General features: G+C 46.6%; 3 protein-coding genes, 1 long non-coding RNA gene, 4 other non-coding genes and 1 pseudogene across 16 annotated transcripts; 3 read left to right on the top strand and 6 right to left on the bottom strand.

The window, feature by feature from the left end:
• The first annotated feature begins 27546 nt into the window (after positions 1-27546).
• On the top strand, positions 27547-53703 carry PER1 (period circadian regulator 1). Of its 6 annotated transcripts, none has more exons than XM_077261677.1 (23): positions 27547-27788; positions 43413-43698; positions 43799-43897; positions 44137-44291; positions 44490-44611; positions 44775-44976; positions 45614-45665; positions 47844-47986; positions 48304-48382; positions 48467-48573; positions 48682-48835; positions 49538-49646; positions 49799-49930; positions 50079-50187; positions 50262-50415; positions 50558-50673; positions 50756-50947; positions 51106-51309; positions 51394-52121; positions 52223-52376; positions 52559-52751; positions 52840-52990; positions 53184-53703. In XM_077261677.1, exons 2-23 carry the CDS (start codon positions 43469-43471, stop codon positions 53313-53315), a joined length of 3717 nt encoding a protein of 1238 aa, XP_077117792.1. In that variant the 5' UTR covers positions 27547-27788; positions 43413-43468; the 3' UTR covers positions 53316-53703. The 6 variants fall into 6 exon arrangements, with proteins under 6 accessions (XP_077117792.1, XP_077117793.1, XP_077117794.1 ...); XM_077261678.1 differs by having other exon boundaries at positions 27556-27788; positions 43416-43698; XM_077261679.1 differs by having other exon boundaries at positions 27579-27788; positions 43416-43698; positions 45614-46463; positions 47136-47986.
• Positions 53704-61184: 7481 nt separating this feature from the next.
• Positions 61185-80857, bottom strand: CTC1 (CST telomere replication complex component 1). 4 transcript variants are annotated; one of them, XM_077261670.1, is made up of 25 exons: positions 80739-80774; positions 80554-80672; positions 79293-79533; positions 78982-79181; positions 77365-77500; positions 76325-76612; positions 76015-76143; positions 75717-75943; positions 75466-75640; positions 75239-75391; positions 74934-75042; positions 74300-74381; positions 73933-74224; positions 73764-73853; positions 73588-73689; positions 73451-73512; positions 73285-73373; positions 73055-73217; positions 68976-69047; positions 68633-68777; positions 68506-68567; positions 68269-68431; positions 68069-68195; positions 62091-62241; positions 61185-61312 (listed from the first exon to the last, which is right to left on the bottom strand). In XM_077261670.1, the coding sequence occupies exons 1-25, from the start codon at positions 80757-80759 to the stop codon at positions 61300-61302; spliced, it is 3411 nt and encodes a 1136-aa protein (XP_077117785.1). In that variant the 5' UTR covers positions 80760-80774; the 3' UTR covers positions 61185-61299. The 4 variants fall into 4 exon arrangements, with proteins under 4 accessions (XP_077117785.1, XP_077117787.1, XP_077117786.1 ...); XM_077261672.1 differs by lacking the exon at positions 79293-79533 and having other exon boundaries at positions 80739-80857; XM_077261671.1 differs by lacking the exon at positions 76015-76143.
• A 4685-nt stretch (positions 80858-85542) lies between these two features.
• Positions 85543-85624, top strand: TRNAL-AAG (transfer RNA leucine (anticodon AAG)). The gene has a single exon. It is a non-coding gene; the product is annotated as a tRNA-Leu (tRNA).
• A 261-nt stretch (positions 85625-85885) lies between these two features.
• Positions 85886-85957, bottom strand: TRNAP-UGG (transfer RNA proline (anticodon UGG)). The gene has a single exon. It is a non-coding gene; the product is annotated as a tRNA-Pro (tRNA).
• Positions 85958-105733: 19776 nt separating this feature from the next.
• Positions 105734-178826, top strand: LOC143774272 (CD276 antigen-like). Its single transcript, XM_077261689.1, has 3 exons — positions 105734-105938; positions 146122-146526; positions 177072-178826. The coding sequence occupies exons 1-3, from the start codon at positions 105878-105880 to the stop codon at positions 177209-177211; spliced, it is 606 nt and encodes a 201-aa protein (XP_077117804.1). The 5' UTR covers positions 105734-105877; the 3' UTR covers positions 177212-178826.
• On the bottom strand, positions 105954-137365 carry LOC143774273 (uncharacterized). The gene is made up of 3 exons (XR_013215504.1): positions 137134-137365; positions 136774-136921; positions 105954-106007 (listed from the first exon to the last, which is right to left on the bottom strand). It is a non-coding gene; the product is annotated as an uncharacterized LOC143774273 (long non-coding RNA).
• A 16926-nt stretch (positions 178827-195752) lies between the features above and the next one.
• Positions 195753-196355, bottom strand: LOC143774823 (serine/arginine-rich splicing factor 9 pseudogene; annotated as a pseudogene).
• A 5633-nt stretch (positions 196356-201988) lies between these two features.
• Positions 201989-202060, bottom strand: TRNAP-UGG (transfer RNA proline (anticodon UGG)). Its single transcript has one exon. It is a non-coding gene; the product is annotated as a tRNA-Pro (tRNA).
• An 11686-nt stretch (positions 202061-213746) lies between these two features.
• On the bottom strand, positions 213747-213818 carry TRNAP-UGG (transfer RNA proline (anticodon UGG)). The gene has a single exon. It is a non-coding gene; the product is annotated as a tRNA-Pro (tRNA).
• Positions 213819-278291: the final 64473 nt, after the last annotated feature.

The raw sequence follows: 278291 nt of genomic DNA, 5'->3' as shown, positions 1-278291 counted from the left end.
TAGAGTGTTTTTTTGTTTTTTTTATCAATGAGTGATGACTGGATTGTGGAGCTATTGGGGGGGCTGCCTGCCTGCATTACATTCTATGGGGGCTGCCTGCCTGCATTGCATTCTGTGGGGGCTGCCGGCCTGCATTACATTCTATGGGGGCTGTCTGCCTGCATTACATTCTGTGGGGGCTGCCTGCCTGCATTACATTCTGTGGGGGCTGCCTGCCTGCATTACATTCTATGGGGGCTGTATGCCTGCATTACATTCTATGGGGGCTACCTGCCTGCATTACATTCTATGGGGGCTGCCTGCCTGCATTACATTCTATGGGGGCTGCCTGCCTGCATTACATTCTGTGGGGGCTGCCTGCCTGCATTACATTCTATGGGGGCTGCCTGCCTGCATTACATTCTATGGGGGCTGCCTGCCTGCATTACATTCTATGGGGGCTGCCTGCCTGCATTACATTCTATGGGGGCTGCCTGCCTGCATTACATTCTATGGGGGCTGCCTGCCTGCATTACATTTTATGGGGGCTGCCTGCCTGCATTACATTCTATGGGGGCTGCCTGCCTGCATTACATTCTATGGGGGCTGCCTGCATTACATTCTATGGGGCTGGCTGCATTACATTCCATGGGCTTGTGCTGCATTATATTCTATGGGGCTGGCTGCATTCCATTCCATGGGCCTGTGCTGCATTATATTCTATGGGGCTGGCTGCATTCCATTCCATGGGCCTGTGCTGCATTATATTCTATGGGGCTGGCTGCATTCCATTCTATGGGCCTGTGCTGCATTATATTATATGGGGCTGGCTGCATTACATTCCATGGGCCTGTGCTGCATTCCATTCCATGGGCCTGTGCTGCATTATATTCTATGGGGCTGGCTGCATTCCATTCCATGGGCCTGTGCTGCATTATATTCTATGAGGCTGGCTGCATTCCATTCCATGGGCCTGTGCTGCATTATATTCTATGGGGCTGTGCTGCATTCCATTCCATGGGCCTGTGCTGCATTATATTGTATGGGGCTGGCTGCATTATATTCTATGGGCCTGTGCTGCATTATATTCTATGGGGCTGGCTGCATTCCATTCCATGGGCCTGTGCTGCATTATATTCTATGGGGCTGGCTACATTCCATTCCATGGGCCTGTGCTGCATTATATTCTATGGAGCTGGCTGCATTCCATTCCATGGGCCTGTGCTGCATTATATTGTATGGGGCTGGCTGCATTATATTCTATGGGCCTGTGCTGCATTATATTCTATGGGGCTGGCTGCATTCCATTCCATGGGCCTGTGCTGCATTATATTCTATGGGGCTGGCTACATTCCATTCCATGGGCCTGTGCTGCATTATATTCTATGGAGCTGGCTGCATTCCATTCCATGGGCCTGTGCTGCATTATATTGTATGGGGCTATGCTGCATTATATTCTATGGGGCTGGCTGCATTCCATTCTATGGGCCTGTGCTGCATTATATTATATGGGGCTGGCTGCATTACATTGTATGGTGGCTGTGCTGCATTATATTGTATGGGGCTGTGCTGCATTATATTCTATGGGGCTGTGCTGCATTACATTCTATGGGGGCTGGCTGTATTACATTCTATGGCGGCTGTGCTGCATTACATTCTATGGGGGCTGTGCTGCATTGCATTCTATGGGGGCTGTGCTGCATTGCATTCTATGGGGGCTGTGCTGCATTACATTCTATGGGCCTGTGCTGCATTATATTCTATGGGGCTGTGCTGCATTATATTCTATGGGGCTGTGCTGCATTCCATTCCATGGACCTGTGCTGCATTCCATTCCATGGGCCTGTGCTGCATTCCATTCCATGGGCCTGTGCTGCATTATATTCTATGGGGCTGGCTACATTCCATTCCATGGGCCTGTGCTGCATTATATTCTATGGGGCTGGCTGCATTCCATTCCATGGGCCTGTGCTGCATTATATTCTATGGGGCTGGCTGCATTCCATTCCATGGACCTGTGCTGCATTATATTCTATGGGGCTGGCTGCATTCCATTCTATGGGCCTGTGCTGCATTACATTCTATGGGGCTGGCTGCATTACATTGTATGGGGGCTGTGCTGCATTACATTCTATGGGGGCTGTGCTGCTTTGCATTCTATGGGGGCTGTGCTGCATTACATTCTATTGGCCTGTGCTGCATTATATTCTATGGGGCTGTGCTGCATTATATTATATGGGGGCTGTGCTGCATTACATTCTATGGGCCTGTGCTGCATTATATTCTATGGGGCTGGCTGCATTACATTGTATGGGGGCTGTGCTGCATTACATTCTATGGGGGCTGTGCTGCATTGCATTCTATGGGGGCTGTGCTGCATTACATTCTATTGGCCTGTGCTGCATTATATTCTATGGGGCTGTGCTGCATTATATTATATGGGGGCTGTGCTGCATTACATTCTATGGGCCTGTGCTGCATTATATTATACTAGATTGTGGCCCGATTCTAACGCATCGGGTATTCTAGAATATGCATGTCCCCGTAGTATATGGACAATGATGATTCCAGAATTCGTGGCAGACTGTGCTCGTCGCTGATTGGTCGAGGCAACCTTTATGACATCATCATCGCCATGCTGTGCCCGTCGCTGATTGGTCGAGGCCTGGCCTTTATGACATCATCGTCGCCATGCTGTGCCCGTCGCTGATTGGTCGAGGCCTGGCCTTTATGACATCATCGTCGCCTTGGCAACCATTATGACATCTACGTCGATACTGTGCCCGTCTCTGATTGGTCGAGGCCGCCATGACCGCACATGATGCTCCATACTGTATAATGACCGCACATGATGCTCCATACTGTATGATGACTGCACATGATGCTCCATACTGTATAATGACCACACATGATGCTCCATACTGTATGATGACCACACATGACGCTCCATACTGTATACTGGCCACACATGACGCTCCATACTGTATAATGGCCACACATGATGCTCCATACTGTATGATGACCCCACATGATGCTCCATACTGTATGATGACCCCACATGATGCTCAATACTGTATAATGCCGGGCACATGATGATCCATACTGTATAATGGCCCCACATGATGCTCCATACTGTATAATGGCTGCACATGATGCTCCATACTGTATAATGACCGCACATGATGCTCAATACTGTATAACGCCGGGCACATGATGATCCATACTGTATAATGGCCCCACATGATGCTCCATACTGTATAATGGCTGCACATGATGCTCCATACTGTATAATGACCGCACATGATGCTCCATACTGTATAATGACCGAACATGATGCTCCATACTGTATAATGACCGCACATGATGCTCCATACTGTATAATGATCGCACATGATGCTCCATACTGTAATGACCCCACATGATGCTCAATACTGTATAATGCCGGGCACATGATGCTCCATACTGTATAATGACCACACATGATGCTCCATACTGTATAATGGCCCCACATGATGCTCCATACTGTATAATGGTCCCACATGATGCTCCATACTGTATAATGGCCCCACATGATGCTCCATACTGTATAATGGCCCCACATGATGCTCCATACTGTATAATGACCGCACATGATGCTCCATACTGTATAATGACCGCACATGATGCTCCATACTGTATAATGACCGCACATGATGCTCCATACTGTATAATGACTGCACATGATGCTCCATACTGTATAATGACCACACATGATGCTCCATACTGTATATTGGCCCCACATGATCCTCCATACTGTCTAATGACCGCACATGATGCTCAATTGTTATGATCCGGTGACTTTGGAGCCGCATGAAACTTTCTCAGGAGAAGTGGAATCTGTACTGACCGCAAACCCTGAACTAACACCGCAACTAGAAGTAGCCGTGGGGTGTGCCTAACAAACCCTAGACACCTCGACACAGTCGGAGGATTAAATACCCCTATAGATGGAAATAGGAATACTAACTTGCCTCAGAGCAGAACCCCAAAGGATAGGCAGCCCCCCCAAATATTGACTGTGAATAGGAGAGGAAAGACACACACAGGCAGAAAACAGATTTCAGCAAAAGAGGCCACTCTAGCTAAATAGAGAAAGATAGGACAGAATACTAAGCGGTCAGTATTAAAACTCTAAAAATATCCACAGCAGATAATACAAAAAGTTCCACAATCTAACTGAAGACATGGAATGTATATCTGCCACTCCTGAGAATCCAACAAGACTGAGAAAATTCTGATACAGTCTAAGCTGGGCAAAAAAAACAATGAATAGCACTAAATTATTAAGCACACAGCATGTGTGCCACAAAAACCAGACACTTATCTTTGCAGACTTGGCAGCAAGGCAGAAGGAACCAGGCAATGAAAAACCTCCAAAAACAATGGACAACTGGCAAGGACTAATGAATCCTGCAAGCCTAAATACCCCAGTCAGAACTGCAATCAGCAGATACACCTGAACAGGGCTGCAACCCAGGGACAACAGCATTACCACCTACAACCACCGGAGGGAGCCCAAAAACCGCCGCAGAGGACCAATTCGTCACATCAGCGCCTTTCTTCGTCAAATCGGTTAGGGGCTTACCACACTGGAAAAGTTGGCAATGAAACGGCGATAAAAATTAGCAAAGCCCCAAAATTTGTGAAGGCTCTTCACAGATGTGGGTTGAATCCAATCATGAATGGCTTGGATCTTAACAGGATCCATTTCTATAGACGAGGGAGAAAAAATGAAACCCAAAAAAGAAACCTTCTGAACTCCAAATAGGCACTTAGACCCCTTCACAAACAGAGCATTATCACGAAGGATCTGAAACACCATCCTGACCTGCTTCACATGAGACTCCCAATCATTGGAAAAAATCAAAATATCATCCAAATATACAATCATGAATTTATCAAGATAATTGCGAAAAATATCATGCATGAAGGACTGAAATACAGATGGAGCATTAGAAAGCCCGAAAGGCATCACAAGGTATTCAAAATGGCCTTCGGGCGTATTAAATGCAGTTTTCCATTCGTCACCCTGTTTAATACGAACAAGATTATACACCCCTCGAAGGTCAATCTTAGTAAACCAACTAGCCCCCTTAATCCTAGCAAACAAATCAGAAAGCAAAGGTAAAGGGTATTGAAATTTGACCGTGATCTTATTAAGAAGGCGATAATCAATACAGGGTCTCAAGGAGCCATCCTTCTTGGCAACAAAAAAGAATCCCGCTCCCAATGGTGACGAAGACGGCTGAATATGCCCCTTCTCCAAAGACTCCTTAACATAACTCCGCATGGCGGCATGCTCTGGCACAGACAGGTTGAAAAGTCGGCCCTTAGGGAACTTACAGCCAGGAATCAACTTAATAGCACAATCACAGTCCCTATGTGGAGGAAGGGAACTGGACTTGGGCTCATCAAATACATCCTGGAAATCCGACAAAAACTCAGGAACTTCTGAAGAGGGGAAGAGGAAATTGACATCAAAGGAACGTCACTATGAAATTCTAAGCATCGGGTATTCTAGAATATGCATGTCCCTGTAGTATATGGACAATGATGATTCCAGAATTCGCGGCACACTGTGCCCGATGCTGATTGGTCGAGGCAACCTTTATGATATCATCGTCGCCATGGCAACCATTATGACATCTACGTCGATACTGTGCCCGTCGCTGATTGGTCGAGGCCGCCAGGCCTCGACCACTCAGAAACGCGGGATTTCCATTATGACATCATCGTCGCCATGCTGTGCCCGTTGCTGATTGGTCGAGGCCTGGCGGCCTCGACCAATCAGAGACGCGGGATTTCCAGGACAGACAGACAGACAGACAGACAGAAAGACAGACGGAAAAACCCTTAGACAATTATATATATAGATAGATGGGGCTGGCTGCATTACATTGTATGGTGGCTGTGCTGCATTATATTCTATGGGGCTGTGCTGCATTACATTCTATGGGGGCTGTGCTGTATTACATTCTATGGGGGCTGGCTGTATTACATTCTATGGGGGCTGTGCTGCATTACATTCTATGGGGGCTGTGCTGCATTGCATTCTATGGGGGCTGTGCTGCATTACATTCTATGGGCCTGTGCTGCATTATATTCTATGGGGCTGTGCTGCATTATATTATATGGGGGCTGTGCTGCATCACATTGTATGGTGGCTGTGCTGCATTATATTCTATGGGGCTGTGCTGCATTATATTCTATGGGGCTGTACTGCATTATATTCTATGGGGCTGTGCTGTATTACATTCTATGGGGGCTGTGCTGTATTATAGTCTATGGGGGCTGTGCTGTATTACATTCTATGGGGCTGTGCTGTATTATAGTCTATGGGGCTGTGCTGCATTACATTCTATGGGGCTGTGCTGTATTATAGTCTATGGGGGCTGTGCTGTATTACATTCTATGGGGCTGTGCTGTATTATAGTCTATGGGGCTGTGCTGTATTACATTCTATGGGGGCTGTGCTGTATTATAGTCTATGGGGGCTGTGCTGCATTACATTCTATGGGGCTGTGCTGTTATAGTCTGGGGGCTGTGCAGCATTACATTCTATGGGGGCTGTGCTGTATTATAGTCTATGGGGTCTGTGCTGCATTACATTCTATGGGGGCTGTGCTGTATTATAGTCTATGGGGGCTGTGCTGCATTACATTCTATGGGGGCTGTGCTGTATTACATTCTATGGGGGCTGTGCAGCATTACAGTCTATGGGGGCTGTGCTGTATTATAGTCTATGGGGGCTGTGCTGTATTATAGTCTATGGGGGCTGTGCTGTATTATAGTCTATGGAGGCTGTGCTGTAATGCTGGATACAGCTGTAATTATGTTATATAGTCGTGTTACACTCCCCTCACTTCTTGTAGCCTACAAGTGTACAAAGATATTAGTCTACGTTCACATTACCGTTCGGCGCCGCAGCGTCGACCGCATGTGTCATGCGCCCCTATATTTAACATGGGGGCGCATGGACATGCGTTGTACTGCGTTTTGCGACGCATGCTTTTTTTTGGCCGCAAGCGTTGGGCGCAGAGAACGCAACAAGTTGCATTTTTTTTGCGTCCAACTTTCGGCAAAAAAGGACGCATGCATCGCAAAACGCAGCGTTTTAGCGTGCGTTTTGTTGCGGTTTTGTTTGCGTTGTGCATTGCGTCGCCGAAGCTGCGGCGCACAACGCAAATGTGAACGTAGCCTTATACAGTCAGCATGTGACAAGTGGGCCTGTGTAACTTCAAATGCCAGGGCTGAATTTTAGTCCCAGTCCGGCCCTGGAGGGCGCTGCGGTGTGTAGTGTACAGGTGGAGGGCGCTGCGGTGTGTAGTGTACAGGTGGAGGGCGCTGCGGTGTGTAGTGTACAGGTGGAGGGCGCTGCGGTGTGTAGTGTACAGGTGGAGGGTGCTGCGGTGCCTGTTGTGTACAGGTGGAGGGCGCCGCGGTGTGTAGTGTACAGGTGGAGGGCGCTGCGGTGCCTGTTGTGTACAGGTGGAGGGCGCTGCGGTGCCTGTTGTGTACAGGTGGAGGGCGCTGCGGTGTGTGGTGTACGGGTGGAGGGCGCCGCGGTGTGTGGTGTACGGGTGGAGGGCGCTGCGGTGTGTAGTGTACAGGTGGAGGGCGCTGCGGTGCCTGTTGTGTACAGGTGGAGGGCGCTGCGGTGTGTAGTGTACAGGTGGAGGGCGCTGCGGTGCCTGTTGTGTACAGGTGGAAGGCGCCGTGGTGTACAGGTGGAGGGCGCTGCGGTGTGTAGTGTACAGGTGGAGGGCGCCGCGGTGTGTTGTGTACAGGTGGAGGGCGCTGCGGTGCCTGTTGTGTACAGGTGGAGGGCGCTGCGGTGTGTAGTGTACAGGTGGAGGGCGCTGCGGTGTGTAGTGTACAGGTGGAGGGCGCTGCGGTGTGTTGTGTACAGGTGGAGAGTGCTGCGGTGTGTTCGTTGTGTACAGGTGGAGGGCGCCGCGGTGTGTTGTGTACAGGTGGAGGGCGCTGCGGTGTGTTCGTTGTGTACAGGTGGAGGGCGCCGCGGTGTGTTGTGTACAGGTGGAGGGCGCTGCGATGTGTTGTGTACAGGTGGAGGGTGCTGCGGTGTGTTGTGTACAGGTGGAGGGTGCTGCGGTGTGTAGTGTACAGGTGGAGGGCGCTGCGGTGTGTTGTGTACAGGTGGAGGGCGCTGCGGTGTGTTGTGTACAGGTGGAGGGCGCTGCGGTGTGTTCGTTGTGTACAGGTGGAGGGCGCCGCGGTGCCTGTTGTGTACAGGTGGAGGGCGCTGCGGTGCCTGTTGTGTACAGGTGGAGGGCGCTGCGGTGTGTTGTGTACAGGTGGAGGGCGCTGCGGTGTGTAGTGTACAGGTGGAGGGCGCTGCGGTGTGTTCGTTGTGTACAGGTGGAGGGCGCCGCGGTGCCTGTTGTGTACAGGTGGAGGGCGCTGCGGTGCCTGTTGTGTACAGGTGGAGGGCGCTGCGGTGTGTAGTGTACAGGTGGAGGGCGCTGCGGTGTGTTCGTTGTGTACAGGTGGAGGGCGCCGCGGTGCCTGTTGTGTACAGGTGGAGGGCGCTGCGGTGCCTGTTGTGTACAGGTGGAGGGCGCTGCGGTGTGTAGTGTACAGGTGGAGGGCGCTGCGGTGTGTTCGTTGTGTACAGGTGGAGGGCGCCGCGGTGCCTGTTGTGTACAGGTGGAGGGCGCTGCGGTGCCTGTTGTGTACAGGTGGAGGGCGCTGCGGTGTGTAGTGTACAGGTGGAGGGCGCTGCGGTGTGTTCGTTGTGTACAGGTGGAGGGCGCCGCGGTGCCTGTTGTGTACAGGTGGAGGGCGCTGCGGTGCCTGTTGTGTACAGGTGGAGGGCGCTGCGGTGTGTTGTGTACAGGTGGAGGGCGCTGCGGTGCCTGTTGTGTACAGGTGGAGGGCGCTGCGGTGCCTGTTGTGTACAGGTGGAGGGCGCTGCGGTGTGTAGTGTACAGGTGGAGGGCGCTGCGGTGTGTTGTGTACAGGTGGAGGGCGCCGCGGTGTGTTGTGTACAGGTGGAGGGCGCTGCGGTGTGTTGTGTACAGGTGGAGGGCGCTGCGGTGTGTTCGTTGTGTACAGGTGGAGGGCGCTGCGGTGTGTTGTGTAGAGGTGGAGGGCGCTGCGGTGTGTTGTGTACAGGTGGAGGGCGCTGCGGTGTGTTGTGTGCAGGTGGAGGGCGCTGCGGTGTGTTGTGTACAGGTGGAGGGCGCTGCGGTGTGTTGTGTACAGGTGGAGGGCGCTGCGGTGTGTTGTGTACAGGTGGAGGGCGCTGCGGTGTGTGGTGTACAGGTGGAGGGCGCTGCGGTGTCTTGTGTACAGGTGGAGGGCGCTGCGGTGTGTAGTGTACAGGTGGAGGGCGCTGCGGTGCCTGTTGTGTACAGGTGGAGGGCGCTGCGGTGTGTAGTGTACAGGTGGAGGGCGCTGCGGTGCCTGTTGTGTACAGGTGGAGGGCGCCGTGGTGTACAGGTGGAGGGCGCTGCGGTGTGTTGTGTACAGGTGGAGGGCGCTGCGGTGTGTTCGTTGTGTACAGGTGGAGGGCGCTGCGGTGTGTTGTGTACAGGTGGAGGGCGCTGCGGTGTGTTCGTTGTGTACAGGTGGAGGGCGCTGCGGTGTGTAGTGTACAGGTGGAGGGCGCTGCGGTGTGTTGTGTACAGGTGGAGGGTGCTGCGGTGTGTTGTGTACAGGTGGAGGGTGCTGCGGTGTGTAGTGTACAGGTGGAGGGTGCTGCGGTGTGTTGTGTACAGGTGGAGGGCGCTGCGGTGTGTTGTGTACAGGTGGAGGGCGCTGCGGTGCCTGTTGTGTACAGGTGGAGGGCGCTGCGGTGTGTAGTGTACAGGTGGAGGGCGCTGCGGTGTGTTCGTTGTGTACAGGTGGAGGGCGCCGCGGTGCCTGTTGTGTACAGGTGGAGGGCGCTGCGGTGCCTGTTGTGTACAGGTGGAGGGCGCTGCGGTGTGTAGTGTACAGGTGGAGGGCGCTGCGGTGTGTTCGTTGTGTACAGGTGGAGGGCGCCGCGGTGCCTGTTGTGTACAGGTGGAGGGCGCTGCGGTGCCTGTTGTGTACAGGTGGAGGGCGCTGCGGTGTGTAGTGTACAGGTGGAGGGCGCTGCGGTGTGTTCGTTGTGTACAGGTGGAGGGTGCCGCGGTGCCTGTTGTGTACAGGTGGAGGGCGCTGTGGTGCCTGTTGTGTACAGGTGGAGGGCGCTGCGGTGTGTAGTGTACAGGTGGAGGGCGCTGCGGTGTGTTCGTTGTGTACAGGTGGAGGGCGCTGCGGTGCCTGTTGTGTACAGGTGGAGGGCGCTGCGGTGTGTTGTGTACAGGTGGAGGGCGCTGCGGTGCCTGTTGTGTACAGGTGGAGGGCGCTGCGGTGCCTGTTGTGTACAGGTGGAGGGCGCTGCGGTGCCTGTTGTGTACAGGTGGAGGGCGCTGCGGTGTGTAGTGTACAGGTGGAGGGCGCCGCGGTGTGTTGTGTACAGGTGGAGGGCGCCGCGGTGTGTTGTGTACAGGTGGAGGGCGCTGCGGTGTGTTGTGTACAGGTGGAGGGCGCTGCGGTGTGTTGTGTACAGGTGGAGGGCGCTGCGGTGTGTTGTGTACAGGTGGAGGGCGCTGCGGTGTGTTCGTTGTGTACAGGTGGAGGGCGCCGCGGTGCCTGTTGTGTACAGGTGGAGGGCGCTGCGGTGCCTGTTGTGTACAGGTGGAGGGCGCTGCGGTGTGTAGTGTACAGGTGGAGGGCGCTGCGGTGTGTTCGTTGTGTACAGGTGGAGGGCGCTGCGGTGCCTGTTGTGTACAGGTGGAGGGCGCTGCGGTGCCTGTTGTGTACAGGTGGAGGGCGCTGCGGTGTGTAGTGTACAGGTGGAGGGCGCTGCGGTGTGTTCGTTGTGTACAGGTGGAGGGTGCCGCGGTGCCTGTTGTGTACAGGTGGAGGGCGCTGTGGTGCCTGTTGTGTACAGGTGGAGGGCGCTGCGGTGTGTAGTGTACAGGTGGAGGGCGCTGCGGTGTGTTCGTTGTGTACAGGTGGAGGGCGCCGCGGTGCCTGTTGTGTACAGGTGGAGGGCGCTGCGGTGCCTGTTGTGTACAGGTGGAGGGCGCTGCGGTGTGTTGTGTACAGGTGGAGGGCGCTGCGGTGCCTGTTGTGTACAGGTGGAGGGCGCTGCGGTGCCTGTTGTGTACAGGTGGAGGGCGCTGCGGTGCCTGTTGTGTACAGGTGGAGGGCGCTGCGGTGTGTAGTGTACAGGTGGAGGGCGCCGCGGTGTGTTGTGTACAGGTGGAGGGCGCCGCGGTGTGTTGTGTACAGGTGGAGGGCGCTGCGGTGTGTTGTGTACAGGTGGAGGGCGCTGCGGTGTGTGCTGTACAGGTGGAGGGCGCCGCGGTGTGTGGTGTACACAGGTGGAGGGCGCCGCGGTGTGTGGTGTACACAGGTGGAGGGCGCTGCGGTGTGTTCGTTGTGTACAGGTGGAGGGCGCTGCGGTGTGTTGTGTACAGGTGGAGGGCGCCGCGGTGTGTTGTGTACAGGTGGAGGGCGCTGCGGTGTGTTGTGTACAGGTGGAGGGCGCTGCGGTGCCTGTTGTGTACAGGTGGAGGGCGCTGCGGTGTGTTGTGTACAGGTGGAGGGCGCTGCGGTGTGTTCGTTGTGTACAGGTGGAGAGTGCTGCGGTGTGTTGTGTACAGGTGGAGGGCGCCGCAGTGCCTGTTGTGTACAGGTGGAGGGCGCTGCGGTGCCTGTTGTGTACAGGTGGAGGGCGCTGCGGTGTGTTGTGTACAGGCGGAGGGCGCTGCGGTGCCTGTTGTGTACAGGTGGAGGGCGCTGCGGTGTGTTGTGTACAGGTGGAGGGCGCCGCGGTGTGTAGTGTACAGGTGGAGGGCGCCGCGGTGTGTAGTGTACAGGTGGAGGGCGCCGCGGTGTGTAGTGTACAGGCGGAGGGCGCTGCGGTGCCTGTTGTGTACAGGTGGAGGGCGCTGCGGTGTGTTGTGTACAGGTGGAGGGCGCTGCGGTGCCTGTTGTGTACAGGTGGAGGGCGCTGCGGTGCCTGTTGTGTACAGGTGGAGGGCGCTGCGGTGCCTGTTGTGTACAGGTGGAGGGCGCTGCGGTGTGTAGTGTACAGGTGGAGGGCGCCGCGGTGTGTTGTGTACAGGTGGAGGGCGCTGCGGTGCCTGTTGTGTACAGGTGGAGGGCGCTGCGGTGTGTTGTGTACAGGTGGAGGGCGCTGCGGTGCCTGTTGTGTACAGGTGGAGGGCGCTGCGGTGTGTTGTGTACAGGTGGAGGGCGCTGCGGTGTGTTGTGTACAGGTGGAGGGCGCTGCGGTGCCTGTTGTGTACAGGTGGAGGGCGCTGCGGTGTGTTGTGTACAGGTGGAGGGCGCTGCGGTGCCTGTTGTGTACAGGTGGAGGGCGCTGCGGTGCCTGTTGTGTACAGGTGGAGGGCGCTGCGGTGCCTGTTGTGTACAGGTGGAGGGTGCTGCGGTGTGTTGTGTACAGGTGGAGGGCGCTGCGGTGTGTTCGTTGTGTACAGGTGGAGGGCGCTGCGGTGCCTGTTGTGTACAGGTGGAGGGCGCTGCGGTGTGTTGTGTACAGGTGGAGGGCGCTGCGGTGCCTGTTGTGTACAGGTGGAGGGCGCTGCGGTGCCTGTTGTGTACAGGTGGAGGGCGCTGCGGTGTGTAGTGTACAGGTGGAGGGCGCTGCGGTGCCTGTTGTGTACAGGTGGAGGGCGCTGCGGTGTGTAGTGTACAGGTGGAGGGCGCTGCGGTGTGTAGTGTACAGGCGGAGGGCGCTGCGGTGTGTAGTGTACAGGTGGAGGGCGCTGCGGTGTGTTGTGTACAGGTGGAGGGCGCTGCGGTGTGTTGTGTACAGGTGGAGGGCGCTGCGGTGCCTGTTGTGTACAGGTGGAGGGCGCCGCGGTGTGTAGTGTACAGGTGGAGGGCGCTGCGGTGTGTTGTGTACAGGTGGAGGGCGCTGCGGTGTGTTGTGTACAGGTGGAGGGCGCTGCGGTGCCTGTTGTGTACAGGTGGAGGGCGCCGCGGTGTGTAGTGTACAGGCGGAGGGCGCCGCGGTGTGTTGTGTACAGGTGGAGGGCGCCGCGGTGTGTAGTGTACAGGCGGAGGGCGCTGCGGTGTGTAGTGTACAGGTGGAGGGCGCTGCGGTGTGTTGTGTACAGGTGGAGGGCGCTGCGGTGTGTTGTGTACAGGTGGAGGGCGCTGCGGTGCCTGTTGTGTACAGGTGGAGGGCGCCGCGGTACGATGCTGAAGTTGGTTTCTTATTCGTTCAGTTTCTTATTCGGCTATTTTTTATTTTCTGTTTTTTTTCAGGTTTTTGTATAAAAATAAACCATTCTGAGTATATAATAATATGCGGTCATGTGCCCTTTTGTGAATACACTTAAAAACAGATACAAAATTTAGAAGGCTGGCACAAAAATGGGCATCAAAGTGGGCACTGAGGTATGGTATTAAAGGTGTTAAATGGCTTTGTGCCACTGATCTGACACCTGACTTGCATACCTTGTGATGCCACACATCAAGTTCCTGTCAATCCAGCCTGGCACAAATGGGTTCTGGGCATCAGAACTGGCATCAAAGTGGGCAGAGAACCAATTTTCACACATGCGAATAAGTAACAGCTATTTTTAAGGGGTTAAATGCCTTTGTGCCACTTATTAAACACCTGATTTACATACCTACTGATGCCCCACATGAAATGCATGTCACTGCAGCCTGGCACAAATGGGTTCTGGGCATCAGAACTGGCATCTAAGGGGGCAAATTGCACATTTTCACAGATTTGAATAAGTAACAGCTATTTTTGAGGGGTTAAATGCCTTTGTGCCACTAATCTAACACCTGATTAACATACCTAATGATGCCCCACATGAAATCCATGTCAATACAGCCTGGCACAAATGTGTTCTGGGCATCAAAACTGGCATCAAATGGGGCAAATCGCCCATTTTCACTGATTTGAATAAGTAACAGCTATTTTTGAGGGGTTAAATGCCTTTGTGCCACTGATCTAACACCTGATTTACATACCTACTGATGCCCCACATGAAATCCATGTCACTCCAGCCTGGCACAAATGGGTTCTGGGCATCAGAACTGGCATCAAAGTGGGCAAATTGCACATTTTCACAGATTTGAATAAGTAACAGCTATTTTTGAGGGGTTAAATGCCTTTGTGCCACTGATCTAACACCTGATTTACATACCTACTGATGCCCCACATGAAATCCATGTCACTCCAGCCTGGCACAAATGGGTTCTGGGCATCAGAACTGGCATCAAAGGGGGCAAATTGCACATTTTCACAGATTTGAATAAGTAACAGCTATTTTTAAGGGGTTAGATGCCTTTGTGCCACTGATTTAACACCTGATTTACATATTTACTGATGCCCCACATGAAATCCATGTCACTCCAGCCTGGCACAAATGGGTTCTGGGCATCAAAACTGGCATCAAAGTGGGCAAATCGCCCATTTTCACAGATTTGAATAAGTAACAGCTATTTTTAAGGGGTTAAATGCCTTTGTGCCACTAATCTAACACCTGATTTACATACCTAGTGATGCCCCACATCAAAGTCAAATCACTTCAGCCTGCCACAAATGGGTTCTGGGCATCAGAACTGGCATCAAAGGGGGCAAATTGCACATTTTCACAGATTTGAATAAGTAACAGCTATTTTGAGGGGGTTAGATGCCTTTGTGCCACTAATCTAACACCTGATTTACATACCTACTGATGCCCCACATGAAATCCATGTCACTCCAGCCTGGCACAAATGGGTTCTGGGCATCAGAACTGGCATCAAAGTGGGCAAATTGCACATTTTCACAGATTTGAATAAGTAACAGCTATTTTTAAAGGGTTAAATGCCTTTGTGCCACTGATTTAACACCTGATTTACATATTTCCTGATGCCCCACATGAAATCCATGTCACTGCAGCCTGGCACAAATGGGTTCTGGGCATCAGAACTGGCATCAAAGGGGGCAAATTGCACATTTTCACAGATTTGAATAAGTAACAGCTATTTTTAAGAGGTTAAATGCCTTTGTGCCACTGATTTAACACCTGATTTACATATTTACTGATGCCCCACATGAAATCCATGTCACTCCAGCCTGGCACAAATGGGTTCTGGGCATCAGAACTGGCATCAAAGTGGGCAAATTGCACATTTTCACAGATTTGAATAAGTAACAGCTATTTTTGAGGGGTTAAATGCCTTTGTGCCACTGATCTAACACCTGATTTACATACCTACTGATGCCCCACATGAAATCCATGTCACTCCAGCCTGGCACAAATGGGTTCTGGGCATCAGAACTGGCATCAAAGGGGGCAAATTGCAAATTTTCACAGATTTGAATAAGTAACAGCTATTTTGAGGGGGTTAGATGCCTTTGTGCCACTAATCTAACACCTGATTTACATACCTACTGATGCCCCACATGAAATCCATGTCACTCCAGCCTGGCACAAATGGGTTCTGGGCATCAGAACTGGCATCAAAGTGGGCAAATTGCACATTTTCACAGATTTGAATAAGTAACAGCTATTTTTAAGGGGTTAAATGCCTTTGTGCCACTAATCTAACACCTGATTTACATACCTAGTGATGCCCCACATCAAAGTCAAATCACTTCAGCCTGGCACAAATGGGTTCTGGGCATCAGAACTGGCATCAAAGGGGGCAAATTGCACATTTTCACAGATTTGAATAAGTAACAGCTATTTTTAAGGGGTTAAATGCCTTTGTGCCACTGATTTAACACCTGATTTACATATTTCCTGATGCCCCACATGAAATCCATGTCACTCCAGCCTGGCACAAATGGGTTCTGGGCATCAGAACTGGCATCAAAGTGGGCAAATTGCACATTTTCACAGATTTGAATAAGTAACAGCTATTTTTAAGGGGTTAAATGCCTTTGTGCCACTAATCTAACACCTGATTTACATACCTAGTGATGCCCCACATCAAAGTCAAATCACTTCAGCCTGGCACAAATGGGTTCTGGGCATCAGAACTGGCATCAAAGTGGGCAAATCGTACATTTTCACAGATTTGAATAAGTAACAGCTATTTTTAAGGGGTTAAATGCCTTTGTGCCACTGATTTAACACCTGATTTACATACCTACTGATGCCCCACATGAAATCCATGTCACACCAGCCTGGCACAAATGGGTTCTGGGCATCAGAACTGGCATCATAGGGGGCAAATTGCCCATTTTCACAGATTTGAATAAGTAACAGCTATTTTTAAGGGGTTAAATGCCTTTGTGCCACTGATTTAACACCTGATTTACATACCTACTGATGCCCCTCATTAAATGCAAGTCAATCCAGCCTGGCACAAATGGGTTCTGGGCATCAGAACTGGCATCAAAGGGGGCAAACAGCCCATTTTCACAGATTTGAATAAGTAACTGATGTTTTTAAGGGGTTAAATGCCTTTGGGCCACTGATCTGACACTAAAAATACACAGAAAGTGATGCCCTGCATCAAACCCAGGTCTCTCCAGCCTGGCCCAAATGGGTTCTGGGCACCAGAACTGGCATCAAAGTGGGCAAACAGCCCATTTTCACAGATTTGAATAAGTAACTGATGTTTTTAAGGGGTTAATTGCCTTTGGGCCACTGATCTGACACTAAAAATACACAGAAAGTGATGCCCTGCATCAAACCCAGGTCTCTCCAGCCTGGCCCAAATGGGTTCTGGGCACCAGAACTGGCATCAAAGTGGGCAAATAGTGGGTTGGTTTTGGGAATGCCTTGGTTACAGCATCAAAACCCTGTTATTAACTGGGTTACTGAGGAAATTGTTCAATGGTCCTTATCTAAGTCCTTGAAGTCTGTATCTGTGTTGTCTGTCGGTCTGGAAGCTATTCCGGAGTACCTGAAGGACTTTGAAGACGTGTTCTCTGAAAGCGAGACTGAGGTTCTACCGCCACATCCATCTTTTAATTGTGCCATCAATTTAATTCCTGGGGCTAAATTGCCCAAGGCCCGTTTGTTTAATCTGTCTTGTCCTGAGCGGCTGGCCATGAAGGAGTATTTTGCCGAGAGTCTTCGTAAGGGGCATATCTGTCACGGGGAGACAAGGATGGCGAGAGCTAATAACCCGGGCCCCTGCAATTTCCCTCAGACTAGGGTGTCATGATATGTACTTTTGCCCTGTCCTGCATTTGAATAATATGCCATTTGATGTATGTAACTGTTCTCTGGTTTCTATTAGCTGTAATTTATGTATTGTATTTTCTTGTGCTGGGAGTCACCTGTAACAATGTCTCCTTCCCCCAATACTTGCAGCCCTAAGCTATAATGTAAGTAAGCTTTGTAAACACCACTAGTGCAGAATAGCCATTCTTCCTCACAGCAGGTGGCTAGTCAAATGTACATACAACCTAGACTAAGTGGAGCCGACCAGAATAGAATCTTCTGGTAAACTCAGCCATTGAATAGAAGGTGTGACCCCTACCCCCTTCAGGGGCGGATCCCAGGAGCTCAGACAATCCATTCTTATTTTGAGATCAGATGTGAGTTGAGGCTGGAAGGAGAAGGAGTGGGGATTCTTAGCTGAGGCAAGGCCCCATGTCCATCTGGGACTGCGGAAGCGAACGGGGCGAGACTTGAGCTGAGGACATATCTCGTCGTTCGAGGGATTGTTTTGTGATCGCTTGGACTCGTGTGGACTATTGTTTTGTTAGCTGCCACAAGGATTATCGGGAGGTGCCCCCGAACCTGTTCCGTTGGACTAATTGTGGACTCTGTAGATTTACCTGCATGTGTTGTTCCAGCGTTCTTGATAATAAATCTGTGGAATCATCCCTTGGCCTGTTGTCCCTTCTTGCTCTGCCGAACACCCCGTCACATAGGGAAACCCTGTCTGACCCTCTACCTGAAGTTTACACTGAAGGTGTGCATGTTCAGGCCTCCACCCTCACCCTGACTCCTGATTCAGCCCTAGACTGAATACCACCGCCCACCACCCAGTGAATGCAATAGACCAATTCCCAGAGTAACAAACAAGGATAAAGGAAAATATACACCACCCAGCAGTCAATCAGGAATACACTATAAAAGTGCAGAGCAAAATAAATACAAATATAGAAAGGAGTAAATAAGACAAAGGAAAATACACCACCAGCAACGATACTCCACCAACCAGCTCTCCACTCCGGACCGAGATAACTAAGGATAAGACAGAAGCTATAATCGGCGATGCCCAAAGATCAGGAGAACCATTTAAAGGAAATGGGCATGGCTCAGCTTCCATTCCGAGGATCAGATAAATTAACCCCGGAGCAGCCAGACGAAAACTAGCCGACGCCAATGAGCAAACAGTGGTCAAACGCGGAACTACCGCTGTCTGTCAGACGACCTGGTCTGAACAGTGTCTGACATGACAGTACCCCGCCTTCTACGAGGGACCCCAGGGCCCTCACGGCTTATAGGACCCTGCTTGTCCAGATGGCGACGATGAAAACACCTGACCAGCCGATCCGCATGAATGTCCGAGGCTGGTACCCAGGACCTCTCCTCAGGCCCATAACCACGCCGGTGTACCAAATATTGTAAAGTGCGGCGCACCACACGAGAGTCAACCACCCTGGAGACTTCAAATTCTAGGTTACCATCCACCAAGACTGGAGGTGGCATAGGCGCCGCGTCCACAGAACCCACCACCTTCTTAAGAAGAGACCTGTGGAACATGTGTATTTTGTACACCGTAGGGAGCTCCAGTCGGTACGCTACTGGGTTAATGACGGCGGTGACCCTAAATGGACCAATAAACCGTGGACCCAATTTAAGGGATGGTATCTTAAGTCTTATGTTTTTTGTGGATAACCACACCCAGTCATCCACACTCAGGTCCGGACCTGGCACACGCCTACTGTCAGCCACACGTTTGTACCTAGCACCCACACTCAACAGGCGCTGTTTAACTCTCCTCCAGACTGATGACAATTGTGTTCCTAACTGGTCTTCCTCCGGAACGCCGGAAGAGCCTCTCTGACTCAACGTACAAAACTGAGGATGTAGCCCGTAAACACAAAAAAATGGAGACTCCCCAGACGACTCCTGGCGGTGATTATTGATGGCAAACTCAGCCAAAGGAAGAAAGGTAGACCACTCCTCCTGGTTATCAGAGACAAAGCAGCGCAAGTACTGCTCCAAATTTTGGTTCATAGGCTCGGTCTGACCATTTGACTGGGGATGAAACGCAGACGAATGAGACAACTTGATCCCCAGCCGTGAGCAAAATGCTTTCCAAAATTTTGCTACAAACTGAGTACCCCTATCTGACACGATGTCAGACGGAACGCCATGAAGCCTGACCACCTCCTGCACAAACATCTGAGCAAGAGTCTTAGCGTTAGGTAAAGAAGGCAAAGACACAAAGTGCGACATTTTTGAAAACCGATCCACAATCACCAAAATGACCGTGTTCCCAGCTGAGGAGGGCAAATCAGTGATGAAATCCATGGAGATTTCCGTCCATGGCTTACTAGGTACCTCCAGAGGAAGTAGTGTGCCAACAGGACGGGAGCGGGGCGTCTTCGCCCTAGCGCACGTGGTGCAAGCTGACACATATGAGACCACGTCCTGTCGGATTTTGGGCCACCAAAACTGACGTGACACCAACTCCAAAGTACCTCTAACCCCTGGGTGGCCTGTTGTGAACTCCATTCTCGGACTCCCTCCTGTGGTCATGAATGGTACTTCGGTGAGTTCTGTCCTTGAACTCCCTCTAGTGGCTTTGAGTGGAACTGCTGGTCCTTGAGGTTGGATTTCTCAGCTGCCTCGTTTATTGCTAGGCTGGCTTCTCTATTTAACTCCACTCAGATCGTTACTTCATGCCAGCTGTCAATGTCTCAGTATTGGTTCAGATCTCTCTTGGACTTCTCAGATGACCTGTCTACTCCAGCAGAAGCTAAGTTCCTGCTAGTTCATTTGTTGTTACTGCTAATTCTAGTCCAGCTTGCTATCATGATATTTCCTTGCTAGCTGGAAGCTCTGGGGGTGCAGAGATGCACCTCCACACCGTGAGTCGATGTGGAGGTCTTTTTGCATACTCTGCGTGGTTTTGTAGTTTTTTGTGCTGACCGCATAGTTCCCTTTTCTATCCTCTGACTATTTAGTGAAGACTGGCCTCCTTTGCTGAACCCTATTTCATTCCTGTGTTTGTATATTCCTCTTAACTCACAGTCAATACTTGTGGGGGGCTGCCTTTACCTTTGGGGAATTTCTCTGAGGCAAGGTGAGGCTTTGTTTCCTATCTTTAGGGGTAGTTAGCTCTTAGGCTGTGAAGAGGCGTCTAGGCAGAGTCAGGCACGCTCCACGGCTATTTCTAGTGTGTTTGATAGGAGTAGGGTTTGCGGTCAGCAGAGTTCCCACTTCCCAGTGCTAGTCCCGATTCTGTGTATAACTATCAGGTCATTCCGGGTGCACCTAACCACCAGGTCCATAACACTCAAATCTGTGAACATGGGCCGCTTGCCCACTTTGATGCCAGTTCTGGTGCCCAGAACCCATTTGTGCCAGGCTGGAGGAACCTGGGTTTGATGCAGGGCATCACTTTCTGTGTATTTTAAGTGTCGTATCAGTGGCCCAAAGGCATTTAACCCCTTAAAAACATCAGTTACTTATTCAAATCTGTGAAAATGGGCTGTTTGCCCACTTTGATGCCAGTTCTGATGCCCAGAACCCATTTGTGCCAGGCTGAAGTGACATGGATTTCATGTGGGGCATCACTAGGTATGTAAATCAGGTGTTAGATTAGTGGCACAAAGGCATTTAACCCCTCAAAAATAGCTGTTACTTATTCAAATCTGTGAAAATGTGCAATTTGCCCCCTTTGATGCCAGTTCTGATGCCCAGAACCCATTTGTGCCAGGCTGGAGTGACATGGATTTCATGTGGGGCATCAGTAGGTATGTAAATCAGGTGTTATATCAGTGGCACAAAGCTATTTAACCCCTCAAAAATAGCTGTTACTTATTCAAATCTATGAAAATTGGTGATTTGAGTACTTTGATGCCAGTTTTGTTGCCCAGAACCCATTTGTGCCAGGCTGTATTGACATGCATTTCATGTGGGGCATCATTAGGTATGTTAATCAGGTGTTAAATCAGTGGCACAAAGGCATTTAACCTCTTACAAATAGCTGTTACTTATTCAAATCTGTGAAAATGGGTGATTTGTCCACTTTGATGCCAGTTTTGATGCCCAGAACCCATTTGTGCCAGGCTGGAGTGACATGGATTTCATGTGGGGCATCAGTAAATATGTAAATCAGGTGTTAGATTAGTGGCACAAAGGCATCTAACCCCCTCAAAATAGCTGTTACTTATTCAAATCTGTGAAAATGTGCAATTTGCCCCCTTTGATGCCAGTTCTGATGCCCAGAACCCATTTGTGCCAGGCTGGAGTGACATGGATTTCATGTCGGGCATCAGTAAATATGTAAATCAGGTGTTAAATCAGTGGCACAAAGGCATTTAACCCCTCAAAAATAGCTGTTACTTATTCAAATCTGTGAAAATGGGCGATTTGCCCACTTTGATGCCAGTTTTGATGCCCAGAACCAATTTGTGCCAGGCTGGAGTGACATGGATTTCATGTGGGGCATCAGTAAATATGTAAATCAGGTGTTAAATCAGTGGCACAAAGGCATCTAACCCCTTAAAAATAGCTGTTACTTATTCAAATCTGTGAAAATGTGCAATTTGCCCCCTTTGATGCCAGTTCTGATGCCCAGAACCCATTTGTGCCAGGCTGAAGTGATTTGACTTTGATGTGGGGCATCACTCGGTATGTAAATCAGGTGTTAGATTAGTGGCACAAAGGCATTTAACCCCTTAAAAATAGCTGTTACTTATTCAAATCTGTGAAAATGGGCGATTTGCCCACTTTGATGCCAGTTTTGATGCCCAGAACCAATTTGTGCCAGGCTGGAGTGACATGGATTTCATGTGGGGCATCAGTAGGTATGTAAATCAGGTGTTATATCAGTGGCACAAAGCTATTTAACCCCTCAAAAATAGCTGTTACTTATTCAAATCTATGAAAATTGGTGATTTGAGTATTTTGATGCCAGTTTTGATGCCCAGAACCCATTTGTGCCAGGCTGTATTGACATGCATTTCATGTGGGGCATCAGTAGGTATGTAAATCAGGTGTTAGATCAGTGGCACAAAGGCATCTAACCCCCTCAAAATAGCTGTTACTTATTCAAATCTGTGAAAATGTGCAATTTGCCCCCTTTGATGCCAGTTCTGATGCCCAGAACCCATTTGTGCCAGGCTGGAGTGACATGCATTTCATGTGGGGCATCAGTAGGTATGTAAATCAGGTGTTAGATCAGTGGCACAAAGGCATCTAACCCCCTCAAAATAGCTGTTACTTATTCAAATCTGTGAAAATGTGCAATTTGCCCCCTTTGATGCCAGTTCTGATGCCCAGAACCCATTTGTGCCAGGCTGGAGTGACATGGATTTCATGTGGGGCATCAGTAGGTATGTAAATCAGGTGTTAGATCAGTGGCACAAAGGCATCTAACCCCCTCAAAATAGCTGTTACTTATTCAAATCTGTGAAAATGTGCAATTTGCCCCCTTTGATGCCAGTTCTGATGCCCAGAACCCATTTGTGCCAGGCTGAAGTGATTTGACTTTGATGTGGGGCATCACTAGGTATGTAAATCAGGTGTTAGATTAGTGGCACAAAGGCATTTAACCCCTCAAAAATAGCTGTTACTTATTCAAATCTGTGAAAATGTGCAATTTGCCCACTTTGATGCCAGTTCTGATGCCCAGAACCCATTTGTGCCAGGCTGGAGTGACATGGATTTCATGTGGGGCATCAGTAGGTATGTAAATCAGGTGTTATATCAGTGGCACAAAGCTATTTAACCCCTCAAAAATAGCTGTTACTTATTCAAATCTATGAAAATTGGTGATTTGAGTACTTTGATGCCAGTTTTGATGCCCAGAACCCATTTGTGCCAGGCTGTATTGACATGCATTTCATGTGGGGCATCATTAGGTATGTTAATCAGGTGTTAAATCAGTGGCACAAAGGCATTTAACCTCTTAAAAATAGCTGTTACTTATTCAAATCTGTGAAAATGTGCAATTTGCCCCCTTTGATGCCAGTTCTGATGCCCAGAACCCATTTGTGCCAGGCTGAAGTGATTTGACTTTGATGTGGGGCATCACTAGGTATGTAAATCAGGTGTTAGATTAGTGGCACAAAGGCATTTAACCCCTTAAAAATAGCTGTTATTCAAATCTGTGAAAATGGGCGATTTGCCCACTTTGATGCCAGTTTTGATGCCCAGAACCCATTTGTGCCAGGCTGGAGTGACATGGATTTCATGTCGGGCATCAGTAAATATGTAAATCAGGTGTTAAATCAGTGGCACAAAGGCATCTAACCCCTTAAAAATAGCTGTTACTTATTCAAATCTGTGAAAATGTGCAATTTGCCCCCTTTGATGCCAGTTCTGATGCCCAGAACCCATTTGTGCCAGGCTGAAGTGATTTGACTTTGATGTGGGGCATCACTAGGTATGTAAATCAGGTGTTAGATTAGTGGCACAAAGGCATTTAACCCCTTAAAAATAGCTGTTACTTATTCAAATCTGTGAAAATGGGCGATTTGCCCACTTTGATGCCAGTTTTGATGCCCAGAACCAATTTGTGCCAGGCTGGAGTGACATGGATTTCATGTGGGGCATCAGTAGGTATGTAAATCAGGTGTTATATCAGTGGCACAAAGCTATTTAACCCCTCAAAAATAGCTGTTACTTATTCAAATCTATGAAAATTGGTGATTTGAGTACTTTGATGCCAGTTTTGATGCCCAGAACCCATTTGTGCCAGGCTGTATTGACATGCATTTCATGTGGAGCATCATTAGGTATGTTAATCAGGTGTTAAATCAGTGGCACAAAAGCATTTAACCTCTTAAAAATAGCTGTTACTTATTCAAATCTGTGAAAATGGGTAATTTGTCCACTTTGATGCCAGTTTTGATGCCCAGAACCCATTTGTGCCAGGCTGGAGTGACATGGATTTCATGTGGGGCATCAGTAGGTATGTAAATCAGGTGTTAGATCAGTGGCACAAAGGCATCTAACCCCCTCAAAATAGCTGTTACTTATTCAAATCTGTGAAAATGTGCAATTTGCCCCCTTTGATGCCAGTTCTGATGCCCAGAACCCATTTGTGCCAGGCTGGAGTGACATGGATTTCATGTGGGGCATCAGGAAATATGTAAATCAGGTGTTAAATCAGTGGCACAAAGGCATTTAACCCTTTAAAAATAGCTGTTACTTATTCAAATCTGTGAAAATGTGCAATTTGCCCAATTTGATCCCAGTTCTGATGCCCAGAACCCATTTGTGCCAGGCTGGAGTGACATGGATTTCATGTGGGGCATCAGTAGGTATGTAAATCAGGTGTTAGATTAGTGGCACAAAGGCATCTAACCCCCTCAAAATAGCTGTTACTTATTCAAATCTGTGAAAATGTGCAATTTGCCCCCTTTGATGCCAGTTCTGATGCCCAGAACCCATTTGTGCCAGGCTGGAGTGACATGGATTTCATGTGGGGCATCAGTAGGTATGTAAATCAGGTGTTAGATCAGTGGCACAAAGGCATTTAACCCCACAAAAATAGCTGTTACTTATTCAAATCTGTGAAAATGTGCAATTTGCCCCCTTTGATGCCAGTTCTGATGCCCAGAACCCATTTGTGCCAGGCTGGAGTGACATGGATTTCATGTGGGGCATCAGTAGGTATGTAAATCAGGTGTTAGATCAGTGGCACAAAGGCATTTAACCCCACAAAAATAGCTGTTACTTATTCAAATCTGTGAAAATGTGCAATTTGCCCCCTTTGATGCCAGTTCTGATGCCCAGAACCCATTTGTGCCAGGCTGGAGTGACATGGATTTCATGTGGGGCATCAGTAGGTATGTAAATCAGGTGTTAAATCAGTGGCACAAAGGCATTTAACCTCTTAAAAATAGCTGTTACTTATTCAAATCTGTGAAAATGTGCAATTTGCCCCCTTTGATGCCAGTTCTGATGCCCAGAACCCATTTGTGCCAGGCTGGAGTGACATGGATTTCATGTGGGGCATCAGTAGGTATGTAAATCAGGTGTTAAATCAGTGGCACAAAGGCATTTAACCTCTTAAAAATAGCTGTTACTTATTCAAATCTGTGAAAATGTGCAATTTGCCCCCTTTGATGCCAGTTTTGATGCCCAGAACCCATTTGTGCCAGGCTGGAGTGACATGGATTTCATGTGGGGCATCAGGAAATATGTAAATCAGGTGTTAAATCAGTGGCACAAAGGCATTTAACCCTTTAAAAATAGCTGTTACTTATTCAAATCTGTGAAAATGTGCAATTTGCCCACTTTGATGCCAGTTCTGATGCCCAGAACCCATTTGTGCCAGGCTGGAGTGACATGGATTTCATGTGGGGCATCAGTAGGTATGTAAATCAGGTGTTAGATTAGTGGCACAAAGGCATCTAACCCCCTCAAAATAGCTGTTACTTATTCAAATCTGTGAAAATGTGCAATTTGCCCCCTTTGATGCCAGTTCTGATGCCCAGAACCCATTTGTGCCAGGCTGGAGTGACATGGATTTCATGTGGGGCATCAGTAGGTATGTAAATCAGGTGTTAGATCAGTGGCACAAAGGCATTTAACCCCACAAAAATAGCTGTTACTAATTCTAATCTGTGAAAATGTGCAATTTGCCCCCTTTGATGCCAGTTCTGATGCCCAGAACCCATTTGTGCCAGGCTGGAGTGACATGGATTTCATGTGGGGCATCAGTAGGTATGTAAATCAGGTGTTAGATCAGTGGCACAAAGGCATTTAACCCCACAAAAATAGCTGTTACTTATTCAAATCTGTGAAAATGTGCAATTTGCCCCCTTTGATGCCAGTTCTGATGCCCAGAACCCATTTGTGCCAGGCTGGAGTGACATGGATTTCATGTGGGGCATCAGTAGGTATGTAAATCAGGTGTTAAATCAGTGGCACAAAGGCATTTAACCTCTTAAAAATAGCTGTTACTTATTCAAATCTGTGAAAATGTGCAATTTGCCCCCTTTGATGCCAGTTCTGATGCCCAGAACCCATTTGTGCCAGGCTGGAGTGACATGGATTTCATGTGGGGCATCAGTAGGTATGTAAATCAGGTGTTAAATCAGTGGCACAAAGGCATTTAACCTCTTAAAAATAGCTGTTACTTATTCAAATCTGTGAAAATGTGCAATTTGCCCCCTTTGATGCCAGTTTTGATGCCCAGAACCCATTTGTGCCAGGCTGGAGTGACATGGATTTCATGTGGGGCATCAGGAAATATGTAAATCAGGTGTTAAATCAGTGGCACAAAGGCATTTAACCCTTTAAAAATAGCTGTTACTTATTCAAATCTGTGAAAATGTGCAATTTGCCCACTTTGATGCCAGTTTTGATGCCCAGAACCCATTTGTGCCAGGCTGGAGTGACATGGATTTCATGTGGGGCATCAGTAGGTATGTAAATCAGGTGTTAGATTAGTGGCACAAAGGCATCTAACCCCCTCAAAATAGCTGTTACTTATTCAAATCTGTGAAAATGTGCAATTTGCCCCCTTTGATGCCAGTTCTGATGCCCAGAACCCATTTGTGCCAGGCTGGAGTGACATGGATTTCATGTGGGGCATCAGGAAATATGTAAATCAGGTGTTAAATCAGTGGCACAAAGGCATTTAACCCTTTAAAAATAGCTGTTACTTATTCAAATCTGTGAAAATGTGCAATTTGCCCACTTTGATGCCAGTTCTGATGCCCAGAACCCATTTGTGCCAGGCTGCAGTGACATGGATTTCATGTGGGGCATCAGTAGGTATGTAAATCAGGTGTTAGATCAGTGGCACAAAGGCATTTAACCCCTCAAAAATAGCTGTTACTTATTCGCATGTGTGAAAATTGGTTCTCTGCCCACTTTGATGCCAGTTCTGATGCCCAGAACCCATTTGTGCCAGGCTGGATTGACAGGAACTTGATGTGTGGCATCACAAGGTATGCAAGTCAGGTGTCAGATCAGTGGCACAAAGCCATTTAACACCTTTAATACCATACCTCAGTGCCCACTTTGATGCCCATTTTTGTGCCAGCCTTCTAAATTTTGTATCTGTTTTTAAGTGTACTCACAAAAGGGCACATGACCGCATATTATTATATACTCAGAATGGTTTATTTTTATACAAAAACCTGAAAAAAACAGAAAATAAAAAATAGCCGAATAAGAAACTGAACGAATAAGAAACCAACTTCAGCATCGTCGCCGCGGTGACTGTTGTGTACCACACACTCCTGGTCTCGTGTCTCCTCACCTCGTTTTGTCCCCGCCTCTTTTCCAACCAATCACCATACAGGAGGCGGGGATAGAGATCTGGGACAGCCAATCAGCATTTGGGAGGAGTCTCTGTGCTTCTCCCTCACGTGGAGCGAGGAATGGTACAGTCAGTTCTGTCACAGGAGGAAGCGACGGAGACCGAGAGACGTCCGGACAACTGGTAACCCGGAGCACAGAGACACCCGGAGAGACGCCCGGGAACATAGCGACGCGCGGACGCAGTGACCCGGATTGCTGGCCGCAGACTGTGACCCGATACGTCACTGGTCCTCGCAGGCTTCCGGTGACCGGACAGGTCTGCGCCAGTTACCAGCACCGCCTGCAGGGGGCGACACGGAGATAACGGCTCAGGTAAGACATCGCACAATCATTATCGCTCACAGATCGGCCGATCGTCTGTTGTCATAGTTACTGCAGCTCCACAGTGATCTGGGGCAGGTGTGAGGGTGTGCAGGTTGCTGACCGGCTCCGCTCCTCTGCCGCATTGATGGGGGGTCACTTGGGGTTTTTTTCTTTAGTTTTTTGTTTACATGTTAAGCAACAAAAATCCCAATAATAAATGACCGCGAGGAGGCGCTACAGGCGGCCGCCAAAGGGTCAGCGGCTCTGGGCCACCGATCTCACTGTGAGACACAACGAGATCGCTATCCAGGACGCTGCAACGTCACGGATCGTTGTCGTTCTCCTTGCAAAGTTGCTGAGTGTGAAGGTACCTTTAGAAAAATAGGTGCCTTAGGGTATGTGCACACGTCAGGATTTCTTGCAGAAATTTCCTGAAGAAAACCGTAAATTTTCTGCAAGAAATCCGCATTTTTTTTTTGCGTTTTTTTCCCCGTTTTTTTCGCGTTTTTTTTTAAGCATTTTGCAAGCGTAATTAGCTTGCAGAATGCTAAAGTTTTCCAAGCGATCTGTAGCATCGCTTGGAAAACTGACTGACAGGTTGGTCACACTTGTCAAACATAGCGTTTGACAAGTGTGACCAACTTTTTACTATAGATGCAGCCTATGCAGCATCTATAGTAAAAGATAGAATGTTTAAAAATAATAAAAAAAATGGTTAATACTCACCTTCTGCAGACAGCTGATCTCCTCAGCGGCGTCCGTTCCTATAGATGGTGTGTGCGCGCAGGACCTTCCGCGACGTCACGGAAGGTCCTTCACACACACCATCTATAGGAACGGAAGCGGCCGCACGCACCGATAAGAGGCGGGAAGACTCCGGGGGTGAGTATATCATGATTTTTTATTTTAATTCTTTTTTTTTTTTTTTTTACCAATTATATGGTGCCCAGTCCGTGGAGGAGAGTCTCCTCTCCTCCACCCTGGGTACCGACCGCACATGATCTGCTTACTTCCCGCATGGTGTGCACAGCCCCGTGCGGGAAGTAAGCAGATCAATGCACTCCTATGTGTGCGGAATCCCCGCAATTCAGCATTTTTAATGAACATGTTGCTTTTTTTTCCGCGATGCGATTTTTTCGCGGAAAAAAATGTAACATTTGCACAAGAAATGCGGAATACACTTTAAATAATGGGAGGCATATGTAAGCGTTTTTTTTGCGTTAACTTATCACATTATAGCGAAAAAACACGAAAAATACTGAACGTGTGCACATGGCCTAACTCTAATCTGGGAGAATTGGCTTTTTGCCCAGTTTGATGCCCAGGACCCGCTGGTGCCAACCGCTTTTACCTGTGTTTGCATCCCTGTCTGTGTCTGCAGTGTGAGATCGGTGGCCCAAAGTCATGTCGTGCCCTTCACTGCCCACTTTGATGCCCATTTTTGTGCCTGTTTTATACACTTTGTAGCTGCTGTTAGATGTATTCACATCAGGGCTCCTCACTGCAGTGTGTTTATTATTGTGATATTGGATTTATATCTACTGAATACTGCTCCTATGTACAAGAATATAACTACTATAATACTGCTCCTATGTACAAGAATATAACTACTATAATACTGCCCCCTATGTACAAGAATATAACTACTATAATACTGCTCCTATGTACAAGAATATAATACTGCCCCTATGTACAAGAATATAACTACTATAATACTGCCCCTATTATATACATTAGTTAGGACTGCTCTGATACGGGTATACCTTGACGTTTGGTGGAGCAGCTTAGTATACATTTTTTTGCAAAAAAAAAAGTATCAACTAAATACCCTGTTTTTTTCCATCTTTTGAATAGCACTTGCTTATTACTGTGATTTTTTTTTTTTTACAACAGAGTATCTTTGACCTCACTGTGCTCTTTTGTGTCTTATAATACTGCCCCTATGTAGAAGAATATAACTACTATAATACTGCTCCTATGTACAAGAATATAACTACTATAATACTGCCCCTATGTAGAAGAATATAACTACTATAATACTGCTCCTATGTTCAAGAATATAACTACTATAATACTGCCCCTATGTACAAGAATATAACTACTATAATACTGCCCCTATGTACAAGAATATAACTACTGTAATACTGCCCCTATGTACAAGAATATAACTACTGTAATACTGCCCCTATGTACAAGAATATAACTACTATAATACTGCCCCTATGTACAAGAATATAACTACTATAATACTGCCCCTATGTACAAGAATATAACTACTATAATACTGCCTCCTATGTACAAGAATATAACTACTATAATACTGCCCCTTATGTACAAGAATATAACTACTATAATACTGCCCCTATGTACAAGAATATAACTACTATAATACTGCCCCTATGTACAAGAGTATAACTACTATAATACTGCTCCTATGTACAAGAATATAACTATAATACTGCCCCCTTGTGGTAATGTAGCTGCTGTCCTCGGTTCCATCCTCCCTGTTATTATGTGATGCTGTTATTACATAACGTGGAGTCAGGTGGCAGAGTATTATGTCACCGCACGCCTTCTTGCCGCTCATCCCTATGTTACAGCGGTTGTACGTGGACGGCAGGTCTGTCCCTGTGTGGGTTGAGGACTCGGGCGTCACTCTGTCATGTGATACGTCTAGGTGTATTGATCATGTAGTTTGCCTATGTAAGTGCCCTCTCTCTCCATTGGGTCTCAGAAGGTGGGGGCTTTTTATGATGTCATCAGACCGGACCCCTTGTGCTGATGACATCAGGGCTGATCGCGGGCGACGCTATCCCGCCACCACGTTGTGTATCTAGGTTTCTTTCTCTGCCCAGTATGGGTTTGATCCAAGCAGTGACGCACAGAACATCCCCCCACTCGTATCCTGCCCCAACGTATGCTCGGGTCGTGTGTGGATCCTCATTGGCTGCGCCCTCATTGGTTGCCCCACTAACCTCGCTCATGCCCCAGGGCCAGGGAGAGAACATCACAGAAGGAAGGTGAGAAGTATCGGCGCAGACGCGTGTCCCCGAGCGTGCAGGGCTGAAGACCACACCCACTGCGTTCAAAGTAGCCAATCACCTCATTTCCCTGCCCATTCGCAAAATGGCCTCCTCTGCATCTGAGGTCACTGGCGAGTGACGTGTGCAGGAGCTGAGGAGATAAGGAAGGTCTCCAGTCACTGACGGCAAGCAGAGCGCTCAGAGAATGAGAAATCATAAAGCCAAGTGTTAATACAGCTGCATCCGTAGACCCCATCAGCCTGAGGGGCGATCACTTGGTTACACCTGCGACATATTTCACTGCGAGTCACGTCAGGTCCTGAAGTTACAGTAAAAATGAGGCCGATAATGAGATGGGAGCAGAGCGTCTCCTGACAGTCAGGTCTTGTGTGGTGTTCCCGGTATACGATGGGCCCTGTGTGGCTTATCGCGTGCAGACGGCGGGCCCTGTGTGGCGTTTCCGGTGCAGACGGCGGGCCCTGTGTGGCGTTTCCGGTGCAGACGGCGGGCCCTGTGTGGCGTTTCCGGTGCAGACGGCGGGCCCTGTGTGGCGTTTCGGGTGTACGGCGGGTCTTGTGTGGTGTTCCCGGTATACGATGGGCCCTGTGTGGCGTTTCCGGTGCAGACGGCGGGCCCTGTGTGGCGTTTCCGGTGCAGACGGCGGGCCCTGTGTGGCGTTTCGGGTGTACGGCGGGTCTTGTGTGGTGTTCCCGGTATACGATGGGCCCTGTGTGGCGTTTCCGGTGCAGACGGCGGGCCCTGTGTGGCGTTTCCGGTGCAGACGGCGGGCCCTGTGTGGCGTTTCGGGTGTACGGCGGGTCTTGTGTGGTGTTCCCGGTATACGATGGGCCCTGTGTGGCGTTTCCGGTGCAGACGGCGGGCCCTGTGTGGCGTTTCCGGTGCAGACGGCAGGCCCTGTGTGGCGTTTCCGGTGCAGACGGCGGGCCCTGTGTGGCGTTTCGCGTGCAGACGGCGGACCCTGTGTGGCGTTCCCGGTGTACGGCGGGTCTTGTGTGGTGTTCCCGGTATACGATGGGCCCTGTGTGGCGTTTCCGGTGCAGACGGCAGGCCCTGTGTGGCGTTTCCGGTGCAGACGGCGGGCCCTGTGTGGCGTTTCCGGTGCAGACGGCGGGCCCTGTGTGGCGTTTCGCGTGCAGACGGCGGGCCCTGTGTGGCGTTTCGCGTGCAGGCGGCGGACCCTGTGTGGCGTTCCCGGTGTACGGGCGGGTCTTGTGTGGTGTTCCCGGTATACGATGGGCCCTGTGTGGCGTTTCCGGTGCAGACGGCAGGCCCTGTGTGGCGTTTCCGGTGCAGACGGCGGGCCCTGTGTGGCGTTTCCGGTGCAGACGGCGGGCCCTGTGTGGCGTTTCCGGTGCAGACGGCGGGCCCTGTGTGGCGTTTCCGGTGCAGACGGCGGGCCCTGTGTGGCGTTTCCAGTGCAGACGGCGGGCCCTGTGTGGCGTTTCGGGTGCAGACGGCGGGCCCTGTGGGATATGGTAATATCCGGACTTTGGCACCATACAAGGCAGCTCGGTCTGATGAATCTCGTTTCCCATCATGTGGTCAACCCGGGGTGTCACCAGATGGCATGGAGGAGATGCATTATGGGAAGACACGCCAGCGGAGGCAGTGCGATGGGGCAATGTTCTGCGGGAAACCTTGTGTCCTGGCATCATGTGGATGTGACCGCACAATACCCTCCTACATGGCAGCGATATTCCCGAATGCCAGTGCCTTTTCCGGTGTGGTCAGTCATGGTGTGATCTGTCAGCAGTGGTCAGAGGAACGTGACAACGATCCATGTGATGACTCGTCTCCAGATTCCATGGATTTCGTTGCGATCGATCATCTGTGGGATCTGCTGGGGAAACGTCTCCGACCCAGAGGCCGCACCGAGCAGCGCACAGAACTTGCTGCCCCTCGGGACACCTTGTGGAGAATCCCCCATTCACAGGTGGTTTCTGGGTCACTGGTGCCGATTGTTTGGGAGGGATCCTCGCTGTACTCTGGAGAGTAATCCCCTGTTGATTGCACATTTCCCTCCCCTTCTTGTCCTCCTCAGCCGTCAGTCACACACTCCTCCGTTACCTATATCCTGCATTCTGGCCGTGCGATTCCTCTACTTGTAACTGACGGCAGTGGTAATCTAATAAGAGTTAGCATCTCAGCCTGACCCTGTGACTGTCACCTCCGTGGTTGGCTGTGGATGGCGCATGGGCGCGGAGACGTATGATGCGGACTATGCCACGATGGATTCCCCATTGATCGTACGTCTGGGCAAGAAGTTGTTGATCCACCCTATGAACAGCTAGACTCCATCATACATGGGTGACGGCGCCAGATGCTGTTTTAGTACTGTTGTCTGAGAGCTCCAGCTACAGGGCGAGTAGTATGGACCCCAAGGTAAGGGTCATAAGGCTTTGGTACAACTCCAGCTCCCACATTACTCAATAGCCAAGCCTGGGAATATTTGGTCTCCGAGGGCAGGAACCACCCCAGTGGTGGGTGGGACGCTTAGGTGCCCTCTAGTTCCCCTGGCTGTGCCCAAGGAGTTCACATCTCAAGCTTCTTAACACAGAAACCTAAAAAAGGGGTCATTAATGGTCCGAAGTAATATTCACCAGGAACTCAGAAAAAAAAACATGTGTACGAATCGCTTTTCTTGTGAGGAATGCATGGCAGTACTTCACGAGGAGTCACCTGAAATCCTGATAATGGGCCTGGATGCACACACTAGTGTCTAACCACCCAGCATGGACCCCCTGAACTGTGTTTGAGAAGAACTTTGCATGGGTGATAACAAGATGGGATGACGGAAGGAAGCGTCATGGCCATGAGGAGGGTCCTTGCGAGGGATGCGTGAGGAGGGTCCTTGCGGACGATCACGAGGAGGATCCTTGCGGACGATCACGAGGAGGATCCTTGCGGACGAGCATGAGGAGGTCACAGATTGCCATGTGTTGTGCATATGGTCGCGGTTGCGCTAGGATAACTACAGCAACTACAGTTTTCCTCTACCTCCTTGCAGATATTTTCCATCACTCGGACCCCCACTCTTTGTTTCCACTAGAGTAGGACTTGGTGTGGTTTTCCAGGAGGGGATAGAAGACATTGCACCTCTTTACGTAATGAGTGGGACCTCGACTGAGCCGATGTTAGAAATGAGTCTATTTATGTTTTTCTCCTCTGGCTGGTGGTGGCTGATGCGTCATGTTCTGGGGTCCTGGGGGCTTGTTTGAATAGATGAGCAGCATTCGGCCTGGCACAGGGGAGACGCCGGATATTAGACATTGATGAGGAGCGTCTGTTGTGGCCGCCGCTCCTGTTTCAGAGGATGATACAGCTGGTTAGACAGAAGGATGGATGCTGGCTGTGATGGAGTATATGAGAGACTGGAGAGATGGCCGTGCTGTGAACGGCAGGAGGGCACTATGCTTTATGGTCACCCTGGAAAATCGGACTTGGAGGTTCCACTCCTTAAGTGTCTGTTTTACACCCTGCACATAGATTTGGGGGTTCATCACTTGGATTCTTCCTGGGAATCTGAGGGGAGCACTGTTTGCATTTGGGCCTGGACCCCTCTGTGCATTATGGCTGGACCCGGACCCCTTTTGACTCTGCTTTTCGTGCCCACGGTAGGGTGGCTTTCACACGCTTGTTGTGCAGTCTCCGCTGCCGCACATGTAGATTTATCCACTCCTGATTCTGCCACAATAATGACCGATCACACCCTGTGTGCAGTGTGGGGGATTCTCCAATAAGAATAAGCTTCATCCATCTGGATTTCTGCCGCATTTGGTGGAGGATGCGGGCACGGATTCATCCTCCAGGAAGCACAGCAGGCTGTCGGTCCTGCTCCGATCCAGCAGGGTGTTCAGGTCATGGCTTCAGAAAAAAAGCTGGTGGGCGCCATGAGGATGTGAGTGAAAATCACAATTTGACCATACCCTGGGACCCTGTTCCCTTCCTGTGACAACTCTGGAACCCCTGGCCATTACCTTGTATGATTAGATAACTTTGTAATTGATAGCCCCCACATTACGGAGGTAATCTGGTTTGGCGGCGGCTCTGCGGCTCACACTGCCTCGCACACTTTTACATAATAAGCCTTTATATAAGCCGTTATCATGACACCGGGCTTTATGTAAGGGAGCGGTAACCTGAGAGCAGCCGGCGCGCGTCACCTGCGTGTGGGGGGCTCGTTATGTAAGGGGCTGTGATATCAGTGGAAGATCCCCCATATGCCCCCCCCGTATCTCCTCCTGGATCTCCTCCCGGCGGTCTCTTCTCCCCCCCCCCTCCCCCGGATCTCCTCCCGGCGGTCTCTTCCCCCCCCCCCCCCGGATCTCCTCCCGGCGATCTTTCCCCCCCCCCCCCCGGCGGTCTCCTCCCCCCTGGATCTCCTCCCTGCGGTCTCCTCCCGGTGGTCTTTTCGCGGTCTCTCAACCCCCCCCCCCCCGGATCTCCTCCCGGCGGTCTCTTCCCCCCCGGATCTCCTCCCGGCGGTCTCTTCCCCCCCCGGATCTCCTCCCGGCGGTCTTCCCCCCCCCCCCTCCTCCCGGCGGTCTCTTCCCCCCTGGATCTCCTCCCCGCGGTCTCCTCCCGGCGGTCTCTTCCCCCCTGGATCTCCTCCCTGCGGTCTCCTCCCGGCGGTCTCTTCCCCCCTGGATCTCCTCCCCGCGGTCTCCTCCCGGCGGTCTCTTCCCCCCCGGATCTCCTCCCGGCGGTCTCTTCCCCCCTGGATCTCCTCCCCGCGGTCTCCTCCCGGCGGTCTCTTCCCCCCCGGATCTCCTCCCGGCGGTCTCCTCCCGGCGGTCTCTTCCCCCCTGGATCTCCTCCCCGCGGTCTCCTCCCGGCGGTCTCTTCCCCCCTGGATCTCCTCCCCGCGGTCTCCTCCCGGCGGTCTCTTCCCCCCCCGGATCTCCTCCCGGCGGTCTCCTCCCGGCGGTCTCTTCCCCCCCCGGATCTCCTCCCGGCGGTCTTCCCCCCCCCCTCCTCCCGGCGGTCTCTTCCCCCCTGGATCTCCTCCCCGCGGTCTCCTCCCGGCGGTCTCTTCCCCCCCGGATCTCCTCCCGGCGGTCTCCTCCCGGCGGTCTCTTCCCCCCCGGATCTCCTCCCGGCGGTCTCTCTCCTCAGTCTGTGTTTTCATAGGCGAGAACACGATGTTCTTGGCACCGCCTCCGTTGCTGGCCGCTGCCCAGTCCTGGCTTCTCTCTGCGCCAAAGTCCTTGTGCTCAGACGCTGGCAGAAGCGTTGGCGCCGGCCGGGAGACCCCCACACTGTCGGGAGACCCCACATTGTCCGTGGCAGGAGGGTTATTCCATGTAATACAGTGTCGGATGGGGGTGCCTAGGGCCACCAGTAACACTGACTGTGGGGGCCACTTCTCACCTGCAGACACATATTACACGACCCCCGTTCACACATTTACCTATATCTCTATATAATAATAATCTGGGCCGTTTGGTTAATGAATGATGAGATGCTGCTGTTTTCTGTACAGAGAGAACCAAGTGCATTCTGCCGAGTGCTGCCCGTACAGTGGGGCTGGGGGCCCCCGGGGACCCCCCTCTCACCCTCTGGGCCAGTCCAGCCTGATGATATAGATATATATAGATATATATTTTCTAGACAAAAGGTATAAAAGGAAATCTCTATTGTAAAAAAAAAAGTGAAATCCAAGTATGAACGTGATAAATGTAGAATTTGATGAAAAACGTTAAAGATTGGTTTTAATTAAAAACCAAACAAAAAAAAACAAAAACAACAATGTTATTAAAATAAATCATGAAAAATGACTTGATAGATCCTCTATTTTTCATTTTTCCCTACTGTACCCAGACCTGCAGAGGCTACAGTACAGTCTGTCTTCTCCGGGCCCGGCACAGTGAGGGGTCTGTGCTGCCGGCACTGCACAGGGTTAATGACAGGCGCGCTGCAGCAGCTGAGGGGTTAACCGCTGACAGCCGCACGCTCCACATTTGCATGTTATGCAGGAGCCGCTCTGCCATTGGCCGCTTTGTCTCCTCCAATCGGAGCACTCGGAGGAGGGGGGCCAGCAACGCTGCGATCCACGTGTGGGGGCGATTACTTCACTGGGCGGGGCCGGGACGTCACGGCAGCAGCAGCCTATAGGAGGGCAGGGACTGGAGGTTAGCGAAGAAGAAGACGGCGACGGGCAGAGAACGAGGAGGCGCGGAGCAGCCGGTGAGAGACTCTGGGGGGCTCCTGCGGGGCTGGCTCCGGTCTGTGGGGGCGCTGCCTGCTATCAGTACAGCTGTCAGTGAGCACAGCGGAGGGTGCGTTACAGTGTGTGCAGAGCAGCCCCACACTGAGCCCCGGATGTTACACGGTGCCGTCCTCTGCGGCGCACAGGTATGAGGACAGGTGTGTGACACCGGGGCAGAGGGCGCTCTCACCATCACCGGCTGCACCGCTCACATACAGGAGGTCACCGTCTGCACCACTCACATACAGGGGGGTCACCGTCTGCACCGCTCACATACAGGGGGGTCACCGGCTGCACCGCTCACATACAGGGGGGTCACCGGCTGCACCGCTCACATACAGGGGGGGTCACCGGCTGCACCGCTCACATACAGGAGGTCACCGACTGCACCGCTCACACACAGGGGGGTCACCGGCTGCACCGCTCACATACAGGAGGGTCACCGGCTGCACCACTCACATACAGGGGGGGTCACCGGCTGCACCGCTCACACACAGGGGGGTCACCGGCTGCACCGCTCACATACAGGGGGGTCACCGGCTGCACCGCTCACATACAGGAGGTCACCGACTGCACCGCTCACACACAGGGGGGTCACCGGCTGCACCGCTCACATACAGGAGGGTCACCGGCTGCACCACTCACATACAGGGGGGGTCACCGGCTGCACCGCTCACACACAGGGGGGTCACCGGCTGCACCGCTCACATACAGGGGGGTCACCGGCTGCACCGCTCACATACAGGGGGGTCACCGGCTGCACCACTCACATACAGGGGGGGTCACCGGCTGCACCGCTCACATACAGGAGGTCACCGGCTGCACCGCTCACACACAGGGGGGTCACCGGCTGCACCGCTCACATACACGGGGGTCACCGGCTGCACCGCTCACATACAGGAGGGTCACCGGCTACACCGCTCACACACAGGGGGGTCACCGGCTGCACCGCTCACATACACGGGGGTCACCGGCTGCACCGCTCACATACAGGAGGTCACCGGCTGCACCACTCACATACAGGGGGGTCACCGGCTGCACCGCTCACATACACGGGGGGTCACCGTCTGCACCGCTCACATACAGGAGGGTCACCGGCTACACCGCTCACATACAGGAGGTCACCGGCTGCACCGCTCACATACACGGGGGTCACCGGCTGCACCGCTCACATACAGGAGGGTCACCGGCTGCACCGCTCACACACAGGGGGGTCACCGGCTGCACCGCTCACATACACGGGGGTCACCGGCTGCACCGCTCACATACAGGAGGTCACCGGCTGCACCACTCACATACAGGGGGGTCACCGGCTGCACCGCTCACATACACGGGGGGTCACCGTCTGCACCGCTCACATACAGGAGGGTCACCGGCTACACCGCTCACATACAGGAGGTCACCGGCTGCACCGCTCACACACAGGGGGGTCACCGGCTGCACCGCTCACATACACGGGGGTCACCGGCTACACCGCTCACATACAGGAGGTCACCGGCTGCACCGCTCACACACAGGGGGGTCACCGGCTGCACCGCTCACATACACGGGGGTCACCGGCTACACCGCTCACGTACACGGGGGTCGCCGGCTGCACCGCTGACATATACGGGGGTCACCGGCTGCACCGCTGACATACACGGGGGTCACCGGCTGCATCGCTCACATTCAACGGGTGAAAAAAAGTATTGCACACCTCACCATTTTACTAACTAAATCTAATTAAAGGTCCTGCTGACATGAAATTCTCCCCAGCTGTCGGTAACGACCCGTCCAATCCACGCAGGGAAATAAATCACCGTAGATGTCATCACGATAAGTTATGTAATAATGCGACCTCCGCAGTGAGCAGTCCTGCCACTTACCGTAGTGACAGATAACATCAGCTGCTTCACCTGATGGCCTATAGAGAGCTGCCTCATTACCAAGGTGCCACACAAGAAACCTCTGTGAGCTGTCTCAACACCTTCATGACCTTATTGTTGCGAAACATTCTGATGGCATTGGGTACAGAAGAATTTCTAAACTACTGAAGGTTCCAGTGATCACTGTTGGGGCCATAATCTGGAAGTAGAAAGAACCTCATTTCACCATAAACCGGCCATGACCAGATGGATCATGCAAGATTTCAGACAGAGAAGTGAAAAGAATTATCAGAAGAGTTGTCCAAGAGTGAAGGATTACTTGTGGAGAGGTACATAGAGACCTGGAATCAGCAGATACAACTGTTTCAAAGCAAACTGTAAGTAATGCACACCACCTCCATGGCCTGTATGCACGCTCACCTCTCAAGACTCCATTGCTGAACAAAAAGTATGTTCATGCACGTTGACAGTTTGCTCAACAACATTTAGACAAATCTGTGAAATACTGGGAGGATATAATCTGGTCAGATCAGACCAAAATTGAACTTGTTAGATTCCATAATACACCAATACACCATATTTTGAGACCAAAAGGCGCTACAGATTACCCCAAAAAAACACCATACCTACAGTGAAGCTTGGAGGTGGGAACATCATGGTGTGGGGCTGTTTTTCAGCATCCGACACTGTCAAACTTCATGTAATTGAAGTAATGATGAATGGACAAATCTACAGAGACATTCTTGATAACAATCTTCTGCCATCTATCAGGATGATGAAGATGAAACGACGGTGGACATTTCGGCAAGACAATGATCTCAAACACACAGCCTAGAATGGCCGAGCCGATCATGACCTGAATTCAAGAGAAAATGTATTCAGGGAACTAAAGCTCAGAGATCATAGAAGGAGCCCACGGGGCCCTCAGGATGTGAAGAGTGTTTGTGTTGGAATAATGGATCATAATCACTCCTGAGCAATGCCTGCAACTAGTTTCTCCATACAGAAGGCTTATTGAAGTTTCGTCACAAAGGCCACGTTAAATACTGAAGTACTATATTTCAGTAACCTGTTCAATGCCTTTTCCCGTTGTCATTTCTCATTATTACACATAACGTCTGGACACCTATGGTGATCTCTTTCCTTGTGTGGATTGGACGAGCTGTTACCGACATTGGATGTGAATTTTGTGTCAATAGCACCTTTAGAAATAGATTTACTTAGAAAGTTGGTGAGGTGTTCAATACTTATTTCACTCTCTGTGCAGGGGAGGGGGGTTCACTGGCTGCACCGCTGACACATTGGGGGGGGGGGGGGTCACTGGCTGCACCGCTGACACATGGGGGGGGGTCACTGGCTGCACCGCTGACACATGGGGGGGGGGTCACTGGCTGCACCGCTGACACATGGGGGGGGGGTCACTGGCTGCACAGCTGACACATGGGTCACTGGCTGCACCGCTGACACATGGGGGGGGTCACTGGCTGCACCGCTGACACATGGGGGGGTCACTGGCTGCACCGCTGACACATGGGGGGGGGGGTCACTGGCTGCACCGCTGACACATGGGGGGGGGTCACTGGCTGCACCGCTGACACATGGGGGGGGGTCGCTGGCTGCATCGGTTCATACCTGGGGGGCCTCTGTCCGGGGCTGGAGCTTACATGTATGGCAGATGTCAGTGCATGCTGTGGGTTATGGTTTCCCATCAGCTTGAAATACAAAGGCTCCAGTCTGCAACACTAGATAACAATGATGGCTGCTACCCCCCCACCCCTGGCTCATCACACACACACACACACAGCACTGACCGTCACCGCACTGACACCGGAAGAGTCCGGGGCACCTGACAGGCTGCCGAGGAATGTGTGGGGCTATTCACATCACCAATGGCTGCTCATATGTATCAGGACGGTGAGAGTAAGCTAGTGGATCCTAAAGGCTGACCGATGGGGTGAGGTGACACTGACAGGACTCAGACTATAACCTCTGTTAAGGAAAGCTCCTAAATCTGGCACATCAGGGAATTGTTGGTGTATACCGTCATCTGTACTGCACTTATTATACTGGTTTATCCACTACTGATAGGAACAGAAGTGTCCAGGACAGGATCAGCTTTGGAGGGAGTGGTCTGTGTTCTCTGTACATTAATAAAGTAATTATAATACTGCCTCTATGTACAAGACTATACTATAATACTGCCCCTATGTACAAGAATATAACTACTATAATACTGCTCCTATGTACAAGAATATAACTACTATAATACTGCCCCATGTACAAGAATATAAGTACTATAATACTGCCCCTATGTACAAGAATATAACTACTATAATACTGCTCCCTATGTACAAGAATATAACTACTATAATACTGACCCTATATACAAGAATATAAGTACTATAATACTGCTCCTATGTACAAGAATATAACTACTATAATACTGCCCCTATGTACAAGAATATAACTACTATAATACTGCTCCTATGTACAAGAATATAACTACTATAATACTGCTCCTATATACAAGAATATAACTACTATAATACTGCTTCTATATACAAGAATATAACTACTATAATACTGCTCTTATGTACAAGAATATAACTAATATAATACTGCCCCTATATACAAGAATATAACTACTATAATACTGCTCTTATGTACAAGAATATAACTACTGTAATACTGCCCCCTATATACAAGAATATAACTACTATAATACTGCTCTTATGTACAAGAATATAACTAATATAATACTGCCCCTATATACAAGTATATAACTACTATAATACTGCTCTTATGTACAAGAATATAACTACTGTAATACTGCTCCTATGTACAAGAATATAACTACTATAATACTGCCCCCTATATACAAGAATATAACTACTATAATACTGCTCCTATGTACAAGAATATAACTACTATAATACTGCTCTTATGTACAAGAATATAACTAATATAATACTGCCCCTATATACAAGAATATAACTACTATAATACTGCTCTTATGTACAAGAATATAACTAATATAATACTGCCCCTATATACAAGAATATAACTACTATAATACTGCTCTTATGTACAAGAATATAACTAATATAATACTGCTCTTATGTACAAGAATATAACTACTATAATACTGCCCCCTATGTACAAGAATATAACTACTATAATACTGCTCCTATGTACAAGAATATAACTACTATAATACTGCCTCCTATATACAATAATATAACTACTATAATACTGCCCCTATGTATAAGAATATAACTACTGTAATACTGCTCCTATGTACAAGAATATAACTACTATAATACTGCTCCTATGTACAAGAATATAACTACTATAATACTGCTCCTATGTACAGGAATATAACTAATATAATACTGCCCCTATGTACAGAAATATAACTACTATAATACTGCCCCCTATGTACAAGAATATAACTACTATAATACTGCCCCCTATATACAAGAATATAACTACTATAATACTGCTCCTATGTACAAGAATATAACTACTATAATACTGCCTCCTATATACAATAATATAACTACTATAATACTGCCCCTATGTATAAGAATATAACTACTGTAATACTGCTCCTATGTACAAGAATATAACTACTATAATACTGCTCCTATGTACAAGAATATAACTACTATAATACTGCTCCTATGTACAGGAATATAACTACTATAATACTGCCCCCTATATACAAGAATATAACTACTATAATACTGCTCTTATGTACAAGAATATAACTAATATAATACTGCCCCCTATGTACAAGAATATAACTAATATAATACTGCCCCTATGTACAGAAATATAACTACTATAATACTGCCCCCTATGTACAAGAATATAACTACTATAATACTGCCCCCTATATACAAGAATATAACTACTATAATACTGCTCCTATGTACAAGAATATAACTACTATAATACTGCCCCCTATATACAAGAATATAACTACTATAATACTGCTCCTATGTACAAGAATATAACTACTATAATACTGCACTTTGTGTAGATGTAAGATCATAGCGGTAATACCCACTCGTCCTGCTGTTTTGGATATGGTGTGGTCTTGTCCTCGCCCTCTGTTCCTTCTTCTCCTGTGTCCCACCCCCTGACGGACTCCATCTGCAGAAGACAATTGATGCTCTTGTGTCGCCTGTCGGTGGTTTTATTGTTGTGGCTGGTTGGTCTGTACCGCTGCGGTATATTTGGGGTCTACATCGCTGGTGTGGGATGTGCGTGTTACCTGTCCCTGCAGATTAGATGTCCTCTCTCGCTGTATTGCAGGCTGTGCGTTATATAAGGGTTATGCAGGCAGTGTTGTGTAGCCGTCGGTGTCGCGGGCAGATGCCTGCCTTGTGACATAACCAGGTTGGGATTATGAGATGTAATACCGCAGTGTGCACCCGGTAGTAATGTGCACAGTGTCCTAGGCGGTGTCTGCCCAGGTCCTCACCTGCATCCTCCTTCTTCTCCTCCTCAGCAGAACGCCTCCTTTCTTCACTTGGTTAGCGCTTGTGACCGGCCAACACGCAGGGGATGAATGGGCCATGTGAACCTCCTCCTCCTCTCGGGGAGAGGGCGAGGAGAACACGGGGGAATCGGGAGATGGAAGGAACCCAACAAGATGAGACCGACACAAATAGCCACGGCTCCAGCGGGAACGAATCCAACGGGAACGAGTCACGGCAAAGCCGCAGCTCCCACAGCAGCACAAGCGGCAACGGCAAGGACTCCGCCATGCTGGAGACCACAGAGAGCAGTATAAGGTGGGCTGGATGGTCGGCATGGGGGTCCTTGGGTTTTGGTCAAGTGTTGTCCCATAGGTTTCTTCACTGTATAGAAACGTATTGTCCTCTCCTTCTATAGTACAAACTCTCAAAGCCTGTCGCCTCCGAGCAGCTCCATCGCCTACAGCCTCCTGAGTGCCAGCTCCGAGCAAGACAACCCCTCCACCAGCGGCTGCAGGTAAGTCTCCAAACCGAATATTCAGAGCTGTAGTCACAATTCAGCTTAGCCAATATCTTGAAATGCTCTCCGGAAGCTTCAGACTTTGTAGATGAGGACATATTCGCTCAGTACCAGTAGGCTGCCGGCTGAGTGTAAAGCCGGTGATGGTCCTGCACAGTATCTCCCCTCGAGTCATCACAAGACCTCCGGTCTCTTCTATCTCCTCTCACGTCACTTTTCCACTGTTCTACCCACAGTAGTGAGCAGTCCGCCCGCGAGAAAAATCAGAAAGAGCTGATGAAGGCCCTGAAAGAGCTGAAGATTCGTCTCCCATCTGAAAAGGGGGGAAAAGGAAAATCGGGGACCCTCGCTACGCTCCAGTACGCACTTTCTTGCGTTAAACAAGTCCGAGGTCAGTAGTCGTGGAGTGCAACCTTGTTTGAGCTGTGGCAACTGTTGGGCTTTCTGAGCAGCTTGTTGACATTGAGCTCTACAGTGTATTATTTATTTATTTTTCTTTAATCAGAAAGTCGTACAGTTTATGTATTAATTATCGAGTTTCCTAAAAATATTTGGGAATATCTATGCCATTTCTTACTTCTCCTCTCAGCAAATCAGGAATATTACCAGCAATGGACCATTGATGAATCTCAGCCCTGCAGCCTGGACATGTCCAGCTTCACCATCGAGGAGGTGGAGAGCGTCACGTCAGAGTACACGCTAAAAAACCCAGTAAGTGTGAAGAAGATCCTTGTTGGAGTAGAAAACCAACCCTTCATGCGTGTCTTGTAGCGCCCTTCAGAGGCTGACATGGGTAGAGGAGTGGAGAGAACAGTGCAGTGAAGTGAGAGCAGTAGGAAACATTTGTGCTGACTCTTCTATGCCCGTATCACAGGACACCTTCTCGGTGGCGGTCTCCTTCATCTCTGGTCGCATCGTGTACATCTCAGACCAGGCCTCCCTGATCCTGCACTGCAAACGGGACGTGTTCAAAGGTGCCATCTTTGCAGAGTTTCTGGCTCCGCAGGACGTCAGCGTGTTTTATGGATCCACAGCACCTTATCACCTTCCATCCTGGAGCAGCTGCACCTCTGGAGGTAAAGCTTGTCTGTTCTCCACATTCCCTGTCTAAGCCACACCCCCGAGTACATTAGTGCCCTCCCTCTCGAGTACATTGGCGCCACACCCCCGAGTACATTGGCGCCACACCCCTGAGTACATTGGCGCCACACCCCCGAGTAAATTAGTGCCACACCTCAAATGTACTTTTCACATTATAAATAGAATACTGCTATGCGGTGCCCAAATACCTCTATTTTTAATTTTTATGTCCAGACACACACTTGCTTCTATTTTCGATCCCCTGTTGTAGACGATCTAATTTATTTTCCGAGTTCTAATATATTTACCTGGTTTTCTAGTTGTCCTGCGAGTTCTATCCCTGGTGGTTTGTAATAATTTCCCTGGTGCTTTAGTTGCTTAGTTTGGATTATTTTTGGTGACTTATAATAATCTCCCTGGTACTCTAGTTACCTAGTGAGTATTATTCCTGGTGGTCTAGTGGTTTATGATTAACGTCTGGTCTAGTGGGTTAATAATACTTTTCTTGGTGTAACGGGATGATACATTCCCAGGTGGCCTAGTGGTTGTTATCTAGATTCAGTCCCTGGAATGGTGTGAGATAATGATGACAGCGATCGGTTTACTCTCATCCTTTTTTTCTCTTTACTACAGAGACGGCGTCCATGGACTACACGCAGGAGAAGTCTGTGTTCTGCCGGATCAGGTGGGTATTGTACAATCTGGGAGTGATGGAAAGTGAATTCACTCATTTATAATTACTTTACACAGAGAGAAGTGCTGCCCCCGTTATACTGCGCCCCCTAGATACTGACGACACAAGCCCAGTGTATACAGAGGCGGAGCAGGACTGACCAGTATACGCAGTGTGTGCCAGCCCCACTCCTGGCTACTAATTACACTGCCAGCCCTGGTGGTCTAGTAGAGTAGTAATACAGTGCTGGACGGAGGGATCTATTAGTATACACCCTGGTGGTCTCGTTAGTGATCTGTGGAAGGATGGATCTATTAGCATAGACCCTGGTGGTCTCATATTAGTGATTTGTGGATGGAGGGATCTATTAGTATACACCCTGGTGGTCTCGTTAGTGATCTGTGGAAGGATGGATCTATTAGCATAGACCCTGGTGGTCTCATATTAGTGATTTGTGGATGGAGGGATCTATTAGTATACACCCTGGTGGTCTCGGTAGTGATCTGTGGAAGGATGGATCTATTAGCATAGACCCTGGTGGTCTCATATTAGTGATTTGTGGATGGAGGGATCTATTAGTATACACCCTGGTGGTCTCGTTAGTGATCTGTGGAAGGATGGATCTATTAGCATAGACCCTGGTGGTCTCATATTAGTGATTTGTGGATGGAGGGATCTATTAGTATACACCCTGGTGGTCTCGGTAGTGATCTGTGGAAGGATGGATCTATTAGCATAGACCCTGGTGGTCTCATATTAGTGATTTGTGGATGGAGGGATCTATTAGTATACACCCTGGTGGTCTCGTTAGTGATCTGTGGAAGGATGGATCTATTAGCATAGACCCTGGTGGTCTCATATTAGTGATTTGTGGATGGAGGGATCTATTAGTATACACCCTGGTGGTCTCGGTAGTGATCTGTGGAAGGATGGATCTATTAGCATAGACCCTGGTGGTCTCATATTAGTGATTTGTGGATGGAGGGATCTATTAGTATACACCCTGGTGGTCTCGTTAGTGATCTGTGGAAGGATGGATCTATTAGCATAGACCCTGGTGGTCTCATATTAGTGATTTGTGGATGGAGGGATCTATTAGTATACACCCTGGTGGTCTCGGTAGTGATCTGTGGAAGGATGGATCTATTAGCATAGACCCCGGTGGTCTCATTAGTGATTTGTGGATGGAGGGATCTATTAGTATACACCCTGGTGGTCTCGTTAGTGATCTGTGGACGGAGGGATCTATTAGTATAGACCCTGGTGGTCACGTCAGTAATCTGTGGATGGAGGGATCTATTAGTATACACCCTGGTGGTCTCGTTAGTGATCTGTGGAAGGATGGATCTATTAGCATAGACCCTGGTGGTCTCATATTAGTGATTTGTGGATGGAGGGATCTATTAGTATACACCCTGGTGGTCTCGGTAGTGATCTGTGGAAGGATGGATCTATTAGCATAGACCCCGGTGGTCTCATTAGTGATTTGTGGATGGAGGGATCTATTAGTATACACCCTGGTGGTCTCGTTAGTGATCTGTGGACGGAGGGATCTATTAGTATAGACCCTGGTGGTCACGTCAGTAATCTGTGGATGGAGGGATCTATTAGTATAGACCCTAGTGGTCTCGTTAGTGATCTGTGGACGGAGGGAGGTCCGGCCTTCCCCGGTGATGTGAGCGCGGTGTACGTATTCTCACACCGGTGTGTATGAAGAAGGGTGACTGTACAGAGGTGGGGAGGACGCCATTCACACGGCCATATACATACACTCATCCCCCCACGCTCTGGAAGAACCTCTTTCTCACTTAATCGGTCTCCTTCTGCCACGACACAAAGGACCCTGTAATTAACAGAGACACGACGTGCATCATTCTCCCCTCGCTCGCCCCCTCTGCAGATCGCTGTGTGTGAGCTCCTCTCTCCGCCCCGGTGGGTGTATCCGTGTCGCTGACACATGTACGCGGAGGGCACCGGCTCTGGCACCGCCAGTCACACCAGTGTCCTGCAGACCGGGCTGGAGCGGCGGCGGCACACACACGACAGCCCCCTATTCTCCCTCCTCTGTGTCTCCATTTCACCCCGTTGTGTCCCATCTCTGCCCCTCCACTGTCGCCCTCCACGTTATCGTGCCCCCTTTGCTGCTGTGGTCTCCCCGGCTCTGGTCTTATTGCAGGTGTGTGTTTTCAGTGGGGGCCGAGAGCGGGATATGAATCTCCGCTATCACCCGTTCCGCCTCACCCCGTACCTGATGAAGGTACGAGACTCGGAGCACGCCGAGGGTCAGCCGTGCTGTCTGCTGATCGCCGAGAAAATCCACTCTGGATACGAGGGTGAGACGCCAAATATGTTATACTGATGCCAAGTGATTATTTCCTCTCCAGTCACAACCATAGCTGCATTTAACCCCTTCCCGACGTAAGGTGTATAAGCATACCCTCGGCCGTGTTCCCCACGTATGGCGCAGGGTCAGCTACTGAGGCCGGTAACCGCATCCACCATTTGTCAGTCTCTGGCTGCAGTTCATGGTGCCAGAAATGTCTCTGCAGATTTGGATGTGACTGGAGTATAGCTGGGGGATTAATATAAGAGATTTGGGAGGGAGGACGCCCAGTGTGGTTTCTGCCTGACCGGCGCCTGTCGTCCGCAGCCCCCCGCATCCCTGCAGATAAGAGGATCTTCACCACCAGACATACGCCGAGCTGCGTGTTCCAGGAGGTGGATGAGAGGTGAGTGTATTACGCCTCCGTCCTCCTCAGTCCGCCCCATCCCAGCGACCACCGGCCTCACCCTCTCCTTATTATCTGTGGTAGGGCGGTCCCTCTGCTCGGATACCTCCCGCAGGACCTCATCGGGATGCCCATCCTCTTCTTCATCCATCCCGAGGACCGGCCGCTCGTGTTGGCCATTCACAAGAAAGGTAACTCTGCCAGACGCCTGCCGCTCGTCCAGCGGGTTCCCTTAGGGTAGTCGCCCAGTAGGGCACTGGGCGTCATAATGACCGACCTGTTGTCTTCTCACTCTCCAGTTCTGCAGCAGGCGGGGCAGCCTTTCGACCACTCGCCCATTCGTCTGTGCGCCCGCTCCGGGGAGTATGTCACCATCGATACCAGCTGGAGCTGCTTTGTGAATCCGTGGAGCAGAAAAGTTTCTTTCATACTTGGAAGACATAAAGTTCGGACGTGAGTAATCCCCACGAGGTCGGGGGGCCCATATCCTCTTTTCTGCGTAGTCTCACCCGGACGTGAGTAATCTCCCCTCCCCACGAGGTCTGGGGGCTCATATCCTTTTTTCCGTGTACTCTCACCCGGACGTGAGTAATCTCCCCTCCCCACGAGGTCGGGGGGCTCATATCCTCTTTTCCGTGTACTCTCACCCGGACGTGAGTAATCTCCCCTCCCCACGAGATCGTGGGGCTCATATCCTCTTTTCCGCGTACTCTCACCCGGACGTGAGTAATCTCCCCTCCCCACGAGGTCGGGGGGCTCATATCCTCTTTTCCGCATAGTCTCACCCGTACGTGAGTAATCTCCCCTCCCCACGAGGTCGTGGGGCTCATATCCTCTTTTCCTCGTACTCTCACCCGGTCGTGAGTAATCTCCCCTCCCCACGAGGTCGGGGGGCTCATATCCTCTTTTCCGCATAGTCTCACCCGTACGTGAGTAATCTCTCCTCCCCACGAGATCGTGGGGCTCATATCCTCTTTTCCGCGTACTCTCACCCGGACGTGAGTAATCTCCCCTCCCCACGAGGTCGGGGGGCTCATATCCTCTTTTCCGCATAGTCTCACCCGTACGTGAGTAATCTCCCCTCCCCACGAGGTCGGGGGGCCCATATCCTCTTTCCCCTTTTCTGCACCGTCTCACCCGACCGTTCTTCTGCAGGAGCCCTCTCAATGAAGACGTCTTTACAGCACCCAAAGGGGCAGAGATGAAGTCCCTAGATCCTGATATTCAGGAGCTGTCCGAGCAGATCCACCGGATCCTGATGCAGGTACGGCGTTATGGGGGGCTCGCACCTTACATTCAGTGGTCATCTCATCGTGGGGGCCACAGTCTGACGAGTCCGGTCATGAAGTTGTGAGCGCTTGGTTTTCTGACATTTGGATGATTGACTTCAATCGTTTTCCCCCTTATCTCTTGCAGCCCGTGCACAACGCTAATCCTGGCGGTAACGGCAGCGGCGGCAGCAACACCTCCCAGGAACCATTTCACTGCAACGCTTCATCCACTGACAGCAACGCCATGGTCATCGAAGAGGGCACAGACCCCAAACCTGTGAGTGGGAGACTCCGAAATCACAACATACCTGTGGCCATTGATAAAACCGAGCGCTAGCAGTCTCCTTCCATTGCTGGGTGATACAGCTGTCTGCCCCGCCCACTGTAGGGCGGTAAAGTTATAGGTTTGTGTATTTACGTTGCAGATGACATTTCAGGAGTTCTGTCAGAACGTGCATAAGGTGAAGAGTCAGGGTCAGCAGATGTTTCTGGGGTCCCGGGTGATCCGCCCGCACCACAGAGGACATTTTCAGGGTATGTGCGGTTTCAGAGAATCGTTGTCCGTTTGAGACATTTATCTATTTTTTACACTGCTCCTTTTCTCTTAGCTCTCGCCCCTCCTCGCACCGTTCTCGCTGGTGCAGACAATGCACCGCCCGATACTGCGCCCAGCCGCCCTCAGTGTGTCCCCGAGGAGCTGACGCGGAAGGAGACCTCAAACTACTCGTATCAGCAGATCAACTGCCTAGACAGCATCATCCGGTGAGGGCAGACCCCAGCAATGCTCCGTTTGCGCACTGCCGTCGTCCCTTTGCGCACCTACGCCATCCCTTTCCGCTCCGCCGTTATCCCCTTGCGCACCGACGTCGTCCCTTTCCTCTCACTCTTCCTTTCTCTCCTCTAGGTACCTGGAAAGCTGTAACCTTCCCAGCACTGTGAAAAGGAAATGTGGCTCTTCGTCCTACACGTCCTCAACCTCGGAGGAGGAGAAGCAAAAAACCGGCGAGAGGGACAAAGAGGGTGAGAATCCGGACAGTTGGAACCGGGAAGACGCAGGAGAAGAGAAATGAGGTTTCATACGCCCTGTTGTATGTTTCTGCAGACCCTTCAAACGGTCCACGGCAACGGCCAGAACTGCGCCCTCCTCCTACGCCCTCCGCAGTCGGGTCTGCTTCTCTCGCTCCGCTGCCTCCATTACCGCCCAGCAAGGCGGAGAGCGTGGTTTCCATCACCAGCCAAGGAAGCTTTAGCAGCACAATCGTCCATGTAGGAGACAAAAAGCCACCAGACTCGGGTAAATCTCTAACGTAATACCGTGGATTGGGGGGCAGTGGAATTCCCGCAGGAGTCTGTGCCAATAATTGTGCGGTGGTGTCATCCATATTGGATACGTACTAACAAGTTTCATCATCTCTTTCCCTCATCTCCTCTATTGCTGACAAACATCCGCAGGCGAAATGGTTCCTTTGGAAGAGCCCTCATGCCCTGTGGCACCTCCGATACGCCCACTGGGCCTGACCAAAGAGGTTCTGTCGGCCCACACGCAGCGTGAAGAGCAGGCCTTCCTCACCCGAGTCCACAATCTCAGCCAGATCAGGGTTTTTGAGCCGATCCCTGTTGGTGTTTGGGACGAGCAGAACCAACGCGTTCAGAGAGGTCAGTTCTTTATTTGGTTTGATATTTCTATTTTGGCACATTTTTCGTACTTTTTTTTTCAAATTTTTTTTCCTAATTCTACAGGCATTAAGGCTTCACTCTCCCACCAGCAGCATGCCGCTCACAACCCTTCTACCCCATCACAGGAAGGTGGGAATACAGGGGGACGTCGGAGCAAAAGCAGGAAATCAAAAGCCAAGCGACCAAAGCAAGGCAAACCGGCATCGCCAAGCACCATTCCTACAGCCCCTCATCCGGAGCTGCAGCTCCTTCCTCCTCCGCCCCCAGGCATTCCTAGTTATCCCCTTCCCATGTTTCCTCCCCGGGCCCCTGCTCCTGAACCTACACCTTCACTCCCTGGATACCCTCTTGTCACCCCGATCGTAGCCCTTGTGCTGCCCAATTATCTTTTCCAGCCTCCGCCAGTGCCACCTCCTTTTTATCCCGGAGTCTCTGGGTTTCCTCCCTTTAATCCCACACCCGACACGCCGACCGCAGCTTCTGAAGTTCCACCTCAGACTCCGGCTCCTCCTCCTGCACAACCCATGGCGACTTGCCCACCTCCATCGCGCTCCTCGTCCCCTCCCCAGCGATTATTCCCATCACGGTGCAGCTCCCCGCTGCAGTTAGACCTGCTGCAGATGGAGGAGCTCCCGCAGCCGAGCAGTGGAGGAGCAGGAGTCGCCGCTGCTCCTGGAGGGGAATGGGAGACTGAAGAAGATAATAAAGGAGGAGCGATCCCTGGGAGTACCACCGCCGGCGGAACCAAAGCTGGGAATGGAGAAGACGTCAGACAGCCCGAGAACTGCATGGTGAGGCTTTCACATATCACTTACGTTTCCACCTGTCTGATGACCCCTTTTGGTTGTCTGGACTTCGTCTTGTCCATGACCTTCACTCCTCAACCTCTCAGGGCGATCTGCAAGAGTCCTCATCGCACAACGACGCTCTCTCCAGCTCCAGCGATCTGGATTTGCTTCTCCATGAGGAATCTTGGTCTGGCACCGGATCCGCTGCCTCAGGATCAATGGGCTCTAACGGAGGCAGCACATCGGCTTGTGGCACCCGTGAGTATCGTCAGGAGAAATTGCTTGGCCACAATGGCATGTGGTGCGAAGCCAAAAGCTCTCCAATGTATGGACTTGTGTGCCAAGACGTGATCCCGAGACGTAGAAAATTATTTTACTAATTTACATATTTGACTTTTCAGAACTTTATGCCTAATCGAATCCTTTCTAATTTCCCCTAGGAAGCAGCGAGAGCACCAACACCAGCAAATATTTTGGTAGCATCGACTCTTCGGAGACCGACCTCAGAGTCAAAAAGGCTGAGAGGGAAGAGGTGGAGCAGAAAGTGATCAGATACGTCATGCAGGACCCTCTGTGGCTTCTAATGGCCAACGCGGATCACGAGGTCATGATGTCCTACCAGCTTCCATCGAGGTTAGACCCTTTAGAAGTACGACTGCTCGTTGCCAAGGTGTGGTCTTGGGACGGCGCCTTCTTACGTAAGATAAATCCTTCTTCACAGAGACCTGGAGAGCGTCCTGCAGGAAGATCGTGAGAAGCTTCGACAGCTGCAGAGGAACCAGCCGAGGTTCAACGAGGAGCAGAAGAGGGAGCTGGGGGAGGTCCACACCTGGGTCCGTAAGGGCAGGTTACCCCACGTCATCAACATCACAGTGAGTTTACACCTGGATGTGAGCGGGAGGCTCTGTCTCTAGTTATCTAGAGCGGCGGTTGTATCCCCCCCCCCCCTACAATGTTGCCTTTTCAGATGTCGCCCATCTGATTCTTGTCCTAGCCCTCAGACACGCAGAGACCTCCACCCACCTACATGCTTTAGTCGTATTAACCCGGTGTTGTCCTCTTCAGTCCTGCACAGGCTGCTCCCCGGATGCCCCCAATTACGAGGAAGATCTGGATTTGTCCATAATGATGGAGGAGGGCGAGGAGTGCAGAGCGGGAGGCGAAGAAGCCACAAGGGATATGGCGGTGACGAGCTGAGCCCCTCCACCCATTTCTCCATTCCAAGCTGCCTTATGCATATATCCATGCTACAGTGATTCATGCCAGGAGCGGCGGGAGGAAGGGGGCGTGAAGACTTCTTACTACACCGCCAACTCCTCCTATGTGACTTAGACATGGAAACACAGGACCCTCAAAAAACTGTTTTATCGAACGTGATCTGTGCGGACTGCAGATACGCGAGTGCTGCCATTTTTAAATATGAAGAACAGGATGGATGTGTCTTTATATATATATTTTTGTAAACTGTCTTAATTTATTATCTTGGCCGTGTGTGACGGGCGGGGGACGGGCTGGTCGTGGTCTTATGTCCGACATTTGTACAGTTCTGTAAATAAAAAGAAAATATCTTCTGTTCTGCTTTTTATGCAGTTACATTGGAGTTTTTTCCCCCCCCACCATAAGACCCAGGACGCCCCTTGTTTCTTACTGCACAATCTCATCTCCTCTACTATGGAGTCTGTATACAGAGCCGGATACGGAGGGTCTCCACACCCCAGGTTGGGGGGCCTGAATGCAGACAATGACCACCTCATCACACTGCAGGTGTCTGTATGGAGATGGTGCAATATGGGGGGGGGGTGTCTGTATGGAGATGGTGCAATATGGGGGGGGGTCTGTATGACGAAGGGACCATCATCGAGTGGGGGGGAAGGGCTCACTAAGGAGCAAGGCGTGTGCGGCATGTAGTTCTCAAGGGTGGACAGTGTGGTGACTTTATTCTATAGGGGCGGATAGTGTGGAGTCGGTATTCTACAGGGGAAGACAGTGTTGAGGTCATTCTGTAAAATTTTTTTTTCTTTTACATGGACCACAGTGAGGGGCAATTACTTATTCAGGAGCACAGCTCTAGTACATGAAGCCGATCAGCAGTTTTAGATTTATAGACCGGTCAACTGCATTTTTATGTGCATAAAATGATTAGTAACATGATTGGTCTGTGCTTACAGAACTGTTCTAGGCAGCACATGTGTACACAGGATGATGTGCTGCCGAGCATGAGGATACTTTAAGCTTAAAAATCATTTCACCCTACGAACAAACAACCTGTTTAGATTATTCCAATTATCACCCACAGTGTAAATGCACCTTTTAAAGAGTAATTAATAAACTTTTGGTAGATTTTTCATAGGTTTTAGGCCTTTTAAGACTCACTACTTTTCAGAATTGTGTGAGACCCCCCCCCTTCCCCCACCAATCGCTCAAAAGACCTGTTAGATGCGCAAAGCTCAGGAGCCCGGAAAATGACTTTCTACTATTAACGATGGTTAGCGGTGTCTTCGGATGGAAGTGGTTTTGGATGTGAGAGGTTTCTCCACATATTACACTGAGGCAGATATTTTCCTTTTTACCTAGCTACTCTTTAAATATTTAATAGTGCTACTGCCTGCATCTAATCTGTACTGTGGTTCCTGTATGGTCCTCAGTCTGATAGTAATAATAACTCCTAGCTGTTTTTAAGGACATACTGGGAGTTGCAATTTCATGAGCTACAACTGTATATGTGGCTGAGCTAACATGACAATTAGTTGTACTAAGCTTGGTGCTGTATTCGCATACTGTTAGTGGTTCTGGTGATATACTCGTGTACTCATGGTGGTTCTGGTGATGTATTTTTGTACAAATGATAGGTTCGGTGATATACTTGTACTGATGGAGGTTCTGTTGATTTATTTATATATTGATAACTAGATGGTGGTCCGATTCTAACGCATCGGGTATTCTAGAATGTGTGTATGTATGTACGTTGCGCTGTGAGTGGGGGTTAAATTGCACGCCAATATCGCTGATTGGTCGCGCCCGGCTGGCCGATCAGCGAAGCATGGTTCAAATCTGGCGCCAATTCATGGCTGGACTGCGCCTGTCGCTGATTGGTCGCGGCTGGCCGGATGCGACCAATCACTGAAGCTATGTTTAAATCCCCCGCCAATATCGCTGGTTGGTTGTGGCCGGCCGGGCACGACCAATGACCGAAGCGGTGTTTAAATACCGAGCCAATATCGCTGATTTGGTCGACCAATCAGCAAAGCGTGGTTTAAATCCCGTGTCAATTCGCGGCTGGACTGTGTCGCTGATTGGTCGCAGGATGTCGGGGGTTCAGGGTGCAGGATATAGTACAGCCATGTAGTATATAGCACAGCCACGTAGTATATAACAGCCCATGTACTATATGACACAGACAGCCACATAGTATATAGCAGCGACGTAGTGTATAACACAGCCCACATAGTATACAGCAGTGTGGGCACCATATCCCTGTAAAAAAAAATTAAAATAAAGTGTTATACTCACCCTCCGTCGTCCAGCGAAGCTGTCCCGATGCGTGCGAGGCTTCCGTTCCCAGTGATGCATTGCGAAATTACCCAGATGACTTAGCATTCTTGCGAGACCGCTAAGTCATCTGGGTAATTTCGCAATGCACCTCTGGGATTGGAAGCTGGCGGCAGCCTCGCCGCTCGCGTGCATCGGTGGACAGCGGAAGGTGAGAATAGCGCCATTTAAAATTTTCTTTAAATTATTTTTACCATATCTTTTTACTATTGATGCTGCATAGGCAGCATCAATAGTAAAAAGTTGGTCACACTGTTAATAGTAGCGTTAATAGACTGCGTTACACCGCGTTATGCCGCGCTGACTGGGGGGGGGAGAGAGTATGGAGGGGGCACTGACTGCAGGGGAGTAGGGAGCGGGCATATCGCTGCAGGACTGTGCCCATCGCTGATTGGTCGCATCGGGTGTTCTAGAATATGCATGTAGTTTATGAAGTTTTCAGCATAATGCAATTTATACATAGGATTCGGCCGGCCGGGTGCGACCAATTAGCGAAGTGTGGTTCAAATTCAAGTTTTTGAGGGCCCTGGACGAAAGAATCTCAGTGGGCCCGTCCCTCTTTAACAAATACCACGATTCATGATGCACAGATACAGCAGATAAATATAGCACAGCCAAGTAGCATACAGCCCACATAGTATATAACACTGCCCACATAGTATATAACACTGCCCACGTAGTATATAGCACCGAGACGTAGGATATAACACAGCCCATGCAGTATATAACACAGGCCACGTAGTATAGAGCACAGCGATGTAGTATATTGCCCAGCCACGTAATATATACCACAGCCACGTAGTATATAACACAGGCCACATAGTATAGAGCACAGCCACGTAGTATACAGCACAGAGATGTAGTATATAACACAGCCCATGCAGTATTTTAACTCAGCCCACGTAGTATATAGCAATGTGGGGACCATATCCCTGTAAAAAAAAAAAAAGAATTAAAATAAAAAAGTTATATACTCACCTTCCGTCGGCCCCCGGATCCAGGCGAGGCATTTACCGATGCTCCTTGCGACGCTCCAGTCTCAAGAATGCATTGTGGTCTCGCGAGATGACATAGCGGTCTCGTGAGACCGCTACATCATCATCTCGCTAGACCGCAATGCGTGGATCGGAGCGTCGCGAGGAGCAGCGGGAAAGGCACCGGACAGTGAGAATATTATTTTTTTATTTTTTTTTTAAATAATTTTTAACATTAGATCTTTTTACTATTGATGCTGCATAGGCAGCATCAATAGTAAAAAGTTGGTCACACAAGGTTAATAGCGTTAACGGACTGCGTTACACCGTGGCATAACACAGTGTAACGCAGCCATTAACCCTGTGTGAGCGCTGACTGGAGGGGGCACTGACGGAGAGTAGGAAGGGGCGAATTCGCGGCCAGACTGTTTCCGTCGCGAGATTTCCGTGACAGACAGACAGACGGAAGTGCCCCTTAGACGATTATATAGATGGTTCTGGAGATGATTACATACACTACTCACAAAAGTTAGGTAAATTTGGCTTTTGAGTGAAATTTCAGAATGATCCTAAATGACCCCACCACCAGGCACAAGCGTTGCGGTTTTTACTGCGGATCTGCAGCAGTTTCCCATGCGGTCTACAGTACCATGTAAACCTATGGAAAACCAAATCTGCTGTGCACATGCTGCGGCAAAAAACGCACGGAAACGCAGCGTTTACCGCAGCATGTCAATTCTTTGTGCAGATCTGCAGCGTTTCTGCATCCATTGACTTGCATTGAGTCGGGCACATCCGCAGCAAAACCGCAGATGTAAAAAGGATCTGCAGTTTAGCTGCAGGTGAAACGCTGCAGATCGGGAGAGGGGAAGTGTGTGGGCGGAGACTGCGTGTATGTGTGGGCGGGGTCTGCGGGCTGCTGTGTGTGTGTGTGTGTGTGTGTGTGTGTGTGTGTGTGTGTGTGTGTGTGTGTGTAGGCATCGTCTGATGTCGGGCTATGCTTGCTGCAGTGACCGTGATTGACACATTAGCCAATGATGGGACAGTAGTGTTGACTGTAAAACAAAAACCACAAACATGTAACAGAACAAACAACATATATGTTGTATGTTCTGTTATGTACTGTTGCATGTTGTATGTACTGTAACATACAACATATAACAGTACACAACATACAATACATACAGTACATTCATACATTACATACAATACATATAGACATACAGTACATACTCACCATCACCTTGATTACCCGAAGCCATTGTCACCTGTAAAAAAATATTAAAATAATAAACAAACAATATACTCCCTGATCCGCAGAAATCCAATTAATACGAGTGTCCCACGACGATCTCCCGTGGAGAACAGCCACATCAGCTGATGCGTCCGCTCTCCAGGGGCTCCAGGAATACAATGATGGAAGGTATCCTTCTGCTCTGTTTTCCTCCGCCACTGTAAAAAATAGTCCCTAGTCTCACTTGTGGCACTGCTGTGTGAGAAATTTCCCACGCAGCATTGCCATAAAGTGAGACTCTGAACTCAGGTAACCTCAGTGATGCACTGCAGGAGCCATTGTGTCCGGTCAGTGTGTCACTGAAGGTCCTATAGAGCAGTGATATCACCCGATGTCACTCTTCTATAGGGGAGATCGTCGTGGGACACTTGTTATTAATTGGACTGCGTCGGACAGGGAGTATACGGTTTATTATTTTTAATTTTTTGCAGGCGATCGAGTATGGTTAAATTAAGAACCTTAAAATACTCTTTACTCAACTCTTTCACTACTATCGGATTAATAATGGATAGGTGGCTTATTGACGCCTCTCCATTATTAACCGGGCTTAATGTCACCTTACATTAGCAAGGTGACATTAACCCCTTATTACCCCACATCCCACCGCTACTTGGGAGTGGGAAGTGAGGGGTTAAGTGCCAAAATTGGTGCATCTTACAGATTTCTGCGGGCTGGTATTTGTAGTTGGGGGGGGGGGGGGGGGGGGGGGGGCAATATCCATGGCCCCTCTCTAGGCTATGAATATCAGCCCGAAGCTGTCTGCGTAGCCTTTCTGGCTTCATTTGAATCTTTTGGGGGGGTCCCCCTATTTTAATAGCCAGTAAGGGCGACGCAGACAGCTGCGGGATGATATTCATAGCCTGGGAAGGGGCCATGGGTATTACCCCCTTCCCAGGCTACAAATATTGGCCGTCGGCTTTTCCCCCCTCTGGCGCAGATAATTGCGCGGAGCCCACGCCATTTTTTTCCGTTTTTTTTTTTTTTTTAAATTAAACGTTAAGAAACATAGGCCTTGCTATTATATATCTATGGATGGATATATGTATAGATATAACTATGGATGGATAACTATGGCTATATGTATCGATAGATATATGGATAGATACATCTATGTATCTATAGATATATCTATCTGGCTACTTTCACACATCAGGTTTTTGCCGTCAGGCACAATCCGGTGAGTTTTGAAAAAAATGGATTTTTTTTTTCCGCCGGATCCGTTTTTTTCTCAGTCGTATTAGCGCCTGATGGCCACACGTTTCATCCGTTTTTTGCCGGATCCGTTAGAAAAGCTGTTTCCCGGCGGACGGAAAACGTACAGAAGAACGTTTTTTCTGTCCGGCGAAAAAACGCCCAGTGACGGATCCGGCGAAAAACGTATGAAACTGAGATGTGAAATGATGAATCCGGCCTCTGAATCTGGTTTTCATGCATTTTTTCCATTGAAATCATGCACATCTTCCATTATCTCTCTCTCTAAAAAAACCTTATCAGTTTTTCACTATTTGCAACGGATCCGTTTTTTCAAAAATTCGCCAGATCCTGCCTGATGGATAGATGTAGATAGATATATGGATAGTTTGGCTACTTTCACACATCGGTTTGTTTCTGTCAGGCAGCATCCGGCAAATTTTTGAAAAAACGGATCCGTTGCAAATAGTGAAAAACTGATGCAACTGATCCGTTTTTTTTTTTTTTTAGAGAGAGAGAACGGAAAATGTGCATGATTTTAATGGCAAAAATGCATGAGAAAACTGATTCGGAGGCCGGATTCATCATTTCACATCTCAGTTTCATACATTTTTAGCCGGATCCATCGCTGAGCGTTTTTTCGCCAGACAGAAAAGAACTTTCCTCTGTACGTTTTCTCCGTCCGCCGGAAAAAGCTTTTTTTGACGGATTCAGCAAAAAAACGGATGAAACGTGAGGCCATCAGGCGCAATCCGGCCGCTAATACAACTCTGAGAAAAAAACGGATCCGGTGAAAATAAAAGTGGATCCGTTTTTTCAAAACTCGCCGGATTGTGCCTGACTGCAAAAACCTGATGTGTGAAAGTAGCCTAACAATCCATATATCTATCTACATCTATCCATAGATGTAGATATGAGATAGCTATATCTTCCTTCTATCTATCTATATCCGTCTATGTGTGTAATGGAGTGGGTGTTGGGCAAATCTAAAAGAGGAGGTTGGACAAGACATGACAAATCTTTCTTTAGCTTTCAAAACCGCACCTGCGTTTTTTGCCAAGAGCTGCGGATTTACTGCAGAAAAATCCGCAGGCAAATCTGCAAAATGATTGCCACCAACGAGGTTCTAGACCTCATTGAGAGGGCTATGCATCAGCCACTGTGGTCACCAGCCAAGCCTTTGGTGGTGCCGCAGTGTGGACTGGTGTGTCTAGTCAATACAGAACTGCCCTACACTGTGTGAATGGTACAAAGTCACAAGTCCATACTACTGGAATAACATCATGAATCCAGCCATTGTGCCTCTTGTGCGGACAACACCGGCCTAATGTCGTCTCCATGGACGTCAATGCTCCAGCTCATCGAGGTCGCATCATTGGGGAATGACTGTTGGAGACTGGGGAACCTCAAATGGAGCAGCTTGCACTTTATCCAGACCTGAATCCCATAGAAAACCTATAGGATCAGCTGCGTCGCCGTATAGAGGCTCGTAACTGGACCCCAGAACCTCAGGGACCTGAGCGCCACCTTTCAAGAAGGGTGTGATGCCGTGTCTCAGCAGACAATAACTCCACTTGTGAACAGCAGGAGACATCATTGTCAAGCTGTAATTGATGCTCAAGGCCACACAACAAGTTATTGATACACTGACTTTTTTTGTTGGGGGTATACCCACCACTGTTGCTGGCGTTTGTTTCAGATGAGGAAATCTCCATGCCCTACTTTCATGATAAAACATGTAACGTGAACTTATTATGTTTTGCATAAATTTCACCGGAAAGCCAAATATCCTTAACTTTTTGTGAGTAGTGTATACTGATAATGATGTACTCATGTACTGATGGTGGTTCCTGTGCTGTTTTTATGTACGGATGATGGTTCTGGTGATGTATTCTTGTACTAATGACGGTTCTTGCTATATATTCATACTGATGGAGGTTCTGTTGATTTATTTATATACTGATGATGAGTCTGGTGATGTTTACATATAATAATGGTGTTGTACTCCTGTACTGATGGTGGTTCTGGTGCTTTATTCAAGTAGATATCATAATCATTAAAGGGAACACATGACTGTTCAAGCCAAGTACAGGCGCTCGGTGCACAGTGGTGTGGTCAGACATTTAAATGCACCTTCCTACCAGCTTGTGTTTCATCAATCTGTCCTCTGCCTTTATGAACCAGAGCTGTCAATCAAAGAAGAGGGGGGGTTATAGATAGAGGGAAAACAAGCAGATGGCAAGGTGCACTTAAATGTCCCTTTTAATTTATTAGATCATTATAGGGTCAATGTGCTGGACTGAAATCCCCCATCCACTACAGACAGCTCTCCAATCATTCGCCCGACTCTCCCATACACCGGAGCGCTCACTCTGCCAATTGCGCTTATGTGCACCATGAGAGGGGCGCTGCCAGACATCTCTGGCGGCTGCTTATCACTTAGAGAACAAAAGGATCCACAGTCTGAAATCAGATAATCCAGATCCTTATCTGCCCCTGAAATCATCAGTCAGAGGCCCGATATTCATTAGACTGCGCTGAATCTGTCATCAATGGGCACATCTGTGTCTTACATGCCAGTACACACAAGTTTACGCGGTTTTTGAGATCAGAAAAATGATCAGAGATGATAACGCAAATCTACTTCTTCAAAACCGGTCCCTGAGCGCCATGATGTTTTTCAACTGCAGAGATCTGAATCTGTCTCGGAAGCACATCCGATAGATGACAGTGGCGGGAAGGAGAATGGAACGCGGGCGGTGGCTGTCAGAAATGGAGGTGGCCATGATCTCGCTTTCTATGGGAGCTCTTAACTGGTGAACGAGTCTGTGCGGGAATTTTTGTTGCCCTCATAGAAGTCAGTTGTGAGAGCAGCGGATTTGCTGGAGTTCCCCTTTAATGACCACAAGGAAATGTTAGATATAAATTATTTAATTACAAATAATTCTTTACAACGTCATTTACCTAACGTCTGATTGGCTGCGATCTCTGATCATGTGACACATGGTCCGAGGCTCCACCTCCTGGAGCTGTACACAGGTGACCATAGGGGCGGCCGGGACACGGGTGACGTATTCTCTCTCTGCCCGCGTGAAGCGCGTCAGCTGCGATGAGGCTGGGGATCAGTAGTAACAACATGAGTGCGGGACAAGAAGATTTACATAGAGACAAAGGTCGGTGCCAAGACTCTAAAGGACCATTCCCATCCCCAAGATCCCATCCCAAGACTCTAAAGGACCAATCCCATCCCAGTATGTAGTAGGTGTAATAATAATATCAGAAAATACCTCCAATTAGAAATGTAGCGTAGTTTTTCTGCGCATACACGTATACACACTACACATAATATATATATATACATACACACACTGCTCATACAAACATGTATATACACACCCACTCCGCTTAAATACGTGTGTGTGTGTGTGTGTGTGTGTGTGTGTGTGTGTGTGTGTGTGTGTGTGTGTGTGTGTGTGTGTGTGTGTGTGTATATATATATATATACACATACATATATATACATACATACATACATACATACATACATACATATACACCGTATTTTTCGGACTACAAGACGCACTTTTTCCCCCCCAAAAAAGGGGGGAAAATGGGGGGTGCGTCTAATAGTCGCAATGCAGGCTTACCGTGGCGGCAGAGGTGCGGGGTCCCTTTCCCCGGTGAGGTGATGCAGCAGCCCGGTAATGCAGCAGAGCCGGGTGAATCCTGTTGTTACCGGTGGTGGCGGCCATCTTCCTGAGGCCGCGCGTGCGCAGATGGGGATCGCGGCGGCCATTTTCCTGAAGCCGAGATGCGAACTCGGCTTCAGGAAAATGGCCGCCGCGATCCCCATCTGCGCACGCGCGGCATCCCGCGGCCATTTTCCTGAAGCCCCGAGCAGCAGAGCGCTCCATCTGCGCACGGGCGGCCTCAAGAAGATGGCCGCCACCACCAGTAACAACAGGATTCACCCGGCTCTGCTGCATTACCGGGCTGCTGCATCACCTCCCCGGGGAAAGGGACCCCTCTCACGCCATACCTCTCACTGCTCCTCCTCATCCCAGCACCTGTGCCGGTAACCACTGCTGCAACCCTCCCATGGATACCAGGCCGTGGCGTCGCCCACCTAAGCAGGAAGGGACCCTGCTCAGGTGCACGCCGTACCGCATCACCCCACCTCTGCCGACACCATGCCTCTTGTGACCCTGCTCTGCCACCGCCAGCCCTCAGGTAAGATACTGTAAATTCGGACAATAAGGGCTTGTTTCCACTTGCGAGAAACACATCCGTGTCTCGCATGTGGAAACCAAGCTGTGGCGCCGGCACTTGGGAGCGGAGCGTGCGGCCACATAGTAACACATGGAGCTGCACAGCTCCGCTCCAAAGTGCCGGCGCCAGAGCTTGGTTTCCACATGCGAGACACGGACGTGTTTCTCGCAAGTGGAAACAAGCCCTAAGACGGACCCCCATCTTATAAAAAATCTTTTTTTCTGCAATTTTCACCCCAAATTTGGGGTGCGCCTTATGGTCCGGTGCGTCTTATAGTCCGCGAAATACGGTATATATATATACATACATACATACATACACTACCATTCAAAAGTTTAGGGTCACTTGGAAAAAAAACTGCTTTTCTTTGAAAAATAAGGAGATTTGTAATGAAGCTAACATGAAATGATTCAGAAATACACTCTATACATTGTTAATGTGGTAAATGACTATTCTAGCTGCAAACGCCTGGTTTGTAATGCAATATCTTCATAGGTGTATACAGGCCCATTTCCAACAACCATCACTCCAGTGTTCTTATGGTACTTTGTGTTTGCTAACTGTGTAAGAAGGCTAATGGATGGTTAGAATACCCTTGAAAACCCTTGTGCAGGTATGTGAGCACAGCTGAAAACAGTTTGGCTGATTAGAGAACCTATAAACCTGACCTTCCTTTGAGCTAGTTGAGAATCTGAAGCATTACATTTGTTGGTTCCACTAAACTCTCAAAATGGCTAGAAAAAAAATTTTCAAGTGAAACTCCACAGTCTATTCTTGTTCTTAGAAATTAAGGCTATTCCATGTGAGAAATTGCCAATAAACTGAAGATTTCCTACAACGGTGTGTCCTACTCCCTTCAGAGGAGAGCACAAACAGGCTCTAACCAGAGTAGAAAGAGAAGTGGGAGGCCCCGGTGCACAACTGAGCAACAAGACAAGTATATTAGGGTCTGTAGTTTGAGAAATCGACACCTCACAGGTCCTCAACTGGCAGCTTCATTAAATAGTACACTCAAAACGCCAGTGTCAACGTCTACAGTGAAGAGGTGACTGCGGGATGCTGGGCTTCAGGGCAGAGTGGCAAAGAAAAAGCCATATCTGAGACTGACTAATAAAAGGAAAAGATTAATATGAGCAAAAGAACACAGACATCGGACAGAGGAAGATTGGAAAAAAGTGTTATGGACAGGAGAATCCAAGTGTGAGGTGTTTGGATAACACAGAAGAACCTTTGTGAGACGCAGAACAACTGAAAAGATGCTGGAAGAGTGTCTGACGCCATCTGTCAAGCATGGTGGAGGTAATGTGAGGGTCTGGGGTTGCTTTGGTGCTGGTAAAGTGGGAGATTTGTACAAGGTAATTGGGATTTTGAATAAGGAAGGCTATCACTCCATTTTGCAAAGCCATGCCATACCCTGTGGACAGCGCTTGATTGGAGCCAATTTTATCCTACCACAGGACAATGACCCAAAGCAAACTCCAAATTATGCCAGAACTATTTAGGGAAGAAGCAGCAGCTGGTATCTATCTATCTATATGTAATGAAGCGGCCAGCACAGTCATCAGATCTCAGCCCCATTGAGCTGTTGTGGGAGCAGCTTGACCGTATGGTGCAAAAAGTGCCCATCATCCAAACCAACTTGTGGAGGAGCTTCTGGAGGCATGGGGAGGAAATTTCTCCAGATTACCTCAGCAAACTAACTGCTAGAATGCCAAAGGTCTGCAATGCTGGAATTGCTGCAAAGGGAGCAAAGATTGAAGGAAAAAATTATTATTTCAAAGAAAAATCTTTTTTTCGAACATTGTCAATGTCTGGACTAGATTTTACATTCATTTGGCAACTCATTGGATTAATAAAAGTATGAGTTATCATGGAAAACACAAAAGTGTCTGGGTGACCCGAAGCTTTGGAACCGTAGTGTATATACACATACAGTCATGGCCAAAAGTATTGACACCCCTGCAATTCTGTCAGATAATACTCAGTTTCTTCCTGAAAATGATTGCAAACACAAATTCTTTGGTATTATAATCTTCATTTAATTTGTCTTAAATGAAAAAACACAAAAGAGAATGAAGCAAAAAGGAAAACATTGATCATTTCACACAAAACTCCAAAAATGGGCCAGACAAAAGTATTGGCGCCCTCAGCCTAATAGTTGGTTGCACAACCTTTAGCCAAAATAACTGCGACCAACCGCTTCCGGTAACCATCAATGAGTTTCTTACAATGCTCTGCTGGAATTTTACACCATTCTTCTTTGGCAAACTGCTCCAGGTCCCGGATATTTGAAGGGTGCCTTCTCCAAACTGCCATTTTTAGATCTCTCCACAGGTGTTCTATGGGATTCAGGTCTGGACTCATTGCTGGCCACCTTAGAAGTCTCCAGTGCTTTCTTTCAAACCATTTTCTAGTGCTTTTTGAAGTGTGTTTTGGGTCCTTGTCCTGCTGGAAGACCCATGACCTCTGAGGGAGGCCCAGCTTTCTCACACTGGGCCCTACATTATGCTGCAAAATTTGTTGGTAGTCTTCAGACCTCATAATGCCATGCACACGGTCAAGCAGTCCAGTACCAGAGGCAGCAAAGCAACCCCAAAACATCAGGGAACCTCCGCCATGTTTGACAGAAGGGACCGTGTTCTTTTCTTTGAATGCCTCTTTTTTTCTCCTGTAAACTCTATGTTGATGCCTTTGCCCAAAAAGCTCTACTTGTGTCTCATCTGACCAGAGAACATTCTTCCAAAATGATTTAGGCTTTTTCAGGTAAGTATTGGCAAATTCCAGCATGGCTTTTTTATGTCTCGGGGTAAGAAGTGGGGTCTTCCTGGGTCTCCTACCATACAGTCCCTTTTCATTCAGACGCTGACGGATAGTAAGGGTGGACACTGTTGTACCCTCGGACTGCAGGGCAGCTTGAACTTGTTTGGATGTTAGTCGAGGTTCTTTATCCAACATCCGCACAATCTTGCGTTGAAATCTCTTGTCAATTTTTCTCTTCCGTCCACATCTAGGGAGGTTAGCCACAGTGCCATGGGCTTTACACTTCTTGATGACACTGCGCACGGTAGACACAGGAACATTCAGGTCTTTGGAGATGGACTTGTAGCCTTGAGATTGCTCATGCTTCCTCACAATTTGGTTTGTCAAGTCCTCAGACAGTTCTTTGGTCTTCTTTCTTTTCTCCATGCTCAATGTGGTACACACAAGGACACAGGACAGAGGTTGAGTCAGCTTTAATCCATGTCAACTGGCTGCAAGTGTGATTTAGTTATTGCCAACACCTGTTAGGTGCCACAGGTAAGTTACAGGTGCTGTTAATTACACTAATTACAGAAGCATCACATGATTTTTCGAACAGTGCCAATACTTTTGTCCACCCCCTTTTTTATGTTTGGTGTGGAATTATATCCAATTTGGCTTTAGGACAAATCTTATTGTGTTTTTTCATTTAAGACAAATTAAATGAAGATAATAATACCAAAGAATTTGTGTTTGCAATCATTTTCAGGAAGAAACTGAGTATTATCTGACAGAATTGCAGGGGTGTCAATACTTTTGGCCATGACTGTACACTGCACACACATATACGGGTATATACACATACACTGCACACACATACACGCTATACACACACTGCACACACATATACGGGTATATACACACTGCACATACATACACGGGTATATACACTGCACACACATATACGGGTATACACACACTGCACATACATACACGGGTATATACACATACACTGCACACACATATACGGGTATACACACACTGCACATACATATACGGGTATATACACACTGCACATACATACACGGGTATACACACACTGCACATACATACACGGGTATATACACATACACTGCACACACATACACGGGTATACACACACTGCACATACATATACGGGTATATACACATACACTGCACACACATACACGGGTATATACACATACACTGCACACACATACACAGGTATATACACACACTGCACATACATACACAGGTATATACACACACTGCACATACATACACGGGTATATACACATACACTGCACACACATACACAGGTATATACACACACTGCACATACATACACAGGTATATACACACACTGCACATACATACACGGGTATATACACACACTGCACATACATACACGGGTGTATACACACACGTCCCATACGGTACAGACCAGCCTGCATTCTCTTCAGTTCTTCTAAACTTATGCAGTTAAAGGACCTTTGGTGTCATTTTAGTCACATGATCGAGATGTCACCAAAAGGTCCCTGAACAGTCTGAGCCTCGGAATAGAAATGCTGGGGGCCCATAAAGAATCACACTAGGGCTTATTTTCAGGGTAGGGCTTATTTTTGGGGAAATACGGTAGTACAAATCACGGTGTCCTCTGAAAACCCAGCCTGTGGTTTGGCTTTCCAGACGCATCAAGATGGCAGCTGACCCTGGCTACCATGGTCACACACTGACACCCTGCAATGTCCATGTCCCCGCACGCCCTTGTCTCGGCAGCTTGCTCCGGTCGCTGCTGTTAGAGGCGGGTGCGTACTCCATACACCTCCTGACCATAGATCAGGATTTGTGGCCCCCGCCCTGAAGAAATAAAGGGTTGGGAAGGAACTAGTAGAAGCGCTACGGGGTCTCACCTGGAGTCACGGATCCTACAGATTCCACCCGTTGCTTGAAGGTGAGGAGCAAAGGCCGGGCGATGGCTGGCCGGGTCATCAGGAAGGTTAGGTGGTCTACCAGAGGGTCTGTGCTGTCCTCCTCACCCTGCAGGAGAGGATGGGTGTAAGTCTTCTGGTCACCATCTACAATCCCGCACTATGAGGGTCTCTCCACATACCGGCATCTCGCTCCTTCCTCTGCTCTTCACCATCACTTTCCCTCTTGATAAGACCCGCCCCTGCAGAGCCTCCCAGAGCCGGCGGGAGATCCCCAGCATTACGGAGACCGCCTCGTCCTGCAGGAACACCTGCGCCTCTCCAGATCCGTCCTCCGCTTTCACCCTGAGAAGGACAAGGTAACCACAGTTGTGCTCTTCCTCCAGGTAAGAGGAGATCGGGGGTCGCTGTCTGCTCACCAGGCTTTCGCTCTGAAGACCCCGGACTGGGCGGTGCAGGAGGGCGAGCGTTCACAGGCTCCCTGCAGGGTAACAAGTGGAGGGTGAGCGACGGCAGGTGTACCAAGCGGGCGCACGGTGGGATTACCTGCATGAATGTGTCCCCACACCGCGAGCAGTCCCAGCGCAGCGTCATATTGAGGACACAGGTCACGGAGCACAGCGCACGCTGAGGAATGGGGGTCCCTGTCAGATGCCTGAACAGTATAAGGGGGGGCGCAGCAACATCATCACTGAAAGCACAGAGGACGAGATCATCACGCTCAGTGTAGTCACCCTTCTTACCATATCTGCTTGCTGGCAGCTATTATAGAAATAGATATTTTTTTTACAGCTGAGGGGTTGTTGCAATGTATCAGTGCAGGCAAAATGTAACATGAATACGAGAACAACTGACAGCCTGCGGAGGTTGTCAGCGTTATCCAACTCACACATTCTCCGATGGTGGGCTCACGATGCTCACAAGGGTGGTGGGCACGCTGCGGAGGTACACACTGCCGGACCTTAGAGAGGAAAAAACGTCAGCATCCACAGCACCAATCGCACACAGGTTATAGTCAGAGCAGCCATCTCTGGAGTGCGAGACTAAGATGATGAGTGCAGCTCTGGAGTATAATACAGGATCAGTAATGTAATGTATGTACACGGTGACTGCACCAGCAGAATAGTGAGTGCAGCTCTGGGGTATAATACAGGATGTAACTCAGGATCAGTAATGTAATGTATGTACACAGTGACTGCACCAGCAGAATAGTGAGTGCACCTCTGGGGTATAATACAGGATGTAACTCAGGATCAGTAATGTAATGTATGTACACAGTGACTGCACCAGCAGAATAGTGAGTGCAGCTCTGGAATATAATACAGGATGTAACTCAGGATCAGTAATGTAATGTATGTACACAGTGACTGCACCAGCAGAATAGTGAGTGCACCTCTGGGGTATAATACAGGATGTAACTCAGGATCAGTAATGTAATGTATGTACACAGTGACTGCACCAGCAGAATAGTGAGTGCAGCTCTGGGGTATAATACAGGAGGTAACTCAGGATCAGTAATGTAATGTATGTACACAGTGACTGCACCAGCAGAATAGTGAGTGCAGCTCTGGAATATAATACAGGAGGTAACTCAGGATCAGTAATGTAATGTATGTACACAGTGACTGCACCAGCAGAATAGTGAGTGCAGCTCTGGAATATAATACAGGAGGTAACTCAGGATCAGTAATGTAATGTATGTACATATTGACTGCACCAGCAGAATAGTGAGTGCAGCTCTGGAGTATAATACAGGAGGTAACTCAGGATCAGTAATGTAATGTATGTACATAGTGACTGCACCAGCAGAATAGTGAGTGCAGCTCTGGGGTATAATACAGGATGTAACTCAGGATCAGTAATGTAATGTATGTACACAGTGACTGCACCAGCAGAATAGTGAGTGCAGCTCTGGAATATAATACAGGAGGTAACTCAGGATCAGTAATGTAATGTATGTACACAGTGACTGCACCAGCAGAATAGTGAGTGCAGCTCTGGGGTATAATACAGGAGGTAACTCAGGATCAGTAATGTAATGTATGTACACAGTGACTGCACCAGCAGAATAGTGAGTGCAGCTCTGGGGTATAATACAGGAGGTAACTCAGGATCAGTAATGTAATGTATGTACACAGTGACTGCACCAGCAGAATAGTGAGTGCAGCTCTGGGGTATAATACAGGAGGTAACTCAGGATCAATAATATAATGTATGTAAACAGTGACTGCACCAGCAGAATAGTGAGTGCAGCTCTGGATTATAATACAGGATGTAACTCAGGATCAGTAATGTAATGTATGTACACAGTGACTGCACCAGCAGAATAGTGAGTGCAGCTCTGGAGTATAATACAGGAGGTAACTCAGGATCAGTAATGTAATGTATGTACACAGTGACTGCACCAGCAGAATAGTGAGTGCAGCTCTGGAGTATAATACAGGAGGTAACTCAGGATCAGCAATGTAATGTATATACACAGTGACTGCACCAGCAGAATAGTGAGTGCAGCTCTGGAGTATAATACAGGAGGTAACTCAGGATCAGTAATGTATGTACACAGTGACTGCACCAGCAGAATAGTGAGTGCAGCTCTGGAGTATAATACAGGAGGTAACTCAGGATCAGCAATGTAATGTATGTACACAGTGACTGCACCAGCAGAATAGTGAGTGCAGCTCTGGAGTATAATACAGGAGGTAACTCAGGATCAGTAATGTACTGTATGTACACAGTGACTGCACCAGCAGAATAGTGAGTGCAGCTCTGGAGTATAATACAGGAGGTAACTCAGGATCAGTAATGTACTGTATGTACACAGTGACTGCACCAGCAGAATAGTGAGTGCACCTCTGGGGTATAATACAGGATGTAACTCAGGATCAGTAATGTCTGTACACAGTGACTGCACCAGCAGAATAGTGAGTGCACCTCTGGGGTATAATACAGGATGTAACTCAGGATCAGTAATGTATGTATACAGTGACTGCACCAGCAGAATAGTGAGTGCAGCTCTGGAGTATAATGCAGGATGTAACTCAGGATCAATAATATAATGTATGTAAACAGTGACTGCACCAGCAGAATAGTGAGTGCAGCTCTGGAGTATAATACAGGATGTAACTCAGGATCAGTAATGTAATGTATGTACACAGTGACTGCACCAGCAGAATAGTGAGTGCAGCTCTGGGGTATAATACAGGATGTAACTCAGGATCAGTAATGTAATGTATGTACACAGTGACTGCACCAGCAGAATAGTGAGTGCAGCTCTGGGGTATAATACAGGATGTAACTCAGGATCAATAATATAATGTATGTAAACAGTGACTGCACCAGCAGAATAGTGAGTGCAGCTCTGGAGTATAATACAGGATGTAACTCAGGATCAATAATATAATGTATGTAAACAGTGACTGCACCAGCAGAATAGTGAGTGCAGCTCTGGAGTATAATACAGGAGGTAACTCAGGATCAGTAATGTACTGTATGTACACAGTGACTGCACCAGCAGAATAGTGAGTGCACCTCTGGGGTATAATACAGGATGTAACTCAGGATCAGTAATGTCTGTACACAGTGACTGCACCAGCAGAATAGTGAGTGCACCTCTGGGGTATAATACAGGATGTAACTCAGGATCAGTAATGTATGTATACAGTGACTGCACCAGCAGAATAGTGAGTGCAGCTCTGGAGTATAATGCAGGATGTAACTCAGGATCAGTAATGTAATGTATATACACAGTGACTGCACCAGCAGAATAGTGAGTGCAGCTCTGGAGTATAATACAGGATGTAACTCAGGATCAATAATATAATGTATGTAAACAGTGACTGCACCAGCAGAATAGTGAGTGCAGCTCTGGAGTATAATACAGGATGTAACTCAGGATCAGTAATGTAATGTATGTACACAGTGACTGCACCAGCAGAATAGTGAGTGCAGCTCTGGGGTATAATACAGGATGTAACTCAGGATCAGTAATGTAATGTATGTACACAGTGACTGCACCAGCAGAATAGTGAGTGCAGCTCTGGGGTATAATACAGGAGGTAACTCAGGATCAATAATATAATGTATGTAAACAGTGACTGCACCAGCAGAATAGTGAGTGCAGCTCTGGAGTATAATACAGGATGTAACTCAGGATCAGTAATGTAATGTATGTACACAGTGACTGCACCAGCAGAATAGTGAGTGCAGCTCTGGAGTATAATACAGGATGTAACTCAGGATCAGTAATGTAATGTATGTACACAGTGACTGCACCAGCAGAATAGTGAGTGCAGCTCTGGGGTATAATACAGGATGTAACTCCGGATCAGTAATGTAATGTATGTACACAGTGACTGCACCAGCAGAATAGTGAGTGCAGCTCTGGAGTATAATACAGGAGGTAACTCAGGATCAGTAATGTACTGTATGTACACAGTGACTGCACCAGCAGAATAGTGAGTGCAGCTCTGGAGTATAATACAGGAGGTAACTCAGGATCAGCAATGTACTGTATGTACACAGTGACTGCACCAGCAGAATAGTGAGTGCACCTCTGGGGTATAATACAGGATGTAACTCAGGATCAGTAATGTATGTATACAGTGACTGCACCAGCAAAATAGTGAGTGCAGCTCTGGAGTATAATGCAGATTGTAACTCAGGATCAGTAATGTAATGTATATACACAGTGACTACACCAGCAGAAAAGTGAGTGCAGCTCTGGAGTATAATACAGGATGTAACTCAGGATCAGTAATGTAATGTATATACACAGTGACTGCACCAGCAGAATAGTGAGTGCAGCTCTGGAGTATAATACAGGATGTAACTCAGGATCAGTAATGTGTGTTTATAGCGATATTTTCATGCATTTCTCATATATACTGTATACTCCCAGATATTGTGCTGAATAATAGGAGCTGATGCTCATCTTACAATGTTAAGCAGTAAGGGGAGATCTGACAATACCTGGACACTTTCCTCTCCAGTCCTTGCAGCATAACCGTGGTCCCCGGGAGAAGCCCCAGAGGGTAGGGGCCACCTGAGACATCCAGATATACAGAGGCAGATGAATGGCTCTGGGGTTGGGTTAGGATCACTTTGATGGAGGCTCCGGGAGGCAGGAAGCCATCTGTGGAGGACGACAGGGGGTCACACCAGACGTTACCCTGTGGCAGTAGATGGGCCACCATGCTCACCATGGTTAGACGGCACTGCCCTCATCTGTGTATCGCACATGGCTCGGCTGGACACCACGCCGGTCACAGTCAGCAGAGAACCGCTGGAGCTGGAAGAGACAGCACGAATGCATGAGGATCAAACATGGCGGCTGAGACACGAGGCCACGTCTGAGGAGCAACTTACTTGTCCCTCAGCGCTTCTTCTATAGACAAGCCATCAGCCGGACCTGGTGAGACCGCGGTGCCCTAAACACACAGCCAAGACATATGAGCATGTGGAGAAGACCCAGCACAGAGCGGAAGAGACAGCGGATACGTCACCTCGACATCTTCTAGCGTCCAGTCAGCGTGGACCTGGAGACACCGAGGAGCATGGACGATATACCCCGGAGGAGCAGAGACACCGTCAAATATCCCCGAGTCCTAATTCAATGACCAAAAGGTGAAAAGTGATCATCGGTAGGGCGGAAAGTGCAGGAAAAGATGGCGGCGCTCACCATTACACCTGTTGCAGTCAGACGATACAAGCGGTTAGGTCGGAGGAAACTGAACCAGCGGACAGACGAGGAGGAGAAGAGGAGTATCACCTACACAAACGGAATCAGTTACTCCGGGTCACTGACAGATAACAGAGAATCACAGGACAACAGCTCCCACTACTCATACCTTGGAGTCACCTTTACCCGATCTTCTGGCATCTCCGTCCACTTTCTCCGGAGACGTCTCTGTGATGTCCACCCATGAAACTGTAGCCCGGAACTGAAGTCCCATGTCATGGCCGTGTCTCACGTGCCTCCCCTCCAGGCTATCCACCACTAGGTGGCGCTGAGGCCAGGAGGTCTCCAGTCTCGGAATTTTAACCAGCGGTTGATCACTGGATCTCAGAACTGGGCAGGAAGATGAGGAATGGGAGGAGTGAAGGACCGTCACATCTTGTGTGAGGAACACGGCGTAAGTCCTGAGAAAGAAGGCCGGGAGTTGAGAAGAAGGACCTCCGCACATACGTGGCATGTAGTTGTGAGGAGACTCTTACTTGCTCCGTGCATCCTCGTCATTGTCTTTATCCCTTATGTTTTCCGTCACTAATTGATAGTGACGAACTACGAGGACACAGCCTAGAAAACAAAAGCCCTGGAAGCTTAAAGGGGATTCATCACTACCCATAAATACGTAATTATTTTACCTGATGTAAATGCCGCTGTTCTCCTGAATCCGGCGATGTTTTTCTTTTGTTCCTGCCCCTCTCCGTTCCTGAGATATGGCCTTCTATTCTCTGGATGCAAATCGGGTCGTGTTGCTTAGTGGGCGTGACCGTAAGAAAAAGCAGAGTCTAGAACTCCGCCCAGTTAGACAAAAAGGCTAGATTTATATCCAGGGAAGAGGAGGCCGTATCTCAGGAACGAAGAGGCGTAGAAAGAAAAGAAAAACATCGTTGGATTCAGGAGAACAGCGGCATTCACACCAGGTAAAAATAATTACATATTTATTGTGAGGTCTTCTTTATAAGGGGAGTGAGTAAATGTGATCGCCTGATAAGTGACTCCCAACAGGTGGAGCCTGTGATCTTAGATAATTGCCAATTTCTTTGAGATCTAGACACTGGCCGATGTCACCATGTGGAACGATGGGAGAGGTAACATCAGGGCGAGCGCCCGGAGAAGACGTACCGATCCAGGCGATCGGAGGAGCCGGCAGAACCAGGCAGGTAAGAGAAGACGACTGATCCTTTAATAGGAGAGATCCTGAAGAAGAAGCCTGAAGAACCCCGAGGAGAACCTGAGGAGACAGACAAGAGGGCAGGTAGGACACAGACGTGTAGCCGTCAGCCCGACGTGTGAAGTCACTGCTTAAAGGGAAAGTCGCCTGAATTCTCAAAAGTACGATTAGGTGGATGCCCAGTCCCACATCCCCCTACTTAAAGGGACACTCCACTAACTTCTACGTTCCCTCAGGTAAACGCTCTCATGCTCACGTGAGGTGGGAACAGATCTCCGGATCGCAGCCAGTAACGGGACCAGTGAAGGCGGCGATTTGACTCCTCTTCTCGCAGGTTCTGAGCGGAGCAGATCAAAGAGGGGACGATAGAGAGAGGTGGGAGGCACCATGGGGGCGGCAGCGGAGAGTACTGAAGAGGAAGGAGGACAGGCCATCAGCAGGTCAGGGACGCTCACCCCGACACCCCTATTAACCCTTGCCTACCTGCCGCAGAGGACAGTCATGTGGATCTGCCACCATCTCTTCCTGTAAATCCCTCTCTCTCCGGCCGCCGGACCACGCGGACAGGGTGGGGAACAGGAGTTTCTCTGCCGGACCGTGGGCTCCGTCTCTGAGGGGTCGGGTGACGCAGTTCTGTCTGACCAAACGTGGACACAATCTGAAAGCCAGAAGACCCCATGACGTTACTCCTGCCCGAGCCCCCAGGGTATGTCCGGCCCCGCTGCCCTGCTCACTTCTCCTGCAGCTTGTCAATGACATGACACGTCCACAGGAACTCCGGCAGCCGCAGGCGGTAGCGGAACAGCAGGTGGAGGTAGAGGTTCCCGGACCCGGAGAACAGGGCGCACGGGGCGTCAAGACGGGAGAAGTCGCAGATTCGGACCCGGCTCCTGAGACAGCAGGAGAGGACGAGCGAGGGGAAGAGAGGGCTGGGAGACTGCTGCAGGTGGGCGTCACAGACCTAAACACCGGGACAGGAGACATGAGCGGGGGACAGCGGCACACAACCCCTCATCCGTGCCGTCACCTCACCTCCACCCTGGCGCCAACTCTCAGTCCTCTACCTCCGTTCTGCAGCTGGGTGTACGCCGTGCAGAGGAGCAGCACCCCGTCCAGCTCATATAAGCCCGCGGGGGCATTCAACACCCGTGTGACGACCCCCTGAGAGAGAGATCAGGAGTCACACCTCACCCCGGAGGAGACGAGCAGCCGCCGGGCACCGCTGATCTGTGCACAACCACTGGAGAACTCATCAGCGCTCACTAGAGACCGACGACGGTACTACATCAAGTAACAAGAGGCTGGACAACAACTCCCAGCATGTGCCACCCTCGCGCCTCACCTTGTAGGTTAAGGTCTTGGATTCTTTACTTCGCTTTCCCGTCCCTCGCTCCCGGGGGCCACAATCAGACGCTTTGGTCTCACTCGGTTCTGTCAGTTCTTCTGAATTTTCCATAACGGGAGTAGAGGAACAAGACGGAGAAAGTGGAGGGCGTGGGGCGATGAGGGAAGAGGAGGTCACAGCGAACACCCGCCGAGGTGACCCGCGGAGAGACGACAAGGAAAGCGAGGTGACTTCATACGTCTCACCGACCTCCAACACCCGAAACCAGAAGAGCTTGGAGGGAACCTGCAGAAAAGAGGCACAACAAAATGGAGGCAAAAGGAGACTCCTCCCCCTGCAGGGTGATACAGATAGGAGGAGCTACGAGTCTCCTCCCCCTGCAGGGTGATACAGATAGGAGGGGCTGAGAGTCTCCTCCCCCTGCAGGGTGATACAGATAGGAGGAGCTACGAGTCTCCTCCCCCTGCAGGGTGATACAGATAGGAGGAGCTAGGAGTCTCCTCCCCCTGCAGGGTGATACAGATAGGAGGAGCTAGGAGTCTCCTCCCCCTGCAGGGTGATACAGATAGGAGGAGCTAGGAGTCTCCTCCCCCTGCAGGGTGATACAGATAGGAGGGGCTGAGAGTCTCCTCCCCCTGCAGGGTGATAGATAGGAGGAGCTACGAGTCTCCTCCCCCTGCAGGGTGATACAGATAGGAGCTGTGAGTCTCCTCCCCCTGCAGGGTGATACAGATAGGAGGAGCTATGAGTCCTCCCCCTGCAGGGTGATACAGATAGGAGGAGCTACGAGTCTCCTCCCCCTGCAGGGTGATACAGATAGGAGGGGCTGAGAGTCTCCTCCCCCTGCAGGGTGATACAGATAGGAGGAGCTACGAGTCTCCTCCCCCTGCAGGGTGATACAGATAGGAGGAGCTATTAGTATCCTCCCCTGAAGGGTGATACAGATAGGAGGAGCTAGGAGTCTCCTCCCCTGCAGGGTGATACAGATAGGAGCTGTGAGTCTCCTCCCCCTGCAGGGTGATACAGCGATCACTCACATGTACGATCACAGGTATGGACTGTTTTGCATCTTGAAGGAAGAAGAAGAAGAAGGTTTTGCTCCGGATGGTGACCAATGACGTGACCGACAACAGGTGACCGGTTACTGACACTCGGGCTCCACGGGGATGATGGCTGCAGAGGGAAAAGAGAGAAGTCACCTGAGACATGGGGATACGAAGAGGATGGATACAGGAAATATAATGGGGAGAGGCGATAGGAGAAGAGGAGAGAAGCTGCAGGAGGAGAAGAAGAGGAGAGAAGCTTCAGGAGGATAGGAGGAGAGGAGAGAAGCTGCAGGAGGATAGGAGAAGAGAGAAGCTGCAGGAGGATAGATGGAGAAGAGGAGAGAAGCTGCAGGGATATAGGAGAAGAGGAGAGAAGCTGCAGGGGGAAAGGAGGAGAAGAGGAGAGAAGCTGCAGGGATATAGGAGAAGAGGAGAGAAGCTGCAGGGGGATAGGAGAAGAGGAGAGAAGCAGCAGGAAGATAGATGGAGAAGGAGAGAAGCAGCAGGAAGATAGATGGAGGAGAGAAGCTGCAGGAGGATAGGAGGAGAAGAGGAGAGAAGCTGCAGGAGGATAGGAGGAGAAGGGGAGAGAAGCTGCAGGAGGATAGAAGGAGAAGAGGAGAGAAGCTGCAGGGGGATAGGAGAAGAGGAGAGAAGCAGCAGGAAGATAGATGGAGAAGAGGAGAGAAGCTGTAGGAGGATAGGAGGAGAGAAGCTGCAGGAGGATAGGAGGAGAAGAGGAGAGAAGCTGCAGGGGGATAGGAGAAGAGGAGAGAAGCAGCAGGAGGATAGATGGCGAAGAGGAGAGAAGCTGCAGGAGCATAGGAGGAGAAGAGGAGAGAAGCTGCAGGAGGATAGGAGGAGAAGAGGAGAGAAGCTGCAGGGGGATAGGAGAAGAGGAGAGAAGCAGTAGGAGGATAGATGGAGAAGAGGAGAGAAGCTGCAGGAGGATAGGAGGAGAAGAGGAGAGAAGCTGCAGGGGGATAGGAGGAGAAGAGGAGAGAAGCTGCAGGGGGATAGGAGGAGAAGAGGAGAGAAGCTGCAGGAGGATAGGAGGAGAAGAGGAGAGAAGCTGCAGGGGGATAGGAGGAGAAGAGGAGAGAAGCTGCAGGAGGATAGGAGGAGAAATGGATAGAATCTGCAGGAGGCTAGGAGGAGGAGAGAAGCTGCACGGGGATAGGAGAAGAGGAGAGAAGCTGCAGGGGGATAGGAGGAGAGAAGCTGCAGGGGGAGAGGAGGAGAAAAGCTGCAGGGGGATAGGAGAAGAGGAGAGAAGCTGCAGGAGGATAGGAGAAGAGGAGAGAAGCTGCAGGGGGGATAGGAGGAGAAGAGGAGAGAAGCTGCAGGAGGAGAAGAGGAGAGAAGCTGCAGGGGGATAGGAGGAGAAGAAAAGAGAAGCTGCAGGAGGATAGAAGAAGAGGAGAGAAGCTCCAGGGGGATAGGAGGAGAAGAGGAGAGAAGCTGCAGGGGGGATAGGAGGAGAAGAAGAGAGAAGCTGCAGGGGGATAGGAGGAGAAGAGGAGAGAAGCTGCAGGGGGATAGGAGGAGGCGAGAAGCTGCAGGGTGTCAGTAGGAGAAGGGAGAGAGGTGACAGGAGAGGTTCATTACCTGTCACCTAGAAGCAGAATTGCAGACTCAGGGGAGATAGAGGAGGACTCTACTGGGACTTTTGTTGGAACCTCGGGACGGATAACAGGGACCGGGGGGCACAGGACCTCCACGTAGCCTCCTGTCTGAGAAGTCGGGATAAAAGTCCAGCAGGGGAAGACGTGCAGCGAGCCCAGACAGGAGTAATCAAACCGAGACATCTGTAGAGAAACAATCACTGTCAATGTATCGCTGGTGAGGAGTGGCGCCCTCTCGTGGTGTTCTCAGGCACTGCAGGTTATGGGCCCCCAGTGAAGTCTGTGGCATTTCACCTCACATGGCACACAGCCGCTGGCATCTTGGATGTACAGGTTCCCATCAGTGGACTGGTCAGTGATGTACCCCACCAGGAGGAGACGTGCCCGCGGCAGTATGGTGGGGGGTGCACCGCCCGATCCTGTCCCACGCCCCAACCCCTCACGGCTCCACTGCTGGAACTGCTCAGTGTCCCAGCCCAGGAGGGAGACACAGGGCGAGCGCTGAAGGGCGAGAAGCTGCGAGATTGGGGTGAAACTGCGAGAGAAGAAACGAGATAGTCACAGAGGGAAACCCATCAGTACACACTGACCCCTACAGGACAGGCAGAGAACTGCCACACACAACACTCCTGCAGGGAGTTATTGGGGACGCTGCACCTCCGGGGACGCTGCGGGGGGACGCCGCTCCTCCGAGGACCCTGCAGGGGGACGCCGCTCCTTCGGGGACGCTGTGGGGGGACGCTGCTCCTCCGGGGATGCTGCGGGGGGACGCCGCTCCTCCGGGGACGCTGCGGGGGGACGCCGCTCCTCCGGGGACGCTGCGGGTGGATGCCGCTCCTCCGGGGACGCTGCGGGTGGACGCCGCTCCTCCGAGGACCCTGCAGGGGGACGCCGCTCCTCCGGGGACGCTGCGGGGGGACGCCGCTCCTCCGGGGACGCTGCGGGTGGATGCCGCTCCTCCGGGGACGCTGCGGGTGGACGCCGCTCCTCCGAGGACCCTGCAGGGGGACGCCGCTCCTCCGGGGACGCTGCGGGTGGATGCCGCTCCTCCGGGGACGCTGCGGGTGGACGCCGCTCCTCCGAGGACCCTGCAGGGGGACGCCGCTCCTCCGGGGACGCTGCGGGGGACGCCGCTCCTCCGGGGACGCTGCGGGTGGATGCCGCTCCTCCGGGGACGCTGCGGGTGGACGCCGCTCCTCCGAGGACCCTGCAGGGGGACGCCGCTCCTCCGGGGACGCTGCGGGTGGATGCCGCTCCTCCGGGGATGCTGCGGGTGGACGCCGCTCCTTCGGGGACGCTGTGGGGGGACACTGCTCCTCCGGGGATGCTGCGGGGGGACGCCGCTCCTCCGGGGACGCTGTGGGGGGACGCTGCTCCTCCGGGGACGCTGCTCCTCCGGGGACGCTGCTCCTCCGGGGACGCTGTGGGGCATGACGCTCATGCGGTGACGCTGCGGGGGGACACCGCTCCTCCGGTAACTCTGTGGGGAGGCCGCCGCACCGTGGGTATAGCTCCTGGAGACTGTGCGCCTCCGCCGGGGACTCTAGGACCGCACCTGTAGCTCAGGGGCAGTCGGGGGCTCCGCGCCCGCACACATGGGATCAGCTCCTTCCCTTCCCCCGCTCTCAGCTGCTCCTGGATGTGTTTTTCCGCCGCCTGCAGCCAGGAGGTTTCCTGCAACCAGAAAGAGTCAGGACCTGCTGACAACCATCATCTCCTCCATCACAGCCCGACACCCACCTGAGACCTCGGAATCTCCATGGCAACCAGACACTTTCCTGCCCCAACCTCACTCCATGCTTTACAAACTTCAGGAAGTACTGGCAATAAAAATCCCGGAAGTGACGACATCACCAGGCATCATTCACTGGCGGAAGTGCTCGTCTGTGGTACCGTCGCCATCAAGCGGTTAAAAATGTGAACTGCATTCCCTGCTGTGTCAGTATAGTACTAACCTGGGAACGCTCGCCACCTCGTGTCCAGATATGCAAACTACAATATCTTACTTTGCCCAGAAAATAAACGGAATTTCGCCACCTAGTGTTGAGAAGTGTGAATTACATTTGTTTACTAACTACAGTGAACCTTTATCCTCACTTGGTGTCCAAACTACGCAGTTACATCTAATCTCCTGCCACCTGGTGGTCAAAATATGAAGTGCACCCAATTCACAGAACCTCGAAAACATTAACCCCTTAGTGACAGAGCCAATTTGGTACTTAATGACCGAGCCAATTTTTACAATTCTGACCACTGTCACTTTATGAGGTTATAACTCTGGAATGCTTTATCGGATCCCGCTGATTCAGAGATTGTTTTTTCGTGACATATTGTACTTCAAGTTAGTGGTAACATTTCTTCGATATTACTTGCGATTATTTATGAAAAAAACGGAAATATGACGAAAATTTTTAAAATTTTGCAATTTTCAAACTTTGTATTTTTATGCCCTTAAATCAGAGAGATATGTCACGAAAAATAGTTAATAAATAACATTTCCCACATGTCTACTTTACATCAGCACAATTTTGGAAACAATTTTTTTTTTTGTTAGGGAGTTATAAGGGTTAAAAGTTGACCAGCAATTTCTCATTTTTACAACACCATGTTTTTTTTAGGGACCACATCACCTTTGAAGTCATTTTGAGGGGTCTATATGATAGAAAATAACCAAGTGTGACACCATTCTAAAAACTGCACCCCTCAAGCTGCTCAAAACCACATTCAAGAAGTTTATTAACCCTTTACGTACTTCACAGGAACTGAAACAATGTGGAAGAAAAAAATGAACATTTAACTTTTTTTTGCAAACATTTTACTTCAGAACCATTTTTTTTAATTTTCACAAGTGTAAAAACAGAAATTTAACCACAAATTTTGTTGTGCAATTTCTCCTGAGTACGCTGATACCCCTTATGTGGGGGTAAACCACTGTTTGGGCGCACCGCAGAGCTTGGAAGAGAAGGAGCACCGTTTTACTTTTTCAATGTAGAATTGGCTAGAATTGAGATCGGATGCCATGTCGCGTTTGGAGAGCCCCTGATGTGCCTAAACAGTGGAAACCCCCCACAAATGACACCATTTTGGAAACTAGACCCCTTAAGGAACTTATCTAGATGTGTGGTGAGCACTTTAAACCCCCAGGTGCTTCACAGAAGTTTATAACGTAGTGCCGTGAAAATAAATAAATCACATTTTTTCTACAAAAATTATCTTTTTGCCTCCAAATTTTTATTTTACCAAGGGTAACAGGAGAAAATGGACCCCAGAAGTTGTTGTACAATTTGTCCTGAGTACGCCGACACCCCATATGTGGGGGTAAACCACTGTTTGGGCGCACCGCAGAGCTCGGAAGGGAAGAAGCGCCATTTTGGAATGCAGACTTTGATAGAATGGTCTGCGGGCGTTATGTTGCGTTTGCAGAGCCACTGATGTACCTAAACAGTAGAAACCCCCCACAAGTGACCCCATTTTGGAAACTAGACCCCCCAAGGAACTTATCTAGATATGTGGTGAGAACTTTGAATGCCCAAGTGCTTCACAGAAGTTTATAATGCAGAGTAGTGAAAATAGAAAATATTTTTTTTTTCCACAAAAAAGATTTTTTAGCCCCCAAGTTTTTATTTTCACAAGGGTAACAAGTGAAATTGGACACCAATATTTGTTCTCCAATTTGTCCTGAGTATGCTGGTACCACATATGTGGGGGTAAACCACTGTTTGGGAACACGGCAGAGCTCGGAAGAGAAGGAGCGCTATTTTGGAATTCAGACTTTGATAGAATTGTCTGTGGGTGTTATGTTGCGTTTGCAGAGCCCCTGATGTACCTAAACAGTAGAAACCCCCCACAAGGGACCCCATTTTGGAAACTAGACCCCCAAAGGAACTTATCTAGATGTGTGGTGAGAACTTTGAATGCCCAAGTGCTTCACAGAAGTTTATAATGCAGAGTCGTGAAAATAAAAAATATTTTTTTTCCACAAAAAAGATTTTTAGCCCCCAAGTTTTTATTTTCACAAGGGTAACAAGAGAAATTGGACCCCAAAAGTTGTTGTCCAATTTATCCCGAGTTCGCTGATGCCCCATATGTGGGGGTAAACCACTGTTTGGGCGCACGTCAGAGCTCAGAAGGGAGGGAGCACCATTTGACTTTTTTAGCTCAAAATTGTCTGTCGTGTTTGGAGACCCCCTGATGTACCTAAACAGTGGAAACCCCCCAATTCTAACTCCAACCCTAACTCCAACACACCCCTAACCCTAATCTCAACCCGATCCATAATCCTAATCACAACCCTAACGATAATCACAACCCTAACCCCAAAACAGCCCTAATCTCAACTCTAACCATAACCCTAATCAAAACCCTAAATCCAACACACCCCTAACCCTAATCTCAACCCTAACCTCAAACCTAACCCTAATCCCAATACACCCCTAACCCTAATCCCAACCCTAACCTTAACCCTAATCCCAACCCTAACCCTAATCCCAACCCTAATCCCAAACGTAACCCTAATCCCAACCGTAACCCTAATACCAACCCTAATCCAAACCCTAACCCTAATCCCAACTCTATCCCTAACTTTAGCCCCAACCCTAACCCTAACCCTAATTTTAGCCCCAACCCTAGCCCTAACCCTAACTTTAGCCCCAATCCTAACCCTAAATTTAACCCTAACCCTAGCCCTAACTTTAACCCCAACCCTAACCCTAAGGCTACTTTCACACTTGCGTCGTGTGGCATCCGTCACAATCCGCCGTTTAGGACAAAAAACGGATCCTGCAAATGTGCCCACAGGATGCCTTTTTTGCCCATAGACTTGTATTACCGACGGATGGCCACACGTCGCGTCCATCATGCACTGGATCGCAGTGTGTCGGGCCGACGTACCGACGCTAGCGTTGTAAGCGCCGCACAAAGGGTGCAGAGGATGCTGTTTTTTCAACGCATCCGCTGCCCCATTGTGAGGTGCGGGGAGGCGGGGGCGGAGTTCCGGCCGCGCATGCGCGGTCGGAAATGGCGGACACGTCGCACAAAAAAAGTTACATGTAGCGTTTTTTTGTGCCGACGGTCCGCCAAAGCACGACGCATCCGTCGCATGACGGATGCGACGTGTGGCAATCCGTTGCAATGTGTCGCTAATGCAAGTCAATGGAGAAAAAAACGCATCCTGCAAGCACTTTTGCAGGATGCGTTTTTTCTCCAACGACGCGTTGCGACGGAAGCCAAAAAACGCTAGTGTGAAAGTAGCCTAACCCTAACCCTAGCCCTAACCCTAAATTTAGCCCCAACCCTAGCCCTAACCCTAGCCCTACCCCTAGCCCTAACCCTAACCCTAACCCTAACCCTAGCCCTAACCCTAGCCCTAACCCTAGCCCTAACCCTAGCCCTAACCCTAACCCTAGCCCTAGCCCTAACCCTAGCCCTAACCCTAACCCTAATTTTAGCCCCAACTCGTCTCTCCTGCCGGCCGGCAGATGGCAGCAGATGGCAGGCGCACTGCGCATGCGCCCGCCATTTTCTTTGCAGAGGAAGAAGCCGGCCGGCAAGAGGAGACGCAGGAGGACCTGGGGACACCGGGTGAGTATGATAGGGTCCCCGGATCCCCCTATTTCTCTGTCCTCTGATGTGCGATCACATCAGAGGACAGAGAATTACAGATCGCTTTTTTTTTTTTTTTGCGGTCGCCGGTAAACAGTTAATTACCGGCGATCGCAAAACAGGGGTCGGTAAAAACCGACCCCGATCATGTTCTTTGGGGTCTCGGCTACCCCCGGCAGCCGAGACCCCAAAGATCTTCCGGGTGCCGGGCGGTGGGCGCACTGCGCATGCGCCCGCCATTTTTTCCCGGAAAAAAGATGGCGGCGCCCATCGGGAGCCACGAGGAGCACCGGGGGAGATAGGTGAGTATTGGGGGGCTATTGGGGGCCATCGGGGACCCTATTTCTCTGTCCTCCGATGTGCGATCACATTGGAGGACAGAGAAATTAAATGGCAAATCGCGTTTTTTTTTTTTCTTGCGACCGCCGGTAAACGGTTAATTACCGGCGATCGCAACTCGGGGGTCGGTAAAAACCCCCCGAATCATGTTCTCTGGGGTCTCGGCTACCCTCGGCAACCGAGACCCCAGAGAAAATCCGACTCTGGGGGGCGCTATTCACTTTTTCCACAGCGCTGTTAATTAACGGCGCTGTGGTTTAAGTACCCTTAGCGGCCGCCGTTAAAAGGCGTATCGGCGGTCGTTAAGGGGTTAAAGCGCAGGAGAAATGGCGCTCAGAATAGACAAAGAGTGACATTCCGGGGACTTTCAGCGACTTAGGCCCAGCAGATCTGCTTCCGATGACATTCATGGCGGGACTGCAGAGGTTCGTATGGTACAACCCGAGATAAACTGAGAAGCTGCGGCTCCTTCTGTGTTTATTATAAGATGGAATAAAAATAATGAATGGAAATTAGAAAAAAAAAAGTCCGAAAACTAATATTGATCTGTCTGCCTGCGACCATTACACCAGTCTGAGCCTCCTGTGACAGATCCTGTCACCACGGTAGCGTGGCCGAGCGGTCTAAGGCGCTGGATTAAGGCTCCAGTCTCTTCGGGGGCGTGGGTTCGAATCCCACCGCTGCCAGGAATGTTTTTTTTTGTCCTCCTAAATTTCCATTTTATCCGGTAATTCCTGTGTGAAACAATCATCTCCAGACCCTGGCTCTTCACTGCATTTTATAACGTTTTGTATCGATTCTTATTTACTTTTTTCCTGTGATTTAAATAGGAAAAATGCAACATTTTTATTGAAAAATAGGTTTCTCTTCAAAATTGGTGCTATGTTATATCAATATTTCATTATTATATTATTTTATAAAAAAGAGATATAAAAGGAAAAAAAACAGGGCTCGTCCGGGATTTGAACCCGGGACCTCTCGCACCCAAAGCGAGAATCATACCCCTAGACCAACGAGCCAACTGAAGGGTGGCTTGTCCTGATGATTTATCATGGCTGCAGTCTCCTCAGTCTGGATCTTATTGGGCCCCTCAGGCAGAGCTCTGACACACTGTGAGGTCAGGGGGCCGTCAACCGCGGTGGCCGTCTGTCACCTTCCTCCGACCGCAGGCATTCAGCCCAGTGACGGCAGAGGCACGGGCACACAGGGGAGCAGTCGCCGACACCCCTAACCCCTCTCTGCCTGCGCTCCGGCCGTCGCTCCTTCCCCGCACTCAGTTTTGGCGCCCCAGTGTCCTGGTCGTCACAGTAATATTGCTTTCCTCACGGGGAGCGTGATGTTACGTTTGGAAGCGATGAAAGATCTTCTTTATCGGGTAACCACAATGCACACAACATGTTCACACTCCAGGCCACAAGGGGGAGCTTTTGATCCTATTTCTAGGTGACTCCCCTATATATATATTGTGGTTTGGAGGGAAGTGAGTTGGATTCTGTCAGAGGACAGAGGAGGAAGCAGACCGACATAGAGTGTCAGAAGGTCTGAAGGGGCCGTGTAGTCTGAAGAACTGCAGCTCCTAAAGAACGAGACATACAGAAGGAAAGAACATTGTTCAGTGAGCGTGAAGGAGAGCGAAGCACAGGAGAGTAACATCAGGGGAGACCAGCTACGAGCAGGCTGCCTCCTTCTGAGGCGCAGATAACCGGTAGCCGGACCACCGAGGTTGTAAGGGACTCTACGACTTACAGCAGAGACCGGCAGGACAGCTGGACTGCAAGTTACCTGTCCACCACACACACCTGAAGACACAGTAACACATAGAGCCCGGGGCGTGATAGAGTCCCTGTAAAAAGGCTCGAGTTACCTGTCATACAGGTATTGGCCTTTCCTATATGGGGGACAGAGAGAAGAACTGTCAGGACCTTATCTGAAGCCATAGGCAGTAAGGGACTACAACACCACCACACTAGAGGAAGGCTTCCAACTCCACCTTGTAAAGGGGACTCTGGATTTGCTTCCAAGCTGGCTGGACCCTGCCTGCCCTGTGATCTGGTGCCCTGGACTGTGGCTGCCTGAAGTCTTCAGTAAACAAGGTAAAGGGACTGCAAACCTGTGTCCTCGTTCTTTACCACACCGTTCACCACCATCTTCCATCTACACACCAGGAGCCCTGGGGACCTACTTCACCTGTGGGAAGTTATACCATCTAGCTGCCATAACATCACCCCAGAGGACCCCGTAAAGCAACGTCGGTCCCCATTGACCAAATACCACAGGTGGCATCACGAACATAAACTTTATTCAATTTCCCTTTTACATGGGCGCCCAGGGCCACGGACCGGGTCGCCACCGTGACATCCCCCTGTGAACACCGGTACCAGGTACCCCACGGCCCTGGCGGGCGACTCACAGTTGCGCAGGAGCTGTAGTCAGCGGTCTACGGCGCATGGAGAGGACGTTGGATGTCTGAGGATGCAGTGAGGTCACCGTGCCGTCCAGCGCCCACTGCTGCACCAGATGGAAGAAGGGACGGAACGCGCTGGACAGGGAGCCGGGATTAGGGGAGTATCAGATTTTTTTATTTTGATTATATTATTTTCCTAATGAATGGAGGCTATTATACAGAGGGCCTGTGGGGACATGGGTATGGGGACATAAGGGGCTGGCTATGGAGACATAAGATGGGCTGTCTGTGGGGACATTAGGGGTTGGCTATGGGGATGTTACATGGCGCGCAGCGGTAGTTGCCGGGAAGGCACTTGTCTTCAGCGCCCGACACACTACATGACAGTGTGGGTCCTGCTGGGTGTGTGGACTTGTGCTGTGAGGGCCTTAAGCGTGTGCACAACGCATGTTACTGACATTGCAGGTTTGCCAGGAGCAGATGTTTCACAGTTCAATGAGAGAGACCACCATTCCAAAATTTACTTTTTACTGAACGATAACTTGATAAGGATTATACACAAGGGATAGCGGGCACAAAGTCTTATGGACGTTTTCTTTACAGCATGAAGCAATTATTCCACACACTATCCTTCCTCTGTAGCTTACTACAGGGCTTTCTAGGCACACTCATTCTCCCTACTTCACAGCAACCCAGCTGTAACGCTACAGTCCTGATTCATAAGTCTCCTTTACTTGCTCAGCTGTTCCTCATCCTCTTTCTTCCACTACTGGCGCCCTGGATCTCACACTATTCATATTCAACTTACATTACTATTCACATGACATGGTATATACAAAAGATGCAAGACATTATTTACAATACACAACATTGACGAGATTGATGTATTCAGGAGTAGGAATGTGACCCAGTGGTCCATCATCCTTACATTCCCCCCTCTTTAACAATGGTTGTCCTCGACCATTCAGACACCTGGAAGACACCAATACACATCACATAAAACAAATACAACTTACAAACTTCAGCCTCTCTTCCAGAAGGCAAGTGGTGAAGATGTCACCATAACCACCATCAGTAAAGGAATACAAGACCAGAACCACCATTAGTACATGTATATGTCACGAGAACCAATATCTATACAGAAATATGACACCAGAACCACCATCAGTTTGTTCCAAACTGTATTTGTTGCATGACGGAAATAAAAACCATCATACGTATCCCTTTATAATGGGGTCTGTTTAGCTTCCCTTGGGGTATGCTTCAAATGCTGCGCACCTTAACTGAAAGCAAACGACCCCCAGTATAGTTAAGTATTATTAGTTTCCATGACTGTCCTTGGGTTTGATATTTATAATATAGTATGTCAGGGATGAATGCCGCTATTTTTCCCTGATATCGTGTAAATGGTCCGCAAGCAATGAAAGATTCCATATCTAACTATGAAAAAACACTCCCTGTTGAGCCTCATCTCTAAAGTGCACCATTTCTTTTACTTTTGTTGGTAATTTTGGGTGAAGCAGGTGACAATTCTAGTTGAAGTGGTCGTCTGAGCATGTCACCTGACCCATCAAAAAGGGTGCATATGTGTTAGGGGTCCTATTACTTTAGTCTCAGATCCATTCCTTTACATGGGGGCTGAGGGTTCATGGGGGTGCCATTGACTTCATCTGCCTAGGGCACCAAAGTACCTTTTCTTGGCCCTGACCGTGATTACAACTATGGTGATGCCCCCTAATAGTGAGTATAGGGGAACTTCAGCAGATAATAATGCTGTTAGTGAAAATAAATCTCTACACAAATACCAACATTGATATTATTGCCATATGGCGACCATATATTGGCAGATATCAGACCTGCAGATCATATAGGAGATCACAGCATAGTTATAGATAATGACTTACAGCAGACGTTCTTTCTGATGGAATCTTTCACTTTTCACGTCTTTTCCATCTGGCCCAGACCGACATGACAACTTCTTCCAGCCACGACTCGGCTGCAGAGAATACAACAAAGGCACATTTCTTTTCTCAAATTTTCAGCACCGTCTCCATCTATTCCCAACCTGCACAAACTCCTCAACTTGCTGATATGTATGTGCTGATATGTATGCTGCCGTATGTGTCCCTATTACTTCACTACAAAAGCTGTGCTCCTCTTACAGCCCCACATAACAATGCCACCACTGTGCCCCTTACATAGTACAATGCCTCCCTTCTAGATGTTAAAACAGACCCCTAGAATATAATAACGTCCTGTGCGCATGCCCTAGAGGACAGTAACATAGTAACATAGCAAGGCCAAAAAAAGACATTTGTCCATCCAGTTCAGCCTATATGTAAACAGTCGCAATCAACGACATCACGCTTTCCCCCGTACCGGAAGTCCGCTGCCTCGGAGTAACCTTTGACTCTGCCCTGTCCTTCAAACCGCACATCCAAGCTCTTTCCACCTCCTGTCGCCTCCAGCTCAAAAATATCTCCAGAATCCATCCTTTTCTCAACCGTCAATCTACTAAAATGCTTGTGCATGCCCTCATCATCTCCCGCCTCGACTACTGCAACATCCTTTTCTGCGGCCTCCCTGCTAACACCCTTTCACCTCTTCAGTCCATCCTTAACTCTGCTACCCGACTAATTCATCTCTCTCCTCGCTACTCCTCCGCTTCCCCCCTCTGCAAATCTCTTCACTGGCTCCCATTCCCTCAGCGTAGCCAGTTCAAATTACTAATACTGACCTACAAAGCCATCTGTCACCTGTCTCTTCCATATACAGTACAGAGCAAAAGTTTGGACACACCTTCTGATTTAAATTTTTTTCTGTATTTTCATGACTATGAAAATTGTACATTCACACTGAAGGCATCAAAACTATGAATTAACACATGTGGAATTATATACTTAACAAAAAAGTGTGAAACAAGTGAAAATATGTCTTACATTCGAGGTTCTTCAAAGTAGCCACCTTTTGCTTTGATGACTGCTTTGCACACTCTTGGCATTCTCTTGATGAGCTTCAAGAGGTAGTCACAGGGAATGGTTTTCCCTTCACAAGTGTGCCCTGTCAGGTTTAATAAGTGGGATTTCTTGCCTTATAAATGGGGTTGGGACCATCAGTTGTGTTGTGCAGAAGTCTGGTGGATACACAGCTGATAGTCCTACTGAATAGACTGTTAGAATTTGTATTATGGCAAGAAAAAAGCAGCTAAGTAAAGAAAAACGAGTGGCCATCATTACTTTACTTCCTTGTGTTCTTTAGCCTAAACAATCTCTTCTGTTTGTTGCCTGTACTTAGCAGTGGTTTCCTAGCAGCTATTTTACCATGAAGGCCTGCTGCACAAAGTCTCCTCTTAACAGAGGTGTATCTAGCCTTTCCTGCACTCGGGGCTAAGGATCAGTTTGGTGCCCCCCCCCCCAAACCTCCCCCATTTGAACCTTAACTCTATTGAAACTGTATGACCAAGCCAAGGTACATTCCTGAATCTCCATGTTAAAATAGATACCAATAAAATTAAAATTAATTGAGACATCAGTAGGTTAAGTGTTTTTGAATATCCATGTTGAATCAGGAGCCCCATATTATCCTGCATAAAGGTTAATAATGGCCCATAAGATGCTCCATACAGACACTTGCCCCATTATAGCGCTGCACAAACTTTATGGCCCCGTAAGATACTCCATACAGATATTTGCCCCATTTGCTGTTGCTGCGATAAAAAAAAAAATCACATACTCACCTCTCCGTCACTGAGGCCCCCGGCACTTTCAATATTCACCTGCTCCTCGTTCCAGTCGCCGCTCCATCTTCCGCCTCCTCTGCACTGACGTTCAGGCAAAGGGCGCGCACTAACTATGTCACCGCACCCTCTGACCTCAGCATCACTGCAGAAGATGGAGCGGCGGCTGGAACGAGGAGCAGGTGAATATCGCACAGTGCTCCCCCTCTCCGTTATACTCACCTTCTCCTGGTGCGGTCCCTGCAGGTCCCTGCTCCCCGGCGCTGGCAGTTCCTGTACTGAGTGGTCACCATTACCGCTCATTACAGTAATGAATATGCGGCTCCACCCCTATGGGAGGTGGAGCCGCATATTCATTACTGTAATGAGCGGTACCATGTGACCGCTCAGTATAGGAAGAAGCTGGGGCGCCGGGCAGCCAGGGACCTGCAGGGACCGCGCCAGGAGTAGGTGAGTATTATTAGACAGCCCAAGCTCCCTGGCCCTGCCAACCCCTGGGTATGACTCGACGAGGAGCCTCCTTGGACCGCCGCATCATCAGGCGGCCCGCTGGCGCCCACTTGTTGGCTCCGCCCGGGGCACATGCCCCGGCTGCCCCCCCTGGATACGCCACTGCCTCTTAACAGCTGTTGTAGAGATGTGTCTGCTGCTAGAACTCTGTGGGGCATTGACCAGGTCTCTAATCTGAGCTGCTGTTAACCTGCGATTTCTGAGGCTGGTGACTTAGATAAACTTATCCTCAGAAGCAGAGGTGACTCTTGGTCTTCCTTTCCTGGGGCGGTCCTCATGTGAGTCAGTTTCTTTGTAGCGCTTGATGGTTTTTGCCACTACACTTGGGGACACTTTCAAAGTTTTCCCAATTTTTCAGACTGACTGACCTTCATTTCTTAAAGTAATGATGGCCACTCGTTTTTCTTTACTTAGCTGCTTTTTTCTTGCCATAATACAAATTCTAACAGTCTATACAGTAGGACTATCAGCTGTGTATCCACCAGACTTCTGCACAACACAAGTGATGGTCCCAACCCCATTTATAAGGCAAGAAATCCAACTTATTAAACCTGACAGGGCGCACCTGTGAAGTGAAAACCATTCCCGGGGACTACCTTTGAAGCTCATCAAGAGAATGCCAAGAGTGTGCAAAGCAGTCATCAAAGCATAAGGTGGCTACATTGAAGAACCTAGAATATAAGACATAATTTCAGTTGTTTCACACTTTTTTTTGTTGTTAAGTATATAATTCCACATGTGTTAATTCATAGTTTTGATGCCTTCAGTGTGAATGTACAATTTTCATAGTCATGAAAATACAGAAAAATCTTTAAATGAGAAGGTGTATCCAAACTTTTGGTCTGTACTGTATCTCTGAACTAATCTCCCGATATCTTCCCTCCCGTAATCTCCGGTCCTCCCAAGACCTCCTTCTCTCCTTCACACTTATTCGCTCCTCATCCAACCACCTCCAAGACTTCTCCCGAATATCCCCCATCCTCTGTAATTCTCTGCCCCAACACATCCGACTATCAACCACATTTGGATCCTTCAGACGGAACCTGAAAACCCATCTCTTCAGAAAAGCCTACAGCCTGCACTGTCCCCGCTGCCTCCTCATCACTACCGAAGATACTGCCTCACCAACACCGGAGCTCCTACAACCCTCAACCTACTGTTTCCTTCCCCATAATCCTGTAGGATGTAAGCTCGCAAGGGCAGGGTCCTCGTCCCTCTGTATCAGTCTGTCATTGTTAGTTTGTTTACTGTAAGTGATATCTGTAACTTGTATGTAGCCCATTCTCATGTACAGCACCATGGAATCAATGGTGCTATATAAATAAATAATAATAATAATAATAACAGTGTCCACATTTCGCTCCTAGAAAGTAATAATGTCCCATGTGCACCTTTGACGGTCATAAAACCCTGACAATTATGTTTCTTAAATGCCTGTTTAACATTCTATGTCCTTTGAGTTCTCCCATGTACATCTCCCCTATACACAGTACGATGAGTCCACAGCTCCCCTATACACAGTATGATGTCCCCACAGCTCCTCTATATGAAGCGATGGCCAGGGGACCACCACGGTGCAGGAAGACTACCGTACACAAGATCAGGTGCAAACAACAAAGGGTAGATTTATTGGAAGGCAAGGAATGAAGTGGATGAGGAAGATGCAAACAGGGGTATGCAATGGCAAAAGATAATTTAGAAGAGTTATATTCTTTAGCTTGTCCGTAAAATAGCACGGTGCTCCAACTGTTACATACTCAATATATGTTACACAAGTAAATGCAAACAATAAACAAAGAATTATGCTACTCTACGTATAACCTCCCTGGCCTTTACTAAGCAGGCTACACGGCTGCCGTGTTCCGACTATTGAAGCCTACACTAGGCCCTGACATGTGCACAAAACAGGAACAAACTCATGATGATGTTGGGCACTCAGATCCAGTCCCAGGGGGCCTCCAGCAGTCTAGTACGGTGGTGCGCACGGCTCTCTGCCAGCTCCGTGAAATGTGGTCTTCTCCTGGCTTCTGGGTCCTGGAGGTGCTCCTGGAAACTGTAAATCCCTTTCTCGGTATCTTCGTGGCTCCTTGAACTAACACAGGACAGCCACCCTCGCTGCACCCGGAAAAGTCTGTTAAATCTCACAAGTCCACTCCGTTACAGGCTGGGGGTCCTCTCTTGCAGCTATATCAGGACACAGTTCTCTCTTGCAGCTATCAGCACAAAGTTCTCTCTGCAGCAGCATCAGCTCACACACACAGTTCAGGCTCCACCTCTGTTATCTGCACAGTCCAGTCCATTCATACAGTCTATTGCAGGGGAGAAGCAGAACATTTCATCACGCCAGAGAAGGGGGTGCAGTCTCTTAAAGTAACAGCGTGTTGCTTACTGTTCCTAACAGCACCACCCTCCTACATAAACACAGTATGATGAGTCCACAGCTCCTCTATACACAGTATGATGAGTCCACAGCTCCTCTATACACAGTATGATGAGTCCACAGCTCCCCTATACACAGTATGATGAGTCCACAGCTCCCCTATGCACACTATGATGAGTCCAGAGCTCCCCTATACACACTATGATGAGTCCAGAGCTCCTCTATACACAGTATGATGAGTCCACAGCTCCCCTATACACAGTATGATGGGCCCACAGCTCCTCTTTACACAGCATGATGAGTCCACAGCTCCTCTATACACAGTATGATGAGTCCACAGCTCCTCTATACACAGTATGATGAGTCCACAGCTCCCCTATACACAGTATGATGAGTCCACAGCTCCCCTGTACACAGTATGAGTCCACAGCTCCTCTATACACCGCGAGATGAGTCCACTGCTCCCTTATACACAGTATGATGAGTCCACAGCTCTCCTATGCAAAGTATGAGTCCACAGCTCCTCTATATACCATGTGATGAGTCCACAGCTCCCCTATACACAGTATGATGAGTCCAAAGCTCCTCTATACACAGTATTATGGGCCCACAGCTCCTCTATTCACAGTATGATGAGTCCACAGATCCCCTATACACAGTGTGATGAGTCCACAGATCCCCTATACACAGTGTGATGAGTTCACAGATCATCTCTACACAGTATGATGAGTCCACAGCTCCCCTGTACACAGTATGAGTCCACAGCTCCTCTATACACCGTGTGATGAGTCCACTGCTCCCTTATACACAGTATGATGGGTCCACAGCTCCCCTATGCAAAGTATCAGTCCACAGCTCCTCTATACACCGTGTGATGAGTCCACAGCTCCCTTATACATAGTATGATGAGTCCAAAACTTCTCTATACACAGTATGAGTCCACAGGTACTTTATACACAGTATGATGTGTCCACAGCTCCTCTATACAAAGTATGAAGGGCCCACAGCTCCCCTATACACTGTATAATGCTCCCACAGCTCTCTTATACACAGTATGAAAGGCCCACAGCTTCTCTATACACAGTATGATGAGTCCACAGCTCCTCTATACTCAGTATGACATTTTCACGGATCACAGGGGGATAACTTTATCATCCCACCCCGCTGACCCCAATATGTCTTGAATCGGGGTTGTTTCGTTGCCCCGATTCTTTTCTGAAGGGGATTTATCTGTATCCCACTTCCCTGTTCCGTTTTGGAACTTGCAGCTCTCTGGCGCCCCCTCACCCTCAGGTCAGTCAAGGTACTGCACCTAGGATAATTAGTTGCCAGAAAGGCTGCCTTACTATGTACTGGCTAATGGGCACACTGCAGCGAGGGCAATCTAGCTACTCCCACTCAGGCGGGAACAATAATTATCAATGTTGTCCATCGCTACCAGGTTTCCCAAAGGCGCAGGACAAATCCGCTGCCACCAGCTCTGATTTCTTAATAACAGGTCTGGAGCCAACCCAATTAGTAGCGTAATTGACTTCAGAGAACGTGACAGTGCGTTATAGAGCAAGGTGAAACAAAGCTAGTAATTTTATATATTTTACTCCAAAAGGTAGGCAGTGTTCACAAAAGGGTAAAAAGATATTATAAAAGAAGACAAGTATTGTATGTACAAACAAATACAAATAAAAAGGAATTAATGGAAGAAAATAGACTTACGGTTCTTTCATATCATGGCTGACCATGCGGCTCGGGGGAAGGGCGACACATCAAGATGCATTACAGATGTGTCTCGCAGCTAGACCCTGTACAAAAAACTAGTGAAGAAAAAGGTCTTGCTCACTTATCCCGGTGCCCAAAACCAAGGTACTCCCATTGGGTTGACCTCACTCAGAGGCTGAACGCTCCCCTTTCTTACAATTATGAAAAGCCTTTTTTACACATATCTTTGCGTATGAACCTCGTAGAAGAAAGACAATGTTATCACTATGTTCAGCAAGGACTGGGGATTCCTTCAAGTGTAAACACATCTAGGCTAGGAGCCCCAGTTAAGCAGTAATGCATTTATCAATTTCTGCTAAGCGCTGAGCTCCCAAAACCTACCAGTTGGGAGCCCTGTCCCCGCGTTTTCCGGAAATATGAACTGCCTATTTCTGTGAATATCCTGTTTTGATATATTTGGTCTTAAAGGACCAATGTAGCTACACAAAGGGATTGCCATGCTCTGCTACTCTTTACTTTCGGTTTGACATATGCAAACAAAGACATTCTAGAGGGAGGGGGAAAAGAGTGGTTTAGAATTTCACTGTGCTGACAGGCAGAGAGAAGAGGGTCAAAGAGCCCACAGGGGTGTCTGCCACCATGGTGCCTTCTAAAAAATTACTCAGAACATGGCATTTTTAAATTATTGTGACAGATGTGTCCACAGATTCTCTATGCACAGTATGATGAGTTCACAGCTCCTCTATACACAGTATAAAGGGTCCACAGCTCCCCTATACACAGTAAAATGCCCCCACAGCTCTCTTATACACAGTATGATGAGTCCATAGTTCCGCGATACACAGTATGATGAGTTCACTGCTCATCTGTACACAGTATAATGAGTCCATAGCTCCTCTATACACAGTATGATGTTCCCACAGCTTCTCTATACACAGTTTAAAAGCCCACAGCTCCCCTACACACAGTACAACAATCTACCCAGGGCTCACTTATACACATTATGATGAGTCCACAGCTTCTCTATACACAGTATGATGGACCTGCAGCTCCCCTATACACAGTATAATTAGTCCATAGCTTCTCTATACACAGTATGATGGACCTGCAGCTCCCCTATACACAGTGTAGTGAGTCCATAGCCCCTCTATACACAGTATGTTGGACCTGCAGCTCCCCTATACACAGTATAATGAGTCCATAGCCCCTCTATGCACAGTATGATGGACCTGCAGCTCCCCTATACACAGTATAATGAGTCCATAGCTCCTCTATACACAGTATGATGGACCTGCAGCTCCCCTATACACAGTATAATGAGTCCACAGCCCCTCTATACCCCCCATACACAGTATGATGGACCTGCAGCTCCCCTATACACAGTATAATGAGTCCATAGCTCCTCTATACACAGTATGATGGATCTGCAGCTCCCCTATACACAGTATAATGAGTCCACAGCCCCTCTATACCCCCCATACACAGTATGATGGACCTGCAGCTCCCCTATACACAGTATAATGAGTCCATAGCTCCTCTATACACAGTATGATGGACCTGCAGCTCCCCTATGCACAGTATAATGAGTCCACAGCCCCTCTATACCCCCCATACACAGTATGATGGACCTGCAGCTCCCCTATACACAGTATAATGAGTCCATAGCTCCTCTATACACAGTATGATGGAACTGCAGCTCCCCTATACACAGTATAATGAGTCCATAGTTCCTCTATACACAGTATTATGGACCCACAGATCCCCTATAAACAGTATGATGGACCTGCAGCTACCCTCAGCCAACAGCTGTTCCTCTCAGTCCCACCACATACATGCACGCTCAGCTTCACCGAGCATGCATGTGTTCTTAACTGGAAGGTTGAAGTAACTGCCTATCCTTAATCCTTCCTTAAAATGTTTTCTGGAGAGATGGAAGGAGTCTGCGCCAGTCTCACTGTAATCAGTAGGTTATTCTTATATGGAAGATACAATCCACACGAGAAGAAAAAGGAAAAAAAAAAAAGCAGAACTATGTTACTATGTAGCAGAATCTTGACACTTGATCTTCATGTCTCTGTCCACATATTTACCGTCTGCCGCTCCCATGACATTTCTCCCACAGATGGGACTTTCTAGAGTTGTGAAAACGTTTTACTGTCATTGTTCCTCAGAGCAGAGAAAGGCGTCCAGGAGCCAACACAAGAATATATCAGAAATGTCTGTATACAGTGAGAATGTTTCTATAGATCCTGTCCTAACAAAACATGTCGCTATGTACAGAACAGTGCTGAAGGTTTAGGCAGGAGAAAATGCTGCAAAGCCAGAAAATTCTAAAACAAGAAGTGTTAATAGTTTATTTTTGATAAATTAACAAAATGGAAAATGAATGAACAAAAGAGTAATGTAAATCCCATCCCCTCCAGTCAGAGAGCCACGGTTCCCACGCTGTCATAAGACAGCGTGAGCGCTCAGCTGTGATCGGAGGTATAAACTTTACCTCCGTTCACTGGTGTCAGCTGATGGGACTACAGCTCCCATCAGCTGACACCTGCTGCCGCTAATAACAGTGAGAGCAGAAGCAGCAGATGGCAGTATTTATCAGCCACTCCTGCATTGTAAATAAATAAAAAAAACCTGTGTGGGTTCCCATGTATTTTTGATACCAAGCCAGGCAAAACTCACAGCTGGGGACTGCAACCCTCAGCAAGGTTGATTATCAAGAATAGAGGGGTCCCCATGACATATTTTTTAATTATTTAAATAAATAATAAAAAAAAAATGGCATGAGACCCCCCCATTTTTGACAACCAGCCTTGCTAAAGCCAACAGCTGGGGGCTGTATTCTCAGGCTTGTAAGGAGCCATGGGTATTGAACCCGTCAGCCTAAAAATAGCAGGCAGTAGCCACCCAGAAAATCTATTAGATGCAAAAATTCTGGCACTTTGCCCTGCTCTTCCCGCATGCCCTGTAGCCGTGGCAAGTGGGGTTCATATTTGTGGGGTTGATGTCACCTTTGTATTGTCAGGTGACATCAAGCCCACAGATTAGTAATGGAGAGGCATCTATAAGACACCTATCCATTACTAATCCTATAGATGTATGGAAAATAAAGACACAGCCAGAATAAAGTTCTTTATTAGAAATACTGCAAGACTAAACACAGACTAAACACAGTTTTCCAATTTATTTAAATTTCCCCACGGCACTAACGCTGACGTCAGAAAGGTTATTGGCCGTGAACTCGCAGGACCTGTCAGACGGCACCATGAGCAGGAGAACTTTCTCACGCTCGTGGTGTCCTCAGACAGGGAATAGCAGTTCACAGGCAGACACTGAGCTCAACCATGCAGCCTGCCATCTCGGTGTAGCAGAGCTAGACCCGTCGTGGGAGAATTGAATTACAAGCATTTCTGCGAAAATGTGAGGAATATGGTTGTTTTGTTTTTTTTACCTCTTTCACAGATGACGAGGGCAACAGGGGAATGGGCGAGGTCTTAAGTATGGTTTAATTAAGATTATTAAAGGAGTCTGTGTCTTTCTTTCAATTAAAGAACTTTTTTCTGGGTGTCTGTGTTTTTATACAATATGACTATGGGGTTAGTAATGGGGGTGTGGCTAAGTGCCAGAATTGGCGCATCTTAGAGATGCGCCTTTTCTGGGGTGGCTGAGAGTTGATGTTTTTAGCCTCGGGGGGCAGTATCCATGGCCCCTTCCAAGGCTATTAATATCAGCCTGCAGCTGTCTGCATAGCCTTTGCTGGTTATTAATTATATGGGGACCCTACATCATTTTTTAGAGTCCCTCATTTTCATAGCCAGTAAAGGCTAAGTATACAGTTGTAAATCCTCAGATCAACACCTGGTCATCTAATGGTTAGACGAAGACCTGGAGAGGCGTACAAGCCACAGTGTCTTGCACCCACTGTGAAATTTGGTGGAGGATCGGTGATGATCTGGGGATGCTTCAGCAAGGCTGGAATTGGGCAGGTTGTCTTTGCGAAGGACGTATGAATCAAGCCGCATACAAGGTTATCCTGGAAAAACAGTTGATTCCTTCTGCTCAGGCAATGTTCCCCAACTCTGAGGGGTGGCTTTCCCAGCAGGACAATGCACCATGCCACACAGGTAGGTCAATCAAGGTGTGGATGAAGGACCACCATATCAAATCCCTGTCATGGGCAGTCCAATCTCCAGACCTGAACCCCATTGAAAACCTCTGGAATGTAATCAAGAGGAAGATGGATAGTCACAAGCCACCAAACAAAGAAGAACTACTTACATTTTTCACCAGAAGCAGTGTGAAAGACTGGTGGAAAGCATGCCAAGACGCATGAAAGATGTGATTAAAAATCATGGTTATTCCACAAAATATTGATGAACTCTTACTGAGTATAAACATTAGCATTGTTGTTTCTAAATGATTATGAACTTTTTTTGCATTATTTGTGGTCTGCAAGCAATGTATTTTTTTGTTATTTTGACCATTTCTCATTTTCAGAAAATAAATACAAAATTTATTGCTTGGAACTTCGGAGACATGTCAGTAGTTTATAGAATAAAAGAACAATTTATATTTTACTCAATATACCTATAAAGTGAAAAATCAGACAAACTGAACATTTTGCAATTGTCTCTTAATATTTGCAAGAGCTGTATATACATATACAGTGGGGCAAAAAAGTATTTAGTCAGTCAGCAATAGTGCAAGTTCCACCACTTAAAAAGATGAGAGGCGTCTGTAATTTACATCATAGGTAGACCTCAACTATGGGAGACAAACTGAGAAAAAAAATCCAGAAAATCACATTGTCTGTTTTTTGATCATTTTATTTGCATATTATGGTGGAAAATAAGTATTTGGTCAGAAACAAACAATCAAGATTTCTGGCTCTCACAGTCCTGTAACTTCTTCTTTAAGAGTCTCCTCTTTCCTCCACTCATTACCTGTAGTAATGGCACCTGTTTAAACTTGTTATCAGTATAAAAAGACACCTGTGCACACCCAAACAGTCTGACTCCAAACTCCACTATGGTGAAGACCAAAGAGCTGTCAAAGGACACCAGAAACAAAATTGTAGCCCTGCACCAGGCTGGGAAGACTGAATCTGCAATAGCCAACCAGCTTGGAGTGAAGAAATCAACAGTGGGAGCAATAATTAGAAAATGGAAGACATTCAAGAACACTGATAATCTCCCTCGATCTGGGGCTCCACGCAAAATCCCACCCCGTGGGGTCAGAATGATCTCAAGAACGGTGAGCAAAAATCCCAGAACCACGCGGGGGGACCTAGTGAATGAACTGCAGAGAGCTGGGACCAATGTAACAAGGCCTACCATAAGTAACACACTACGCCACCATGGTCTCAGATCCTGCAGTGCCAGACGTGTCCCACTGCTTAAGCCAGTACATGTCCGGGCCCGTCTTAAGTTTGCTAGAGAGCATTTGGATGATCCAGAGGAGTTTTGGGAGAATGTCCTATGGTCTGATGAAACCAAACTGGAACTGTTTGGTAGAAACACAACTTGTCGTGTTTGGAGGAAAAAGAATACTGAGTTGCATCCATCAAACACCATACCTACTGTAAAGCATGGTGGTGGAAACATCATGCTTTGGGGCTGTTTCTCTGCAAAGGGGCCAGGACGACTGATCCGGGTACATGAAATAATGAATGGGGCCATGTATCGTGAGATTTTGAGTGCAAACCTCCTTCCATCAGCAAGGGCATTGAAGATGAAACGTGGCTGGGTCTTTCAACATGACAATGATCCAAAGCACACCGCCAGGGCAACGAAGGAGTGGCTTCGTAAGAAGCATTTCAAGGTCCTGGAGTGGCCTAGCCAGTCTCCAGATCTCAACCCTATAGAAAACCTTTGGAGGGAGTTGAAAGTCCGTGTTGCCAAGCGAAAAGCCAAAAACATCACTGCTCTAGAGGAGATCTGCATGGAGGAATGGGCCAACATACCAACAACAGTGTGTGGCAACCTTGTGAAGACTTACAGAAAACGTTTGACCTCTGTCATTGCCAACAAAGGATATATTACAAAGTATTGAGATGAAATTTTGTTTCTGACCAAATACTTATTTTCCACCATAATATGCAAATAAAATGATAAAAAAACAGACAATGTGATTTTCTGGATTTTTTTTTCTCAGTTTGTCTCCCATAGTTGAGGTCTACCTATGATGTAAATTACAGACGCCTCTCATCTTTTTAAGTGGTGGAACTTGCACTATTGCTGACTGACTAAATACTTTTTTGCCCCACTGTATGTGTGTGTGTCACTGACATATATATATATATATATATATATCTATGTGTAGATATCTATTCTATTCTAACCTGTCACTCTGTGATTATACACTGTGTGCAGAATTATTAAGGAAGTTGTATTTTGATCACATGATACTTTTTATACTTTTTTTTTACCAAACAGCGGCCAAGAATAAATAGCTCTATCACATCATATACGATATATTACCCAAAACAAAAAAGTGAATCACAGAGCAAAATACAATTAGATGTATAACTTTTATTAAGAATTAGTACAAAAAAGTAGCCATTAAAATACATAGAAAGAAAAGTAACAAGGATGGTGACACCTAAGTGCCATGCCCAGCAAAAGTATAAGGGTTAATATTATGGCTTACATAAAAATGCAAGTGCACAGACAATATAGATAAATAGTCACAGTATATTACGTCAATCAGTATGATAAAATATGTGAAGCCACCAGAAATACAACCATACTATCAGCGGACACGGCATTTAGGTCGGTACTACCTTCATTATTATGCAGTACTCTCCGATGTGTGTACTGTGGGACTTGGGGACTCTATCTATCTACTGATAGTACGGTTGTATTTCTGATGGCTTGACATATTTTATCATATTGATTGACGTAATATACTGTGACTATTTCTCTATATTGTCTGTGCACTTGCATTTTTATGTAAGCCATAATATTAACCCTTAGGGCTCATTTCCACTTGCGAGAGACAAATCGGTCCGTAATCTGGACCGAAAAAACGGATGTAGCGTATGCGATTGTCATGCGATTGTCATGCGAGTGTAATGCGAGTGCAATGCGATTTTTAATCGCACCATCCGTTTTACATCCGTATGACATCCGTATGCAATCCGTTTTTTTTCTCTGCAACTATTTTTATACAGTCATTTACAGGACCATGGACAGTGTTCTAGGCCACAGAATGGTGATGTATCCGTAAAAAACGGATGGAATACGGATGGTCCGTATTCCGTCCGTTTTTTTTCTCGCACCCATTGACTTGCATTGGCGAGTCTCGTCCGAGACTCGCAGCAAATCGCAGCATGCTGCGATTTTTTTCTCAGTCCGATTTCGGCTGAGAAAAAAATCGCAAATGAAAAGACACCTATTGAATAACATTGGTCCGAGTGCAATCCAAATTTTTATCGGATTGCACTCGTCCGTTTTCCTCGCCAGTGGAAATGAGCCCTAATACTTTTGCTGGGCATGGCACTTAGGTGTCACCATCCTTGTCACTTTTCTTTTTATGTATTTTAATGGCTACTTTTTTGTACTAATTCTTAATAAAAGTTATACATCTAATTGTATTTTGCTCTGCGATTCACTTTTTTATTTTGGGTAATACTTTTTATGCATGTTGTCCTACTCCAAGCTGTTCAGTCTTGAGAGCCAACTACCAATTAAGTAAATCAGGTGATGTGCATCTCTGTAATGAGGAGGGGTGTTGTCTAATGACATCAGAACCCTATATAAGGTGTGCTTAATTATTAGGCAACTTCCTGTCCTTTGGCAAAATGGGTCAGAAGAGAGATTTGACGGCTCTGAAAAGTCCAGAATTATGACATGTCTTGCAGAGGGATGCAGCAGTCTTGAAATTGCCAAACTTTTGAAGCGCGATCACCGAACAATCAAGCGTTTCATGGCAAATAGCCAACAGGGTCGAAAGAAGCGTGTTGGGCAAAAAAGGCGCAAAATAACCGCCCATGAATTGAGGAAAATCAAGCGTGAAGCTGCCAAGATGCCATTTGCCACCAGTTTTGCCATATTTCAGAGCTGCAACGTTACTGGAATAACAAAAAGCACAAGGTGTGCGATACTCAGGGACATGGCCAAGGTAAGGAAGACTGAAAAACGACCACCTCTGAACAAGAAACATAAGATAAAACCTCAAGACTGGGCCAAGAAATATCTTAAGACTGACTTTTCAAAGGTTTTATGGACTGATGAAATGAGAGTGACTCTTGATGGGCCAGATTGATGGACCAGAGGCTGGATCAGTAAAGGGCAGAGAGCTCCACTCCGACTCAGACACCAGCAAGGTGGAGGTGGGGTACTGGTATGGGCTGGTATCATCAAAGATGAACTTGTGGGACCTTTTCGGTTTGAGGATGGAGTGAAGCTCAACTCCCAGACCTACTGCCAGTTTCTGGAAGACAACTTCTTCAAGCAGTGGTACAGGAAGAAGTCGGTATCGTTCAAGAAAAACATGATTTTCATGCAGGACAATGCTCCATCAGATGCCTCCAACTACTCCACAGCGTGGCTGGCCAGTAAAGGTCTCAAAGAAGAAAAAATAATGACATGGCCCCCTTGTTCACCTGATCTGAACCCCATAGAGAACCTGTGGTCCCTCATAAAATGTGAGATCTACAGGGAGGGAAAACAGTCCACCTCTCGGAACAGTGTCTGGAGGCTGTGGTGGCTGCTGCACGCAATGTTGGTCGTAAACAGATCAAGCAACTCACAGAATCTATGGATGGAGGCTACTGAGTGTCATCATAAAGAAAGGTGGCTATATTGGGCACTAATTTTTTGGGGGGTTGTTTTTGCATGTCAGAAATGTTTATTTCTAAATTTTGTGCAGTGATATTCGTTTACCTGGTGAAAATAAACAAGTGAGATGGGAATATATTTGGTTTTTATTAAGTTGCCTAATAATTCTGCACAGTAATAGTTACCTGCACAAACAGATATCCTCCTAAGATAGCCAAATCAAAAAAAAAAACCACTCCAACTTACAAAAATATTAATCTTTGATATTTATGAGACTTTTGGGTTGATTGAGAACATAGTTGTTGATCAATAATAAAAATAATCCTCTAAAATACAACTTGCCTAATAATTCTGCACACAGCGTACTGTATGCGGCAGATGAATCACCGGCTTTTCTTCTGCCTATCTATGTAATATATATACATATATACAGTACATGTGTGTGTCACTGATATCTATATATCTATGCAATCTGTGTATATATCTATTCTATTCCAACCTGTCACGCTGTGATTATACTGTATACAGCATACGGATTGCCGGCTTTTCTTCTATGTATGTAATATACAGTATACTGTATACATATATATGTGTGTGTCACTGACATCTATATATCTATGTATTCTATGTGTGTATATCTATTCTATCTTTTCTATTCTAACCTGTCACTCTGTGATTTTACTGAATGAGGCATATGAATTGCCGGCTTTTATTCTATCTTTTACCGAATGTTACCGACTTTTTCCGATTTTAAGAAAAATGCTTGTGTTACTGATCACAAATCCGAATGTACCATATTCATGCCGAATTCATGTTTGACGATCGTTTTCCGAACATATTAATTCATCTCTATACATAAATTGACAGTGGTTCTTTTTTATATATTCATGTACTGATGGTAGTTCTGATGATGTATTCATGTACTGATGGTGGTTCTGGCGATGTATTCATCTGCCAGAGATGGTTCTGTTGATATATTTATGTACTGATGGTGGTTTCGTGATATTTCAGACATAAAGACAGTGAAATATGGAACAACAGGTGTGAAATTACCAATATTTTCTAAGCCTATTGCTTATTATTTACACAGGAGTTTGAGCTTCACAAATTGTGGAAAGCCACAGGTGATATTCATCCTCCTCTATGGAGGCACAATATGTGTTTTTACCTGCATACATGACTATTAGCATTTTATTACATATGTCTGAGCAGATATTATTTGTATAAGATATAACAGATAATTAACCCTGAAGCAGAAACTCCAGGAATCTCACGTGAGCTGTAAGAAGAGAACTGAATTATCGGAAAGTGAAAGTATCTCTGCAGATAAAGCTTCTGCATTCTCCGGAGTGACAGCGTCGTCTTGGGCACAAAGCTGCAAATCTGTAGGACGACCAAAACCTCGATGTCAGGATGGGGACAGCGGAGGTTGTGATCTGCTTCATAATCTTGGATCTGGTCAGGACAGCGACAGGTAAGACTTCAAATCGTCTCTATGTAATCAAGGAAAAAGGCTGAAACGTATATTCCAGACTAATCACTTCTGTAGAGACGAGGACACAAAATTCTTACTCAATGACTACACAGAGGGCGGATAAGTGACATAAAAGTACAAGAAAAGGTTACAGGATGAAGAAATCACAACACGGGAATAATAATTTTCCTTTATTTTCAAAAACAACTTCAATACAAGTGATGAGTGAACGTGATATCTTCATGTCCTTATGTACAAGAATATAAGTATTATAATACTGCCCTTATGTACAAGAATATAACTACTATAATACTGCTCCTATGTACAAGAATATAACTGCTATAACACTGCTCTGTATGTACAAGAATATAACTACTATAATACTGCCCCTATGTACAAGAATATCACTACTATAATACTGTCCCTATGTACAAGAATATAACTACTATAATACTACTCCATGTACAAGAATATAACTACTATAATACTGCTCCTATGTACAAGAATATAACTACTATACTACTGCTCCTATGTACAAGAATATAACTACTATAATACTGTACCTATGTGCAAGAATATAACTACTATAATATTGCTCCATCTACAAGAATATAACTACTATAATACTGCCCCCTATGTACAAGAATATAACTACTATAATACTGCTCCATGTACAAGAATGTAACTACTAAAATACTGCTCCATGTACAAGAATATAACTACTATAATACTGCCGCTATGTACAAGAATATAACTACTATAATACTGCTCCTATGTACAAGAATATAACTAATATAATATTGCCCCTATGTACAAGAATATAACTACTGTAATACTGCTCCATGTAGAAGAATATAACTACTATAATACTGCCCCTATGTACAAGAATATAACTACTATAATACTGCTTCATGTACAAAAATATAACTACTATAATACTGCCCCATGTACAAGAATATAACTACTATAATACTGCTCCATGTACAAGAATTTAACTACTATAATACTGCTCCATGTACAAGAATGTAACTACTATAATACTGCTCCATGTACAAGAATATAACTACTATAATACTGCCCCTATGCACAAGAATATAACTACTATAATACTGTCCCCTATGTACAAGAATATAACTACTATAAAACTGCTCCTATGTACAAGAATATAACTACAATAATACTGCTCCTATGTACAAGAATATAACTATTATAATTCTGCTCCTATGTACAAGAATATAACTACCATAATACTGCTCCATGTACAAGAATATAACTACTATAATACTGCCCCTATGTACAAGAATATAACTACTATCATACTGCTCCATGTACAAGAATATAACTACTATAATACTGCCGCTATGTACAAGAATATAACTACTATAATACTGCTCCATGTACAAGAATATAACTACTATAAAACTGCCCCATGTACAAGAATATAACTACTATAATACTGCCCCTATGCACAAGAATATAACTACAATAATACTGCTCCATGTACAAGAATATAACTACTATAATACTGCCCTATGTACAAGAATATAACTACTATAATACTGCCCCTATGTACAAGAATATAACTACTATAATACTGCTCCATGTACAAGAATATAACTACTATAATACTGCCCCATGTACAAGAATATAATTACTATAATACTGCTCGTATGCACAAGAATATAACTACTATAATACTGCTCGTATGCACAAGAATATAACTACTATAATACTGCTCCTATGTACAAGAATATAACTACTATAATACTGCTCCTATGTATAAGAATATAACTACTATAATACTGCTCCATGTACAAGAATATAACTACTATAATACTGCCCTCTATGTACAGGAATATAACTACTATAATACTGCTCCATGTACAAGAATGTATCTACTGTAATACTGCTCCATGTAGAAGAATATAACTTCTATAATACTGCTCCTATGTACAAGAATATAATTACTATAATACTGCTCCATGTACAAGAATATAACTACTATAATACTGCCCCATGTACAAGAATATAACTACTGTAATACTGCTCCATGTACAAGAATATAACTACTATAATACTACCCCATGTACAAGAATATAACTACTATAATACTGCTCCTATGTACAGTACAAGAATATAACTACTATAATACTGCTCCTATGTACAAGAATATAGCTACAATAATACTGCTCCTTTGTACAAGAATATAACTACTATAATACTGCCCCTATGTACAAGAATATAACTACTATAATACTGCCCCCTATGTACAAGAATATAACTAACATAATACTGCCCCTATAGACAAGGATATAACTACTATAATACTGCTCGTATGTACGAGAATATAACTACTATAATACTGCCCTTATGTACAAAAATATAATTACTATTATACTGCCCGCTATGTACAAGAATGTAACTGCTATAATACTGCCCCCTATGTACAAGAATATAACTATTATAATGCTGCTCCTATGTGCAAGAATATAACTACTATAATACTGCTCCTATGTACAAGAATATAACCACTATAATACTATAATACTGCTCCTATGTACAAGAATATAACTACTATAATACTGCTCCTATGTACAAGAATATAACTACTATTGTTGAGGGAGGATCTAAAGTGATCCTTCACGGTAAACTCAGTGATTTCCAAATTAATCTGCAAGGCGTTGCCGGCAACTGAAAATGACCAGACGGAGACGTGTGTCTCTGTTTGGGGGGGATCAAGCTGATCTCTCTGGCCCCCGTTTATTGTGTATGACTTTTCATAGTCATAGAAATTATACTTCAACCAATCAGCATAAAAACACGCTCACAGTTCTTAACCTATAAGAATACAGGAACGGTCTGGACGTCAAAGTCTCGTAGAACAATGCACCCTCAGTCTCATGTTCTGCCCAGGTTGCAACAATCAAAGTCTCATCAAGGTCTCATAACAGCTGTAAACTTTAGCCTACTAACAAAATTTATATCAAAACAACAAAATAGAGTCGAAAAGCACAAAATGGAGAATCTTTCTTAATTTGTCCCTTCACATTCCCCCCTAGATAAATTTTGTTAATTAATGTCCAGCATCAGAGGTACTATCCCAAGCTATAAGCTCGAGGGGTACTGGTCTTCACATGGCTGGTGCCATGTTACCAGCCATGGCTGTTGCGGCGTACCCGTCCCCCCTGTATACTAGAATTTACGAATAACAATTATTGATAACAGTGGTGGGGATCTTTTGAAGATAGCCATGCGCTTGGCTTCAACATCTTCATCAGGTAACTTTGTGAAATCGGTGTAGAGAAGAGCAGGGGTGGCAACGCTTTTGGTTTCATCATTAGTTGTCTTAGTGCAGAATTTCCTAATTCACACAGAAATACACCAAAGAACAAGTTTTAGTATTACATACATGACAAGGATAAAGGCAGCGATATGTAACAAACTTTGCAAGATTCCAGCTATCCAGCCCCCAAGTCCCTCAAACCAATTTGCTGGATTAAGAAAGGAGAAGGTGTCTGCCCACCAACTGTCCTTATTACGGTCATTGTCTTTATTATATTGATCTCTGAGTCTTTGAATGTCCTCTAACTTTAACTTAAACTTCATAGTGCTATTGGGATCTATGTAATGACAGCATGCGGGTCCAATAACCTGACACATACCACCCTGTGCTGCTGTTAAGTAATCCAGTACTATAGTATATTGATTAGTAACTATAATAAGTTGGTTTTGGACAGCAACAGTAGTACTAAGTATATCCAATATATCCCAAATTTGATCATCTAAATAATCTGTGGCCCTAAGCAATTTATCCCACATTTGTGTAATCATAGGGTAAATGAAAATAGAACTGACAATTTTATTGGCTAACCCAGCTGTACTACTAATCTTTCATGATATTGTACAAACTTATTATTCAAGGATATTGGGGAATTTAGGCCGTCCCATGCGGTTACCAATATTATTATATGGAAATACGAAAAACCAAAACATTATGTCCCCTTATTTGCTACTAGTCTGTTTGACCAGCTTGCACTGCAATGCGTGGATCCACGTCGACCTTCCTTCCAGCTTTACTGACATAGGAGTAATGAGGACTTGGTAGGGACCGTCATACAAGGGTTCTAGTCCGTGTTTTCTGACATGGCTTTTAACGACTACAAAACCACCAGACTTCAAGTTGTGACAAGTGACGGTTTCTGCTGAATCTGGAAGGGAAGAAAAAACTAAAACATGGGTGTTAGCAAGATTTTTACTAAGCAGAATAACATATTGAACAGCACGGTCAGTTTCTTCTGACAACTACTGAAACTGGAAATTTGCAACTGTGGGCCTAGGACCAAACAGTATCTCATATGGGGACAGGCCATGTTTTGCCTTAGGGGTAGTACGAATGTGGTACAGTACAATGGGTAGGAGCTCTGGCCATGGAGCCGTAGTCTCCTGCATCATTTTGGTCAATTGTCCCTTCAGTGTGCCGTTCAGCCTCTCAACTTTCCCACTGGATTGTGGATAGTACAGAGTATGGAGGGCTACAGTGGATCCAAGCATTATCAAAACCTCCTGATACACATGAGAAGAAAAGGCCGGGCCTTGGTCACTTTCGACGACTTCTGGAACACCATATCTGCATAGGAATTCCATCACCAGTTTCTTTGCTGTAGTCTTTGCAGTCATGTTGGTAACGGGGAATACTTTCGACCAACTGGAGAACATGTCGACAACCACCAGACAATATTCATACCTTCCAGACTTAGGCAACGTGATGTGGTCCACCTGGAGCCTTTGGAAAGGATAGTCGGGCTTAGCAAGGTGCTTCGGGGGTACTGTTATGGTTTCCAATGGCAAGGAAACATCAGAAGCATAGAATAAACGGACAAGCTCTCGGGTGATGGAAACTAGAGCTGACCGCGATGCTAAACCTACACACCACACTAGAAGTAGCCAGGGGGCATTCCTGCGTTGACTCTAGATGCCGCGCACCAGCCGGAGAACTAACTACCCCTGGTAGAAGAAAACACAGTCCTGGCTTGCCTCCAGAGAATGTCCCCACAGGAGATAGCAGCCCCCCACATATAATAACGGTGAGAGCAGATGAAAAGACACATGTAGTATGAAAGCAGATTTAGCACAGAGAGGCCCGCTAACTAAATAGCAGAAAGATACAACAGAGGACTTCGCGGTCAGCTGCAAAACCCTTCAAAACACCATCCTGAAATTACCTTAACTCATGTGACAACTCATGCCACTGGAGTGGTAATTTCAGCCCAACAAGAGCTTCCAGCTGCAGAGATTCACATAAGTGCAAACTGGACAAAACATACAAAAATAGGCTTAAGGACTAAAGTGTCCAACTTAGCTGAGCAGAAAACTGGGAGCAGGAACATGCAACAGAATCACTCTGGATACATTGATGGCCAGCATTAGAATGACTGAGGAGCCCTGGATGAGCCCTATGAAAGGCACGGACCAAATCAGAAGCATGAACATCAGAAGCTGTAACCCAAGAATTATCCTCTTGACCGTAGCCCTTCCATTTCACCAGATATTGAAGTCTCCGTCTGGAAACACGGGAGTCCAAGATTTTCTCCACCACGTACTCCAATTCACCCTCAACCAGCACAGGAGCAGGAGGCTCAACAGAAGGCACAAGTGGTACCTCATACCTCCGCAATAATGACCGATGGAAGACATTATGGATAGCAAAGGATGCTGGGAGGTCCAAACGAAAAGACACAGGGTTAAGAATTTCCAAAATCTTATAAGGACCGATGAACCGAGGCTTAAACTTAGGAGAAGAGACCCTCATAGGGACAAAACGGGAGGACAACCACACCAAGTCCCCAACACGAAGACGAGGACCAACACGACGATGGCGATTAGCAAAACGTTGAGTCCTCTCCTGGGACAACTCCAAATTGTCCACCACCTGCCCCCAAATACGATGCAACCTATCCACCATGGTATCCACTCCAGGACAATCCAAAGACTCCACCTGACCAGATGAAAAACGAGGATGGAACCCTGAATTGCAAAAGAAAGGGGAGACCAAAGTGGCAGAACTGGCCCGATTATTAAGGGCAAACTCAGCCAACGGCAAAAAGGAGACCCAGTCATCCTGATCAGCAGACACGAAACACCTCAAATAAGTCTCCAAGGTCTGATTAGTGCGTTCCGTCTGGCCATTTGTCTGGGGATGAAATGCAGACGAAAAAGACAAATCAATGCCCATCCTGGCACAAAACGCCCGCCAAAATCTGGACACAAACTGGGATCCCCTGTCGGAAACGATATTCTCCGGAATACCATGCAGCCGAACCACATTCTGAAAAAACAGGGGCACCAACTCAGATGAGGAAGGCAGCCTGGGCAAGGGCACCAAATGAACCATCTTAGAAAAGCGGTCACACACCACCCAAATGACGGACATCTTCTGAGAAACAGGGAGATCAGAAATAAAATCCATAGAGATGTGTGTCCAAGGCCTCTTAGGAACAGGCAAGGGCAACAACAACCCACTAGCCCGAGAACTACAAGGCTTGGCCCGAGCACAAACATCGCAAGACTGCACAAAAGTACGCACGTCCCAAGACAGGGAAGGCCACCAGAAGGACCTAGCCACCAAATCTCTGGTACCAAAAATTCCCGGATGACCTGCCAACGCAGAAGAATGAACCTCCGAGATGACTCTATTGGTCCACTCATCCGGCACAAACAATCTACCAGGCGGACAACGATCAGGCCGATCCGCCTGAAACTCTTGTAAAGCACGTCGCAGGTCTGGGAAAACAGCAGATAATATCACCCCATCCTTAAGTATACCCGTAGGTTTAGAATCACCAGGGGAATCAGGTTCAAAACTCCTAGAAAGGGCATCCGCCTTCACATTCTTAGTACCTGGCAGATACGAAACCACAAAATTAAACCGGGAGAAAAACAACGACCAGCGCGCCTGTCTAGGATTCAGACGTCTGGCCGACTCAAGATAAATCAAATTTTTGTGATCAGTCAAGACCACCACCTGATGTTTAGCACCCTCAAGCCAATGACACCACTCCTCGAATGCCCACTTCATCGCCAAAAGCTCCCGATTACCGACGTCATAATTTCGCTCGGCGGGCGAAAATTTTCGAGAAAAGAACGCACAAGGTCTCATCACTGAACAATCTGAACTTTTCTGCGACAAAACCGCCCCCGCTCCGATCTCGGAAGCATCAACTTCCACCTGAAAAGGAAGAGAAACATCAGGCTGGCACAACACCGGAGCAGAAGAAAAACGGCGCTTAAGCTCCCGAAAGGCCTCCACAGCAGCAGGAGACCAATCTGCAACATCAGCACCCTTTTTAGTCAAATCAGTCAAAGGCCTGACAACGCTAGAAAAACCAGTTATGAATCGACGATAAAAGTTAGCAAAGCCCAAAAATTTCTGAAGGCCCTTAAGAGAAGTCGGTTGCGTCCAGTCACAAATAGCCCGAACCTTCACAGGATCCATCTCAATAGAAGAGGGGGAAAAAATGTACCCCAAAAAAGAAATCTTCTGAACCCCAAAAACACACTTTGAACCTTTAGCAAACAAAGAATTGGTCCGCAAAACCTGAAAAACCCTCCTAACTTGTTGAACATGAGATTCCCAGTCATCCGAAAAAATCAAGATATCGTCCAAATACACAATCATAAATTTATCCAGATATTCACGGAAAATATCGTGCATAAAAGACTGAAAGACCGAAGGGGCATTTGACAGACCAAAAGGCATCACCAAATACTCAAAATGGCCCTCGGGCGTATTAAATGCGGTTTTCCACTCATCCCCCTGCTTAATTCGCACCAAATTATACGCACCGCGAAGATCAATCTTAGAGAACCACTTCGCCCCCTCAATGCGAGCAAATAAATCTGTCAGCAATGGCAAAGGATACTGATACTTGACTGTGATCTTATTCAAGAGTCTATAATCAATACAAGGTCTCAAAGAACCATCGCTTTTAGCTACGAAAAAGAACCCCGCTCCAAGAGGAGACGAAGAAGGACGAATATGTCCCTTTTCCAAGGACTCCCTAATATACTCTCGCATGGCAGCATGTTCAGGTACAGACAGATTGAATAGACGACCCTTAGGAAATTTACTGCCAGGGATCAAATCTATGGCGCAATCACAATCTCTGTGAGGAGGAAGAGAATTAAGTGTAGATTCCTCAAAAACCTCACGATAATCAGACAAAAACTCAGGAATTTCAGAGGGAATAGATGAAGCAATGGAGACCAAAGATGTGTCCCCATGATTTCCCTGACATCCCCAGCTTAGTACAGACATTGTTTTCCAGTCAAGGACTGGGTTATGAGTTTGCAACCATGGCAATCCCAGCACCAACACATCATGTAGATTATACAGTACAAGGAAGCGAATCACCTCTTGATGGTCTGGAGTCATACGCATAGTCACTTGTGTCCAGTATTGTGGTTTATTACTAGCCAATGGTGTAGAATCAATACCCTTTAAAGGTATAGGAACTTCCAGAGGCTCTAGATCAAACCCACAGCGCCTGGCAAAGGACCAATCCATAAGACTCAAAGCGGCGCCAGAATCCACATACGCATCCGCAACAATAGAAGATAACGAACAAATTAGAGTTACAGACAAAATAAACTTGGACTGCAAAGTGCCAATAGCAGAGGATTTATCAACTTTCTTTGTTCGTTTAGAGCATGCTGATATAACATGAGTAGAATTTCCACAATAGAAGCACAAATGATTTTTGCGCCTATAAATCTGTCGTTCGCTTCTGGACAGAAAGCTATCACATTGCATACTCTGTGGTGCCTCTTCAGAAGACACCGCCAACTGGTGCACAGATTTGCGTTCCCGTAAACGCCGATCAATCTGAATTGCCATTGTCATGGACTCATTCAGACCAGTAGGCGCAGGAAACCCCACCATGACGTCTTTTACAGCATCAGAGAGACCTTCTCTGAAAATTGCCGCCAGATCGCACTCATTCCACTGAGTAAGCACAGACCATTTTCGAAATTTTTGGCAATATATTTCGGCTTCATCTTGCCCCTGAGAGAGGGCTATTAGGGCTTTCTCAGCCTTAATCTCCAAATTTGGTTCCTCATAAAGCAACCCCAAAGCCAGAAAAAACGCATCCACATTGAGCAACGCAGGATCCCCTGGTGCCAATGAAAATGCCCAATTTTGGGGGTCACCCCGCAGTAAAGAAATAACAATTTTTACTTGCTGGGCAGGATCTCCAGCAGAATGAGATCTCAGCGAAAGAAACAATTTACAATTGTATTTAAAATTTAGAAAACAAGATCGATCTCCAGAAAAAAACTCCGGTATAGGAATTTTAGGTTCAGACCGAGGAGCATGTAACAAAAAATCTTGTATATTCTGAACTTTAGAGGCAAGATTATACAAATTGGTAGCCAGACTCTGGGGATCCATATTTCAACAGATAAAGTCTGAGCCATTCAGGGGTTAAGAGGAGAGGAAAACAGGAGACTGCAATTAGAGCTGGAGTGCAACTTCAGAGGAAAAAAAAAAAAGTTTCACACAGTTCCTTTTCTCTCCTGCTTCAGCCTATAGATTAAACATTTGGGCTGGCCATACTGTTATGGTTTCCAATGGCAAGGAAACATCAGAAGCATAGAATAAACGGACAAGCTCTCAGGTGATGGAAACTAGAGCTGACCGCGATGCTAAACCTACACACCACACTAGAAGTAGCCAGGGGGCATTCCTGCGTTGACTCTAGATGCCGCGCGCCAGCCGGAGAACTAACTACCCCTGGTAGAAGAAAACACAGTCCTGGCTTGCCTCCAGAGAATGTCCCCACAGGAGATAGCAGCCCCCCACATATAATAACGGTGAGAGCAGATGAAAAGACACACGTAGTATGAAAGCAGATTTAGCACAGAGAGGCCCACTAACTAAATAGCAGAAAGATACAACAGAGGACTTCGCGGTCAGCTGCAAAACCCTTCAAAACACCATCCTGAAATTACCTTAACTCATGTGACAACTCATGCCACTGGAGTGGTAATTTCAGCCCAACAAGAGCTTCCAGCTGCAGAGATTCACATAAGTGCAAACTGGACAAAACATACAAAAATAGGCTTAAGGACTAAAGTGTCCAACTTAGCTGAGCAGAAAACTGGGAGCAGGAACATGCAACAGAATCACTCTGGATACATTGATGGCCAGCATTAGAATGACTGAGGAGCAAGGTTAAATAGGATACTCCCACATCCTGATAGGAACAGGTGAACTGAGAAGGCAAAGCTTGCAGGACACGAGTACCACAAGAGACCACCGGGGGAGCCCACGAACCGAATCACAACAGGGTACACATAGAAGTTGACCAGGATTGCAGGTCTGACACATATTACATGCACGGTTGAGTGCTGTCAGGACTGTAGAAATACCTGGAGCCCAGTAGAATTTTTGTACCAGGGCTAGGGCCTGGTTTTTTCCTCGATGTGTGGGCCCATGTGCCTACATGGCAATAGCAGGGTACATCCGCTTAGGGAGACACACAAATTGGTCCTTTTTCCAGAGACCATGTCCATACGTGCTCCATCAGCTTTCCACCGCTTCACTTCTTCCTTTGGAGACATTCTCTGCATCGTCATTAAGTGGTCTCGCGGGGTCCGACAGAAAACTTCAGTCTGTCGTGGATCATCAGGTTCCTGTAGAGTCAGTGTTTCTTGTAACTGTTTATGCTAAGAGAGTGTGGTCACCATAGCTGGTATGATCATTTCAACATGTAGGAGAGCAGCAGCTTTTGCTTGTATATCTGCAAAGGCGTTACCAACAGTGTGTGGACTTTTCCTAGGACCGTGCGCCTTAATTTTGATAATGGCCACCTGGGTAGGTAATTTGATTGAGTCCATGAGGGTTTTAACAGCTTCAGCATTCTTCACTGGAGTCCCGGCGGTGGTAATAAACCATCGATTGGCCCATAGGGCTCCGAAATCATGAGCAATACTAAATGCATACTGTGAGTCCGTGTATATATTAGCCCGCCTGTCTTTGGCCAGAATACATGCAGTAGACAAAGCCTGAAGTTCTGCTTCTTTTGCTGACAGTGAGGGAGGGAGTGCAGCTCCGTGCACTACAGTGTCTTCCGTAGTAACAGCGTACGCGGTGTGGAATCTGCCAAAATCATCAGCATATCTTAAACCGTCTTTGAGGGCATTGTAGAGAGATTGCATTATGCGGGATGCGTCCGGTATCCACTGACGAAAATAAGTACATAGTCCAAGAAAACGCTGGAGTTCAGTCTCATCTTACGGAAAAGGAAGGGAGCTGATGGCTATTTTTCTTTCTTTTGTGAGGTGTCTGACACCCTGAAGGAGACAGTGACCCAAAAATATCACATGACCAAGACAGAACGGAAGTTTTGAGGCCGAAACCCGACAGTTCAGATCTGCCAGATACTTGACGAGGCTAACAGTGGCAGCAATGGCTTCCTGCTCTGTTCGTGCACACAACAAAAGATCATCCACATTATATTCATCTGCATAGGGGTTATATAACGTAAGGACCATCTGACCATCATCTTGGAATTGTATTCTGGAGCGGAACTGTGATAAATTTTCCCCCAGTAAATTTACCGGACATATGGGAGAGATTAGGAACTGAACAGTAACCTCATGGAAAGGACCCACAGGGTTTTATAAGAGTATATTTATTGGGTCTGTCATCTACTCTAATTAAAACAAGCTCTTGATCTGAGAATTGACATTGGGGGGCTTGGGAGGGAGATTCCCAGACAGGGTTAAAAGGGATATTGGAGAACTGAATTTGTGTAGGGTGGGAGGGCTGGAGCTGAAGTCTGTTATGTGGGCCACTGATAAGGAACGGAGCTGCGTCCTTGCAGCTGTGAGGGGGGGGCCGTATTTGTAGCAGGAATTGCTGTGGCTACTGGTTTAACCTTTGCCTTTCCTGCTGATGCAGAACGGGCTAAGTTCTTTTGAAAACTCTTTACTACTTTTAATGCATCATCCAGAGTGGAAGTCTCGATATCAGGTCTGACTGACATTATTGCCTCTTTCAATTCAGATTTAAGGCCGGACATTAAAGCTACTACAAAAAGGTGTGAATGGGCTTTTTGTTACAATGAGAATCCCAGATCTTTAAATACTACCATAAGACGCCCATAGAACTTCTCGGCAGTCCAGGATATATTGGTGCTTTGGGGTTGGGCATAGGGCTTACAGTCGGGAGTAGAGGCTTAATTTCCTGGGGAGGGACCACATTATCTAGCAGGGAGACACCCCTGTCCCAAATTTTTAATTGTTTGCTTTCCTGACACATTAATCTCAGTCACTTTCTCAGTTTCTTCTAGTACCACAAAACATCCAGTTTTTTGTCATAGTAATAGACAACTTTCCTTTTTCAACGTAGCAAAAACAATCAGAATTCACATCCTCTGTTGATCCTCAATTTGCTATATATCAACCACTCAACTTGAAGCAGGTGCTCTAAACAAAACACAGATCTCCCAGCACATACTACACCAAGAAAATACAGAGAAACTTGGAACGCAGCCACGTGCCCCCTCCACACCAGAGACACAGAGATAAGAAAATCGCAGCATTCCTCAGCACAGAAAGAAGAAAGCAATAGCACAGCTGTTTGACCCTTCCCATCGGGTATCTTAGAAATTTCACACAGAAACGGAATACAGCAGTTCTCAGACTTAATTAATTTATACAAAACCTTCATCACACAATTCACATGCCTGATTGAGAATATTTTCCCTGCATTCCTGACAGATTTCTTTCCCTGTCTTTGGGCTAACAATATAAAATTCATCACACAAATTCAAAGTCGTCTTCTTCTTCCACGGAAACTGATTCTCCTTTAGAGCTAAATATCCTTACTTTGTCATGCATAGTACTAGAGCGGCCATATAGTCTATTCCACTAGGTTTACCTGTCCCCCGCTGGGACAACCTAAAATCGCGGTACTCAGCGAAAGGAGGAGGGCATTTCAGACTTTCCCTCCGGACACCTCTGGAAATACACATGTATATCTATATATTCCTGAGTTACGCATCCTATCCATCTTCGATCACCTCACCGCGCCTGATTCTAACAGTGATCAGGAATTCAGGATATTTTGACTATAAAGAGAATTACATCACTGGTCAATCCGGGGTGTCCGTCCCTTATGAGGTACGGTTCGAGCACTGGGCTCCCAACGGAAGTACACCTCTATATGATTCCACCCAAGAATCACCCCACCATCGGGGACAAACCTCAGATCCTCTTTGCAGCAACAAACACAGGAAAACCACACCAAACGGTCAGTCTGGACAGTATAACTGCCAACTTACCGTGGTTGTTGTGGGGGATGATCAGTCCCAATTTTCCAGTGCCTGCGTCCGGTCCGAGGGTCCTTTGTCTTGTTGTCCACCGGGGGGCAGAGGCGTTCCTGTTTGGGCCCCACGTTGGGCGCCAACTGTTGAGGGAGGATCTAAAGTGATCCTTCACGGTTAACTCAGTGATTTCCAAAGTAATCTACAAGGCGTTGCCGGCAACTGAAAATGACCAGACGGAGACATGTGTCTCTGTTTGGGGGGGATCAAGCTGATCCCTCTGGCCCCCATTTATTGTGTATGACTTTTCATAGTCATAGAAATTATACTTCAACCAATCAGCATAAGAACACGCTCACAGTGCTTAACCTATAAGAATACAGGAACGGTCTGGACGTCAAAGTCTCGTAGAACAATGCACCCTCAGTCTCATGTTCTGCCCAGGTTGCAACAATCAAGGTCTCATCAAGGTCTCATAACAGCTGTAAACTTTAGCCTACTAACAAAATTTATATCAAAACAACAAAATAGAGTCGAAAAGCACAAAATGGAGAATCTTTCTTAATTTGTCCCTTCACACTATAATACTGCCCATATGTACAAGAATATAACTACTATAATACTGCCCCCTATGTACAAGAATATAAGTACTATAATACTGCTCCTATGTACAAGAATATAACTACTATAATACTGCTCCTATGTACAAGAATATAACTACTATAATACTGCCTCTATGTACAAGAATATAACTACTATAATACTGCCCCCTATGTACAAGAATATAACTACTATAATACTGCTCCTATGTAAAAGAATATAACTACTATAATACTGCCCATATGTACAAGAATATAACTACTATAGTACTGCCCCCTATGTACAAGAATATAACTACTATAATACTGCCCCTATGTACAAGAATATAACTACTATAATATTGATCCTATGTACAAGAATATAACTACTATAATACTGCTCCCATGTATAAGAATATAACTACTATAATACTGCCCCTATGTACAAGAATATAACTACTATAATACTGGTTCTATGTACAACAATGTAACTACTATAATACTGCCCCTATGTAAAGAATATAACCACTATAATACTGCTCCTATGTACAAGAATATAACCACTATAATATTGCTCCTATGTACAAGAATATAACCACTATAATACTGCTCCTATGTACAAGAATATAACCACTATAATGCTGCCCATATGTACAAGAATATAACTACTATAATACTGCCTCCTATGTACAAGAATATAACTACTATAATACTGCTCCTATGTACAAGAATATAACTACCATAATTCTGCTCCTATGTACAAGAATATAATTATTATAATGCTGTTCCTATGTACAAGAATATAACCACTATAATACTGCTCCTATGTACAAGAATATAACCACTATAATGCTGCCCATATGTACAAGAATATAACTACTATAATACTGCCCCTATGTCCAAGAATATAATTACTATAATACTGCCCCCTATGTACAAGAATATAACTGCTATAATACTGCCCCATGTACAAGAATATAATTATTATAATGCTGTTCCTATGTACAAGAATATAACTATTATAATGCTGCTCCTATTTACAAGAATATAACTACTATAATACTGCTCCTATGTACAAGAATATAACTGCTATAATACTGCCCCTATGTACAAGAATATAACTACTATAATATTGCTCCTATATACAAGAATATAACTACTATAATACTACTCCTATGTACAAGAATATAACTACTATTATACTGCTCCCATGTATAAGAATATAACTACTATAATACTGCCCCTATATACAAGAATATAACTACTGTAATACTGCTCCTATGTATAAGAATATAACTACTATAATACTGCCCCTATATACAACAGTATAACTACTATAATGCTGCTCCTATGTACAGGAATATAACTACTATAATACTGCCCCTATGTACAAGAATATAACTACTATAATACTGCCTCTATGTACAAGAATATAACTACTATAATACTGCCCCCTATGTACAAGAATATAACTACTATAATACTGCTCCTATGTAAAAGAATATAACTACTATAATACTGCCCATATGTACAAGAATATAACTACTATAGTACTGCCCCCTATGTACAAGAATATAACTACTATAATACTGCTCCTATGTACAAGAATATAACTACTATAATACTGCCCCTATGTACAAGAATATAACTACTATAATATTGCTCCTATGTACAAGAATATAACTACTATAATACTGCTCCCATGTATAAGAATATAACTACTATAATACTGCCCCTATGTACAAGAATATAACTACTATAATACTGGTTCTATGTACAACAATGTAACTACTATAATACTGCCCCTATGTAAAGAATATAACCACTATAATACTGCTCCTATGTACAAGAATATAACCACTATAATATTGCTCCTATGTACAAGAATATAACCACTATAATACTGCTCCTATGTACAAGAATATAACCACTATAATGCTGCCCATATGTACAAGAATATAACTACTATAATACTGCCTCCTATGTACAAGAATATAACTACTATAATACTGCTCCTATGTACAAGAATATAACTACCATAATTCTGCTCCTATGTACAAGAATATAACTACTATAATACTGCCCCTATGTCCAAGAATGTAATTACTATAATACTGCCCCCTATGTACAAGAATATAACTGCTATAATACTGCCCCATGTACAAGAATATAATTATTATAATGCTGTTCCTATGTACAAGAATATAACTATTATAATGCTGCTCCTATTTACAAGAATATAACTACTATAATACTGCTCCTATGTACAAGAATATAACTGCTATAATACTGCCCCTATGTACAAGAATATAACTACTATAATATTGCTCCTATGTACAAGAATATAACTACTATAATACTGCTCCTATGTACAAGAATATAACTACTATTATACTACTCCCATGTATAAGAATATAACTACTATAATACTGCCCCTATATACAAGAATATAACTACTGTAATACTGCTCCTATGTATAAGAATATAACTACTATAATACTGCCCCTATATACAACAGTATAACTACTATAATGCTGCTCACATGTACAGGAATATAACTACTATAATACTTCCCCTATGTACAAGATTATAAGTACTATAATACTGCCCCTATGTACAAGAATATAACTACTATAATACTGCTCCTATGTATAAGAATATAACTACTATAATACTGCCCTTATGTACAAGGATATAATTACTATAATACTGACCCCTATGTACAAGAATATAACTGCTATAATACTGCCCCCTATTTACAACAATATAACTATTATAATGCTGCTCCTATGTACAAGAATATAGCTACTATAATACTGCTCCTATGTACAACAACATAACCACTATAATACTGCACCTATGTACAAGAATATAACTACTATAATACTGCTCCTATGTACAAGAATATAACTGTTATAATGCTGCTCCTATTGTAGGGATTTCACTCACTCAGGTGCGATGGCTGACACTCAGGAGGCACGTTCTTGGAAAAGTTCACAGGGTTTATTACCTCATAATCCACATGGCAAAATAACAGCAAACAAATAGCCTTTAGTTCAGGAAAAGAAAAACAAAGTGTCCAGTCATTCAGGCTCAGACCTTGTGCCTTAACACACTCTGGAGGTTAGCACCTCCACACATATCCCCTGTGTTAAGCATTTGCCTGTCTTATATAGAGCTAACCACACCCAGTAACCCATCACATGATTAGCCATGTGGTCTGACATCACCACAGGTCCTGGAACACACATATATACATGGTTATATACAACAAAGAAATACTCCGGACTACATTACAGCAACAAGGCACTTATATGGCACATACCTCCCGTCGACTACACACCCTTTAGCCATGCTACATACCTCCCCCCTCTGCCTAAAGCCGCGGGGCTTGGCACTTTTCCCCACTAAACAAGGGATTCTTGATAGGGCATCCGCATTACCGTGCAGCTTTCCGGCCCTATGTTCCACATGGAAACTGAAGTCCTGCAGGGCTAAGAACCAACGGGTGACCCTAGCATTTCTACCCTTTGTTTCCCTCATCCATCTTAGTGGGGCATGGTCAGATATCAGTCTGAATTTACGACCCAGCAGATAGTACCGTAACGTGTCCACCGCCCACTTTATGGCCAAACACTCTTTTTCCACGACTTAGTAGTTCTTCTCAGATGAGGACAGCTTTCTACTCAGATAGAGAACAGGATGCCCCTCCCCATGTAGCTCTTGGGAAAGGACTGCTCCTACCCCAACATCTGAGGCATCTGTCTGAAGAATAAATTCTTTATTAAAGTCTGGGGCCATCAGAACGGGCTGCTTACATAGAGCCCCTTTCAACTCTTGGAAGGCTGACTCTGTCTCTTCGGACCATTTAACCATCACCGATTTTGTCCCCTTTAGCAGATCAGTCAGAGGCGCAGCCACTGTGGCGAAGTTCGGGATGAACCTCCTGTAATATCGCACGATTCCCAGAAAGGCTTTAACTTGCTTTTTGGAGAGTGGTTTCGGCCATGTTTGGATTGCCTCCACTTTCCTGATTTGTGGCTTTATTTCTCCACGACCCACTATATAGCCTAGGTATTTAGCTTCTTCCTTACCCAAGGCACACTTCTTCGGGTTTATTGTAAACCCCGCCTCTCTTAGAGCATCAAACACCGCTTGGACTTTCTCCAGATGACTCTCCCAGTCCGGGCTAAAGATGACGATATCATCTAGGCACGCAGCAGCATAGGCCTTATGGGGTGCAAGGACTCTATCCATAGCCCTCTGGAAGGTCGCCGGAGCTCCCTGTAGGCCAAACGGCATCCGGACATACTGGAAGCATCCATCAGGTGTCTGTTGTGTATCCGCTTCTTGGGCTCCCCTGGTGGTTGCTGGTGGTACTGGTGACTTGTTTGCACTTTGCTTCTTCTGTTCACCTGCTTCCATCAGTGTTTGGGAGTTTCCTATTTAGCCTTGCTCTCCAGTCATTTCCTTGCCGGTCATCATTGTAACCAGAGCCTTCGGTTGCATGTTCCTGCTACTAGTCTGCTGATCAGCTAAGTGGACTTTGTCCTTTTGTTTTGTACCTTTTGTCCAGTTTGCAGTTTTTGTAATCCTCTGTAGCTGGAAGCTCTTGCGGGCTGAAATTGCCACTCCTGTGTCATGAGTTGACACAGGAGTCTTAAAGTAATTTCAGGATGGTTTTTGAAAGGGTTTTCAGTTGACCGTGAAGTCCTCTTTTGTATCCTTCTGCTATCTAGTAAGTGGACCTCTCTTTGCTAAATCTACTTTCCTACTGTGTATGTCTTTTCCTCTTAATTCACCGTTATTACATGTGGGGGGCTGCTATCATCTTTTGGGGTATTTCCCTAGAGGTAAGCCAGGTCTGTTTCTTCCTCTACCAGGCGTAGTTAGTCCTCCGGCTGGCGCGTGGCATATAGGAAGCCGTAGGTACGCACCCTGGCTACTGTTAGTTGTGTGGTAGATTTAGCTCACGGTCAACTCGAGTTTCCATCACCCGAGAGCTCGTTCGTTACTTATGTGTTTTTTACGTTCCCTTGCCATTGGGAACCATGACAGTATGACTGGCCTACAAAGTGTTAATTGTTTGGGCTGAAGCAGGAGAAAAAGAAGTGTTGAAGGGAAATTTTTTTTTTCTTTCCCTCAGAGTTTTGCTGCCTAGCCCTTAATTGCTGTCTAGCTGCTTCTTACCTCCTCTTAACCCTTGAATGGCTCTGACCTTAGCTGTTTAACATGGATGTCCAGAGTTTGGCTGCAGGTTTAAATAATCTTGCTACGAAGGTTCAAAATTTACAAGATTTTGTTATACATGCTCCTATTTCTGAACCTAAAATCCCTACACCAGAGGTGTTTTCCGGAGATAGATCTCAGTTTTTGAATTTCAAATATAATTGTAAATTATTCCTTTCTCTCAGACCTCACTCCTCAGGAGATCCTGTCCAGCAGGTTAAGATTGTAATCTCTTTGCTGCGAGGTGACCCTCAAAATTGGGCATTTTCATTGGCACCAGGGGATCCTGCGTTGCTCAATGTGGATGCGTTTTTCCTGGCTTTAGGGTTGCTTTATGAGGAACCTAATTTGGAGATTCAAGCTGAAAAAGCTTTGATAGCCCTATCTCAAGGGCAAGATGAAGCGGAGATATACTGCCACAAATTTCGTAGGTGGTCTGTGCTTACTCAGTGGAATGAGTGCGCCTTAGCGGCAAATTTCAGAGAGGGCCTTTCTGATGCCGTTAAAGATGTTATGGTCGGGTTCCCTGCGCCTACAGGTCTGAATGAGTCCATGACAATGGCAATTCAGATTGATCGGCGTTGGCGGGAGCGCAAACCCGTGCACCATTTGGCGGTATCTTCTGAAGAGACGCCAGAGAAAATGCAATGTGACAGAGTTATGTCCAGAAGCGAGCGGCAGAATTATAGGCGTAAAAATGGGTTATGCTTCTATTGTGGTGATTCTGCTCATGTTATATCGGCATGCTCTAAGCATACTAGGAAGGTTGACAAGTCCATTTCAATTGGCACTTTACAGTCCAAATTTATTTTGTCTGTAACCTTGATTTGTTCATTATCAGTTATTACCGTGGATGCCTATGTGGACTCGGGCGCCGCTCTGAGTCTTATGGACTGGTCTTTTGCCAGGCGCTGTGGGTTTGATTTAGAGCCTCTGGAAGTCCCTATACCTCTGAAGGGTATTGATTCTACACCTTTGGCTTGTAATAAACCACAGTTTTGGACGCAAGTGACTATGCGTATGACTCCAGACCATCAGGAGGTGATTCGCTTCCTTGTGTTGTACAATTTACATGATGTTTTGGTGCTTGGATTACCATGGTTACAGTCTCATAACCCAGTCCTTGATTGGAAGGCTATGTCTGTGTTAAGCTGGGGATGTCGGGGGGCTCATGGGGACACTCCTATGGTGTCCATTTCGTCATATATTCCATCTGAGATTCCGGCATTTTTGTCTGATTATCGTGATATTTTTGAAGAGCCTAAGATTGGTTCACTCCCTCCTCACAGGGATTGTGATTGCGCCATAGATCTGATTCCTGGCAGTAAATTTCCAAAGGGTCGTTTGTTTAACCTATCTGTACCTGAACATGCTGCTATGCGCGAGTATATTAAGGAGTCCCTGGAAAAGGGACATATTCGTCCTTCTTCATCACCTTTAGGAGCCGGTTTTTTCTTTGTCTCTAAAAAGGATGGCTCTCTGAGGCCTTGTATTGATTATCGTCTCCTGAATAAAATTACAGTCAAATATCAGTATCCGTTGCCTTTGCTGACTGATTTGTTTGCTCGCATAAGGGGGGCTAAGTGGTTCTCTAAGATTGATCTTCGTGGGGCGTATAATTTGGTGCGAATTAAGCAGGGGGATGAGTGGAAGACCGCATTTAATACGCCTGAGGGCCATTTTGAGTATTTGGTAATGCCTTTCGGCCTTTCTAATGCACCTTCTGTCTTTCAGTCCTTAATGCATGATATTTTCCGGGAATATTTGGATAAATTTATGATTGTGTACTTGGATGATATTTTGATTTTTTCTGATGACTGGGAGTCTCATGTTCAGCAGGTCAGGAGGGTTTTTCAGGTTTTGCGGGAGAATTCTTTGTGTGTAAAGGGTTCAAAGTGTGTTTTTGGGGTTCAAAAAATTTCATTTTTGGGGTATATTTTTTCCCCTTCTTCTATTGAGATGGACCCTGTCAAGGTTCGGGCTATTTATGACTGGACGCAGCCTACTTCTCTGAAGAGTCTCCAGAAATTCTTGGGCTTTGCTAATTTTTATCGTCGATTTATAGCTGGTTTTTCTGGCGTTGCTAAACCTCTGACGGATTTGACTAAAAAGGGTGCTGATGTTGCCAATTGGTCCCCTGCTGCCGTGGAGGCCTTTCGGGAGCTTAGGCGCCGCTTTTTGTCTGCCCCTGTGTTGCGCCAGCCTGATGTTTTTCTTCCTTTTCAGGTTGAGGTCGATGCTTCCGAGATCGGAGCGGGGGCGGTTTTGTCGCAGAAAAGTTCCGACTGCTCAGTGATGAGATCTTGTGCGTTCTTTTCGCGAAAATTTTCGGCCGCCGAGCGAAACTATGATGTTGGTAATCGGGAGCTTTTGGCCATGAAGTGGGCATTTGAGGAGTGGCGTCATTGGCTTGAGGGTGCCAGACATAAGGTGGTAGTTTTGACTGATCACAAGAATTTAATTTATTTGGAGTCTGCCAGGCGCCTGAATCCTAGACAGGCACGTTGGTCGTTGTTCTTTTCCCGGTTTAATTTTGTGGTCTCGTACTTACCGGGTTCTAGGAATGTGAAAGCAGATGCTCTTTCTAGGAGTTTTGAGCCTGACTCTCCTGGGAATTCTGAACCTGCTGGTGTCCTTAAGGATGGAGTGGTTTTGTCTGCTGTCTCTCCAGATTTGCGACGTGCTTTGCAAGAATTTCAGGCGGATAGACCTGATCGTTGTCCGTCTGGTAGACTGTTTGTTCCTGACGAGTGGACCACTAGAGTCATCTCGGAAGTTCATTCTTCTACTCTGGCAGGTCATCCGGGAATTTTTGGCACCAGAGATTTGGTGGCTAGATCCTTCTGGTGGCCTTCCCTGTCTCGAGATGTGCGTGTTTTTGTGCAGTCTTGTGATGTGTGTGCTCGGGCCAAGCCTTGTTGTTCTAGGGCTAGTGGGTTGTTGTTGCCCTTGCCTATTCCGAAGAGGCCTTGGACGCACATCTCTATGGACTTTATCTCGGATCTCCCTGTTTCTCAGAAGATGTCTGTCATCTGGGTGGTGTGTGACCGTTTTTCTAAAATGGTTCATTTGGTGCCATTGCCTAAGTTGCCTTCCTCATCTGAGTTGGTCCCTCTGTTTTTTCAAAATGTGGTTCGCGTGCATGGTATTCCGGAAAACATCGTTTCTGACAGGGGTACCCAGTTCGTGTCTAGATTTTGGCGGGCAGTCTGTGCCAGGTTGGGCATTGATTTGTCCTTTTCGTCTGCATTCCATCCTCAGACCAATGGCCAGACGGAGCGAACTAATCAAACTTTGGAGACTTATTTGAGGTGTTTTGTGTCTGCGGATCAGGATGATTGGGTTGCCTTTCTGCCGTTGGCGGAGTTTGCTCTTAATAATCGGGCTAGTTCTGCCACTTTGGTTTCTCCTTTCTTTTGCAATTCAGGGTTTCATCCGCGTTTTTCATCTGGTCAGGTTGAATCTTCGGATTGTCCTGGAGTGGATGCGGTGGTGGATCGGTTGCATCGGATTTGGGGACAAGTGGTGGATAATTTGGAATTGTCCCAGGAGAGGACTCAGCAGTTTGTTAACCGTCGTCGTCGTGTTGGTCCCCACCTTCGCGTTGGGCACTTGGTGTGGTTGTCTTCCCGTTTTGTCCCTATGAGGGTTTCTTCTCCCAAATTTAAGCCTCGGTTCATCGGTCCTTATAGGATTTTGGAGATTCTTAACCCTGTTTCCTTTCGTTTGGACCTCCCAGCATCTTTCGCTATCCATAATGTGTTCCATCGGTCGTTGTTGCGGAGATATGAGGTACCGGTGGTTCCTTCTACTGAACCTCCTGCTCCTGTGCTGGTGGAGGGTGAATTGGAGTACGTCGTGGAGAAGATCTTGGACTCCCGTATTTCCAGACGGAGACTTCAATATCTGGTTAAATGGAAAGGCTATGGTCAGGAAGATAATTCTTGGGTAACTGCCTCTGATGTTCATGCCTCGGATTTGGTTCGTGCCTTTCATAGGGCTCATCCAGATCGCCCTGGCGGTTCTTGTGAGGGTTCGGTGCCCCCTCCTTAAGGGGAGGGTACTGTTGTGTATCCGCTTCTTGGGCTCCCCTGGTGGTTGCTGGTGGTACTGGTGACTTGTTTGCACTTTGCTTCTTCTGTTCACCTGCTTCCATCAGTGTTTGGGAGTTTCCTATTTAGCCTTGCTCTCCAGTCATTTCCTTGCCGGTCATCATTGTAACCAGAGCCTTCGGTTGCATGTTCCTGCTACTAGTCTGCTGATCAGCTAAGTGGACTTTGTCCTTTTGTTTTGTACCTTTTGTCCAGTTTGCAGTTTTTGTAATCCTCTGTAGCTGGAAGCTCTTGCGGGCTGAAATTGCCACTCCTGTGTCATGAGTTGACACAGGAGTCTTAAAGTAATTTCAGGATGGTTTTTGAAAGGGTTTTCAGTTGACCGTGAAGTCCTCTTTTGTATCCTTCTGCTATCTAGTAAGTGGACCTCTCTTTGCTAAATCTACTTTCATACTGTGTATGTCTTTTCCTCTTAATTCACCGTTATTACATGTGGGGGGCTGCTATCATCTTTTGGGGTATTTCCCTAGAGGTAAGCCAGGTCTGTTTCTTCCTCTACCAGGCGTAGTTAGTCCTCCGGCTGGCGCGTGGCATATAGGAAGCCGTAGGTATGCTCCCTGGCTACTGTTAGTTGTGTGGTAGATTTAGCTCACGGTCAACTCGAGTTTCCATCACCCGAGAGCTCGTTCGTTACTTATGTGTTTTTTACGTTCCCTTGCCATTGGGAACCATGACAGGTGTCGAAAAGGCTGTCTTCTCCTTGGCTTCCTGTGCCATGGGGATCTGCCAATATCCCCTTGTCAAATCCAAGGTGGATATATATCTGGCGTGCCCAAGCCTTTCGATGAGCTCATCAACGCGGGGCATGGGATAAGCATCAAACTTGGAGACCTCATTCAACTTCCGATAGTCGTTGCAAAACCTCCACTCTCCATCAGGTTTTGGGACCAGGACAATTGGGCTCGACCAACCGCTCTTGGATTCCTCAATGACTCCAAGCTTCAACATACGCTCCACTTCCTTGGAGATAACTTCTCGACGAGCCTCAGGAATACGATAGGGCTTCACGTTCACCCGCACATGTGGCTCTGTTAGGACCTCGTGCTCTTTGACCTTCGTGTGTCCTGGCAACTCTGAAAACAGGTCCCTGTTTTTCTGGAGTAACTCCCGGCACTGCTGTTTCTGGGTCTTCGATAGCATCTCCGCAATAGTAACCGCTCCAGCCTCACCTTCTGGGTTGCTTAACAATGATGGAGTCACTGTCGGCTCTCTATCTTGCCACGGCTTGATGAGGTTTACATGGTATACTTGGAATGGTTTCCGTCTTCCTGGTTGGTGAATTTTATAATTTACTTCACCAAGTTTCTCGACAACCTCATATGGCCCTTGCCATTTGGCCAAGAACTTGCTCTTCACCGTCGGAACTAACACAAGAACTCGGTCTCCCGGATTGAACTGCCTCACTCTTGCAGACCGGTTGTAGACTCTGGCCTGAGCTTCTTGTGCCTGGAGGAGGTGTTCTTTCACAATAGGCATTACCTTTGCAATCCTCTGCTGCATCAGGGCCACATGCTCAATGACGCTTCTGTGGGGCGTGACTTCGGCTTCCCAGGTTTCCTTGGCTATATCCAGGAGTCCTCGTGGATGTCGGCCATATAGAAGCTCAAACGGTGAGAATCTTGTGGAGGCCTGTGGAACTTCACGAATGGAAAACATCAGGTAGGGTAAGAGACAATCCCAGTCTCTACCATCTTTCTCTATAGCTTTTCTCAGCATGCTCTTCAGTGTCTTGTTAAATTTCTCAACAAGACCATCTGACTGGGGATGGTACACCGAGGTCCTCAACTGGGAGATTTTCAGGGCTTTGCACAACTCCCTCATCACTTTGCTCATGAAAGGTGTCCCCTGGTCAGTCAAGATCTCCTTCGGCAGACCTGTCCGGGAAAAGACATGGACCAACTCTCGGGCTATACTCTTTGAGGAAGAATTTCTCAGAGGAATTGCCTCAGGATAGCGTGTGGCATAGTCCAGGATGACTAATATATACTGATGGCCCCAGGCTGATTTAACTAAGGGACCGACCAAGTCCATGGCAATTCTCTCGAACGGCACCTCAATAATGGGCAGGGGCACAAGGGGTTCCGGAAATGAGGAGTGGGAGCAGTTAGCTGACATGTAGGGCAGGACCTGCAGTAATTCACTATTTCCTGGTGACACCCAGGCCAATAGAACCTTTGCACAACCCGTTCCTGTGTTTTTTCCACCCCTAGGTGTCCACCCAAGATGTGTGAATGGGCCATGTCCAACACCTTCCGTCTATATGGACCCGGCACTACCAACTGCTCTACCAACTCCTCCCTTATTTTCGTGACCCGGTACAACAACTCCCCACTCATCAGAAAATGGGGAAATCTTGTGTCTGCCCTCGGCTCCTGTACCACCCCGTCAATAACTGACATTATTAAAGGCTTCCCTCAGAGTGGGGTCCCTATGTTGGGCAGTCCCAAAATTTTCACCGGTTACCTCTAACTCCAGAATGTCAGATGCAGGGGACACTTCCTCCTCATCCCCAACCAGAACACAAAAAGGAAACCTGTCTGACTCCGGGTGTGGGGACACCCTTCCAGGGTTCATTGGTTCCCTACTCTTGCTAGGGAGCTCAGAACCTTTTCCCCACAAATCCCAAAACAAACAGAAATCCCGGCCAATAATTATAGGGTGCAACAAGTCCTGCACGACGCCGACTATGTAGGACTCAGTGCCACATGCCGTTTCAATGTCCACCCTGGCCAAAGGGTAGTCCTTTGCATCACCATGTATGCACCGCACTCCAACCTTCTTTCCCGGGAGCAAGTGGAGAGGAAAAGTGGCCCTCACCAGGGTCACTAAGCTCCCTGAGTCTAACAGTGCCGTTACTGCTCGACCGTTCACCTTTATGGGACACGCTTGAGGTCCCTCGTTGGGCGGAGAGTTCACACTGCAGGCTGGATATGCATAGTATGAACAACGGCGTCCCATGCTGCAGTCCATCTGCTCAGTGGTCTGGGAACAACGGGCAGCTATATGTCCTGGCCCGTGGCACCTCCAACAAATAATATCACCCGTAGGGACCTTGGGCACCACCTCCCCCGCCCTTTGTGACTTTGGACGCGCCACCCTTTTTTGGGACTCAGCTCCCTTCTGGGACCCCCAGTACGGCATGGGTTGCCTCCCGGAGGAGCCTTCCCACCCTTGGTATCTCTCAACCAGTCCGATCAGCTCATCGGCATTCTGGGGATCTCCCTGGGCAACCCAAGTCTGTATGGACCTCGGGAGGGAATGCACAAACCGATCCATCATCACCCGTTCCACCATCTGTGCAGGTGTACACGACTCTGGCTGTAGCCATTTCTGGACCAGGTGCAACAGATCAAACATTTGAGAGCGAGGCGGTTTGTCCCGGTGATAGGCCCAGCTGTGAACTCGCTGTGCCCTGACAGTCAGTGTCACCCCCAAACGTGCGAGAATCTCGACTTTCAATTTGTGATACTCTTTGGCATCCTGCAAGGTCAAATCATAGTACGGCTTCTGGGGTTCTCCCGTCAGGTATGGTGCCAGTACCTCTGCCTACTGCTCTGGCGGGAGTTTTTCCCTCTCAGCGACCCTCTCAAACACCGTCAGGAAGGCCTCAACATCATCCCCGGGGGTCATTTTCTGCTATGCGCGTCTTACCGTCTTCCGGACGTGGGTGTCATCAGCCAAACCTGGGGTTGGGGCACTCGTCTTGCCCTGGATGGCGGTTGCCAGAAGCTGCATCTGCTGCCGTTGCTCCTGCTGGTTCTGTTGCATCTGCTGCATCAACAGCCTGTTGGTCTCTTGCTGCCGTTGCTCCTGCTGTGACTGCAACTGGACCAAGTGTTTCAGCAGGTCCTCCATTTTCCCCGGCAATGCTTGCTGGCTTACAACAGACTTGACCCAGGACATCCAATAACAGACTCTTCGTCTCCGCTGGGAACACTGTCCGCACGTCTACCACCAATTGTAGGGATTTCACTCACTCAGGTGCGATGGCTGACACTCAGGAGGCACGTTCTTGGAAAAGTTCACAGGGTTTATTACCTCATAAACCACATGGCAAAATAACAGCAAACAAATAGCCTTTAGTTCAGGAAAAGAAAAACAAAGTGTCCAGTCATTCAGGCTCAGACCTTGTGCCTTAACACACTCTGGAGGTTAGCACCTCCACACATATCCCCTGTGTTAAGCATTTGCCTGTCTTATATAGAGCTAACCACACCCAGTAACCCATCACATGATTAGCCATGTGGTCTGACATCACCACAGGTCCTGGAACACACATATATACATGGTTATATACAACAAAGAAATACTCCGGACTACATTACAGCAACAAGGCACTTATATGGCACATACCTCCCGTCGACTACATACCCTTTAGCCATGCTACACTATGTACAAGAATATAGCTTCTATAATACTGCTCCTATGTACAACAATATAACCACTATAATACTGTCCCTATGTACAAGAATATAACTACTATAATACTGCTCCTATGTACAAGAATATAACTACTATAATACTGCCCCTATGTACAAGAATATAACTACTATAATACTGCTCCTATGTACAAGAATATAACTACTATAATACTGCTCCTATGTATAAGAATATAACTACTATAATACTGCCCCTATATACAAGAATATAACTACTATAATACTGCTCCTATGTATAAGAATATAACTACTATAATACTGCCCCTATATACAACATTATAACTGCTATAATGCTGCTCCTATGTACAAGAATATAACTACTATAATACTGCCCCTAAATACAAGAATATAACTACTATAATACTGCCTCTATGTACAAGAATATAACTACTATAATACTGCTCCTATGTACAAGAATATAACTACTATAATACTGCACCTATGTACAAGAATATAACTACTATAATACTGCCCCTATGTACAAGAATATAACTACTATAATACTGCTCCTATGTACAAGAATATAACTACTATAATACTGCTCCTATGTACAAGAATATAACTACTATAATACTGCTCCTATGTATAAGAATATAACTACTATAATACTGCCCCTATATACAAGAATATAACTACTATAATACTGCTCCTATGTATAAGAATATAACTACTATAATACTGCCCCTATATACAACATTATAACTGCTATAATGCTGCTCCTATGTACAAGAATATAACTACTATAATACTGCCCCTAAATACAAGAATATAACTACTATAATACTGCCTCTATGTACAAGAATATAACTACTATAATACTGCTCCTATGTACAAGAATATAACTACTATAATACTGCTCCTATGTATAAGAATATAACTACTATAATACTGCCCCTATATACAAGAATATAACTACTATAATACTGCTCCTATGTATAAGAATATAACTACTATAATACTGCCCCTATATACAACATTATAACTGCTATAATGCTGCTCCTATGTACAAGAATATAACTACTATAATACTGCCCCTAAATACAAGAATATAACTACTATAATACTGCCTCTATGTACAAGAATATAACTACTATAATACTGCCCCTATGTACAAGAATATAACTACTATAATACTGCTCCTATGTACAAGAATATAACTACTATAATACTGCTCCTATGTATAAGAATATAACTACTATAATACTGCCCCTATATACAAGAATATAACTACTATAATACTGCTCCTATGTATAAGAATATAACTACTATAATACTGCCCCTATATACAACATTATAACTGCTATAATGCTGCTCCTATGTACAAGAATATAACTACTATAATACTGCCCCTAAATACAAGAATATAACTACTATAATACTGCCTCTATGTACAAGAATATAACTACTATAATACTGCTCCTATGTACAAGAATATAACTACTATAATACTGCTCCTATGTACAAGAATATAGCTACTATAATACTGCCCCTATGTACAAGAATATAACTACTATAATACTGCTCCTATGTACAAGAATATAACTACTATAATACTGCTCCTATGTACAAGAATATAACTAATATTATACTGCCCCTATGTACAAGAATATAACTACTATAATACTGCCCCTATATACAAGAATATAACTGCTATAATACTGTCCCCTATGTACAAGAATATAACTACTATAATACTGCCCCTATGTACAAGAATATAACTACTATAATACTGCTCCTATGTACAAGAATATACCTACTATAATACTGCCCCTATGTACAAGAATATAACTACTATAATACTGCCCCCTGTGTACAAGAATATAACTACTACATCACTGCCCCTATATACAAGAATATAACTACTGTAATACTGCCCCTATGTACAAGAATATAACTACTATAATACTGCTCCTGTGTACAAGAATATAACTACTATAATACTGCCCCTATGTACAAGAATATATCTACTATAATACTGCCCCTATGTACAAGAATATAACTACTATAATGCTGCCCCTATGTACAAGAATATAACTACTATAATACTGCCCCTATGTACAAGAATATAACTACTATAATACTGCTCCTATGTACAAGAATATACCTACTATAATACTGCCCCTATGTACAAGAATATAACTACTATAATACTGCCCCTATGTACAAAAATATAACTACTATAATACTGCTCCTATGTACAGGAATATAACTACTATAATACTGCCCCTATGTACAAGAATATAACTACTATAATACTGCCCCCTGTGTACAAGAATATAACTACTATATCACTGCCCCTATATACAAGAATGTAACTACTGTAATACTGCCCCTATGTACAAGAATATAACTACTATAATACTGCTCCTATGTACAAGAATATAACTACTATAATACTGCTCCTATGTACAAGAATATAACTACTATAATACTGCCCCTATGTACAAGAATATAACTACTATAATGATCTTTTATGGTCAAGAATATATTCTGTTCCTGGCAGAGACTTACAAGTACCAGAGAAGTTTTTCTTCATTCAAGGAGAAATTTGACTTCAGAGTCCTCTGATTCAGATTCAGGGTCAGATATTGTCCCAAATGAACCCCCACAGCAAAAATGACCGGTGTTATAGGCGCCACTTTCTGCTTTCAGAATGGAAAAGCACTACAATTGCAGCCGCAGTAACAGGTAGCTGGCACCGAGAAGGCGTATACAGCTCTAACACCAACAGAGGTACCACAAGTTCCAGGATGCCAAGCACAAAGGCAAGATAGTGAATATGTGTCTATGTGTGTACAGAAGCTGCTTAACAGCGGTAATGCTGGAGCATGGACTGGGCATATGCATCATATTTTACCTGTGGGGTTAGGGGCTGAGGATGCCCGCAATCTTTGGAGGACATTGCACAGTCTGATAACATAATTATGTGAGATTTTTCCCTCTATCAACAAACACACAAGGTGTGACAGGCCCCTCTGCAGCAGACCCTCGCCCCGCCATTCAGCCCATTGTGACCCAGCAGCCCCCCCCCAGTAAAGCCTGGAGCCGCGGCGCTCCATCCTACAGATCCAGCACTAACTATACCAGCCAGGAGTTCAAAAAGAGGAATGTGGAGCGATTCCAGCACAGAGGTGCTAAGGAGGATCTACCTGACAGGTGGTGTGTTCTGTCTTCATACACGTTGATACGGTGTGTGATCCAACATACAGCATAAACCACTTCTGTCTTCCAAAAGAAGCAGACCGTTCTCTGTAGTCTAACTTGTTTATTGGTAACAGGTATTGAAATGCGGTAAAACTATAAGAATACAAATGATTTGGGTAAGTATTGGGCAAATAACAGCACAACTGATACTTATAACTAGCAGGGAAAGCATACAGGATGATGCAACTTCTACATGCAACTACATACAGTAACTGACAGATAATAGATTTCCCAGGTACTAGTTGCTATACAGTAATCACATTCTATAGAACACTATATTGCAGGAACAGGGATAGCAATCTTACCGGATAAACTAACCAGGGTGGCAAGTAAGTGAAGTAGTTCCAACACAGCAGATTAACACGAGTGTACAGGAAAATACACAGAGAGAGAAATGGGGGATTCCCCTATCCCATGATGCTTTGGTGCAACCCAGAATGCAACACTCTAATGATTACTAAGAAAAACACAGGTAATAAATTTATCCACCACTGGGTGGTGCTATAACACAGCAAAACCAAAACTATAGCAGTGAAACTTTAATGTTTGGACGAACCCCTGTCCTTCATTAGAAAGGGCAGAACACTCCCCGCTTGGCATCAACTGATGCCACCTACAGGTTCCTTTGGCGAAAACAGTAAGACAAGTTCTGCCACCGGTCTGAGGAATTGTTTACTTTCCCCGGACTTGCCTACTTTGACCTCGACCTTACGGACCTTCCCATCTTTGCTTGGGAATACTTTAGTGATGAGGCCTAGTGGCCACTCATTACGGTGAGACTGGCTGTCTTTCATGAGAACGACATCACCGGTTTTGATGTTTGGTCTGTCGGTCTGCCACTTCTTCCTTGGTTGTAAGGTGGAGAGGTACTGCTTCCTCCATCTGTCCCAAAAGGTATTGGAGAGACTTTGGACTTGTCTCCATTGCCGTCTGTAAAGGTCCTTGTTGCTAAATTCTCCAGGTGGAGCGCTGAGAACGCTGGCTTTCTGAGTAAGTAACATGGCAGGAGTGAGAATGGTCGGATCCTCAGAGTCACTAGAAAGCGAAGTCAATGGTCTGGCATTTTCCATGTTTGGAACGGTAAAGGCAAGCTTGCAGTGATGCCAACCCTTGCAAGGTTTTTGAATGGCGGGTGACGTTGACTTATAGGACCGAGCCACATGAATCAAACAAACGAGGGCACGAACAAGCGAGTTCCAAGTTGAGAACTTATTGAAATGGTGGGATTTGAGGTGATTGTCTTTAGTCACCGTACGTAGAGCGGATACCTGAGGGCGGATTTCCTCATCTGCCTCTGGATCTACCAGTTCAAAGATGTTTGACTCGTCCATGTATGGCGTCGAACGGTATAAGAATGTAGGGCCAGTAAACCAGGTCGTGTCCTTAAGGTGACTTGCTTCAACGGATCTGGTTGCGTGGTCCGCAGGATTGTGGTTTGTGGACACATAGTGCCACTGTTTAGGTTCGGTGGGTCTCCTGATCCTTAGCACCCGATTGCTGACATAGACATAGAAGCGACAGTTTCATTGCAAATATACCCCAGCACTACCTTGCTGTCAGTGTAGAACTCGACTTCTTTGATTTCCAGGTCCATTTCTGTCGAGATAACCTCAGCTAACTCTACTGCTAGCACAGCTGCACAGAGTTCCAGTCTGGGTACTGTGTGTTCACGGAGTGGGGCCAGTTTTGTCCGGCTCATAACAAGCCTTACGTGGCATTGTTCATTGATGTCAGTTGTTTTCAAATATGCCACTGCCGCAATTGCTTTGGTTGAGGCATCGCAGAAGATACAAAGCCTTTGCATCTTGACTTCTGTTGATGGCACAGAAGCATATGGTCATGCCACGTAGAGACTTGACAAGGCTTCTAAAGAGTTCTTCCATCTTACCCACAAGTCTCTTTTTTCGCTGGGAAGCGGTTCATCCCAATCGGATGTCTCTCGGGTGAAGTCTCTCAACATCATTTTACCTTGGATAGTCACAGGGGTTACAAATCCCAGAGGATCGTACAAGCTGTTCACAATGGACAGGACGCCTCTACGCGTGAATGGTTTCGCTTCTTCGCTGATCTGGAAGGTGAATGCATCCTTTTTCAAATCCCAGAGTAAACCCAGGCTCCGCTGCATAGGAAGGGAGTCCGTGCTTAAATCCAAGTCTTTTAAAACGGTTGAGTAATCTTGAGAGGGAAAGGCTGCCATTAGTTTCTGGCTGTTGGAAGAAATTTTGTGCAACCTCAAATTGGATGAAGCGAGCATTTCTTGTGCCCTTTTCAGGAGACTGACTGCCGACTCCTCTGTGGGTGTGGATTTCAGGCAGTCATCTACGTAGAAATCCTTTTCCACAAAAGATCTTACATCCGATCCATACTTCGCTTCACCCTCTCTGGCTGAATGTCTAAGGCCATAGATAGCGACAGCAGGGGAAGGGCTGTTCCCGAAGATGTGAACCTTCATAAAAATATTCCACGATGTCCTTGTAGGGGTCATTATTGCGGTACCAGAAGGACCTCAAGTAGTTTCTGTGTTCTTCTTTAACAAGGAAGCAGTGAAACATCTGTTGTATGTCGGCCATAAATGCTACTGCATCTTTGCGGAAACGAAGAAGTACTCCCAGAAGTCTGTTGTTGAGGTCTGGACAAGACAGGAAGACGTCGTTTAAAGAAACACCTTCGTATCTGGCACTTGAGTCAAATACCACTCTTATCTGACCTGATTTCTTCGGATGATACACGCCGAAAATAGGTAAGTACCAACATTCCTCGGAATCTTGAAGTACAGGTGCAATTTCCGCGTGGCCACTCTGGAATATTCTCTCCATGAAGGTAAAGAAGTGTTGTTTTGTTTCTGGTGCCTTCTGCAGTTTGCGCGTAAGGGAGAAAAATCGACTGTAGACAAGTTCTCTGTTGTTGGGTATGCGTTGCCTCTGTGGTTTGAATGGTAAAGGTGCGACCAAACTCTTTGATTCGTCTCTTACTATCTCTCGCTCCATGATGTCCAAGAAAAGTCTGTCCTCTATGGACGTTGCTACCTGGTTGTCCTCTCTTGTCCTGTGGAAAACTGTGCACCCTATATGATCTTACTCACCGTCGCATGCATGGTCTTCACAGGAAGGATCAGCTAACGGACAAGGTGGAGGGGTGTGGTGTGGCAATTCTTTAATCAGGAAACTGCTCTCGCATGGCTGGTAGAGAGACGGGCGTCCATTCTCGAGGGTATTGGTGAGCATGCTGTTGACTGATGTCGGCCTGTGTGCTCCACCCAAACAGACATCTCCCACAATGACCCATCCTAGGTCAAGTCTCTGAGCGTATGGGGCGTTTTGTGGGCCGTTGATCTGTCCTCTAGCCTTGTGGACCCGTAGTATGTCTCTTCCGAGAAGTAAGACGATAGGAGCTCCTTGGTCAAGCTCTGGTATCAGGTGAGCTATACATCTCAAGTGGGTGTGATAAGCTGCTACCTCTGGTGTAGGTATCTCAGACCTGTTGTCGGGAATCTGGTTGCACTCCAGTATTGATGGCAAGGATAAGCAGGTTTGACCGTCCATAGACTCTACTTTGAATCCAGTTGCTCTCCTCCCCGCCGTCTCGACAGTACCTGCACATGTCTTCAAGGAGTACGGAGAGCCGGGACCAGCAATGTTGAAGGTGTCGAAGAGAAAGGACTTAGCTAGAGACCTGTTGCTCTGATCGTCCAAGATTGCATATACCTTGATTGCCTTATCCCGTTGGCTCGCTGGGAATACTCTGACAAGACAGATCTTTGAGCAGGATCTTCCTGCTACGAGTTCCTTGCAGATCTCTGTGCACTGAGAGGTGACCACTGGGGTGTCCATGTCAGCGTCCATCTGTTTTTCGGCAGACTCTTCTACTCACGATGATACCCCTGAAGGTGGTCCAGGATGCAAGGCCGTGTTGTGCTCCACACTACTACATTCTGTGCATTTCACACTGGTTTCACAGTTCTTGGCGAAGTGTGAGGTTGTCGCGCAGCATCTGAAGCATATCTTGTTTCCCTTTAGGAAACTCTTACGGTCTTCTAGAGACTTCTCCCTGAAGGCTCTACATTTTAGCAGAGGATGAGGTTTCTTGTGTAGGGGGCAGTGTTTGCTGAGATCCTGCGGTTTGTCCTCTTCTGGAGAAGACTTACTTGCCCTGTAAGGAAAACCTGTGGAGGTAACATTAGTTTTGTGGACTGCCACTGGTGTTTTACTGGGTTTTACACCAGAGGCAGTGGTACATGACATAGTGAAATCGAAACTTGGGTCATTTCTAACTTTAGCCTGCTGAGCAACAAAGTCTACAAACACCCTGAAAGGAGGAAATGGTACCTTATGAGCCTGTTTGTAACGGGACCCGTGACTGACCCACTTTTCTTGTAAGTTGTAAGGGAGCTTTTGGACAATCGGGTTGACACCTCTGGCAGTGTCCAGGAATGCCCACCCTGGTAGATCACCTTCTGCCTGAGCAGCATGTACCTCCATTAACAAGTCGCTCAGTTCCCTGAGCTTTTGATAACCCTTATTTGCTATCTTGGGGAAATAATCAATTCTTTTATACAAAGCATTTTCTATAGCTTCTATTGACCCATAACATTCTTCGAGTCTCTCCCACACCATACGAAGTCCTGTGTGTGGGTACTTTATGTTAATGTTCCTGATTCTTTTGGCGTGTTCAGCTGACTCGCTCCCAAGCCACTTAACCAATAGATCTAACTCTTCACTACTGGAAAGATGCAAGTCTCTGGTGACATTCTGGAAAGAGGCTCGCCATGCTCTGTAGCTTTCAGCTCGATCAGTGAACTTTACAAGTCCCTTGGTCACCAGCTCCCGGTGGGTAAAGAACCTTGCAAAGTTCATAGTGGCTGAGTCAGTGCCAACGTGAGCTGGTGTGCTGTTGTCATGCGGTGTATGTGGTGCATCCTCATACCTGGTAGGAGCTTCTGGCTTAGGAAAGTCTGTATAAACCCGTTCAGTGGCGAAGGGTGTACCTGTCAGTCTGGGCGGAGGCCGTACCTTCTGTTCCTTAAGACGGTAGTGGTGAACAATGTCGTTTCGCAGTATACCTTCCTGCTTCCAGTACGGTGTTTGGAGGAAGGATCTCTGGTAATCTATATAGGCTGGTTGGTGTAACGGATCGGAGTTGTCTTCTATTTTGGGATGTTGGCGGACATATTCTGAGACGCGTTGAGCAGGGTCCTAATGATCAAGGTCTGGTCCGCGTATGTTGCTGCCTTGCTCGGATTCAGGAAACTCCACGGCTTCTAAAAACTCAGCTTTGGCTATTGCGGCTGCTGCTTCTTTTTCAGCGGAAAGCCTTTCTAAGGTCGCTTGCAGGCGGGCTCTTTCTGCTTCTTGCTCTGCTTGCAGGCGGGCTCTTTCTGCTTCTTGGCGGGCTCTTTCTGCTTGCAGGCGAGCGCTTTCTACTTCTTGGTCTGCTTGTCTTAACTTTAACTGCATCTCTTGTGCAGCGAAGGAGGATCTTACTTTCGCCGCCTCAGCTTCTGCTCGGGCGAGGGTGACAGACCTTTTCGAGGAAGACTTGCTAGAGCGGCTTGTTTGGGACCTCGTCCTGAGTGAAGATGTTTGACTTGCAGACATTTTATGTCCGTTTGCAGGCTGTAGGACATCTCAGAGCGGGTAGGGGTGACTTCAGCGTGGACTGAGACGTGTGGTGCTTGGTGGGCTGCACTCTTGGTACTTGTGACTGTATGGCGGCCGCTGCGGTATCTGCAGGCAGTGCGGTGTGGTACAAGTGGCTGCGTAAGTGGTATTTGCTATCGCTGGCATCTAGTCTCCCTTTACTGTCATCCCGGCGTCTAGCTTCCGTTTTACTGTTCTGTCTTCATACACGTTGATACGGTGTGTGATCCAACATACAGCATAAACCACTTCTGTCTTCCAAAAGAAGCAGACCGTTCTCTGTAGTCTAACTTGTTTATTGGTAACAGGTATTGAAATGCGGTAAAACTATAAGTATACAAATGATTTGGGTAAGTATTGGGCAAATAACAGCACAACTGATACTTATAACTAGCAGGGAAAGCATACAGGATGATGCAACTTCTACATGCAACTACATACAGTAACTGACAGATAATAGATTTCCCAGGTACTAGTTGCTATACAGTAATCACATTCTATAGAACACTATATTGCAGGAACAGGGATAGCAATCTTACCGGATAAACTAACCAGGGTGGCAAGTAAGTGAAGTAGTTCCAACACAGCAGATTAACACGAGTGTACAGGAAAATACACAGAGAGAGAAATGGGGGATTCCCCTATCCCATGATGCTTTGGTGCAACCCAGAATGCAACACTCTAATGATTACTAAGAAAAACACAGGTAATAAATTTATCCACCACTGGGTGGTGCTATAACACAGCAAAACCAAAACTATAGCAGTGAAACTTTAATGTTTGGACGAACCCGTCCTTCATTAGAAAGGGCAGAACAAGGTGTGTGGCTGAGGAGCTACCAGATGGGGTTTTCTCCAGTTGACATCCTGACAATGATTAACCCCTTCATCCTGAAACTGGTTTTCACCTTCCTGACCAGGCCACATTTTACAATTCTGACCGCTTTTATTTGTGAAAAAATTGTAAATTTGGCAAAAATGTTGGCAATTTTCAAACTTTAAATTTTTATGACCTTAAAATCAGAGTCATGGCACACAAAATAGTTAATAAATAACTTTTCTCAAATGTATACTTTACATCAGCACAATGTTTGAAACATATTTTTTGTTATGAAGTTAGAAGGTTTAAAAGTTGACCAATGATTTATCATTTTTACAACAAAATTTGCAAAACAATTTTCTTTTAGTGACTACATCACATTTGAAATGATTTTGAAGGGTCTATATGACAGAAAATACCCAAAAAGTCAAACCATTCAAAAACTACTCCCCACAAGGTGCTCAAAACCACATTCAAAAGTTTATTAATCCTTCAGGTGCTTTATAGGAATTAATGGAACGTGAAAGGAAAAAATAAACATTTAACTTTTTTCACAAAAATTAACTTTAGAGACACATTTTTTTTTATTTTCACAAGGCTAACAGGAGGAAATTAACTTTAATATTTGTTGTGCAATTTCTCCTGAGCATGCCAATATTCCATATGTAGGGGAAAACTACTGTTTGGGTGCTCAGCAGGGCTTGGAAGGGAAGGCGCAACATTTTGCTATTTGGATGTAAAATTTGCAGGAGTCATTAGCGGACACCATCTCCAGACTCCTTAAAGATCTTATCTAGATGTGTGGTGAGCACTTTGAACCCCTAGGAGCTTCACAGAAGTTTACGACATAAAGTCGGGAAAATAAATAAATTGAATTTTTCCTACAAAAATGGTCTTTTAGCCCCAATTTTGCATTTGCACTAGAGTAACAGGAGAAAATGCACCATACAATTTGTTGTGCAATTTCTCCTGAGCACGTCGATACTCAATATGTGGAGGAAAACTACTGTTTGGGCGCATCGCAGGGCTCGGAAGAGAAAGAGTGCTATTTGACTTTTTGAATGCAACATTTTCTGGAATAATTAGCGAACACCATATCACGTTTAGAGAGCCCCTGATGTACCTAAACAGTGAAAATACAACTTTTGGAAACTACACCTATCAATTAATGTACAGTGCCTTGCGAAAGTATTCGGCTACCTGGAACTTTTCAACCTTTTTCCAAATATCATGCTTCAAACATAAAGATACCAAATGTAAATTTTTGGTGAATAATCAACAACAAGGACAACACAGTTGTGAAGTTGAACGAAATTTAATGGTTATTTTAAATTTTTTCAAAAACTGAAAATGGGTTATGGCCGGGTTAATCTTCCAGGGCTATGATGTCATATTTAAGCTCATGCTTAATCTGGACAGATTCTGGGTCACTTTCCCCAAGTTTAAGGACACAGAGCTGGAATAAATTTATCTTTGCTTTGATTTCCAAGTCCGATACCGCGATTGTCAACATCATCTTCTGGAATGAGGGCGTTCCTCTGCAGGACATTATGATGTGGCTCAGGAGGTATTGTGATCTCGTCTCTGATCGGTTGGTAGTGTCTCGTATTGGATAACACATAATGTAGAGCTTAGGACATAAGGTAGGTAGAATAAGGTAGTGACTGTTACTAGTGATGTTAGGATAAGTTAGGGGTTAACATTCAGGACTAGCCCAGAGTGGGAGGGGCTTAGTGTTGGGGCAAATGACTGCCTCCTGTTAGTTAGACGGGGACAAGTTCATGTGCAAATAAGAAGTGTTTGTGAGCAGTGCTACCATCATGCATGAAGAGAAGAAAAGAGAGAAGGATTAGGAGGGAGCTCCTGGGCCCGTGAACTGACTGCAAGAGAGACAGAGTGGCCTTCCATCCTAGAGGGGTCCTTGGATAGGACAATGTGTCTGGAGAAGCCCTGAGTTTGTTGAATGCTGAAGTTAAGAGGACTGAGTTTGTGAGACCATTGGGTGGTTCCCAATGTAAAATCCAGGGTGCCAGTAGTGGAAGTAATAGGACGCAGAACCTCTGAGCTGGTAGAGAGACTTGCTGATGAGGACTGTGGTGACAAGCTAGGCTTTGACAAAGTAGGGCGAAACAGCGTGCTTCACCGGTCCTAGAGTAGACTACAGTGGAAGGAAACTGGGTGTGCGAAAGTGCTTTACACTGTGAAGGAAACCTCCACAAGACATTGTACCCGCTACTCCTTGTACATAACCCTTATCAATTTAGCGTTCAGTAAGGGCTGTGTTTAAGAACGGAATTCTCCGTTATTGAGCTTTGAAACCTATGGTCATCCAACACCATCGACTACAGTCGGCCTGCCTGGCACAAGACCTTCACAGCACCCACACTAATTCCCAGCCTGGACCCACTTTTTCATGTAGAGCACTGGGGCATAAAAGAAGGAGATGACTGCCTCAACCATGGCTACCGAGCCACACTGAGATCGACCTGCACTAAATATAGATCATCAATTGCATTTATATTGATAATAGTATGATCAGAGTAGATTTGACAACTGGAATCCTCCATTTACCTTGAGAACAAGAGTCCCTGAGACCATTGAGTAATTGGCCTGTAGTGTAGATGTACAACCATGGCTCTCTTTACTATCTATGGGATAGACGGAGATATGAATTTCCATTTCTTTCACCTAGCAATTTATACATTTATCACCGGTGTGCTGAATAAAAGTTGCTTCTGGAAAATTAGTCTAATTTCTTAAGATCTTCAGCTATGTTGAAATATGTCAGTTCATGGGGTCAACTTTTTTTTTTTTTAAACTCTACATCTTTTTCTCTAGGTTTCCTGACTTGTGAAATACAAGAGCAGACAGTCTCCTTCCCTCAGTCCAGCACTGCTGTCCTTCCTTGCCTATTTGTTCCTTCTCAGAAAACCTCAGTCCAGCTGGTGAAAGTCTCGTGGCAAAAGGAACATGAACTAGAGGATTTAGTTGTTCATTTCCAGAATGGGAACGACGCAGGTGACAAACAGAATGAAATATTCAAAGGGCGAACTATGATGTCCAAGAACTGGTTTCTAGAAGGAAATGCCACACTGACGTTAGGACATCTGACACATGATGATGCCGGGAAATTTACTTGTTGGGTCACTGCGTATCCAATCAGGCCAGGACAACAAAAAAGATGTTGTGTAGTCACACTGAACATTTCTAATCAACCAATAAAACAGAAGAGCACATCACAAGGTAAGTGTGTGTTAGGAAGCCCGTCCCATAAATTTTTTTCTAGGATTAGAGATGAGCAAATTGATTTGTAAAGTATAGAATTTCCTAAGAATTTCATAATCTGAATCTGCCATTTTACTGATTTTTTTTATATGCGAGAATATAACTGCTGTAATACAATGCTGCCCTTATGTACAAGAACATGATTTTTTTTTTGCAAAGTCTAATCTGGCATTTCTATTTTTAAGGCTGATTAGTGGTTTGCACCTTGTGGTGAACCATCTGTATCTGCTCTCATGAAGTCTTCTCTTTTTGGTAGACTTACATACTGAAACACCTACTTCCTGGAGAGTGTTCTTCACTTTGGTGGATATTGTGAAGGGGATTTTCTTCACCATGGAAAGGATTCTGCTATGATCTACCGCTGTTGTCTTCTGTGGATGTCCAGACCTTTTAGAGTTTCCATGGTCACTAGTGCACTCCTTTTTTTGCAGAATGTACCAAACTGTTGATTTGGCCACTCCTAATATTTCTGCTCTCTCTCTCTGATGGATTTCTCTTTAAATTCAACCAAATGATAGTCAGTTTCTCTTCCATTGAGAGCTCCTTTGACTGCATGTTGTGGGTTCACAGCAACAGCTTTCAAATTCAAACATCACACCTGGAATCAAATCCAGACCTTTTACCTGGTTAATTGTTGATGGATTAATAAGGAAAAAGACCATGCATCCCATTAAAGAGCTTTTGAGATAATTGTCTGATTACCTTTGTTCCCTTTAAAAAGAGACAACTACATATTAAAAAGCTGTAATTCCTAAACCCTTATTCCAAGTAGGATGTGAATTCACTCAAATGAAACCTGAGAGTCTGCACTTTAACCCCAAATTGATTGTATAACTGTATCTTGCAGCTAAAATGGCTAAAATGCCCAAACTTGTGTTACTGTCCAAATATTTCTGGAACTGCACCTTCCAGCTGGTATCTGCATAGGTCTCACATGTTTGGTTCTTTTTTGAGACACTTTACTGTTTACGAACCCCTAACTTTGTGCACAGCACCATTTTGAAATTTATACTTAGGTTTTGAGGAATATTCACACCCTGATGCTAAGCCAACTGGTGTTTTCTGCAGGTGAGCTCCGTGCGGTGTGTAGCGTGCAATCTCATTTACAGAAACAAAGAAATTCTACACTATAACTTTTGATAAAATGAAAGCATAAAGATTAGCCATAATCTGGATTTTTAGCAATTGGACTTGTGGCTTGCTTGGATTCCATCTTACTGGTTTCGACAGGACCGGGAGGGAGGATTAAAAGAAAATAAAAAATTAATTCTTAACTGGCTCTCACTAATCTTCCTTAGACTGGTGCAGTTTTCAATAAACCATCTCCAGCGTTTTCTGGTGTCCTGCATCTTTGGCGTCTTGTGCGCTGACTAGTCAGTGCTGGGAGAAGGTGAAGAAGTTTGATGCACGAAGATGCCAAAGATGGACCATTGAAGACTGCACCAGTCACAGGATGGAAGGAGGTAACTGGACCAGGCAGTGCTTTGTGATGAGTAGGCGTATTCAATACTTTTTCAGTAAGTGCCTGCAATACTTTTTCCCTGTATCATTTGTCATTATTACACATAACGTAATTTATAGACATCTATGGTGATTTTCCCTCTGTGGATTGGATGGGCTTTTACTGACATCTGGTGAGAATTTCATGTCATTAGCACCTTTAGAAATAGATTGACCTTCTGACAGCAAAACGTAACGGTGACCACTCTCTGCTCATTCTTCTCGACCTTTCTGCAGCTTTCGACACTGTTGACCACCCTCTCCTACTCTCTAGGCTCCAGTCACTAGGCATTAAGGACACTGCTCTCTCCTGGTTCTCTTCCTACCTTTCTGACCGCTCCTTCAGTGTTCTGTTCTCTGGCTCCACTTCCTCTCCTCTTCCTCTCACTGTTGGGGTACCTCAGGGCTCAGTCCTTGGCCCCCTTCTCTTCTCCCTCTACACAGCCCCAATTGGATAGACCATCAGCAGATTTGGCTTTCAGTACCATCTTTATGCTGATGACACACAGCTATACACATCATCCCCTGACCTTACCCCCGCTGTACTACAGAACGCCACTGACTGTCTGTCTGCAGTCTCCAACATCATGTCCGCTCTCTATCTGAAACTCAACCTCTCCAAAACTGAACTTCTTCTGCTCCAGCCATCTACTAACCTCCCTAAACCTGACATTTCCCTCTCCGTGGGTGGCACCATAATAACACCCCGGCAGCAGGCACGCTGTTTGGGTGTTATGTTTGACTCCGATCTCTCCTTCACATCCCACATACAATCTCTTGCTCGCTCGTGCCGCTTACACCTAAAGAGCATCTCTAGAATCCGCCCTTTTCTCATCATGGAGACAACAAAAACCCTCACTGTCGCCCTGATCCACTCCCGCCTGGACTACTGTAACACTCTATTAATTGGCCTCCCCCTCACTTGACTTTCTCCTCTCCAGTGTATCCTTAATGCAGCAGCCAGTGGCTAATCGTTACTCGGATGCGTCCGCTCTTCGCCAGTCGTTACACTGGCTGCCCATTCATTACAGGATACAATTCAAAGTACTTGTTCTCACCCACAAAGCTCTCCACAGTGCGGCACCCCCTTACATCTCCTCCCTCATTTCTGTCTATCGGCCTAACCGACCTCTGCGCTCTGCAAATGACTTCCGACTAACCTCTGCACTAATCCGTACCTCCCACTCCCGACTCCAAGACTTCTCCCGTGGTGCGCCAATCCTCTGGAATGCTCTGCCCCAAGATATTAGGACCATCCACAATTTGCATAATTTTACGCGCTCTCTCAAAACACATTTGTTCAGAGCGGCCTATCACGTTAACTAATCAAACTCATTTTATGTTTGTGGGTGTGTGTAGCTATCCCCATCTATCCCCCACCCCCTGAAGATGGCTGGACCATCATTGTAAATACAATGCAAGTGGGTTGAGAGTTGGCTCAGGGATAGGAAACAAAGGGTGGTTATTAATGGAGCACACTCGGACTGGGTCACGGTTAGTAGTGGGGTACCACAGGGGTCAGTATTGGGCCCTCTTCTTTTTAACATATTTATTAATGACCTTGTAGGGGGGCATTCAGAGTAGAATTTCAATATTTGCAGATGACACTAAACTCTGCAGGGTAATCAATACAGGGGAGGACAATTTTATATTACAGGCTGATTTATGTAAACTAGAAGCTTGGGCTGATAAATGGCAAATGAGCTTTAATGGGGATAAATGTAAGGTCATGCACTTGGGTAGAAGTAATAAGATGTATAACTATATGCTTAATTCTAAAACTCTGGGCAAAACCGTCAATGAAAAAGACCTGGGTGTATGGGTGGATGACAAACTCATATTCAGTGGCCAGTGTCAGGCAGCTGCTACAAAGGCAAATAAAATAATGGGATGCATTAAAAGAGGCATAGATGCTCATGAGGAGAACATAATTTTACCTCTATACAAGTCACTAGTGCGACCACACTTAGAATACTGTGCACAGTTCTGGTCTCCAGTGTATAAGAAAGACATAGCTGAACTGGAGCGGGTGCAGAGAAGAGCGACCAAGGTTATTAGAGGACTGAGGGGTCTGCAATACCAAGATAGGTTATTACACTTGGGGCTATTTAGTTTGGAAAAACGAAGACTAAGGGGTGATCTTATGTTAATGTATAAATATATGAGGGGACAGTACAAAGACCTTTCTGATGATCTTTTTAATCATAGACCGGTGACAGGGACAAGGGGGCATCCTCTACGTCTGGAGGAAAAAAGGTTTAAGCATAATAACAGACGCGGATTCTTTACTGTAAGAGCAGTGAGACTATGGAACTCTCTGCCGTATTATGTTGTAATGAGTGATTCATTGCTTCAATTTAAGAGGGGACTGGATACCTTTCTGGAAAAGTATAATATTACAGGGTATATATATTAGATTCCTTGATAGGGCGTTGATCCAGGGAACTAGTCTGATTGCCGTATGTGGGGTCGGGAAGGAATTTTTTTCCCCATGGTGGAGCTTATTCTTACCACATGGGTTTTTTTTGCCTTCCCCTGGATCAACATGTTAGGGCATGTTAGGTTAGGCTATGGGTTGAACTAGATGGACTTAAAGTCTTCCTTCAACCTCAATAACTATGTAACTATGTAACATCATTGTAAATACACACCTGTACTTTGTATCTCCCCACCTCATTGTAGATTGTAAGCTCTCACGAGCAGGGTCCTCTTATTTCGCTTTAATTATTGTATTGTTAACGTTGCTACTTATGACTGTTGTGTTTGTGTGTTTGAAACTGTTAAACTGTAAGGCGCTGCTGAATATGTTGGCGCTATATAAATAAAGATTATTATTATTATAGATTTACTTGAAAATTGTTGAGTTATTCAAAACTAATTTCACCTGCTGTAGATTACATATATATATATATATATATATATATATATATATATATATATACACACTGTTCAAAAAAATAAAGGGATCACTTAAACAACAAAATATAACTCCAAGTAAATCAAACTTCTGTGAAATCAAACTGTCCACTTAGGAGGCAACACTGTTTGACAATCAATATCACATGCTGTTGTGCAAATGGAATAGACAACAGATGAAAATTATTGGCAATTATCAAGACACACTCAATAAAGGAGCGGTTCTGCAGGTGGGGACCACAGACCACATCTCAGTACCAATGCTTTCTGGCTGATGTTTTGGTCACTTTTGAATGTTGGTTGTGCTTTCACACTCGTGGTAGCATGAGACGGACTCTACAACCCACACAAGTGGCTCAGGTAGTGCAGCTCATCCAGGATGGCACATCAATGCTTGCTGTGGCTTGAAGGTTTGCTGTGTCTGTCAGCGTAGTGTCCAGAGGCTGGAGGCGCTACCAGGAGACAGGCCAGTACACCAGGAGATGTGGAGGGGGCCGTAGGAGGGCAACAACCCAGCAGCAGGCCCGCTACCTCAGCCTTTGTGCAAGGAGGAACAGAAGGAGCACTGCCAGAGCCCTGCAAAATGACCTCCAGCAGGCCACTAATGTGCATGTGTCTGCACAAAAGGCTAGAAAACAATTCCATGGGGATGGTCTGAGTGCCCAACATCCACAGATGGGGGTTGTGCTCACAGCCTAACACCATGCAGGACAATTGGTATTTGCCACAGAACACGAGGATTGGCAAATTTGCCACTGGCGCCCTGTGCTCTTCACAGGTGAATGCAGGTTCACACTCAGCACATGTGACAGATGTGACAGAGTCTGGAGATGCCATGAAGAGCAATCTGCTGCCTGCAACATCCTTCAGCATGACCGGTTTGGCAGTAGGTCAGTAATGGTGTGGGATGGCATTTCTTTGGAGGGCTGCACAGCCCTCCATGTGCTCACCAGAGGTAGCCTGATTGCCATTAGGTACTGAGATGAGATCCTCAGACCCCTTGTGAGACCATATGCTGGTGCGGTTGGCCCTGGGTTCCTCCTAATGCAGGACAATGCCAGACCTCATGTGGCTGGAGTGTGTCAGCAGTTCCTGCAAGATGAAGGCTTTGAAGCTATGGACTGGCCCGCCCATTCCCCCGACCTGAATCTGATTGAACACCTCTGGGACATCATGTCTCGCACCATCCACCAAAGTCACATTGCACCACAGACTGTCCAGGAGTTGGCGGATGCTTTAGTCCAGGTCTGAGGGGAGATCCCTCAGGAGACCATCTGCCGCCTCATCGGGATCATGCCCAGGCATTGTAGGGAGGTCATGCAAGCACATGGAGGCCACATACACTACTGAGCATCATTTCCTTGTCTTGAGGCATTTCCACTGAAGTTAGGTCAGCCTGTAATTTGATTTTCCACTTTGATTTTGAGTATCATTCCAACTCCAGACCTCCATGGGATATTCATTTTGATTTACATTGATCATTTTTATGTTTTATTGTTCTCAACACATTCCACTGTGTAATGAATAAAGATTTTCAACTGAAATATTTCATTCAGTGATATCTGGGATGTGGTATTTTAGTGTTCCCTTTATTTTTTTGAGCAGTATATATATATATATATATATATATATATATATATATATATATACAGGAAATTGGAACACTGCTCACCAGTGGGTGCCAGGCCTCCCAGGCAACAAAGTCCAACACTTGCCCAATTCAGACAAAAGGGAAAAAATGAAGGCAGCACTCCATAGTTATCCAAAGTGTGGAAAGTGGTGAAGTTTATTGAGACCCACATGTCTGGGCGACGTTTTGGCTAACACTGAGCCTTTCTCAAGCAGTGGGTGTTACAACCAAGTGTGTTTTTATACACATAATTAGCAATCATTTATTCATAAGCAACCATTATAGTGAATGAGTCACCCGCCAGGGCCGTGGGGCACCCAGTTCCGAGTCCGGTGTTCACAGGGGGATGTCACGGTGGCGACCCGGTCCGTGGCCTGGGCGCCCCTGTAAAAGGGGAAAGCCTTTGAAAGGGATTTGGTGAATAAAGTTTATGTTCGTGACGCCACCTGTGGTATTCGGTCAGTGGGGACCGACGCTGCTTTAAGGGGTCCTCTGGGGCGATGTTATGGCAGCTAGATGGTATAACTTCCCACAGGTGAAGTGTGTCCCCAGGGCTCCCGTTGTGTAGATGGAAGATGGTGAATGGTGCAGTAAAAAACGAGGGCACAGGTTTGCAGTCTCTTTACCTGGTTTACTGTAGACTTCAGGCAGCCACAGTCCAGGGCACCAGATCACAGGACAGGCAGGGTCCGGCAGGCTTGGAAGCGAATCCAGAGTCCCCTTTACCAGGTGGAGTTAAAAGCCTTCCTCTAGCGCGGTGGTGTTGTAGTCCCTTACTGCCTATGGCTTCAGATAAGGTCCTCACAGTTCTTCTCTCTGTCCCCCATATAGGAAAGGCCAATACCTGTATGACAGGTAACTCGAGCTTTTTTACAGGGACTCTATCACGCTCCGGGCTCTATGTGTTACTGTGTCTCAGGTGTGTGTGGTGGACAGGTAACTTGCAGTTCAGCTGTCCTTCCGGTCTCTGCTGTAAGTTGTAGAGTCTCTTACAACCTCGGTGGTCCGGCTACCAGTTATCTGCGCCTCAGAAGGAGGCAGCCTGCTCTTAGCTGGTCTCCCCTGATGTTACTCTCCTGTGCTTCGCTCTCCTTCACGCTCACTGAGGGTATGTGCACACGTCAGGATTTCTTGCAGAAATTTCCTGAAGAAAACCGGAAATTTTCTGCAAGAAATCCGCATTTTTTTTTGCGTTTTTTTCCCGTTTTTTTCATGTCTTTTTTAGCATTTTGCAAGCGAAATTAGCTTGCAGAATACTAAAGTTTTCCAAGCGATCTGTAGCATCGCTTGGAAAACTGACTGACAGGTTGGTCACACTTGTCAAACATAGTGTTTGACAAGTGTGACCAACTTTTTACTATAGATGCTGCCTATGCAGCATCAATAGTAAAAGATAGAATGTTTAAAAATAATAAAAAAAATTTAAAAAATGGTTATACTCACCTGCAGACAGCCGATCTCCTCAGCGGCGTCCGTTCCTATAGATGGTGTGTGTGTGCAGGACCTTCGATGACGTCGCGGTCACGTGAGCGGTCACATGAGCGGTCTCGCAATCAATCACAAGACCGCGACATCATCGCAGGTCCTTCACACACACACCATCTATAGGAACGGAAGTGACAGCATGCACCGGTGAGAGGCAGGAAGAATTTTAATTCTTTTTTTTTTACCAATTATATGGTGCCCAGTCCGTGGAGGAGAGTCTCCTCTCCTCCACCCTGGCTACCAAGCGCACATGATCTGCTTACTTCCCGCATGGTGTGCACAGCCCCGTGCGGGAAGTAAGCAGATCAATGCACTCCTAGGTGTGCGGAATCCCCGCAATTCTGCAAATTTAATGAACATGTTGCTTTTTTTTCCGCGATGCGATTTTTTCGCGGAAAAAAATACAACATTTGCACAAGAAATGCGGAATACACTGTAAATAATAGGAGGCATATGTAAGCGTTTTTTTCGCGTTTTTATCACGTTTTTATAGCGAAAAAACGCGAAAAAAACGTGAAAAATACTGAACGTGTGCACATGGCCTGAACAATGTTCTTTCCTTCTGTATGTCTCCTTCCAGGAGCTGTAGTGCTTCAGACTACATGGCCCCTTCCGACCTTCTCACCTTCTAGGTCGGTCTGCTCTCTGCTCTGTCTCTGACAATCTAATCTCTCTTTCCCTCCAAATCACAATATATATAGGGGAGTCACCTAGAAATAGGATCAAAAGCTCCCCCTTGTGGCTTGGAGTGTGAACATGTTGTGTGTATGGTGGTTACCTGATAAAAGTTATCCTTCATCACTTCCAAACGTAACATCACTCTCCCCGTGAGAAAAGCAATGCCATTTTGACGACCAGGACCCTGGGGCGCCACATTAACATGATATTACCTCAAATATACTGTACAAAAGATCTAATATCATTCACATAAGCAATTACTGGTTTTTCCCAAAAGTAAAGGGCAATCATGCTCCTTCATTTCCATTCCAAGCTGCTGTTTACCAGCAATATATACAATAGGAATCTGAACGCTTTAAGGTTCTTAAAGGTATTTCAACTCACCCTGGTGTACCAGTCGGCACCCTATCCGGGTTACCTCCAGTCACCTCAGAGCACCCTGGAGAGACAAATGATCCTTCCAGACCATAGTGTCTCAACCACGGTACCTATTTGGGTAAGTATACCCACTTCCTAGCGTCCAGTTTTATTCCATAGGCTAACTCATGTACATTGAGTACTAAAAAATACAAATGTCCTTTATGGTCAAATAATTAATATTATTGGCCAAAAGTCCTACACATTGTAATAAGAAGAAATATGCAAAAAAAATATGATTATAACAAAAATTCTTCCGTCCTCCATGTGGCAATACTTCATCCCAGGTGAGTATATGGTGGCAAGTGACTTGTGACAATAAACCTATTATCTAGAAGAATAGATAAAAGATATATATTAAAATTAGCCCATATTAACAGGTATTTCTAAAAGCACTATATCCTTAAGTATTCCGGAGCCCATACAATGCTAATCATGAGAAAACAGCTACACGGACAACAAGAGTTACGTAACTAATGGAGTGAATCTTAAAGTCCACATTCAGCCCTTTCGGTTTAAGGGTGTCTAGCTCATATATCCTCCTAAGTTCCCGTTTTTTCAGAAGGCGTACTCTATCGCCACCTCTTCTTTGAACCGGGATTGCCTCTATTATTCTAAACCTAAGATCTTTTTCTGTATGTTTCTGTTCAACAAAATGTTTGGAGACTGGGAGAGCCAATCTTTTTTTCCTAATAGTATGTCGGTGATTATTCATTCGCGTTTTCAAGTCACATGTTGTCTCACCAGCATACCATAGGTCACAGGGACATTGGAGGAGATATATAACGTGGTCAGAATTACAAGCTAGATAATGTTTAATTGTGCAAACCTTATGAGCATCAGGGTGTTCAAAAGTTGAACCCTTTATCATAAGTACACAGCTAACACACGACAGACATGGGAAACAACCTTTTGTGTGTGGTTTGATAAACTTTCTTTAACCCCTTTCTGACCTCTGACGGGATAGTACGTCCGAGGTCAGAAGCCCCGCTTTGATGCAGGGCTCCGGCGGTGAGTCCGTATCAAAGCCAGGACATGTCAGCTGTTTTGAACAGCTCACATGTGCCCGCAATAGCGGCGGGTGAAATCGCGATTCACTCGCCTCTATTAACTAGTCAAATGCTGCTGTCAAACGCTGACAGTGGCATTTAACCGGCGCGTCACGCCGGGCGGCCAGAAATGAGCACATCGCCGACCCCCGTCACATGATCGGGGGTCAGCGATGCATCAGAATGGTAACCATAGAGGTCCTTGAGATCTCTATGGTTACTGATCCCCCGGTAGCTGTGAGCACCACCCTGTGGTCGGCGCTCATAGCACACCTGCATTTCTGCTGCATAGCAGTGATCTAATGATCGCTGCTATGTAGCAGAGCCGATCGCGCTGTGCCTGCTATTGAAGCATGGCAAAAGAAAAAAAAAAAAAGTTAAAAAAAGTTTAAAAATATATATATATATATATAAAAGTTTAAATCACCCCCCTTTTGCCCCATTCAAAATAAATCAATAAAAAAATCAAACCTACACATATTTGGTATTGCCGCATTCAGAATCGCCCGATCTATCAATAAAAAAAAGCATTAACCTGATCGCTAAACAGCGTAGCAAGAAAAAAATTTGAAACGCCAGAATTACATTTTTTTGGTCGCCGCGACATTACATTAAAATGCAATAACGGGCGATCAAAAGAACGTATCTGCACAAATGTGGTATCATTAAAAACGTCAGCTCAGCACACAAAAAATAATCCCTCAACCGACCACAGATCATGAAAAATGGAGATGCTACGGGTATCGGAAAATGGCGCAATTTTTTTTTTTTTTTTTAGCAAAGTTTGGAATTTTTTTTCACCACTTAGATAAAAGAGAACCTAGACATGTTTGGTAGTATGTATATAAGGGGTCTTCCCCTGACGAAGCTGCAGTTGCAGCGATACGCGTGGGGCTTTTGTCTCACCCCTTATTCTGTCTCTTGTTTTCTCTGGCTGCCTCGACCTGCGTTATTTTTTAGCACCGGTGCTACAGCCTTCATTCTTGGCACTGTTGTCCCATCTCTTTCAAATCCGTAAGCTCATTGCCCTTTATTTGAATTGGCAGTACTTCCCTCTTCTAGGGAGCCTTGCTACATACCTGGCCAGGTTTTATGATGACAGCTTAGGTTCACTTTATGATGGGTACATTGGGGCTAATATTGTTCAGGTATTGAGCATGCTTATATAATGCTGCAATTTATTTTGCCTTACTTATGCAGCCACTATTATGTCGATACATGACTACAGTGCATTGTGTGCCATTATTTAGTTCCTTTTTCTCTGTATTTGCAATATTTTGGTTTGTTACAGCTTATTGGTTTGCTATTTGATGCACTTAAACAAGAGATACTGCATATTTGTACTAACGTAACCAAGCACATTATTTATGTCTATATAGATTGGTAGCCGCACTTTATGCTTTGGTTATGTCATATTATGCATGATCTGTATAGGGGTGAGGGCCACTGGTCCTATATTTAGGTCTTTTTTAAATGGTTTTATCCTGTGTTTGTCTTTTTCTGAGATGTCAATAAAGTACTATGATGTTTTTCTACTATCCATGGGTGTGCATACCATTATTGGTCTAGTCTTTTTTTCTTCTTTGTTTTGCCTAGACATGTTAGATGTCTATGAACTTGTAATGACCTGGAGAATCATAATGGCAGGTCACTTTTAGCATTTAGTGAACCTAGTAAAAAAGCCAATCAAAAAACAAGTGTGGGATTGCACTTGTTTTGCAATTTCACCGCACTTGGAATTTTTTTCCCGTTTTCTAGTACATGACATGCTAAAACCAATGATGTCGTTCAAAAGTACAACTTGTTTTGCAAAAAATAAGCCCTCACATGGCCATATTGACGGAAAAAAAAAAGTTATGGCTCTGGGAAGAAGGGGAGCAAAAAACGAACACGGAAAAATGGAAAATCCCAAGGTCATGAAGGGGTTAAAGAGCCAATATCCGATTCAACCAAACGATCACCAATGTTCCTATTCTTCTGGTAAGAAAAAAGTGGTAACTCTGTAAATTACTTTACTCCAGGTAAACAACTCATTAACATCCCCCAATGTTTTTTAATGGTACTTGCGATATCTCTACTTTCCTCTGTATAGGTACAAATGGTATTCTAGTCAGTCCCTTCTCTACTTTTCAATAATTCCATCCTTTCCTGTCCCAGGACTTCTTTTTTAGTTATATTTAATAATTCTTTTGGCTATCCTCTCTGTAAAAATTTCTCAACCAAAGAATCCATAACACCTTTTATCTCATCTGCCTCTTTCGCAGTTCGTCACACTCTCAATAAAGAGAAATTGATCTCACCATGTTGCGTGGATGCTGGCTATCATATACCAAGAGATTATTCCTATCTGTTTTCTTAACAAACAGGGTTGTTGTCAACTCACCATCTCACTGTTTGACAAAAACGCCCAGAAAATGTATGCCTGTCCTAGACGATATCAAAGTGAACTTGATTCTTTGGTCAATCTCATTAAAAAATTAGTGAAATTCATCCAGTTGCTCCTGAGTGCCTGTCCATAGGAGGAAGACATTGTCTATGTATCTCCACCACACCAGAACATGTCGGAAGTGGTGGGACACATAGACGAGGTCCTCCTCCAAGACACTCATGACCAAATTTGTATAACTGGGGGCCATATTGGCCCTCATAGCTGTACATCGTTGATGTGAATAAAAGACGTCCCCAAACAGGAAGTAACTACGCCTCAAAATTACTTCTAACAGTCTCAGTATGAACGTCTTCCCCTGCACAGAGAATTCCACCGAAATCTTTTTTTTCCACTGCCCGCATACCACAATCATGATCTATTGATGTGTAGAGGGAAACCACGTCAAACGATGCCAAAATTACCTCTCCATCCAGATGTAGCGCTTCCAGTTTATTTAAAAAATCAGTAGTGTCTTTAATATACGATTTAGAACTTCTCACAATAGGATTGAGAATTTTATCTAAAAATGTTCCCATTCTACTGAATACCGAATCTACCCCTGACACTATTGGGCGTCCCGGCGGGTTCTCAAGTGATTTGTGTATTTTCAGGATAACATATTATACTGGGGTTCTTGGGGACTCCATTAACAGATAATCAAACAAATCTTGATCAATAACTCGTAAATTCAGTACTTCTTGTAGACAATTCTTAATTTCTCCCATTATTTTAAACTTAGGATCACCGTCCAATTTCAAATATACCATTTCATCACTTAACTGTCTATTGATCTCTGCAATATATTTTGACTTGTCCATGACGACGACAGCACTCCCCTTATCAGTGGGTTGGATTACGATGTCATTGACCAGTCATTGACCAGTTCCTGCAATGCTGAAAATTCCTCTCTTGAGACATTTGGATGTCTAAACTGATCTGAAGCCCTATCCCTCAACTCTTTACTATCTCTTTTTGCCACTTTTTCAAAGGCATCTATGACTGCAGAGTTCACTGGAGGGACAAAATCACTAGTCTTTTTCAATCCCACCTGATTAAGGTCAAATTCACTTGTTGTCACTTTTCTTAATACATTTTTATCATGAAACCATTCCTTCAGTCTGATCAATGTAAAAAATCGTTCCAAATCTATCTGCAGTTCAAACCAATCAGTGTGCGAACAGAGGCTAAAAGATAATCCCCTACTTAAGATGGAAATTTGTGAGTCAGTTAATACCTTTTTCGAAATATTGATTACAAGTTCTGTTCCCGCTTCCTTGAGGTCGCTTGTCTCTGCGGTTGAGATGTGTTCTTCTCTTGGTTTTTTTCTGCCCCCGGTGATGGCATTTATCTCCTCGCCTTTTGCGCCTGTGGCACCTTCCATTCCATTGTCCAGGTTTATGAAAAGTCATTAGTAATCATCTGGCCATTATTCCAATCCATTCTCTTACTTGTCAGACCACCTCTCTTCTTCCACACTGCTTTGGTGCTATCTTTCTGCCACACATACACGTGCCCTGTTTCATAGTCCTCCACATCTCTACTCCATTTTCTTCTCTTTATTTCTTCCAAGTCATTGCGTAGTTTAATAATGTCTTTAACAACTTTCTCTTTAAATATAATCCAATCCTCTGGGCTACAATTTTATTTCTGGTGTCCTTCGATAGCTCTTTGGTCTTCACCATAGTGGAGTTTGGAGCGTGACTGTTTGAGGTTGTGGACAGGTGTCTTTTATACCGATAACAAATTCAAACAGGTGCCATTACTACAGGTAATGAGTGGAGGACAGAGGAGCCTCTTAAAGAAGAAGTTATAAGTCTGTGATAGACAGAAATCATGCATGTTTTTAGGTGACCAAATACTTATTCTACACCATAATTTACTAAATAAATCTTGCCAAATCAGACAAGTAGTGATGAGCGAGTATACTCGTTGCTTGGGTTTTCCCGAGCATGCTCGGATGATCTCTGACTAATTGTTAGTGTTCAGAGATTAAGTTTTCATCACCTCAGCTAAATTATTTACAGCTAGTAGCCAGCCTAAGTACATGTGGGGGTTGCTTGGTTGCTAGGGAATCCCCACATATAATCAAGCTGGCTAATAGCTGTAAATCATTCAGCTGAGGCGATGAAAACTTAATCTCCGAACACTCACAAATACTCGGAGACCACCCGAGCGTGCTGGGGAAAACCAGAGCAACAAGTATATTCGCTCATCACTACAAGGTGATTTTCTGGATTAGTTTTCTCATTTTGACTCTCATAGTTGTGGTCTACCTATGATGTCACTTACAGGCCTCTCTCATCTTTTTAAGTGGGAGAACTTTCACAATTGATGGCTGATTAAATACTTATTTTTCCCACTGTATTGTGCGCCCTTCTATGAACTCTGAGCTTTAGTTCTTACCATACATTTTCTATTAGATTCAGGTCCGGTGATCGGCTCTGCCATTCTAGCAGCTTTTCTTTCTCTGAAACCAATTGAGAGTTTCCTAGGCTGTGTGTTTGGGATCTTTGTCTTGCTGAAATGTCCACCTTCATTTCATCCTCATCATCCTGGTAGATGGCAGAAGATATTTATCAAGAATGTCTTGGTACATTTTTTCATTTATCCTTCCTTCAATTACACAAATTTTGCCAGTGTCGTGTGCTGAGAAACAGACCCACAGCATGATGCTCTTCTCACCTTGAAACTTCAATGCTGGTATTGTGTTTTTGGGGTGATATAGAGTATCTTTTGGCCTTCAAACATGGTGTGTAGGGTTGAGCGACTTTCATTTTTTTAAGATCGAGTCGGGTTTTGTGAAACCCGACTTTGTCCAGAGTCGAGTCGAGTGCAGTCGGCCGATTATCGCTAAAAGTCGGGGATCGACTGAAACACGAAACCCAATGCAAGTCAATGGGGAAGCATAGTCGGCAGTGAGTGGAGGCCAGGAAAACACCTACAGTGCCCATTTTAATGCCAAAAACATCCATTCTTGTTTCTGAAGCTTGTCAATCTTAATTAACTTTATAATAATAGTTGTTCAATGGAACTTGGGGGTCATTTGGCAAATTTGTGGGGGGTAGGGCTGGTTCAAGGTTTTAGTGGGCCCAGGAATCGTGGACTATGTCACGGCGGTGGAGCAGGGAGAGGTAAGTATTTCAACGTTGCAAGTGCTGTGATCCTGAGCAAGCAGGGGGGCACACTCGTTCGCATTGGCACTGGCACAGGGCCCCTCAAAATACAGCGGTGTGTTTGCACGGCGGGGGCGCCTCCCACCAGCAGCGACACTTTTGCGTACTCTGAGGGGCCCTGTGCCAGTGACGTCGCCAACGAGTATGCCCCCCCACCTGATGAAGGAACCTGCACTTTCATCTGCACCTTCCTCTTTGTCCCTGTGTAAGGTGGTATAACATGCGGGAAGGGGAACCTTACTTTCAGCAGGGTCAGATTCTGGCTGTGTAGAGTGCAAGGGGAATGTAGTGGTCTAGGTCAATGTACCAGCAGACTCATCTAGCAGTGGCTGGGCAATGGGCAGGATGAGGAGGAAACAGATATAGGGCCAAAGAATAAAGTAGGCTAAATGCAGTTCAAAATTGGTAACAGGACAGGACTAAACAGGCGGCATTGCTTTGTTCAGTGGAGTAGCAAACCCAGGAGCAGCAGACACTGTTTTAAGGGCCCAACCACACTAGTAGGCCAAATGCAGTTTAATATCTGATACTATAGGCCCAAAGCCAGAAGGTTGAAGCTCAGCTTTATTCAGTTGAGGGCAAACACCAGGGAGGGGCAGACACCGTTAGTAGGCCGGAACCACCAATTTTTGAAAACACAGCACTTAATGAGAGCCAGAAGGTTGAAGCTCAGCTTTATTCAGTTGAGGAAAAACACCAGGCAGGGGCAGACACCGTTAGTAGGCCATAACCAAAGTTGAAGGCCAAATGCAGTTTAATTTCTGATACTATAGGCCGAAAGCCAGAAGGTGGAAGCTCCGATTTAGACAGTGGAGGACAATTTGAATTAGGGACTGCAGACAGACTTAGTAGGCTGTCCCCTGTGGACCATGCATCCAACACATTAACCCATTGCGCCGTAATGGACACGTAATCTTCCGTGGCCATGCCTACAGGTCCATGCGTCTGTTGTCAGGTGCACCTTTGTACTCACAGATTGCCAGAGTGCATGGACAATGCGGTCTTCTACATGCTGGTGGAGGGTTGGGATGGCTTTTCTCGCAAAAGAAGTGTCGACTGGTTAGCTTGTAGCGTGGTACAGCGTAGTCCATCATGGCCTTATTAATAGTAAATAAAATATATAACTAGGCTCTATGAACTTTTAAATAGGTTCCAGGGGTACACGGGCAGCATTGGTGTGGTCAGTGGAGGAGTATTGCAAGTAGGGGCCGCAGACAGGCTCACAAAGGCCTAAAATAACAAACAGTAGGCAGTCATGGCAGTTTTACATCGGTTACATGGATACACAGGCAGGCAGCATTGTGGTCAGTGGAGGAGTAATGCAAGTAGGGACGGCAGACAGGTTATCAAAGGCCTAAAATAACAAACAATAGGCTCATGGCAGTTTTATATCGGTTACATGGATACACGGGCAGGCAGCATTGTGGTCAGTGGAGGAGTATTGCAAGTAGGGGCCGCAGACAGGCTCACAAAGGCCTAACATAACAAACAGTAGGCAGTCATGGCAGTTTTATACCGGTTACATGGATACACAGGCAGGCAGCATTGTGGTCAGTGGAGGAGTAATGCAAGTAGGGACGGCAGACAGGCTATCAAAGGCCTAAAATAACAAACAATAGGCTCATGGCAGTTTTATATCGGTTACATGGATACACGGGCAGGCAGCATTGTGGTCAGTGGAGGAGTAATGCAAGTAGGGTCCGCAGACAGGCTCACAAAGGCCTAAAATAACAAACAGTAGGCAGTCATGGCAGTTTTACATCGGTTACATGGATACACAGGCAGGCAGCATTGTGGTCAGTGGAGGAGTATTGCAAGTAGGGGCCGCAGACAGGCTCACAAAGGCCTAAAATAACAAACAGTAGGCAGTCATGGCAGTTTTACATCGGTTACATGGATACACAGGCAGGCAGCATTGTGGTCAGTGGAGGAGTATTGCAAGTAGGGGCCGCAGACAGGCTCACAAAGGCCTAAAATAACAAACAGTAGGCAGTCATGGCAGATTTACATCGGTTACATGGATACACAGGCAGGCACTCCAGGCAGCATTGTGGTCAGTGGAGGAGTATTGCAAGTAGGGGCCGCAGACAGGCTATCAAAGGCCTAAAATAACAAACAATAGGCTCATGGCAGTTTTATATCGGTTACATGGATACACGGGCAGGCAGCATTGTGGTCAGTGGAGGAGTATTGCAAGTAGGGGCCGCAGACAGGCTCACAAAGGCCTAAAATAACAAACAATAGGCAGTCATGGCAGTTTTATATTGGTTACATGGATACACAGGCAGGCAGCATTGTGGTCAGTGGAGGAGTATTGCAAGTAGGGACGGCAGACAGGCTATCAAAGGCCTAAAATAACAAACAATAGGCTCATGGCAGTTTTACATCGGTTACATGGATACACAGGCAGGCAGCATTGTGGTCAGTGGAGGAGTATTGCAAGAAGTGTCTGACACAGTTAGTACTCCAAAAAAATAAATAGATGTTAATGTCTCGCAAAACAACTATAAGTAAAAAAAGGGTGGCATGCTTAGGTACAGGGGTGGGCTCATCTGCAGAGTTTATGACAAAGTAATTTGGCAGTAAATTAGTATTTACTGGTGTCAATATAGGACACTGACCCAGACTACTTTAACTAGCATCATAGATGCAAACAAATTGGTATTGTTTGTCATTGCCAGGCATTGAATGATGTCAGTGCATAGACTAAACATTGGTGGAGCTGTGCGAGATAATTTTGCACGTGGTAGAGCACAGTTTGAGCTGGGGGGGGGAACTCTCTTGTGGCCGGCGGTACCGCCCCAGGGCCCCTCATGTTACAACGGTGTGTCTGATGTTGGGTGCGCAGCACCACCGCCAGAGACACTACATTGTACTATGAGGGACCCAGTGGCAGTGCCGTCGACCAAAAGCGGGCACACCTGCCTCTTCAGACAATCAGCACTGTAACGGGTGCTTGCGCCAAGTGGCGAGACAACGGCCCCGTGGGGGGATTTTCCCATTGGGGGAGGTGTAAACATGTCGTATGCTGGACAAACAGCTGCTGCAAATTAACAGATTGGAACACTCAGTAAGACCAGTCCACAAGCAAGACCTTTTTATAGGAAAGCTAGGTGTCAGCCGGGAAAGGTGGGGCAAAATAATTTGAAATCCAGGAGTGGTTCATTTTAATGAAGGTGAGATCATCCACATTTTGGGTAGCCAGACGAGTCCTTTTTTTGGTTAATATTGAACCAGCAGCACTGAATACTCTTTCTGATAGCACACTAGCTGCTGGGCAAGCAAGCTCCTGCAACGCATATTCTGCCAATTCAGGCCAGGTGTCTAATTTGGATGCCCAGTAATCAAATGGGAATGACGGTTGAGGGAGAACATCGATAAGGGAATAAAAATAGTTAGTAACCATACTGGACAAATGTTGTCTCCTGTCACTTTGAATAGATGCTGCAGTACCTGTCCTGTCTGCAGTCATTGCGAAATCACTCCACAACCTGGTCAGAAAACCCCTCTGTCCAACGCCACTTCTGATGTGTGCACCCCTAACACCTCTGCCATGTAGCCCCCTGCAGCTTGTGTGAGAACCATCACCGGCGCTGTGTGCTGGGAATGCCTGAATCAAACGGTCTACAAGAGTAGCTTGTTTGGTTGCTAAGATTTGTTCGAGGTTCTCATGTGGCATAATATTTTGCAATTTGCCTTTATAGCGAGGGTCAAGGATGCAGGCCAACCAGTAATCGTCATCGCTCATCATTTTAGTAATGCGTGGGTCCTTTTTGAGGATACGTAAGGCATAATCCGCCATGTGGGCCAAAGTTCCTGTTGGCAAATCTGCGGTTGTGCTGGTTTGAGGGGCAGTTACAGGCAAATCTACGTCACTTGTCTCCCTTAAAAAAACAGAATCCGGCCTTGCAACGCCACTAATTTCTGTTGGCCCAGGAGAAGCTTCCTCATTAAAAAAGTACTCATCCCCATCATCCTCCTCGTCCTCCTCCTCCTCTTCGCCCGCTACCGCGTCCTCTACACGGCCCTGACCAGACAATGGCTGACTGTCATCAAGGCTTTCCTCTTCCTCGGCTGCAGACACCTGCTCCTTTATGTGCGTCAAACTTTGCATCAGCAGACGCATTAGGGGGATGCTCATGCTTATTATGGCGTTGTCTGCACTAACCAGCCGTGTGCATTCCTCAAAACACTGAAGGACTTGACACAGGTCTTGTAGCTTCGACCACTGCACACCTGACAACTCCATGTCTGCCATCCAACTGCCTGCCCGTGTATCCTCCCACAAAAACATAACAGCACGCCTCTGTTCGCACAGTCTCTGAAGCATGTGCAGTGTGGAGTTCCACCTTGTTGAAATGTCGATGATTAGGCGATGCTGGGGAAGGTTCAAAGACCGCTGATAGTTCTGCATACGGCTGGAGTGTACGGGCGAACGGCGGATATGCGAGCAAAGTCTGCGCACTTTGAGGAGCAGGTCAGGTAACCCCGGATAACTTTTCAGGAAGCACTGCACCACCAGGTTTAAGGTGTGAGCCAGGCAAGGAATGTGTTTCAGTTGGGAAAGGGCTATGGCAGCCATGAAATTCCTTCCGTTATCACTCACAACCTTGCCTGCCTCAAGATGTACAGTGCTCAGCCATGACTGAGTTTCATTCTGCAAGAACTCGGACAGAACTTCCGCGGTGTGTCTGTTGTCGCCCAAACACTTCATTGCCAATACAGCCTGCTGACGCTTGCCACTAGCTGTCCCATAATGGCACACCTGGTGTGCAACAGTGGCAGCTGCGGATGGAGTGGATGTGCGACTGGGGTATGTGGACGAGCTCTCGCTTCTGCATGAGGAGGAAGAGGAGGAGGGGGGGCGAACGCCTACAGCCAACTCTTTCCTTGACCGTGGACTAGGCAAAACTGTCCCAATATTGCTGTCCCCTGTGGACCCTGCATCCACCACATTCACCCAGTGTACCGTGATGGACACGTAACGTCCCTGGCCATGCCTACTGGTCCATGCATCTGTTGTCAGGTGCACCTTTGTAGTCACAGACTGCCTGAGTGCATGGACGATGCGGTCTTTACCATGCTGTTGGAGGGCTGGGATGGCTTTTCTAGAAAAGAAGTGCCAACTGGGTAGCTCGTAGCGTGGTACAGCGTAGTCCATCAGCGCTTTGAAAGCTTCGCTTTCAACTAACCGGTAGGGCATCATCTCTAATGAGATTAGTCTAGCAATGTGGGCATTCAAACCCTGTGTACGCGGATGCGAGGATGAGTACTTCCTTTTCCTAACAAGAGTCTCATGTAGGGTGAGCTGGACTGGAGAGCTGGAGATCGTGGAACTAGCGGTGGTGCCGGTGGACATGGGTGACTGAGAGAGGGTTGGAGATGGTATTCTTGCCGGTGCCCTACATGCAGTGTTTCCTACTACTAACCTGGTGATTCCCTGACTGCTTTGGCCTGGCGACGAAAGCTGCACAGATACTGCAGGTGGTGTGGGAAATGGTCGGCTTACAGGGAGGGAAGGGATGTAGCGTTGCTGACTAGCTTCATTGGCCGAGGGTGCTGCAACCTTTAGGGACGTTTGGTAGTTAGTCCAGGCTTGCAAATGCATGGTGGATAAATGTCTATGCATGCAACTTGTATTTAGACTTTTAAGATTCTGACCTCTGCTTAAGGTTGTTGAACATTTTTGACAGATGACTTTGCGCTGATCATTTGGATGTTGTTTAAAAAAATGCCAGACTGCACTCTTTCTACTATCGGATACCTTTTCAGGCATTGCAGACTGAGCTTCTTTAACTGGATGGCCACGCTGTCTTCCAACTGGTTTTGGTTTTGCCACGCGTTTTTGGCCAGATACGGGCCCGGTAGATGGAACCTGTTGTGATGTTGATGCCTGCTGCGGCTCCTCCTCCTCCGCTTCAGAACTACTGCCGCCTGCACCCTGTTCCCCCAATGGCTGCCAATCGGGGTCCACAACTGGGTCATCTATGACCTCCTCTTCTATGTCGTGTGCGATTTTGTCTGTGTCACCGTGTAAGCCGGTGGTATAGCGTCCGTGACGGGGCACCATAGTCTCCGCTGGGTTTGATTCTGCCTCAGTACACTGCGAGGGCAATGTTCTGGTCTGAGTCAAAGGAACAGCATAGTAATCTGGCTGTGGCTGTGCATCTGTGCACTCCATGTCCGATTCAACTTCTAATGGACATGGCCTGTTAACTGTTTCACTGTCTAACCCAGGAACGGTATGTGTAAAGAGCTCCATGGAGTAACCCGTTGTGTCTCCTGACGCATCCTTCTCTCTTGTTCTGGGTGAAGAAGACAAGGAAGCGACTTGTCCCTGACCGGGAGCATCCACTGACAATGCACTGCTCTGACATTTGGCACTTTCCGAGGAGGAGGCGAAAGAGCTAGAGGCAGAGTCAGCAAGGAAAGCCAATACTTGTTCCTGCTGCTCCGGCTTCAAAAGTGGTTTTCCTACTCCCAGAAAAGAGAGCGTTCGAGGCCTTGTGTAGCCAGACAAGGAACCTGGCTCAACAACTCGAGACTTAGGTGCTGTACTGCTTTTACCACGACCACCTGATGCTCCACCACCACTACCATCATTACCAGCTGACAATGACCGCCCACGGCCACGACCTCTTCCACTAGACTTCCTCATTGCTTGCAAAACGTAACCAAAGTAACACTATTTGTTACTGTAAAACAACTTATAAGGTGAACTCAAACTTCTGTAGGATTTATATATACCTTTATAGGTGCCTGACACTGAAAGGAAAATCAGGCCCAATGTTACACACTAGGTTTTCTGTGGCCCAATAATTTGAGACAGATGGCACACTCAGGCCCAGCACTCAAGCAGAAATGCCAATCTTAATCTCCCACTATTTTTTTTTTTCTGGGAGAATTTACCCCCCCCCCCCCCAAAAAAAGGCCCAGTATTACACAGTGTTTTCAGAGGCACACAATGAGAGAGAGATGCCACACACAGCAATGGCACGGAGTCAGACTTGACAATATTTATCTCCCACTAATTTTTTTTTTTTTGAAAAGGGAGAATGTACCCCCCCCCCAAAAAAAAATGGCCAAGTATTACACAGTGTTTTCAGTGGCACACAATGAGAGAGAGATGCCACACACAGCAATGGCACGGAGGCAGACTTGCCAATATTTATCTCCCAATAATTTTTTTTTTTGAAAAGGGAGAATGTACCCCCCCCCCAAAAAAAATGGCCAAGTATTACACAGTGTTTTCAGTGGCACACAATGAGAGAGAGATGCCACACACAGCAATGGCACAGAGTCAGGCTTCACAATATTTATCTCCCACTAATTTTTTTTTTTGGAAAAGGGAGAATTTAGAAAAAAAAAAAAAAGGCCAAGTATTACACAGTGTTTTCAGTGCCACACAATGAGAGAGATGCCACACACAGCAATGGCACGGAGGCAGACTTGCCAATATTTATCTCCCACTCATTTTTTTTTGGAAAAGGGAGAACTTAGAAAAAAAAAAAAAAGGCCAAGTATTACACAGTGTTTTCAGTGCCACACAATGAGAGAGATGCCACACACAGCAATGGCATGGAGGCAGACTTGACAATTTTTATCTCCCACTAATTTTTTTTTTGGAAAAGGGAGAATTTAGAAAAAAAAAAAAAAAAGGACAAGTATTACACAGTGTTTTCGGTGCCACACAATGAGAGAGAGATGCCACACACAGCAATGGCACGGAGTCAGACTTGACAATATTTATTTCCCACTAATTTTTTTTTTGGAAAAGGGAGAATTTAGAAAAAAGAAAAAAAAAGGACAAGTATTACACAGTGTTTTCAGTGGCACACAATGAGAGAGAGATGCCACACACATCAATGGCATGGAGGCAGACTTGACAATATTTATCTCCCAATATTTTTTTTTTTTTGAAAAGGGAGAATGTACCCCCCCCAAAAAAAATGGCCAACTATTACACAGTGTTTTCAGTGGCACACAATGAGAGAGAGATGCCACACACAGCAATGGCACGGAGGCAGACTTGACAATATTTATCTCCCACTAATTTTTTTTTTGGAAAAGGGAGAATTTAGGAAAAAAAAAAAAAAAAGGACAAGTATTACACAGTGTTTTCGGTGCCACACAATGAGAGAGAGATGCCACACACAGCAATGGCACGGAGGCAGACTTGACAATTTTTATCTCCCACTAATTTTTTTTTTGGAAAAGGGAGAATTTAGAAAAAAAAAAAGGACAAGTATTACACAGTGTTTTCGGTGCCACACAATGAGAGAGAGATGCCACACACAGCAATGGCTCGGAGTCAGACTTGACAATATTTATCTCCCACTAATTTTTTTTTTGGAAAAGGGAGAATTTAGAAAAAAAAAAAAAAAAAAAAAGGACAAGTATTACACAGTGTTTTCAGTGGCACACAATGAGAGAGAGATGCCACACACAACAATGGCACGGAGGCAGACTTGACAATATTTATCTCCCAATATTTTTTTTTTTTTGAAAAGGGAGAATGTACCCCCCCCAAAAAAAAATGGCCAACTATTACACAGTGTTTTCAGTGGCACACAATGAGAGAGAGATGCCACACACAGCAATGGCACGGAGGCAGACTTGACAATATTTATCTCCCACTAATTTTTTTTTTGGAAAAGGGAGAATTTAGGAAAAAAAAAAAAAAAAGGACAAGTATTACACAGTGTTTTCGGTGCCACACAATGAGAGAGAGATGCCACACACAGCAATGGCACGGAGTCAGACTTGACAATATTTATCTCCCACTAATTTTTTTTTTGGAAAAGGGAGAATTTAGAAAAAAAAAAAAAAAGGACAAGTATTACACAGTGTTTTCGGTGCCACACAATGAGAGAGAGATGCCACACACAGCAATGGCACGGAGTCAGACTTGACAATATTTATCTCCCACTAATTTTTTTTTTGGAAAAGGGAGAATTTAGAAAAAAAAAAAAAAAGAGGACAAGTATTACACAGTGTTTTCAGTGGCACACAATGAGAGAGAGATGCCACACACAGCAATGGCACGGAGGCAGACTTGACAATATTTATCTCCCACTAATTTTTTTTTTGGAAAAGGGAGAATTTAGAAAAAAAAAAGGACAAGTATTAAGCTGGTTTCACACTTGCGTTTTTATCTGCATGCGTTTTAAAAAAAACGCATGTGTGAAAAACGCATGTAAACGCGGTAAAACGCATGCGTTTTTTAGACGCATGCGTTTTTATAGAAAAACACAAAACACAAGAAAACACAAGAAAAAACAAAACCCTAACCCTACCCCTACCCCTAACCCTAACCCTAAACGTGACTGAAATACGTGGCACTGAAATACGTGCAACTGAAATACGTGGTACTTAAATACGTGGCACTTAAATACGTGGCACGTGGCACTTAAATACGTGGCATGTGGCACTTAAATACGTGGCACGTGGCACTTAAATACGTGGCACATGGCACTTAAATACGTGGCACGTGGCACTTAAATACGTGGCACGTGGCACTTAAATATGTGGTACTTAAATACGTGGCACTTAAATACGTGGCACGTGGCACTTTAATACGTGGCACGTGGCACTTAAATATGTGGCACGTGGCACTTAAATACGTGGCACGTGGCATATGTGGCACTGAAATACGTGATACGTGGCACTGAAATACGTGATACGTGGCACTTAAATACGTGGCACGTGGCACTTAAATACGTGGCACTTAAATACGTGGCACGTGGCACTTAAATACGTGGCACGTGGCACTTAAATATGTGGTACTTAAATACGTGGCACTTAAATACGTGGCACGTGGCACTTTAATACGTGGCACGTGGCACTTAAATATGTGGCACGTGGCACTTAAATACGTGGCAATATGACTGTCAGAAAATGTTCATTAAACGGTTAGGGGTGAGGTTAGGGGTAGAGTTAGGGTTAGGGTTTGGATCCCTTTATCACCTTGATGGTGGTGGGTGGCTTTTCAGTGTGTTTTCTGTTTTTTTTCTATAAAAACGCATGCGTTTTTAGCGCAAACAAACGCATGTGCTTAAAAACGCATGCGTTTACATAGACAGCAATGCATTTTTTTGCCGCGAAAAAACGCATGCGTTTTTTCGCGGCAAAAAAACGCACAAGAAAATACTGCAGGTAGCATTTTTGAAAATGAACGCATGCAGACAAAAAACGCATGCGTTTGAAAACACGACCAAACGCATGTGCAAAAAAACGCATGCGTTTTCAATGTTAAATATAGGGAAAAAACGCATGCGTTTTTTGTGCAAAAAACGCTGCAGACAAAAACGCAAGTGTGAAACCAGCCACAGTGTTTTCGGTGCCACACAATGAGAGAGAGATGCCACACACAGCAATGGCACGGAGGCAGACTTGCCAATATTTATCTCCCTGCAGTTATCTCAGAAAAGTATGGCAGGCAGCTGTAAAAGGACTGCTGCACACAAAAGTGTGGACAAACACACAAGATAGCTGTGCAGAAAGGAAGGAAAAACAGGATTTGTGCTTTGAAAAAAGCAGTTGGTTTGCACAGCGGCGTACACACACAAAGCAACGCAGCTATCAGGGTCAGGGAGCCTTCTAGGGCAGCCCAATGAGCTACAGCGCTGAGGGAAAAAAAATCTAGCCTCCACTGTCCTGCAAACAAAAGGTGGTGTTGGACAGTGGAAATCGCTACAGCACAAGCGGTTTGTGGCTTTATGTACCCTGCCTATCACTATCCCTGCTTCTGAAGAAGCGGCAGCAACCTCTCCCTACGCTCAGATCAGCAGCAGTAAGATGGCGGTCGGCGGGAACGCCCCTTTATAGCCCCTGTGACGCCGCAGAAAGCAAGCCAATCACTGCAATGCCCTTCTCTAAGATGGTGGGGACTGAGATCTATGTCATCACGCTGCCCACACTCTGCGTCCACCTTCATTGGCTGAGAAATGGCGCTTCTAGCGTCATTGAAACGCGACTTTGGCGCGAAAGTCACGTACCGCATGGCAGACCCCACGCAGGGATCGGCTCGGTTTCATGAGACGCCGACTTTGCCAAAAGTCGGCGACTTATGAAAATGAACGATCCGTTTCGCTCAACCCTAATGGTGTGTATTATGGAATCCAAAGAGTTTAATTTTGGTCTCATCTGACGAGACTATATCCTCCCAGTATTTCACAGGATTGTCTAAATATTTTTGAGCAAATGTTAAACGCTCTTGAACATGCTTTTTGTTCAGCATTGGAGTTTTGTGTGGTAAACGTGCTCACAGGCCATGTGGGTTGAGTGCATTACTAATTGTTTTCTTTTAAACAATTGTACTTGCTGATTACAGGTCTTTTTGTAGCTCTCCACAGGTGGTTATTGGTTATTTAACAACTCTTCTGAAAATTCTTTTCACTTTTCTATCTGAAGTCTTGCGGGGAGCACCTGGCTATTCCTTGCTCATGCTGAAATTATGCCTTTTTCAGTTTCAGATTATAGCCCCAACAGTGCTCACTGGAATATTCAGCAGTTTAGAATGTATTCTGTAACCAATGCCACCAGCATGTTTTGCAATAATAAGGTTGCCAAAGTCTTGTGACAGCTCACTTGTTTTACCCATCATAAAATGTTTCTTGTATGGCACCTTGGAAATGAGAGACCTTTTTTTTTATCAGTTGAACCATCTGATATTTTTCATTTAGTGGCAGGATTGCTTTCTAATTACTGATAGATTTCTCAATATTACACATCACTTAACATACGGACAGCTATGGTTTGATTTCTTTGAAGGTGTGGATTCGATGGGTTGTTACAGAGAATTTCTTGTCAAAAGCATCTTTAGAAATATGCTTTACTTAAAAAATTGTTGACATGTTCAATACTTTTTTAACTCACTGCATATATACCTTATTTTTGGATTATAAGATGCACTTTTTCCAAAACATTTTTGGGAGAAAATGGAGGTGCATCTTATAATCTGAATGTAGTGTACCAGGCAGCGGCTGCAGTGGAGCGGGACCCCTGGAGGTGGGGTCGCTTCAGCAGGAAGCTGGCTGCAGCGGTAGGAGTGGGGCAATGCTGTGGGTCCCAGTTTCAGGGGAGGGGGTGTTTGGTGGTGCAAGGATGCGGTGGGCTCAAAGCTTTCACAAAATGTCGCTGGAGCCTCTGAACTTCCCATTGTTTACAATGCCGTGAACTTCAGGAAAATGGCCACCTGAGACTGAGCATGGGCAGATTGAGATCTCAGAAGCCAAGATCTCGGTGCTGAGATCTCAATCTGCATCTGAACCTCCTCTGGCTGCCATTTTCCCAAAGTCCACCTTGATAAAACCATGGGAAGTGCAGGAGCTCCGGTCACATTTTATGAAAGCCTGGGGCCCACCGCATCCTGGCACCACTGAAAACCCCTTCTTCCCAGTCTGGGGCCCGCAGCATCCTCCCACTCCTGCCACCAGCTTTCTGCAGCAGTGACCCTGCCTTCTGTGACCCCGCTCTAAATTGAGCGCTAAGAACCCTAATATATACCATATACAGACACACACACTGTATGCTGCACAGATACACATACAGTACAGACCAAAAGTTTGGACACACCTTCTCCTTTAAAGATTTTTCTGTATTTTCATGACTATGAGAATTGTGCATTCACACTGAAGGCATCAAAACTATGAATTAACACATGTGGAATTATGTACTTAACAAAAAAGTGTGAAACAACTGAAAATATGTCTTATATTCTAGGTTCTTCAAAGTAGCCACCTTTTGCTTTGATGACTGCTTTGCACACTCTTGGCATTCTCTTGATGAGCTTCAAGAGGTTGTCACCAGGAATGGTCTTCCAACAATCTTGAAGGAGTTCCCAGAGATGCTTATGCTTAGCACTTGTTGGCCCTTTTGCCTTCACTCTGCGGTCCAGCTCATCCCAAACCATCTCGATTGGGTTCAGGACTGGTGACTGTGGAGGCCAGGTCATCTGGTGTAGCACCCCATCACTCTCCTTCTTGGTCAAATAGCCCTTACACAGCCTGGAGGTGTGTCTGGGGTCATTTGTCAACGCAAACCGGATGGAATAGCATGCTGCTGCAAGATGCTGTGGTAGCCATGCTGGTCCAGTATGCCTTCAATTTTGAATAAATCCCCAACAGTGTCACCAGCAAAGCACCCCCTCACCATCACACCTCCTCCTCCATGCTTCACGGTGGGAACCAGGCATGTAGAGTCCATCCGTTCACCTTTTCTGCGTCGCACAAAGACACGGTGGTTGGAACCAAAGATCTCAAATTTGAACTCATCAGACCAAAGCACAGATTTCCACTGGTCTAATGTCCATTCCTTGTGTTCTTTAGCCCAAACAAGTCTCTTCTGCTTGTTGCCTGTCCTTAGCAGTGGTTTCCTAGCAGCTATTTTACCATGAAGGCCTGCTGCACAAAGTCTCCTCTTAACAAATGTTGTAGAGATGTGTCTGCTGCTAGAACTCTGTGTGGCACTGACCTGGTCTCTAATCTGAGCTGCTGTTAACCTGCGATTTCTGAGGCTTGCGACTCGGATAAACTTATCCTCAGAAGCAGAGGTGACTCTTGGTCTTCCTTTCCTGGGGCGGTCCTCATGTGAGCCAGTTTCTTTGTAGCGCTTGATGGTTTTTGCCACTGCACTTGGGGACACTTTCAAAGTTTTCCCAATTTTTCGGACTGACTGACCTTAATTTCTTAAAGTAATGATGGCCCCTCGTTTTTCTTTACTTAGCTGCTTTTTTCTTGCCATAATACAAATTCTAACAGTCTATTCAGTAGGACTATCAGCTGTGTATCCACCAGACTTCTGACCAACACAACTGATGGTCCCAAGCCCATTTATAAGGCAAGAAATCCCACTTATTAAACCTGACAGGGCACACCTGTGAAGTGAAAACCATTCCCGGTGACTACCTCTTGAAGCTCAATAAACATAAGGATGAATGACCTTGGGGAGATCAAAACATCCAACACCGCAGAGACACCATCACGTGTTTCTCAACGCAGTGATCCAGAACACTGCCCCCATCCCTAAAGGGAAATATGCAAATGCATGTAGAAAAGCCGCGGAGACACCATCACGTGTTTCTCAACGCAAGCAATGAATAGCCAGGTCTTTCACCGGGAAGGAACAACCACGGGAAGGGCAACATCCAATAAAGGAAAACCACCTATGACACGGGATAGTGTCTCCGCGGCTTTTCTACATGCATTTGCATATTTCCCTTTAGGGATGGGGGCAGTGTTCTGGATCACTGCGTTGGGAAACGTGTGATGGTGTCTCTGCGGTGTTGGATGTTTTGATCTCCCCGAGGTCATTCACCCTTATGTTTATAGTCTTTTCACTAGGCACTGCTCCTAATAGCCAGTTTCCTACTCCACACTGATGAGGGGCAAATACCCCGAAACAGCTGTCTGTGGATGGATACCATGTTTTGGCATAGGTGGTTTTCCTTTATTGGATGCTGCCCTTCCCGTGGTTCTTCCTTCCCGGTGAAAGACCTGGCTATTCATTGCTTGTGTTGAGAAACATGTGATGGTGTCTCCGCGGCTTTTCTACATACCTCTTGAAGCTCATCAAGAGAATGCCAAGAGTGTGCAAAGCAGTCATCAAAGCAAAAGGTGGCTACTTTGAAGAACCTAGAATATAAGACATAATTTCAGTTGTTTCACACTTTTTTGTTAAGTATATAATTCCACATGTGTTAATTCATAGGTTTGATGCCTTCAGTGTGAATGTACAATTTTCATAGTCATGAAAATACAGAAAAATCTTTGAATGAGAAGGTGTGTCCAAACTTTTGGTCTGTACTGTATATATGTATACTTACCAGGTTCTGCAGCTTCACTTGTGCAGATCCCAGCACAGAGGTTTAGGAGTAGCTGCAGACATCTTCCTGCCCCTGCTCTGACCTCTGCTGTACTGTGAGATGCCCCTCCCCCTCACTCTCAACTTAACCTGACACTGCAGGCAGAGAGAGGGCAGTGGAGGGGCTTTTGGGAGAGACGATCAAGGACTGCAGAGGAAGCCCAGCATTATTCAAATGCTGTACACCTGTGCACTTCATAAAGGGGCTGCAGATGCAGGGGGTCCCCTTTGTGTGTGGGGCCCTAGGCAGCTGCCTCGTCTGCCTGCCCCAAACCCCGACCCTGCATGTGTGATAGGTTTTGCTGACCTGTAAAGTATAATCACAATGTTAAACGCTATTATTTATACATTGTCATGTTTTGCAGGCAAAGATGGCTCTCCTTCTCCACTGGACCAGGCATTGGCATTGTTTTTCCTCCTACTTGTCCTTGCACTCTTGTGTTTTCTTCCAATATTACTGACCAGAAAACGTTTTTCCAGATCATGGGGGACCTCAAATTTATGAGCAGAATATAATGGTGCAGCTGGAGTTCATACTACATGTGTGATGAAATTAGGTTTGAATTTGATTCAACTATTTGCCGGTCAACAGGTTAAAATGGACAAATCAGTTGTTAAAGTCCTGTATTACACCCTCTCTCTGCTTTGTGTCCAGTCAGTGGTGGCGACACCATAGATATACTGTCAGGACAAAAGTATTGGGACAGCTCCACATTGCCAAAGGCAAACACAGTTCGAGGATGTATTCAGAGAAGCATGGAGTCTACATCACATGAAGTCATTATCCTCTTTGGTCAGGCCTCATCTGGAATACTGTGTCCAGTTCTGGGCACCACATTTTAAAAAAGACATCGGCCTTTCCTAAACTTTTCTCACAAAGCTTGTAGTTACAATTGTTTACAATGTCTTGTGCTGAAGCATTATGATTTCCCAACATTGTAGCCTTAGGGTTCAAGGCTGCCCCCTGATAACACATAGCATAATCATCAAACCCAAACTCCTCCATCAGACACAGACAGAGAAGTGTGACCCGTCACTGCCCAGAACACGTCTCCTCCAGAGTCCAGTGGTGGCGGCATTACACCACTGCGTCTGACACGCAGGATTGTGCTTGGTGATGTATGGCTGCATGTAGCTGCTCAGCCATGAAGCTTCGGCCGGGGGTGCAGTGTTTGTGATGATGTTATTACCAGAGGAGGTCTGGACTCCGCACAGTGATGGTTACTTTTATGCCCAATGCTAATCAGCACTCGGGATCCCTCTCTGTAATGTTTCAGACTATACACTTCGTGGCTGAGTTGCTGCAGTTCCTTCCACTTCTTAGTGAGCATTTTATTGAAACCCTCTAAATTCTTAGCCTTAAAGGGAACCTGTCAGCTGATACCTGCTGCCCAAACCGACATTTATCAGCCACTGGCTGTAGTTTCCCAGACACCGGCTTTATATCGGCACTGGGAACCGAGCCGCGATGGTGACTAGGTGTATAGGTGGTTCCCAGGCGGCTCCTCCCTGCCCGCTGACAGTGACTGACAAGTCTCTACCAATGTGCGCATATAGGCAAAGGCTTTCCAGTCACCATCACTGGGCAGGGAGAAGCCACCTGCCTATACAACTAGTCAACATGTCTGCCTATTAAAAGCCAGTGTCTGGGAAACTGAAGCCAGTGGCTGATATATGTCGGTTTGGGCAGCAGGTATCAGCTGACAGGTTCCCTTTAAGGCTATGTGCCCATGTTGTGTTTTTTAAGCATTTTTCCCGCGTTTTCCTGCTGAGGAAATGCTTAAAAAATGCTTACAAAACGCATCCCATTATTTTTAATGGCATTCCACAATTGTTGTGCCGCAGCGGAAACGCATCGCAGAAAGAAACGCAGCATGTTCATTGATTTTGTGGAATCGCGGCGAATTGTCCACTATAGAATTGTATTGGGACGCATAAAAAAAAACGCATGAAAAACGCAACAAATAGGCAATAAAAATGCAAAAAAACCTCGAAAAAAACGCTAGAAAGACACGTGCGGATTTCCCAGCAAGGGAGTCTGGTTTTGATGAATGTAATCACTGTTTAATTATTTGTTTTTCTTGTGAATAAAGCATAAAAATTTGACTGATTAAAGATTGAGTTCTTCAGAGTATTGTCGCAGAGTTTTCATATATATATATATATATATATATATATTATACAGTGCAATACATAGTGCATGTTGATACGATTATTGGGGTGCAAAATGTGCTGGTTCTATTAAAAAATATACTTTTTATTTAAAAAAATATATATCATTTTTTTTATCTTAGTTAGATTTTCTTTAAACTTTTGCCTCTGCCTTTTCAAGGTTTTTACTATTTCATACTTAGGGGAGTTACATCAGTCTAAGGCCTGTCCCACACGTCCAGATAATTCCGGTACCGGAAAAAATCGGTACCGGAGTTATCCGTGTCCGTGTGTCCGTGAGCTCACGTAGGCCATCCGTGTGGCACACGTGCGGCAGCCGTGTGCCGCCTGGGTACCACACGGACCGTGCAGGAGAGACAGCGCTACAGTAAGCGCTGTCCCCCCAGCATGGTGCTGAAGCCGCCATTCATCCGTTCTCTCCAGCGCTCGCTGGGGAGAAGGGATGAAAAATCTTTTTTTTTGTTTTTATGTGTTTAAAATAAACTTTAGGGCATCCTCCCCCCTCCCACCCCCTGTGCGCCCGGCCGCCGGCATTAAAATACTCACCCGCCTCCCTCGACGCTTGCTCTCCGCCCCGCAGCTTCTCCTGCACTGAGCGGTCACGTGGTGCCGCTCATTACAGTTGATGAATATGCGGCTCCACCTCCCATAGGGGTGGAGCACATATTCATTACCTTAAAGGGAACCTGCCCCTCCCCCAGGGGGTTTTTAAGTAAAAGAGCCACTATCAGCAGCACTAAGGCTGCATTCTAAGAAGGTGGCTCTTATGTTTAGCATCCCTAGGAATGCTGAAATAATCACTTTTATAAATTTGGCGCCATACCTCTATTGAGTCAGGGAGGCATGATTTCTCCCTGACTCAAGCACCTCGCAGCCGTCCATCATCCCACCGGGCGCCGCCTCCTCTGTCGTGACATCACCGTCGCCTTCGTGTAGCTGAGGCCCCAGACTTCACAAATCTCACGAGACTTCGGCACTATCTTAACCCTGCTGTTTTGTTCCCATGCACTATACCAGTGTTTCCCAAGTCCGGTCCTCAAGAGCCACCAACAGGTCATGTTTTCAGGATTTCCTTAGTATTGCCCAGGTGATGGAATTATTACCTGTGAAGGTGATGCAATTATCACCTGTGCAATACTAAGGAAATCCTGAAAACATGACCTGTTGGTGGCTCTTGAGGACCGGACTTGGGGAGCACTGCACTATACACTTGTATTGCTCCTGGGTTTACTAAGACCCGGTTTATTAAATCTTGATTTTAGATACTCTAACTCAATTATTTTTATACCTTTTGCTTACTAGACTGTATGGGAACATGTTTGGAAATAAAAGAAAAAGAAAAATGAAATTGAAATCTTTATTTTTATTTTTTTTATTAAAAAAAATCTTAGTAATAAGCAAAACGAAAAATAGCAAACTACACATATGCGGTAAAAAAACCAAACCAAAACAAGCAAATAAAACATTTTGTGATAAAAAAAATTAAAGATAATAAGCACTTCAATTTGAACATATGCAGCGCCCCAGAGTCCTGGTCGTTGCAGTACTGTAGCTCCGCCGCTAAGGGGGGCTATGGTACGTCTGATTGCACTGAAGGAGTTCATCTGACCAGGTATCACATACACCAATACATTTCACAGTCGGGCCTCCAGGGAGAGCTAAGGGTGCTATTTATTAGGCCACTCCTCACTGTGTGGGTAAACTGGGGGTCAGGCAGGAAGTTAGAAAGAAAGCTGACTGGGTTGGAACCAGGCAACACCTTGTGGCTGAGGGTGTTGTGGGGGGAAGATTCGGTATTGTCCCTGTCAGGTTTGGGACCCTGACAGAGGCCTGGCAACGAGAAAGAACGTCATGGGACCGTGCCTGCTCAGCATAGCAGCGGTGCCCTAAGAAAGGATCAGAAGCGAGATATATTGTGCTGAGTGAGAAACGAGATCAAAGCAAGAAGGAGAATACCAGTAGGAGTCGTGCTGTAAGACCGAGGCAACATCCTACTGAGGCGCATAGCCGGCGGCCGGAACGCCGAGGAAGTATTTATATATCTAGCTCCAAGCAATACTTCAAACCAACTGCAGGACAGTCAGTCTAAGGCGGGCTGTCTCACCTAAATCACCTATGCAGACATAGGGGGCAACCTGTGGAGAGGGGCGACTCTAGGGTCCCGAAGAGCTCCGAGCCTACCCGTCATACGGGTGCGTCCCAACCATAACACCGGGAGGGACGGATTAGCAGAACATCATCTAATCGAGTTGTGAGGGAACACGAGAAACAGACACAACAGTTGTGGGGACGTTCCGTAAGCACAGCAGGGGAGGACCACAACACATAGCGCTAGCAGGAAGGCACAGATTTCCACCTGCAAAGAGAACTCTGGAGGTGCCATTGGACCGGCCGGACTTGTGCAGCCTGGTTAACCGTATTCCGGACTGAGGACCCAGAGATCTTCAGTAAAGAGGTAAAGAGACTGCAACCTGGTGTCCTCGTTATTTACTGCGACCGGCACTACACCGCACTACCACCACCATTCACATCTATTATTTACTGTACGCCCCTCAGCAGGGTCACGGACCGGGCCTAGCCACCGTGACAACCCCGGAGCAGAGACTCAGAGGCACGGTACTGGGTACCCCTCGGCCCTGCGGCAGTGGGGGCGCTACACACATTTACATGGTAATATAAATTTATGTATTCTTGCATGACGTACAATAAACATGGGCTTTGCATAAGAATTCTTTACATCCAGAACATGTAATACTTGTTTTATTATCACAAGAATAAGGGCAGTAGCTGCACCTTTTTCTTTTTATTCTGGAAGCACCGCTGGTAGAGGCCATGGGGGTAGAAGTGCTTGTGGAGGCCATGGGGGTAGAATGCTTGTGGAGGCCATGGGGGTAGACGTGCTTGTGGAGGCCATGGGGGTAGACGTGCTGGTAGAGGCCATGGGGGTAGACGTGCTTATGGAAGCCATGGGGGTAGAAGTGCTTGTGGAGGCCATGGGGGTAGAAGTGCTTGTGGAGGCCATGGGGGTAGAAGTGCTTGTGGAGGCCATGGGGGTAGAAGTGCTTGTGGAGGCCATGGGGGTAGAAGTGCTTGTGGAGGCCATGGGGGTAGAAGTGCTTGTGGAGGCCATGGGGGTAGAAGTGCTTGTGGAGGCCATGGGGGTAGAAGTGCTTGTGGAGGCCATGGGGGTAGACGTGCTTGTGGAGGCCATGGGGGTAGACGTGCTTTTGGAGGCCATGGGGGTAGATGTGCTGGTAGAGGCCATGGGGGTAGATGTGCTTGTGGAGGCCATGGGGGTAGAAGTGCTTGTGGAGGCCATGGGGGTAGAAGTGCTTGTGGAGGCCATGGGGGTAGACGTGCTTGTTGAGGCCTTGGGGGTAGACGTGCTTGTTGAGGCCATGGGGGTAGACGTGCTGGTAGAGGCCATGGGGGTAGACGTGCTGGTAGAGGCCATGGGGGTAGACGTGCTTGTGGAGGCCATGGGGGTAGAAGTGCTTTTGGAGGCCATGGGGGTAGACGTGCTTGTGGAGGCCATGGGGGTAGACGTGCTTGTGGAGGCCATGGGGGTAGACGTGCTTGTGGAGGCCATGGGGGTAGACGTGCTTGTGGAGGCCATGGGCGTAGAAGTGCTTGTGGAGGCCATGGGGGTAGACGTGCTTGTGGAGGCCATGGGGATAGAAGTGCTTGTGGAGGCCATGGGGGTAGAAGTGCTTGTGGAGGCCATGGGGGTAGACGTGCTTGTGGAGGCCATGGGGGTAGATGTGCTTGTGGAGGCCATGGGGGTAGACGTGCTTTTGGAGGCCATGGGGGTAGATGTGCTTGTGGAGGCCATGGGGGTAGAAGTGCTTGTGGAGGCCATGGGGGTAGACGTGCTTGTGGAGGCCATGGGGGTAGATGTGCTTGTGGAGGCCATGGGGGTAGAAGTGCTTGTGGAGGCCATGGGGGTAGACGTGCTTGTGGAGGCCATGGGGATAGAAGTGCTTGTGGAGGTCATGGGGGTAGAAGTGCTTATGGAGGCCATGGGGGTAGACGTGCTTGTGGAGGCCATGGGGGTAGATGTGCTTGTGGAGGCCATGGGGGTAGATGTGCTTGTGGAGGCCATGGGGTAGACGTGCTTGTGGAGGCCATGGGGGTAGAAGTGCTTGTGGAGGCCATGGTTTCACTATCCTGAGCATGTTGCTGGATGCTCTGTACAAGGCCTGCTGCGCCTTTCGTTCTGAAAACAAGGAGATAAGCCAGGAAGACAGACTCTTACTTAGCCCAAAAAATCGTTTGCAGGCCATTAGAGCTCAGCTTTACAAAATAAGGCCCTCTTACACAGCGCGTTCTGCGCAGTCCGTTCTGCGCAGAATATACACGTGTAGTGCACACCTAGTGATCTCTCCAGATGCACTCTACATTTTAGTATAGACTGTGCACCAAAAATAATCAATATAAAGCCATTTTTATGGTGTGCAGATCTCAATGCATACACCTGGCAGAGCGCGTGTACGACCCCATTGAAATAATTTAGGAAATAAATAAATTGATATACAATAGTAGAAGCAATAAGAAGACCCAACTGAGGTTATAACTCCTTTATTTCACTGAAAATATGGCCTCACAGCTGTAAAAAATGATGGCTGGTCACTATGACCCGAACACGACAAGTGTACAAATCGGCGTGTAGCAAAAAGTAAACAAAAAAACAACAACATAGTCATAGATAGGACCCCCAAATGAGGAAAAGTCAAGTAACCTCAAGTTTTAGAAACTTATAGAAAAATATCTACAGGGCCTCACAAATTCTCTATGGGTCACTATGACCCGTACACAACAGCAGGGTTAAGTGGAGCACGGTAACCCACTCCACTGCGCAGGCGCCGGTGACATCACGACAGAGAGGAGGCGGCGCCCGGTGGGATGATGGACGGCTGCGAGGTGCTTGATTCAGGGAGAAATCATGCCTCCCTGACTCAATAGAGGCATGGCGCCAAATTTATAAAAGTGATTATTTCAGCATTCCTAGGGATACTAAACATAAGAGCCACCTTCACAGAATGCAGCCTTAGTGCTGCTGATAGTGGCTCTTTTACTTAAAAATGCCATGGGGGGGTGACAGGTTCCCATTAAAGAGCGGTACCACGTAATCGCTGAGCAGAGGAGAGGAGAGCCACCGGCACTGGACAACGGGGAAGCAGAGACGGAAATGCAGGTGCGAGGAGGGTGAGTATGATGGGGAGGGGGGCAATGTGAGCCATGCATATAACCAGGGGAAGGGGGGAGCCGAGCAATGCGGGACCGGGGGAGCCGAGCAATGCTGGACCGGGGGAGCCGAGCAATGCTGGACCGGGGGAGCCGAGCAATGCGGGACCGGGGGAGCCGAGCAATGCGGGACCGGGGGAGCCGAGCAATGCGGGACCGGGGGAGCCGAGCAATGCGGGACCGGGGGAGCCGAGCAATGCTGGACCAGGGGAGCCGAGAAATGCGGGACACACCTCCGCCCCTGTTCCAGGAGTGTCTGCTTACACTGCGGTGGGTAAACGCTGACATTTGCTTCATTGCTTTATCACTATTGCCATGTTTGCAGTTTGCAGTCTTCGGTGGCGCACGCGCAGTATGCTTAGCCCTACTGCGGGCAAAGCCGAAAAGCATTACTGCGCATGCGCCCTCGCACTATGTCCCAGAAGTATTTCGCTGTGTTCCGGGACATAGTGCGCGGAACCCTACCAATAGGAATAATCCTCAAAGCAAAATTTAATAAACCTAATAATGACTGCAATTCTTTCAAAGTAACTTTTTCTTTCAATAGAAATAAATGAATCATTGAGCAAAGTTTAGAAATTTTTTCGTGAGGGAGGGAAAAAGTCACGCTCTCTGAATTTATTAAAATACCTAAAAATTCCAGAGAAGTAAAAGGTAGAAACGTTTTTTCAACCGCAATGGTGACCCCAAAATATTCGAATACGATAAATGTTTTTAACAATGATAAACAAAATTCCGTGTTGCTGGGGCCAATAAATAAAAAGTCATCAAGATAATGCAAAACCCCCCACCTTCCGAATTAAATACAACCACCCAATGCAAAAAAGTAGAGAGCGTCCCAAAGTAATAGAAGGATAACGAAAAACCCATAGGGAGACATTTGTCAAAAAAGAATTTACCATTAAAAATAAAACCCAACGAACTAAAACCTTCAGGGTTTACGGGTAAAAGCCTAAACGCTGACTTGATGTGAGATTTCGCCATAAGAGAATTGCGACCAAATTTCTGTAGCATCTCAATGGCTCTATCAAATGAAGCGTGTTTTACCGAACACCAATCTGTATCAACCTCGTCATTCAAAGAACAACCTTTTGGATAAGACAGATGGTGTATTAATCTAAAAGATCCTTGGTCTTTTTTAGGAACTACCCCAAGAGGGGAGATCCTAAAATTGCTAAAAGGGGAATATCAAAAGGGCCAGCGACCCTACCTGCTTCAAGTTCTTTCAAAATCTTATCTTCCACTACTAGAGGAAATTCCAAAGCTGAAGGTAAGTTATTAACTATTGTACAGCCAACACCTTTAAAAGGAGGCACATAAAAAGCTTTAAGAAAGCCTTCGAAAAGCAGAGAGCTCCTCCCCTGATCTGGATAAATTCTTAGCCATGGGGCCATATTTCCCAATTTCACTGTGGTCAGGGTTTTTAACCCCTCTCTGACCTCGGACGGGATAGTACGTCTGAGGTCAGATCCCCCGCTTTGATGCAGGGATCTGACGGTGAGCCCGCATCAAAGCCGGGACATGTCAGCTGTTATGAACAGCTGACATGTGCCCGCCATAGCGACAGGTGGAATCGCGATCCACCCGCCGCTATTAAGTTAAATGCCGCTGTCAAATGCTGACAGCGGCATTAAACCGGCGCTTCCGGCCATTGGGCGGGAAATGAGCACATCGCCGACCCCCGTCACATGATCGGGGGTCAGCGATGCGTCTGCATAGTAACCATAGAGATCCTTGAGACCTCTATGGTTACTGATGCCGGTTTGCTGTGAGCACCACCCTGTGGTCGGCGCTCATAGCAATGCAGGAATTCAGCTACATAGAAGCGATCTGATGATCGCTCCCATGTAGCTGAGCTGATCGAGTTGTGCCAGCTTCTAGCCTCCCATGGAGGCTATAAAAGCATGGCAAAAGTAAATAAAAAGTTAAAAAAAATGTGAAAAAAATAAAAAAAATATAAAAGTTTAAATCACCCCCCTTTGCCCCATTCAAAATAAAGCAATAAAAAGAAAATCAAACCTACACATATTTGGTATCGCCGCGTTCAGAATCGCCCGATCTATCAATAAAAAAAAGGATTAACCTGATCGCTAAATGGCGTAGCAAGAAAAAATTCAAAACGCCAGAATTACGTTTTTTTGGTCACTGCGACATTGTATTAAAATGCAATAACGGGCGATCAAAAGAACGTATCTGCACCGAAATGGTAACAATAAAAATGTCAGCTTGGAACACAAGCGCCGGACTGACCATCTGGCAAATGCCAGAAGGGCCTGTCTGGTCATGGCTGCCTTGTCTGCTACGTTGTTAGCAGAATCGGTGTTCTCAAGATACCCATACTGTTAAGAGTTTTGATGAAGCACAAAGTTGCTGACTCCGTCACTTACCCCAGCAGGCCACAGGTATCATTATTATTATTATTATTTATTGTTATAGCGCCATTTATTCCATGGCGCTTTACATGTGAGGAGGGGTATACATAATAAAAACAAGTACAATAATCTTAAACAATACAAGTCATAACTGGTACAGGAGGAGAGAAGACCCTGCCGGCGAAGGCTCACAATCTACAAGGGATGGGTGAGAATACAGTAGGCGAGGATAGAGCTGGTCATGCAGCGGTTTGGTCGATCGGTGGTTACTGCAGGTTGTAGGCTTGTTGGAAGAGGTGGGTCTTCAGGCTCTTTTTGAAGGTTTCGATGGTAGGCGAGAGTCTGATGTGTTGTGGTAGAGGGTTCCAGAGTAGGGGTGATACACGAGAGAAATCTTGTATACGATTGTGGGAAGAGGAGATAAGAGGGGAGTAGAGAAGGAGATCTTGTGAGGATCGGAGGTTGCGTGCAGGTAAGTACCGGGAGATGAGGTCACAGATGTATGGAGGAGACAGGTTGTGGATGGCTTTGTACGTCATGGTTAGCGTTTTGTACCGGAGTCTCTGGGCAATGGGGAGCCAGTGAAGGGATTGACAGAGGGGAGAGGCCGGGGAATAGCGGGGGGACAGGTGGATTAGTCGGGCAGCAGAGTTTAGAATAGATTGGAGGGGTGCGAGAGTGTTAGAGGGGAGGCCACAGAGCAGGAGGTTGCAGTAGTCAAAGCAAGAGATGATGAGGGCATGGACTAGAGTTTTTGCAGATTATTGGTTGAGGAATGTACGGATTCGTGAAATATTTTTGAGTTGAAGTTGGCAGGAAGTGGAAAGGGCTTGGATATGTGGTTTGAAGGAGAGATCAGCGTCAAGGATTACCCCAAGGCAGCGAGCTTATGGGACTGGGGAGAGTGGGCAGCCATTTACTGTAATGGATAGGTTCGTTGGGGGGGTGGTGTGAGATGGGGAAAGATGATGAATTCTGTTTTGTCCATGTTAAGTTTCAGAAATCTAGCAGAGAAGAAGGATGAAATAGCGGATAGCCATTGAGGGATTCTGGTTAGTAGGGAGGTGATATCTGGTCCAGAGATGTAGATCTGTGTGTCATCAGCATAGAGGTGATACTGAAAGCCATGAGATTCTATGAGCTGTCCCAGGCCAAAGGTGTAAATGGAGAAGAGCAGGGGCCCTAGGACTGAACCTTGTGGGACTCCGACAGATAGGGGGTGAGGTGAGGAGGTGGTGTGTGAGTGGGAGACGCTGAATGTCCGGTCTGTTGAGATCCAGGATAGGGCCAAGTCTGTGATGCCAAGGGATGAGATGGTCTGTAATAATAGGGAATGGTCCACTGTGTCAAAGGCAGCCGACAGGTCGAGGAGGAGGAGGACAGAGTAGTGTTGCTTGCTCTTGGCGGTTAAGAGGTCATTGGTGACCTTAGTTAGGGCAGTTTCAGTGGAATGGTGTGACCGGAAGCCAGATTGTAAGCGGTCAAAGAGGGAGCAAGAAGAGAGTGGCACCATCATAACACCCCAGCAGCAGGCACGCTGTCTGGGTGTTATGTTTGAATCCAATCTCTCCTTCACCTCCCACATACAATGTCTTGCCCGCTCGTGCCGCTTACACCTAAAGAACATCTCTAGAATCCGCCCTTTTCTCACCATGGAGACAACAAAAACCCTCACTGTCGCCCTAATCCACTCCCGTCTGGACTACTGTAACGCTCTATTAATTGGCCTCCCCCTCACTCGACTTTCCCCTCTCTAGTCCATCCTTAATGCAGCAGCCAGGGTCGTCCATCTGGCTAATCGTTACTCGGACTTGTCCGCTCTTCGCCAGTCGTTACACTGGCTGCCCATTCATTACAGGATACAATTCAAAGTACTTGTTCTCACCCACAAAGCTCTCCATAGTGCGGCACCCCCTTACATCTCCTCCCTCATTTCTGTCTATCGGCCTAACCGACCTCTGCGCTCTGCAAATGACTTTCGACTAACCTCTGCACTAATCCGTACCTCCCACTCCCGACTCCAAGACTTCTCCCGTGCTGCGCCAATCCTCTGGAATGCTCTACCCCAAGACATTAGGACCATCCACAACTTGCATAGCTTTAGGCGCTCGCTCAAAACACATTTGTTCAGAGCGGCCTATCACGTTCCCTAATCAAACTCATTTTATGTTTTTGTGCGTGTGTAACCCATTCACTACTTCCATCTACCCCCCACTCCCTGAAGATGGCTGGACCATCATTGTAAGTACACCATTGTAAATACACACCTGTGCTTTGTATCTCCCCACCTCATTGTGGATTGTAAGCTCTCACGAGCAGGGTCATCTTATTTTGTCTTATTTTTGCTTTATTACTGTATTGTTAACGTTGTTACCTATGACTGTTGTGTTTGAAACTGTTAAACTGTAAAGCGCTGTGGAATATGTTGGCGCTATATAAATAAAGATTATTATTATTATTATTATTATTAGAGATGGGAGGACAGTTCAAGGTAGACATGTTGTTCCAGTAGTTTGGAGGCATAGGGGAGAAGTGATATAGGGCGATAGCTAGATACAGAGGATGGGTCAAGAGAAGGCTTTTTGAGGATAGGTGTGATGGAGGCATGTTTAAAGCTTGAGGGGAAAACACCAGTTGTTAGTGATAGGTTGAAGAGATAGGTTAGGTTTGGGATGAAGACTGTGGTGAGGTTTGGGATGAAGTGGGATGAGAGCGGGTCAAGTGCACAGGTGGTGAGATGCGATCTTGAGAGTAGAGTGGAGAGTTGATCTTCTGTAATGGTGGAGAAGTTGGTTTTGGAGGTGGAGGGCAGGAAAGTCGGACGGAAGGGCTCTGGGGGTTGTTGACCAAAACTGTCTCTGATGTTATCAATCTTCTGCTTGAAAAATGAGGCAAAGTCTTCAGCTGATATAAGTGGGGAGGGAGGATGTGCTGGGGGACAGAGGAGAGAATTGAAGGTGTTGAATAACTGTTTAGGGTTGTGAGACAGGGAGGATATGAGAGATGAGAAGTAGGTTTGTTTAGCTGTTGTGAGTGTGGTCTTGAAAGTAGTGAGGGACTGTTTGAATGCGATGAAGTGGTCGTTGGAGTGGGATCTTTTCCATCTGCGCTCAGCAGCCCTGGAAGCTCGCCTCAGTTCTTTGGTCAGGCTGGTGTGCCAGGGCTGTCTGTTGATTTTGCGAGCTTTGGTATGTGTAAGTGGGGCAGCAGATTCCAAAGCTACAGCTATTGTGGTGTTATATAGAGCGGCAGCATCATCCGCATTGTGTAAGGAACTTATATGTGTGAGAGGGAGGAGGGATTCAGAGAACGAATGTAGGTCAAGATGTTTAAGATTTCTGCGAGGGTGTGAAAGTTTGTGGGGTGGGGATTGTAGACATGGAGTGGAGAGGGAAGAGAATGTAAGAAGGTTATGGTCAGAGAGAGGAAGAGGTGAGTTAGAGAGGTTAGAGGGAGCAGAGGCGGGTGAAGACGAGGTCCAGTGTGTGACCATCTTTGTGGGTGGCTGTAGAAGACCATTGAGTGAGGCCGAAGGAGGAAGTGAGAGACAGAAGTTTAGTGGCAGCTGAGAGGGAAGTGTCAATGGGGATGTTGAAGTCACCCATGATGATAGTGGGGATGTCTGCAGAAAGGGAATGAAGTAGCTAGGTGGTGAAGTGGTCAAAGAAGATGGTGGCTGGCCCTGGGGGGCGGTTAATGACAGCCAGTTGGAGGTTGGAGGGGGAGTAGATGCGCACAGAGTGCACCTCAAAGGAAGGGAGGGTAACAGAGGGTGGCAGTGGGATTGGGGTGAAGGAGCAGTTATCTAACAGGAGAAAACCAACTCCTCCGCCATGTTTGCTGCTGGGGCAGGGTGTGTGAAAAAGGTGGAAGCCACCGTAAGAGAGTGCAGCAGGGGAGGCTGTGTCAGAAGTGGTGAGCCAGGTTTTGGTGATGGCGAGGAAGGAAAGTTTGGTAGTAACAAAAATATCATGGATGTAGGAAAGCTTGTTGCAGACAGAGCGAGCATTCCACAGAGCTCCTGTTAGTGGGACTGGAGAAGCGGGGGCTTGGTGAATGGGTATAAGGTTAGAGAGGTTACGGAAGTTTGTGATAGAGCATGGATGGGAGGTAGAAATGACTGTGGGAATGTGGTGAGCAGGACCAGGATTTGGAGAGATATCACCAGCAGTGAGAAGGAGCAGAGAAAGTGTTAGCAGGTGGGAGCAGGAGAGGGCATGAGGGGGCTGTCTGTGTTTGGAGAAAGAGGATTGTATGTTAAGGAACAGTTCAGAGGAGGAGGTGAGATGGATGGGGAGGATTGAAGCAGAGATAAACAGTTCCTTACTTGGTGTAGGGATTAGGGGAGGTAGCATAAAGTGAAGGATTATAGGGGTGAGAGTGAAAATAAACAGAAACATTGTTTACAGTGACTGGCCAGTTACCTTCAGTTCCCTTCAGGTTCAATTCAGGTTTTAATTCTACTGTAATCTTCACACTTCTAGGACACACTTATAGCAATCACACTGCAGACTTTAGCTATGCAATATATGTACAACTAAGTGCATTCAGGTGTAAAGCAGAGAGGAGTGGTCTCTGCTCATCATGGACAGAGAATTAAGAGTGGACCAGATGCATACAATCAAGCCAGAGTAAAAAAACGTCATAAATAACACGGGCGGGGTAAAGCTGGGGTTAGCTGAAAGGCATACCATGTGGATGCTAGGTGCAGAGGTGAGTCTATGTGCAAAGCTGGGTGATGTACTATGTGCACTTCATAGACAGACAGCAGGAGAGCAGGAGAGCTGGGTGGATGAACATACCTGTCGGAAGAATAGAGATGCTTGTTAGAGTGCAATGGTGGAAGGTAGCAGGGCACAGTCTTTATACATCTTTCAGGTTTTAATTCTACTGTAATCTTCACACTTCTAGGACACACTTATAGGAATCACACTGCAGATCATTTATCATTAGAAATATTTGGTCTTGTAGAAAATCTTCCTTTCCTCTATCCAGGGTAATATTAGTAATATATCCCATCTGGTTCATGGAGATGGGGACAACATGGGCCTCTGTGATTTAAAATGTCAGCACTGAATTTTAGCCCCAGTCTGTACCTGTCTCTCACCTAGGGAGCTCAGAACTCTTGCTGTTCTCTGAGGATAGAAAAAAAAGCCTCAAAACAAGTGTCTGCAAATAGAGTTTCTGGTTTGGCTTCTTATCCCAAGGCATTTGATAATGGTCATTAAAGTGTCAATATTGACTTTTAGGTTTGTTCCACCCAATAGGCACTGCTAGAGTTAAAGTATTCTTCCTTCTCTGAAGAGTACTGTTTGTCCTGAAATAAAAGCACCACTCCAGCAGGTTTTTTTTTCCAGTGCTGGAGAGGTGCTTTTAACCTATGCTCCCTGCCCTCTGTCTTATACTCACTCTCCTGCATTTTAACCATTTTAGGGCGCTGCTCTGGTCCCACAGCACCATCTTGTTATCACAGCTTCTGACTGGCCGGAAGTCAGAAGCTACATCACAAGTTCTCAAAGCAAGTCAATGAGAACCAGGACGTAGCGAGAATGAGGCTCTCATAGACTTGCATTGAAGAGTGACCTCCAGCTCACTCCATGAAACACTGGAGAAGCCAACAGGTCACAAACTGCCAGAGAACAAAGGGAGTGGTGATGATAACAGATGAAGAAGCTAGAATGTTAGAACAAGAAATAGAGCAAGGAACTTGGGTTTGAAGCACCACTCCAGCAGTAAAATAAAAAAATCCAGCTGGAGTGGTGCTTTAAAGCATTATCTCCCATTAGAGTTTTAGTAGATTAGGCAGCTGAGAAAGGAAGAGTTAATAGCTGTCCCTGCAGATGGGAGGAGTGTTTGAGTGTAAGAATAGAAGTTACTTCTTGCTTACAGAGTGTTAGCAGTTAGTTGTGAAGCAGGGGCGGACACCGACAGCTTGGGGCCCCTGTGCAGGAATTGTGCCTGGGCCCCCCTCCTTTTAAAGCGACAAAGGTATATATATATATATATATATATACATACTAAGGGACTTTGTTGTACATAAGTGAGTACACTTAATCGATAATGTCTTCCTCCACCTTCCCCTGTTTGTAAATCCATTATAAATCCCCCTTCCTCCCATCCCAATCCCCCACACCCCTCATTGTCCTCCTCCCCCCACATCCCATTATTGCCCTCTCCCCCACCCCCATGATTGCCCTCTTCACCACCTCCATCATTGCTTCTCCCCACCACCCCATTATTGCCCATACCACCACCTCCATCATTGCCTCCTCTCCACCACCCCAATCATTGTCCTTTCCACTGCCATCATCATTGCCTTCTCTCCCACTACCCCATCATTACCCATTTTTACCACCTCCATCATTTCCTCCTCCCCACCACCCCATCATTGTACTTTCCACTGCCATCATCATTGTCATCTCCCCCACCCCCATCATTGTCTTCTCCCCCACAACCCCATCATTACCCATTCCACCACCTCCATCATTTCCTCCTCCCCACCACCTCCATCATTGTACTTTCCACTGCCATCATCATTGTCTTCTCCCCCACCAGTACCCATTCCACGACCTCCATCATTTCCTCCTCCCTAACCACCCCCATCATTACTCATTCCGCCACCTCCATCATTGCCTCCTGCCCACCACCCCATCATTGTCCTTTCCACTGTCATCAACATTGTTTTCTCCCCCATCATTACCCATTCCACGACCTCCATCATTTCCTCTTCCCCACTACCCCCATTATTGCATATTCACCACCTCCATCATTTCCTCCTCTCCACAACCGCTATCATTGCCCTCTCGGTCAACCCAATCATTGCCTTCCGCCCCATCATTGCCCTCTCCTCCACCTACACACACACAGCACCATTCATCTCTCTGCACACACACACACAGAGCACCATTCACCTCTCTGCACACACACACAGCACCATTCACCTCTCTGCACACACACACAACTCACCTCAGATCTGCGCACGGTATTCTCAAGCCACACTATCATTGCCGGCAGCTTCCTGTCTCGCACAGCCATAGCGCTGAATGATGACATCATTCAGCAACTGCTGTGTGAGACTGTCAGGAAGCGTGGGCAGGAAGCAGGACGGATCCATTCCCTGCAGCTCCACTGCCATTTTCTCTGCCAGCCCCACATGAGGCAATCTGGCCAGGGGCCCCCCTGAGCCTCGGGGCTGGATAAACTGGCCAGATTGCCCTCATTATTAGCCACCCTGCAGGGGCCCCCCAGAGCCTCCGGGCCCTGCTGCAGCAGCACCAGTTGAACTGACGGTATGTCCGCCCATGTTGTGATGTGAAGCCATTCATAGGGAGTGTGAAAGACCAGATTGCACACTGATGATTGTGACAGCTGAGGCCATACAATGACGAGTGTGTGAAGGGAAGAAGCAGAACAGAGATAGCAAGATTCTGTAACTGGATCCAGTGGTAGAGTAATACAAGCAGAGTATCCTGGACTCTGTGTGGTAAAGTGGATAAGAGACAGAACAAGAGCTCAGCTATAGTAATAATAATAATCTTTATTTATATAGAGCCAACACATTCTGCAGCGCTTTACAATTCAGCAGTTCATATCGAACAGTCATAACAAAGTTAACAATAATACAATAATTAATGCAAAGATAATGATGACCCTGCCCGTAAGAGATTACAATCTACAATGGATATCTTGGATGGTGCCACAATTCTATGCTGTGACGGTGTTAAGTAAAGGACAGGGGCCTCAAACAGTCACTGGAACTGGGACCCTAACTGTCCCTCTCATGGGGGGTACTCATGAAGGTAGAGAGGCCCGGGTCTCTGACCTTACTTTGCTCCTGTTAAACTCTGATCTGTCCCCTCCCCCATTCCATGAGACAGGGGACCGAAATGTAAGGTAAACAAGACAAAGACAAAACAGGGATGACAGAAAACCTCTATCATACAAAAGCACTAGCCAACAATAGGGAGGAGGATAGGGATAGGGATGAATAAGCTAAATGGGAACAGGGACCAGGAAACACACACATACTACAGCAAACCACAGAACTCTACTACACTACACTACACTACCACTACTACTACAACAACAACAACTCCACTTCAACTACTCAGCTTATCACAGGAAGAAGAATCTTTCACTGGCAAGGAAGAAACACCCAGAGCCAGTATATATAGAAGGAGTAAATGATAAGCCGTTGCAGCTGAGAGCAACCAGGCAGTATGATCTCAGCCAGCATGGGAAGAATACTTTACTCCTTCAGCACTGAAGGAAATCCTTTTAAAATAGGACATTGATAGTAGGTGCTCTCATCCGCTGGCCTACCTGTCTTTAGAAAGACCAAATGGACCAGAGCTCATCCCATTGAATGCCTCCACACCTTCACCATGTGTAAAATACTAAGATAACACAGGCTGAGGGTAGCACACTATGGTTATAATGTAATGGATCTACAACAGTCAACAACATGTAGTACAGACAGCAAATACACAAGATGGTGGCTTGGCGGGAATTAGAACATCTGCGAATTTGGGTCTTCCAGGGCCAACTACCCTGACCAGTAGTACCCTGCTTTGGAGTGAACCCACAGAGTGGAAGTAGTGGCAAGCTTAGGAATCTGGCATATTGAGATATGTGGCCAGGTGACCTGATTGAGAACCGTGATTGGGACAAATGTCTTTGTGTGCTCAGTAATGGTCAATGGAGCATATCTGTATTCCTCCAGATTGTGCCATGGTTCCTTGGTTGCTGTCCTGAAGAGTCTCTTTTATACCCACATGTCTCTTTTGTACCCATAGCTGTCATTCAGGGCATTATCCACAGGTTTCTGGGAAGGTGGGAGGAGTAATCTCTCATTGAGTGTTCAATTAACCAAAGTTTGTAGTATAACAGACTGCAAGGGCTGATTCAATAGGTAGTCAGCAGATAGGTAGTCAACAAATTAACAAACATTGATTTTTCAATTAACCTGCATCTTTGTCCTCCATGGTTAATAGAATAATAAGCTGCAGGGGCTGATACAGTAGGTCATCAGCAGGCATTCAACAAATCAACATAGAATAAGTCAACATACAAGAGTCAACCTGCAGGCCCGTATGAACAATGGCTCATGTCTCTTGACATATTGAATAATGCGTCTGGCACAATTAAGAATAAATACTGTGACATCACTTTCCTCCCTCTTCTTAATCAGCCCCATAGTCTTTGGGGCCCTGTAGGGGGTCACTGTTGATGAGGCTGCCAGACGTGATAGGCTTCAGATCATCCTCCACTTGTCTGGGACAGTCCATTTACATTTCTTTCAGCACAGATACAAATGTAAGAGGTTTCACCATCATGAGAATGAAACATTGTATCATCCAGTTTTCTCAAAGCATATTCCATGTCTTCCTTGTGAATAAACTTCATAATCTCTATTCCATCCTTGTGGTGTACATCAACAAAGCCGACATGTCCAGCTTCTCTCATATGATCACATAGATCTTGCCAACTTCCCGATGGGGGAAGTCCTGAGACTCTGTAATCAGCTAGTAAGGACAGGGGTGCGTTCCTCCTGCGGGGTCCTCCATATCCTCCCCCTGATCCCCGGTTGGACGGGAGAAAGTCCACACGTAACCCTTGATAGCCAAATTCATATCCATTGCCTTCAAACATGGCATCCTCCATATCCCGCGTATCCTGAAAGCTGATGAAGGTGAACGGTGTGGCACCACCTCCTCTGCTATTCTTAAGCTCGATGGCACGGCTCCACTCATACCGATGTAACAACTCCTCTAGCTCCTGGTCCCGTACATTGGCCAATAAATTGCCCTTGTAAATGTGCCCCGTCTGCGAGCGCTGACCCCCAGCCTGGGAGATGGCCATTGGCTTGGTTAATGGTGTTCTGGGTGGACAATATCTGGGTTGACCAGTGTGATGGAAGACCCAGTGTTCTGAGATCCCTTAGCTTGTATATCACTGACCTTGATTGGCTGTATGTGGCTATGGAGGTTAGCTGGTGTAGGGTTGTCAATCGTTTTATAATGTAGACAGGGCATATCACTTCATCAGCTGCTGGTGTCCCCCAGAGGTAGTGTCAGACCTTAATGGCTTGTCTTGGCGGGTTGTGACCAAGTGGGTTGGCAGGCTGGCTCTAGACATAGGGCCTCAGCCCTGTAGACAATCTTTGGCCCTGTGTCCAAGGTACCCGCACATATAACAGCACCATGGGTTGGGCAAATGACGGGTCCTGTTTGTAAACCTTTGTCCTGGCGGGGTTTCTGCTGCTAGTGGGATAGTCCTGCTCAAACAACTGGTGGATCTTGAATCCTTGGATGATGGGTGTCCTGGAATTGGTGAGCATATTGTATCTCCAGTGGGATCGATTGGCTGCTTGCTCGTGGTGTCAGGCTTCTGGTCAGCTGCATACTCTCATATTTCTGGGGCCATTATCTCCAAAAAATTCTCAGGCATGAACACGTTGCGTAGAGGCGATACAAAGTCGGGGACTTGGAGTGATATCTCTCAGAGGTGAATGTAAAAAGAGCCAACAGGCTCTTAATAGTGCAATAGTCCAGGCAGTCCTGAGGCCCAAGTGACCAGACAGCATCCTGTGCCCGGCCAGTCAAACTAGTCCACAGGTATTTGGCCTAATCAGCTGTGGGCACCTGGTGCATCAGCTTCAGGGTCTCAAAGATTTGCACATGTTCATCAAGCTCTGTGATGGAATCATTAAACACTGGCACGTCTCTGTTGTGGAGATGATTTCCTTGGTGGTAGGCCATCATGGAGGCAGCGTCCAGCGCTGGCGATAGGGATACTGGAACTCCCCATACTGATTCCATAACACAAGCCCTCTCCTTGCTTGAGTCTCTGGGATCCAATGCGATCAACAATTCCTGAATTCAGTCAGCTTGGGACTAGGTTTTGATTCCAGACTACCACTGATTTCTTAATAATAATAATAATAATAATAATAATAATAATAATAACAAGAAGAAGAAGAAGAAGAAGAAAAAGAAGAAGAACCATTCTCTTTTTCACAAGATAAATAAAAAAAAACTTTGAAAACAACAGTTCTGCCTTCATGTTTTTGGAGTGTGCCGGGGTCAGAGCTTTTGTATTACCACTGAATCATTGACTTGGCAAGCAATTTCCTCTGGGTCCACCTCAACCGTGTTTTCATTATCCTCAACAATAACAGGGTCTGTACCACAGGACTGGAGTATAGCAAATGTGGTGCCAATATTCAAAAAGGGGACAATAACTGAACTCGGAAATTATAGGCCAGTAAGCTTAACCTCTACTGTGGGTAAAATCCTGGAGGGCATTCTAAGGGATGCTATACTGGAGTATCCGAAGAGGAATAACCTCATGACCCAGTATCAGCACGGGCTTACTAAGGACCTGTCAGACTAATCTGATCAGTTTCTATGAAGAGTTAAGTTCCGGACTGGACCATGGGAACCCAGTGGACGTAGTGTATATGGAGTTTTCAAAAGCTTTTGATGCGGTACCACACAAAAGGTTGATACATAAAATGAGAATAATGGGGATAGGGGAAAATATGTGTAAGTGGGTTGAGAGCTGGCTCAGGGATAGGAAACAAAGGGTGGTTATTAATGGAGCACACTCGGACAGGGTCGCTGTTAGCAGTGGGGTACCACAGGGGTCAGTATTGGGCCCTCTTCTTTTTAACATATTTATTAATGACCTTGTAGAATTTTAATATTTGCAGATGACACTAAACTCTGCAGGGTAATCAATACAGAGGAGGACAATTCTATATTACAGGAGGATTTATGTAAACTAGAAGCTTGGGCTGATAAATGGTGCTATATTAATAAATAATAATAATAAATGGCAAATGAGCTTTACTGGGGATAAATGTAAGGTCATGCAATTGGGTAATGCAAATAAGATGTATAATTATGTGTTTCAATGTAAAACACTAGGCAAAACTGTCAATGAAAAAGACCTGGGTGTATGGTCGGACAACAAACTCACATTTAGTGGCCAGTGTCAGGCAGCTGCTTCAAAGGCAAATAAGATAATGGGATGCATTAAAAGAGGCATAGATGCTCATGAGGAGAACATAATTTTACCTCTATACAAGTCACTAGTGCGACCACACTTAGAATACTGTGCACAGTTCTGGTCTCTGGTGTATAAGAAAGACATAGCTGAACTGGAGCGGGTGCAGAGAAGAGCGACCAAGGTTATTAGAGGACTGGGGGGTCTGCAATACCAAGATAGGTTATTACACTTGGGGCTGTTTAGTTTGGAAAAACGAAGACTAAGGGGTGATCTTATGTTAATGTATAAATATATGAGGGGACAGTACAAAGACCTTTCTGATGATCTTTTTAATCATAGACCTGAGACAGGGACAAGGGGGCATCCTCTACGTCTGGAGGAAAGAAGGTTTAAGCATAATAACAGACGCGGATTCTTTACTGTAAGAGCAGTGAGACTATGGAACTCTCTGCCGTATGATGTTGTAATGAGTGATTCATTAATTAAATTTAAGAGGGGACTGGATGCCTTTCTTGAAAAGTATAATATTACAGGGTATATATATTAGATTCCTTGATAAGGCGTTGATCCAGGGAACTAGTCTGATTGCCGTATGTGGAGTCGGGAAGGAATTTTTTTCCCCAAAGTGGAGCATACTCTTTGCCACATGTTTTTTTTTGCCTTCCTCTGGATCAACATGTTAGGGCATGTTAGGTTAGGCTATGGGGTGAACTAGATGGACTTAAAGTCTTCCTTCAACCTTAATAACTATGTTACTATGTTACAAAGTTCTGGAGATTCCAATGGACCAATTCCTGGATCAAATCTGAACAAGCGTCGGTGGCCGGGTATTCAATCAGTCGAATCTGGCACAGCTCCTGTAATTTCCATTTCTTGTTGTGGTTGTATATCCCCTCCGGTCTTCTTCACAAGACAGAGCTAGTGGGGTGGACATGGTGGCATCCGAAACCTCTGTATATGCCTCACCTATGGTCTGCTGGGTCTGTCTATGTGCCTCCCTGGTTGTGGAGCCCTTGGATGGTAAAAAGTTGGGAGACACAAAGGGTTAATAGCAGCGATAACGGAGTGCGTAACCCGCGGCATAACGCGGTCCGTTACAGCTGGCATTAACCCCGTGTTTGCTGTGACTGGAGGGGAGTGTGGGCGCTGGGCACTGACTTCAGGGGAGTAGGGAGGGACTAATCGGACTGTGCCCGTCGCCGATTGGTTGCGGCAGCCATGACAGGCAGCTGGCGAGACCAATCAGCGACGCGGGATTTCCGTTACGGAAGTTGAGGACAGAAAGACGGAAGTACCCCTTAGACAATTACATATATAGATAATACTGCCCCTATGTACAAGAATATAACTATTATAATAATGTTCCTATTGTGACGTAGCTTTCACTAAGCGGGTTGGGGTACACTCACTTGGCAGCGATATTCAAACATACAGCCACAGTTTCTTCATTTAAGTGAGTACAATTCTGGTTTATTACACAGCCATAAACCTTTATAGGCCATGTAAACTTCACTTAGCCGACATACAGTCCATTCTCTTCAGCAGATACATCTGCACAGTTTACAAAAGTCTATCTGTCCTATTAGTCCATTTCAACTGTGGTTATGTCCGCCCAGTTCAATAGCTGACACCTGTCAGTGCACATAATTCCCCATGCCCTGGGTTACCTGCTGAACAGCTTTTCAGGCAGCACCAACTTCGTATTGGTCCTGGCCCTAATCCAGACCCTTATTAGCTTCCTAGACTTTCAGGAGCTCCAGCCAGCTCCAGACTCACAAATGGCCTTATTTTTTCCCTATGTGGTTCCCCCCACCCCAGGAAGCATACAGGACCGTTTTAATATCCCAGGACCACACCCCTGGGAGGTATGTGGTTAACCGGACCCACCCATCACTTTCTGGTAAACTCTTAAATCCTGCCCTAATCAAATATACAGGTTTGTGGGACATGATCCAGCAAACTGTTCTAAATTTAGATTGCAAACACCCTCTGTCTGTACAATACATTCCCGTCTCTCATAATACAACTAGTTGGTACATCACACTATGTACAAGAATATAACTACTATAATACTGCCCCCTATGTACAAGAATATAACTACTATAATACTGCCCCTATGTACAGAAATATAACTACTATAATACTGCCCCCTATGTACAAGAATATAACTACTATAATACTGCTCCTATGTACAAGAATATAACTACTATAATACTGCCCCTAATGTACAGAAATATAACTACTATAATGCTGCCCCCTATGTACAAGAATATAACTACTATAATACTGCCCCTATGTACAAGAATATAACTACTATAATACCGCTCCTATGTACAAGAATATAACTACTATAACACTGCCCCTGTGTACAAGAATATAACTACTATAATACTGCCCATATGTACAAGAATATAACTACTATAATACTGCTCCTATGTACAAGAATATAACTACTATAATACTGCCCCCTATGTACAAGAATATAACTACTATAATACTGCCCCTATGTACAAGGATATAACTACTATAATACTGCTCCTATGTACAAGAATATAACTACTATAACACTGCCCCTGTGTACAAGAATATAACTACTATAATACTGCCCCTATGTACAAGAATATAACTACTATAATACTGCTTCCTATGTACAAGAATATAACCACTATAATACTGCCCCTATGTACAAGGATATAACTACTATAATACCGCTCCTATGTACAAGAATATAACTACTATAACACTGCCCCTATGTACAAAAATATAACTACTATAATACTGCTCCTATGTACAAGAATATAACTACTATAATACTGCCCCTATGTACAAGAATATAACTACTATAATACTGCTCCTATGTACAAGAATATAACTACTATAATACTGCCCCTATGTACAAGAATATAATTACTATAATACTGCTCCTATGTACAAGAATATAACTACTATAATACTGCTTCTATGTACATGAATATAAGTACTATAATACTGCCCCCTATGTACAAGAATATAACTACTATAATACTGCCTCTATGTACAAGAATATAACTATTATAATACTGCTCCTATGTACAAGAATATAACTACTATAATACTGCCCCCTATGTACAAGAATATAGCTACTATAATACTGTCCCTATGCACAAGGCTATAACTACTATAATACTGCCCCTATGTACAAGAATATAACTACTATAATACTGCTCCTATGTACAAGAATATAACTACTATAATACTGCCCCTATGTACAAGAATATAACTACTATAATACTGCTTCTATGTACATGAATATAACTACTATAATACTGCCCCCTATGTACAAGAATATAACTACTATAATACTGTCCCTATGCACAAGGCTATAACTACTATAATAGTGCTCTTTTGTACAAGGATATTATAATAATACTGATTTTTATGTAAAAGGAAATCACAGAGAAATGAGTAAAAGCTTTGATTTTCCCTGCAACTGAAGAAAAATTGGGCTCGTCCGGGATTTGAACCCGGGACCTCTCGCACCCAAAGCGAGAATCATACCCCTAGACCAACGAGCCAGTGAGTGTTTGCTGGCTGAAATCTTATTACTTGCATTTGCACAGCTGTAAGTCACCTGGTCTCAACATTTCTTGAACTTTTACTTTAGTACTCACAATGAGTCACAGATTTCTCATACACAGGACACTTATGGCACCTGATGCACCTCATTGGCTATAATGAGGTCACAATTTTCAGCTGGCGTCATGGTCCATTTTCAAGGCCATGCTCACACCACATCCAGTTTCCCACGTCCTCAAAAGAAGAAATCTTGCTCAGTCATTAGCTAAAGGAAGGTGTAACAACCCTGCTGGCATCACTGCATGGCCTCCCATCCCCCACCTGCTTTTCACACAAACTCACTCACTTCTCTGGTCCATGCTCTGACTTCTCTCTGCTGCCAGCTCCTTGCTGTTTGCCTCATGGCTGCTGCTTGCTCTGTGCATGCTCTGTCTGTGTGCATAGGGGGGCGGCGCCGGCAACTCCTGTTTCTTATTGAAAGTGAGTGCACCTTGCTAAGGTGTCCCTGGTCAATCGCCATCAGGCTTCCTGTATTTAAGACATCCCCACCCATTGGTGGGGGCCAGTGCAACTTACTCCCTCAGTCAGTTCTTAGCAGCTGAAGTGCCAGGCCCTGACTCTGTGACTCTTGTGTCTGCCACCCAGTGGGGCGTAGTACCCTGTCCTGTGTTTGCCACCCAGTGGGGTGTAGTACGCTGTCCTGTGTTTGCCACCCAGTGGGGTGTAGTACGCTGTCCTGTGTCTGCCACCCAGTGAGGTGTAGTACGCTGTCCTGTGTCTGCCACCCAGTGGGGTGTAGTACGCTGTCCTGTGTCTGCCACCCAGTGGGGTGTAGTACGCTGTCCTGTGTCTGCCACCCAGTGGGGTGTAGTACGCTGTCCTGTGTCTGCCACCCAGTGGGGTGTAGTACGCTGTCCTGTGTCTGCCACCCAGTGGGGTGTAGTACCCTGTCCTGTGTTTGCCACCCAGTGGGGCGTAGTACCCTGTCCTGTGTTTGCCACCCAGTGGGGTGTAGTACGCTGTCCTGTGTCTGCCACCCAGTGAGGTGTAGTACGCTGTCCTGTGTCTGCCACCCAGTGGGGTGTAGTACGCTGTCCTGTGTTTGCCACCCAGTGGGGTGTAGTACGCTGTCCTGTGTCTGCCACCCAGTGGGGTGTAGTACGCTGTCCTGTGTCTGCCACCCAGTGGGGTGTAGTACGCTGTCCTGTGTCTGCCACCCAGTGGGGCGTCGTATCCTGGCTTGTGCCCGTGTCTCTGTGCCTTGTCCCGTTCCTGACTGTCTTAGTCTAGTCCTGTGTCTGTTTATATGCCTGTCTTGGTTTGTTTTCTCTGCTACGCAGTACTCTGTGTCTTTCTTTGCTCCGCTGTCTGCTCTGAACTCTGCGACCTTGCTTTGCTCCTTGCTTTGCATTCTGTGACCTTGCTCTGCACTCTGTGGTTTTGCTCTCGGCTCTGCACTCAGCTCTGCACTCTGACTTTGCTCTGCTCTCAGCTCTGCACTCTGTGGCTTTGCTCTGCGGCTTCACTCAGCTCTCGCTCTGTGGCTTCGCTCCTTGCGGTTCTTCCCTGCTCTGCCTCCTGCATTTCTGTTCTTGGCTCCGCCTCATGCTCTTAGCTCCACCTTCTGCGTTTCTGCTTTCCTCCGCTCCTTGCGGTCTTTCTCTACCTGTTTCTCATATACCCTCCTGTATGAACAGGTTCTTACCTGTTTTACATACCTGCCTGCATACCGGTCCTTCCAGTGTACCAGCCTTGTCCTCCTGTCCTGCCTAAGTGCCACCCGTACCTGCCTGCCAGAGAGCCAGCCGTGCCCACCTGCCAGTGTCTCTGTTGTACCCATCCACCTGCCTGTGTCCCAGCCATGCCCACCTGTCTGCCAGAGTGCCAACCGTACCTGCTTGCCTGTCTATGCTCCGTTCCCCGGTGGGATCAGCAGCCACAGCCAGACAGCACCCTGGAGTGGTACCTGGTAGCTTCCTGCCGCACAAGTCCGACCTCACCATCAGAGGCTCCAGCGAAGACCAAGGAAGCTACTTAGTTACGCCCCTTCACCCCACACGCCCGCGCCAACCAGTCTGGGCGCGAGCATGACAGAAGGTTTCGGGAGAAGCTTAAGGGAGATTTGATGAGTCTTTTCAGGGGTCCGTGATATTTTTCTTTATCCCTAGAGGTACACTACCGTACCATGTATCTAAGCTGGTAATGTGTGTGCATCTGGGCTGAGCTTGATTAGTTTAGACTTGTGTTTTACCAACGAGCCTTTACCAAAGTACTGCAGTGCGCAGGCACCGGGCCTCTCTGACCTTTCCCAGCGCCTGCGCACTGCAGTACTTTGGTCTGCCCTCAACAGGTCAGACAAAGTACGCCTGCGCCGGAGCCGCAGCCTGAAGACAAGAAGAGGACGTCATCTGATGAAGATAGGAGGCGCCAGACCCAGACCAGCAGCGGGAACGCCCCTGGGTGAGTATAATATAACTTCTTTTTCTCATCTTTTAGGATACATTGGGGGCTTATCTACAGCAATACAGAATGCTGTAGATAAGCCCCTGATGCCGGTGGGCTTACCTCACCATCGATTTTGGGGGTGACAGATTCCCTTTAAAGGTTATCTGTTAGTAGGATCAATCCTCCTAGGCTGGAGTCACACTAAAGGTACCGTCACATTTAGCGACGCTGCAGCGATCTAGACAACGATGCCGATCGCTGCAGCGTCGCTGTTTCATCGTTGTGTGGTCGCTGGAGAGCTGTCACACAGACAGCTCTCCAGCGACCAACGATGCCAAAGTCCCCGGGTAACCAGGGTAAACATCAGATTACTAAGCGCAGGGCCGCGCTTAGTAACCCAATGTTTACCCTGGTTACCAGTGCTAATGTAAAAAAAACCAAACACTACATACTTACATTCCGGTGTCTGTCCCCCGGCGCTGTGCTTTCCTGCACTGACTGTGAGCGCTGGGCGGAAAGCACAGCAGTGACATCACCGCTGTAATCTGCTTTACGGCTGGCCGGCGCTGACAGTGCAGGAGAGCACAGCGCCGGGGGACAGACACCGGAATGTAAGTATGTAGTGTTTGTTTTTTTTACATTTACACTGGTAACCAGGGTAAACATCGGGTTACTAAGCGCGGCTCTGCTCTTAGTAACCCGATGTTTACCCTGGTTACCAGTGAAGACATCGCTGAATCGGCGTCACACACACCGATTCAGCGATGTCTGCGGGAGTCCAGCGACGAAATAAAGTTCTGGACTTTCTGCTCCAACCAACGATGGCACAGCAGGATCCTGATCGCTGCTGCGTGTCAAACTCAACGATATCGCTAGCCAGGACGCTGCAACGTCACAGATCGCTAGCGATATCGTTCAGTGTGAAGGTACCTTAAAGGTATGAAAAATTGGTCCAAGTCTCCCTGCCAGGAGTGTCATGCAAGTACAATCTGATTTTTCACACCTAGCATACGATTTAGAGCTGAATGCAGTGATACCTATCCGACTGCAATTTGATTTTAACATAAGCTTATACACAGAGCCAGGGGTGCCACTAGGAATTTCAGGGCCCCATACTGTCAAAATTTTTTGGTCCCCCTTGAGACTCCACCTCAGGTCCGCCTCCCCCCTCAAACTGTCCACAGTCCCACTGCTCTCTCTTGGAAAAATCCCACTTCTCAACAATCACTCATAACAGTTCCAATCACCAGATAGCACAAATAGCTAGCATCTTTTGTTTTGGCCAAAAGATTTTTTTAATCTGCCACCACGACAAGGTAGACACTTTTGGCCAGGCCCTACTCTACTGTAACCTATTAAACATTTGTTAAAATATGCAATACAATTTAGGTATAATTGTATATATTTTTCAATTTTTAAAATGACCAATAATATCACATACAAGGAATATATACCGCCGCACCAGACAGCATATTACCACCACATAGTGACCTTTAATACCACATACAAGGAACAAATAATGCCCACCATGGCCGGACAATATATTACCAGTACATAGTGACCAAATAATAGCACATACAAGGAATAAATGCCGCCACACCATGGCCGGATAACATATTACCACCACACAGTGACTGAATACTACAATACTGATTAATAAAAAACACACTACTATCACCATAAGTGCCATTATACACAGGAGATCTGTACTTAGTATGCAGTGTCTTTGTACAGATAATACAGTGATCAGCAGTGACATTATACACTGGAGCTCTGAATATAGTATATAATGTACAGGTAATACAGTGATCACTGGTAACATTGTACACAGGACCTATGTATATAGTATATAGTTTACACGCCCTCGTAAGAAGATTAGGTGAAACACAAGTAGGGTGAGACACAGCAGCACTCACACACCATTCAGGTATTATGTGACTATATGCACTTTATTTATATTTATACAATAGCACTATGCACAAGGGCACGTTAGTGATTTGGGTCTATATGTGGTAATATGGGAAATTGATTTTTGCCAGGTTTAATTATTCAGGCTCTATGATTGGCACTTTGCTTCAATACTTGCTCAGACTATTTTCAGTTTGCTCTCCATAGGTTCCACGTGACCACATCATTTAGTGTTACAAATTATTCCATGTGAATTGGTGTGTTTTTCTGCTGAAGGTCCTTAGTCGTTTTCTGAGGCATCTATTATGTATTATTAACATAATTTTATATATATTCTTTTGTAAAATAAACTTCTTTGATTTTATTTATACACTTCATGTGCCTTCATTGGTTCTTGGTATAAAATATAGTATACAGTGTATAGTGTCAATGTACAGGTAACACACTGACTCACCAGTGACGTCTCTAGATGAAGTCCTTCATCTTTGCTTTTCATCATCATCCTGCACAGACCACCACCACTTCTTCCAGCCAGGGCTCGTCTATGCAGGAAATAACACAGTTATCTAGAGCTCTGCTTGCAGAACACTTTACTTAATTTTTTCCCAACTTCAACACTACAACAGATGAAGAAAAAAAGGTGACATAGTGTCGCTCTGCATAGTAAAAGGCCCGCCCCCCATTTAAAACAGTATCCGCAATAAATACATCACTGCAGTAATATTATCCCTTAATTATCCCCCATCCTGGCCCAGTGTAACTCATTCCTGGCTCCAGCCATATGTTCTCCCATCCTGCCCTCTTGAGTATCCATTCTGCCCCTATATGATCTCCCCATCCTGCCCCATCTGTCTCCATCCTGCCCCATTTGTCTCCAACCTGCCCCATCTGTCACATGATCCTGCCCATCTATCCCATGATCCTGCCCATCTGTCCCATTATCCTGCCCCAACTGTCTCCATTGTATCCTTCCTGCCCCATGATCCTGCACCATGTGTCTCCATCCTGCACCATGAACCTGCCCCATCTGTCTCCATCCTGCTCCATGACCCTGCTCCACCTGTCTCCATCCTTCCCCATGACCCTGCCCCAACTGTCTCCATCCTGCCCCATGACCCTGCTCCCTCTGTCTCCATCCTGCCCCATCTGTCTCCATCGTGCCCTATATTCCTGCCCCATGTTTCTATTCTGCCCCGTGTCTCCCATCCTGCCCCGTGTCTCCCATCCTGCCCCATATTTCCCATCCTGCCCCTTTTCTCTCTCATCCTGCCCCCGTCTCCCATCCTGCCCTCATGTCTCCCATCCTGCCCCAGTGTCTCCCATCCTGCCCCCGTGTCTACCATGCTGCCCCCATGTCTACCATCCTGCCCCAGTACCTCCCATCCTGCCCCCGTGTCTCCCATCCTGCCCCCGTATCTCTCATCCTGCCCACATGTCTCCCATCCAGCCCCCATGTCTCCCATGCTGCCCCGTGTCTCCCATCCTGCCCACAGGTCTCCCATCATACCCCAGTGTCTCCCATGCTGCCCTGTGTCTCCCATCCTGCCCCTGTGTCTCACATCCTGCACCATATGTTTACATCCTGCCCCATGTCTCCCGTCCTGCCCCAGTCTCCCATCCTGCCCTGTGCTTGCCATTTTCAATAAAAATAAAAACAAAACCTTTCTCCTTACCTGGTCGTGTTCCCCAGTGATGTTCCCTCCAGGCATTCTAAGCACGGACTCCCCGCGATTGACAATGAGGTCATATGCCGGTGACGTGCGCGCTGAAGTCAGCTGCTTGCCTCCAATTGGCTGGCGGCTTTTAATTATTACCGTGTGGGCCAGCACTGCAATAGAGTTTAATTGAATCTGCGTTCAATTAACTGGAACTCCTTCAAGATTGTTGGAAGACCATTTCCGGTGACTACCTCTTGAAGCTCATCAAGAGAATGCCAAGAGTGTGCAAAGCAGTCATGACAGCAAAAGGTGGCTACTTTGAAGAACCTAGAATATAAGACATAATTTCAGTTGTTTCACACTTTTTTGATAAGTATATAATTCCACATGTGTTAACTCATAGTTTTGATGCCTTCAGTGTGAATGTACAATTTTCATAGTCATGAAAATATAGAAAAATCTTTAAATGAGAAGGTGTGTCCAAACTTTATCCTGGGGTCCACTCTGGTATATATGTCCCTTAACCTGGGCTCCACCCTGGTATATATTACCCTTATCCTGTGTCACGATACCCAGGTATTAATGCTGCAGGGAAACTGCACCCAGCAGCAAGAGAGCTGGACCAGAAACTGGGTAACTAACATGAACACCAACGGGACCTTTCACATGAGGCAGAGTGACCAAGTAAAGCAAAAGGACCTACGATCATGTGACAGAGTGGGAGGCGGTCAGGGGGCGGAGCCGCTGGGGCCCGGTGAGCAAAAGAGACAGGGCCAGATGCGGGCCCCCTCTGCCCACCGAGCCCCATACGCCAGTCAGGGCAGTAATGCCCTGATGGCAGCCCTGGGGTCCGCTAAGGATACATCAGAGGGACCCCCCTCCCTTGACCGAAATGGAGCAGACACCTGTAAAGCACCTGCCACATCTCTCTGCACCTGTTGGTGCGAGTGGACCAGGGCTTGCTGTTCCACAGACAGCTTCTGCAAAAGCTGAGAAAGCTCATTAACCTGTCCTGTGAGAACCTGTACCGGGTCCATGGCATACAGACACCACCCCCACACCAGGGAGAAAACTATCAGGTCAGCTATATTGTCACGATACCTGGGTATTAATGCTGCAGGGGAAACTGCACCCAGCAGCAACGGAGCTGAACCAGACACCGGGTAACTAACCTAATCACCAACGGGACCTTTCACATGAGACAGAGTAACCAGATAAAGCAAATGGACCTATGATCATGTGACAGAGTGGAAGGCGGTCAGGGGGCGGAGCCAGATCCCGGAGAAACAGAGAAGGGACAAGTATAAAAGAATAGTGAAACAAGCTGAGGTCTTAGCCAGGAGATACAATATACTAACAGGGAGAGTCAAGGAATAGTCAGAAGCTAAGCCAGAAGTCAGTAATCCAGGAAAACGAATAAAGCAGGTGACAGCAAGACACAAGGAAAGCCAGCACACACTTCAGAGGTCAAGCATACAGACTGCAGAAAAACCTATAGCTGACAAGGATACCAGGTTAGGAGCGAGTATAAATAGCCCTCCCATCTTGAAAGAGAGGCTAAGAACATTAACCCTGAGAGTACAGGACATAACCTTGTCCTAACCATGACAGTACACCCCCTTAACGGGGGGCCACTGGACCTCCAGGCTTCACAGGGTACCTGGCATGAAAAGCCCGCACCAGTCGATCAGCATGCACAGAACTGGCCGGAACCCATGACCGATCCTTAATAGAATAACCATTCCAATGTATTAAGTACTGAAGCCTTCGACGCATCCACCGTGAATCAATGATGCGCCCTTCCTCATACACCGGCTGACCCTCTACCAACACTGGCGGAACATTGGATGAGGAATCTTCTCTAACCATACCCACAGGTTTTAATAGGGACCTGTGGAAGACATTTGATATTTTGAAGGAGGCGGGCAACTGTAATCTATAGGCCACCGGGTTGATCACCTCAAATATCTTGTATGGACCTATAAACCTGGGGCCCAACTTCATAGAGGGTACTTTAAGTTTGATGTTACGGGTAGACAACCACACCTTCTCCCCCACTGTCAGTGTAGGAGCTGACCCCTCCTCCTGTCTGCAAAATGTTTGTACCTCCTTTGAGCTTTGGAGCTATTACCCTGAACCTCCCTCCAAAGGGTTCTTCACTGTTGCACCAGACCCTCAGCACCAGGGCAACCAGAATCCATGCGGGAAAATTCTCCAAGTTGTGGAACAAATCCATAATTGACCTGAAAAGGAGATTTGCCAGTAGACTGATTAATACGACAGTTGAACGCAAATTCTGCCATGGGTAATACCTCATACCAGTCCTCCTGTCTGGAAGAGGCAAGGCATCTTAAAATTTGTTCCAATGACTGGTTGGTGCGTTCAGTCTGACCATTTGATTCCGGGTGATAAGCAGAGAAGAAAGACAATGTAACACCCAACTTCTTATAAAAAGCCCTCCAAAATCTAGCAACAAATTGCACACCCCTGTCAGACACCACATTCACAGGGACCCCATGCAACCAAACTATATGCTGAATGAACAAACGAGCTAAGGTTTCAGCAGAAGGCTAAAGGTACCTTCACATTAATTAAGCGATGCTGCAGCGATAGCGACAACGATGCCGATCGCTGCAACGTCGCTGTTTGATCGTTGGAGAGCTGTCACACAGACCGCTCTCCAGCGACCAACGATGCCGAAGTCCCCGGGTAACCAGGGTAAACATCGGGTTACTAAGCGCAGGGCCGCGCTTAGTAACCCGATATTTACCCTGGTTACCATTGTAAATGTAAAAAAAACAAACAGTACATACTTACATTCGCGTCCCCCGGCGTCCGCTTCCTGCACTGACTGAGCGCCGGCCCTAACAGCAGAGCGGTGACGTCACCGCTGTGCTGTACTTTCACTTTCACTTTACGGCGCTCAGTCAGTGTGGGAAGCGGACGCCGGGGGACGCGAAGGTGAGTATGTACTGTTTGTTTTTTTACATTTTACACTAGTAATCAGGGTAAACATCGGGTTACTAAGCGCGGCCCTGCGCTTAGTAACCCGATGTTTACCCTGGTTACCAGTGTAAAACATCGCTGGTATCGTTGCTTTTGGTGTCAAACACAACGATACACGCCGGTCTGACGACCAAATAAAGTTCTGAACTTTGTTCAACGACCAGCGATATCACAGCAGGATCCTGATCGCTGCTGCGTGTCAAACACAACGATATCGCTATCCAGGACGCTGCAACGTCACGGATCGCTAGCAATATCGTTTAGTGTGAAGGTACCTTAACCCTGAGAGTACAGTACATAACCTTGTCCTAACCATGACATCCTGGGCTCCATTCTGGTATATTTGTCCATTATCCTGGGCCCATACTGGTATACATGTCCCTTATCCTGGGCCCATACTGGTATACATGTCCCTTATCCTGGGCCCATACTGGTATACATGTCCCTTATCCAGGGCCCATACTGGTATACATGTCCCTTATCCTGGGCCCATACTGGTATACATGTCCCTTATCCTGGGCCCATACTGGTATACATGTCCCTTATCCAGGGCCCATACTGGTATACATGTCCCTTATCCTGGGCCCATACTGGTATACATGTTCCTTATCCTGGGCCCATACTAGTATACATGTCCCTTATCCTGGGCCCCATCCTGATATATACTGTATGTCCCTTTTCCTGGGCCCATACTGGTATACATGTTCCTATATCCCCCATCCTGACACATGTTTTCCCTTTCCTGGCTCCATCCTGGTACATATGTCCCTTATCCTGGGTCCTTTCCTGGTATATATAGCCCGCATCCATCCTGGTATATACATCCCCCATCCTGGGACCATCTATATATATGTCCCCCTTTCTGCTGCTTTTCTTCAATGCAAAGAAAAAATGATTATACTCACCTTCCCCACTGCTCCCCTGCTACGTGGCGTCCTCTTCTGAAGCCGATGCTAACTTCAGCGTGCAAGTGATGGGAGCGTATGTTGTCACTGTCATGCCTCTCCAATCATGTGCTCGCTGACGTCAGCTTGTAACCACTGATTGCCAGGCTGCATGTATTGCAGCCACTAGTGTTGAGCATTCCGATACCGCAAGTATCGGGTATCGGCCGATATTTGCTGTATCGGAATTCCGATACCGAGATCCGATACTTTTGTGGTATCGGGTATCGGTATCGAAACAACATTAATGTGTAAAATAAAGAATTAAAATAAAAAATATTGCTATACTCACCTCTCCGACGCAGCCTGGACCTTACCGAGGTAACCGGCAGCGTTGTTTGCTTAAAATTCGCGCGTTTCCTTCCTTACGTGAAGTCCCGGCTTGTGATTGGTCGCGTGCCGCCCATGTGGCCGCGACGCGACCAATCACAGCAAGCCGTGACGTAATTTCAGGTCCTTCAGGATTTTAAAATTACGTTCCGGCGTTGTGATTGGTCGCGTCGCGGTCACATGGGCGACGCGACCAATCACAAGCCGTGACGTCACGGGAGGCTGGACACGCGCTCATTTTAAAATGTTTAAGCTGGAGTCGGTGTTCCCTCACCCACCACGGGCCGGTGGCAATCTCTGCGACCACGTTCATTACGCCTCTGGTCATCAGGTTTTCTCGCACTTGGAGAAATAAAAACAGTTTCTACACCTTCTTTCTGACATAGTCAGATTTCATCCAAGTGTGGTCCTCCTGGAGTGTTACCTTCAGTTTTTATGCTGTAATCTAACCTCTGAGTGGTGCTATCTCTTTCTGATTACAATCCGATAACACCGGCAAAATAAACCACCATGAGCTGCAGCTTGTACTGAACCCTGGGAGGAGGCACATTGAGGAGCTGTCATTTAAGTTCAGGGAATACAGATTCAGGATCAGCAATTTTTCTTTTTTTTTTAACAACAAAACACCCAAGACATGAGTCTGACATCAGGTAGCGTGGCCAAGCGGTCTAAGGCGCTGGATTAAGGCTCCAGTCTCTTTGGGGGCGTGGGTTCAAATCCCACCGCTGCCAGCAGTGTTTTATAGCAATGATTACTGTAACTGATCATGTCAGTGTTCGATCGTTATACATAGTTATTATTACAATTTTTACATTTGACACAAAAATGGTCAAATATCTACAATCTGTATTTACATTTAGTGAAGTATTTTTCTTGTCAATGGGTGCAGAAACGCTGCAGATCCGCAAAAAGAATTGACATGCTGCGGATAATAAAACGCTTCAAATCCGCGCGTATTTTTCCGCAGATCTGCAGCGGGTTTTTTCGCTCAGAAACGCTGCAGATCCGCAAGTGATTTACAGTAAATCAATGGCAAAAAAAAAAAAACATTCTGTGCTAATGGTGCAGAAAATTCCGCACTGAAAACGCAGCAGATTGAAAAAAAGGACCATGTCTATTCTTTTTGCAGATATGCAGCATTTCTTCACCCATTCCATAATAGAAATGTGCGGGGGTAAAAAAAAGGAAGAAATCCGCACAAAAAACGTGCACAAACCAAAAAAAATTTTCAAATTCTGACCTGCGCTTTCAGCCAAGAAATGCAGAATCTGCACAGAAAATTCCAGTCAAATCTGCAACATGTGCAAATAGTCCATAATACTGATTTTTACGTAGAAGGAAATCACTGAGAAATGAAGAAAAGCTTTGATCTTCCCTGCAACTGAAGAAAAGTTGGGCTCGTCCGGGATTTGAACCCGGGACCTCTCGCACCCAAAGCGAGAATCATACCCCTAGACCAACGAGCCAGCTGGAGGTGGCTGCTGAGATCTCATTACTTGTATTTGCACAACTGTCAGTCACCTGTTGTTTTCCTGACATGTCATGAATGTTATGTCATGTTAGTGCTCACAATGAGTCATGGATTTCTCATACACAGGACACTTATGGCACCTGATGCACCTCACTGACTATAATGAGGTGACAATTTTCATCTGGAGTCATGGGCCATGTTCACGCCACATCCAGTTTCCCACCTCCTCAAAAGAAGAAATCTTCCTTAGGCCGGAGTCACACTAGACCGTAATACGGACGAGTGCTATGCGATTTAAAAAAAAAAAAAATCACATAGCACTCGGACCAATGTTAATCTATGGGGCAGCTCCCATCATCTGTCATTTTCTCGGCCATATTATACGTGCAAGAAAAACGCGCACACCACACAGACCATCAGTGTGACTTACGAGAAATACTCACCGGTGTCCTTTAGAAAAGCCGGTAATGTAAAGTCACACTGACAGGTTACAATAGAATAGATAAAATAAATGTCATATATATATTTCAGAGAGATAGATAGCAGAGTAGCCGATAATTCAGTTGTCGGGTTCTGTAAAATCATCACTGAACCCGACAGGATATGAGACATGGTTTACATACAGTAAATCATTGCATATCCATTAGATTTTTATATGTCCCTCCCTAATAATGTTAGTAGTAGTGTTGAGCATTCCGATACCGCAAGTATCGGGTATCGGCCGATACTTGCGGGTATCGGAATTCCGATACCGAGATCCGATACTTTTGTGGTATCGGGTATCGGTATCGAAACAACATTAATGTGTAAAATACAACATTAATGTGTAAAATAAAGAATTAAAATAAAAAATATTGCTATACTCACCTCTCCGACGCAGCCTGGACCTCACCGAGGGGACACGCGCGCATTTTAAAATTACGTCACGGCTTGTGATTGGTTGCGTGCCGCCCATGTGGCCACGACGCGACCAATCACAGCAAGCCGTGACGTAATTTCAGGTCCTGTATGCCTATTTCTGCATTCAGGACCTGAAATTACGTCACGGCTTGCTGTGATTGGTCGCGTCGTGGCCACATGGGCGGCACGCAACCAATCACAAGCCGTGACGTAATTTTAAAATGCGCGCGTGTCCTGCCTCCCCTGACGTCACGGCTTGTGATTGGTCGCGTCGCCCATGTGACCGCGACGCGACCAATCACAAGCCGGAACGTAATTTTAAAATCCTGAATGCCTAGAATTAGGCTTCCAGGACCTCAAAATTACGTCACGGCTTGCTGTGATTGGTCGCGTCGCGGCCACATGGGCGGCACGCGACCAATCAGAAGCCGTGACATCGCGGGAGGCAGGAAACGCGCGCATTTTAAGCAAACAACGCTGCCGGTTCCCTCGGTGAGGTCCAGGCTGCTTCGGAGAGGTGAGTATAGCAATATTTTTTATTTTAATTCTTTATTTTACACATTAATATGGATCCCAGGGCCTGAAGGAGAGTTTCCTCTCCTTCAGACCCTGGGAACCATCAGGAATACCGTCCGATACTTGAGTCCCATTGACTTGTATTGGTATCGGGTATCGGTATCGGATTAGATCCGATACTTTGCCGGTATCGGCCGATACTTTCCGATACCGATACTTTCAAGTATCGGACGGTATCGCTCAACACTAGTTAGTAGAGTGTGTGTTGAGTTGTAGGTGTTAAATTAAAGGATTAATTCACAGAAAAAACTGGCGTTGGCTCCCGCGTATTTCTCTCCGCCAGAGAGGTAAAGCCAGTGACTGAGGGCAGATATTAATAGCCTAGAGAGGGTCCATGGTTATTGGCCCCCCCTGGCTACAAACATCTGCCCCCAGCCACCCCAGAAAAGGCACATCTGGAAGATACGCCTATTCTGGCACTTGGCCTCTCTCTTCCCACTCCCCTGTAGCGGTGGGATATGGGGTAATGAAGGGTTAATGTCACCTTGCTATTGTAAGGTGACATTAAGCCAGGTTAATAATGGAGAGGCGTCAATTATGACACCTATCCATTATTAATCCAATAGTATGAAATTGTTAATAAAACACACACACATTACTGTAAGAATTAAGTGTTTTAATGAAATAATGAAACACACAGGTTTTAACATCTTTATTGCACTCTCAATCCAAGCGAAGCCGTCATTTTCCTGTAAAAAAAATTCCAAAATAAAACAACAATATCCCATACCTGTCCACTGTACAGTCAAGTCCCACGCAGTAATCCATATCTGGGGGCATTTACATTTACAACCAGGAGCCTGCTAATGCGGCCACTCCCAGCTATAAATGACTGAGGAATGAATGAAATGCAGGGAGCGGAGCTTCGGTGACTAGCGGTGCCATCACCGAAGCTGCGCCCCCTGGCAGCATGAACTCAAATGAACTCTTCAGCTTGGGAAAATGCCAAAATTCCCCAAAATGTGGGTTAAACCCCATAGTTAACCAGAAAGTTAGATTTCCCCATAGACTAACTCACACGACTGTTGTACGCAAATTCCACCAAGGGTAATACCTCACACCAGTCCTCCTGTCTTGTCTGGCAGAGGCCAAGCATCTTAAAATTTGCTCCAGGGGCTGATTAATGCGTTCAGTCTGTCTGGGTGATAAGCAGAAGAAAAAGGTAACGTAACCCCCAACTTCTTGCAAAACACCCTCCAAAATCTGGCCAGAAATTGCACACCTCTGTCCGACACAATATTCACCGGAACACCATGCAGCCGGACGACATGTTGTAAAAACAAGCGGGCCAGAGTCTCAGCAGATGGTAAGGCAGACAGAGGTACAAAATGGGCCTGTTTGGAGAACCTATCCACCACCACCCACACCACAGAGTTGCCCCTAGAAAGAGGAAGATTCATGATAAAGTCCATGGACAAATGTGTCCATGGTCTATCTGGAATTGGTAAAGGCACCAATTCCCCTGCCGGCCAGCAATGAGAACTTTTAGAACAGGCGCAAACCCCACAGGGAGACAGACATTTTTTAATGTCTGTTATTATAGAGGGCCATCAGAAACTCCTAGCAATAGCCCCCCGGGGGGCAAAACCCCAGGATGGGCACTCAATGCAGAATCATGAAACTCCCAAAGAAGTCTGAGACGGAGATGTTCCGGTACAAACAGTTTACCTGAGGGTTTACCCCTGGGGGCCAGCGCCTGTGCCTCCAAAACCTCTCTCTCTAATTCAGATGAGGTTTTGGCCACAACTACTCCTGGCTGAACAATGGAGGATGGAGGTTCGGGAGGAGACACATGATCAAAACTTCCGGGCAAAGCATCAGCTTTAACATTTTTGGATCCCGGACGAAAGGTAATGGTAAAATGGAAATGGGAAAAAACACACCCATCGAGCCTGTCTGGGGATCAATCTCTGTGCAGACTCGATATAGTCTAAATTTTTGAGATCCGTGATTACGGTAATAGGGTGAACAGCCCCTTCCAAAAATGCCTCCATTCTTCGAAGGCCATTTTGACCCACCAACAGCTTCCTATTGCCCATATTATAATTTCTCTCTGCAGCAGAGAATTTTTCAGAAAAGAAGGCGCAAAGTATAAGATTAGTAAGGGTAGAAGGACCCTGAGACAAAACTACCCCCCCCCCACCTCAAACACGTCAACTTTCACGATAAAAGGTCTTGACGGATCTGGCTGATTCAACACAGCAGTGGAAGAAAAACATTTTTTCAAAATCAAAAAATTTTTTTTCGTAGATATGGACCAGTTCCTCACATCAGCCCCCTTGTGTGTGCGGTCAGTCAAAGGCTTAACCACCTGAGAAAAACCTTTCAATAAACTTTCTGTTATAATTTGCAAAGCCCACAAATCATTGCAACCCCTTCAAATCACAAGGTTGCACCCAATCTGTAATGGCCTGAACCTTCCCAGGATCCATACGGAATCCTTCACCATACACAATCAAACACCAAAAAGGACAATTCTTGAACAAAAAAAGAACATTTCTCCAATTTGGCATACAAATGATTTTCCCCTGAGTCTCGTAAGAACCATACGCAGATGGTGCAAGTGAGACTGGCTGTCAGAAGCATACACTAAAAATGTCATCCAGATAAATCACCAAAAAATGCCCAATTAACGCAGAGAAAATAACATTGATGAAATTCTGGAAAATAGCAGGAGTGTTAGTGAGACCGGAGGGCATGACCAAATTTTCAAACAGCCCCTCGGTCGTGAGGAAGGCAGTTTTCCATTCATCCCCTTCCCGGACCCTTATGAGATTGTAGGCCCCTGTAGATCAAGCTTGGAGAACCATTTGGCCCCAGTTAGTTGATTACATAGGTCCGGAATGAGAGGGAGGGGATATGTGTTCTTTACAGTAATTTTATTTAATTCCTGAAAGTCGAGGCATGGCCACAATCCACCATCTTTCTTTTTAACAAAGAGTGTCACAGAAGGGCGAATATGCCCCATGCGGAGACTTTCGGAAATATATTCATTCATAGCTTGGCGCTCAGGTCCGGACAAATTAATCAGACGAGCCTTGGGTAATTTGGCTCCTGGGATTAAATCAATGGCCCAATCAAAAGGTCTATGAGGTGGAAACGCCTCTGCCTCGCTTTCGGAAAACACGTCTTCAAAGTCCTTCAGGCACTCCGGAATACCATCCAGACCGACAGATGACAGACGGATTTCACAGGAGTCGTAGTAGATACAACATTACAAACACTGTTGTTAGCCTTACATCCCCACTGAATTATTTCTCCAGAAACCCAATCAATAATAGGGTTGTGCCGTTGAAATCAAGGCATGCCTAGCATCAGACTTGCCGGCAAATTATCCAAAACAAAACAGTTTAATCTCTTAATGTGAGCAGGACCCACCCTCCATGAAAAAACTCAGATATGAAACAAATTCCATCTTTGATGAGAGGAGAGGAGTCAATAGCCACCACCTTGACTGGAGTCCCGAGCCTGACTGTCCCTATCTTATTAAGAGTCTCCACTCAAGAGGCAATCAGATTGATGCTAGAACCACAGTCAACTAAAGTGGTAGTCACCACGGGACAACCAGAAAGATTCAACTCCAACTGGAGAAGGATTTTAGAAAGGGAGGACAAAAGTACCTGGGATTCTGGGCAACCTCCTCAATAGTTACCCAGACTTAGTCGTTTCACCGAATTCTTCACCGAGGGGGAAGTGGAAGGACAGTTTCTTTTCCAATGTCCAGAGGCTCCACAGGAAAAGCACAATTGGTTGTCGCTGCGATGTCTTCTTTTCCTCTCCTCCAGCAAGATTGCACCAACCCCCATGAGTTCAGAAGTGAATGCAGTGTCCCTCAGGCTGGAGTATAGAGGTGCCTTCTGTTGCATTATTCCCCTAGCATGGAGCCTTCAGTCCATAGGAACAGCCTGAATCATGGCGTCCTCCAAGGTATCGGGAAGGATGGAGCGCCAGAGCGTCCTGTAGATGGCTGGACAGACCCCTGCCAAACAGCCCCCTCAAGGCGGCGTCATTCCATGCAACCTCAGCAGCCCAGTGTCTAAACTCCAAACAAAACCATTCTGCTGAATGCTTCCCGTGTCACACTCCTCACCATGTCCTCAACGAGACGCAATCTATCAGGCTCGTCATAAACATGCCCGAGGGCCTCAAAGAATGAATCCACGGATTTACATTTTGGAGAGAAGGGAAAATGCCCAAGCTTGTGGAGCCCCGCGTAACAAGGACATAACAATCCCCACTCTCTGACTTTCATTCCCAGATGTAACTCAAAAAACTTGCACCCCTCTCGAAAATCCCTAAACAATTTTTTGTCCCCAGAAAAATTATCAGGTGACTTTACTGGTGGTTCAGGGGCCACCAAAGACACATCAGTGGGACCCTCAAGTCCCTAATGGTATGGAACCCTGGAGTGCATCCACCACATCTCTTTGCACTAGTTGATGAGACTGAGCCAGGGCACGCTGTTTCATAGACAGCTTCTACATTAAATGGGTGAGATCACTTACTTGATCTGAAACTGCGCATAAGGGATCCATCTTTCCCAGGGAACCCCCCACAAAACCAAAGGGGAAAAAAGGTAAGGTCAGTTATAATGTCACGACCCCTGCAGTAGGTTTTAAGCAGAAGGTCGAATACAGGACACCTGAGTCTCAGAAGGGGTGTGGAGAGCCGCGGTGAGCCGAGCGCAGGACCTGCAACATGTGACTCCCGAGGGAGTGGCCGACGGCGGAAACTACCGCTGGATAACAGAGGAGACCAGCAAGGCCGAAGCATAGTGAATGAGTCAAGGTCAAGCCAGGAAGTCAGAGAGATACCGGAGGATGAGACGGGAGCGAAGTCAAACACAAAGTCGAGGTCAGAAAGCTGGAGATAACAAGTGAAGTACAAGTGGGACAGGCAGGTGCAGAGTCAGGAAAGTAAAGTCAGAAGGTCACAACCAGATGGAACAATAATACTGAATCAGAAGACTAAGCGCAATACCGGAAAATGGACGGGGTCAAAGCATAAGGCAAAAAGGCAAGCAGTACGCAAACACACCAGGGGGTCAGACACACAGACAGATTGAACGTATAAATGACAAGGATCCTAAACCTGGTGTGGGTATTAGTGATGGGCGAGCACTAAAATGATCGGGTGCTCGTTGCTCGGGTTGAGCAAATTGGAATACTCGGGTACTCGACCCAAGCAATGAGCCCAATGTACCATAAGTCTATGGGAAACCCGAGTATTTTTACCGCGATCCCCCGGGGGTCCTTTTCAGGTCTAAAAATGTCTGAAAATGATGGAAACACTGCTCAAATGACACAGGAACATCATGGGGATCGCCCCTGGAAGCATTTCTGACTCCTAGGTCCCAGCTGTAAGCAATGTTGTCATAGTTTCACGCCATTTTTACAGGTGCATCAAAAATCATACAAAAACTAACCAAAAATGGATTTTGCTAGGAAATATGTTAAGGTACATCCTTTCCAGGCTTATGGCTTGTATATAATGCAAAATAATTAACCCCAGACCAAAAAATTTCCTCCACCACTTGGGCTATGTTCACACGCAGCGTTTTTGATGTGTTTTTCAACTTTACCATTACTTTCAACCAATACAAATGCATTCACTGGGAAATGTCATTGTAACATTTAACAACCCAAGCTGGCCATGTGATGTGTGACGCATAATGAGAAACATCTTGTTTCATTTATGAAGGAGGGACTCAAAGTCACAAAGCCTACTTTTAGAGGGGCATAAGGCAGCATTAATATTCCTAAAGGGCTACTATTAAACAGTGGGTCTCCTATGCTGTTATTGCCTATGCTGTGAGTGGCTGGGCTGCCAAGAATTATGATGCACCCCAATACCCCTTTCACGAGAGGTACAGGAGGGCTTCCTGAGAAAATGTTGCACTGAATGCAAGGCCTGCCCTGCTATCAAGTCATATGAACCCCAATAAGCCTTTAAACCCAGGTACTGGATGGCCACAAGAAAATCCACTTCACAGTCTTCAGTTGGTCCTGCCATACCGTTTTCTTATGTATTGAATGCAAGGGCCGCCTTGACCCAAATTTGCATGCACACCAATCCCCCCTTGGAAGAAACATGGAGGAGGGCCTCATAAAAAAACTGTCCCATTACAAGGGAGCCGGTCTCCTCGACTTGTAATGCCCATACACTAAGTGTACGGGCTGACAAACATTTCCCCATGGGGGTACATTTAAAAAAAATATTTAATAGGGATCATAGACACCCTGGCCAAAAAATTGACTGTCTGTAGCAGCACTGAACACGTGAACCCTAATGATCTAGTGGTGGAAAATGATGAGAGGTGGAAAAAGGCCTCATTAAAAACTAGGCCCAATTAAAAGGAGCAGGTCTCCTAGACTTGTAATGCCCATACAATAAGGGTATGGGCTGACAAACATTTCCCCATGGAGGGTACATTTTTAAAAAATATTTAATGGGGATCATAGACACTCTTGCCAAAAAATTGACTGTCTGCAGCAGCACGGAACATGTGAACCCTGGTGATCTAGTGGTGGAAAATGATGAGAGATGGAGGAAGGCCTCATTAAAAACAAGGCCCAATGTAAAGGAGTGTGTCTCCTAGACTTGTAATGCTCATACATGTAGTGCATGGGCTAACAAACATTTCCCGAAGGGGGATATATTTTTAAAAAATGTACTATGGGTATCATAGACATCCTTGCCAAAAATTATAGCAGCACAGAACACGTTCAGCATGGTGATCTAGTGGTGTGGAATGAGGAGACATAAAAAAATCATAATGAAATCAAACAAATAAAGGATGTGAATCCACCAATGAAAGTAAATAACAAAAGGGAGGGGCAAACACAGGTTCATAGATTTGAAGCCAGATTGTACCCAACGAGATATGTTTGTCCCTAGCAACAGCTCAGAGACAGAGCTATAAATAAAAATATAATATAAAAGTCTTTGATGAGGTAGTGTATACCTCTACAATAGAAAATTATTCAGAGGACTGTCCAGAGATAGGGAAAATGGAAAATATATGAATAAATTGGAATAATAGACGTTCATCTCTTTTTTATGACATTTCCCCCTGAGGGAGTAACATTTGCTTTGGTTTCCAATTAGTAACGGGCATCATGGAGCATAAGGAGGAGGACAACAACAAACAGACCAAATCTGGAAACGTATACCCATGTGTGGTTGTGAAGAGGTACATGAGAATACACCTCCCCAAAAAACAAAATGTATTAGAGGTTATGTTAGGTTTTCATTTGGTGGTGTACAGAAATTTTTCCCAATCCAGCCCTTGTTCATTTTTATAAGAGTCAGCCCATCAGCATTTTCAGTCGACAGGCGGATGCGCTTATCTGTTATAATTCCACCAGCGGCACTAAAAACCCGCTCAGACAGAATGCTAGAAGCAGGGCAGGCCAGGACCTCCAAGCCATAGAGAGCCAGTTCAGGCCTCATGTCCAGCTTGGATACCCAATAATTAAAATGCACAGAGGAATCCCAGAGGACATTTGTACAAACGGCAAGGTACTCCCTCAGCATCTTCCCAAACTTTGCACTTCTTGTGACAGCACCCCTTGCCTCTGTGCTGGCACGATGGGGAGGTCTGAGAAAACTGTCCCAGAACTTTGCCATTGTTCCCTTGCCTGAGCTGGATTGTACTTGTGTCTCTCCCGCTTGGACTCCTTGGTTGTACAGCAAACTCTGATGTCTGCTGCCAGCATTCTCACATGGGAATTTTCTAAGTAATTCCGCTACAAGGGCCCTCTGGTACTGCAACATATTAGTACACCTCTCTGCCACTGGCAGAAGAGATTGAAAGTTTTCCTTGTAGTGTGGGTCTAGAAGTGTCACCAACCAGTAATGAGTGTCACTAAAAAATTTTATAATGTGAGGGTCACGTGAAACGCAGTGCAACATAAAGTCAGCCAAGCGTGCCAGACTACTAACAGGCAAGACTTCCGTGTCCTCACCAACAGGATGACTGACTATGCTGTCCTCCTCCTCCTCATCTTCATCCTCCTCCCTGTCCTCAGGACATCCCTGCTGAACAGACGGTATGACAGCTGTGCTTGTAGTACCATCTATAGCGCATGAAAGTAGCTGCTGTTCTTCCTCCGCCTCCTCCTCATTGCCTACCAATCCACATTGAGAAGACATGAGGTTGGGCTGAGTGTAATCCCCCTGTATGGTTCTTTGATCCATGTCCTCATGCTCTGCCTGCAATGCATCCTCTTTAATTGTGAGCAGAGAGGTTTTCAGAATGCTGAGAAGCAGGATGGTGATACTAATTATGGTGTCATCGCCGCTCACCATCTTGGTGCAGTCCTCAAAGTTTTGTAGGATGGTACATATGTCTGACATCCATGTCCACTCCTGAGGTCTTATATGTGGAGTCTGAACTGAATATCGATGGCATCGTTGATGTTGGTAGTCAACAACTGCACTTTTCTGCTCACAAATACTTTCCAACATATGCAGCATAGAGTTCCATCATGTGAGGACATCACACACCAGTCAGTGAGCTGGAAGCTGCAAACGCTGCTGAAGCACAGCAAGGGCGGCTGAAGCTGTAGCTGACTTTCTAATATGGGCATACAGATGGCGTACTTTCACTAGCAGATCCGGAAGCTCCAGGTAGCTTTTGAGAAAACGTTGAACCATGAGGTTAAGCACATGGGCCAGGCATGGTACATGTGTGAGCTCACCCTGCCTCAGAGCCACCACCAGGTTCCGGCCATTGTCACACATGATCATGCCTGGCTGTAGGTTCAGCGGTTTCATCCAAATATCCAAATATCTCACTGCTCTTTCAGCGCTGTCTGTTATGGACTGGTAATTTAGGAGCGACATGCGACTAGCTCTGAGCAGGTGGTAACTATACAGACCGCAGTTCCTGATCATAACACAACACTAGCAGTAGCCGTGGGATGTTCCTGTCACTCCCTGGACACCTCATCACAGCCGGAGAACTAGCTAACCCTAAAGGTAGAAACAGGAAAGCTATCTTGCCTCAGAGAAAATCCCCAAAGGATAGGACAGCCCCCCACAAATAATGACTGTGAGAGGAGAAGGAAATGACATACGTAGTATGAAACAAGATTTAGCAAAGGAGGCCACTTCTAGCTAGATAGTACAGGAAAGAACACTGTGCGGTCAGTAATAAAAACTAGAAAAAGTCCACAGCAGAGATATGCAAAAATCTCCACACCTGACTAAAGGTGTGGAGGGCAAAATCTGCAACCCAGAGCTTCCAGCTTAGCTGAATAGATCCATACTGATAAGCTGGACAAATGAGCAAAACATAGAATGTGCTGAACAATAAAGTCCACAACAAGTGGACTGCAAAAGGACAAGCAAGGACTTATCTTTGCTGAACTGGACAGAGTGTCAGGGAAATCCAAAAGAGCAGTGGCTCCAAGCAGGAACAATTGACAACTGGCATTGATTGAGGGATAAGGCCAGACTAAAATAGCCGAGCCAGAAAGACGATCAGTGGAAGCAGCTGCTGATGCTAAATCCAAGAAGCAGCTATACCACTCAAAACCACAGGAGGGAGCCCAAGAGCAGAATTCACAAAAGTGCTACTTACAACCACCGGAGGGAGCCCAAGAGCGGAATTCACAACAGTACCCCCCCTTGAGGAGGGGTCACCGAACCCTCACCAGAGCCCCCAGGCCGATCAGGACGAGCCAAGAGAAAAGCACGAACCAAATCGGCAGCATGGACATCGGAGGCAACCACACAAGAATTATCCTCCTGGCCATAACCCTTCCACTTGACAAGATACTGAAGCCTCCGCCTCGAAAAACGAGAATCCAAAATTTTCTCAACCACATATTCCAACTCCCCCTCAACCAACACCGGGGCAGGAGGATCAACAGAGGGAACAACGGGCACCACATATCTCCGCAACAAAGATCTATGGAAAACATTGTGGATGGCAAAAGAGGCTGGAAGGGCCAAACGAAAAGACACTGGATTGATAATCTCAGAAATCTTATAAGGACCAATAAACCGAGGCTTGAACTTAGGGGAAGAAACCTTCATAGGAACATGATGAGAAGATAACCAGACTAAATCCCCCACACGAAGCTGAGGACCAACACACCGACGGTGGTTAGCAAAACACTGAGCCTTTTCCTGAGACAAAGTCAAATTGTCTACCACATGAGTCCAAATCTGCTGTAACCTGTCCATCACCAAATCTACACCAGGACAATCAGAAGGCTCAACCTGCCCTGAAGAAAAACGAGGATGGAAACCAAAATTACAAAAAAAGGCGAAACCAAAGTAGCCGAACTGGCCCGATTATTAAGGGCAAACTCGGCCAACGGCAAGAAAGCCACCCAAACATCCTGATCAGCAGACACAAAGCATCTCAAATAGGTTTCCAAGGTTTGATTAGTTCGCTCAGTTTGGCAATTTGTCTGAGGATGGAACGCCGAAGAAAAAGACAAATTAATGCCCATCCTAGCACAAAAGGCCCGCCAAAACCTGGAAACAAACTGGGAACCTCTGTCAGACACAATATTTTCCAGAATGCCATGCAAACGAACCACATGCTGAAAAAACAATGGAACCAAATCAGAAGAGGAAGGCAATTTAGGCAAAGGTACCAAATGGACCATTTTAGAGAACCGGTCACAAACCACCCAGATAACAGACATCCTCTGGGACACAGGAAGATCTGAAATAAAATCCATGGAAATATGCGTCCAGGGCCTCTCAGGGACAGGCAAAGGCAAAAGCAAGCCACTAGCACGGGAACAGCAAGGCTTAGCCCGGGCACAAGTCCCACAGGACTGCACAAAAGAACACACATCCCGCGACAAGGAAGGCCACCAAAAGGACCTAGCCACCAAATCTCTGGTACCAAAAATCCCAGGATGACCAGCCAACACCGAACAATGGGCCTCAGAAATTACCTTACTTGTCCATCTATCAGGAACAAACAGCTTCCCCACAGGACAGCGGTCAGGTTTATCAGCCTGAAATTCCTGAAGCACCCGCCGTAAATCAGGGGAGATGGCAGAAAGAATCACCCCTTCCCTAAGAATGCCAACCGGCTCAAGAACTCCAGAAGAATCAGGCAAAAAACTCCTAGAGAGGGCATCCGCTTTAACGTTCTTAGATCCCGGAAGATATGAAACCACAAAATCGAAACGGGAGAAAAACAGGGACTATCGAGCCTGCCTAGGGTTCAGCCGCTTGGCCGACTCGAGGTAAATCAAATTCTTATGATCGGTCAAGACCACAACGCGGTGCTTGGCTCCCTCAAGCCAATGTCGCCACTCCTCAAATGCCCACTTCATAGCCAACAACTCCCGATTGCCGACATCATAATTGCGTTCCGCAGGTGAAAACTTTCGGGAAAAGAAGGCACATGGTTTCATCAAGGAACCATCAGAATTCCTCTGTGACAAAACAGCCCCTGCCCCAATCTCAGAAGCGTCAACCTTAACCTGAAAAGGAAGAGACACATCCGGCTGATGCAAGACAGGGGCAGAAGTAAATCGGCGCTTAAGCTCCTAAAAGGGCTCAACAGCCTCAGAGGACCAATTTGTCACATCAGCGCCTTTCTTCGTCAAATTGGTCAGGGGCTTAACCACACTAGAGAAGTTGGCAATGAAACGGCGATAAAAATTAGCAAAGCCCAAAAATTTCTGAAGGCTCTTCACAGATGTGGGTTGAATCCAGTCATGAATGGCTTGGACCTTAACAGGATCCATTTCTATAGACGAAGGAGAAAAAATAAACCCCAAAAAAGAGACCTTCTGAACTCCAAATAGGCACTTAGACCCCTTCACAAATAGAGCATTATCACGAAGGATCTGGAATACCATCCTGACCTGCTTCACATGAGACTCCCAATCATTGGAAAAAATCAAAATATCATCCAAATACACAATCAAGAATTTATCAAGATAATTGCGGAAAATGTCATGCATGAAGGACTGAAATACAGAAGGAGCATTAGAAAGCCCGAAAGGCATCACCAGGTATTCAAAATGGCCTTCGGGCGTATTAAATGCAGTTTTCCATTCGTCACCCTGTTTAATACGAACAAGATTATATGCCCCTCGAAGGTCAATCTTGGTAAACCAACTAGCCCCCTTAATCCGAGCAAACAAATCAGAGAGCAAAGGTAAAGGGTATTGGAATTTGACCGTGATCTTATTAAGGAGGCGATAATCAATACAGGGTCTCAAGGAGCCATTCTTCTTGGCGACAAAAAAGAATCCCGCTCCCAATGGTGACGAAGATGGCCGAATATGCCCCTTCTCCAAGGACTCCTTAACATAGCTCCGCATAGCGGTATGTTCTGGCACAGACAGGTTGAAAAGTCGGCCCTTAGGGAACTTAGAGCCTGGAATCAAGTCAATAGCACAATCACAGTCCCTATGTGGAGGAAGGGAACTGGACTTGGGCTCATCGAATACATCCTGGAAATCTGGCAAAAATTCAGGAACATCAGAAGAGGGGGAAGAGGAAATTGACATTAAAGGAACGTCACTATGTACCCCTTGACAACCCCAACTAGTCACAGACATCGATTTCCAATCCAACACTGGATTGTGTACTTGTAACCATGGAAAACCCAGTACAACAACATCATGTAAATTATGCAACACCAGAAAATGACAATCTTCCTGATGTGCTGGAGCCATGCACATAGTCAGCTGAGTCTAATACTGAGGTTTATTCTTGGCCAACGGTGTAGCATCAATACCCCTCAATGGAATAGGGCTCTGCAAAGGCTGCAAAGAAAAACCACAGCGCCTGGCGAATTCTAAGTCCATTAAGTTTAGGGCAGCACCTGAATCCACAAATGCCATGACAGAGAAAGATGACAATGAGCAAATCAGGGTCACAGACAGGAGAAACTTAGGCTGTACAGTACTAATGGTAACAGATCTAGCGACCCTCATAATACGCTTAGGGCAATCAGAGATAGTATGAGCTGAATCACCACAGTAAAAACACAGCCCATTCTGACGTCTGTATCCCCTCTGTTCCACTCTAGTCAGAATCCTATCACATTGCATAGGCTCAGGACTCTGTTCAGAGGATGCTGCCATATGGTGCACCACTTTGCGCTCGCGCAGGCGCCGATCAATCTGACTGGCTAGAGACATAGATTCGCTCAGACCAACAAGCGTGGGGAACCCCACCATAACATCTTTAAGGGCTTCAGAAAGACCCTTTCTGAAAATTGCTGCCAGAGCGTCCTCATTTCATTTAGTGAGCACAGACCATTTTCTAAATTTCTGGCAGTATAATTCTGCCACTTCCTGACCCTGGCACAGGGCCGACAAGGTTTTTTCCGCATGATCCACAGAGTTAGGTTTGTCATACAATAATCCGAGCGATTGAAAAAATGCATCTACATTAAGCAATGCCAGATCCCCTGACTCAAGGGAGAATGCCCAGTCCTGAGGGTCACCACGCAGCAGAAAAATAACTATTTTAACTTGCTGAGTGGGGTCACCAGAGGAACGGGGTTTCAGAGCAAAAAACAATTTGTAGTTATTTTTAAAGTTCAAAAACTTAGATCTATCCCCGTAAAACAAATCTGGAATAGGAATTCTAGGCTCTAAGGCTGGAGTCTGAACAACATAATCTTGGATACTCTGAACTCTTGCAGCAAGCTGATCCACTTGAGAAAACAAACCCTGAACATCCATGTCCGCGCCCAAATCCACCCAGAGATTAAGAGGAAGGAAAAGTACAAAACAAACTAAAGAAAAAAAAATGGCTCAGAACTCTTTTTCTTTTCCTTCTTTTGAGATGCATTCAACTCATTTTTGGCCAGTTGTACTGTTATGGACTGGTAATTTAGGAGCGACATGCGACTAGCTCTGAGCAGGTGGTAACTATACAGACCGCAGTTCCTGATCTTAACACAACACTAGCAGTAGCCGTGGGATGTTCCTGTCACTCCCTGGACACCTCGTCACAGCCGGAGAACTAGCTAACCCTAAAGGTAGAAACAGGAAAGCTATCTTGCCTCAGAGAAAATCCCGAAAGGATAGGACAGCCCCCCACAAATAATGACTGTGAGAGGAGAAGGAAATGACATACGTAGTATGAAACAAGATTTAGCAAAGGAGGCCACTTCTAGCTAGATAGTACAGGAAAGAACACTGTGCGGTCAGTAATAAAAACTAGAAAAAGTCCACCGCAGAGATATGCAAAAATCTCCACACCTGACTAAAGGTGTGGAGGGCAAAATCTGCAGCCCAGAGCTTCCAGCTTAGCTGAATAGATCCATACTGATAAGCTGGACAAATGAGCAAAACATAGAATGTGCTGAACAATAAAGTCCACAACAAGTGGACTGCAAAAGGACAAGCAAGGACTTATCTTTGCTGAACTGGACAGAGTGTCAGGGAAATCCAAAAGAGCAGTGGCTCCAAGCAGGAACAATTGACAACTGGCATTGATTGAGGGATAAGGCCAGACTAAAATAGCCGAGCCAGAAAGACGATCAGTGGAAGCAGCTGCTGATGCTAAATCCAAGAAGCAGCTATACCACTCAAAACCACAGGAGGGAGCCCAAGAGCAGAATTCACAAAAGTGCTACTTACAACCACCGGAGGGAGCCCAAGAGCGGAATTCACAACAGTACCCCCCCTTGAGGAGGGGTCACCGAACCCTCACCAGAGCCCCCAGGCCGATCAGGACGAGCCAAGAGAAAAGCACGAACCAAATCGGCAGCATGGACATCGGAGACAACCACACAAGAATTATCCTCCTGGCCATAACCCTTCCACTTGACAAGATACTGAAGCCTCCGCCTCGAAAAACGAGAATCCAAAATTTTCTCAACCACATATTCCAACTCCCCCTCAACCAACACCGGGGCAGGAGGATCAACAGAGGGAACAACGGGCACCACATATCTCCGCAACAAAGATCTATGGAAAACATTGTGGATGGCAAAAGAGGCTGGAAGGGCCAAACGAAAAGACACTGGATTGATAATCTCAGAAATCTTATAAGGACCAATAAACCGAGGCTTGAACTTAGGGGAAGAAACCTTCATAGGAACATGATGAGAAGATAACCAGACTAAATCCCCCACACGAAGCCGAGGACCAACACACCGACGGTGGTTAGCAAAACACTGAGCCTTTTCCTGAGACAAAGTCAAATTGTCTACCACATGAGTCCAAATCTGCTGTAACCTGTCCATCACCAAATCTACACCAGGACAATCAGAAGGCTCAACCTGCCCTGAAGAAAAACGAGGATGGAAACCAAAATTACAAAAAAAGGCGAAACCAAAGTAGCCGAACTGGCCCGATTATTAAGGGCAAACTCGGCCAACGGCAAGAAAGCCACCCAAACATCCTGATCAGCAGACACAAAGCATCTCAAATAGGTTTCCAAGGTTTGATTAGTTCGCTCAGTTTGGCAATTTGTCTGAGGATGGAACGCCGAAGAAAAAGACAAATTAATGCCCATCCTAGCACAAAAGGCCCGCCAAAACCTGGAAACAAACTGGGAACCTCTGTCAGACACAATATTTTCCAGAATGCCATGCAAACGAACCACATGCTGAAAAAACAATGGAACCAAATCAGAAGAGGAAGGCAATTTAGGCAAAGGTACCAAATGGACCATTTTAGAGAACCGGTCACAAACCACCCAGATAACAGACATCCTCTGGGACACAGGAAGATCTGAAATAAAATCCATGGAAATATGCGTCCAGGGCCTCTCAGGGACAGGCAAAGGCAAAAGCAAGCCACTAGCGCGGGAACAGCAAGGCTTAGCCCGGGCACAAGTCCCACAGGACTGCACAAAAGAACACACATCCCGCGACAAGGAAGGCCACCAAAAGGACCTAGCCACCAAATCTCTGGTACCAAAAATCCCAGGATGACCAGCCAACACCGAACAATGGGCCTCAGAAATTACCTTACTTGTCCATCTATCAGGAACAAACAGCTTCCCCACAGGACAGCGGTCAGGTTTATCAGCCTGAAATTCCTGAAGCACCCGCCGTAAATCAGGGGAGATGGCAGAAAGAATCACCCCTTCCCTAAGAATGCCAACCGGCTCAAGAACTCCAGAAGAATCAGGCAAAAAACTCCTAGAGAGGGCATCCGCTTTAACGTTCTTAGATCCCGGAAGATATGAAACCACAAAATCGAAACGGGAGAAAAACAGGGACTATCGAGCCTGCCTAGGGTTCAGCCGCTTGGCCGACTCGAGGTAAATCAAATTCTTATGATCGGTCAAGACCACAACGCGGTGCTTGGCTCCCTCAAGCCAATGTCGCCACTCCTCAAATGCCCACTTCATAGCCAACAACTCCCGATTGCCGACATCATAATTGCGTTCCGCAGGTGAAAACTTTCGGGAAAAGAAGGCACATGGTTTCATCAAGGAACCATCAGAATTCCTCTGTGACAAAACAGCCCCTGCCCTAATCTCAGAAGCGTCAACCTTAACCTGAAAAGGAAGAGACACATCCGGCTGATGTAAGACAGGGGAAGAAGTAAATCGGCGCTTAAGCTCCTAAAAGGGCTCAACAGCCTCAGAGGACCAATTTGTCACATCAGCGCCTTTCTTCGTCAAATTGGTCAGGGGCTTAACCACACTAGAGAAGTTGGCAATGAAACGGCGATAAAAATTAGCAAAGCCCAAAAATTTCTGAAGGCTCTTCACAGATGTGGGTTGAATCCAGTCATGAATGGCTTGGACCTTAACAGGATCCATTTCTATAGACGAAGGAGAAAAAATAAACCCCAAAAAAGAGACCTTCTGAACTCCAAATAGGCACTTAGACCCCTTCACAAATAGAGCATTATCACGAAGGATCTGGAATACCATCCTGACCTGCTTCACATGAGACTCCCAATCATTGGAAAAAATCAAAATATCATCCAAATACACAATCAAGAATTTATCAAGATAATTGCGGAAAATGTCATGCATGAAGGACTGAAATACAGAAGGAGCATTAGAAAGCCCGAAAGGCATCACCAGGTATTCAAAATGGCCTTCGGGCGTATTAAATGCAGTTTTCCATTCGTCACCCTGTTTAATACGAACAAGATTATATGCCCCTCGAAGGTCAATCTTGGTAAACCAACTAGCCCCCTTAATCCGAGCAAACAAATCAGAGAGCAAAGGTAAAGGGTATTGGAATTTGACCGTGATCTTATTAAGGAGGCGATAATCAATACAGGGTCTCAAGGAGCCATTCTTCTTGGCGACAAAAAAGAATCCCGCTCCCAATGGTGACGAAGATGGCCGAATATGCCCCTTCTCCAAGGACTCCTTAACATAGCTCCGCATAGCGGTATGTTCTGGCACAGACAGGTTGAAAAGTCGGCCCTTAGGGAACTTAGAGCCTGGAATCAAGTCAATAGCACAATCACAGTCCCTATGTGGAGGAAGGGAACTGGACTTGGGCTCATCGAATACATCCTGGAAATCTGGCAAAAATTCAGGAACATCAGAAGAGGGGGAAGAGGAAATTGACATTAAAGGAACGTCACTATGTACCCCTTGACAACCCCAACTAGTCACAGACATCGATTTCCAATCCAACACTGGATTGTGTACTTGTAACCATGGAAAACCCAGTACAACAACATCATGTAAATTATGCAACACCAGAAAATGACAATCTTCCTGATGTGCTGGAGCCATGCACATAGTCAGCTGAGTCTAATACTGAGGTTTATTCTTGGCCAACGGTGTAGCATCAATACCCCTCAATGGAATAGGGCTCTGCAAAGGCTGCAAAGAAAAACCACAGCGCCTGGCGAATTCTAAGTCCATTAAGTTTAGGGCAGCACCTGAATCCACAAATGCCATGACAGAGAAAGATGACAATGAGCAAATCAGGGTCACAGACAGGAGAAACTTAGGCTGTACAGTACTAATGGTAACAGATCTAGCGACCCTCATAATACGCTTAGGGCAATCAGAGATAGTATGAGCTGAATCACCACAGTAAAAACACAGCCCATTCTGACGTCTGTATCCCCTCTGTTCCACTCTAGTCAGAATCCTATCACATTGCATAGGCTCAGGACTCTGTTCAGAGGATGCTGCCATATGGTGCACCACTTTGCGCTCGCGCAGGCGCCGATCAATCTGACTGGCTAGAGACATAGATTCGCTCAGACCAACAAGCGTGGGGAACCCCACCATAACATCTTTAAGGGCTTCAGAAAGACCCTTTCTGAAAATTGCTGCCAGAGCGTCCTCATTTCATTTAGTGAGCACAGACCATTTTCTAAATTTCTGGCAGTATAATTCTGCCACTTCCTGACCCTGGCACAGGGCCGACAAGGTTTTTTCCGCATGATCCACAGAGTTAGGTTTGTCATACAATAATCCGAGCGATTGAAAAAATGCATCTACATTAAGCAATGCCAGATCCCCTGACTCAAGGGAGAATGCCCAGTCCTGAGGGTCACCACGCAGCAGAAAAATAACTATTTTAACTTGCTGAGTGGGGTCACCAGAGGAACGGGGTTTCAGAGCAAAAAACAATTTGTAGTTATTTTTAAAGTTCAAAAACTTAGATCTATCCCCGTAAAACAAATCTGGAATAGGAATTCTAGGCTCTAAGGCTGGAGTCTGAACAACATAATCTTGGATACTCTGAACTCTTGCAGCAAGCTGATCCACTTGAGAAAACAAACCCTGAACATCCATGTCCGCGCCCAAATCCACCCAGAGATTAAGAGGAAGGAAAAGTACAAAACAAACTAAAGAAAAAAAAAATGGCTCAGAACTCTTTTTCTTTTCCTTCTTTTGAGATGCATTCAACTCATTTTTGGCCAGTTGTACTGTTATGGACTGGTAATTTAGGAGCGACATGCGACTAGCTCTGAGCAGGTGGTAACTATACAGACCGCAGTTCCTGATCTTAACACAACACTAGCAGTAGCCGTGGGATGTTCCTGTCACTCCCTGGACACCTCGTCACAGCCGGAGAACTAGCTAACCCTAAAGGTAGAAACAGGAAAGCTATCTTGCCTCAGAGAAAATCCCGAAAGGATAGGACAGCCCCCCACAAATAATGACTGTGAGAGGAGAAGGAAATGACATACGTAGTATGAAACAAGATTTAGCAAAGGAGGCCACTTCTAGCTAGATAGTACAGGAAAGAACACTGTGCGGTCAGTAATAAAAACTAGAAAAAGTCCACCGCAGAGATATGCAAAAATCTCCACACCTGACTAAAGGTGTGGAGGGCAAAATCTGCAGCCCAGAGCTTCCAGCTTAGCTGAATAGATCCATACTGATAAGCTGGACAAATGAGCAAAACATAGAATGTGCTGAACAATAAAGTCCACAACAAGTGGACTGCAAAAGGACAAGCAAGGACTTATCTTTGCTGAACTGGACAGAGTGTCAGGGAAATCCAAAAGAGCAGTGGCTCCAAGCAGGAACAATTGACAACTGGCATTGATTGAGGGATAAGGCCAGACTAAAATAGCCGAGCCAGAAAGACGATCAGTGGAAGCAGCTGCTGATGCTAAATCCAAGAAGCAGCTATACCACTCAAAACCACAGGAGGGAGCCCAAGAGCAGAATTCACAAAAGTGCTACTTACAACCACCGGAGGGAGCCCAAGAGCGGAATTCACAACAGTACCCCCCCTTGAGGAGGGGTCACCGAACCCTCACCAGAGCCCCCAGGCCGATCAGGACGAGCCAAGAGAAAAGCACGAACCAAATCGGCAGCATGGACATCGGAGACAACCACACAAGAATTATCCTCCTGGCCATAACCCTTCCACTTGACAAGATACTGAAGCCTCCGCCTCGAAAAACGAGAATCCAAAATTTTCTCAACCACATATTCCAACTCCCCCTCAACCAACACCGGGGCAGGAGGATCAACAGAGGGAACAACGGGCACCACATATCTCCGCAACAAAGATCTATGGAAAACATTGTGGATGGCAAAAGAGGCTGGAAGGGCCAAACGAAAAGACACTGGATTGATAATCTCAGAAATCTTATAAGGACCAATAAACCGAGGCTTGAACTTAGGGGAAGAAACCTTCATAGGAACATGATGAGAAGATAACCAGACTAAATCCCCCACACGAAGCCGAGGACCAACACACCGACGGTGGTTAGCAAAACACTGAGCCTTTTCCTGAGACAAAGTCAAATTGTCTACCACATGAGTCCAAATCTGCTGTAACCTGTCCATCACCGAATCTACACCAGGACAATCAGAAGGCTCAACCTGCCCTGAAGAAAAACGAGGATGGAAACCAAAATTACAAAAAAAAGGCGAAACCAAAGTAGCCGAACTGGCCCGATTATTAAGGGCAAACTCGGCCAACGGCAAGAAAGCCACCCAAACATCCTGATCAGCAGACACAAAGCATCTCAAATAGGTTTCCAAGGTTTGATTAGTTCGCTCAGTTTGGCCATTTGTCTGAGGATGGAACGCCGAAGAAAAAGACAAATTAATGCCCATCCTAGCACAAAAGGCCCGCCAAAACCTGGAAACAAACTGGGAACCTCTGTCAGACACAATATTTTCCAGAATGCTATGCAAACGAACCACATGCTGAAAAAACAATGGAACCAAATCAGAAGAGGAAGGCAATTTAGGCAAAGGTACCAAATGGACCATTTTAGAGAACCGGTCACAAACCACCCAGATAACAGACATCCTCTGGGACACAGGAAGATCTGAAATAAAATCCATGGAAATATGCGTCCAGGGCCTCTCAGGGACAGGCAAAGGCAAAAGCAACCCACTAGCGCGGGAACAGCAAGGCTTAGCCCGGGCACAAGTCCCACAGGACTGCACAAAAGAACAAACATCCCGCGACAAGGAAGGCCACCAAAAGGACCTAGCCACCAAATCTCTGGTACCAAAAATCCCAGGATGACCGGCCAACACCGAACAATGGGCCTCAGAAATTACCTTACTTGTCCATCTATCAGGAACAAACAGCTTCCCCACAGGACAGCGGTCAGGTTTATCAGCCTGAAATTCCTGAAGCACCCGCCGTAAATCAGGGGAGATGGCAGAAAGAATCACCCCTTCCCTAAGAATGCCAACCGGCTCAAGAACTCCAGAAGAATCAGGCAAAAAACTCCTAGAGAGGGCATCCGCTTTAACGTTCTTAGATCCCGGAAGATATGAAACCACAAAATCGAAACGGGAGAAAAACAGGGACTATCGAGCCTGTCTAGGGTTCAGCCGCTTGGCCGACTCGAGGTAAATCAAATTCTTATGATCGGTCAAGACCACAACGCGGTGCTTGGCTCCCTCAAGCCAATGTCGCCACTCCTCAAATGCCCACTTCATAGCCAACAACTCCCGATTGCCGACATCATAATTGCGTTCCGCAGGTGAAAACTTTCGGGAAAAGAAGGCACATGGTTTCATCAAGGAACCATCAGAATTCCTCTGTGACAAAACGGCCCCTGCCCCAATCTCAGAAGCGTCAACCTTAACCTGAAAAGGAAGAGACACATCCGGCTGATGCAAGACAGGGGCAGAAGTAAATCGGCGCTTAAGCTCCTAAAAGGGCTCAACAGCCTCAGAGGACCAATTTGTCACATCAGCGCCTTTCTTCGTCAAATTGGTCAGGGGCTTAACCACACTAGAGAAGTTGGCAATGAAACGGCGATAAAAATTAGCAAAGCCCAAAAATTTCTGAAGGCTCTTCACAGATGTGGGTTGAATCCAGTCATGAATGGCTTGGACCTTAACAGGATCCATTTCTATAGACGAAGGAGAAAAAATAAACCCCAAAAAAGAGACCTTCTGAACTCCAAATAGGCACTTAGACCCCTTCACAAATAGAGCATTATCACGAAGGATCTGGAATACCATCCTGACCTGCTTCACATGAGACTCCCAATCATTGGAAAAAATCAAAATATCATCCAAATACACAATCAAGAATTTATCAAGATAATTGCGGAAAATGTCATGCATGAAGGACTGAAATACAGAAGGAGCATTAGAAAGCCCGAAAGGCATCACCAGGTATTCAAAATGGCCTTCGGGCGTAGTAAATGCAGTTTTCCATTCGTCACCCTGTTTAATACGAACAAGATTATATGCCCCTTGAAGGTCAATCTTGGTAAACCAACTAGCCCCCTTAATCCGAGCAAACAACTCAGAGAGCAAAGGTAAAGGGTATTGGAATTTGACCGTGATCTTATTAAGGAGGCGATAATCAATACAGGGTCTCAAGGAGCCATTCTTCTTGGCGACAAAAAAGAATCCCGCTCCCAATGGTGACGAAGACGGCCAAATATGCCCCTTCTCCAAGGACTCCTTAACATAGCTCCGCATAGCGGTATGTTCTGGCACAGACAGGTTGAAAAGTCGGCCCTTAGGGAACTTAGAGCCTGGAATCAAGTCAATAGCACAATCACAGTCCCTATGTGGAGGAAGGGAACTGGACTTGGGCTCATCGAATACATCCTGGAAATCTGGCAAAAATTCAGGAACATCAGAAGAGGGGGAAGAGGAAATTGACATTAAAGGAACGTCACTATGTACCCCTTGACAACCCCAACTAGTCACAGACATCGATTTCCAATCCAACACTGGATTGTGTACTTGTAACCATGGAAAACCCAGTACAACAACATCATGTAAATTATGCAACACCAGAAAACGACAATCTTCCTGATGTGCTGGAGCCATGCACATAGTCAGCTGAGTCCAATACTGAGGTTTATTCTTGGCCAATGGTGTAGCATCAATACCCCTCAATGGAATAGGGCTCTGCAAAGGCTGCAAAGAAAAACCACAGCGCCTGGTGAATTCTAAGTCCATTAAGTTTAGGGCAGCACCTGAATCCACAAATGCCATGACAGAGAAAGATGACAATAAGCAAATTAGGGTCACAGACAGGAGAAACTTAGGCTGTACAGTACTAATGGTAACAGATCTAGCGACCCTCATAATACGCTTAGGGCAATCAGAGATAGTATGAGCTGAATCACCACAGTAAAAACACAGCCCATTCTGACGTCTGTATCCCCTCTGTTCCGCTCTAGTCAGAATCCTATCACATTGCATAGGCTCAGGACTCTGTTCAGAGGATGCTGCCATATGGTGCACCACTTTGCGCTGGCGCAGGTGCCGATCAATCTGACTGGCTAGAGACATAGATTCGCTCAGACCAACAAGCGTGGGGAACCCCACCATAACATCTTTAAGGGCTTCAGAAAGACCCTTTCTGAAAATTGCTGCCAGAGCGTCCTCATTTCATTTAGTGAGCACAGACCATTTTCTAAATTTCTGGCAGTATAATTCTGCCGCTTCCTGACCCTGGCACAGGGCCAACAAGGTTTTTTCTGCATGATCCACAGAGTTAGGTTTGTCATACAATAATCCGAGCGATTGAAAAAATGCATCTACATTTAGCAATGCCGGATCCCCTGACTCAAGGGAGAATGCCCAGTCCTGAGGGTCACCACGCAGCAGAAAAATAACTATTTTAACTTGCTGAGTGGGGTCACCAGAGGAACGGGGTTTCAGAGCAAAAAACAATTTGTAGTTATTTTTAAAGTTCAAAAACTTAGATCTATCCCCGTAAAACAAATCTGGAATAGGAATTCTAGGCTCTAAGGCTGGAGTCTGAACAACATAATCTTGGATACTCTGAACTCTTGCAGCAAGCTGATCCACTTGAGAAAACAAACCCTGAACATCCATGTCCGCGCCCAAATCCACCCAGAGATTAAGAGGAAGGAAAAGTACAAAACAAACTAAAGAAAAAAAAAATTGCTCAGAACTCTTTTTCTCTTCCTTCTTTTGAGATGCATTCAACTCATTTTTGGCCAGTTGTACTGTTATGGACTGGTAATTTAGGAGCGACATGCGACTAGCTCTGAGCAGGTGGTAACTATACAGACCGCAGTTCCTGATCTTAACACAACACTAGCAGTAGCCGTGGAATGTTCCTGTCACTCCCTGGACACCTCGTCACAGCCGGAGAACTAGCTAACCCTAAAGGTAGAAACAGGAAAGCTATCTTGCCTCAGAGAAAATCCCCAAAGGATAGGACAGCCCCCCACAAATAATGACTGTGAGAGGAGAAGGAAATGACATACGTAGTATGAAACAAGATTTAGCAAAGGAGGCCACTTCTAGCTAGATAGTACAGGAAAGAACACTGTGCGGTCAGTAATAAAAACTAGAAAAAGTCCACCGCAGAGATATGCAAAAATCTCCACACCTGACTAAAGGTGTGGAGGGCAAAATCTGCAGCCCAGAGCTTCCTGCTTAGCTGAATAGATCCATACTGATAAGCTGGACAAATGAGCAAAACATAGAATGTGCTGAACAATAAAGTCCACAACAAGTGGACTGCAAAAGGACAAGCAAGGACTTATCTTTGCTGAACTGGACAGAGTGTCAGGGAAATCCAAAAGAGCAGTGGCTCCAAGCAGGAACAATGGACAACTGGCATTGATTGAGGGATAAGGCCAGACTAAAATAGCCGAGCCAGAAAGACGATCAGTGGAAGCAGCTGCTGATGCTAAATCCAAGAAGCAGCTATACCACTCAAAACCACAGGAGGGAGCCCAAGAGCAGAATTCACAAAAGTGCTACTTACAACCACCGGAGGGAGCCCAAGAGCGGAATTCACAACAGCTGTCCACAACTCTTCTGCATTGTGCAGTATGTCACCTATGCAGATTAGCTTCAGCACATCCTGTTGCCGCTTGGCTGAGGCAGTGCTGCAGTGCTTCCAGCTTCTGACTGATGTGTTAATTTCAGAGATGGAGGCTGAAGAGGAGGAGGAGGAGGTGCAGGAGCTGTACACTGGGGGGAACCATGATTGACGTAGGGCCTGCAATCCTCGGTGTGGGGAGGATGTGTTCTATCCCAAGGTCTGACTGGGTCCCGGCTTCCACTATGTTAACCCAGTGTGCCGTCAGTGAGATGTACCATCCCTGGCCACAAACACTTGTGTCCAGCTACCTGTCTGTGGTTAGGTGGACTTTCCCAGTAACAGCATTGTTGAGGGCACGGGTAATGTGGGACACATACTTGGGTATTGCCAGTACTTGGGACGGCCGCCGCCATCAGGTTGTGGAAAGCTTCCATCTCAACGAGCCTAAAAGGTAACATTTTGAGCACAAGCAGAAGAGAAATGTTAGAATTTAGGACTGTGGCCTGTGGGGCGCTTGCTGGGTATTTCCGCTTGCGTTCCAATGACTGGGGTATAGACAACTGAAGGCTGTGCTGGGACAAGGACGTGGATGGGCTTGATGATGGTGTTGCTTGATTGTGGGCAACAACAGGTGCAGGGCCAGAGGTATTTTCACATGCACGGTGGACTGGGGAATGGCTTCTACGCAAAACAGTGGAAGAAGCAGTAGTGTCACCTGCATACAGTGTTCCTGGAGCCTGGGGTTCGGCCCACAAAGTTGGGTGCTTTGCTGCCATGTGCCTGATCATGCTGGTAGTGGTCAGGCTGGTAGTTTTGCTTCCCCTGCTGATGCAGGCATGGCAGGTGCTGCAAATGGCCTGTTTGAGGTTATCGGCAGAGTCTTTAAAAAATAACCAGACTCGGGAAGATCTATCAGCTGGAATGGCAACTTCCCTCATTTTGGTGTTACGGTGAATGGCTGCACGCCTTCTGTCTCTGGCCACCACACTGCTTCTTCCTGCCTGTTGGGGTGATATGCCTCCTTCCCCATTTGTGCTGCTGTCCTCGCTCTGCATGTCCTCCTGCTAGGTTGGGTCAGTCACTATGTCATCCACCACCTCGCCTTCCACATCCGCACCCTGCTTCTCCTCCTGACTTTCTGGCAATTGTGTCTCTGTTGTGAACTCTATTTTTGGGCTCCCTCTAGTGGTCACAAGCGGTACTGTGTAGTGTTGTCTTTCTGCAGGTTGCAGCATCAGCTGGTTCGTTATCCTGCTTGGTTTCCTATTTAGCTCACCTGGATACTCAGTTCCTTGCCTGCTATCAATGTATTCAGTACTCTTCAGATTCCTTGTGTCTACCTTGCTCCCAGTCTCTCCAAGACAAGCTAAGTTTTTGTTTGATCATTTTTTGATTATCAGCGTTCATTATGTTTTTAGTCCAGCTCGCTAAAATGTGATTTCCTCGCTTGCTGGTTGCTCTAGGGGACTGAGTTTCTCCCCCCACACCGTTAGTTGGTGTGGGGGTTCTTGAAATCTCAGAGTGGATATTTTGTAAGGGTTTTTTACTGACCGCATAGATTCCCTTTTCTATTTTCTGCTATCTAGTATTAGTGGGCCTCATTTGCTGAATCTGCTTTCACCCCTGTGTATGTGCCTTTCTCTTACCTCACCGTTATTATTTGTTGGGGGCTTCTATATCTTTGGGGATTATTTCTCTGGAGGCAAGAGAGGTCTTTCTTTCTCTCTAGGGGTAGTTAGTTCCTCAGGCTGGCTCGAGACATCTAGGATTTTTAGGCACGTTCACCGGCTACTTCTAGTGTGTTTGGATAGGTTCAGATTTGCGGTCAGTCCAGTTTGCCACCTCCCTAGAGCTTGTCCTATGTTTGTTACTTAGCTGGAGTAATTTGTGATCCTCAACCACTAAGGATCATAACAGTATAGCATGCCAAAAAGTGTTTAATGCATCGCAGAAGTGGGATAAAAAGAAGACCTGAGTACATTTTTTTTTTCCTCCCGCTTTTCCTTTGCTGCAGTCTGTTTAGCTTCTTTCATCCCCTTGAACTCTGGGTGGTTTTGAGCTCAGCTGCAGACATGAATGTTCAGACTCTGACCTCTAGTGTGGATCATCTTACTGCACGGGTGCAAAGTATTCAGGATTTTGTTATTCATAGCCCTATGTCAGAACCAAAGATACCCATTCCTGAGTCGTTTTCTGGAGATAGATCTAGGTTTCTAAATTTTAAGAATAATTGTAAGTTATTTCTATCTCTGAGACCTCGTTCCTCTGGTGATTCCGCTCAGCAAGTTAAAATTGTTATCTCCTTGTTGCGTGGCGACCCTCAAGATTGGGCTTTCTCTCTGGCGCCAGGAGATCCTGCATTGCTTAATGTAGATGCATTTTTTCTGGCTCTTGGACTGCTTTATGAGGAGCCTAATCTTGAGAATCAGGCAGAAAAAGCGTTGCTGGCTATCTCTCAAGGTCAGGATGAAGCAGAGGTGTATTGTCAAAAATTTCGGAAATGGTCGGTGCTTACTCAATGGAATGAGTGTGCCCTGGCTGCAAATTTCAGAGAAGGTCTTTCTGAGGCCGTTAAGAATGTTATGGTGGGGTTTCCCACCCCTACAAGTCTGAGTGATTCTATAGCTTTAGCCATTCAGGTTGATCGGTGTTTGCGGGAGCGCAAATCTGCTCATCCTTTGGCGGTATTTTCTGAACAGAGACCTGAGTCTATGCAATGTGACCGAACTCTGACCAGAATTGAGCGACAAAGTCATAGACGTCAAAATGGGTTGTGCTTTTACTGTGGTGATTCTACTCATGTTATCTCAGCATGCTCTAAACGCTTAAAAAAAATCGCTAAACCTGTCACCATTGGTACTATACAGCCTAAATTTATTTTGTCTGTTACTTTGATTTGTTCTTTGTCGTCCTACCCAGTTATGGCTTTTGTGGATTCGGGTGCTGCCCTGAATCTGATGGATTTGTCGTTTGCCAGGTGCTGTGGTTTTGTCCTGGAGCCTTTGGAATTTCCTATTCCTCTGAGGGGAATTGATGCTACGCCATTGGCTGAGAATAAGCCTCAGTATTGGATGCAAATGACCATGTGCATGACTCCCGTACATCAGGAGGTGATTCGCTTTCTTGTTCTGCATAATTTGCATGATGTTGTCGTTTTGGGTCTGCCATGGCTGCAAGCTCATAATCCAGTTTTAGATTGGAAAGCTATGTCTGTGTCAAGTTGGGGTTGTCAGGGAATTCATGGCGATACTCCGTTGGTGTCTATTGCTTCTTCCACTCCTTCTGAGGTCCCTGAGTTTTTGTCTGACTACCAGGATGTATTTGATGAGCCCAGGTCCAGTGCCCTGCCCCCTCATAGGGATTGTGACTGTGCTATAAATTTAATTCCTGGTAGTAAATTCGCTAAGGGACGACTTTTTAATTTGTCCATACCAGAGCATGCCGCGATGCGGAGTTATATAAAGGAGTCTCTGGAGAAGGGACATATTCGCCCATCCTCTTCCCCTCTTGGTGCAGGATTTTTTTTTGTGGCCAAGAAGGACAGTTCTTTGAGACCTTGTATAGATTATCGTCTTCTGAATAAAATCACAGTCAAATTTCAGTATCCTTTGCCACTATTGTCTGATTTGTTTGCTCGGATTAAGGGTGCCAGTTGGTTCACCAAGATAGATCTCCGTGGTGCGTATAACCTTGTGCGCATTAAGCAGGGAGATGAATGGAAAACAGCATTTAATACGCCCGAAGGCCATTTTGAGTACTTGGTGATGCCTTTTGGACTCTCTAATGCTCCTTCTGTGTTTCAGTCCTTCATGCATGACATCTTCCGAGAATATCTGGATAAATTTATGATTGTTTATCTGGATGACATTTTGGTCTTTTCTGATGATTGGGAGTCCCATGTGAAGCAGGTCATGATGGTGTTTCAGGTCCTGCGTGCTAATGCTTTATTTGTGAAGGGCTCAAAATGCCTCTTCGGAGTACAGAAGGTCTCCTTTTTGGGTTTTATTTTTTCTCCTTCTACTGTGGAGATGGACCCAGTCAAGGTCCAGGCTATTCATGACTGGACTCAGCCCACGTCTGTTAAGAGTCTTCAGAAGTTCTTGGGTTTTGCTAATTTTTACCGTCGTTTCATCGCTAATTTTTCTAGCATAGTTAAACCTTTGACGGATTTGACTAAGAAGGGTTCTGATGTGACTAATTGGTCTCCTGCGGCTGTGGAGGCCTTTCGGGAGCTGAAGCACCGGTTTTCTTCAGCTCCAGTCTTATGTCAGCCAGATGTCTCTCTCCCCTTCCAGGTCGAGGTTGATGCTTCTGAGATTGGAGCAGGGGCTGTTTTGTCGCAGAGAAGCTCTGATGGCTCTGTGATGAAGCCATGTGCTTTCTTTTCAAGAAAATTTTCGCCTGCCGAGCGGAATTATGATGTTGGTAATCGGGAGTTGTTGGCCATGAAGTGGGCATTTGAGGAGTGGCGACATTGGCTCGAAGGAGCTAAACATCGTGTGGTGGTCTTGACTGATCACAAAAATCTGATTTACCTTGAATCTGCCAAGCGCCTGAATCCTAGACAGGCTCGTTGGTCGTTGTTTTACTCCCGTTTCAACTTCGTGGTCTCATACCTGCCTGGTTCGAAGAACGTGAAAGCTGATGCACTTTCTAGGAGTTTTGTGCCTGACTCTCCGGGAGTTTCTGAGCCAGCTGGTATTCTCAGAGAGGGAGTGATTTTGTCTGCCATTTCCCCAGATTTGCGACGAGTGCTGCAGAAATTTCAGGCGGATAGACCTGACCGTTGTCCACCAGAGAGACTGTTTGTCCCGGATAGATGGACCAGCAGAGTTATTTCCGAGGTTCATTCTTCGGTGTTGGCGGGACATCCTGGGATTTTCGGTACCAGAGATTTGGTGGCTAGGTCCTTTTGGTGGCCTTCCTTGTCGTGGGATGTGCGTTCCTTTGTGCAGTCTTGTGGGATTTGTGCTCGGGCTAAGCCTTGCTGTTCTCGTGCCAGCAGTTTGCTTTTGCCTTTGCCTGTTCCAAAAAGGCCTTGGACGCACATTTCCATGGATTTTATTTCGGATCTTCCAGTATCTCAGAAGATGTCTGTCATCTGGGTGGTGTGTGATCGTTTTTCCAAGATGGTCCATTTGGTGCCCTTGCCTAAGTTGCCTTCTTCCTCCGATTTGGTTCCTCTATTTTTTCAGAATGTGGTTCGCTTGCACGGCATTCCTGAAAATATTGTGTCTGATAGAGGATCCCAGTTTGTGTCCAGGTTTTGGCGGACTTTTTGTGCTAAGATGGGCATTGATTTGTCTTTTTCGTCGGCCTTCCATCCTCAGACTAATGGCCAAACCGAGCGAACTAATCAGACGTTGGAAACTTATTTGAGATGTTTTGTTTCTGCTGATCAGGATGATTGGGTGACTTTTTTGCCATTGGCCGAGTTTGCCCTTAATAATCGGGCTAGTTCTGCTACTTTGGTTTCGCCTTTTTTCTGCAATTCTAGTTTCCATCCTCATTTTTCCTCGGGTCAGGTTGAGCCTTCTGACTGTCCTGGGGTGGATTCTGTGGTGGATAGGTTGCAGCAGATTTGGAACCATGTGGTGGACAATTTGAGGTTGTCACAGGAGAAGGCTCAGCGCTTTGCCAACCGCCGCCACGGTGTGGGTCCTCGACTTCCGATTTGGTGTGGCTGTCTTCTCGGTATGTTCCTATGAAGGTCTCCTCTCCTAAATTCAAGCCTCGCTTCATCGGTCCTTATAAGATCTTGGAAATCCTTAACCCGGTGTCTTTTCGTTTGGATTGTCAAGGTGAAAATATATATCTTTATACTCTTTTTGTACTTTTATATCTAATACTGTGAAACAATAAGTTTTCCCCTGCTAATGCAAATGTAATTGTATTTAAAGATGGCTGCCAGTGTTCAGTTTCGTTTCAGGTTAGTGACCGAAGGGTTAAGATTCATTTCTTTGGAAATCGAAACTTAAAGAATGTGAAGAAAAGGAGGATCCACCAGATGTCCAGCGAATCATGAGGAGATTGAGCACTAGACGTATACTGTTCAAACCCCGCCTAATGCACGCCTTCCCCTAACACTCAATATAGTATTGTGTATTTTAGAATAAAGCCAGTTGGTGTGACCGTTGCGGACATGTGTGGACGCACGGGGCATTAACTAAGTTTGAACCAGCTACCTGTCTGACTCATTCTTATCCGGTACCAGATGCCTTGCACACATTAATTTGGAATGACTGGTGAAGGAAGGGTAATTGTCGTATACGACCCCGACAATTTGGCAGCCCAACGGGGGGCGTGGCCAGCGATCCGAGACCCTCTGGACCCATGCCTGGATGTCTGTGGATGATACCCGTAGTGGCTGACCTCGAGGACTGATCACCCTCCGAACACGGTAAGTGGCGATCATATACACTGTATGTGTCACACTTGCTAGTGTCTCAGCCGTTATTGGTTTGTCTGTGGTCTCCTTGGGTCCGGGAGGTGACCGGTCGAGTGGTGAGATCGAACGCGATCCTGTGCCACGCTCTGAACCAGCAACTGAGAGACGTCGCATCCTGTGCGTCCTCTGTACACCACACCTCCTCCACCGGTCATTGTACTCCGTTCAACCACCCTACCCGTGACTATTGTCTAGTAGTGAAGTGGAGTGAAAAATTGAGCGAGTTGTAGATTGTGGGGCAGCTTAGAGAAAGGGATAGGAGACGCAGCCTCTGTGATATTGTACTAACAGGTAATTAAGACGTCCCGAGTGGGGGACCACCAGAATTTTGAGTACAAATAGGTAATTAAGACGCCCCGTACGGGACCACCAGAATTTTTGTGGAGGGCTCTCACTAGGAGACCGCCTCCCAACGGTTTGGGATATCGTGGCAGGATAGTCTGTTAATCACTGTTGTTCAGGTTAGGGACGGAAACATTGAGCAAGAGGCTCCGTGTTTTTAGAACAAAGTGTTGAAGATCGCTGCCAGTGGCCTACTGCAGGAGGCCATAGTATCCTGAGAGCCAAGCTGCGTATCTTAAAGCAAAAAAAGTCTGTGCCCCACAAGTTAGATGAGGATGCTGTGGAAGTCAAGACAATGGTCACGGGAGGGCAAGAGGCAGTCAAGAAGCTTATCTGCGAGTTGCGTGAGGCTTAAAGAACAAAGGATGAAAATAGGTTGATGGAGAGGGAGGATCAGACAATGTAGAGCCAGTGTTTGGTTATAAAATGCCTTTGAACTGTGATCTTACAGATTGTAAAATGGCCGCCGTGCCACTGATGATGAAAATGCAGTCTCAGCCAGCGCCCTGTAATGGCGACAGGATGAGCTTTCCGGAAGCGTAGGTGTGTCCTGTTTGTGTTGTGCAGAATCCAACCTGGGTGGAAACCTGCTGTGTGTGTGCGTACGGGCCGTCCTTGGGGCTCCGCCCAGACCACAGAGGATCATAGGAAAGTTTTGTAGAAATTAAGTCTGAAAACTGCTGCAATTTGTGACTTTGTAGAAGATACGGAGCTTTGTATCAGTGCTGTGTAGTGTAGGGGAGGGGCGGAGCGGACCGCTGCGAGATTTCTTTGTCAGTTCTCCTCTTTTCTCCTGATCTGCGCTACGTGCTGGAGAAAGGGGGGTATAGAGTTGGGCTCTTGCTCTCCCTTCAGCGCTGAAGAATGCAGTGAAAGTTCTTATCTCCGTGTTACTAGATGGGAGGGGGTGAGTGAGCCCCTGCGCGATCTGCTTGAAATTTTTCCCTTCGGTGCTGTGGGCTACAGACAGGGAAACCATGTATTGCATTCCAAAGTTTTCTCTGTCCTTGGTTTAATACACACTGAGAGATTTGTATTTAAAGCAATAAGTACTGTATGAAATTGAAAGTGAAATAGATCTGTGCCTAATCTTAGAGGCAAACTTGTAAGTAATTGAAAGATTGGTAATTACCTGTATCGAGTTGAGTGGTTGATATATAGCAAATTGAAGATTAACAGGGGGGCTCCCTGTTAGATAATATGGTCTTTTCTCAGGAAATACAGTCAAGGCAGCAATATATACTGGATTGCCGAGAAGTTCTATGGGCGTCTTATGGTAGTATTTAAAGATCTGGGATTCCCATTGTAATAAAAAGCCCATTCATACCTTTTTGTAGTAGACCCGATATTGAGATTTCCACTAAAGGGTTTTCAAAAGAATTTAGCCCAGCAAGAAAGGCAAGGGTTAAATCACTAGCCGTAGTGATTCTTGCTCGCTCACTGGCCCCCATCGCTGCAGCTGCGAGATCAGTGTTTCTTATCTCCATGTAACAGACTCCAGTTTCTGCCCCCTCCTATCGTACATGCAAGTCCAGCTTCACACTCCAATACGCCTTTAACCCTGTATAGGAATCTAACTCCCTCCCAGCTTCATCATGTCAATTTTCAGACCAAGAGCTTGTTTTAATCGATGTAGATAGCAGACCCCCCAGCCCGGAAAGGCCCCTACATCTCCTCTTCCCGTGAAACCTTCACACCTACAAGGCCAGACTTTCCAGGAATCTGAAGTTTGGTTCCCTGTCATTTACGCTACTACATCACACCTCAGGAATCCCAGGTTCTTTTCTCAGTAGGGTAGGTAGGAGCCATAGTGAACCCAGCTAATTCTACCCTGTCACATAGAGGTGGTTTGGCCCAACAGATAGCAAAAAAGGGAAGGCCAGTCATAGCCCAAGAGTGTCAGGCCTACCTTGCCACTTATGGCCCCTTGCATCCAGAAGATGCTATGTCCACTCAAAGAGGGAATTTGCCCTGTGATATAGTGTTACACACTGCAGGCCCCGTATATGGTTACAAGACACCCGAGCACTGCCGTACAGTATTGCAGACTGCCTTGCAGACAGAGCTCACCTGCAGGACATGCTACAGGTGTGCTGACTCAGCTTCATGGAAACAAACAGACCTGTTGCTTATTACAGTGGCCGCCTGGATACGGTGGCAAGAGTAAGTTCCTCATGTGTTTGAGCTGTGTTGTCTGTCCAGCTGTTGCTACACAAATCTTCAGAGATTGTTTTGGATTATCCACTGATGGTCCACACCCCACACGATGTACATAGTATTCTTAATCAGGTACAATCTAGCCACATGTCCATGGCTGGACAGCTGCGACTTTGGTGTGCTATTCTCATGCCTACTAATGTGACTTTGAAAAGGTGCACTGTCCTGAACCCCGCTACTCTTCTCCTAGTTCCCCTGGATCCAAAGGGGGGAAGAGTAGGTGACAGGTGACATGAGCGAGGACACTCTTTTTCTTTCTAGAATGGATCCAGAGGAACAAGATTAGGTTTCCAAACCACATGATTGTCTAGAATTGATGTCTCAGGAAACGGCTGGTCTCTAGTGTGCCTATTCTAATGCTGATTTTGAGCTTTTTGTAGATGGATCCCGTCACCAAGATGACCAAGGAGGCTTCTGTACCAGATATGCTGTGGTCTCAGAACATGAGGTAATCAAGGCAGAGTCAATGCCAGCTCATATGTCTGCACAAGAAGCAGAGCAAACTAGCAGAAGGTAAGACTGTAAATATCTACACTGATTCCAGGTATGCTTTTGGCATTGCACACGGTTATGGGCCTATCTGGAGAGCCAGGGCTTTCCTGACAGCAAATGGCCACCCCTTTAAACGTGCTGAGGCAGTCCAGCAACTTATGAATGCACTACAGTTTCCCACCCAAGCAGGCAAAGGTAAAGGCACATACCAAAAGCACTGATGGACGGACAAAGGGTAATGCACTGGTAGACCAGGCTGCCAAGAAAGCAGCAAGCACTCCTGTAGCCTCTCAAGTACATCACCTAGACACCCCACCATCCCCACTTCTGTTGAAAGACATCTTAGCCCGGTTACAAGAACAGGCAAGTAAGGAGGAGAAAGATAGGTGGCAAAAGATAGGGGCTTGCTCTGATACCGTCACTGGACTATGGGGGAGGGGTGAAAAGGTCTGCCTACCACAGGTACTGTACCCAATGATGGCACAGGTTCTGCACGAGAATGTGCACCACTCGAAGACGGCCATGTGTGACACCCTACAGAAACAATGGATTGCCCCCGGGGTTTTCCACCTGTGCAGAAAGGCAGGTACAGAGCTGCATGATATGTGCCACACATAATCAGAGTAGGACAGTGAAAACCCCATCCAAACACACTCCCCGGCCCTTTAACCAATTCCAGAGACTGCAGATTGATTATGTTCAGTTACCCAGGGTAGGGACGTTGTTGTGAAATTGGATTTTGGGCTCCCCCGGTGGCCACTGGTGGAATTGAACTTGTGTGCATCATCCCCTCTGTTCACCTGTTCCCATCAGGATGTGGGAGTCGCTATTTAACCTTGCTCCTCTGTCACTTCCATGCCGGTCAACATTGTAATCAGAAGCCTTTCTGTGCATGTTCCTGCTACCAGACAACTTCCAGCTAAGTCGGACTTTTGTCCTTGTTTGTTTTTTGCATTTTGTTCCAGTTCACAGCTGCAGTTTCGTTTCTGTGTCTGGAAAGCTCTTGTGATCTGAAATTGCCACTCTGATGTTATGAGTTAATACTAGAGTCTTAAAGTAATTTCAGGATGGTGTATTGATAGGGTTTTCAGCTGACCATGAAAGTACCCTTTCTGTCTTCCTGCTATCTAGTAAGCGGACCTCGATTTTGCTAAACCTATTTTCATACTACGTTTGTCATTTTCATCTTAAATCACCGCCAATATATGTGGGGGCCTCTGTCTGCCTTTCGGGGAAATTTCTCTAGAGGTGAGCCAGGACTATATTTTCCTCTGCCAGGATTAGTTAGTCCTCCGGCCGGCGCTGGGCGTCTAGGGATAAAACGCAGGCTACGCTACCCGGCTACTGTTAGTTGTGCGGCAGGTTTAGTTCATGGTCAGTTTAAGTTTCCATCCTTCCAAGAGCTAGTTCCTATGTATGCTGGGCTATGTTCTCTTGCCATTGAGAACCATAACAGTTTGACCGGCCCACAAAGGGTTAAATTAATTGGCAGAGAAAGGAGAGAAAAAAGAAGTCTGCTGAAATTTTTTTTTTTTTTTTTTTTTTCCTTCAGTTCTGAGTGTGCTTTCAATTGAATCACTTGCAAGTCTGCCTATATTGCAGCCTTCCTCTCTCTCTCTCCTTCTAATCCTGGAATGGCTCTGTGTTCACCTGTTTAAAATGGATATTCAGAGTTTAGCTGCAGGTTTGAATAATCTCACCACGAAAGTTCAAAATTTACAAGATTTTGTTGTTCATGTTCCTATATCTGAACCTAGAATTCCTTTGCCTGAATTTTTCTCGGGGAATAGATCTTGCTTTCAAAATTTCAAAAATAATTGCAAGTTGTTTTTGTCCCTGAAATCTCGCTCTGCTGGAGATCCTGCTCAGCAGGTCAGGATTGTGATTTCCTTGCTCCGGGGCGACCCTCAAGATTGGGCTTTTGCATTGGCTCCAGGGGATCCTGCGTTGCTCAATGTGGATGCGTTTTTTCTGGCCTTGGGGTTGCTTTATGAGGAACCTCATTTAGAGCTTCAGGCGGAAAAAGCCTTGATGTCCCTATCTCAGGGGCAAGATGAAGTTGAAATATACTGCCAAAAATTCCGTAAATGGTCTGTGCTTACTCAGTGGAATGAGTGCGCCCTGGCGGCGAATTTCAGAGAGGGTCTCTCTGATGCCGTTAAGGATGTTATGGTGGGGTTCCCTGTGCCTGCGGGTCTGAATGAGTCCATGACAATGGCTATCCAGATCGATAGACGTCTGCGGGAGCGCAAACCTGTGCACCATTTGGCGGTGTCTACTGAGAAGATGCCAGAGAATATGCAATGTGATAGAATTCTGTCCAGAAGCGAACGGCAGAATTTTAGACGAAAAAATGGGTTGTGCTTTTATTGTGGTGATTCAACTCATGTTATATCAGCATGCTCTAAGCGTACTAAGAAGCTTGATAAGTCAGTTTCAATTGGCACTTTTCAGTCTAAGTTTATTCTATCTGTGACCCTGATTTGTTCTTTATCATCTATTACCGCGGATGCCTATGTCGACTCTGGCGCCGCTTTGAGTCTTATGGATTGGTCCTTTGCCAAACGCTGTGGGTATGATTTAGAGCCTCTTGAAACTCCTATACCTCTGAAGGGGATTGACTCCACCCCATTGGCTAGTAATAAACCACAATACTGGACACAAGTAACTATGCAAATTAATCCGGATCATCAGGAGATTATTCGCTTTCTTGTGCTGTATAATCTACATGATGTGTTGGTGCTTGGATTGCCATGGCTGCAATCTCATAACCCAGTCCTCGACTGGAACGCTATGTCTGTGTTAAGCTGGGGATGTAAGGGGATGCATGGGGACGTACCTTTGGTTTCCATTTCGTCATCTATTCCCTCTGAGGTTCCTGAATTCTTGTCTGACTATCGTGACGTTTTTGAAGAACCTAAGCTTGGTTCATTACCTCCGCACCGGGAGTGCGATTGTGCCATAGATTTGATTCCGGGTAGTAAATACCCTAAGGGTCGTTTATTTAATCTGTCTGTGCCTGAACATGCTGCTATGCGAGAATATATAAAGGAGTCCTTGGAAAAGGGACATATTCGTCCTTCGTCATCTCCCTTAGGAGCCGGTTTTTTCTTTGTGTCTAAGAAAGATGGCTCTTTGAGGCCGTGTATTGATTATCGGCTTTTGAATAAAATCACGGTTAAATATCAATATCCGTTGCCACTGCTGACTGATTTGTTTGCTCGCATAAAGGGGGCCAAGTGGTTCTCTAAGATAGATCTCCGTGGGGCGTATAATTTGGTGCGAATTAAGCAGGGGGATGAGTGGAAAACCGCATTTAATACGCCCGAGGGCCACTTTGAGTATTTGGTGATGCCTTTTGGCCTTTCAAATGCCCCTTCAGTCTTTCAGTCCTTTATGCATGACATTTTCCGTGATTATTTGGATAAATTTATGATCGTGTATCTGGATGATATTCTGATTTTTTCGGATGACTGGGACTCTCATGTCCAGCAGGTCAGGAGGGTTTTTCAGGTTTTGCGGTCTAATTCCTTGTGTGTGAAGGGTTCTAAGTGCGTTTTTGGGGTTCAAAAGATTTCCTTCTTGGGATACATTTTTTCCCCCTCTTCCATCGAGATGGATCCTGTCAAGGTTCGGGCTATTTGTGATTGGACGCAACCCTCTTCTCTTAAGAGTCTTCAGAAATTTTTGGGCTTTGCTAACTTTTATCGTCGATTTATTGCTGGTTTTTCTGATGTTGTTAAACCATTGACTGATTTGACTAAGAAGGGTGCTGATGTTGCTGATTGGTCCCCTGCTGCTGTGGAGGCCTTTCGGGAGCTTAAGCGCCGCTTTTCTTCCGCCCCTGTGTTGCGTCAGCCTGATGTTGCTCTTCCTTTTCAGGTTGAGGTCGACGCTTCTGAAATCGGAGCTGGGGCGGTTTTGTCGCAAAGAAGTTCCGACTGCTCCGTGATGAAACCTTGTGCTTTTTTTTCTCGTAAATTTTCGCCCGCCGAGCGGAATTATGATATTGGGAATCGGGAGCTTTTGGCCATGAAGTGGGCTTTTGAGGAGTGGCGTCATTGGCTTGAGGGGGCTAGACATCAGGTGGTGGTATTGACCGACCACAAGAATTTGATTTATCTTGAGTCCGCCAGACGCCTGAATCCTAGACAGGCGCGCTGGTCGTTGTTTTTCTCTCGGTTTAATTTTGTGGTGTCATACCTACCGGGTTCTAAGAATGTTAAGGCGGATGCCCTTTCTAGGAGTTTTGAGCCTGACTCCCCTGGTAATTCTGAACCTACAGGTATCCTTAAGGATGGAGTAATATTGTCTGCCGTTTCTCCAGACCTGCGGCGGGCCTTGCAGGATTTTCAGGCGGATAGACCTGATCGTTGCCCACCTGGTAGACTGTTTGTTCCTGATGATTGGACCAGTAAAGTCATTTCTGAGGTTCATTCTTCTGCGTTGGCAGGTCATCCTGGAATCTTTGGTACCAGGGATTTGGTGGCAAGGTCCTTCTGGTGGCCTTCCCTGTCACGAGATGTACGAGGCTTTGTGCAGTCTTGTGACGTTTGTGCTCGGGCCAAGCCTTGTTGTTCTCGGGCTAGTGGATTGTTGTTGCCCTTGCCTATCCCGAAGAGGCCTTGGACGCACATCTCGATGGATTTTATTTCGGATCTTCCTGTTTCTCAGAAGATGTCTGTCATCTGGGTGGTGTGTGACCGTTTCTCTAAGATGGTCCATTTGGTTCCCCTGCCTAAGTTGCCTTCTTCTTCCGAGTTGGTTCCTCTGTTTTTTCAAAATGTGGTTCGTTTGCATGGTATTCCGGAGAATATCGTTTCTGACAGAGGAACCCAATTCGTGTCTAGATTTTGGCGGGCATTCTGTGCTAGGATGGGCATAGATTTGTCTTTCTCGTCTGCTTTCCATCCTCAGACTAATGGCCAGACCGAGCGGACGAATCAGACTTTGGAGACATATTTGAGGTGTTTTGTGTCTGCAGATCAGGATGATTGGGTTGCTTTTTTGCCTTTAGCGGAGTTTGCCCTCAATAATCGGGCCAGCTCTGCCACCTTGGTGTCTCCTTTTTTCTGTAATTCGGGGTTTCATCCTCGATTTTCCTCCGGTCAGGTGGAATCTTCGGATTGTCCTGGAGTGGATGCTGTGGTGGAGAGGTTGCATCAGATTTGGGGGCAGGTGGTGGACAATTTGAAGTTGTCCCAGGAGAAGACTCAGCTTTTTGCCAACCGCCGGTGTCGGGTTGGTCCTCGGCTTTGTGTCGGGGACTTGGTGTGGTTGTCTTCTCGTTTTGTCCCTATAAGGGTTTCTTCTCCTAAGTTTAAGCCTCGGTTCATCGGCCCGTACAAGATATTGGAGATTCTTAACCCTGTGTCCTTCCGTTTGGACCTCCCTGCATCTTTTTCTATTCATAATGTTTTTCATCGGTCATTGTTGCGCAGGTATGAGGTACCGGTTGTGCCTTCCGTTGAGCCTCCTGCTCCGGTGTTGGTTGAGGGCGAGTTGGAGTACGTTGTGGAAAAAATCTTGGACTCCCGTGTTTCCAGACGGAAACTCCAGTATCTGGTCAAATGGAAGGGATACGGTCAGGAGGATAATTCTTGGGTGACTGCCTCTGATGTTCATGCCTCCGATCTGGTCTGTGCCTTTCATAGGGCTCATCCTGATCGCCCTGGTGGTTCTGGTGAGGGTTCGGTGCCCCCTCCTTGAGGGGGGGGGGTACTGTTGTGAAATTGGATTTTGGGCTCCCCCGGTGGCCACTGGTGGAATTGAACTTGTGTGCATCATCCCCTCTGTTCACCTGTTCCCATCAGGATGTGGGAGTCGCTATTTAACCTTGCTCCTCTGTCACTTCCATGCCGGTCAACATTGTAATCAGAAGCCTTTCTGTGCATGTTCCTGCTACCAGACAACTTCCAGCTAAGTCGGACTTTTGTCCTTGTTTGTTTTTTGCATTTTGTTCCAGTTCACAGCTGCAGTTTCGTTTCTGTGTCTGGAAAGCTCTTGTGATCTGAAATTGCCACTCTGATGTTATGAGTTAATACTAGAGTCTTAAAGTAATTTCAGGATGGTGTATTGATAGGGTTTTCAGCTGACCATGAAAGTACCCTTTCTGTCTTCCTGCTATCTAGTAAGCGGACCTCGATTTTGCTAAACCTATTTTCATACTACGTTTGTCATTTTCATCTTAAATCACCGCCAATATATGTGGGGGCCTCTGTCTGCCTTTCGGGGAAATTTCTCTAGAGGTGAGCCAGGACTATATTTTCCTCTGCCAGGATTAGTTAGTCCTCCGGCCGGCGCTGGGCGTCTAGGGATAAAACGCAGGCTACGCTACCCGGCTACTGTTAGTTGTGCGGCAGGTTTAGTTCATGGTCAGTTTAAGTTTCCATCCTTCCAAGAGCTAGTTCCTATGTATGCTGGGCTATGTTCTCTTGCCATTGAGAACCATAACAGGACGTATGAGTATGTGTTGGTCTGCATTGATTTATTTTCAGGTTGGCCAGAGGCCTACCCAGTTGCCAAAGCTACGGCTAAGACAACGGCGAAGAAACTGATGGCTGAGATCATATGCAGGTATGGAGTTCCTGAAGTCATCAAAAGCGATCGGGGCTCCCATTTTACTGGAGAGATCATGTCAGAGGTAATGGCAGCACTGGGGGTAAGTCAAGTATTGCATACCCCATCCACAGAGTAGTGGAAAAGTGGAAAGACTAAATGGAACTCTTAAGCTTAAAATCCAGAAGGCAATGACAGAGACTGGTAAACCATGGACAGAATGCCTTCCTTTAGTTTTGTTTTCAGTAAGATATACCCCAAACAGGAAGACAGGACTGTCACCGTATGAGATTCTGTTTGGCAGGAGCCCCAATTTTGAATGTTTCTTTCCACAACAGTTGCGACTCAAGTACCAGGACTTGACTAGCTATGTGCAGGCCTTACATGAATATCTTGCCAAAGTGCATTTAACTGTCTTCAGTTCTCTTCCAGACCCAGATAAGGTTCCTGGACACTATGACTTTGTGCCAGGAGACCTGGTGTATGTGAAAAAGTTTGTGCGCAGAGATTGTCTCCAGACAAGATTTGAAGGACTTCACACGGTGATCCTGGTCACCCCCACTGCAGTAAAACTTGAAGGAAAGAGCACCTGGATCCACGCCTCACACTGTAAAAGAGACCGAACCAGTGTTTAGTCACAGTAGTGACTGAAGGGAAATGTTGCTGTTGTTTTTGATCCTGGAACTGAGGGCTATCCTCGCCCCTACCTTTTCGGCCCCTATTGCAAAAATAAGAATTCTGGTCCCACTATTCTCTGGGTAAACCTGACAGCCCCAGTAAATATCTGGCGATTTGATTTCTGTGATGTAGTCAAGTGCCTCGAGACTGAACGGGTGGTAGAGGGAATCATCCAGTTTTATATGTGTGTTACCAGAAATGACAACAATAACCGTTATTATTGGTCAGATGCTGCCTGGAGTACGGGGAATGATTGGGGATATAAACCTAGTGAAGCCATGTTCCCTAAGGATGGGACGGGTAGGAGTCTTCGTGGAAGAATGCATCTAACAGCTTTCTGCAACCACCTAGAGGCTGTAAATGGGGTAGAAGCTGTCACCCCCTCCTCCTAAATCTTGAAAGCCCCCAATCTGCTGATCTGCAGACGTATGTACTGGGAAGGCATTATAATTATGTATTTAATGGTGGATACTATGGGAATTTAGGCCATATACAGCTCCAGGATATTAGCTTCAGACCAACCAAGGCCCCCGTTATCAGTACAGCTAAGACAGGCCCATGTGAGCGTTTGCAAAATATAGTTAATGAAGTAATCCCCATGCCAGGTCTCAGTTGGCAAGAAGTTTTCTCCATAGAAACACAAACAGCCCCAAGGAAAAAACCTATGGTTAGAATGAGTGAGATACAATGTAAGAGTTCAGAATATCTCTGTAGGATGTATTGCTTGTGCTGCTGCGAATACACATCTCTACACACATGCATTGCTTTTCCCTGATGACAACACCACCGCCTGTGTCATGAATTTGTTGAAAGGTTTGAAGTCCACTGATTGCCCAGATTATGTCCCACTAATTCATGAGAGACCCAAACTAAAGGTTCCAGGAGGAGTAACCGTATTAGCTGAGAATTACACCTGCTATAATTCCCACGACACCACAGGTACACCAGTAGGGATCTTCGAGACAAGTTTCTGCAAAGAGAACAGTTCTCTAGATACTGATTTGCTAATTAAACATACACAATATATGTACACCAAAGATACCTGATGAACCTACCAGAAAGAGAAGTTTTGATCAGCTCCACATGAGTTATGAAGAAGATCCACTAGTATATATTTATGCCATTGGAGTGCCAAGGAGGGTGCCTGACCAGTTTAAAGCCCAGAACCAGATTTATGCCGGCATTGTTTCTATAATCCCATAGGTGCAGATTAATAAAAATGTTGAATGGATCAATAATATATATATTACAGAGAACAAAGATTTGTTAATTATAGCTGTGATGTCTTCCAGGGTATAGTTGAGGATTTGGGCCCTAATACTTGTATGACCCGTGCTGCAACCCGACCTAAGAGAATTACACTGAATCCTGTCCAGACAAGATCACATGTAGTGACATAAGAAGCTGACACAGGATTGTGGTTGGTGGATAGTGGGGACATTAACTTTTAGGAGTAGGCTGACAGTAATCCTTTTGGGAAGGAGCTGTAGACCAGCATGTCATGTCGCCCCCACCACCAGAGAACCAACCACATCAGGTAGGGTAAGACAGATACAGGAGTATTATCCCTGGAGGCCCTCTGACTAGCTAGCTACGCAAAAACAATTGGCTGACCCTGAGAACCAACCTTTCTCATTTTACAGACGAATAATGACCATATGATAGATGTATAAGTACACCTGGGCAGGCCTAGGTAGTTAGTGAAAGCAATCCCGACTGGCACCTTCCTCAATCAAGAAGTAGACCCACCAGAGTACGATGGTACTGATTCAGGGGAGATCCCGAAGTATATTTCTCTCAAGAGAATAGATAAAACCCCCCATTCTCAGATGATGCTAAGTGATTTAGTTTAGGGACAGTGGGAGAACTCCATGTGAGGTTAGTGAAGGGTTCAGCTGCCTGGAGGCCTCTCGCTAGGGGAGAGCTTCTGAGGTGTCTGGATGAAGAAATCCACCTCCCCTTTTCCCATCACATGGACAGTCTCGAAGGATCTTTCTTTAAGGGAAAAACTTAGTGTTTAGGGGGGATTGTCAAGGTGAAAATATATATCTTTATACTCTTTTTGTACTTTTATATCTAATACTGTGAAACAATAAGTTTTCCCCTGCTAATGCAAATGTAATTGTATTTAAAGATGGCTGCCAGTGTTCAGTTTCGTTTCAGGTTAGTGACCGAAGGGTTAAGATTCATTTCTTTGGAAATCGAAACTTAAAGAATGTGAAGAAAAGGAGGATCCACCAGATGTCCAGCGAATCATGAGGAGATTGAGCACTAGACGTATACTGTTCAAACCCCGCCTAATGCACGCCTTCCCCTAACACTCAATATAGTATTGTGTATTTTAGAATAAAGCCAGTTGGTGTGACCGTTGCGGACATGTGTGGACGCACGGGGCATTAACTAAGTTTGAACCAGCTACCTGTCTGACTCATTCTTATCCGGTACCAGATGCCTTGCACACATTAATTTGGAATGACTGGTGAAGGAAGGGTAATTGTCATATACGACCCCGACAGGATCTCCCAGCATCGTTTGCCATTCATAATGTGTTCCATAGGTCTTTGTTGCGGAGGTATGTGGTACCTGTGGTTCCTTCTGTTGAGCCTCCTGCTCAGGTGCTGGTCGAGGGCGAATTGGAGTACGTGGTGGAGAAGATTTTGGATTCTCGTATCTCTAGACGGAGGCTTCAGTATTTGGTTAAGTGGAAGGGCTATGGTCAGGAGGATAATTCCTGGGTTGTCGCCTCTGATGTTCATGCGGCCGATTTGGTTCGTGCCTTCCACACGGCTCATCCTGATCGCCCTGGGGGTCTTGATGAGGGTTCGGTGACCCCTCCTCAAGGGGGGGATACTGTTGTGAACTCTATGTTTGGGCTCCCTCTAGTGGTCACAAGCGGTACTGTGTAGTGTTGTCTTTCTGCAGGTTGGCAGCATCAGCTGGTTCGTTATCCTTGGTTGGTTTCCTATTTAGCTCACCTGGATACTCAGTTCCTTGCCTGCTATCAATGTATTCAGTGCTCTTCAGATTCCTTGTGTCTACCTTGCTCCCAGTCTCTCCAAGACAAGCTAAGTTTTTGTTTGATCATTTTTTGATTATCAGCGTTCATTATGTTTTTAGTCCAGCTCGCTAAAATGTGATTTCCTCGCTTGCTGGTTGCTCTAGGGGACTGAGTTTCTCCCCCCACACCGTTAGTTGGTGTGGGGGTTCTTGAAATCTCAGAGTGGATATTTTGTAAGGGTTTTTTACTGACCGCATAGATTTCCTTTTCTATTTTCTGTTATCTAGTATTAGTGGGCCTCATTTGCTGAATCTGCTTTCACCCCTGTGTATGTGCCTTCCTCTTACTTCACCGTTATTATTTGTTGGGGGCTTCTATATCTTTGGGGATTATTTCTCTGGAGGCAAGAGAGGTCTTTCTTTCTCTCTAGGGGTAGTTAGTTCCTCAGGCTGGCTCGAGACGTCTAGGATTTTTAGGCACGTTCACCGGCTACTTCTAGTGTGTTTGGATAGGTTCAGATTTGCGGTCAGTCCAGTTTGCCACCTCCCTAGAGCTTGTCCTATGTTTGTTACTTAGCTGGAGTAATTTGTGATCCTCAACCACTAAGGATCATAACATGTCTCATCATTGTCCACCTCTTATGACACTTTTCCACCATCGCCTTTGTGTGACCGTGGCTGGTCAAATCTTTGGGCATCACTACATGCGATCTCATCTGGCCCCACTTCGAGTTGACCAGCTGAGAGTCGGGAATCTTGAAAGGGAAAACTGAACAGCTGTTCGGAGTGTCCAAGTGTGGGATCAGTTGTCTCAGGGCACTCGGCATGATAGGAGGAAGGAGGATCAGGGTGAGGAATATCCGGTCCAGACTCACGGCTACTCAGACTTGGCCGTGTCGAAGACATGGTGGTGGTGGCTAAGTGACTGGAAGCATTATCCCCTATCCAACCAACAACCGTTTCACACTGCTCTGGCTTCAATAGTGGTGTGCTGTGCTCCCCTAGGAACTGGGACAGGAAGGTCAAGTGAGAAGATGTGGGTCGTTGTTGTGGCCCACTTTCAGCTTGGCCACGACCTCGTCCTCTGCATGCACCATCAGCGTCACGTCCACTTCTCTGTCCCTTGCTCCTTGCCTTGCCCATTTTAAATAAAATACTGAACTATTTCAAAATCTCAACACAAATGTATTTATTTGGAGCTAAATTATATCTGATCAGTATGCCTGCAAAGCTACGATTTTTCAAACACAGATACAATAGGCCTCAGCCTGACATAACAGACTGTATTAAATATGTTTTTGGTTTTTGGTGAATTTAAAAAAGCAAATAAAAAAAAAAAGAAAGAGTAGAACAAGGCTAGCACACAGAACTATGCAACGTATGCCTGTGAAACTACAATTTTTACACCACAGATACACCAGGCCTCAGCCTGACATAACAGACTGTATTACATTTTTTTTGTTTTTTGGTGAATTTAAGAAAAAAAAATTGAACAAGGCAAGAACACAGAACTATGCTACGTATGCCTGCAAAAATATGATTTTTAAAACACAGATACATCAGGCCTCAGTCTGACATAACAGACTGTATACATTTTTGGGGAGTTTTTGGTGAATTTTTGAATTAAAAAAAAGTCACAGAAAACTACAGCTAGGTATATAGTAGTTAAGCAGCAGCAGACAGTTATGGAGCTTTTGGAGGTATGCAGTGAGAGCTATGTGCTCCCATACAGTGCCTGCAGTCCTTGCACTGATGTGCATATGCTGTGCCCTGCCTACCTAGCGCTGAAACTTCTGGACCCACGAATTAGCCCTAAAAAGGACTGTTGGTTTCTCAGGAGTTGCGGACTGAACACTAGCAGACCTAAACTAACTATTAAAAGAACGATTCTGACCCTTTCTCAGCAGCAGCTCTCCCTACACTCGCTAAGTCCGGAGCAGAATGCGGTGAGCAGGGCGGAGCGAGGTCTCTCATACTCGGGATGACGCTGTGCGGCCAGCCAATCACTGCACGACCACAACAAAGATGGCTGCAGCATTACAGTGCATGGCAGACAGTCCCTTCATGGTCATTGGTGCTCTAAAGAGCACCAGAATTGCAGGGCAGAGACCCGACCTCCCGCCGAATAATCCCGGAAATTCTCGGTGCTCGCCGAGTACACCAAGCATAGTGATGCTAGGGCGAGTACCGAGTAGTGGCGAGCACGTTCGCTCATCACTAACTGTATTCTAACCTCTAGGTGGTAATATCTCTTTCTGATTACAATCCGATAACACCAGCAAAAAAAAAAACCCTTGAGCTGCAGCTTGTGCTCAACACTGGGAGGAGGTGCATTGAGGAGCTGTCATTTGAGTTCAGTGAATACAAATTCAGCATCAGCAATTTATCACCCAAAACAGAAGCCTGACAGCAGGTAGTGTGGCCGAGCGGTCTAAGGCGCTGGATTAAGGCTCCAGTCTCTTCGGGGGCGTGGGTTCGAATCCCACCGCTGCCAGAACTTTTTATAGCAATGTTACTGTAACTGATCTTATTTCAGTGTACGATCTTTATACGTAGTTATTATTACAATATAACTTAAACAATTTTTACCTATCACACAAAAGTGGACAGATATCTACAATCTGAATTTACATTCAATGAAGTATTTTTCCAGCTTATGCATCGGTCCACCAGTAGGTGGCAGTATAACCACACAGAATTCACAGACTTAGGCCATGTGCACATATAGTTTTTTAAAGATGTTATTTAGTAGCAGGTTCATTCCCAAAATGTCTGGGAAGAATAAAGGATTGCTATAAAAAAAATGCATTATTTCCTATTCATTTCAATTGTAAGGTTATGTGTATAGATATTTTCAAGGAGTTTTTGGAGCAGAAACAATATGTGCAATATGTTTTTATCAGAGGAAAGTCAGCAGAAACTCCAAGTTTTTGGGAAGTTTTGCATTTTTGAAGAGGATTTGGAGGGCTTCTTGACAGTTTCTGCTCTGAAAAAAAAAAGCAAAACGTCTCTGTGTGCACAAAAGCTATAGGGTATGTGCACATGATGTATTTTAAAGGGAACCCCATGAAAAAGCCCTGTAAAACCCACAGCAAACAGAGGAAAATAATACACAGTAATGTAAAAACAAAATGTTCAGTCTTCTTTTCAGCGTTTCAGGGTTCGAAAACCGTAAAGTGGTTAAAAGAAATAACATCGTCATTTTTCTGACAACTTCTCCCTCCACCTCTGAGCTTTCCCCTAGAGTCTTCCCACCTGTCCTCACTGTGAGCCCTGTGTGTGGGGTGTCAGTGCTTGGATTACCATCAGGTTTCACTCCTTACTCCACTGTTAGAGGCACATTCAACACATCAACATCGGCATTCACAGTAGAGTCATGACATTCTTGGGGAGCCGGACTTGGGGGTTCAGTGGCCACATACTGAGACACTAGCAGCCCCAAATAGGTCCCAAGTAACACATTGGCAGGAATATTTGGCATTACTCCCACCTCCCGCCTTCCCCTCCCGGCACCCCAGTCCAAAAACACCTTTGCGACAGGCAGTGCCGTTTCCATGCCTCCAATTTCGGAGACGGAAAGGGTTTTCCCCGGTACCAAGTCTTGAGGGGACACTGTTATGACCCCAATGGCAGAGGGTCTAAGAAATAAATACCAAGTCTGCAAACACAAAAAACCAGCTCATAGGGCAGTGGTAACTGGGCTGACCGTATATCTAATCCTAGCACCACAAATAGCAGCAGCCGGGGAACGTGCCTACGTTGGTTCTAGACGTCTCGCGCCAGCCGGAGAACTAACTAACCCTAGAAGGGAAAAGATAGACCTTTCTTGCCGCCAGAGAAAAGACCCCAAAAGTTGGATACAAGCCCCCAACAAATAATAATGGTGAGGTAAGAAGAAAAGACAAACGTAAGAATGAACTAGGTATTTAGCAAAGAGAGGCCCACTGACTAATAGCAGAATATAGTAAGATGACTTATACGGTCAGCAAAAACCCTATCAAAAATATCCACACTGGATATTCAAGAACCCCCGAACCGTCTAACGGCCTGGGGGGAGAATACCAGCCCCCTAGAGCTTCCAGCAAAATCAGAAATCACATTTAGTACAAGCTGGACAAAAAATAAGAGCAATACAAATAACCAAAAAACAAGGAAGCAGGACTTAGCTTAATATTGCAAGAACCAGGGCCAGCAGACAGGAGCAAACAGAAAGCACTGACTACAACGATGCCAGGCACCAGACTGAGAATTCAGGAAGTTCATATAGCAACACCCCTGGACTAACGACCCAGGTGGGTGCCAAACTGAGGAAAGACAATCCCAGAGTCATATCACTAGTGACCACAAGAGGGAGCCAAAAAAGTCTAATTCACAACAGTACCCCCCCTTTAAGGAGGGGTCACCGAACCCTCACCAAGACCACCAGGGCGATCAGGATGAGCAGCGTGAAAGGCACGAACTAAATCGGCCGCATGCACATCAGAGGCAACCACCCAGGAATTATCCTCCTGACCATAGCCCTTCCACTTGACCAGATACTGAAGCCTCCGCCTGGAGAGACGAGAATCCAAGATCTTCTCTACCACGTACTCCAATTCGCCCTCAACGAACACCGGAGCAGGAGGCTCAACAGAAGGAACCACAGGTACAACGTACCGCCGCAACAAAGACCTATGGAACACGTTGTGAATGGCAAACGACACCGGAAGATCCAAGCGAAAGGACACAGGATTAAGGATTTCCAATATCTTGTAAGGACCGATGAAGCGAGGCTTAAATTTAGGAGAGGAGACCTTCATAGGAACAAATCGAGAAGACAGCCATACCAAATCCCCAACATGACACAGACATTGCCTTCCAATCCAAGACTGGATTATGGGTCTGTAACCATGGCAGACCCAAAACGACCAAATCATGCATTTTATGCACAACAAGAAAACGAATCACCTCCCGATGTTCAGGAGTCATGCACATGGTTACCTGTGTCCAAAACTGCAGTTTATTTGCTGCCAATGGCATAGCATCAATACCTCTAAGAGGGATAGGATTTACTAACGGCTCAAGAACAAAACCACAGCGCTTGGCAAATGACAGATCCATAAGACTCAGGGCAGCACCTGAATCCACAAACGCCATAACAGGGTAGGAAGACAATGAGCAAATTAAAGTCACAGACAAAATAAATTTAGGTTGCAAATTACCAATGGCGACAGGACTAACAACCCTTGTTAGGCGTTTAGAGCATGCTGATATAACATGTGTAGAATCACCACAGTAAAAACACAACCCATTCTGACGTCTATGATTTTTCCGTTCATTTCTAGTCTGAATTCTACCACATTGCATTAAATCAGGTGTTTGTTCAGACAACACCACAAGAGGATTAGCGGCTTTGCGCTCCCGCAAACGCCGGTCAATTTGAATAGCCAGCGCCATGGAATCATTCAGACTTGTAGGAATGGAGAAACCCACCATCACATTCTTAATGGCTTCAGAAAGGCCATTTCTGAAATTTGCGGCCAGAGCACACTCATTCCACTGAGTAAGCACGGACCATTTCCGAAATTTTTGGCAATACACTTCAGCTTCATCCTGGCCCTGAGAAATAGCCAGCAAGGCTTTTTCTGCCTGAATTTCAAGATTGGGTTCCTCGTAAAGCAATCCGAGCGCCAGAAAAAACGCATCAATATTTGCCAATGCCGGATCTCCTGGCGCTAGCGAGAAGGCCCAATCCTGAGGGTCGCCCCGTAAGAAAGAGATAACAATTTTAACTTGCTGAGCTGAGTCTCCAGACGAACGGGGTCTCAGAGATAGAAACAATTTACAATTATTCCTGAAATTCCTAAACTTAAATCGGTCTCCAGAGAACAGTTCAGGAATAGGTATTTTAGGTTCAGACATAGGACTACTGGTAACAAAATCTTGTATGCCCTGCACACGAGCAGCAAGCTGGTCCACACTTGTAATCAAGGTCTGGACATTCATGTCTGCAGCAAGCTCAAGCCACTCAGAGGTAAAGGGGAGGAAGAAAGAGAGGAAAAAAAAACAAAAAAAAAAACCCTCAGAATTTCCTTTCTTAATATCCCACTTCTGCAATGCATTAAACATTCAACTTTGGCCTGGCATACTGTTATGACCCCAATGGCAGAGGGTCTCAGAAATAAATACCAAGTCTGCAAACACAAAAAACCAGCTCATAGGGCAGTGGTGGTAACTGGGCTGACCGTATATCTAATCCTAGCACCACAAATAGCAGCAGCCGGGGAACGTGCCTACGTTGGTTCTAGACGTCTCGCGCCAGCCGGAGAACTAACTAACCCTAGAAGGGAAAAGATAGACCTTTCTTGCCTCCAGAGAAAAGACCCCAAAAGTTGGATACAAGCCCCCAACAAATAATAACGGTGAGGTAAGAAGAAAAGACAAACGTAAGAATGAACTAGGTATTTAGCAAAGAGAGGCCCACTGACTAATAGCAGAATATAGTAAGATGACTTATACGGTCAGCAAAAACCCTATCAAAAATATCCACGCTGGATATTCAAGAACCCCCGAACCGTCTAACGGCCCGGGGGGAGAATAACAGCCCCCTAGAGCTTCCAGCAAAATCAGAAATCACATTTAGTACAAGCTGGACAAAAAATAAGAGCAATACAAATAACCAAAAAACAAGGAAGCAGGACTTAGCTTAATATTGCAAGAACCAGGGCCAGCAGACAGGAGCAAACAGAAAGGACTGACTACAACGATGCCAGGCACCAGACTGAGAATTCAGGAAGTTCATATAGCAACACCCCTGGACTAACGACCCAGGTGGGTGCCAAACTGAGGAAAGACAATCCCAGAGTCATATCACTAGTGACCACAAGAGGGAGCCAAAAAAGTCTAATTCACAACAGGACACCACCTCAGGACGTACCAGGGTTCGTTCAGCACCTGTGTCCTGCAGTCCCATGACCACTGAGCGGCCGATCATGAAGGGATGGTAATTGTCCAGGGACCTCCCACCACCCCCTTCCACACATAAAACAGTGGACAGTTTCTGGGACAGGGATGGGGCCCTTATGATGCTGGGGACATGCAGCCTTGAAGTGTCCCGGCTGGTTGCAGTGATGACAACGTCTGGGTTCTGCGTCTGGCCCGGAGAGGGCAGCAGGGTGGTACACCCCTTGCACTCTGGGGGCTGGGGAAACAGGGGCAGGATTGGGCTTACCCACTTTCCAGTTGCTGCTGGATGACTTCTTCGGCTCAGACGCCCTGTTACTGGTATACTCGTCTGCCAGGGTGGCTGTAGCAGAAGCCCCCTTCGGTTTCCGGTCACTGAGGAACTGCTGGAGGTCCTCTGGGCAGTTCCACAAGAACTGCTCCATGGCGGGTGGTGAGCGCTAGACCCGAGGTCCAGTGCTCTGCAGCTCTCAGCAACGCTTGCATGTGGTCGGTCCAGGTGTCCTTTGGGCCCCTCTGCAGGCTCCAGAACTTCTTGTGGTAGGACTCCGGTGTGAGGTTGTAGTGCTGGATCAGGGCCCGCTTGATGCTGTTGTAGTCCTGCTTCGCCCGGCAGGTAAGTCCCCCAAAACTTCTCGGGACTTACCTCTCAATTGGGGGGTCAGGTGTCATGTTCCCAATGGCAGGGAATTAACAAAAGAACACGGGCAAAAACAGGACGAGCTCTAGGGTGATGGAACCTGAGCTGACCGCGATCCTGAACCTCAACACACAACTAGCAGCAGCCGGGGAACGTTCCTGGGGGGGCTCTAGACGTCTCGCGCCAGCCGGAGATCTAGCTTCCCCTATCAGAAGAATCACAGACCTCTCTTGCCTCCAGAGAAATATTCCCACAGAAATAGCAGCCCCCCACATGTAATGACGGTGAAATGAGAGGAAGGCACAAACGTAGTTATGAAAACAGATTCAGCAAAATGAGGCCCGCTAAAGCTAGATAGCAGAGGATACAAAAGGTGAACTGCGCGGTCAGCTTAAAACCCTTCAAAATACCATCCTGAAATTACTTGAACTCATGTGCCAACTCATGGTACATGAGTGGTAATTTCAGCCCACTAGAGCAACCAGCAGCAGAGATTTACATATCTGCAAGCTGGACTAAAAACATGAAAGCAAACATGAAACAGGGAAATCCAGACTTAGCTTGTCCTGTAGGCTTTAGGAGCAGGTAGCAAAGGTAACAGAGACACACTGATACATTGATAGCCGGCGAGGGAATGACAGAGAAGCCAGGTTAAATAGGAACTCCCACTTCCTGATGGAACAGGTGGATGCCAGAGACCGTAGGGAACGCAAGTCACCCAGTACCATCTGCAGCCACCAGAGGGAGCCCAAAAACAGAATTCACAACAGTACCCCCCCCTTGAGGAGGGGTCACCGAACCCTCACGAGAACCACCAGGGCGATCAGGATGAGTCCTATGGAAGGCACGGACTAAATCAGTGGCATGAACATCAGAGGCGACTACCCAAGAATTATCCTCCTGACCATAACCCTTCCACTTAACCAAATATTGGAGTCTCCATCTGGAAACACGAGAATCCAAGATCTTCTCAACAACATACTCCAATTCACCCTCCACCAGCACCGGAGCAGGAGGCTCCACCGAAGGAACAACCGGTACCTCATACCTCCGCAATAACGACCGATGGAAGACGTTATGGATAGCAAACGATGCTGGGAGGTCCAAACGAAAAGATACAGGGTTAAGAATCTCCAAGATCTTATAAGGACCGATAAACCGAGGCTTAAACTTAGGAGAGGAGACCTTCATAGGAACAAAACGAGAAGACAACCATACCAAGTCCCCAACACGAAGTCGAGGACCCGCACGACGACGGCGATTAGCGAACTGCTGAGTCTTCTCCTGGGACAACTTCAAATTGTCCACCACATGACTCCAAATCTGGTGCAGCCTATCCACCACCATGTCCACTCCAGGACAATCAGAAGTCTCAACCTGACCAGAGGAAAAACGAGGATGAAACCCCGAATTACAAAAGAAAGGAGAAACCAAGGTAGCAGAGCTAGCCCGATTATTGAGGGCAAATTCAGCCAGGGGCAAAAAGGCAACCCAGTCGTCCTGATCAGCAGACACAAAACACCTTAAATAAGTTTCCAAGGTCTGATTAGTTCGTTCCGTCTGGCCATTCGTCTGAGGATGGAATGCAGACGAAAAAGACAATTCAATGCCCATCCTAGCACAGAACGCCCGCCAAAATCTAGACACAAACTGGGATCCCCTGTCAGAAACGATGTTTTCCGGAATCCCATGCAAACGAACCACGTTCTGAAAAAACAGAGGGACCAACTCAGAGGAGGAAGGCAACTTAGGAAAGGGTACCAGATGAACCATTTTAGAAAAACGGTCACACACAACCCAGATAACGGACATTTTCTGAGAGACAAGGAGATCTGAAATAAAGTCCATGGAAATGTGTGTCTAAGGCCTCTTCGGGATAGGCAAAGATAACAACAGTCCACTGGCCCGAGAACAGCAAGGCTTAGCCCGAGCACAAACCTCACAAGACTGCACAAAAGAACGCACATCCCTTGACAAAGAAGGCCACCAAAAGGACCTGGCCACCAAGTCTCTAGTACCAAATATTCCAGGGTGGCCCGCCAACGCAGAAGAATGGACCTCAGAGATGACTTTACTGGTCCAATCATCCGGAACAAACAGTCTTTCAGGCGGACAACGATCAGGTCTATCCGCCTGAAACTCCTGCAAAGCACGACGCAAGTCTGGGGAGACAGCAGATAATATCACCCCATCCTTAAGGATACCAGTGGGCTCAGAATCTCCAGGGGAGTCAGGCGCAAAACTCCTAGAAAGAGCATCCGCCTTAACATTCTTTGAACCTGGCAGGTATGAGACCACAAAATTGAAACGGGAGAAAAACAACGCCCAACGAGCCTGTCTAGGATTCAGACGCCTGGCAGACTCAAGGTAAATCAGATTCTCGTGATCAGTCAAGACCACCACACGATGTTTAGCACCCTCCAGCCAATGACGCCACTCCTCAAATGCCCACTTCATGGCCAAAAGCTCCCGATTACCAACATCATAATTCCGCTTGGCGGGCGAAAATTTTCTAGAAAAGTACGCACATGGCCTCATCACCGAGCCATCGGAACTTCTCTGCGACAAAACCGCCCCCGCACCAATCTCGGAAGCATCAACCTCAACCTGAAAAGGAAGTGAAACATCTGGCTGGCGCAACACAGGAGCAGAAGAAAACCGGCGCTTAAGTTCCCGAAAGGCCTCCGCAGCCGCAGGAGACCAATCAGCAACATCAGCACCCTTCTTAGTCAAATCAGTCAAAGGTTTAACCACACTAGAAAAATTAGTTATGAAGCGACGGTAGAAATTAGCAAAGCCCAAGAATTTCTGAAGACTCTTAAGAGAAGTAGGTTGCGTCCAGTCACAAATAGCCTGAACCTTGACAGGATCCATCTCAATAGTAGAAGGGGAAAAGATGTACCCCAAAAAAGAAATCTTCTGGACCCCAAAAAGACATTTTGAACCCTTTACAAACAAAGAATTGGCCCGCAAAATCTGAAATACCTTCCTGACCTGTTGGACATGGGACTCCCAATCATCAGAAAAAATCAAAACATCATCCAAATACACAATCATAAATTTATCCAGATATTCACGGAAAATATTGTGCATAAAGGACTGGAAGACTGAAGGAGCATTAGAAAGTCCAAAAGGCATTACCAAATACTCAAAATGGCCCTCAGGCGTATTAAATGCGGTTTTCCACTCATCCCCTTGCTTTATTCGCACAAGATTATACGCACCCCGAAGATCTATCTTAGTAAACCATTTAGCCCCCTTAATGCGAGCAAACAAATCAGTCAATAATGGCAAAGGGTACTGATATTTGACTGTAATTTTATTCAAAAGACGATAATCTATACAAGGCCTCAGGGAACCATCTTTTTTGGCCACAAAAAAAAAACCTGCTCCTAAAGGGGATGAAGATGGACGGATATGTCCCTTTTCCAAGGACTCCTTAATATAATCCCGCATAGCAGTATGCTCTGGCACAGACAGATTAAACAAACGACCTTTAGGAAATTTACTGCCAGGAATTAAATCTATAGCGCAATCGCAATCCCTATGAGGAGGGAGCGAATTGAGCTTAGGCTCCTCAAAAACATCTCGATAGTCAGACAAAAAACGCAGGGACCTCAGAGGGAGTAGACGAAGCGATGGAAATCGGAGGAGCATCATCATGAACCCCCTGACATACCCAGCTTAACACAGACATTGTTTTCCAGTCAAGGACTGGATTATGAGCTTGTAACCATGGCAGACCAAGCACTAGGACATCATGTAGATTATACAGTACAAGGAAGCGAATCACCTCCTGATGAACGGGAGTCATACGCATAGTCACATGTGTCCAATATTGTGGTTTATTCCTAGCCAATGGTGTAGAGTCAATTCCCTTCAAGGGGATAGGGACCTCCAGAGGCTCCAGACAAAAACCACAGCGCTTGGCAAATGACCAATCCATAAGACTCAGGGCAGCGCCCGAATCTACATAGGCATCTACGGAAATGGATGACAATGAACAAATCAGAGTCACAGACAAAATGAACCTAGACTGCAAAGTGCCAATGGCAAAAGACTTATCAACCTTTTTTGTGCGTTTAGAGCATGCTGATATAACATGAGCTGAATCACCACAATAAAAACACAACCCATTTTTCCGTCTATAGTTTTGCCGTTCGCTTCTGGACAGAATTCTATTACATTGCATAGTCTCAGGTGGCTGTTCAGTAGACACTGCCAACTGGTGTACAGGTTTGCGTTCCCGTAAACGCCGATCAATCTGAATAGCCATTGTCATAGACTCATTCAGACCTGTAGGCGCAGGAAACCCCACCATAACATCTTTTACTGCCTCAGAAAGGCCCTCTCTGAAATTGGCAGCCAAGGCGCACTCATTCCACTGAGTAAGTACTGACCATTTCCGAAATTTCTGACAATATATTTCTGCTTCATCTTGCCCCTGAGAGAGAGCTAATAAAGCTTTTTCAGCCTGAATCTCTAAGTTAGGTTCCTCATAGAGCAAACCCAATGCCAGAAAAAACGCATCCACACTGAGCAACGCAGGATCCCCTGGTGCCAATGCAAATGCCCAATTCTGAGGGTCGCCCCGCAGGAAAGATATAACAATCTTAACCTGCTGAGCAGGGTCTCCAGAGGAGCGAGATTTCAAAGAAAGAAACAATTTGCAATTGTTCCTGAAATTCAGGAAACTAGATCTATCCCCAGAAAAAAACTCTGGGGTAGGAATTCTAGGTTCAGACACAGGAGCATGTACAACAAAATCTTGTATATTTTGCACCTTAGCAGCAAGATTATTCAGGCTGGAAGCCAAACTCTGGACGTCCATGTTAAACAGCTGAGGTCAGAGCCATTCAAGGATTAAGAGGAGGAAAGAAGCAGCAGGCTGCAATTATGGCTAGGCAGCACACTCTGAGTAAGAGAGAGGAAAAAAAAAAAAAAAAGGTTCCTTAGACTTCTTTTCCTCCTACTTCAGCCAATACAATTAACACTTTGTGGGCCGGCTATACTGTCATGTTCCCAATGGCAGGGAATTAACAAAAGAACACGGGCAAAAACAGGACGAGCTCTAGGGTGATGGAACCTGAGCTGACCGCGATCCTGAACCTCAACACACAACTAGCAGCAGCCGGGGAACGTTCCTGGTGGGGCTCTAGACGTCTCGCGCCAGCCGGAGATCTAGCTTCCCCTATCAGAAGAATCACAGACCTCTCTTGCCTCCAAAGAAATATTCCCACAGAAATGGCAGCCCCCCACATGTAATGACGGTGAAATGAGAGGAAGGCACAAACGTAGTTATGAAAACAGATTCAGCAAAATGAGGCCCGCTAAAGCTAGATAGCAGAGGATACAAAAGGTGAACTGCACGGTCAGCTTAAAACCCTTCAAAATACCATCCTGAAATTACTTGAACTCATGTGCCAACTCATGGTACATGAGTGGTAATTTCAGCCCACTAGAGCAACCAGCAGCAGAGATTTACATATCTGCAAGCTGGACTAAAAACATGAAAGCAAACATGAAACAGGGAAATCCAGACTTAGCTTGTCCTGTAGGCTTTAGGAGCAGGTAGCAAAGGTAACAGAGACACACTGATACATTGATAGCCGGCGAGGGAATGAAAGAGAAGCCAGGTTAAATAGGAACTCCCACTTCCTGATGGAACAGGTGGATGCCAGAGACCGTAGGGAACGCAAGTCACCCAGTACCATCTGCAGCCACCAGAGGGAGCCCAAAAACAGAATTCACAACAGTCAGGTATCTTGCCCACTCATCTGGGGCCAGATGGTGTTGGAGGCAGGTCCTTTCAAAGGCCAGCAGGAAGGAATCCAGATCTCCATCCTTCTCAAGCAGAGGGAAGTCCTCGGCCTGGACTTTGGAAGCCTTGGACTCAGGTGGTGCTGGGGTGTCCAGCAGGAACCCGTGTTGAGCCATCGCCAGCTGGTGCTGGCGCTCCGCTGCTCTCTCTGCAGCTTCATGGTGTTCTGCATGCTCTCGCTCCACTGCTTTCTCTGCCCGCTCCACTGCTTCATGGCGTTCTGCACGCTCTGCCTCCGCTGCTTTCTCTGCAGCTGCCATGAGTTTCACATACGTGTCTTCGTTACCCGCCTCGAGACGTGCCACTGCCGCTGCAACAAAGGCTGTGGACAGGCTGGGGCGGGTAGGTGGTGGGTAGTCCCCTGCAGGACTAAGCATGGGTGGCTGGCTCCTTGGGGAGTCATGGCTGAGCCCCCCTTGGTGCCGTCCACCACCACCTCCTCATAGACCATAGCACTGGCCTGCGCCCTCACTGCACTCCTGGTGCCATCTTTGGAACCTCTGGTTACTGACACAGCTGTAACTCTGACCTTGCACACCACGTATTATATCTACACTCTGACCGTTTAGTGCTGGGCTGACCTTAAGACCCCAGCAGAGAAAGTTACCACTGGTAGTCTTTAGTGTCTGGGAGTAGGGTTCCCACGCACACTATTACTCTGATCCCACCTTGCTGCCACCAATGTGAAAAAAGCTGGTTCCTCCCACGTCACTAATCCGTGACGTAACTACACAGGCACAGCTCTCCGGCTCCCCCTTTGTCTCTCAGGTCAATAAGGGAACTGCACTTAGAGCAAATGGTTGCCAGGGAGACTGCGTTGTTACCCACGCTGGGTATTCTAAGATTCGCAATCAGAATAAAAGGATCAGCCCAAAATTAATTTATGGTTTAATTGCCTTAAGGGCGCACTAGATAATTACAAGAAATATACAGTAAAAATATACCAAGAGTTACAGGCAGAGTAAAATATAACAATAATAGTACAAGTCTTAGAGGTATAAAGCTGGAGGTCAATTTACCAGGTTGAAGGTTGCTTGTGGAGGCTGGGGAGCTCTGTGTTCAACAGGTACAAGACTTCTAGTTGCCGGGCAGCCCCCAAAAAGCATGTGCTTGCTCCCCTCTGGCTGGCATATGCCCTGTTCCTTATTTCATCATCATCTTCTTCTGTTGTGTCTGACTCTCCATGTGTCCTCAGCTCTTAATCCTTCTGTGTCCCTCCCCCCTGTACATGGGTGAGCTAACAATCTCCACCCTTCAGCTTCCCTGCAGAATCTATTCCCAATACCTAATAAATGGAATAACTTCTCTCAGGATGATCAGATCAGTACATGGGCAGTACCAGCGCATGTGGTTTGTTCTGCCGGTTGCACAGGGATCAAACCTGGACCCATTCGATCGCTGTGGGAGGCTGATCTCTATATCTCAGGTTCCAGAACTCTCACTGACCTGGGAGTTGTACTGTTAGATGCGCAATTTCTTCAGGGCTGTGAGGATATTTTTTATGAGCCTGTACCTCGGACGATACGTCCATAATTCATAATTTCATGTTGTAGACGGTAAGGCTGGGAAGACAATAGACGTGTCCTCCTGTAGCCATCTGACACGTATGCTTTAATTGAGCCCCCAGGCGCCTCCATGTCCCCTGCTGGCATGGCTTCCTCATTCAAGCTTTGAAGTGCCATCTGCCTGCTACACTGGTCTCAGTCTAATACCATACTAAAGGGTCTTCATTCAAGTAGGGAAAAGGTGGGGGCCAGGAGCGCTCATGCCCCTGCAGACGTGTGACCAGGTGAATTCTGATATGAGACAAAATGGAGTCAGGCTAGTCTCTGATAGGAGGCCAGCATTATGCCCCATAACCAAGGTGGCGGCTGCTCCCTCTTCACAGTGACCTAAACAACAGCCAAAATGGATGAGAACAGAGAAATGGTCTGTGGTCACCCCCTGCAGAACCACTCTTTTATGGGGGTATCCAGATAATTGCCTATCATTTCTACCTGTTTTCTGTTCTATTTGCACATGTCATGTCGGACGCTATTCACACTAGGGCGTCCGACAGACAGCGGTAATTCCACATTCGTCCACTATATGCTCAGTGGCACTGTCTAGATCTTTATCCAGGTTGCCCAGGGTTAATCTAGCTGGTACTCGGGTTGGAGGCTGGGTCACGCCCACGGCCTTTAAATAGTATTGCTGGACTTTGGGCATTGCCGATTATAGCTTGTGCCTCGTGCCTAGTGATTCCGGTTTGGAGTGGTGGTCTTGGAGAAGTATATCGTATCTGGTAGTGTATTATCCTTTGTTACATTTCTCCTTCCTATATTTGTATTTGTTTTGCCCTGGGCACATTATTGTGTTTTCCTGTGTGTCTGCGGCGTGGTGCGTTTTTTAGTTTTCCCTGTCTGTGCTTTCTGTGGGGGTTGGTGTGAGGTCTATTCACTGGGTGGCGGGTGGTGGTTTCAGCATAGGGCTGAAACAGGAGTCAGGGCCAGGCCTGGTGGCCCAGACAAGCATACCATTAGTGTAAATTCTGGGAGAGGGGCAGACAGAGTTTTCCCTAGTCTGAGGGATATCGCAGGGGCCCGGGTAACCAGCCTTAGCTTACCTAGTCTCCCCGTGACATTATAATCGGCCCCAAAATTTTGTATTCCATTGATCCCATGACTTCCATAACCCGCCAGTTGGAGGCGCTGTCCTTACAGGTCACTGAGTTGAAGGGGGCGGTTCAACAACAGGGTCTAGTAGTATCTAATGTGCAAGCTGAAACTGCAGGTAGAGTTGCAGAGCCAAAGATACCTTTACCTGAGAGGCTTGCTGGGGAACGCAGTAAATTTGTTTTTTTTCGTGAAGCTTGTAAATTATATTTTCGTATGCACCCGATCTCCTCAGGTAATGAGGCTCAGCTTGTGGGTCTGGTGTTTTCATTACTGAACAGGGACCCCCAAGCATGGATATTTCCTTTACCATCTGATTCAGCTGCATTTAACTCAGTGGAGAGTTTTTTTTCTGCTCTTGGGCTCATTTATGATGATCCTGACAGAATAGCTCTAGCAGAATCTAAAATACACGCTCTCTGCCAGGGGGAGCGAATGGCAGAGGATTACTGTTCTGAATTTTGCCGCTGGGCGGTGGACACACAATGGAATGACCCCGCGCTGCAGAGTCAGTTTGTTCATGGGGTTTCGAGAAGGGTTAAATAAGCCCTTCTGATGTATGAGACTCCTGCTTCTCTAGAGTCTGCTATGAGTCTTGTTATCCGCATTGATCGCCGTTTGCGTAAGGGGGCGCAAGAGACGTCGCCTATGGGGGAGGGCGTAGGTGCATGTGAGGTTGCTGCAGGTGACCCCACAGAGCCTATGCAAATCGCAGGGGTGTCACCTCATCGAGCCCCCTCGCTCAGGAAGCAGGGAGTCTGTTTTTGCTGTGGTAAAAATGGGCATTATGTAAATGCTTGTCCTCTGTTATCTAAGAAAAGTGCAATGGCGGAAAACTACTAAGCTCAGAGGGTGTGGAAGAGGCCAATCTGAGCTTATGCATATCTTCCATGGTGGTCTCTCAATGTATGCTCCCTGCCAGAGTTATGGTCGCTGGGAGAGAGCTGCCAATCACTGTTTTTGTGGATAGTGGTTCTGCCACTAATCTCATTGATGAGGAGTTTGCGCGCACAGCCGGGTTCACGATCGAAAAACTGCCTCATCCTATCCATCAATGCCGCTCCTCTCCCACAGGGGGAGATTACTGAGTTTGTGGCTGAGGTGAAACTCCACATTGGTGTCTTACATTTTGAGCAGGTTACATGTAGGGTGCTCAGTAATCTTCCTGCACAAATGGTTCTGGGTTTTCCATGGTTATCTATGCACAACCCAGTGATTGACTGGAAAACCCAGGACATAATCCAGTGGAGCAGATTCTGCCAGGAGAATTGTCTGGCCACATGTGTGTCCGCTGTGACTCCTAGCATTCCTGAGTCACTGCTGGATTTCGCGGATGTGTTCTCTGAGAAGGGTTGCTCAGAGTTGCCTCCACATCGATCCTATGACTGTACTATTAGGTTAAAACCAGGGGCCAAATTGCCGAAAGCAAGGATGTTTAACATTTCTGGTCCTGAGAGGCAAGCTTTAAAAGACTGCATTGCTGAGAGTCTGAGCAAAGGGCACATCAGGCCTTCGTCCTTGCCTGTTGCAGCGGGGTTCTTCTTCATTAAAGGGCCACTGTCACACCCTCCAGGCGTTATAAACTAAAAGAGCCACCTTGTGCATCAGTAATGCTGCAGTCTAACGAGGTGGCTCTTTTAGTTTTTGTTTCTGTTATTCCCACAATAAATGTATTTATAATTTTGCTGAAATACCTCTCTTTGTACCTGGAGGCGGGTCTGAAGCCTCCTCTTAGAAGCGCCCAACTGCCGTCAGTCATCTCTTGTGTTGATTTTTGCCACCCCCTTAGCGCTGTTATTGTGTGAAATCTGGCACCTGCGTTCTGCTCTTCTGCCTTGCGCAGGCGCATAGAGCAATTGCCGTCCTAGCGCTGGTGCCGGGTTCCGTTGTGCGCCTGTGCGGGCAGTGCGGCCACCCTGTTACTGAATCCCCGCCCCGCACTGTGTTATGCATTATGCATGGGCTGAGATTCCTGGGCATGCGCACTGCACTTGTCAGACGCTCCCCAGGTTCCCCGCCTTCCAGCGTTGTTCTGTGCGGCTGTTCCAAACGCCGGCAAGGATACCTGTATATTCCGGCAACGCTGAAAGTCGGGGAACCTGGGGAGCATCTCACAAGCGCAGTGCGCATGCCCAGGAATCCCAGCCCTGCACTGTGCATAATGCATAACACAGTGCGGGGTGGGGATTCAGTAACAGGGTGGCCGCACTGCCCGCACAGGCGCAGAACGGAACCCGGCACCAGCGCTAGGACGGCAAATGCTCTATGCACCTGCACAAGGCAGAAGAGCAGAGCGCAGGCGCCGGATTTCACACAATAACAGCGCTGAGGGGGCGGTGAAAATCAACACAAGAGATGACTGACGGCAGTTGGGCGCTTCTAAGAGGAGGCTTCAGACCCGCCTCCAGGTACAAAGAGAGGTATTTCAGCAAAATTATAAATACATTTATTGTGGGAATAACAGAAACAAAAACTAAAAGAGCCACCTTTTTAGACTGCAGCATTACTGATGCACAAGGTGGCTCTTTTAGTTTATAACGCCTGGAGGGGGTGACAG

Source organism: Ranitomeya variabilis, chromosome 5 (assembly GCF_051348905.1).
Source record: "Ranitomeya variabilis isolate aRanVar5 chromosome 5, aRanVar5.hap1, whole genome shotgun sequence".
In the NCBI taxonomy this organism is placed as follows: domain Eukaryota; kingdom Metazoa; phylum Chordata; class Amphibia; order Anura; family Dendrobatidae; genus Ranitomeya; species Ranitomeya variabilis.
The sequence above is the reverse complement of the archived record's forward strand: the minus strand, read 5'-3'. Positions and strand labels throughout refer to the sequence as shown.

Excerpts from the sequence above, each read along its gene's own strand:
- PER1 (XM_077261677.1), top strand. The coding sequence starts at position 43,469 with ATGAATGGGCCATGTGAACCTCCTCCTCCTCTCGGGGAGAGGGCGAGG. Across the intron at positions 45,666-47,843 it reads TCTGTGTTCTGCCGGATCAG|TGGGGGCCGAGAGCGGGATA; the intron begins GTGGGTATTGTA and ends GTGTGTTTTCAG. Across the intron at positions 52,377-52,558 it reads CACATCGGCTTGTGGCACCC|GAAGCAGCGAGAGCACCAAC; the intron begins GTGAGTATCGTC and ends AATTTCCCCTAG.
- CTC1 (XM_077261670.1), bottom strand. The coding sequence starts at position 80,759 with ATGGAGATTCCGAGGTCTCAG. Across the intron at positions 76,613-77,364 it reads CCATACCTGTGATCGTACAT|GTTCCCTCCAAGCTCTTCTG; the intron begins GTGAGTGATCGC and ends TCTTTTCTGCAG. Across the intron at positions 75,392-75,465 it reads ATGACTGTCCTCTGCGGCAG|TACTCTCCGCTGCCGCCCCC; the intron begins GTAGGCAAGGGT and ends CTTCCTCTTCAG.
- LOC143774272 (XM_077261689.1), top strand. The coding sequence starts at position 105,878 with ATGGGGACAGCGGAGGTTGTGATCTGCTTCATAATCTTGGATCTGGTC. Across the intron at positions 105,939-146,121 it reads TCTGGTCAGGACAGCGACAG|GTTTCCTGACTTGTGAAATA; the intron begins GTAAGACTTCAA and ends CTTTTTCTCTAG. Across the intron at positions 146,527-177,071 it reads ACAGAAGAGCACATCACAAG|GCAAAGATGGCTCTCCTTCT; the intron begins GTAAGTGTGTGT and ends CATGTTTTGCAG.